We start from the raw sequence: 288,358 nt of genomic DNA on the forward strand, positions 1-288,358 counted from the left end.
CAGAAACTGCCCAGGCACTTTTTTTCTCCATTTCTTTTTAAAAAAAACAAACAAACAAAAAAAAAACTATTCATATATTTTCAGGGTCTGTCATTTCTCTCCGTTTGTCTTAACTCAGTCTGTAAAAACGTCTGCGGTGTAGAGCTACAGTTACATTACTGAGCACCCTCTAGCAAGCTCAGGGGAAGTGGTATCATCAGGGAGGATGGCAGGGGAGAGAGGGGAGGGGGATGAGGGCTAGTGCAAAGCACACCCCTTTCCAAGGCCACTTGTGCTGCAACACATTCAATAATACATGAAGAAGAAGAAAAACAAAAAGAAAAACAAGTGGCACCTGGCATAAACAGTCAATTGTTGTTCTCATCATTTCATTGTTCAGTTTCCTCTCCTTTTTTGGCACTATGACACATGGCGGGGTACTTTCTTTTAAAACTTGCTGTGCAGATTAAGTGGGAAGAAATGATAGATTTAGCTGAGGGTTCCCTTAGTTGATTATATCCTCATAATGCTAACAAGGAACTAACGTGATGTGTAAGGGAGCTTTGAGGGCAGAGGGGAGTCTGAAGGGCAGAGGTAGAGGGGAGTGCCATGTTCTTTGTGTCGTCAAATTTAAAAGTCACTAGTGGATGCGTGCAGTCTAGTCATCAGTGATGGAGAGGCGGCTGAAGATGGGAAGGCGGCGGGTGTTATCCAGCGTGGGGGACTCTGAGCCACACAGGCTGCCACCAGAGCTGCTCTGGTAGCCCTCTTGATCCGACATAGAGTCTGGGGGGCTGGATGAAGACTCCAACATCTGAGGGGACTCCAACATGGGTCTGAAATAGTAAGATGTGCTTGTTGGAGAGGGAGGTGCAGGGGTGTTGGGCTCTGTGCCTACAGGACCGGCATTGAGACTGGGCCCGAACAGGCTGGCCAGCTCCTGGCTGGAGTAGGTGAAGGGATTTCTGCTGGGCCAGTCTGGGATCTCATCAGGGAAGAACATGGGTGGAGGGGTGACTGAGGTGGGGCTGTCTCTCAGCCCAACTGAGTTGGAGAAACCAGCAAAGCTGTAGCTGTGCTGCAGCCGAGGTCGCTCCATCTTGTTCATAGAGTTAAGAGGAGAGGACTGCTGGGGAGGTCCACGACGCTCCTCTGCATTGTGGATGAAATGGCAGCGAGGCCCGTATGGGCAGAAACCGATGGTGTGGAAGGTGCGGCACAGCTCAGTTTTGTACTTAGGATGGCGGCTCAGGCTGCGCAGTTCATGGATTCCGTGAGCAAACTGGCATTTGTCGCCATATTTGCAGGAACCGTTCTCCTCAAAGGGCCTGCAGAGCTCTGTCTTGTAACGGCTGGAGTTCACTTGGCTGCTGCTGCCAGTGGGACTGGCAGGGCCTAGGCACTTGTTGATGAGCCTCTCGCCCGTCTCGGAGTAGGAGCGGTCTCGCAGGCGGTTCTCCTTGTTGTTGCTGGCATTGCCAACCCCTGAGATGAGTGAGGAGGACTGGTCCGCTGCCTTCAGGCTATTCAGAAATTGGTTCTGGTTGAACTTTGTGCTGCTGACAGAGTGCCGCCGCTGGTACACGCCTCCCACTGAGGGAGATCCCACCGCCTTCCTGTCCAGCAGGGGTCCGGCGGAGCTGGAGATGGGCACGTTGGTGCTAGTGCAAGGAACAGACATTGGATGAGAGACACCCAGGTTGTTGTTGTAGCTGAGAAGTTTGTTCTGCAAGAAAAATAAAGGACAGAAAATGCAAGCATTAGAAAAAGTAGAGCACAAATAAAAAGCTACTTTCAGCAGCTCCCTGATTTTTAAGTCCGATTGCCATCCTGATGCAACTCCTGAAAGTGACTGAACACTTGTTAGGCGAGCCTATAAACCATTTGTACAGATACTCTCCCTGAATAAATAAATAAAAATGACGGGCACTGTGGGACTGGTGGGGCTACACCTCCGCCTGCATGACTGTTGTTTTTTGGCTCAGACCACATTAGCGGATACAGGCCTATAGAACAGCAGCTGGTTTGGCAAGTTGCCCAGGTTAGGAATGTGTGCGCCTGTGTAGTCAATAGGACAGCAGCACATGAGAGGCCTGTGGACGACCAGTGTGGGCTACAAAGAGCCTGCATCATTTGAAAGAGAAAGAAAGTGGCCAAACATTCTGTGGATTACAAGGGAAACCTGATCTGCTTTCACACATTTCCATACTAGTGGAAATGAACAGTTAGTCATGATTTACATAAACATGACAGTGTAGATAAAATCCAACAAACTCCAGAGGGAGGCTAAAAGAAAAACAAAAACGCTTTGAGAGGCAATCTGACACTCAAAACGGGGTATGAAAACGAATTACGCATCAAGTGTTAAGGTGAGACGATGCCGGTAGTTTAAGTAGTTTTATAGGGGCAGAAAGTGGGCTAAAGCCAGCCAAATCTGGTCAATGATTAGCGAGCATGTGGCTGCTCTGAAAGCGGCATTAAAAGTGGCGCAAAAGTGATCTCATTAAAATAAAGAGGACATAAAGCTTTCACTTTAACAGCCGCTGGCTGCCTAAACTGCACACCGACCTCAAAGCATAAACCATAGATAACATTAAAGTTAGCGGATGTGGCTTATGTTGAACATTAAATAAATACACAAGTAAATAAAAACACCATGTTTTTAAACAATTTTTAAATTAACGCTCCCGCAGCGCTTCGGTCCACTTTGAAGGCGCTTATAGCGTAAACCCTCAAGAGACGAGGCCGAAGAGAGGAAATAACAGACGAAGCAAACAAATAAACACGCAGCTGACTCAAAGCGGAATACAAAGCAATAAACAGCAAAACAAAAACAGCCTCCGCGCAGAGGGCCGCGGGCACGGAGCTCGTCATTCCTCCACAGCGGCTAACTCCCCGCTGCTAACAGGCTAACGTCAGCCCACAAGACACACACAGAGAGAAGGGGGTGGAAAAGTTAGGAAGCTACCTTGTTCATTACTTCGAAGTCGAAGAAAGGCGATACCACGGCTGTGGTCATCTTTGCAGCGACCGGAATCAAATCACAAAAGTAGTTTAAAAAAAAAAAAGAAAGCCAGTCTACTTGTTAGAAAGTTGCTCAGAGCTACTGAACTCTCCCCCTCTGCCCTGCACCAACCCCGACATTTGCTTTTTAATCAATCGACTGCAGGGAGGAGCTTAAAAAAACGGGCGTGAACTTTCAGTAACTTTAGTAACTGTAGAGAAAAAAACTTGCATTGGTTTGTCAGTTTATGTGAGATTACTCCAGTGCTGGGTGAGCTTTGAATGCCAAACCGTCTTAGGCTACCAGTTAGGAGGGATAAAGCACTAAAAACAAGTTTCTTTTTCTCTTGATCGGAGAATCTGAACTTTGGGTTAGATTTGTTAAAAGTTAATTTTGTTGGAGGGAAAAGTGTCTTCAGTTCATAATTAAGCAGCTTAAATATATTTATATAAAACTAAAGTCCGATCAGAAGCCTTCAAAGGCAAGTGAAGAGGAGTAGGGCAATGGAAATCTTGTACTTCTGGAGTTGTTTACTGTATTATCCTCGGGGTTTCAGCTACCATCCACTACTCTGTAATTAATTTACTCTTAATTGCTGGACTGTAACGTCACTTGTGGGACTTTCCGGTGAATTCAGGCACTCGCACTTTTAACTCTTTCCCGACCACAGCTATTTCACTGTTACAGCATACTTCTTCTCAGCCACAGCTCATTTGTTATTCATTACCAGCAGGTATAAAACTCCTCTTCTGAATTGAATACGTGCATGTCATTTCATCAGGTACTGTAGGCGACAATCTGATACATGAGTGACCTCACTAGATTCGACCGCACTGGCGTGACAGACTACAGAGAGTGAAACCCACACACATGTATTGTGGCTCATCTTGCCCACCCCCCTTCATAAAGTCTATGACATCGGCCATGTGCAGACCCTAATGTCAGGGTTGGGTTGCAGTAGAAAAGGAGAGGAGGGAAAAGAAAAGCAGGGTTGAGGAGGAGGGGGAGAAGAAAAGAAGCTGTTAACATACAGAAAAAAAAGTTGGAGTATGGAGGAGGGGATGATGGCGTGAGGGGGAGATTTATGGAGGACGTTTATTACTACACAGCATTGCCCCCAGGGAAGTGAGGGAAGAGGGGTGGGATAGAGAGGCAAACATTCCCTTTCCCCTTCCTCTTCTTCTTTGCCTATACAGGAGCCATGCAGGGGGGGAGTGGGGAGGTGGAGAGCTTTGTCTCTAACTGCTAGCAGCCCTGAAGGAGGCAGGGAAGTTGTTTTTGCGCTGAAATGTTGAAACGAGCTGAAATAGAACAGGCCAGATTACACCACAGCTTCTCAAGCAAGTATCTGACTAAGACCTCGTGAGCTGACCTTTTTGGAACTCAAACATCCTCCTCGCTATGCATTAAGAAAAGTAGATGCAAACACCCGGTTACTCTGGACCTTGTCAGTGAACAGCAAGGGTGTGTGTTGGAACATTAAAAAAAAGAGTTTTACGAGCCAGGCCTGTGCAGAGCAATCTCCCCCTGGAGTGTTTTCACAGATGACAGGGTGGGATGACAGACTTGCTAGAAATCTCGTCTGCAGTTCAAAGGGCCTGTCACTGATTGATTAAGTGGGCCAGATCGATTGTCTCCCTCTAAGGGAGAAACAGAGCAGGGAAGTAGAAAGAGAATCACTTTTCTCCCCCTTTTCTTTTCATTTTGCAAATGCAAAAATCCCGTAGCTGGTGTGGGAATTCGTAATATGTAACACAAGTGAAGAATACGCTCATGTAACTGTGATGCAGGAGCTGGAAATTTCACTGTAGATACTTGCAAGGATTTAAAGCGCACAAGGTCAGCAGGGCTCTAAACTCAAAAACAAACTACCCACTGACTGATGGAAATGCCTTCATACTGGACCTTGGCCTTAAGAAGCCTCATGCAGTGCATTTGTTTATTTTTAATACTCTCAGATATATCGTGCCTGCTGATATTATTGTGTGACTCAGTTGTCCTTCCAGGTTTAGGAGGAGGCACCTGTTTCCTGCCAAAATGAAAATATATAGAAAAAAGTCAGCCTGCTGTGCTCTCAGGGGATAAAGTCAGATGCTTTAAAAATGGAGACAGTAAACCACTGTAATTACTACTGACAAGACTTTAACACAATGCATTGTAAAAAAAAACTGCATTATTTTACTCTGGACTCTCTTTCCTTTAAAAAGAAAAAAATATCTCATAAAGAGTTTGAAATCCAAATATTTTCTGTTGTCACAAATGACAGAAATCTTGCAACTAAGGTGCGTCGAAGCATCATGACGTTTTCACTGACTTCCAAAGCAACAAACACAAAAGGCACGATCCATATATCAAATTCTCTGGCAGTATTTTCCTCTTACTGTTGACTGAGTTGAGCTCTCTCTTAGAAGACTTGATTTCGGAGGTTTTGTGCTCTCCAAGGTCAAGGCTGTCCTCCTTTTTTTTCCTCCAGGCTCTGCTGGCGCTGGAGTCAGTCACTCCTCAGCATGTGCTGCGTCGTTTGATTTCTGCCTCCTGCGCCGTTGACTCTGATGACCCCAAGCTCAGAAGGGAGGATGGGGATTGAGCTTGAGGTCACTGATAATGTTTAAGTGGGATGACAGGATGTTAAATTTTTCACCTATCACTACTGGAGATGAAAGAAGTCATGGAGGAGAACAACAAATAAATGGGAGGTGACTGTTGTGGCAACAATTTGCTGCAGTTCCTCCCTGCAGCCAACAGAGGGCAAAGTTCTTCCGCTTCTCTCTCCTCTGGTCTTATTTAACTCTATTTTTGTACAGTATTTTAAGTCTTTGCACGTTTGCCTAAAACATAACTTTACCTCAACAGAATAGTTCTAGATTGAGTGGGAATTTCTAAGATTAGACCAGCAGGTCAGCTCAGTCAAAGACAGCTCCTTCTTTGTGCGGCTTTGAGGTAATTTAGTGCTCAGTACAAACTTGTGAATTGTGTAATCAGCCTTTCCACAGATACACTAACATTGGCCTTGTGTGAAGCAAAGGGACTTATCAGCTACAAAACTCACAATTACTCAAACTAGTATTGTGGTAATCTCAAACCGTGCTGCACCACATCCCAGTTAAGGTGACCACAAGCTCATTAAACAATGTATTAAAGAAGAAATAAGTAGTATTTTTACTTTTTACTGCTGCATGGTGCATAATGTGTATTCTGGGGCTTGATAGGGTTGTTGATGAATACCAGTCACTTAGTGGTTTCCACTTAGTGAGATTTCTGCCTCACTAAACAGTCATCCCCCCCACACACTTGCATTTTCAATTCCTTAATATTAAGGTTATTACTGTATATGCAGCTGTGAGCGGAACATCTCTGCTTCACAAGAAATGTATTTTCAGTTTGTCGCTGGCACATCTTAGTTATTTCTGCCAGTCATGGGAAAACAACCTTTAAGATCTTAGTAGTGCCCGTGTAGGTTAGATTTGAGAAGAGGGGACATAGTCAGGGTGAAAAAAAGCTATGTTTGTAGTTGCCATTTGTGTTGTAGTGTTGTAGTTGTGTTGTATGTTTCCTTCTAAATAGAAGAAAAACATACAGATTTCCTTAAAATCCATATTTTTATGATAGTCACAAGCATTTCCTCAATGCTAAATCCAACTGCAAAGTACAATATTGTGTTTTTTTTTCAACTTTATTTGTTATGTTATTAATGCTTAAGTAAAGGTAGTTACAGTGTATCAAATCAATGTTCAGAAGATGGTTATATTTGCATATATTTTTTTCTTTCTTTTTAAATAACAGATGGAAGGTGACCTTTATTTGAGTACTTAATGTTGAGGAGGAGACACTTAAGTGCTGCATTTAGCTGTAATTTAACAACAGGTTATTTTAACCTCAATTAAAGTATACTGAACTACTTCTTTACTTTAAATATGTGGAAACAGCTGTATTGGAGTACATTTGTCCTCTGAAAAATAAAAGTGGAAGACAAAGGAGTTTAAGATGAAAAAAACAAAACAATGATTAACGCAGTACATATGCTTTTCACTACTGCAAATGTGACATATTGCAGGAGTAGAGTCAGTTGTGTTTCTGCTTCTATTAAAAGTCACTGCTTACTCAACAACTTCCTTTTTGTTTTTCATCAGGACAGCTAATCACTCTGCTGACTGTTGAGTAATCAGTGGTCAAGGATAGTCAAGTTTGAGCAAAAAAAAATACAAAACAGACTTTGATTCCTTGAATATGCTGTCATGTGTGATCTCATATTTACTGTGATCCTGCACGGGTTTTGTTTCTGTATCCACTGCCCACTTCCCAATTTGTGTGATCCTGTCCTTGTCTGTATAAGCCTTGACAGCCAGGACACCATGATTGCTTCCTTTCATGTTTCATGGTATGTTTGCCAAATTCATATGGGAGGACTGTGGTCATCATGCAGGGCGAACCTAGCCTCAGAGGAAGAGAGTTTAGGGAGAGAGAAGGATTGAGGGAAGGAGCAAAATAAGAACAAGCAGCGATTAATTGTCCATAAGAGTAGCCACAGCATTGTTAGTGGTTAACCGCCAACTGCTCTTGCTGATCTTGTTCCCATGAATCGCTCCAACATGCCCATCCACTCACTTCCACTGCCCTTCATCTCACACTGGGTGGGATGCGGCATCAGTGCTAGCCCTGGCTCATTTGGATGGCTTTGACACGTCACAGCATTACATTCATGACCGGAGTTCAAAACAAACACCATGTTGGAAATGTAAGTCTGTGGCTCCTTTGCTGCCAATTTGCAGCGAAATAGGAGAAGAAGAAGAAGAAGAAGAAGGATGATGTTTCGGTAAATGCAAAGTCGCAAAAAATAGCAACAAAACAAGAGAGTGAGGGGTCAGCGTTTAAAGAAGATATACTGCCCAATTCTCTGTTGACACGGCAATCTCTAGAGGATGGTTGTATTTAGAACGAAAGGCTGGCTTCCGCCTCTGACTTCCTGACCTGCGTTTCCTGAGGAACAATCTTTCTGTCTATGCAGAGGGCTCATGGGAAGGGATAGTTTGGTTTTCCACACACACATTGGGGGTCACGACAGATGAAGCCGAGGTCAAAGCCATCAAGCTACAGAAATGAGTTGATGACCACAGCGATATGATGCATAATGCATTAAATTCACAGTACAGCGATGGCACTTAGGCCAAAAAAGTTAGGGATGGAATGATGAATCATGGTGATTGTTGTGACCAGATCCGACCGGACTGGACTGGACAGACATGACCCTGGCCCAGGTGTCATGACCATGCAGTGGACGCTGAAACCAGATATTCCTCAGCTCCTCACTCAACGCTTGCAAAAAATCAATGGGCTTTGTATAATGTTGGAACAGTGGAAAGCATTCTCTCACCCCCTAAAAATCCTTCCCTTGTCCCATCTGTCTCAATTCTGCAGCTCTCCCAGACCTCACAACCAGCCCTGTGTGGTCACTCCAAGACTAGAATTACAGAGTCCATGTGTCCGGACTCTGGACAGTATACAGAGTCAACCGCCCGTGTGATCCTACCCACTTTCCTCACATGTTATCCCTGCGGTTTTGTTGAATTTGAATTTTGACAACTGCTCGCTTATCGTGAATGAGCGTTGAAGTGCGAACTGATGGTTTTCATTAAATGATGTTGAGCGTGAGAAAAAGATCCGTTGTTTGTGAGTCGTCCTCAGTTGACCCAGGGCATATGGCGATGTCAAATTCCTCATTGTTGTAGGCGTGTGATGATTTATTGTGAAAAACTGTGCTTTTATTGTTGCTGCAAATCTAATTTGATCCTTTTTGGTGCCTGTGTTTATTGCCAGTAGAATGCTACAAATGATAGCTATTCGCAGGCTACTTGATGAATACAATCAGAGATGTTTGTGGGTTTAAGACATTTTCTTTTCCTGTTATTATCATTGCAATTAATACAAGTAGAAAACAAAAAATGAATAACAGAATGTAACAGTAGATGCTGATAAGAGTGGGAAGCTGAATGAGAAAGGACAACAAAATATAACCAGCCAAAGGAGTTAACAATTTAAGTTAAGTTATAGCATTTTCATGGCATATTTCTAATATTATTGCTAAACACCTGCTCATATGAGATAGCCATCATACACACATTATAAGCTAATAAGGTAAGCGTAAAGAAAACTGTTGGTGTAGCATACCAATGCAGCACATCGGATGCCTGCACAGGATTTGGGAGAGCAAGTGCAGGTGTATAAGTATACACTGATGAGACTGATGACTAACTGGAAACAGGTGTGGCAGACTAAACACAGGTGATACTCTTGAGGGCAGGGGAAACTATCACAGTGGACTAAAAGCTCAAAAAGACAGGAAGTAAAACATACACAAAGATGAATAACAGAGAAAATGACTCAACACAAACGCTGTAAAATGACAAACATGAATGATAACAAAACACAGGAAACGACTTAACACAAAATATATAAAAGAAAAGCAGTAAAAGACCCCATGAATCACAAATGATGACTTTCTAAATAGCGCAGTTATTATTATGTATGCATATGTTTCAAATATTATTGAAACATAATAACCATGTTGGCTGTTTCCAGGCCTTTTCCTAATTTATAGAGCTGGAATTCAAATACAGAATATTTTTATTATATAGAACAACAATAACAACAAACTTTATTTATATAGCACATTTAAAAACCAGTGGTGTACCAAAGTGTTTAACATATAAGAGGGTAAGATGAAGTAACAGGGAAGGATGAAGGCTATGGCAAAGTACCAAACATGCTAGCAGGTTATATGGCATTAAAAACACAGAAGCAAAAGAAATGCATATAAAAGCATAAAAGAACAATATGTGCAAAGGATAAAACAGTCAAAAATCTAAAAAACGATTTAAAGTAGTTAAGATTAGACTGAAGATAGAAATAAGCATTAAACTAACTAACAAACAAGTATTAACTGGTAGAAAAGGCGAGGCCGAATAAATGGGTTTTTAACTGCGATTTGAAAGATTGAATGAAATCAGACTCGCGGATAGCGATGGGGAGGTTATTCCATAGATCGGGTGCAGCCAAAGCAAACGCTCAGTCACCTCTAGTCTTCAGCCGGGATCTCGGCAGTCCCAAGAGTGACTGGGAAGATGATCTTAGTGCTCTAATAGGGGTGTATAATCTAAGTAGCTCAATGAGGTACCCTGGCGCTATATTGTTAGTAATTCGGAAGGTGAGCAGCAGGATTTTGAATTGAATGTGATACTTAACGGGAAGCCAATGCAGGTCGGCAAGGACAGGGGTAATAGTGACACGCCGCCCACTACCACTAAGGAGACGAGCAGCCGCATTCTGAACAATTTGCAGTCTATGAAGAAGAGTAGAGTTAAGACCAAAGTAAAGGGAGTTGCAATAATCCAACCTAGATGTCACGAAGGCGTGAATAAGCTTTTCCAGGTCATTAGGTGGGACATAATCTCTGGCTTTGCTAATAAGACGCAATTGATGGAAGCAAGATTTGACAACAGAAGACACTTGTTTGTCGAATTTAAAAGAGCTATCCAATTCTTGTTCCTGCATGAAGAGCACAGTTTGGTTTTGAGTAATAGTTTAGTTTTGTTCCACACTGAAAACCACATTGTGTTGTATAATATGGTGTTTTATCTATTTGTGTGTGTTTTCTTTAACCGCAAAATGCTGAGGTCTCAGGGCTACTATAGTTCATGTTTTATGAGGAACCCATGGGTAGTGTACTTGATCAAAATATGGTGGTGGGACTCTCTGCTGTAGTCTTGAGAGCCACAGGTGTTTAAGCATCAGTAGATTATTCCTCGGTTAAACTGCACCTCCTGAGATGATTTTGTTTTACGTCTGCTCACTGCTTCTCCGTGACCTGCCATGAGTCCCACATAGTAACGCGAGCCAGTGAAACATATCAGCTCTCAGTTTAATGGAAAATGAAGAGGAAATGAGCAAAACTCAAGCTATGTGGATAAAGATCAAGGAGCCTATGGCAAAATGATTTCCTCAGACAAAGGCACAAACAGCATTTCGCTGTTCTCCAGAATACGTCACCACCTTACCTCTTTGATTGTAATTTGGCAAAAGCATTCCCAATCACTCAACAAAAACAGCTCAGGGATTTGGTGTGATTGCTTGCAGTCCAAACACGGCGTAGCCCAAAATAGAGTTTGATGTCCAAGATGAGCCTAAGGAGCTTTTTTTTCCTCTCCCTGCTTTTTTTTCCTCAAAGAAAACAACCCTTTGGGTCTTTGAACTTGTCCAGTCCAAATGCCCCCAACTGTTCCCCTCTCCGCCTCTCTTTATCCTCTCCCTTTCTCAGACTGTCTTTTTTGCTGGCAGTGAAAGAAAGCGCAGCTGTGTGGAGTCCTTTTTGGCTGAATGAGAAAAAATCAGCCTGTGGTTGACTTTTCTGGCCAAAGCCAAGCTGTGGTGCCAGGGCCTAACAGAGTAGCTCCTGGGCTCCTGGGCTCCAGCCACTTGCATACAACAGGACAATGGGGATTGTCCTGCGGCCATATAACACACATTTGCTTCAACAGGTTGAGGTCTGGGACCAGTGGGGAGCTGATGTTAAACACTGCTATCTCAACACTTCCTGCCTCCCTAAAACAGAAAGCTACATTTCCAGATTTTCTCAAAATGAACAATAAACAAATGCCATTTTCTATAGAACTATATATCTTGTTAAAAGGAACTGACACTAATTTCACAAAGAATTCGTCAGACATAAGAAACTAATTGAGAACAAGTGGAATTACTTCACCCGGTTGGCATAGATTGCCTCTTTTTTTTACATACTATGAGATCCAAAGTCTGAATATGAGGCTAAATTACTTGTCAAAACAGATGTTTATTGTAATTTGACCAACAACATGTGTGTCAGCAAGTTAGCCCGGTTGTGATTTGGAGCTTTAACAAGCACAAACTGGTATGAATTATGCATGGAGTTCAGTTTTAGCTTTTGTGAGTGGTTTTGATGTCATTAGAGTCGCCTCTGAAACATACACAGCAATCCTTGTGTATGTTTCCAGTAAGTGTCACATCAGGCCGACATGGCAACCCAGAGGAGTGCTCACATTATTGCTGTGTTGTGTGACAGCTGAATATGGAAACACTTTTTGCGCTTGTTAAATACTTTCTGGTTTGCTGTTTTTTTTAACTTGACTTGTACTCTTATAGGTTCTATAAAGTCTAGTAAAGTTGAATGGCTTTCCCAGAAATGAAAGTTTATTGTCCCCATCAGCCCACCCGACTCGTAAATAATGGCACATTTACCAAAAATCCCAAGCCAGCAGCCCCCACCTTCATACCATTACCAGTACCACTATATGCCAAAACCGCTGCCAAAGTACACCCAAACAATCCCTCTTTCTTCTCATTGAAACTTTCCAACTGTCTATTAACAGTGTTTACTCCACTGAAGCCCTCCAACTCAGTCCTCAGAGAGAAAACAGTCCAAAGGCTGTTGGTGGGAACTACCTACTTCACTATTACCTCTAATCCTCATTTTTAACTTGAGCTGTATTAAATGTTTGACTAAATACTGCAAAGCACAGACTGCTATATGCAAAAGCTTCATTAATATTTTAAAACTGTCCATTTTTAAAGATTATGATCTACTTTCATGCCTGGCTCGTGTGAAACTCTAGTTCGGATCTTCTGACAGCGAGAACATGCCGTCAGCATGATCCAATATTATCAAAGACAATATAAAGTGGAGGCTGAAATGAGTTCCACATGAGCACCATCCCTACAGGGGGAAACCTGTTATTATGTTTAATATGGTGACTTCAATCATTTTCCCTTTTTTAATAAAACCTCAGTCTTGGCCTGCACAGCTGATTCCAAGCACCCTGAGAGTTCACCTCAACTTTCTTTAATCATCCACACTAGCTGAAATTATAATCAATCAAGTTTTCATGTACTCTGAAAAGCTACAGTGTGAATGGAGAAATAGCATGGAAAAGAGTTGGCAGGTGAAGAGCAAAAATAAGTGCAGCTGTGGAGACAAAGGGGTGGTGTGTAGGTGGGACTGTGCTAGAGTACAGTACTGGAGCTTCCATTGTGGGCAATTTTATCACTGCGTGACTCACTGATGAGATTGAAATACCACTGAAAACTGTTACAGTCCGCATATTAGCATGCACCTACAAAGTCTCGTAATTGCACAATGACATCAACACTGACGTGCATTTTGCCTGCATTAAAACAAGGGACATTAGACAAACATCACACCACAGGATGAAGCTTGGTACTTTGGGTTTTCATAATTACGTCTTGTGTGTGATTTTTGAGTAAGTGCTCTTATGTTATTTTTGTCTGAACGTCGCCAAAAGACAGGATGTGAGTCTGTATGAGTATTTGAAAAGCCTGTGAATCAACAGCCCCCATCACATTGATGTCACATGAGCTTAACACTGCCTGATGCTATCATAAGAATTTTGGGTATAAACAAGGGTTGAACACTTTGACATGATTTGAGGATGAAGAGTTGTGAAACTATAATGTCGAAACCCCTCTCTTAGTTCAGAGAGCCATAGAGCGGGTATTAACAGAGCTCAGTATTCAGCCATGATTTATTTCCACTAAGGTAATATCAAGGTCAGCGTCCTGAAAACGTCTTTGCTTCAACAAGATGCCTTGAGCCGGATAAGAGGGCCTAAAGCTCCCAGTCCAGCAACATGATGGATGAAAGTGTTCCATCTTGTTTATGCAACCTGACACAAGGCATCTGCTAGCCTCTGGAGTGTTCAGATAATGCTGTAACAACCCTCTACCAGTCCCCATTAGACAATGAAACCTGATTGCAGGCATTACAGTGAATAGTGCAGGTAAATTACTGCTGGGTGTTTTTTAAAAACATCTGCACTTAGTGGTTTTTTGACTTAGCTTAGAACAATACCTAGCTTAAACCTAATAGCTCAATGTAGCAGCTCTATTCTAATCCAGCTAAAAAATAGCAGTGCACTGAATTGTTTAAAGATTTTTAGATGCAGAAGTTTATACTGGATTTACTGTTTAGATTTGCTCAAGAGTCATTTTTGAAATGCTCAACATATCTAGTAAAAGCAGGAGTTGTATTATATGATTTGATTGCGATGCATAAGCTAATACTGGATCTGCTATTGGTAAAGAGAAAAATAATTTCACTAGAATTCATTTCTGGTGTCAAATACAATGACACCTTAGATGCTGAAGAAAGAGATGTTTTTGTTAGAGGGAAGAGTCATGGCGGGGGTGTGGGAAAATTGTTTTTAGCTTTTCACTGCTTTGGGAAAGCTAAGCTACATGCACTTAGCAAAAGAATTTGAGAGATCTTTAACGCGTGAAAGAACAGCCACTTTTTGTATTGCCTGTTTCATAGCGGGCATTCATAAGAAAAACTCTCCTTAAGGAGCTATAACTGTAAAATATTATGTGGTTAATGCATGGCAGTTTTTCTTATGATTAGTACAGAAACAGTCAAATCAAAAGATATAGATTTCAATTTTGTTTTACAGGGGGGGGGGGGGGGGGGGGGGGTTGGGGGGGGGGGGGGGGGGGGGGCTGTTTGTCTGTCTCTGTGCATTAGTATAGCTAGTATAGGCCCCAGTGTGACCCTGAAATGGATAAGTGGCTAAGACAACAGATTGATGGATGTTTTTAAGGAAAGAAATAGCAAAATACCTTTCAGTAAGTATTGGGGAGGTCAAGCAAACAACTTTAAAAACAGCAGAGAATTAATACCAGTAGACACCTGATATCTTAACCATCTGGAGGATGCTGTTTCTGATAAATTCTTCTTTTTGTGTGGTTTTGATTTAACCTTGATGTCCCCTTAAGTTATTGTTTAGAAAAGTGTGCTATTCAGTTAGATTGTCCTGTCTTTTTAACCTGGATATAATTAACAGAATACTGCCATGCTGTGTATATCCTCTGTAAGAAAAACTTGCTTTGTTTTCAATATGGACCACAATCTCTAAGGAATGTTCCCAACACTTTTTGGAATCTGAGCCATGAGGAGTTAAGGAAAAGGGGACTCAAACTGGCACTAACAAAGTGTACCTAATAAAGTGGCCAGTGAGTGTTTAATGTTCTGTAAGCAAAGTTTAATCTGATATCTGATCTGGTACTTAGAGAAGCATAACACTGTCAACAAAACACTGACCTAAATTCATTACCTGTCTTCATGCATCGTGTTTTAGAAAACAAATACTTTGCAGCGCTGGTAGTGGTAGACCTTACATAGTAAATTGAAGACTCATTGTAACATGTTTCATTAAATGCTATCATAAACTTTATTGTTCTGTATTATTCTTCAGGTTTATTGTACGATTGTGAAACTCTATCTATTAATCCCCCGGCCCTTTTTTCATGATGAAGAAAAAGAATTCCCAGCCAACTATTTTAAGTTTCATGGCGTCAAGAATCTGTTATGAATTCTGGGCAAGTCTCCTGTTTTCCAGCATATCAAGCAGAAGATGGACGGAGCAACCAAGTCAGGAAGTTTATCAAACAAGCATAGGTGTGGATTGTTGTGCAAAATCATGTAACAAAACATAACCAGCATTCACTGTTGATCCTCATTCCACCAACAAATGATTCCCCCCCCCCCCCCCCCCCCCCCAAAGCATTGTGTTTTCTGCCTTACTATATCATTATATAGTTGTTTAAAGTACCATAAACATCACAGCACAAAGTGATGGAGGGGTTTTTCTCTAGTGCAGTCTTTTGTTTTTAAAATATCCTTTATATGTGAAAAAGCTGTGTGACACTATCTCAGTATCTCTTCTATCTTTTCAGTGGGAATACCCTTTAAACCAACCCAAAACTGAAAAAAACAAAGCAAAAACAGCTGCTTTCATAAACTGTGCCTCCTTCTATGTTAGTATACAGTATTTAGGCAGCAAAACAAGCAAGAAACAAAAGGCAGCTGAAGAAAGAGAGAGTAAAACTGAGGGATGCAGAGGGAGGGAAGCAAAGACAGGCCTAGCACCAGTAACAAGAAAGTGCGGAGTCATGCTGTAGGAATGCTGGGGAGGGGGGATTGTTGGCGTGACTGCCCCATTTTTCACAGCTATAATCAGAGCCAGCTGTCAGTGAGAGGGCCAGGAAGATGAAGGGGTGGGAGGAGAGTAAGAGGACGGAGGATGGGAGGGGGAGGACAAGAAATGGAGAATCGAAGTAGTGGGAGCACTTGGTTTTTGGAAGAAGTTAGAAGGCGAGAGTGGAGAAGTTGGTATTGTGATGAAGTTAATTGATTTGGTCTCCTTGTATCACTGGGCTTAAAAATTGTGTAAAAGAAAGTTTCTGTAGGATTATGTCTAAGGGAGAGAGAAAAAAGGTGTGTTTGTGTAAAGATGGTTTCATGCACGCATGATAACAGCTTAAAGACGGAGCTGGCTGGGGGCCTCAGTTGCTGTCTGAGCTAAAGGAGTATGGAATGGGTGGAGCTTCCTGTCTTCCTGCTGCTCCTGGGACCTCTGCAGGACAGAATGACAAAGCAGAAGCTCTTAGATATTCCAGACTGTGTTTATATTGAGTGTGTACTCCTACAGACAGTGAGTGCATAAAGAACACATGCTACACATGCTAACAGCCATATATATATATATATATATATATATATATATATATATATATATATATATATACATATAACATGATACAATTTGTAGTTTTCTGATATGCACAGCAATGCCATGGATCAGGAGTTTGAAGTGTAGCAGTCTGCACATATGCAACTGTGGGTGCTTCAGCAGTCATGCCAGCACTGTTAACAGTCCTCTAGCTCTCAGTGTAAACTCTTGGTGTGTTTATGTTTAGTCTGGTGTCGTACAGTACGTCTTCCTTATGCTATATGACAAATTTTGTTATGCCTACAAAAAGTGTTCCCATTACCCTCTGTCCTGTCATGTGATATGGCCAGTGGAAAGTGAAATTAATGAGCTCTTTCCACCTTAATTTCATGACTTCTGAAAAGAGATGAAAAAACTCCCCCCCACAATCCCAATGCACACAAAGCAAGGAGGATGAGTGAATTATTACCCAGTCTCCTAAAGTAGGTTAAGGTTTTAAGATATTTTTATGACCTATCTCCTAACCCGTACTCCCTTACACAGCGTACAATGACACGCCTCATACTTCATATGGCCCTTGGTATAGTTTGATGGAAAAAGGCTCTAGTGAGAATGACTTGGCTTGTTGATTTTTATGTGATTCATGGCTGTTAAAGAGGTGACCTCCTCGAAGTTGAAGCACCGACTTCACATCCCTCCACCATACAGAGTCCCCTCGAGATTTCCAAGAAATAGTGTCACTGGCTAACGCACTTTCCAGCCACTACACTTTCTTAAGTGAGCTGAAATAAATTACCTTGTCTTTTGTTTGAGGCTCTCCTTTGACTTTATGCTGGAGTCTTTTTAGAGAGCGGGTTCTCTTCGGTTCAAATCCCCCTCATCTGTTTTTGTGTTTTTAAAATAGTTACTCTTTTATTGAGTCTTACTAGAGTACGAAAGAAGACACATCAGGTGTAAAACCCGAGAGACATAAATTCTGATGTTTGACAAGCTATTTTAAGTCTATAGAAGTCCCCTTTCTGCCCACTTCCTGTGCTTGTGTGTTGATGTAATGCTAGTCTGTGCAAACAAAACTCACCGGGGCTCATGAATGCCCTTAAAATATGTCAAATGCCCACAGTCTAGAGGTCCTGGGGAATTTATGCGATCTAAAAAGCCCACAGTAGTGAAGTGATCACTGTTATTTCAAATATTCACAAATGATGTCTCCTGTTGGTGATGTCTTTCTATTGTTTCACTAAAGCAAACAGGAAGAAACAAGAAGCAGATCAGCAAGTTTAAGTGAAACCAATGTGGCAAAAGTAAAAAGAGGAGCCATACTGACATTATAATGTTTCCATCTCATGACACATCCATAAAGATTCTCAAGACCATGTGACTTTCTGACTGAGAAGGTGAGAATCACTTGAATAGGTAAAAGGATTATAATAAGAAATAAGAAAAGTCTAAGAATCTTACAGTAATTTAAAGCTGTGATAGGCCACATTTTTTTTTGGCATAGTTGGAAAGAAAATCATGATAATCTTTCAACATATTGCAATTTAGTTGGTCATAGAGGGAGCAAGCATCCTCTATCTTTGCTGGGGTATGTTTTTGGACTTTACAGCTTGTGATGTGATGGGAGATCTTAGCCAATCATGGCTCTTTTCAGATCCAGTTTTGTGCAGTATCAAGTAGGAAAACAGTATGTTAAGGTGTTTAAATACCACACATCAGGTGACATAGCTAAGGCTTGGAGTAACAAGCCTGTGATGTGGAGTCTATATAGTGATGATGGTTACCATTTTCTTGCGTCATTTTCCCCTCGGTATTCACCCAAACATACTCACTGCTATTTACAAGATGTTTGACTTTTTGACCTACAGTTTTCTGTTTTCCTCTGTACGTTGCATCATGCATCACTTGACATTTTGGAGTCCTTAAATGCTATCACCTTGTCTGTTTGAGGGGAAATATTAAATACTGACAGAGAGAAGAGAGACACCGGCGCCTTTGTTAAGGCCTACAGGTGTTTAGGTGTGAAAAAATTATACAAATCAGACAAGTGGAACTTTTCTGTGTTGAAGATTTGCACATGTTCACCTCAGCTTGCTCGCAGTTGGCCTGTTTCTGTGCCGACTGGGCTCCTCAGTTGTTTATCAGACTGAGCAAGTGGCCTGTAGCCTCTCTGAGTTGCAGCCAAGTCTAAAGTGGAGTGGGTTCAAACTCTGGACTTTTAACTTTGACAGTGCATTGACTCTGTCTTCATGTGGCCCTGCCGGACCATTATCTAAAACTAGAGTGGCACGCTGACCCTCACTAGCCCTCATTTTGGTCAAGCGCCATGCCAACTCTGAGTTATTACCCTATTCCTTACAGAACAAAAGGTGAGACCACGTCTGAGTTGGATGGTTTCTTAAAAAAGAAGAAAAAAAAGAACTTTCAAATAGTGAAAGCCATGTTGAATTAAAGGTCATTTTATTGATTTGGGCTGAGAAAATGGAGACATAATTGGCACTCTCATTTGTCTCATTTCCTGTCACTGTTTCACATTCTTTCTTTTTTCTTGTAGTCTTCATAACAAGCAAAGACAAAAAAGAGCTCAGCCTGCAAGCAACTTCTTGTCTCAGCAAATCTGTTTTCTTCCTATGCACATAGCGATAAAGAGAGTGGCCCTTTTTATCAATTGATTGAGGCCTAAGATGATTTGGGTACTTTCCAGGGCACTTTCTCCTTTGTGGCAGCCTGTGTTTACTGAGCTGCTAAACCCTTGTGACACCGCAGGCTGTGAGTCACACAGTGAACCCGACAGACGCTAGTTCAGGGTTCAGTTTACAAACAGTGTTGCTCAATGTGTCCTCTCTGTCCATGGTCACACTTGTTGCTGTGATGTGCTTTTTCACATCGGACTTAAAAATCCCGTTTTAAGTCTCGTTTCCCACTTACTAAACCATATTTTGGCTCTATTCATTTGAGTTTGAGTTCTGGCATTGTCCTATAATAAAAGTCATGCAGCTATTTTTCATTTCAAGATGACAGATTCTCTACTGATCTAAGAATAAGCCATGAAAAGTCACATTATTGGGTTAATATTAAAGTTTTGATAAACTCAGCAGGTTATGGAAATATTAACACATGGGATAAGACTCAAGTCATTTATTCCCTCAAAATTTCCTGCAGAGTTAACAGAGGTTAATCTAGGACATTTTCTTATCTGCAGTCAACAAGTTATGACTAAAAGGCTGTAGTTTATATATTATTAGTAATAACCTGTTTCAGTACATCTAAGAGTTAGCATCAAGACCCAAAAAAATCTTCAGTCAAGCATGGGGAAAGAACATTAAATAGAGATTGACGATAATGAAGGCCTGATATAATTGAGCATCAGATAACTTTGCAAATTTGAGCAAGTTCTCATGTCAGTTCTTTTCTGTGAACGTAAAACACATGCAGCACTCGCTCTGAGCCTCGTGCCACCGCTGCACAGTGTGCTACAGGAACTTATGTCACTTCCTCTCTTATCTTATAGAAGTGGAAAAAGGAAGCCCCCCTACTTTCCCCAGACCTACTTGTCACAGGACCACAAAAAAATGTTGTAATGTTATTTCAGAGCTGAAAAAAAAAACACCAAAATCTTTTCATAGTAACCACTAAACAGGTGTTAAAATAAACTTAATTTCCTGATTCATAACTGTCATTATATCACATATGTGTCAGCCTGTATGTTGGGTGTGCCATGGGGTTGCAGCACCTGTGTGCAAACTGTATTGAACAGGATGTATGGGTTTATTGGTGTGTATATGTCTCATTTTGCAGGCATCCGTCCCACCCACAAGGCTTTTCTGTGCCTTGTACTGTATGAGTAAAAGTTGCTCTGCAGACATTATGGAACATGCAGAGGAGGCGAGGAGCGCTCCACTCTTTGACGCTTCTGTGTACATCTGAAAGCATGAAGCGTCTCATTGCTCAGCCGTTTAACCCATTCGTGCCCACATGAGAATAAATTAGAAAAGGGCAAGAATAACATCAACCACCTACTCCATTTGGAAACAACCCCCTTTAACTGCTTTAAATTACTTAAGCACTTTTGTTTGCTTTATTTGTAATTCCATGACGAGTTCATTTGGATCATTCTTCCTAATTATTTACGTCTAAGAAAGTTTCAAGATTTGTAAGATATCTTTAAATTGGTAACTTTATGCGTCACTTGTGCTTATTGTAATGATCATGTGCCATTCAATTAAGAACTCAGAGGCAGGAACCAAAGGTTATCCAGACACTATGTTAGCTATAATCATCATTTGTATACAAACACATAACTGTTTGAGTGATGTGGACAGTGTTACCCTCAGCTCTATGGAGCTTTAAGTTTGTGTTAGCATTCTCTGGCTAACAGCTATATTATGTGCAAACAGCACAACATAGTAAATAATTGCAAATTTACATGGTGCTCATTATTTAAATAACTTTACCCTAACTACATGAACTTTAATCCCTATTTGAGGTCATAGTGCTCATTTTAATAGACTGTACAGAAATGATTCAAGTGCAGTAATTCAGGACAATTCAAATTCATTTATAAAGCGCAAAATCACCACTGTTGGCTCAAGGTGCTGCGCAAAGTCTTGAGCCACCTCCCCATTTATTTATATCGTTTCCATGTTGCCAGACTTTCTTATAATATGTATCTTTAAACATTTTGTTACTAGCAACCTGGGTGACAGCGTTTATTGTCTTTCAAAAAGCCTGGAGAACTATTCCTGAACAAAGTTATCTGCTAATGCTAGTTAGTCTGGTTAGCAAGGTATATGGACACAGATACCTCCTAACTTTAGCTAATAACATGTATAAATAAAATACCAGAATTTTATTCCCGAAAGTGAATCCTAGACTTCTTTGGTGATATGTTAGTACAGCCTCCACAAAGCAAGCTGTATAATTTCTCAAGTAATCATATTAAAAATGCTCCAAAAGGTACCAAAACCATAAACACAGTTCCAGTAAGCTAGCAGCACTAGCCTGCCACTCATAGCGGCCATGCTGCTGTTAATGCATAATCTTAGCGTTCGAGACCAGAAACCTTTTTTTGTTTTGTTTTTTTGTTTTTTTGTTTGTTTTTTTTAAACACGCTTAACTTTACAGACTAACAATGTTTAATGGAGTGAGCCATTAAAAGTACATTGGAAGAGCTGATACTTTCAGACTTTATTTTTATTTTATTTTTTGCCTTGGATGTTGTTGATTTTTGACGGATTTCAATAGTCCAAACAAATATCACACCTACTCAAAAAGGAGACCTTTGTGAGGTCCACAAATGCATTTTACATTTATGAGCATGGCACCACCACTAACTGCAATCAAATAGTTGCCACAAATCACTTTTGTGAAACTGAAATAGTGTTAAACTCCAGTCATGTTTATTTTTCCCCACCAGACATGGATACAACAGCGTGTGTGTTGATTCCTGGTAGCATGTCTTACACATTCTGCTTATTATCAAAACTCTTTCTTTCGTTTTTATCGTTTCCAATGCATGTGTCACTTGGGCCCCGTGTTTGTCTAAAGAGGTGATTACGTGAAAGCTGGGGCAGGGCCAGACTAAGTAGGTTTAAATAGTGCTGCATTACTTCCTGTGGGAACCTGTTAATGGCACAAGCAGTCCCCCAAAACAACCACTCAATTGGAAAACAAGCAGTGATTTGAGATGAAAACTATTTGAAGAATGAAAGAAAGCAAAGGTCCGTCCTTAAGTCACAAGAATTCTGTAGTCTGTTTCTGTGACTTGTTTTGTTTATTTATGCTCTAACAGAGATGTACAGTCACACATTGCAGAGGGGACTGTACTGATTGTGTAACATGGTCTGAAAAAAGCTTGTGTCTTACTGAAATGCAAATGCTACAAAAATAATGTCCCTAAATTATAGCAAGAAGCCCAGATAATTTCCTGTAGTGGTGCTTAAACTCTGCTATTTCTGCTTGGCCCTGTTTATTTTTTGATGGAGGGGGCTAGGCGGACAGGGGCTGTGTGGACACATAATCCTCCCAGAAAAGTGATTTATTTATGAATTCCAATGCAGAACCTCCCCTCCTGAGAGCTGGCCAGCTTGCCAGAAGTCATTGGCTGATGTTTACAGGACTGGATTGGCTAATTCCCATGGTGCAGTGTGCCTGCAGTGCTATCTTATTTATACAAGGCCCGATATGGGAGAACAGAGGGGTTTATTTTGGGATATTCCCCATAGATGGATTCGATTTCTCCAACTGGAGCGGTTTCCTCCATACGTGCTGCACTTCAGGTTCTGGCAGTGGGCTGCACGCCTGTGGACATAGCTCACCGCTCGCTTATGTTTAAAAGGGCTGAATTGGCTCAGCAAAGGAAACAATGTCACAATATCAAGAGTTGGACAGACAATAGACTGACTTGAGGGACTACACAGGAAACTGAAAATTAGTCTCATAATAAGCGCATTGTTTCTCTTGCCGGTATTCAACATTTATCATTACAGTAAACAAAGTCTGTAATTTTGTCTTCAGTAACCTCCAATCCTTCAAAAAAAGAACTGAAATATTATTCCATTTAATAATCAAATAAATTATTCCATTTAGCTGTCAGTTTTTATGGTGATAAGCAGTAAACTATGTCATTTCTCAACCACTATCAAACTGAAACAGTATTTTATCTTGTTTGAGTGACTTTATTAATGTGATCAGTGTGTTCGAACGAACACATTAATCAGAATAGATGTTCGCTTCTTCAAGTGCATCAACCGGAGGCCTTGAAACTGGCGCGTGTTAACATATTTCTCCCATGAACTCATAAGAAAAATTTGAATCTGACGTGAAATTAAAAGCAAGCCTCTCACAGTCTGTAAATGTTTTAATTGTGAAACACAAACACACCGAGATATATGGCCATAACAGAGCATATTTGTGATTTTTAAAGCAACATCTGCCTTTAATAACACCTTACTTCATTACCTGCAGACTGCACTCGCTGATGTTTTGCACAAGTTATACTGGAAAAACACCTTCCACCTTTTGTTTTATTTCCTTTTCTGTCTGCATCTTGCTTACCCAACATCCGATTGTTATTCTTTCATATCTGCCACTGATTTAATGGTTATATAAATGAATGAGGGCATCGTTTGAAGGAGTGCAGGATCACTGACAGAGATGACACCCTGTTTTCCTCACCGCTGAGGTGTTTGTTGGCCCTCGGGTTTGCTGCTGGAACAGGTCTTTATGACCATGTTAGGCAAGCCAAAGTCCAAGAGGAAACTCCCTAGTGTCATCATCTGTTGCACAGAGGATGGCTCTTGCTGCATCTCTTATCCCGGGGATATCCTTGACAGTAACTCCTCTTCTCTTGCCTCCTGAAATCCTCTTACCCTTTGTCTTTTCATTTCTTTTGCCAAGAGCAGGTCAAAGCAAAAAAGCAGCACATTTCCCCTAATCTCCTTAAAACAGGAGTCTGGAGCATTTTGTTGAGCAGAGGCAACAGCGCCCCCTGTGGAACCAAGTTGCAATTGCATGATTCCATTCTGCTAGGCTTCAAGTTTGAATGGGAACGCAGCCTTTTAGTTCCACCAGCAATTTTACTGTCCATAGATCAACACAAGTAGCTCAGTGTCACATGTGCCCAAGCTAAAAAAAACTCTGTGCTTTCCTATAGGCCCCTGTGAGTTGATAACTGGGCTGCGCTTTCTTGGTCAGGTGGGTTTTCCTCAATTTCATTCACTTCTTCAAATCTCTCTTTGCTGCCTCTGTTGTTCATGAAGCTCTCAATGTGATTCAAGGTGTTGCCCAATCAGGTGTTTAGGTCTGTGAACCCCTTTCAGTGTTATGTTGATAAAACCTTTTACTTTCTGGGGGATAAAACTCCCCAGCTCAAATAAGAATGAAGAAACCCATGTTATCTGTACCAGCAAAGGTTTAGCAAATCAGATTGTATCGCTTTCCAGGAAGATGTAACAACTAAACCTAACTTGGCTCATGATTAAAAAAAAAAAAAAAACAATACAAAACAAAAAACTAAAATAAAAATAAAACAACAACAACAAAAAAGTCAAAAGCTTTAGAAATGCAGTACAAACTTTAGCAAGTGCAAGAACACAAAAGACATACTAGCCAGAGCTTTGACAGGAGGATTTTTCTGGTTTTGTTAGCCTTTAGCTTAGTTAGCTGTCCATAGTCTGAATGTACTTTAATACTTTCAACTTACTGGAAGGTTGGGAATCATAGGAAAGACATGCTAGTTGCTTTATCTCAAGTCAGCGAAGCATCAAATTGACTTTGTAGCTCTTTTTATAAGGTAAAAGAATCCTATATTGTTACCTTGTGTTAACCAGTGATGCCAAAACAGGAAAGTTAGTGAAGGGTTAGTGTAAACAACTGCACTGCTGTGAAAAGGCATTGCTGATTAAGCAATTTCCTGTGCCATAACTGTGGAAAAAAAAAACACAACAAACTTGCTTGTGCACTGCTTTTGATGCCATTGCTCTTGGGTATTTTTCCACTCACGGTAAATGCCATATCTAGTTTCAGGTGCACGTGCAGTTGCATGTGCACCTACAGCATAGCATGGCACAAAAGAGAGGTGATGAGGATTCTGTCTCTCTGTTGTACTGCCATCATATGCAAACCAAAATAGTCAGATGGAGAATCATTTTCTTTTCCACTCAAAAAAGAAAAAGAAAAAAACATCTGTAATGAACAGCAGACTTTCAAATCATCTCCAAGAAAGGAAGCCAATTGGAATTAAAACATGAGTAGACTCCCACCAGGCTGTGACCACTATCCCAGGGGCATGGCTGTAGAAAAACCCAAACACTCTGATCATGCTCTTGCAATCATTTGTTAGACTCTCTGCTGTGGGATGTGCCTGTCTTGAAAACTCAGAACACAAACATCAACCTAAACATGAGTAAAAAATGGACACAACACAGATTTTATTCTGTTGCCTGCTGACTTCAGGAACAGGTGCAGGTACGAATTTTGGGAAAGTTTCTAAAAGATGTAATCTCCTAGAGTCAGTCAAGTTCACAGAAGAAATCTGGGTATATCTCTGCTGCTCATTGATGTGTGAAGCTTTGCCACTTTTGTTTGATGCATAACATGCTGTATAAACTTTAAGCTCTTTTTTTTTTTTACATTTCTTTAAATTTAATTATTTAAATATATAGTTTAAGATTGGTGTATGAGCCAATATTGAAGCTGCATTAACCAATGTGATGGTGCCATTACAAGCCAATTCACTATTGATATTTTGAAACATGGTTCACAGTAGTTTAACTTGATGGCAATACCAAGATTTGCTGCTGCTGGATACTTTAGTAAAATATTATTTGGGAGTTGGAAAGTCATGCCCTTCTGGTTTTGACCAATGGAAATGGAAAACAGATGTCCACATGGCTCAGGTAAAACAATAACAAAAATAGAAAATGTGCATCCAGAGTCCAGAAAGGAAGAGAACTTGTTGTGAAATGAATTACTTCATGCTTGAATTTAGGATATCAAAGTGACAGATCTTTGTGAGGCCCCGTGTATAAAACAAGGTGCTTGAGAAAGGGATAGAATGCCTCCTTTAGTTCACGAGAATGAAATCAAGTCTGCTTTACTCGTGTGTTTTGTTCAAATGTTTCCATTTTAGGAGAGTGTTCTTTTCCTTATTGAGAAACTGATGATTCACTCATTAAATTTGCATTGCCAAGTGCTCATTGTTGTTTTTTTTTAAGTGGATGGCAAAAACAGAGGGCTGATGTCATGGAGAAGCCTTCTTTTGTTGGTGTGGTAATCGCAATGTTGAGTAAAGCTGCTGTTCAGTGTGATATGGCCTGATGATGGAGGTTGTTTGTGCTGCTCTGGCTCTTAAAAACCTGGTGGTCTGTCTTTTTCTGGGATTTGTTTCTCCCTGTTTGTTGTTTCTCCCACCTCTTATAACTTGAGACAAAGCGCCAAATCGAGTGGTTTTTGATTCCAGTCTTAGAAATGTCAGAGATAAACTCAAAAAGCACCAGAGAACACCCACATGCTTCTTGTACCCATCAAAAGCTAAGTTTCAAAGATTCAAAAACCACTTCCCCATTTGACGTTTTGCAAAAATGGCAGTAATTCAACACAGGCTTGATTTGCTCAAACATTACGCCAAAGTGTCAAGCGCTGGATGACTCAAATCAGCACAGTGTCTTCATCCTACTCGTCTGAAAAAGTTGTTTTTGTGCTGAAGTAGTTCTCATTTTCTTTCCTTGTGACTGGATGTCACAAAGTCATGTAAACTTTTGATTTTCGTGAATGACGATATATCCCATTTGGAGATGATCCTTCTTTCCCCCCCTCTCTCTAGAACTCTTTCGGGAAATGCAGCTGATGACTCACACTCAGTCTGTCTTTCTTTTTTTTCACACTCCCAGCATGAAAATATATTACAGCAGTATATGACACATACTTCTTCATCTTCCTTGGTTTCTGGTCTTACTTTGGTTGCAGAAAATGGATTCATCAAGACAGACAGGGCCCAGTGATCTCTCCACCAAGACCCTTTCCTCCGTTGCTCACTAACCCCAAAGTCCTGTCAATAGTTTCCAGCTGGCCATAACATGAAGATTCTCCTGGGAGAGGAGGAGTCCTCAGCTGGTTCCAGGCTCTGGCTTGTACAGCATCCAAGAGCCTTGCCTCCCCCGATCCCTTTTCCCCTCTAGCCCTAACCCACCCCCGTCTTTATTTGTTTAATTTGTGGAAAAATCCCATAAACACTTATATATGATTTGTGGAAATCAAGCATGAGCGTTGCAAATGTGTTTGTTCTTGTCGTCCAAACTTCACTCACTGATTGTGTCCAATGCCTTTTAATAACGAAGTGAGTTTATGAGGTTTCAAGGGAAGAACATGAGCTGTCAGTGTAATTGGGACAGAACGGTCTGGTTTTCGACATGTGCAAGGTGACGGATCAGTTGTTAACAGCAGGAATCTGCAGAGAGGGTTAACTTTGAAGCGGGTAGGGGGCTAAGAAGATTCATTTTACGTCTTTCATGTTATCTTGATGAGAGCAGCAGTTTGGTCTGGTGGTGAGGAACTTCTAAATATAGCTGAGAGTGGTTCAATAGCGGGGCACTACTTGCGTCACTCCGGGTAAATATTTCTCTTTTTGGCAACGCTTGTGTGCCCTAAACCTTGCTTTTTCCTGAACATTCAGCAGAAAAATCAAAGAGTGTTGGCTCTCAGTCCTGGCTGCAAGTGGACTGGATTCAGGAACTAGTTATTTAAAGGGCAGAGGTGATAAAACGAGGCACATGAGGGTTAAATAAAAAAGTAGGGTAAAGGACAAACCAAAAACAACAACAACAACAAATGTTTAAACAGGACAGCGCACACACATTAAAGTGAGCATACATTAACACAAAGACACACACACCATTCTGTGTGTCTGCTGGCTTTTGTAGGATGCAGTGTTTACCTACCAGGAGTGACGGTGATGACAGTCTGTTGTCATCAAGGTCAGAGGTCAGATTGGGAGAGGGAGTGACTCTGCAGGCTGTTGATGGAAGAACCTGGTGCTTTGTCACTATTCGTGTCAGGCTGGGAGACTGAGTGTGTTTGGCTTCAGAAGTGTGCATGTGTGTGTGATTATATGCATGTGACTGCATATGAATGTGCATGCTGGTAATTTTTTGCAGCAGGCCACCAGTCTGCTGGGAAATGTGTGTGTGTGAGGGTGTGTGCATTATGACTGTACAATGAGATGTGCACTCTTGCAGATCTTTACTATTAGCATGTGTGCCTAGATGGTTGCTATGAACTTTATTTCATTTTATTGACATTTTTCCCCGCATGGTTTTACTGAATAAAAAGTCTGTGTATGCATGTGTCACCCTTTTTAACTGAGTAGTCCAAAATCAGTCAAATCCACAGTAATCTGTCATACAAAGTCAAGGAAAAAAACTATATTTGGGAATCTACTCTTGTTGGGTTCAGTTAGGATCGTAAGGAGACTGGCAGTGGTAACTCAACTTAAAGAAGGAATATCCCTCCACTCAGAATGAGACACTGACAACAACTTAAAGGGAGAAAAGTGATTTGAGTGTATTCAACATTTAAATGCTCCAAAACATAGACATGAACAAAACATTTAGACCATTTCAAACATGTAAATGTCAACAATGTACAACATATCACTTAAAGTGTCCATAAATATATTAGGTAGGCTGTCCTTTTCAGTTCAGTGCACTTAGTATTCAGTGTTCTTAGTAAGTGTTAATTGTCTTTAGTCACAGTTTTGCTTTTTGATGTTAAGTGGAATCAGATCTGACCCAAAAAAAAGAAAAAAGTAACAACATAAAGTGTCCTGAGATCTCAGAAAAAAACGTTAATCCAAAAAAAAATTGCAAATCGTTGTATCCTACCACCCTCCAAGGAAACAGGTGGCCTTCAGATTGAGAACGTCCTTTCTAGGCACCTCCAGTGGCATCCAGTCCTTAGATGGCACCGCTCGGTCCTTGCAGCAGATTTCTACCACGTAAACAAAAAACCAGCCTGCACACAACGTGCAGTGCAATCACTCACTTGTAAAATAAAACATGTGTTTCTCTAGTGTTATCCCTTTTGTTCCCCCTCACACATCACACACCTATACAGTTCTTATTGGCCAATAACAATTTATCAACAACAAAAATACATTTCACTGCAAATCATGAAGCATGAAAAGTGTCTCCGTGGTGTGTTAGCTAAAACTTCACATGTAAGCGCATTAGCCCAGGGAGCACATGTGGGTACGCTAGCATACTCTCCACAGGCTAACACAGCTAAACAATCGTTAGCAGGTTCTAAGACAAACATCACATTTCCGACAAGCATAGTATCCTGACTGGTTTTATGCTCAGAAACTGGACTATGAATCACAACTGAAACTGCAACTGTGAGACTCACCAGGATATTCTTCATAGAAAACATTAATTCCGTAGCGCAACACGTTACAGGACTGAATATCCACACAGCTTTGCGCATCTAGCTCCGTGCAGGCGGATGCAGTGAAAGAAAGTCACCACGCACGCGCTATGGTGCATTCACGGTACATGGGGAAAACTCAGCATTTAACAAAACAGTAACACTTCAAATTAGAATAAAAACAGAATACAATTGGCAATAAAATAACCATGGGTTACACTCTCCCCCTCTAAACGGCATGAGTCCCTTCATGCATCATAGACCAACTGGGGCCTGGTAAAGGTGACATGACAGTTTTGGAGAATGCAACGCCTAAGGTTTGGAAAAAGGAGCTAATAGCCAAGGTCAGTGGCTCTCCTAACTCATCATAAGTGAATTTCTGAGGTGGGCGTCTTTCTCTGTCAGAGCGCCTCAACCTCACTGGTTCTGTAGCACCAGCATCAGTACTAACAGCATCATCATTAATGACTGCAGGCTCTGGTGGAGTGAGATCTGCATCAGTCATGGTAGGTGTCAAGTTGGGTTCGGGAATGTCAATCACAACATGGTCTGAAGACCTCGCATCGGAAGGAACATAGTCCACATGACTTGTGTTAGAGACTTCAGGTTGTGTCAAGGTAGGTTTTCCAATATCAGGTAAGGACGTTTCCGGTACAGCAGTGTCAGGGGATGATACAGGGGGATGACTGTCCAATTGCTGTTGGGCTTTAGGATGAGCTGACTCAATTTGAATGTAAGGGGCTTTTGTGATGATTTGTGGATTCCATATGCCAAAACATAATTCCTCTTCATCACTCATCTCATCACTGTACTCTCCTCCATTATCCTTGTCGTTGCCTTTTGTGCAGTTTGGTTTACTCCTGGTCCTCATTTTCCTTTGATTCCCATTTTGAGAGTCCGATCCAACCTGATCTTCAACAGGTAAGAACCCGCAAGGGAGAAGCAAATCCCTGTGCAATGTACGCTGGGGGCCGTCTCCGTTTTCCGGTTTGACAACATACACTGGGCTGTCTTTGACCCGTTTGACAACAATGTGAATATTTTGTTCCCAACGGTTAGCAAGTTTGTGCTTCCCTCTAACATTCACGTTCCTTACTAAAACTCTGTCACCTGGAAACAGTTCTGCAGCTTTGATCTTTTTATCAAACCTCATTTTATTCTTCTCACCCATCTTTTGTGAGTGTTCGCTGGCAAGGGTGTAACTCTCTTGGAGGTTTTGGCGAAGACCTTTAACATAGTCAGAGTAAGACTTTGGACTGGTTTTGCCCGGGTGAGTACCAAGGACAAGATCAATAGGCAACCTCGGCTGTCTGCCGAACATAAGTTCGTATGGACAGTACCCTGTTGTGTCATTTCGTGTACAGTTGTAGGCATGTGTTAATGGCCTAACAAAGTCTCTCCAATGATACTTGTCTTTGTCCTCCAGTGTGCCTAACATGTCTAAGAGAGTCCTATTGTACCTTTCCACCGGGTTTCCTCGTGGATGATAGGGCGTTGTGCGAATTTTGCTTGTCCCAATCAATGTGCAGAGCTCTTTCACAAGCTTAGATTCAAAATCTCTGCCTTGGTCACTAAGCAGACGGCTAGGGATGCCATAGGGGATGATAAGGTGATCCCAAAGAGCCCTGGCTATTGTCTTAGCCTTTTGATCTTTTGTCGGGACCGCAACTGCAAATTTTGTGAAATGGTCCGTCAATACTAACACATTTCTGGTGTCTCGACTATCGGGCTCAATACACAAGTAATCAATGCACACTAGCTCAAGAGGGTAAGTTGCCTGGATATTCTGTAGTAGAGCAGCCTTTTGGGGAAGGGCCTTCCTCATGAGACAACGTGAGCATTTCTTACACTTCTCTTCAATAGACTGAGCCATTCGTGGCCAGTAGAACCTTGCCCGAGCGAGATGTAAGGCACGCTCAACCCCGAGGTGACCAACCTCGTCATGTACACCTTTCAGGGCTCTGTCGCGGTACTTTTGGGGCAGTACTAACTGGTACACAAGGGAATCTCTGTCATTGAATTTCCTGTAAAGCACGCCATTACTGAGCTCGAGTTTGTTCCATTGTTTCAGAAGGAGTTTAACATCTGACGATTCAAGATTTGCTTCTTTGGGGCTGGGTTTCAAGCCTCTTCTCAACAGGGCTATAACACGAGCGAGAGAAGGATCATCCTTTTGTGCAGCGCACCAATCAGCATCTGTCATTGAGGGTAAGATGTCTTCTCCATAAGCCTCAGTGACTGAGCTGGGGTCAATAGCAAGACTCTCGACAACTGAGAGGGTTTCTGAATGGCATGACACTGAGTGACGCTGACACAAGGCAGAAAACGTTTCATGGTCAAGATTGTTTTGCATGTTAATGAGACGTTCTTTCATATCATCAATGCGAGCTTTTTCTTTGACAAATGCCTCATCTTCATGAGGAGGCTCTTGGGGCCGCCGTGACAACCCATCAGCATCTTTGTTTGCTTGACCTGCCCTGTACTTAATATTGAAATTGTAAGTAGACAAGGCAGCCAGCCACCTGTGTCCTGCCGCATCTAATTTTGCAGTTGTCAAAACATAAGTTAGCGGGTTATTGTCGGTCAGGACTGTGAAGCTAGAACCGTAAAGGTAGTCATTGAACTTTTCACACACAGCCCACTTGAGGGCTAAGAATTCAAGTTTGTGTGTGGGATAGTTCTGTTCACTCTTAGAAAGCCCCCTGCTAGCGTAAGCAACTGCTCTCAGCCTCCCCTCTTGCTCCTGATAGAGCGCAGCTCCCAACCCATCCCGACAAGCATCCGTGTGCAATACATAGGGGAGTTGAGGGTTGGCAAAAGCAAGAATTGGTGCAGAAGTCAGCTTTTCGATTATTGTTCGGAAGGAGGTTTCACACTCATGAGTCCATTGTTCCCCGAGAGGCTGAGTGGGACTGTAAGAAAGTCTGGGTGGTTCTCTCTTGTAAATCTTGCCTCTCTTCTTCGGTGGCCGGTAGCCGGCAGTGAGACGATTCAACGGTTTGGCTATCTTGGAGTACCCTTCAACGAAACGTCTATAGTATCCAGCGAAGCCTAAAAAACATTTAAGCTCTTTGAAATTGGATGGGCGCGGCCAACATTTCAGAGCAGAGATCTTTTCAGGATCGGTGTGGACTCCGTGAGCATCCACAACATGCCCTAAATACTTCACAGATGTTTTGAAGAAGTGGCATTTTTCTGGGGATAATTTAAGACCGTAGTCTCTCAAGCGACTAAGAACTTTCATTAGCCTGGATTCGTGCTCTTCCAATGTGTCTGAGAACACAATCAGGTCGTCTAAAAAGACAAGCACTTCGGTGAGGTGGAGATCACCCACACACTTCTCCATCAGGCGTTGGAAGGTGCTTGGGGCATTTGTAACACCCTGTGGCATCCTATTAAATTCATAGAAGCCAAGAGGACACACAAAAGCTGTCTTAGGCTTGTCCTCCTCGGCTACCTCCACCTGATAGTAACCGGACTTAAGGTCCATGACCGAAAACCATTTAGCTCCACTCAGAGCTGTGAATGTCTCCTCAATATTTGGCAGGGCATATGCATCTCGAATAGTTCTTAGATTTAGTCTACGGTAATCTATGCATAGCCTTATCGAGCCATTCTTTTTCCTTACCAATACAATTGGTGAGGCGAAAGGACTTTGTGACTCTCGAATGATGCCCGCATCCAGTAATTCTCTTAGATGTTGTTTGACAGCTTCTCTGTCACTTGGGTGTATGGGCCTTGGCCGCTCTTTGAAAGGCGTTTCATTGTTCAATTTGATTTGGTGCTTCACAGCTGTGGTGTGGCCATGGGACATGTCATCGAGAGCAAAAACTTCAGGGATGGATCTCAGTTTTCCCAGAATTCGCTCTTTCCATTGCTCTGGGATGGGAGAATCATCAAGGTTGAATGTGAGGTTGTCACTGTCTGGTTCATTTTGACTTGGAGGATTCCGAGTTTGACTCGATGCTAGTGGGGAAACGTGTTGAGCTGCACAAGCTTGAGCGACAATGCTATTTGACTGCAACGTAACAGCATGTTCACTAACATTGTGTACAATGACAGGCACTTTACTGCTGGAATTAAAAGGAATGTCTACTAAAGCCGATTCAAGAAGCAATCCACCTGGTAACTTGTATTGCTCATGCGGCTCAAGGACAAAACTTGTGTTCCGGTTGTTCTTTCTTAACCTCACATTTCCCATTAGGCATTGTTTGTGTCTTGCAGGGATTGTCACTGCCCCTTTGCTATGCAACATGACAGGGCAGGAATGAGTATCATTTCTTTGTACTTGGGCAACATGTTGAAGGATCGTTGCAAACTGCTTAGAGTGTAGCTTACGAATGAACTTGGGACCATCTTGATGTACTAACTGTCCATAAACCCGTAAAAGCACATTTGTCCCTATCAACAGCGGAATTCTACTGTTAAAGTGACACTCAGGAACAACAAGGGCCAAAACAGCTAATTGTTGTTCTTTGCCTGCAATATTTTCGGGAAATGTAATGCAAGTCTGAACATATCCCAAGTATGGCACGTTTTGCCCTCCTGCTCCTTCAATTTCAAGAAGAGAATGTATTGGCTGGATGGGAAGGTGGGAAAGGTGCATCTTGTGAAAAGACTCAGAAATGGTCGTAACCTGTGAGCCTGAGTCCATTATGGATTCACAGGGTACCCCGTCAACAAGTACTGAGGCTGCACAGCGTGGGCCTATGAGACCTTGAGGGAAGAGGAAGTTAGGATCTAGGCTGTCTATGGGATGAATGGGTTCTGTGATTTGCACTTCAGGACCATAAGCTAATGTCTCGGGACTGGGGGAATCAAGGGTTTCAGCTCCTGGGTGTCCCACGACAGGAGCTGCCACTAGTTTAAAGCAAACGGGGCTGTGGCCTGTCGTGCAGCAAAATCAGCCTGTTTCTTTCTCAACTCTGCATGCTTTTCTCGGACAAGTGTGGGATTAGCGTCATTTGTGCAGCTTACTGCGATATGATTGTCTTCCCCACACTTAAAGCAAAACCATGCCCTAGGTGTGCCAGGGACTTTAGCAAATGTCTGTGAGTTTCTGGTGTTGACAGCTAGAGAATTTTTGGGCTCATATTTCTCAGGTTTGGTTGAATGTCTTTGGCTTTGGACAAGCATTTGGACTTGTTTGGTCAACTCGGCTATTTGACTTTCAAGCTTGGCAGTTTCATTTGGTTTTGGGTTCACAGATTTGGATTTAGTGCTTACAAGAGGTTCAGTACTTGGGGTGGTGCTCCTTGGCCTTTGAGTTAAAGTTAACTGTTCAACTTGCTTTGTGAGTTCATTGACTTTTTGTTCGAGTTTCACAGCTTCACTGTCGGTTGGAGTAGGAGTCGCAAGTGGCGCTTGGCCAAGGGTGGGCATACTAAAAACCGAGTGTGCATGTGCAGCAGCTTTTGTTGCACCCAAATGTTTCTTCATGCGGTCCAACTTGGCGAAACGACGCTCTTCCTCAGTCCTTAACATGAGGAGAAGCTCCGAAAATGAGGGTGGAAAGCTCTTTTTTGCTTCAAGCTGGAGACTTACTATCAAGCTTTGGTCCCAGCAACCTCTAATGAATTGCTTAAGAAGCAGTTCATTTACATTTGTAGGAGGGGCTCCCCCTCTAGAAATGACTCGTGTGAGAAGGCTGTGAAGACGGTTCAAGAAGGCAGATGGGTTTTCTCCGCTGTTTTGATTCGAGCCAAGAAAGGCAGTGTAAAGCTCTTCACCGTCCTCAACAACTCCAAAAGCTGAATCAAGCTGAGTGACATAAGTGCTTGGTGTCGCAGTGACCCCCAGAGGCTTTACAATTTCAGATGCAGGGCTAAGTAAGCTCTCAAGTATCTTCCTCACTTTGAGGGCATCAGTCAGAAAAGGGTCACTGAGTAGAAGATCGACTTGGGTACGCCATGTCTCATAGTCGACTTCACCGTTGGGCCGTGGAAGTCGGCCTGAGAAGGTACGTATCTTAGCGTGAGCAAGGGGTGCGTGACTTGGCTCATTACGAATAACATGTTCAACCACTACTTTCTGAATATGCGAAGGGTTGTAGATGCTCTCGTCTACATGTACTGGACCAGCAAAAGTGTCAGTATGTGGGCTGAAAGCACTTGTGGGTTCTACGGGTTCACTTGAATCAGTATTGGGAATGATGTCAGCTGTCGTATTAACGTTATGGTCAACGGGTGACTGTGTCTCAGTCTGGGGGGTAGGGCTGGCCTGCAACTCGCCTTGGAAAATACTGAGGAAGCCTGCCCTCCCACAAACTCAAGTTCCTTCAGGTATCTACGGGCCACTTCCTTGCCCATTTCTTCTTGGGTGATATCTCTGATGGTTTTGGAAACCCATTTCACTGTAGGGTCTACAGGGCTGACAACTTCCCCTAAGGTGGAAGGGTCTATCTTTAAGATAGCCTGTTCAGACTCATACACTATAAGTGTTCTGCCTTCGGGCTGATGTGGCTCATCAGGGACCCTGACAATGTTAGAGATCTTACCATTGACTTCAAAAACATTAGTTATATCATGTTCACTACGATGTCTTTCAATACCTGTAATAAGCAGGGTTTTCTGGCTATCAACTCTAAAGCGTTCACAAAGGTCAAGTGCCATTTTCGAAAATAAAAGTATCACTCAGTGTGTCATATGAGTTGGAGGTAAAACCACTATGCCAATCTCCTGGCTGGCTCGCCACTAGTTGTCACCCTTTTTAACTGAGTAGTCCAAAATCAGTCAAATCCACAGTAATCTGTCATACAAAGTCAAGGAAAAAAACTATATTTGGGAATCTACTCTTGTTGGGTTCAGTTAGGATCGTAAGGAGACTGGCAGTGGTAACTCAACTTAAAGAAGGAATATCCCTCCACTCAGAATGAGACACTGACAACAACTTAAAGGGAGAAAAGTGATTTGAGTGTATTCAACATTTAAATGCTCCAAAACATAGACATGAACAAAACATTTAGACCATTTCAAACATGTAAATGTCAACAATGTACAACATATCACTTAAAGTGTCCATAAATATATTAGGTAGGCTGTCCTTTTCAGTTCAGTGCACTTAGTATTCAGTGTTCTTAGTAAGTGTTAATTGTCTTTAGTCACAGTTTTGCTTTTTGATGTTAAGTGGAATCAGATCTGACCCAAAAAAAAGAAAAAAGTAACAACATAAAGTGTCCTGAGATCTCAGAAAAAAACGTTAATCCAAAAAAAAATTGCAAATCGTTGTATCCTACCACCCTCCAAGGAAACAGGTGGCCTTCAGATTGAGAACGTCCTTTCTAGGCACCTCCAGTGGCATCCAGTCCTTAGATGGCACCGCTCGGTCCTTGCAGCAGATTTCTACCACGTAAACAAAAAACCAGCCTGCACACAACGTGCAGTGCAATCACTCACTTGTAAAATAAAACATGTGTTTCTCTAGTGTTATCCCTTTTGTTCCCCCTCACACATCACACACCTATACAGTTCTTATTGGCCAATAACAATTTATCAACAACAAAAATACATTTCACTGCAAATCATGAAGCATGAAAAGTGTCTCCGTGGTGTGTTAGCTAAAACTTCACATGTAAGCGCATTAGCCCAGGGAGCACATGTGGGTACGCTAGCATACTCTCCACAGGCTAACACAGCTAAACAATCGTTAGCAGGTTCTAAGACAAACATCACATTTCCGACAAGCATAGTATCCTGACTGGTTTTATGCTCAGAAACTGGACTATGAATCACAACTGAAACTGCAACTGTGAGACTCACCAGGATATTCTTCATAGAAAACATTAATTCCGTAGCGCAACACGTTACAGGACTGAATATCCACACAGCTTTGCGCATCTAGCTCCGTGCAGGCGGATGCAGTGAAAGAAAGTCACCACGCACGCGCTATGGTGCATTCACGGTACATGGGGAAAACTCAGCATTTAACAAAACAGTAACACTTCAAATTAGAATAAAAACAGAATACAATTGGCAATAAAATAACCATGGGTTACACATGCATATCAAAACATCCGCTCTCAGTGTCAACATGGAATGTGAACACAACAGTTGTTTTAAAACTATTAGCAGCAAAGTTGATGATTTTGTTCAAAAGATTTGTCTTTTCTCTGCAACATGCATCAGAATGCATTCTCAACAAATGCAGAATGCATTTTTTCATAGTTGTTTACCTTCAGCTGAACATGTCTCTTACTTTGACGCACAAGTCCGCAGGCCTGCTTTGGTCCATATTGAACCCTTGTAAAACCACAAAGTAAACATTTTAAGATCAGTCAGAGATCTTGTGCTTCACAAGAACGTGGTGAGGAGGAATACTGAGTTATCTATGTTTAAATGTCATCTTGTGCAAAGTAGAAGGTGCAGCTCTGCATGCTCTTTTGGTAAGGTTTGGTTTGTGGTCTAACAAAGTTTAGTTTATAACTTTAATGCTTTAGGGAGTGTGAAAAAACATGTGGTAAAATTGTTAATGTTACTAATAACTTATAAGATTATTTTGGGGGGATATTAACCCGAATCCAGCCTTAATAAGTTTATTGTTTTGCTTATTTTATATTTAACCTTTCTCGATCACTGACAAAAGTTGCATTATTTGGGGAAAAGGAGATAACTGTAACTCTCCAAAGCAAAAACACAATCTGCTTCTGTGTAGTCTTATCAAACTTTAGTAACAGAGGGGAAGCAACACGGTCAAAGTTGCTAAATCCCGATTTATCCCCATCCAAGGGCAATACAAGCACAAATACACAAAGACTTTCTGTGAAATAAACAAATCAATCTTGGTTTGGCAGAATATTGTAAGCTCATGTGGAAATCTGGAGGAAGATAGAAGATTTTTTGTGCTAAACAGCACTTTTGGACAGACAAATAAACATATTTGATTTGAAGATGTTACCAGTAAGTGACTATTCAGAGAACAAGTAAAAGGCCCTCAAACTTAATTGAAATTTTATGTATGTTTTTGTTTTACTTCAATGATAGAACTTCAATCTCTGACATGCTAAAATCCTAACAGTACAAGAGTCAGCAAACTGACTTGGCATAATGAGCAATTTCAAAAAGGCTGTGTAAAATGCAAATAAAACATTGGTTTGCAATGTTAGGTTTATTTTAAATTAGATTAAATTAAAGTAAGTGGTACTACAAGAAACAGCTAGAGGAATATTTCGCAACTATTAGTTCTTTTTCTAACTTCGCTCGGTGTTTCACTATGGGAATCGCCTCGGCGTGACCAACTACGGAAGCTCTAATGACACCACGTCTGTCTATGACAGACCTGTTGAGCCGTGCTCAGGGCTCCGCCCCCTCATTCTAACACGGCCGACCAGCTCCTCCTAACTCATTCTTGCTTTCTTCCTGTGAGAAACTACTTTGAGCTCCCTCAGCGCATTCAGGCTAACTTGATTAGCTGCTTAGCAGTTCTCAGGCATCCCGTGTAGGAGTACGCCGCCGAACGCAGTTTTTCCGGTTCCAGTTTGGATGGTGCTGAGTAAGTCCTTCGAAAGAAGTGTACTTAGAGTTACACTGTGGAACAGCAACCGCGTCAGGCGAGCTGTCCCAGCGGTTCCTGGTTTTAGTTAGCGAGGTAGCCGACGCTGTGTAACTCGGGCTAACGCGTTACGGCGAGCTGTTTGTTCAGTGTCCGGCTAGGGTTAACTTGTTAGCAGGCCACAAACCACATTAGCGTCTCACTAGCATCAGCTTGTTAGTCGACCTAGGGTTTGGTTAGCATTAAGTTGCTAACAATATTGGCTAGCGGAGTGCAGCTAACGTGTCACGACAAGCTGACTCCCGCAGCGACTAGCTCGGATTTTAACTGCTACTTACAGGCTAACGTGTCGAGACGAGCCCGGTGTAGCCTAGTCTCACCCCTTTTCGCTAACCATGTCTACGGCTCCTACCCCCGCCAAAAGCTCAGAGCCGACGGCCAAAGAGGCTGCATCCCGCCCGTGCCCCACATCATGCGGTGCCACCATCTCAGGCAGGGACCCTCATCCAATGTGTATCATCTGTATGGGTGCCAAGCATGCTCAGCTTCACTGGCGGACCCTCAGGGATGCCCACACTGTGTTTTGATGCCAGAGAAAGTCCTGGAAAGGAGGCTGAGAGTAGCAGTAATGAACAGTCAGGACCCCTGACTTTCGGCCGCTACTGCTACGAGCAATATCCATCATCCGCGAGCCTCTACAAGCTGGGCGGACATGATGGAAGAAGAGTCCCCGCTCATGCCCCCATCATCCGAGGACCTCCTCGATCAAAACGTGGGCGAGCCGGGTGGCGAGGACGCAGAGGGCGAGGACGCGGAGGGCGATGCCGACTCCGACCTCCACGACCTGGAGGATATGGATGAGGAACAGGAGGATGACTCTACCTTTCCTTCCCAGCAGTCCAGGCCACCAAGTGGGGCTGAAGTTGCACCCCGGTGGACAGCAATTTGTATGAGGTCTGCAAAGGGGTGCCGCCAAGCTAGGCATCCCATGGCCAGCCGCCCAGGATGCCGAATGGGCAGAACGCAACCTGTATGACGGCAAGAGGCTCCCACCAGCCTTGCCATCATCGAAGCAGCTTCTGCCAGCAGTCCTGGCCTGCATGAAAGAAATTAGTCGCTATTGGTCAAGCCCTTTTAAAAGCAAGCTTCCGACCAAGGGCTGCTCTAAGCTTGAGATCCAGGGGATGGGTGAACTGCGGCTGACCGAACCCCCATCAGTGGAGCCTTCAGTGGCGTATCACCTTCACCCTAACCGCAGGGTAATCTCAGCTTCTTCTAGCATTTCTTTGCCCAACAAGATGGATCGCCTCACGATTTATCAAAGGATGTACAAATATGCTGCACAGTCAGTATGCTCGCTTAATGCAGCCTTCAACCTCTGCTTACCCAGAAAACCTAACTCTCAGCCCCAGCAGGTGCCAAGAGCTGGCTTTGCTGCAACAGCAGCAGCTGTGAGAGGGGGACGGAGTGGGGTCAGAATGCAGAGAGGAGCAGGAGGCCCGCAGTCTGCCCACCAGGCTAAAGTAGAGAACCAAAGACCTTGGGGCAAGCATTCCTTCGCAGCAGCTGCTGCAAAGAACAAGCCGTCACACCCCGGAGAGGGGAGAAGAAGCGGTCAGCCTAGCACACCTGCAACATTCGGTGTCACCCCTCCCTTCTCCCCCAAAGAGAAGGAAGGTGTTAGAAGGGGTAACCAAATCACTCCAAGGTTCAGGGTCTCTGGAAGTTTCCAGTTCACTAGGAGCACACTCTCAGTCTCCTCCTCCAGTTCAGGAAGGACAGACTTGTGGACAAATGGTGCAGTGTCAACAAGCACTCCTAAGCACTCTGTCTATGTCACCAAGCACTGCCCAGAGTCACCAGACACTTCACTGTGTTTTGGGGGTAACAAAAGAAATAAAATGTGCATTTCTGCAGCCAGGCAGTTTGCCAAGGGCAGAATGTCCCCCCAGTTTCAAAATAAAAACAAAAGAAAATCACTGCCATTTGTCTTTGTTCCCAGCAAGGGGAGCTCATGCTCTTCCCGAGGGGAGAGCCCCAACTCCTTCTCGGGAGACAGGGGTGGCGCGCATTCGCAGTTCATCCCTGGGTCTTGTCAACCATTTCCCATGGTTACAGAGTACAATTTGCGTTAAAACCACCGAGATTCAGTGGAGTGTTAGCTTCGGTGGCCAGTGGCGATTCAGCGAATGTACTGGAGGAGGAAATATCCTCCCTGTTACACAAACAGGCAATCAGAGCGGTTCCAAGCAAAGAAGCTCAGCAGGGCTTTTACTCCCGCTATTTCCTCATCCCGAAAAAGGACGGAACATTGCTCCGTCCTATTCTGGATCTGCGTGTGTTAAACAAGCATTTGAAAAAGTACACGTTCAGAATGCTCACACACAAGATGCTTTGTCGCTCAATTAACACAGGCGATTGGTTTGTTACAATCAACCTATCAGACACATATTTTCACATCGCCACACAAGAAATATTTCAGGTTCGCTTATCAGAGCGTAGCGTACGAGTTTCAAACTATCCCATTCAGGCTATCCTTAGCCCCAAGGGTGTTCAGCAAATGATTGGAGGCAGCGCTGTCTCCATTAAGGAACAGCGGCATCAGAATATTCTCTTACATAGACGATTATCTAATATGCTCACGATTGCGCCAGCAGGCGATCAAAGACTCCGAGGTGGTAGTGAATCACCTCACGGAGCTCGGGTTCACAATCAACCTGAAAAAGAGCCACTTGGAACCCGCACAGTTTACAGGGGGCTCAGAATAGACTCCATCTCCTATCGCATCGAACTTTCAAAGCGGAGGATCGCATCCTTCACTCGCTGTCTTTCCCGTTTTCAGCTGGGGAAAGTAGTGCGGTTCCAACTCTGTCTCCGCCTCCTCTGCCTCATGGCCTCGATGATATCGGTGGTACATTTGGGGCTGCTTATGATGAGAGATTTTCAGCGGTGGGTCGCTTCTCTGCAGCTGTGCCCTCGCCGACATCTCAGTCGTGGTGTAAAAATAATGCAGCCGTGTATCGCGGCTCTCCGGCCTTGGAGGAGCCCGACAGCTCTCGCTGCGGGGGTACCTCTCGGGGCAGTATCATCGAGGGTGACACTGACCACAGATGCATCCCTGTCAGGTTGGGGTGCCACTATGATGGGCAGAGCAGTGAATGGCGTTTGGTCACAGAGACTCGCTATGAATCACATAAATGTGCTGGAGCTCCGTGCGGTTCTCCAAGCCTTATGGCATTTTCTGCCGTATCTCCGGGGACAACATGTTTTACTGAAAACAGACAACTCCACTCTAGTTGCTTATATCAACCGCCAGGGCGGCACCCATTCCCGGCAGCTACACAGATTAGCCAGGGAAATAAATGTGTGGAGCAGCACTCGGCTCCTCTCCCTTCGGGCAACTCACGTACCAGGAATTCTGAACAGGGGGGCGGACCTCCTGTCCAGAGGAAATCCACTGTTCGGAGAATGGAGGCTTCACCCACAGGTGGTGGAGCAGATTTGGCAGAGATACGGCCGGGCTGCCGTAGACCTCTTCGCCTCGCAAGAAAACACACAGTGCCCTCTGTCTATCTCCCTGTCAGACGCACACGCTCCACTGGGTGTGGATGCGCTGGCCCATCCATGGCCAAAAACTCCGCTGTATGCTTTCCCTCCCCTCAGCCTGATCCCCCCTACACTGATCAGAGTGAGGGATCAGGGGCTGTCACTGATTTTAATAGCTCCACTGTGGCCATCCAAACACTGGATAGCAGAAATCATCCAGCTTCTGGTGGACGAGCCATGGCCACTCCCCATCCGCAGGGACCTTCTGTCTCAGGTGCGTGTGGAGATATACCATCCCCATCCAGACCAGGTTGCTCTCTGGGCCTGGCCCAAAGGTGGAATTTGAAGGCAGCAGGCATGCCTCCGAAGGTTATTGAGACCATTCAGAATACCAGAGCCTCCTCCACTCGTTCCATTTACAGCAGTAAATGGCGTGTTTTTGAAGAGTGGTGCCATGAAAAGCAGATTATCCCTTTTCAGTGTTCAGTGGTGGAGCTGTTGTGTTTTCTTCAAGACTTGCTGGACAAAAGGAGAGATTTTTCCACCATAAAGGTCTATTTAGCAGCTATTTCAGCCTGCCACGTGGGGTTTGGTGATAAACCAGCTGGTCAGCACCCCCTTGTATGTCGCCTCATGAGAGGGGCACGTCGAACGCTCCCAGTCTCTAGACCACTGGTCCCTTTATGGGATCTGTCAGTCTTTTTAGATGCTCTCTCCCACCACCCTTTTGAGCCTATTGGGGCAGTAGGGTTGAAGTTTCTCTCTCTTAAAACCGCTCTGCTGTTGGCTCTAACCACAGCCAAGCGAGTTAGTGAATTACAGGCTCTGTCTATTCACCCCTCTTGTCTACAGCTGGCCCCGGGACTCTCTAAGGCACATCTGAGGCCTAACCCAGCCTTTGTCCCTAAAGTGTTGGAAACATCATACAGGAGCTCTACAGTAGAGCTCCTGGCTTTTCACCCCCCTCCATTCTCCTCAGAGAGGGAGCAGAGGCTGAACACTTTGTGCCCTGTCCGGGCCTTGGGGACTTATGTTGACAGAACAGCTGGATTCAGGAAGTCAGATCAGCTGTTAGTTTCCTGGGCCTCCCCTCACAAGGGCAGGCCCTTATCACGCCAGGGGCTAGCTCATTGGATTGTAGAGGTCATAGCTCTGGCTTATAGCTGTAAGGGCTTGCAGGCCCCCCCCCCCGGGACTTCGAGCTCACTCCACTAGGGGTGTGGCCACATCCTGGGCTTTGTTCAGAGGTGTATCAGTCCAGGATATTTGTGCAGCGGCAAGCTGGGCTATGCCACACACGTTTGTCCTGTTTTATCGGCTGGAGGTTGCACAGTCATCCCTGGCTCAGGAAGTGCTGGATTCTGGTGCCTCAGGTTCGACCTGAAATCCTGGAGTAGTACTGGAGCGTAGCTTTGGGAGCTGGCGCAATCCGGGACTGGGCCATATCTCCCATAGTGAAACACTGAGCAAAGTTAGAAAAAGAACATTGGGTTGCTTAACGTAATCCCTGTTTTTTTGATAACAGAGTGAGGTGTTTCACCAAAATTTCCCTCCTTGCTTAGGCACGGAAAGAAATCTGTTGGAATGAGTTAGGAGGAGCTGGTCGGCCGTGTTAGAATGAGGAGGCGGAGCCCTGAGCATGGCTCAACAGGGGTGTCATAGACACACGTGGTGTCATTGCAGCTTCCGTAGTTGGTCACGCCAAGGTGATTCCCATAGTGAAACACCTCACTCTGTTATCAAAGAACCAGGGATTACATTAAGTAACCCAACGTTTAATTGGCAACAGGTCAGTAACACGACTGGGAATCAAAAGAGCATCTTAGAGAGACAGAGTTGCCTAGATAAAAAGATTCAATTCAATTCAATTCGATTTTATTTATATAGCGCCAAATCACAACAAAAGTCACCTCAAGGCGCTTCATAGATAAAAACCCAACAATCATAGGAACCCCGAAGAGGTTAACACGTGAGGAGTGGATCGAAATCATGTTGATATCTGGTGAACGCAGTAACTGGGTCATTGCAGCAGATTTCAATGCAAGACACCCTACGAGACCACCCATCTCCCATGCTACAGTCAGCAAACTGCTTGCTAAGTTTCGGAATACTGGTTCAGTGTTGGATTTGCCAAAATGTGGATGCAAGAAAACTGTCACTGATGAAGAAACATCAGTGGCTGTCCTAGCTTCATTCAGCAAGAGCCCACAGCGTAGCACTCGCCACATGTCACTGGAGAGTGGCATTAGTCGAACATCCCTTCGGCGGATATTAGCTACTCACAAATGGCACCCTTACAAACTCCAGCTACTGCAGCATCTCAATGAGGATGACCCAGATCGGCGCACAGAATTAGCAGAACGGGCAAAACAAAAATTGGAACAGGACCCTCAGTTCACGCAGAAGATTTTGTTCAGTAATGAGGCAAACTTTTATGTGAATGGTGAAGTTAACAAACAAAACCACCGCTATTGGTCTGACACTAAACCACATTGGATGGATCCCTCCAAGACTGTTAGAACAACAAAAGTGATGGTTTGGTGTGGTATATGGGGTACAATGATAGTGGGTCCATTGTTCATCAATGGAAACCTCAAGGCCACTGGATATTTGAAATTGCTACATGATGATGTTTTTCCCTCTTTATGCACTGAAGCTGGCACATTCCCCGAGTTTTTTCAGCAAGATCGTGCACCACCACATTATGGGTGCCAGGTCCGAGCATTCCTAGATGAACAGTTTCCTGGAAATTGGATTGGTCATCGTGGGCCAGTTGAATGGCCCCCAAGGTCTCCCAATCTGACCCTTTAGACTTTTATCTTTGGGGTCATCTGAAGGCCATTGTCTATGGTGTGAAGATACGAGATATGCAGCACCTGAAACTACGGATACTGGATGCCTGTGCTGGCATTTCTCCTGCCGTGTTGCTATCACTGTGTGAAGAGTGGGAGAAGAGGGTTGCATTGACAATCCAACACAATGGGCAGCACATTGAACACATTTTATAAATGGTCAGAAACTTGTAAATAACTCATGAAAGAATAAAGTTACGTTGAAACCAAGCACACCATTGTTTTTCTTGTGACATTACCAATAAGCTTGATGTGTCACATGACCCTCTTCCTATTGAAAAAACAGAAGTTGTATCCAAGATGGCCGACTTCTAAAAGGCCACCACGGTCACTGCCCATCTTGAGGAGTTTGCCCCCTCACATATACTAATGTGCCACAAACAGGACTTTAACATCACCAACCATTCCCATGTTATTACGGTGTATCCATATAAATGGCCCACCCTGTAGAAGCTGAAATGGCCTGGAGTCCAGATCGTTCACCAAATAAAAGCATTTGGTGCATCATGAAATGAAAAATATAGCAAAGATGATCCAGGACTGTTGAACAGAATTTTAGAGAGGAATGGGACAACATGCCTCCCCCACATTCCTCCCCGAAAAGCCAAAACCTTTCAGTTCATAGATGTTTTTAGATTGTTGTGAAAAGAAGAGGGGATTTATTGTAATAGAATAGAACATAATACTCGTTCATTGTCATTGTGCATGTACAACAAAATTGTAGGTGTTTCACATCAACTTCGGGATGCAACTGCAGACGGCAGGAATAAATAGCAAAAAGGAGAAATACATACAGTCAAAGGGATATATACAAAACAAGAAAAATATATACAAGTATAAGAGAAAGGCCCACATTAGAGAACAAGTTGAGATTCTTCAAAGGAAGAATGTGTAATACTCATCGTGCAGCGGTTGGCCAAATGGATTACAGGACACATGGATGTCTAATTGAAAGAAGGAGCAGCACTGCTGCCTCACTATTCTTCTCTTGGATTTCTAATTTGTCAAAGCTGTTTCAAAACCTTTCAAGTGATTTCTACTTCATGTACCAGTCACCAAAGCTTGATAGTGGTGTAAATTATGCTCAGTCAGTTCAGGAAACCCATTTGAGACAATCAGTCAGTGAATAGTAAAGGAATAGTTTGATGGTCTGTAAAAGTGTTTTGTTGCCTCTGCAGTGTACAGAGGCAGAGCCAGTGAGTTTAGCTTAGCATAAAAACTGAAAGCCTAGGGAAACAGTCATTTCCTACTTTTTGGACAGAACCAGACTTGTGGCCCTTAAGTTCCAGGTTAGTTTTACTTTTATTTTTACAGATAATTTAGGGATTTTCCCAAAAGTATATACTTTTAACTGCCAGACCCTCTCAAAATGAAAGTAAAACCTGAAAATGTAAAATACACACAAGTATATGAGCCGCAGCTCTGAGAACAATGGCACCAAGTCCAGCCGAGATACGTCTTTTCGCACACAATGTTTATGTGTGAGAGGAGCTCAGTCTTGGACCTCAGACAGGTGTCCAGCCGGGTGCTCAGGCCAGCTAACCCCAAGCCCCTGGCCTCGGTCTGGTGCCGTAATGCTGGAGGTCAGAGGTTAATGGAGCAGAGTGGCGCCGGCCAGTCATCCCCCAGGATCTTGGGTGGATTTGGTAAACAGTGAAGCTGTCATTGCAGATTAATACTGAGAGGAGGTAGAGCAGGTCCGAGCACACAGGGGGCTAATAGCTCCCAACTCAGCCATGAAAGTGCTTGTCTTCCTCATTCTCCTCTCTCCCTCATCCCTGCAGATAAACCCCGCAGGCTTTGAGGGAGGGAAAGCACAAGAGGGGGAGAAGGAGGTGGCAGGAGAGCAGGGAAGAAAAGAAAATAGTTAACTCAGAGAAAAAGGACTAACAAGAAGGTAATAATCACACGTGTGCTTGAAACACTGAATGGTAAATACACTAAAAGGTGTGGAGCTTTTTAAAGAATTCACTTTTCTTCTTATTTTGAGGATTTAGAGTTCTACTCAAAGTTCATTCACTGGTTACAGCTGAAAGAGCACAACCCCAACCGCTACCTCTCCTCTGCCTCTGTGGGGGATCTTTGGGGACTTTCTTTTTTACTTTTTTATGTACACAAGACTTAACACTCAGATTTATCTGTCTTTGCATCTTACATTTGAGGGGGCGGCCCCATCGATGTCTAATCCAGCTTGTGTGAAGACAGGATATTATATGTCACTGCTTTGCTCTGCGTTGCGGTTACTTTCACTACAAGTAATGTGACACCGAAAGAGAAATAAAAAGATATGAACCCTTATAAGGGGTTTTAACACACGGGATGGTATTTCAATGACATAATAAGAGCTAAACTGTTTTCAGGAAGTGGTAATTTTCCATTTATGCAGTATGTGTCATTTCATTTTGGCTGTGACATTTTTTATTGGTATCTTTATGTACATTTTAATTATTGGTTATATGGTAAATCAATCCAACAGGAGCAACGGCACTCCATTCTCAATCCAGGAAATGTAGCAGTCATATAGCTTTAGATACATTTTAAAAAACTTTAAATGTTTGTTCTGTAAAAGTACCTTGTGTAGATTAGAGGAAGCTAGTGGTTTGAACTGAATGTTGAAAGACAAACACAGCTACTTGTCCTTAATCGCAGAGATTATAATCATCCTTCAAACCTAAAGCTACAATAGACAATATTTTTTGTAAAGTAACAATAGACCCAACAACCTTGCTGTGTGATGATTACCCTTAAACTGATGAAGCTGCAAAAAATTATCACAGAATGTTGCATCCGCTCCGGAGCTCTTGTTTAATACACACCTTTATGATTTGAATCACCTTGACCACAACACCCTTTCTTTTTGCAAAAACAGTTAGCACAGATCTTTTTGTAACCCCTTCCTACTTCCTGCCCAGCACTGCTTGCCCAAATGGCAAGCTGAACACATAGCCAGTGAACATTTGAATTGACCAAAATAAAAATTGAATTGTGGGCTTACATTTTTCTTGTAGTTAGAAACTAATTTTTATTAATAGCTTTATAACATGAACAAAAGTCAGTGATGTGTTATCTGTCAATACATGACCAGAAAATTGGAATCAGGCTCGCAATATGGTTCCACTAATGTGGTTGTGGTTCTGCTGGTCACGGCAAAATCCCCCAAACAAGTGTGCAGCATCTGTAACAAACTGATACCTTGTTCGTCATACGGTCATTTTACTTATTATGACTTATCCAAACATCTGAAATAACTGTGGTTCACTATATGCAGTCCCACTCATTTACCTCCCCACTGTGTTGTCAGTTAGTCTCCAGGGGATGAGGAGGGGTCTAGGGCAGTAGAGGAAATGGCGTGGGGGGTGGTTCTCTAAGTGTTTTCAGTGCTGTACTCCATTGTACAGGCCTCACAATGGGGCTGAGTCTTTGATCTTAGAGGGGTGCACCTCACTCCTCGCTCTCCTCTTCCTCCCTGTCCTCCTCTCTTCATTTCTCCTCACTTTTTTTCCAGCTTTGACCCTCCACGTACAGCCAAGAGGGCAGAAAGAATAGAAAGGAAATTAACCACTGATTGCAGTGTATGAAAATATAATCAAGTAAAGAGAAGGCTTAACAATAGCATATAAAGCAAGAAGGGGAAACAAAAATCCAGTTCATATCCCTCTTGTCCTCTCTTATTAAAAGGCCTGCAGTGTGTACTGAAGATGGCCCGTTGGCAGATTGTTAACGGTATATTGTTCAGCCCCCTTATATCTTTTCTTTCATAGAGCAGGTGCAAGCAGGATACTAAGGCCCCTATATATCCCCTGACTGACTGTCAGGTCAATATCCTCTATACACTGTGACTGCATTTCTATCTCTGCTGCAACCACGCTCCTCTTCTGGCTTCAGCTACCATAGTCCCCCATCACGTCCTCTGTGCTTAGCTTTGGAAAACAGTTGGGCTCAGCCCCCCGCCTTACCCTTCTGCCCAATAGTCCAATGCTCCAGTGAGCGTCTATAGATCCCTGGATCTGCACAGCATTGCATTGTCTCCTGTCCCTGGCCTAATGCCAAGAACCAGGGCAGCTTTGCAAAACTTGTACTTCTCCAGAGCCTAATCTTTTCTTTGCTCCGATCCTTTCTTTGAGCCCCTGCCTCCTCAATTCTTTCTTTTCTTCTCCGTGCTGGGCTATTTTCGTCACGCCAGAGAGCTTGTGACTATTTACTAGTGCACTGGTATTGAGAGTTATTGTGTTTGGAATGCAAAAGACGGAGTGAGGATTGGTCCAGTGCTGCCGAATTAATAGCTATGCATATTGGATAGCGCAGAGAAGGTCGATACTTACAGGTCAGGTCAGGTTGCCTTACTTAAAACTACTGAAGTTTGCAATACATTCAAACTACATGAGAATTTGATTTTAAAAAAGCCATCAGCTATGTTACACTGCCTCCTCTGTCTGTTTGGTGCAGTGTGTTGTTTTGGTGCAGTGACTCATACATAAACGCTTACGAAAAACAGCCCTAATTTCAGCAATGTGTCAGGTGACAAGCCCAGATGTTGTTTGGCAACTAGCATTCGCTGCTTCATTAGCGCCACTAATTGAAATCCTGCATATTGTATTGCACTAGAGGCAGTTTTAAGCCAATAAAGCCGCACCTTTCTGCATGCTTAGATAGCATAAAAGATAATGATTTTTCCCATAATTTTCCCATAATTTTGGTAAACTGCTCCTTCATTTTTTTCTCACTTATTGTGACTCATTTCCTAGCTCAGTTACTCATTAAGCTCATTCTAAATCCTATTATGTTGCTTTTTATATTTTCCTCGCCCTGGGACATGATAAGACCTGTATTTTCCTGAAGACAGGCTTACATTTTCTGGCCCCTCCTTCACACTCATGCAGACCCTCCAGCTTGCTCACAGTGTCACCTATCCCAACAGCACCCACACCCTTGGGGGGTGCTCAGGGGCAGGGTGTATTTGGGTGTATTCCACCCCAGCAGCACTCCACATCCCAGACGTAAACACGAGTGACAAATGGGCCACACTATCAGGTATCAGGTGTCGGCACGGAAGATTTGTAATGTAACAAAACAATGGGTGACAGACATAAAAAAGACCCTTCTTATCTACAATCAGAGCTTAGACGGCTTCTTCTCCACTACAGCAAATTCCACTTTGGTTTCAGCAGCCATTGAGAAAATGATTTCCCCTTTAAGTCGTTCAGTTTTCCCATCCATGCAGCACAGATTAGGTACTCTTACAAAACTGAATCGGTGGCCTGTGGCTCACTAGGAGGACATGTTTTGGTGTGCTGTGATTAAAGACAGAGAAGTCAGGCACAGCACGACTTGTTGTTGTGAAATGGAGGAAGTCCCCACATGTCAAAAAGGAAGTAAGAGCTTGCCTGGAACTGGCACGGACAGGCAGTTGTCTGTGTCTGGTCAGCATACAATAGTTTTAAAAGGGAATTCACATCTCTCCAGTTGACTAAGCCTGGAGGATATTTTCTTGTAGCCCTAAAAAAAACATTACGGGTGGTTATTTTCATTGGACAGTAATGTACCATTTATTATCAATTTGGACAGGAGAGCTGCACACATGCAAACAGTGAGGGAGTGTTAAAAAAAGATAATTCAACATTCCAAGTTGGGAAAATCTGAACTGCTGAGACAGAGAGTGTATACTTAGATGGAATGATAATATACAGCTGTTATCTACTTGCATCTGGATTTTAGCACAAGGTCTTTCACGCTGTCCTGGCCAAACGATTGAGGCTACACTGAAGCCATATGTGTTAAATTTAAGCTTTAAAATAAATTGAATGAAATATGCTTGTATTAATATGATACAATCACAGTCAGATGAAAGCTGATATCTTTGTTGTGGTCTTTAAGACATTTGGTGAGCAGAACCAGAAATCATGCTAGTACACTCAGCAGCACACAGAGATCCTCTAATATATCTCTGAGGTGATGACAGGTCAAAGAGGAGGCACGGGAGGAACGGGTGCTGACGCCTTGTGCCAAGAGGTCCCCGCTGATATTCAGAAAGGTGTTCCTGACATGTGAAAATCGTGCATGCAGCGTCCAGTGTTTATGCTCCACCCCCACCTTGCTCATGAGACACAATCCTCCTACGTAACACGCCCATGGCTGCCCTTAGAGGGCCTGAAACTGGAGATGCTGTGAGGAGAAGTGACCCTCCACCCTCCCATCCCCACCCCCTGCCCTTTGTCTCCTTACAATGTAGAGTGGTACAGTGAGCTCTGACACCCAACGGATTCCTCGTGTAGCTCCTCAGGGAATAGCGATCATTTTTTGTTTTTGTGTATGTGTTTGGGTGGCTTAGTTGGGCGCCTCTGGTTGTGTTTGCTTTTACCTGCATATATCCACTTTTATTTTGACTGTGTATCTCTCAGACTGACTGTGACACACTGTTCTTTCAGCAAATGTGAAGAGATAAAGGGTTAATTCACCCAAAATACGAATTAAAAACATTCACTGTTATTTTCAGTTGGATGTACAGTGCTGTGATTAGTATTTTCGAACTTCCCAATTTCTTAGTTTTTGGCATAACTGTCACATTTAAATGTTTTTAATCATCAAACAATTTTTATGATTTCTTAATGATGAAGTCAAGAATGAAATGTAATTAAACACCTTTTTTCTGGAAAGTTTGTTTCAATTTCACGAGCCACACCCATGCCTGATTGCTGCCACACCTGTTGAATCAGGAAATCACTTAAATACAACCCGTCCAACAAAGTGAAGCAGGCTAAAGGTTCTAAAAAAGCAACACATCATCTGATAAACAAAGTCATTGACATTTTTCAGTCTGGAAAGGGTTGCAAAGAAATTTCTAAAGCTCTGGGACTCCAGCAAACAATGCTGACAGGCAACGAGAGAACAACTCGGAAAAACTTGGAACAGTCTTAGCCAGACTACCCAAGTTGCTTTAAGACCTCATTAGCAACCCAAAACAACCCAGAACATCATCTAAAGAACTGCAGGCCTCACTTGCCTCAGCTAAGGTCAGAGTTCATGATTCAACAATAACAAAGAAACAAAAATGGCATCTATGGGAGAGTTAATGGTGACAACCACTGCTGACCAAATAAACACAAAGGCTTGTCTCATATTTGCCCAAAAAAACATCTTGATGATCCCGAAGACTTTTTGGGAAAACATTCTGTGGACTGATGAGACGAAAGCTGAAGTTTTTTAAAAGGTTCACATCCCGTTACAACACAGCATTACATACCAACAGTCAGACAATGTGTTGGTCTGGGGCTGATTTGTGGCTTCAGGACCTGGATGGCTCGCCATAATTAATGAAACCATGGATTCTGCTCTCTACCAGAAAATAATAAAGGAGAATGTCCGGCCATCAGTTTGTGCTCTGAAGCTCAACTTCACTTGGATTTTTCAGCAAGACAATGATCCAAAACAAACCAGCAGGTCTACCTCTAAATGGTTCAAAAAACAAAATCAAGGTTTTGGTGTGGTCTAGTTAAAGCAAAACAGGCCCTTCGTGCTCAAAAACCCTCCAATGTGGCCAAATTAAAACAGTTCTGGAAAGAAGAAGGGGCCAAAATGTCTCCACAGTGATGTGAAATGCTCATTGCCAGTTATTGCAAACGCTTGATTGTAGTTCTTGCTGCCAAGGGTGGCACAACCAGTAATTAGGTTTAGGGGGCAATTACTTTTTTTTTTCCATATGCCCAGGTAGGTTTGGATAACTTTTTCCCCATAATAAGTTTTATCTCAAAGATTTAAATGTGGAAATGTGCAAAACACTAAGAAATCCAAATACTTTTTTGGTGGCACCTTATGTCACCAGTCGAAAGGCATACAAGCGAAAACTGCAGTAATGTTTCAAAAGCCTAAATTAACTCAGCAGATTGTACAGCAAATAATAATAAACCAGCTATAAGTTCTTTAAGAGATTTCAGTGCATAGCTTTGGTTCTTTTGGCAGCACCGAAACCTCCCAGTGGATCATTTAGCATAAAATAATCATTTAGTTGAAAAAGCCGACCAGAGCTAAAAGAGAAGTGTGGACTTGGAAAGATAGCTCCAAATTGATGTTAATGTTGCTTTTTGTGTTTAGATTGCTAACAGAGATACTTAGTCTTAATAGGATAATATTTTAGTGTGCTTAAAATTTGTAGTGCTCCGAACATACCAAAAAGAATCCGCAGGTGCAAAACTTGATTTAAAAATGTTATAGATGTTCTTGTCAGTTTGTTAAAACAAGGAAAAAGACAAATATATTTCTGTATTAGAATAATGCACTGGAAAACTTTCAGGTCCCACTAATAGACTGAAATTGCTCAAACATTATCTAGATGCTTTCAGTGCCCCAAATACCACATATTCATTTCTGAGATAACTTATCTTAAAGAGAAAAAAATACAATAAAATTTAAAAAAAACACCCCATTTAGGTATAACTGAGAAATGTTTGTTTTCAGCAACATTCTTGAACTGATCCTGTCGCATCAAGATAAGTTATTATATAAATAATGGTATAATTTAGATAATTACTTTTCTAACTGAGCGTGCTTATCTAATAAAATGTATTAGCAAGAGTCATCGCTCCAATCTTTGCCTTTCTTTTTTATAGCTGCAGACTAATTTTTCCTCTCCTGTCTAAAAGAGGAGGAAAAACTTTTCTTTCAGTCTACACCATAGTAGGGTAACTACACCTTACCATTGACACATCCCACACAAGTACAGTATAAATGCAAGCAACAGCGTCAGCCAACTGTGTAGGCTACATCATAGCCGCTGCATAGATTCACCACAGAAGTATAATTTTGTCACAGTGTGAAGCTGTGGTTCTGCGAGCTGTGGCAACATGACCTTTTACCCTAACATTTTTGGTCCACCTGCTGTAGACTTCTCCTAAATGATGGGTGTCCCGGCTGAGAAAAAAGCACTGGTGCACTACGTCAGAACCAGTGTAGAGTTATTGTGCAGGAAGAACATCTTTTCCTGGAAATTTCTTAAAGAATTTTCCTGTTGAAGCACAGTGCATTCTGGGATTCCTTTGTTATCGCAATGATCGATTGTGTAGAGATGCTTGCAGAGATTGATGTGTTCCCAGACTCACACTCCGCTTTGCCATTTACCAGCCGTCCTTCTATGCAGAACATCAGGCTTAATGATGTCATTTTTATGGTGCGCTCCCATGCAGAAGGGCAAGCCGAGGGGCTTCATGTGGGGTGGTTTTGGTGGTGGTGGTGCAATGTTCCCACTGAGAAGGCTCAGAGGTCAGCTTGTTAACAACGGCTCCACTGGTGAAGTTTGCTTACTCGGGAGGAGCCACCCTTTCATCACAGCTTGTGCCCCCCGCTGTCCCAAACAAGGCTTTCTGTGTGTACGATTGTTCATGTGTGTTTTACCAAACCTTTTCATATCTCGCACTGACCTTGTTTTGCCAGAACTGGAGCGCAAAAATTGGGCATGTGACTCAGGTTGAGCAGAGCTGATCGAGGCTTTTCTGTGTTTTTGTTTGGCGACGTGCGTGAGGAATGGCTTTATCTGGACAACCTCTGTCACTTTCTTTAGCTGTCGTGCTTTCCCAGGCCTATAATAGCCACAGCCAGCATCTTTTCTGAATTTTTTCTTCTCCAGCTGTCAGAGCTCCAAGCTTTTACATAATCATTATTGCAAAAGAATGTCCATCTTGAAAGACACTGAGCAGATATGGAAAGGTTCATGGAATGTGGTTACCACTGGGGGGATGTCAACAAGGCCACATATTTAGGAGTTGCCAGAGAGCAGTAAAGTCAGCAGAAACAGTAGATGTCCTGTGGAGGAACAGACGAGTGAAGATCAATTGCTTGGAGATAGAGGAGTGTTATTTTGAGAAAAAAGTCAGATAGACACAGGCCTTTTTGTGTAATGGATTAGAGACTGTGTCTACATGTGTGTGTGTAAATGTGTACATACTCTGTTGTACATGCGTGTGGGTTCAGTTAGACGGGTATGTGTTCATTTTGCTATGTGCCCTGATCAGAGGTGGCCTTTTCTCCAGAGAAGAAAGCAGCACACTGTCTTCATGCTGTCGTGGGTCTAAAGTCTTGCCTGGTCTGACCTGAAACTGGACTTCCATGGCTGGAGCTTTGTGTCTCTGCACACTGAAGTCTGGCCTTGTTCCCAGCTGTTTGTTCAGCTGGCCCACCAGCGGGGACACCAGGGACTCAACTCCCCCCCCCCCCCCCTTCTCAGGCGCAGTCGGACACCTCCACTGCTGCACCCACCTAGGTCACCAACCTCATGACCCCACTCAGCCAGGGGGTTATTTGCTCCAAGGCAATCATTTAAGAAGGCTGTTTTGTTCAGCCCTCATTTGGTGCACAGTCTCCGCTTAGGCTCTTGTCATCAGTGCCATTGATCTGCTCTAAATGAGCTGATTAGGAGGCCTGCATTTTGTTCCACTGAGTGGGCTGGTCTAAGTCCTACTGAGCATGGCAGGATGAGGAGGGGGTTATAGGGATGAGGAACAGGGGTCAGAGGGCGCACAGAGCAAACACAGTTGGGCATTCACGTTCAAATATGCGACATGAAATTAGTGGTTGTTTGAAGAGAATTGGATCAAGCCTGCTTGTTGTGTTTGTTATGTCAGCTCTAACCCCTGTGGCTTTGATGATGCTGCAGCGCTCTCTTTGATTTTCACCGATGGACAGCACTTTCACCTTGGCTTTTGGCTTATTCAGACTTCTTGTAACCCTTAGTGTTTGGACTATTTCAGTGTTGTTCTCATAGTTAAATAAGAGTTTCAGTGTTCATGTATATCCTGAACCACAGATTTCTGTCTAGATGTCTTTCTGCTTAAAGAGGACCTTTGATGCTCATTTCCAGCTTCATATTTGTTCTTCGACTGTGGTAGAAAAGTTCTACATTTTTCACACGTTACAATCATCCTTATTTATATTTTACTGGGAGCTGGTGCAATCTCTTCACTCTATCCACTGCCTGAAACAAATCACTTTTAGGCAAGGTTCTTCTGATTGGCTGTCCCTTTCAAACAGAAGGTTTGAAGGAAGGGTGGGTGGGAATTCTGTGCTTACAGTCAGAGCTATGTGTCTCATATCATATTTTGCAGGGCTAAGTGTAGATAAAAATGAAGGAATAAGGTGCTAGCCAATTGGTGATCGGCTCTGCAACCAGCAAAATGCTTTTTAAGAAGAATTAAAATGTCTATCCCATTAAAAGCAGTGCACACCTAGCTACAGGTGCCATTTAGGCCATTGTTGGAGAGGTGAGTTTCACTGAAGTCATCCTCTAAAACTAGTCTCTGACCAGACTGAGACCGGCTTATTTCCTTCATATCACATATGAATTTGTCTCCATATTTCAATTATTTGTATCATTACAAAACAACCCAGGTTTTAAAACAGCAATGCTAAGCTACAGAATTCTTGAACCCTTTGTTAGTTAAAACCAAACCTCGATCTTTGATACCCACAGCCCTGTGTTTGTCTTAGTTAATGAATGCATGCACGTGTGCAGGAGCTTGTATATTTGTGCATTCATGTATGTTAGCATTTCCCTATCAGCCCAGGGGCCTTATAATTACAGTCTTAGTGTAATCTTATACTCCCACCACTCCCTGTTTAAACTGAGTCCTCCTTCTCCTAGGTCAGGGATTAAGGATAAGGCCCTGCTGAATGAGCTGCACATTACTTTGAGACATCCTCAGCGCTTGTCAAGGAAGACTTCAGTAATCTCAAAAGACTGAGGTTGGTCTAAAATCCAGAGATAAGGAGATGGGGTAGTTAATGACAGACAAAAATGGTTTGCCTATAATTACTCACACAATTTGTCGCTGAGGTCTTAACAGAAAGCCAGTGATGATATTACACAGTATATCAGTGTAAGTAGGACACATTTTGCACAAGCAATAATGAGACCTTTGAAAACATTTCCTCCAGTGTCGGCGTGAAACTGCTCAATTCACTGGATTGGAACTATATCATGCAATTAACCGTTGTAAATAAAGTCATCCTCCCAAGACAAAGTTCTCCTTTTTTTTGTCAACTAACCCTAAGCTATCCAGGTCAAAGTTCGCAGGGGTAGGGCTAACACTCTGTCCTCGTATCTGTCTTCATTCATTAGAGGTCTGGAAGTACTCAGTGACCAGATCTCCTCCTCTTCCTCCTCTTTCTTTTCAAAACTATGTGTCCATTTCTGATAAACAGCTACATCAGAAGAAAGGTTTTAGCAATGTCAACACAGAGCTGCCTGACATGAACCACCAGTTAGACGCTCCCTCCGGTAAACAACACTGAAAGAAGTCTGTAGCAACATGAAGATTAACGAAACAAGTGAGGAGTTTCATTCGCGGTTTGTCAAAATCTGATTTCAAATAAATTTAGATTCTTGTTTTTATTGTTGTTTTTTATTTTAGATCAATGCAGTGCAACACAGACCATTAACAGACAGCACACTCTCCAGTAGCTATAATAAGTAGTTCTTAATAAAGAGATTTTATTTATAGTTTTTGTAACCTTGTAATCATGTGTTTAGCAAGATATTTTAATCTCAAGGCACTTCCTGGTTAAATAAACAAATACAATAAAAGTAACGAGCAAAGGTCTACAAGACCTTTGCTTTTTCCCTCACTACATCACACTAAAGTATACAATTTAAACGTGAGACAGATAAAGCACAGAGAGCCCTAAAGGTGCATGCATAAAGCCTTTGGAAACTGAAACTTCAACCATGTTCATGCAAACAACTGAGCGTGTGCTCATGAATATATTCCACATCAAATCCTGCTGTGTTCATTAGGACTGTCTGTTTTGGGCAGCATTGTGTGCATTGCATTTGTATGAACAGCACAATAAGCCCTTGTTTTATTGTGATCTTTAGTGGCTTTAGTTATAATCAGTGGCGGAGTCACAAAGAGACGAGGCTGGGGTGGATGTATGAGCTGACGAAACATCACACTTAACAAAAAGTGCCCTCTTTTTTGTTTTCTTTTTCAAACTGATAGACAGTACTTCAAGCCTTTTATGCATTAGTATGTAACAAAAAGATCAAATAGTCCTCTAAAGTCACGACATGCAAACTTGCCCTTTCAGAGTAATTTGCTAAAGATTCTTGTCATATGGTTCCCACTATAGAGAACATACTGCTTTTCAAGCAAGGGTTGAGGAAACAGGCTTATAGCGATGCATCAAGCTTGGTCCAAACTAGACTAAACTAGATTGAATCAGACATTTGACCAAACCCGACCAGACACAACACATGTGAGGGGGATTGTCCCTCTTCCTCCCGAGGTTGTTATCAGAACAATGATATCACTGTAGTTTTGTCTGCCTGTAACATTAGCAAATCTAAGATGAGGTTTGGGGACAGAGGAAAAAAGCAGAGCAGCAAGAAAGATGGGAATGAGAGCGAAAGATAGAGACTGGGAAAAAAGATGCCTTGAAAGAAAAGGCCACAGCTTCGGAGAGAGAGAGAAGGAAAAGGAGAGAGAGAAAAGCTTCGAGCAGCAGCTTGGCTGAACTCATCGTGAACCTCAGCAGATTTATTTTCTCCGAAGCCAGTTGCTTGCTCAAAGGGGGCCAGATTTACATGCCTCTCCCAGGACTGCTGTGAAGCTCAGCTAAGGGAGCTGAGGATGGGACAAGTGGGCTGAAGGGATGGGGTGGAGGAAGGTTATGGAGGTGACAGGAGTAGGAGTCCATCGTTTGTTGATTAACAATCTGCCCATATGTTCCACGTGCCCTTGTGGAGAAGTCCAGCTTACCAGCTAATTAGAAACACTCTCTCCATTAACTCGGGTGTTTCATTTAAAGCCCTGCCACTCTTATCGATAGGGCTGGTGTGAGCTGACTGATACCCTGCTCTCACAGCTCACTAATTGAGTCTAGAAGTCTACAAACACTGTGGGTGTTTGTATCAAGGTTGTGTGAATTTTTTATAATCTAAGCTAATGTACTGTACACAGTAATATTTATGTTTGTAGACTTCTAGACTGGCTTGTTGTCGAATCAAGCATAACTTTACAACAAAATTTAGGATTTTTTTCTTACATTTCTGCATGCATATCACATTCGAAATTATAGTAACATTGATTTGATCCATGCATCTAAAACTGGAGCATTAAATTTTAAACATTTCCTGGTGCTGTGATCTTCTCTTTTCTTGAAAACTTGCATTCGTTTCTTGGGGACATTCGTTCGTTTCCTACAGATGGCATTTGGTGTTTGTTTGGGTAATTTTGAAGAAATGAGGAAACGCAAAACTAAATTTTGCAGTGATAGCTTCTTTTTTGTGTGTGTGACACAAAATGTGAGACAGGGAATCCAATAAACACACCCGCACCGCAAAAAGATTTTGAAATTATGTTCAAAACAACTGTTAGAGGAAGTGAAATTAATGTCTGAAACCCTATCATTTCATGAGAAAAATAACACTTTGTTTTCCAAGAGAAATTTTGTAGAGAGGAGCCTGCTTTTAGTGACCAATAGAGGAACTGCGCCCAGTGGTAGCCGCAACAAAGAGTAGTGGATACATGCAGGAATCTAGCAGGATTTTAAAGGCAAAATAAGTCATCTAAATACATTAAAGCAATAATCATGTAATGCTTTAAATGCTACATCATTGTCAGCTTTTCCCTTTAGGGCAAACATTGGAGTTAACTTATAATGCCTTGGAACAGCTGTCCACTTTGTGTCCAAAAGTTGACTTCACTCTCAATTTAAAAAGGATTTCCGTTTTTCCTCCAGTTGTACTGCATGCGCTGTAATTTTAGAGGATAATACTGCATGCAAGCTCACACTGGAGCCCGCTGAGGAAAGGAGGAATTAGCTAGCTGTCCTACACCTCTGACTCAACTCTCTGTGAACTGCCTGTGGAACCAGGGGTCAGCGACTTTGGGTTTCATATCATTTTTCCTCTCCCACTACTCTGCTGTTTTTGCTAAGAGGTGAGTTTTGCATGGCTGAGGGAGGCAGGATGAGTCACGTCAGCCCCACACTGCCACCCACTCACCCAGCCATTTCTCCAGCACTTGGTCTGTCTGACAGGTAGCTGCGTAAGCCTGTAGGAGTGGTCCAGCTGTGAGCCAGAGAGTTAAGAGGTGTGAGGGTGAAAGGCCAAACAGGAGGCTGGAGTAAAGCATTAGACCGCAGCCCTGCAATTTGAATTCTTTATTTTTCAAAGGGGCTGAAGGAACTCGCAAAACACACAATATTTTCTGCAACCAACAACACTGGTTTACAACTTTTTCAAAATTTCTTTGTCTTCCTATATACGTCTCCATGAGCTTGTAAAACTTGAAAATTTTACGTTCTACCTCTCCTGCTCCAAAAGCACAAGTGCTTAACAAAACTGTATGTGATATGCTGCATCAGCTGAATAAGCAATGCTTTGTAAAGCTGTATTTTTTGGTGTCTGGGGTGATTTTACAAAAACAAGGAAGCTAGAGAGGAAATTATTTCACCCTTTAACAGACAGCTGCCTGCTCACGGGTCAGTCATTACGTGGCTGCAGCCAAATTTTGCTGAATCCCACAGAAACAGCTGTATCTCAAAAAAGCCCCCAAGCAAAAACTCGTACACTATGAAATTTATAGAACAAACATGTTAGAAAAGCATTAATTAAGTCAGTTTGTGTCATTGGAGATACATCAGCATGCTGACGAATCTAATAAGATGCTTGTACTTAAGAAAACATGCAGATTTGTTGCCTTAGAAAAACTACTTATAGTTTACTTAAGATAGCTAAGTTAGGCCAGCTTAAATTAATTTATGTACTGCTCAGAAAAATTGTTAAGATATACGCCATGCCACGGCAGTTGACTTGTAGAAAGGCTTAAAAACTATCCATGGCAGATGGGCAGTATCGTCAAATACTGCCCATCTGCCATAGATAGTTGCCCCTCAAAAACACAGAGAACAAAATTTAGGCAAAATAAATAAATAAATCAGAGAACGTGAGAGATACATCTTAAAGATACTACTTAAAGAAATTACAAGAAGGCCAAATAAAAGAAAGAATTGTACAATGTCGGTTTTGCCTTGTGTTCTGCATTTTCATGTATGTTTGCTCTCGATTCAATAAATCACGGCACCTATTTGACATCCTCTAGGTAAAGCATATAGAAACGAGGCGTGGCTCAAAACTTTTGCAAAGTATTGTAAGTGGAGTTGGACGAACTGGATCTTTCAGGAAACATTTCCAGTATGAAGCCTCCTGAATCCACTAAAACCACACAAGATACACAAGTGCACAGAGACACATGGCTATGCAGAGTAGGAGGAGCAGATCAAAGAAATCTGGTTAAAAAGAACACCCAGGGACACCCAGCTCCACATAAACAGGGGATCTCCTTACCAAAAACAAAGAGACCTGAGCAGCCAGCCCACTTCCAGTGGGACAGGGAGGGGTGAAAGGGGCTTCAGAAAAAGTATGTTACATGGGCGGAAAGGTACAGCAAAATCATTCATTACTGTAATTACAACCTGAGCCCACTTACTCTTTCATTCAGCAGGAGGGGGGAAGAAAAGAAAAGGAGGAGAGGCGAGATTAAACAGAGGTGTTAACCACATTGTGGGAAATAACTTGTTCTTTCTTCAAGTGATGAGCATTCAGAACACACACACACATACAAGCGTCCACAGACATAGGTATAAAAAATAAGAGACACACACTAACACACACTGTAGGGGTTTCTCAATCAGGGTCTCTCAGTCAGGATGCAGTTTTTGCCAAAGGTCTATGTATCCTGGTATTTGCTTTGAGTCATGCGGTCCACCTCCCCCGACTCATTAAACCTCAAAAGCAAAACAGTGTTTGACTTACAGATAAACATTTGTTATTCTGTTTATGTTGTCTTTACTTTTCAATCAAGGCGGCTTATTGGACAGCTTAGATTTTAGGAAAAGAACATTAAGCTGGCTCAGTGTGTATCTACTAGATTTATACTGTTAGTATCAACCTTTTTATAATAACAACAATGAGCTGAAAGAGCCCAAACATTTTAGCATCTTTCAGCTCATTATTTTGGTTTTATGCCCCCTTACCTACACCAATCACAAGGCAATCAAAGTCTGCGATACCTATTTACCATATAGGAGAAGTCAGCAGAGATTGATGTCTTGTTATGAAGAGTTTCTGCTTCCGGTTTTTATTCTACTTTCCTTTAATGAGGTTAAAAACTTGAAAATATTCCAGTGTTCCTTTTTTTTATTAAATCAGAACTGTTTCTTTTAATCATTCAAAGCGAGAATATCACACGTTTATAATCATTTAGGTTATATACCCATTGCACCTTTCTATATTCTCAAAAGAGAGATGTCTTGTTACTTGGCGATGACTAATAATGAGCAGTGGTTCAGCTTCTGTTTGTGGACTTTCTGGAACATGTTGACTCACTTGACAGCTCCCAGTCTCTTGTCTTTTTACTGGCTCTGCTCAATGTGTTTACCTTGCTCTTCTCTCTGTGTCCCACAGGACTTTTTAAACACTGTACTGGATTTCCCTCTGGGGGGAGGGTAAAGAAATGTGCAACAGAGAGGAAGGGAAACAGTAGCTTAATAAGATCTGAGGACAACGACAAGTACAATGCCAGGAAAGTTCACCTGCCGAGCCACATTCTGCTGCGGTTTCATATGAAGCTGTTTCCAGTCATTCATGAGACCTACAGGTGTTTCATTTGTGACAGGAAGTATGCCTCCGGTATCTTCAATCAGAATCAGAATCAGAATACTTTATTGATCCCTGGGGGAAATTATTTTTTGTTACAGTGCTCCATTTTAAACCAACATTAAGACAAGACAGACAATACGCTAACTAAGAATAGTACAATATATACATATATATACATACATACATACATACATACATACATACATACATAAGTCACTTATAAATAAATATTTGGAAAAGAAACATGTGTAGCTGTAGCAGCAAACAGTGTGTTAAGTGGATGCGTTGTACAGGGAGATGGCCACAGGCAGGAATGATTTCCTGTGTCGTTCAGTGGTGCTTTTCGGTAATCTCAGTCTCTCACTGAACGTGCTCCTGTGGCTGACCAACATGTCATGGAGTGGGTGTAGAGTTTATTGAGAAATATGATACTGCTAATGCATAGGAAGGTTCACAAGGTGTCTGATACGGTGCACACATGATATGCTTGTGAGGATGTTTTTACATGTGTGTATTATGCCTTTTAATGTGCTGTGTGTCCTTTGTGCTCTGTATGTGGTCCTTCTGACTTTTGGAAACAGAGACAAAGAATATAACTGTTTCCAAAATAGCTGGGAGGCTGTGTAAAATGTAAATAATGATCACTGAAACTTTATATTTATTTGAAAAGAGTAAAAAGGCAACTTTAAATTCCTCAAAATGTACATGATAATCACTCTTTGATCTACTCAGGGAGGAAATAGACAATGCTTCTGTTGTCATTTATATAGTACGTGTATTGGTGGAGGCTACGAGACTCACTCTCAAGGAGGAATCTGAATTTGTACAGTGCTCACCTCAGGGTTTTTGAAAACATGGTGTGTTCAGGAACTTCTGTCTCTTAAGTCGCACTTTATACATAAAGAGCACAAGTGTCCTCCAGTGGACAGAAACAGTACTGCAAACTGTTTAAGGCCTTGCTTACACCTGAGTGATAAATATAACCTACTATACCATGGTATACTTCAGACCCAGGGTTTATGGGGTATTTATGAGAATTCATATTAAACCTATTAATGAGTAAAAAATTGTGTGTTTTTGTTATAACAATAAAGGTCAATGTTCCCAATTATGATGAAAAACAAGTGTTTTATATGTCCTGAAATTACTTATTAAGATTTTAAAACATTTTTAAGTACTGGACAGTGGTGTAGTTCTTGCCTCACAGGAAGAAGGTACTAGGTTTGAATCCAGACATGTTTTCTCTGTGTTTCTGTGAGTTTTCTTGTGGCTTGCATGGGTTTAAAGTACTGACTTTAATGTGAAGCGTTGTCTGTCTCTGTATGTTAGCCTTGGTATATATTGGCAAGGGTGTCCAGGGTGTGCCTCTAGCCCTATGACAGTTGGATAGACTCCAACCCCTTCTCAACGCTGAACCAGATAAGTAGAAGATGAATAGATCCTTTTGTGGCACAGTCCACCCCTATAACAATGCTAATTTTAGTTTGGATTTTAAAGGCTTGCAGCCATCCTATAAAGTCCAGGGATAGTGTACATAAACCAACAAAGCAGAAGCTTCTTGTAAGATGCACAGGTGTAGGATGTGTATTTTAAAAAAAAAAAAAAGCTGATGTAAAGGGCACAAAGTAAAGGAAATGATCTGGTCTGATTACCCCTTGTTGACCTAGGCATTTATAATGGTGAGTATACAATAAAGAGAGTGAGCCTTTCAACCAACAGCAACTTAAGCATTTCAGTGATGCTATTTAAAGCCGCCTTGGTCAGGCGATCAGTCACGAGTCATTAGATCCTTACTAAAGGCACTGCATCTCGTGAAGTTTAAAGACAAACTCAACTCAAGCAAGATGTGGCAAGATACCCTGTGCAGGCTTCAAGCACAGGCTGGATCTGCTTTTTATTAGGCATTAATATTTATATGCTATATGCATTGATGTTACTTTATCTTCAGTATTTTGTTTCCTTTTTTATGCTTTCAGGGAGGGTGTCTGTAGTGGTCAGAACATCTGCGTCTTCCACTGACCTGAAACAACTCCTCTGCTTGCATACATGCCGAGCCTCCACGCCTCAGACAGAATCCAGCTCTCAATAGCTGATTGTATTTACTCCTGTGAAGCTTTGCGTCTGATCTTCTCTCCTTCCGCCCACAAAACGACTCACCCTGCTATGGCCCATTTGGTTATATACATAGACACACGTGTGCCTCTGTATGAAAAACAAATGTGTCATATGCTCTAAATATGAATGCAAACAGTCACTCTTACACACAAGCACCCGAGCATGCACGTAGAACCATACAGCAACCTCTCGTCTCTTTTCTGGTTACATCTGCGGCCCAGATGTGCTCTGTAGTCTGAGGTGCTGCTGAATGCAGGATGTTTTGCATTCCCTCTGTGTGGAACATGTGAGGCGTTCCTGCGGGCTGTCCATCTGGCTGAATTAGTCTGTGTGTCATGGGGATCTGTTTGCCTCAGCCCCTTGTTGGCTGGCTCCAGGGGCTTAGGCACGTCCATTAGCATGCTAATTCGGGACAGATGTGGGATGCTGAATCAGGTGTTGAGAGGAAACTCCGGCCCTAGCAGGAGGGAGAAACCACAAGCCCTGTGAGGTGGCCTAGCCCGTCATAACAAAATCTTCCCGGCTTTACTTCCTCTGCTCCTGCTCTTGTTGCATTTGTCTGGATATTCTAACCTACACTCAAAGGTACATCTTCCTTATGAATGGAAGGAGTCTGAACTATACTATTTGCTATGGCAAAGTTTGCAATTTTCCAGTAAAAATTTTCCAGTAAAATTATGGAACTCTTTTTTTTTGGATTTCTCTCAGTTTTACCTCCAAATAATGGTGCTTACCATGGCCGGTATTGGCACCTGATATTGGTAACAATACCAGCTGACCAATCAATTGCCAACTGATAAATGCAATCTGGCTAGTGTGGTGGTGCAGCAGTTAGCACTGCCTCATCACAGCAAGGTTCTGGGATAAAATCCAGGCTAGGACCCTTCAGTGTGGAGTTGGATGTTGTCTTCCTGCCTGCATGGCTTCTCTCCAGTTACTCCGGTTTCTAGTTTTTGCAAAGACATCCACTGGTTCTGCAGCTCCCATTCCAAAAATCGATGTTTTATTTACAATGGAACATAGAAAACAAATGAGATGTTTAAGCTGAGAAAATGTATCCGGTTAAGAAAAAGTAAAGGTCATTTTGAATTTGACGGCAGCAACATGTCTCAAAAAAACTGGGAAAGGGTCATGTTTACCACTGTGTAGCATCACCTCTTCCTGTCTGTGAAACAAAGATACCAGCTACTGGACTGTATGGAGAGGCGCATTGTCCCAGCCTTATCTGATATAGAATTCTAGCTGCTTAACATGTCTTAATTTCATTGTGCCAAATTCTTTTAGCCCGTGAAAGGTCTGGACTGCAGCAGGCCAGTACAGCACCCAAACTCTACTATAAAGCCATGCTATTGTGATTGAGGCAGTATGTGGTTTAGACTCTTGCTGAAATGTAGCTTCCCAGAAGAAAAAGTCCCCCGGATGGGAGCATATGTTGCTCTAAAACTTGTATATACTTTTCAGCATTGATGGTGCCTTTTAGGATGTGCAAGCTATTAATTCCATAGGCACTAATGCAGTCTCATAATATCACAGATGTAGGCTTTGAAACTGAGCATTGATAAGGGGATGGTCTCTCTTTTCTTTTGTCCAGAGGATGCAGCGCTCACTCTCTTTTCCAAAAAGAATTTCAAATTTCATTTTGTCTGACCAAACAGTAATTTTCCAATTTGTCTCAAATTCCCAAAGCCTAAGCAGTGATTTCCATGACAGAATCGTGTCTGTTATTAATGCAGTTCTACCTGATGACTTTAAGATCACAGACATCCAGTACTGATTTTCAGCCTTGTACCTTGCTCACAGAAATTTCTCCAAATTATCTGAATCTGTTGATATTATGTATTGTATAGAAACATATGTGCATTTTGTATATTCAATCGTGTTACTGACCTGTTGCCAGTGAATCTAGCAAGTTGCAAAATGTTCCTCCAGCTGTTTCTTTTTACCATTATTTACTTTTCTAGTCTTTTGTTGCATCATTGCATTCTGTTTTTATTCACATTTCAAATAGCATGCAGACTTTCTCAGAACTGGGATTGCGAATTGGCTACAGGTGTAAATACAAGTGTGGATGGTTGTCTATCTTTAGGCCTGTGACGGGCTGGCGACCAGTCCACTGTGTGTCCTGCTATTTACCGTGCTGAGATGGATTCCAGCACCTCCATGACCTTGAATTGGATAAGTGAAAGAAAATGATTGCTTTCAATCCTCTCACCTCTGCAGAAAATGGTGCAGAATCACACCTACACCCTGACTGTTGTATGAGATTCACCAAGAAGCTCTTTTTGAAGCCACATTAAAATCAGTACGCTCTCTGATGTTCCCCAGAAGATCAATGGTGATGGAATAAATGCATATTAAAAATCTCATATTCAGAATTAATATTTAATGCAAAATAAATACATAAAAATAAAACATGCTTTGCCTCTACAAGTCAAAAATTTATCAGCAAGATCAAAAGACAGATGATGACTAAATGATTGTATCAGAAAATCCCTGTGAACACCGAGCACACACGACACCCCCGCCTAGTTCTGCTCTTTGCATTAGTCTCGGTTGGTGTGGAAAATCTGTGGTTAATGCGGCACGAAAACTGAACAGGCATACTTCAGATGGCACAAATCCCAGCGAGGAAGTGAGAGGAACATGAAGGGGATATGTGTTAGCGGATACTGTGAAGGAGTGATAGATATGTGACTTGTCAAAGCTTTCCCTGTCAGAGCAGTGTACAAAGATTGTGCTTATCACAACATCCGCTGTAGCTGAGTGACTGGTTAACATGCAACAAAGATGATATTTGAGCAAAAATAATGGTAAACTCATTGCCAACTGTAGTATTACCATTTGAGGAACTCCACAGATTTAAAGTCATGTACTCTTCTGTGGAACTGATCATTTCATACAAACCATCCAGGTGATGTCATCACTTCAGCTTTAAAACCTTAAACTAAAAGAACTAGCATTGCAGACTGAATGTGCAAACGATACATAGGATTAAGTGACTTTTTGTCAAGCATAAAAACTGCATGCATGTTCTTCCAGCATATATTCCATACCAGCTGGACAGTTGCTGCATCGGATACGTACTTTTATAAGTATTTATGCAAAATTTCGGGTAAATCTTACCCCTAATAGCAGTTAGAAAATAAATTCCACCGACCTAAAATTTAACATCAAATACGCAACACTCTTTGTAAATATCAACCACTTTGAAACATATTTGACCCCCTGGATTAATCTTTCGTTCAATTCTTTCCATTTCTCATTTTTCCCTTTTCCATGACTTCAGTCTCTTCACGGTTTGAGTGTGTTTTTTTCCTCTTGAGTCATTCTTGTCAGTCTTACCATTGCTGACAATTGTTAAGGCTGTCGGCCAACAACCGACAGAGTCCAACTAGACACAAGCAGTTGCTCCCCTCACACCACCTGCTATAGGGGCATGGTCTTAGACTGCAGAAGCTCAGAATGTGTAGCCTGTGCGTTTGTGTCCATGCATGTCTGCGTATAGAACAGTAAAGGAACACATACAACCAACCCAGCGTGAGGCTTCATTGTGTCCTAATCAGTATACCAGGAACTGAATAACCAGTATGCCCTCCATCCTTCGCTCCAGTTCACCGAATAAAGCAAGATAGGGAAGGCGAGAGACTGAGGGCTGGAATTCCCCTTTGATCAAAGTGTCCGTTAATCAATGGGATGTGGCGTTGTTGGGGGTTTAAGAGTGGCAGGAGGCCGCTGGGGCTGAGAGCAAGGAGAGTGCTCAACTGTCCTCGTCGCTTTCTTTCTCTGGTTGCTCGTTCCTAATAACGAGCCGATACAGAGGTCGTGACCTGTTGCCAGGGCTCATACTTGAAAGACGCTCCACCCCCTCTCAGAAATTTATCCATTTTCATTGTCTTGCACAACATTGTCTTTTCTTGCTGCCCAACTTGATTAAGGATATGGCGAATGAGGCATTGGCAGAGGAGTAGATTAAATACAAGACTAGACAAAGGACAAATTGACTGTGTCAGTATGTGTGTGTTGTCACGGTGGCAGCATCTGTGATAGTTTTGAGACTTGCAAGAGTTTTCTGAGAGTTGGAGGAGGGGTGCAAGCAGGAGGGGAGCTGTTGGTTTCAAGAATCTGGTGTCATTTACTCTATTGTACTGAGCCAAAGACTGTTGATCAGAATATTCAGCTGTTAATGACACTGTTGCGTTTAACAGCTGTGTAACACATTTTTTCTTGGAAGTTCTGTACAACAAGACTCTGCAGTCTGTAATGGAAGAAACAAAACCTAAACATTAGATACGAATCTTTGGCTGACAGTGCTGGCATTGATCGGTCAGGTTAAGAGTGATGTTGGGAAGAGGTGTAAAAAAAAAAAAAAAAAAAAAAAAATCCAACTCAGCAGAATAGCATGACTAGGGGGGAGGTAATGTAATTGGAGTCCAAGGTGAAAATAAATCTGCACCTATGTTTTTAAACTGAGCACAAATAATTCAAGTAAATAAAATTCCCAGAGAATGAGATAAATTTTGGGGAAAACAAACCAAAACCAAAAGAAAAAAAAGTTGAAATTGGGACATGAGATCACATTTTAAAGTCTCTTCAAAATGTGGACAAATTTAAAAACCTAAAATGTGTCATAACATTTCCTTAAATTATTGCATTATAAAGGGAGTCTAACAGGAAAACAGGAGTCTGGTTTCCCCTCAGTCTGAACTCCATGTTCAGTGTTGTCGCTATGTAAATATAAACTTGTAAACTCGGCTCAGCACAATTTCAATGTGTTTGCAAGACAAGTTGTTCCTGTGACTTCTGTTATACAGCTGGAAAACAGATACAACGCATGTGTAACGATTTTCACTTTTTAGATTCCAACCCACAAGACCAAAAATCAGCACAGTTTCACATTTGATTTCCCGATGGATGAAAATTAGCTTTACCGGCTTCCTTAATGGCAAAACAGACGTTTCTAATAATATATACACACACACACACACACAATTTAAAATGCAAATTATCACAAATTATTGAACTACAACTTCACACAAAGCAAAGTATCTCCCCTTTTGGAAAGTTGGTTGTAAAATTTGAAAAATATTGACTAATTTACTGAACCAAGACACTAAAATTCATCATTTTTCTATTCTTTGTTTCTCATGAGAATCATCTCTTTATACCCCGAATTGGACACTAGAGTGTGGAGTACAGAAATCAAAGGGATGGACATGGTCTGCAAGAGCACTCCTTTTGGCTGCACCCTGTAAAGGTTGCTACAGTGGATCATCTACCTCCGTCTCACCCTATCCCTAGCAGCTTCACATCAACCCCTGCATCTCCTTCACTGCATTCATGCATTTCCCATGGTCTCTATTCCCCCTGCCTAGCAGCTCCATATTTTCCCCTAATATATCCACTAAACATCCTCTGCACATATCCAAATCAAATTCAAATTTTATTTGTCACATACACAGTCATACACAGTACGATATGCAGTGAAATGCTTAGACAACTACTCGTGACCTAAAATAAAAGACTATGAATAGGATAGGAAATAAATATGAAAATTAAAGCGAAGGCTAAATTTAACTAGGAAAGAATAAAATAAAATATAAAAATTAAAGTTAAAAATAAAATAACTGTACAACAAAATACACAATATACACAATATAGAAAATATATAAGAATATATGAAGAAATATACAGGGTGGGCCATTTATATGGATACACCGTAATAAAATGGGAATGGTTGGTGATATTAAAGTCCTGTTTGTGGCACATTAGTATATGTGAGGGGGCAAACTCCTCAAGATGGGTGGTGACCATGGTGGCCATTTAGAAGTCGGCCATCTTGGATACAACTTCTGTTTTTTTTCAATAGGAAGACGGCCATGTGATACATCAAGCTTATTGGTAATGTCACAAGAAAAGCAATGGTGTGCTTGGTTTCAACGTAACTTTATTCTTTCATGAGTCATCCAGTCAGAGATCAGGCCCACCACGACGGTGTCGTCAGCAAACTTAATGATGGCGGTGGAGCTGGTAGTGGCCACACAGTCATATGTGTACAAAGAGTACAGCAGGGGGCTCAGAACACACCCCTGGGGGGCTCCAGTGCTGAGAGTGGTGGAGGCTGAGACATGTCTGCCCATCCTTACTGCCTGTGGTCTGCCAGTTAGGAAGTTGGAGATCCACTGACACATAGATGAGCTGAGTCCCAGATGCTCCAGCTTGGCGGTGAGTGTGGAGGGAATTATGGTATTAAATGCAGAGCTGTAGTCGATGAAGAGCATTTTAACATAATTCCCCCTTCTAGTGTCCAAGTGAATAAGTGATGTGTGGAGGAGATGAGAGATGGCAGCCAAACCATCTTAGCCTTGGCTCTCTAGCTTCCTCTCCAAACGCCTCAACCCGAGCTGTACCTTTGGAATACTCATTTCGCATCACTCCCGATGAAAATGCTAAGATCTTCAAAGTAGCCACCTCCTATTTTTGGGTTAGGGTTTGTAAAGTTTGGGTCTTCAAACCAGTCATAGTAGGTCTCACTACCATCTTGTAAAACTCCCGTTTTACCTTCGCATCCCGTTACAAGACACCCCTGACACAATCTTTTGGTTTGGAAGGTTGACCAGAACCAAAGACCAGAAGCAAGTAATTTCAAAGGCAGCAAACAACCCCTAAAAAACAACAAAAAAACCCTCTGAGCAGGAAACCCAAAAGATACCAAAAACATAAATCCAATGAGCACACACATGGGAGAGGAGAAACAAATAACACAGTATGACTCAACAAGGAACTTAGGCAACTGGGGCTTTAAATAGACGCATGAGGCAATCAGAGAGATGGAAAGCACCAGGGTAACCAGATACAGCTGACAAGTGATTAAAGAAATTAAAAGTAATGGCAGGGTACAAGCTACAAAGGATGAATGAAACAAAACAGGAAGCAACGACATGTGGAATGATAAAACAGATAAAGACAAAGCAAGATGTAAGAAGACACTAAGAAGACCAGACAAATCCAAAATATTAGGAGTCGAACATAATAGTTCAAACATTGAAGAAACTCGGTGCGGTCTTCTGCTGGTGTAGTCCATCTGCTTCAAGGTTTGAGATGTTGCACAGTCAGAAATGCTCTTCTGCATAGCTTTAATGTAATGAGTGTTTTTAAAGACACTGTTGCATTCCTATCAGTTCAAAGCTCCTCTGGCTTCAACAAGGTATTTTCACCCAGAGAAGTGCCACTTACACTGGCAGGTTATTTTATCCATGTGCATGCTTAAATGCACAGAGTTGCTGTCATGTGATTGACTGATTAGATAGGAGTTTCAATGAGCACTTTAACAGGAATACCTGGTAGATTAGCTGGTGAGTGCAGACAAATAAATTCAGTTGTTTTAAAAATGCATAACCACTTCAAACAGAGTCGATATTGGAGACAACTGCTCCTTACTAAAACAGAATAAGTCTTCTGGTACCAATTGGAACCAGCTGATTAAGATCAGTTTTACTTTTATTCCTTCTATGTGAGTTTGGCGTGAACTTTTTTATCATCTGAATCTTGTGTGTGACAGTTGCTGTAGCTCTGGGAGTCCCCTTGCGGAGGAAAATAAAAACAGCAACTCACGAAGGGCAGTGCAGTTGCTGTCCAGCAGAGGGCAGCGTACCCCTAAAATTACCGAATGGACTGAACCTTTTCCGGCTCGGTCAAGACAGAAAACTGCATTTGCTATTCTAATCTGTTTCCTCTTTTCATTCCTTTTACTTTTTTCACTTTCTCTCGCTCTTTTTTTTAAATTCAGCCCCCATGAGTCTCTCTTTCTCTGTCAACATTGCTTAAGTTGCACACAGACAGACGATACCACAGAAGCAGGGAAACCATGTCTGGTTCTTAAGTTGTGCAAGAGAGAGCTGTTTTTTCTCTCCTCTCCTCACTATAATAATTTCAGCTCTACCTGACTCTGCTAAAGCCATCACTCTGCCCCCCGCCCCAGCTGAAACTTTGTGTCTTTTTTATTTTTTATTTCTTTTTGTGACCCTTACTCTTTACATGTCTCCTCACTGCTTGTCTCCTCACCCTTCTCCCTCCCTCTCTCTAAATGTTTTTGTTGCTTTTTTTCTCCTAAGTAATAATTCTCCCTCTGGCCCATTCTCTCTTTATCTGTCCATTCACTCCCTCCATATCTGCCTTTTCCATCCCTTCTGAGTCCAAATGCTGTCAAAGTCATTGACTGCATGGGTATGACATCAGCTCCCACTGAGATCAAAGAGGCTGACATCTGATCTGGGGGGGGGGGGGATGAATATGTGTGCATGTGTTGTTTTGAGTCTTTCCACCATGCTCATTACACATTTCATCATAGTTCTGCATCCTTCTACTCTGAGACGAAATCAGCATTTAACTGCATGTTTGCATTACATATCAAAGCTTCATTAGTTGTTGTTTTTATTTTATTTATTTTTTTTTTTTGGGGGGGGGGGGGGGGGGGTTACTCGTCTTGGACCTTTTCAGAGGTTTTTCAAATTACATGTGGGCTGGATGAATATGCAGTCTTGTTTCTGTGATGAACACAGAAGAATATTCCAAGTGTTGAATCTTGATTTGATTTTACAGGAATGTGGATCTTTCACTGTCTTTCACAGCAAAAATGCTACAACATCAAATCGAAACATCACCCTGTTTTTAAAAAGAGAACTTCAACTCAACGGCTTAGAAGTAGACAGTTCTCAAGTTTGGGGACAAGTGTTGCAAAAAGCTCCCTTTCGTTCTGCGCCTGTATGCTATGCAAGCAGCAGGCGTTGATTACATGAACTCAAAGGACCTGCTGGGGATGTATGGATATAAAGTTCACTGACGTGTCCTGGTGCTTGTCCATGCAAAGCTCTAAAAGTCAAAACCCTAATCTTAAAGGAGACTCTGAAGTTAATGAGAGGCAGTGTAACTGAATTTGCATGGGTGTGACATGTGAACAACTCACAGATGTTCCAGGGAGGTTTTGTTAAGACAAGTAAACAACACATTACAATAATCTAAATGTGATGAAGTAAAGGAATGAATGACAATCTACAATTTAGGGCATGACACAATGGATCTGAACTTGATAATACTTCTAAAGTTAACAAATTAAGAACAAACCAGAGATTTCATGTGAGCATCCAAAGTGAAAACTGACTCAATGGACACCCCAAAGTTTCTGATATAATATTTAGTAAATCTGGCAAAGGGGCTCAAAGTTTCCATTTCCTCAGGCACAAATCTGTCAGGGAAACAAACCAGGGCTTCTGTTTTCTCTTCATTAATTTGGAGAAAATTCGCAGCCAGCCAATTTCTCAGAGAGTCCAAGCAACTATGTAACTATGTAAGTTAGTAATATCCTGAGAGTTAAAAGAGGTTTATAACTGAATGCCATCGGTGTAGCAGTAATAAAGATATCACAAAAATTATTTAAAATGTGCTGAAGGGAGAGCTGATGTAACAGAAACCGCGAAGGCCCCAAAACAGAACCTTACGGTGCAAGTACCGTGAAGGATTGTTCAGATATATATGAGGAGAACCACTCTAAAGCATCCACATTATGTGATGAAGACAATGTGATAGTCAACAGCATAAAGGGCACAGGTCAAGCACAAAGCCACTTCAGAATCAGAATTTTATTCATACTGGCACCGTGCTCGTAAAGTTGGTAATGTCTGTAATTTGGCACTTTAGTGTGGACTGTTGGCTTCTTACTCTGCTTTCAAAGTAAGACAAATGACGTGTCTTACCTGCATGTTAGAAATGTTATTAGCCTCCTAGCTTCATCGCAAATCATGACATTTCTTTACATGAGCATTGTTGTTTAACATCTTGAGCTGTGTCGTTATTTTCCTCTCTTTGGATGCTAAAGACCACCCACAGCAGCAAACATGAGAGAGTATTATTTTTAGTGTTTTAGTCTATGAGTTGAGCTGCCGTGTGCAAGATGCACAGCAAAATGTGTATTTTCGGATATTTTATGACATTTCATCATGAGAAACAGTTCATTTTCTAATGTGGTTACATGTTTATTCATGTGCACGTGAATGTGCTTCGTGGCTCCTGACTAGTGGGTCTTTTTAACAATAAAGCATGTTTGTCTGCATTTACATCTCCACCTTAACAAACACCTCTGAGCCCTGACTGAGCAGGAGATTTATGGCATCATAAATGTCTGGTTTGAGAATATAGGTAACAGTTTCCCTTCTGGCGGTCACTTGGTGCTTTGGTTTTCTCTGTCAGCCTGTGTAACCAGCAAGTGCTAATGAACACTCTGCAACAGATTGCAGGTTGATTGATTTGGCATTGTGTTGCATATACAAACCTTTTTTCTAATGTAAGAAAGTCAAGTCAAATCAAGACATGTCAACATGTGTGTGGTATCGCTTAGAAAAACAAGGCTGTGTTGGTGTTTTTTCCTTTGTGGGGCATTCACACTCTTCTGACAATGCAAAAGACATCAAGCTTTAAATATGTGGAGACTACAGCAGGGGGTTCAGACTGTATAAAGATCTGTGTGGGCTTTACACCTTCTACTGGAACTCCTTTCTCACTCTGCACTGGCCACCTCCAGCACCACATGTCTATGTGTGTGTTTGTATTAACACATTGACACAGCTCTCTCCAGAGGACCAGAATAAAGAAAGACAGTTGGAGAAAAAGGAAAAGAAAAGCTCTGTTTGACCTCCATGGTGATAGTGTGTGTGCCATCCAATTTACAAGTGCTTGGTCTTGAGTGTTTCCATTTTACAGTGCACTTCAGCAAGGTACTTTACTTGCAAGGGGTTTGTTTCAGGTGGAGAGAGTTGTTGGTTGTTCCCCTCTGTTCCCAGTCTCTGTGCTAACCTAACTGGCAGTAACCTTTTATTGAGTTGTTTTAAACTTCCTCTCTGACTCTAAATTAGAAAAAAGGGCAAGCAAATATACGTGACTTTAAAGATTTTGCATTTGCTTCCACTTCAGTAAAACCAAATTACTATTTTTTTCCCACCGCTGGCCTCATATAAAGTTTAAAGACAGAATGAAAGCCAATGTAGCCATGATAAAAGTGCACAGAAATGGGCATTTTCAATTTTGAATTCTTGTTTCTTTAAAGCAGTGGCACCCAAGCCTCACTTCCTCTCTGTCTGTGTCAAACAAAGCACTTATCAAAGCCGGATCTTTAGATCCCTGCATGCAAAACACTCTGTAACCACTGACACTGGACCAGACGCAGGGTGGGACTCAGCCAGAATATCCCCGGAGGAGTACAGCCTTCAGGCTAGAGTCACAGTTTTTAATGTTGGGTTTTGTCCATTTAATGCTCTCATACTCTCCATTGTCCTCTGGTTTTCACAGCTCCCCATCCATAGAGTTTCAGAGGGTCATGTGACATTGCCTCACCCTCTGCTTGCAAAACACCCTGCTTTTTCAACCTCCACCCTTTTCACTGTGTTTTTATCCAGTTTTCTCAGCACACATGCATGCTATCTGGCAGTACACTCGAATTCTATCTCTTCCACCATCATTATTCGTCTCCTTAGCTTATTCCCCACTCGATTCCCCACTTCCCAGTGTAAACAGAGAGTGTATTGTGTCACTGCAGATCTTGTCTGTCCTCAGCGTTGGCTGTTTTGTCTGTGGGAATCACCATGATGGATTGAAATCACTTTGATATCTGCAATGCTCGCAAGTGGATGCTCCTACTCACTCTCACTTGCATTCACAAAAACCCAAGGGTATTTAGTTAGGTGTGTTAGTCAGTTTTTCTGTCTCTACATCTAGTGGAACACATACTGAAAGGATATAAAATGCGCAATTGTTTTCTTGTGAGGATTGTCTACATGAAACTACAGCCAACTATCATGTTTACAATGAGAAATAATTATGAATCATCTGATCTAACAATACCAAAAGGAAAGTAAGTGGATTTCACTGAGACATTAGAAAGTGCTCCAGAGTATTTAGCTCTGTGACAGCTGCAAAAGCTCTTTTTAAGCTAGCCTGTTGACAAATGAGACCATCACATGGCTGCAAGGTTAAAAGGTTGAATCCCTCCTCTATCTAAAAGTGTTAGGAAAGACACCAAACCTTTCCCTCTTAAATGGCACATGTAAGCCGTCTTAAAGGGCAGCTAAATTTTCAATTGCATAATCCAATGACACTAGGAGCTTGTCAGAGTGAAATCTTTTTTGACTGAAGTTGGGAATTTGTGACCGCAGGATGTGAACGTGGCTAGTTTCACAGCTTTAGTTTGGGTGGAAAACTATATTCAACAATTGTGGTCTGGTGGTTTGTGGACTGGCTACGATTTGCACTCCGACCAAATGTAAACACTCTGGCCAGATCACCTATGGTAATTCGCTGCAAAGCACGACCACGAGATTCTGTGTGGTAATTTAGATCTTTACAAGGCTTCGTCCTGCACACAGACAGGCATTAACTCATGTGCAAACACACATGCAGATTCTGTAGAAAAACACATGCTTACTTATGTTCTTTAGAGGTACACACTCACGCGTGTGAGTCACGCTCGTGCATACACTCCCACGTGCAGCTTTATGAAATGAGTGTTATTGTGGAGTGGCTAAACAGTCATCACTGCCTGGACCTGTGATTTAGGGATCATTGCCTGACCACACTCATGCTGTCTGCCTCCAAGGACATTGTCACTAAGCACACTGCACTACATCTCACTCACCAGATGTATTTTCCAATAGATCCTAAGCGCTGCTGATGTTGACAGTATGCACAGTGCCAGACCTCTGCTTTAACGTCTGCTGCACATGATCAGCATTAAGTCACAGTGTACACACTAATGTTGGTGCTGCATTTATTAAGAAGCTAGAATTTGTTCCCCGATCCTGCAGGACAAAAAGCAGCTTATAATAAACAAGGAGTTTGCCATAACAACTGGTAACATTACCATGTGTTATGTGGTGTATGTGACTATAGGCCAGAAAATTACTTTTAAGCCAGAATACATAGCATATATGGCAAACAAACAAAAACAGAAACGCCTTACTATCCACCTATTTTATGCATGTTTGCGCATTAGTGGAATGATTTTTTTTTAAATACTGCAAGTGTAAACAGAGCTTTTTTTCTGCTTTGTTTCTTTTTTGAGTATATTCTAACAAAAGACAGTCTATATTCCACCAGGAGTGCTTAAATAGCTTGAGAAACCACCGCCGCACTTCCTCATATTGATGAAAGTGGCTGTACGAAGATTTTTGTCATCAATTAAAACGGCTGTGATTTTAAAATTGTCAAATGAATCCAGCTTTAGTTGTGCAATCGCTCCAAAAATAAATCTAATGTAGGACAGTGGCTTTTGGAGTGCGTGTGTGTGTGTCCTTTTACAGCAGTAACCAAAAGGAAGATGACCCCTACCTTCACTGCTGGCCTTTGTCAGCTTAAAGATGCACTGTCGCTCATCAAGCAGACCACACACAGAGTGAAAAGAAGCGCAGCAAACCCAAATAGGAAGAAAAGGAAATAAGAGAAAGGCAAAGGAAGAGGAGTTAACGGTCTTGTTATCACAGAGGGGGGGGAAATGAAATGGTGAGTAGTTTTTTCCGCCATAAAAACTCATAATGTATGTTCATCAACTCCCCTCAGTGTCAAACGTGTTGTCCTTTGCATTTCTCATCCACAGCAGTGTCCACTCTCTCACAATGTTGCTGTTTAAGTGAGTTTGGTTTATTTTCTTTTTATATGGAGTTTCCATCATGCTCCACTCCCTCTGTGGTTCCAGCACGGCTGGCCAAATGGCAGTAAAATGCTCAAAGGACATCAGAGAGGGAAAAGGAGACCTATTTGTTAGCCTAACAAAATCTCCAGTAGTTAAAAAGCCAGTCAACATGTGAGAGAGCGAGAGAGAAAAAGAGCAATGCTCTGCTTTAGTGCTATAGTGAAGGCCAAGACAAGTGGACTAAAAAAGCCACAGAGAAGCTTCACTGTCAGTGTCTGTCAGCCATCTAATTTCACTTACTTAATTTATGTTTTTTTCTTTTTTGTGAACTTTCAGATAAAAACTCACTGAATTAAATAAGCAAAATACAAGAGGAAAAGAATACACATTAAGAAACAAAAACAGGACTCAAACTAGAAGCTTTGGTCATATAAAAAAATTCAGGAGTCATCATGAAAACAACCTCTCTTTACTTGTTTGCTCAAATTATGGCTTTCAAATGCAAGACTGGAATGACTGAGTCTACGGTGAGTTTTTTTCCCTGCAGTCTGCTCCATTTGGATGTGAAGTGATTGAAGACTGAAAGCAGATTTTTCTGCTTTTATTTTGGTTTGTGGAACCTCGAAAGTGAAGCAGCACTGACAAATCTGTGTCACTCTACCCTCTATCTGAGTCATGTCAACAGAGAAGATTCCTCCATATGAAACATTCCAACTGGACACACAATCTGATTTCACTGATATATATTCCAAACATTGCAAAGTAACACTCAAACAAGTGTTTTTTGTCCCGTAAACTTCACCTAACCCGCAAGTGGTTACGCAGGTGGCTGCCCCTCCATGAGCCTGGCTCTGCTGGAGGTTTCTTCCTTTTAAAAACAGGGAGTTTTTCCTTCCCACTGTCCTTGCTCAAAGGAGTCGTCTCTTTGATGGGGTGTTCTGTCTATTATTGTAGGGTCTTTACCTCACAGTATAAAGTACAGTATTTGGTAATTATATTGTCTCTTTTCAGGGCTTTTTGTTGATGTGCTAAAATGCATTCACAACAGGTTGTCTGCATGAGTGTACTGGATTTAATCAAAATAACATATGCTGCATGTAGACAGTGAGGGAAAAGAGGTACACCAGACTGTGGCCTTGCAGAGAAGAGGAGATTTCTTCATTTCTTTAAGAAATGTTCAAGTATCAAACAATCATTGTTCTGTTTTATTATCTCTGCCTAATGTCGGCTACAAAGTCCACTTTATCTCAGACTACTGTCATCTACCACTTCCTCTCAGCTCTGACAATGGGTCACTTGGATCTCCCGGGTCTGCTCAGTGACCCTGTCACAGTCTGGGTCATCGCATAGCTCTGCAAGTTAAATAGCTGTAAGAAAACACATTAATCTGTGAACACTTGATGAAACTGGCCTTAAGCTCCCTCTTTACTGTCCTGCCTCCCCCCAGTGCACTGGCAGCTGTGCCCGAGAATAGGCATGTAAACCATGTAGGCCTGACACCAGTTGTTTTGACTGAGAGCACTGAGGCACTGACTTATTGTGCAACACAAGGCAGAGTCTTTTGGCCAGCTATAATGCCAAAATCCCTGCTGTAAACTCACCCTCCCAGTCTAAATTGATCATTTCCAGGATGAAGTTTGGAAACATTTTCCACCAAAAGTTGCAGTTAATCATGTTAGAAAATGTTGATGCAACCAGCAAAACCCAGCAAGTTTTTTAAAATGAATTTTTTTTTATTTAATGACATGTTTCATATGTCTATGCAGTTTACAATCAAAATAAAGGTATTCACATGCAGTGTGAACCCCGTATCAGTCCAAAACAACAGCAGAAGTTTATTAGTATGGACTGTGAAGCATGATGTCATCCGTTGGTTAGTGAAGCCCTGTTGTGAAGCCTCGTTGACCTGCCCTGAAGCATCATCCTTTTGGTCACTAATGGGACCATAATTTATAAAGCAAACATCATGTTGAATTTATTAAGACTTGAAAATAGCAGCGGAGACTATAAACTCATCAGTAGAGTATTTGCTGAGGTCATAGATGAAGTGAGCATTAGAGACTTTTTCATATAAACTTCTATAAATCTGACTTGTTTTTGCAACCACAGTATCCCCAGTAGCCCTCACTTCCCTGAGGGCCATTAGACAGAAAGCAGGTTTAAGGAACTTCTTCAGTGGCTTCTCTTTATAGATCTGGAAGCTGAACACATCTTTCATATGGGTTTTAGCCATGCAAGCAGTATGATCAAGCCAGTGCCTGTCAGCTGGTAGGTCCAGTATTCAGACCCAGACTGAAATACTGAAGTACTTTGCAAAAGTAACCCTAATTTCTTTATATTTTTCTTGGACAAAATGGGTGCAGTAATTTATTAAATTATGTGCAAACATACATGTAAATACAGTATATAAGGTAAAAACAGCTTGTACAACAGCCTGAACTCTCTTGGGCAAGCTTTCTAGTAATTTCTTCAGGAATAGTTCTCCGGGTTTCTTGAAGGACATCCAAATCTGCTCTTTGGATATTGGCTGCCTTTTGTTGCATTCTCTACATTTGTGTCCATAATTCCATCAACTGTGAGAAGCTCTCCAATGCCTCTGGCTAAAATGCAAACACAAAACACTCCACTGTGCATCTACACTTGTGTACAGATGGCTGTAGACACTCATCATTATATCTCTCTCCTGACCACCTCCATACATACTGACAGTGGTTTCAGCCAAAATTTTCAAATGTGGATTCATCACAAAAGACCAGTTGCTACAGATTTCCCTGTGTTAGTGTAATTTGGCGCTCCTCAGCCCTTTCTCTCTGTTTTTTTCCTTAAGAATTGCTTCTTGACAGCCACCTTTCAAGTGAGCTTGTTTCTGATGAGGCTCCATTGAACAGTGGATGGATCACCTGAAGGCCCAGAAGCATCTCTCAGGTCCTGTGTCAGGTCTTTGCTAGATTATTTACTGTTTCTCAAGGAGATGAATTTCAGATACTGTTAATTTGTTGTAGAGAGGATTTTAGGCCTATCACTTCTCTTCTTTTATCCTCAACTTGTCCAGATTACAGTTTGCTAAGACATGCAAAGTTTTCAGATAATAGTTCTTTGGGAATCACCTAGTTTGTGGAAAAACACTATTGTATGCATAGCAAACTGTGTTATCTTTTTCATGGATTAAACTAAAGAAATGGAAACAATTCCTGTCTTTTTATGATAGACTTCTAATAACAAAGGGCTTAAAAATATATTTTTATAATTCTTAAGATTCTTTGCCAAGTTGTCTGTTACATGTAGACACAACACTGGTTCATCCCTTGATTTAAGTGTCTTTTTATACTTTAAGGATTCATAGGTAAGTGCCAACAAACAAAGAATCATTTCTGTGAAAATGGTCAGACTGAAGGAAAAGGAATAAAGAGCAATCAACGTCCAAAGAAAGACTTTGAAATACCTTCAGAAATGGAGAACTATAGTCCAAGACCACATATAAAAGATAAAGAAGTGAGGGGTTGACTCAAGACTTTTGCACAGTGCTGTATCTCTTTGATGGATATCTCCATGACAGTGTTGTAATAAAAATGAAGATCATTTACGCTTTAAAACAGCCCCACCATCAGGTCATCTCTACACACTGTATTCTTCAATATTTAAGTGAACAAATACTCAACTTTACCTTCAACATCAGCTTAACTTAGAACTGCTAGAAACAGTTACGACATGAAGTTGGTGCTCGCTAAAAATAACTAAATAAACACATGTTGTTACTGTGCCTCATATCTCTGTCCACTTTTTGCAACATCATCAGCTGAGAAGATTTTTGTGGTTATTTGTGTGCAATCTCGGTCTCTGTCCGAATATGTCTTCATGCATGCCCTCTGTATTTACTACATCAGTCAGCGGACGAAGCAGGGCGTGTCTCACCACTGCATGCTTGTTACATTAACAAACCAACTTTAAAATAAAATATGCCACAGATCCATTTTTGGCCATATTTTAATTCGATCTTTTTATTGTTGCTGTTTTGTTATTACACTGAGCGACTTGAAACTGAACTGCTGCTGCTGCTTAGTATCAGATGCTGGGTAAATGTAAAAGGAAGCTTGCTACTAATGATTTTTTTATTTGGGTATAACATGCAGCATTTGAAATGCACAGACAGACAGAGAGACACTATAAAACGTTCCAGATGGAGATATGCAAAGTCCATGAGTAGAAACCGATCTTCCCACCAGGGCCACTAGTCTGGCTTTCTGATTAGGCCCCATTTGTTTTCAGACTACACTGCTGATTAAAGCCGCTTGAATCTGAACTACTTCTGACATTTGAGGGAATCCTTCTGAGGTTTAAGGAAATAAGACCAGGACTCTGAAGGGGATGCAAGACCTGAGCCTACTTGTATTTCGTCGGTGTGTTTTCAGCTACTCCCAAATGATCCCCTAACAATTCTTTTACTGCCTAGATAATTATTCACTACAGTGGCAAAGCACCACACATTGGTTTAACAACTTTTGATTCCAGTAAAGCCCAGCCTGCAAGCTTTGCCAATAAACAGACAAACTGTAATTAGGCTACTTAAAACCTCAAATTTGGACTTTTTAGTGCTCACACATGGTGGTCTTTAAATTCTTGATATCAGCTGTAATATACAAGCTGCTTTTAAAATGTTATTTTAAAAGTAAAAGGTACTTCACAACAAAAATGCAAGGATATCAGAACAAAGGTTACCAAAAAGCAAGTTTGAAAAGACGAGTTTGTCACATTTAGTTATCAGCTTTGTGCTCTTGCTGCACAGCCAGCGGCTGCTGAACACATGAGGTCAAGGACCTCAAGTTCACTGATGTGTGCCGCTGCTCGGAGCTCTTAAAGTTAAAAACATAATCCTGAAGTGGACTCTGAAGTTACTGGGGAGCCAGTGCAGCTGGGTCAGCAAGGGCGTGACCAACAAGTCTTGGAGCAGCATTCAGATAATTCTGCAGATGTTCCAGGGAAGTTTTGTAATGTGATGAAATTAAGTGAGGAAGATAAATTTCCAACGCCAAGCATGACATAAGAAATTCAACTTGGCAATATTTCTTAAGTGAAGAAAGCTAAAGTGAACCAGAGATTTAACGTTAACAACCAAAGTGATCAATCTTCCTGATAGAAGATATAGCAGAAGTGGCAAGAGGACCTAGAGCTTTCATTAACTTTGACACAAATCTGTTAGGCGCACAAACAAGGATTGTTGTCAGCCATTCAACTGTTAGTTGAGTCTAAGCAACTATGTTAGATCTGTAGCTTAGAAACATTTTGTAACTAAATAGAGATATATAACTGAATGTCATCAACATACCAGTGATAAGAAATGTCCTTGAAAATGTTCAAAGTGTACTGAAGAGGGTGCAGATATAACAAAAACAGTAAAGGCCCCAAAAGTGAACCTTGTGGCAGGTCAGGTCCAACATCAACAAACCTGAACAGTAGTATTTGCTGCCATACTTCTCCTACTTCTCAAACGTTTCTTTAAAGTAAGAGATAAATTCTGATTAATTCTCAAACATTTTTACATGAAATATGTTTGATAATCGACAGGCTAAACTGAGGGAGAAAAGGCAGGCATGCTTTTTGCCAATGCTCGAAATTTATCAGCAGTAGACCAACCACTATGGTTCAGACTGAAAATCTAAAAGAACTAATAATGAACTACTGTAAAACTTTCTTAAGATTTTTTGATGATGTATTCTAAATAAAAATTGGGGTGACCTGACATCTCCTGTCGCCCCATTTTTACAACATCCTTGGCCTTAAAACATGAAGCTGTTTCATCTCTCCTCGGGTTTATAGACTATAGGGATTTTCTTCTTCTTCAGCAAAGTAATATTCACTGCTCTTTGTTTACATCCTAAAGGGAAAACCCAAGTCTGCCTTAATGCAATATCCTGAGCAGCTTCTGCGCACAAGAGGGGGGCCTGACTCCTGGAGAAATTTGATCCCGCATTCGGCCCTTTAAAGGAAAATGGGATGAGTCTGTTGAATGGAGCTGTGAGTGAGTTGCACTGAAGTCGCTGCGCTCCGAAGGAAAACGAAGGACGGCACCGGGACGGACCGACACAAGACATGAAAGCAAAGAAATGAATGAGAGAAGCGAGTGGAAGTCGACGCGGTGACGGAGACGTTATGAGCCGAGTTGCGACGAGTTGCCGGGGAAGGTGTCCGTGAGAGGAGAGACTCGACTGAGAGGTGGGCATAAACAACGAAGTCACAAGGTAAAGAAGCCTTACAGTGGTCCGTTTTAAAAGCACATGACATTAAGTGATCTAGTTCATTTATATCTTCAGTCACTCGCGGAATTTTATGATCGTGCAAAATTAAATAAAGTCGCGTGCAGGAGGCTGCTGGGGACAAAAGACGCCTGTGTATTTTGAGAGGTTCCTGATGGCTCGGTTAACTTTTTTTTTTTTGTTTCTGCAGACCTACGCTTTACGGTTGATGCTGTGCTGCTGAGCTGTGCACACACCTGTTCCTTGTGGACCTTTTTTCGTATAATGTCTCGCCCTTGGGTTAGCTCTAAATGCGTATATTAAAACTGCGATGTCTGCATGTGAAGTAAGAAGGAAATAACATCTGTTGCATTGGGTTTGCATGACCTTAGAGTAAAGTGCGCAGCTTTTCTTTTTTTAAAAAATCCCATCATCTTTTTTAACATGTGGGGAAATCGTAAAGGCTCACATTGCTGCTCCAGATCAAACTGACTTCTCCGGCAGGGGCTATTGCTGTGATTTAACACATTCTCAGGCTGATATATAGACCCGAGATATATATATGTATATGTGTGTGTGTATATATATATATATATATATATATATATATATATATATATATATATATTCCGTTCCACACAGTGTGTTTAAGCGTGTCTCCTGCTATAACTCTTGGATTTTATGTCAAAAGCAAAGGCTTTCTATGCCCTGCAGCGATAACTGCAGAAGCCAGGACTTAAAAGTGTGTGCAAAGGACAGAAGAGTTGCAGAGGTAGATGTTTACACCTCAGTGCAGAGGAATGTCAGGGCCTGTATTTAAGCCCGAGACTGATAATGAGTGTGGTCAGTTTGCTGAGGCCTGTCATTAACCTGGGCTGGGAGAGAGCTGCAGGTTTTCTTGCTGGCAAAGGTTAGGAAGAGGAGGAGAGGATGTGGAGGAAAGAAGGGATGGAAAGTGAGAGGTGTTGGAGGAGAGGTGAGTAAGACAAGACAGATAAGATAACTGGGGAGGATAAAGGTGAGGTGTAGTTGAGATTTTAAAAATAGCCTAAAAACATCCACAAGGCTCTGCAGTGGTTTAAATGTGTAATTTTAGAATTGTAAAGTTACCCTTTGAGTATAACTATAAAAACAACAGCAAATGATGTTGTTTTTCTATGTTTCTATCATGAATCGGGTCAAAGGTTAATAAACAGTGAGGCACTGATTCTTAAAAAAAATATAAAGTGTGAGGCCTACCTGACCAGATGGGAGTCAACAGTGGTCCCCCTTTGTTAAACACATGAGGCCACCGAGGAGACGATAAGGCAATATTTAAAACACCCACACTTGACTCCTCGTGCTCTCGGATAGGTTTTCTGTGTCAGCTCTCATGCACAGAGGGATCTGCCACGCTGACACAAATCTGCTGTGACTGACCCAGATTTACGCACACGCTGCTGTGCTGTCTCATGGGAGTCTTTTTCAAAGTGGGGGGACATGCCAAAACGCAGGGAAGCCAAGTTGGACCTCTGTGGAGACAACAACATCGGGGATTTGAAATGTCTGGTGGGGATGATATGACTGAACCACCTAATCACTTACATCACCACAGCTGCATGCTCAGCAGTGTGTCAGTGGTGTGCACGCACATGTGTCTGTTTCCAATCTAGTCCTCTGTGTATCTCCATCTGCGCCTGCCTGTGCTCTGGTAAGCAAGCGCTGAAGAGTTACGACTGACCGCGGAGTGTGTGTTTGAATACGTGGTGATTAAAGAGGTTCATGTCAACGAAAGGACCGACTTGAGACTCCTTTTTTTTTTTGTGCGCAGAATGGCAAAGGTGCATTCACACGCTGTCCACACAAATTCCTTTATTTCAATCTGTGATTATGAATAAAACCTCTCCTTACTGAATACCAAATCTCACTCAGTTTGAGGAATACTGCAGTATAACTGTCAGTGGGAAGCGGTCGTCTCCTATGGCAGGCGTAGAAACTATCCTGCTGGGATCGTTGCGGTGGCGTTTCCATCCAGACGTCTTTCCCAGTGTTTGCTCTGGCTGTGGCTGTGTGCAAGTTCTTGCAGCTAGATGGAAGTAGAGAAGCTCCCAGGGCCTTCACATCTATCTGCTGCCAGGAGAGCACTCGCCGTTCTGCGCTACATCCCTCGCATGCATCTCCCCACACAGTCCGCTCTGGGTGGCCCAAGTGTTACCAAACATGGATCTACCGTGCAGATCCTGGAAAGCTTGTTTTTGTTGTCTTGACTTTCTTTCTTTCTACCCCTACCACCTGAATGTTTCCAGCACAAGAGACGATACTTGAGTAGAGAATAGTATTTATCAGATCATATTTAACACTAGACTCAGTGGAAAATTGCCTTCTGCATTGCTGTAAACCATCCCATGATTGAGGGCTATACTTGAAAAGGATAAAATGACTCCAGTTTAATTCACGTTGGGCTGTATTGCTCCCACACACCTTGAGAATAAACTAATTCTTGACAAGCTGGTGTTGTGGGGTTGATTTTTATCTGCATGCACTCTGAGGAAGTGAGCAGAAAACATTTCTGTAATCTTTATTTGCCTTCCCTCCTCACCTTGAGCAAGTTTAACTTTACACTTGCTGATTATTCAACTGGGTTCCTGGCACAGGTTGCCCTTAGCTTTAACAACCTTTAATGTCTCCAACAAGCAAAGAGCACTAAAGGAATTGGTTCAGGGAGAATTAGCATAGCAGTGCTGAGAGTGTTTAACAAGCAAATGGCTTGTTTACACCCAGCTGTTTTAGCTCCTGGAGGAGCATCTGGCGTTGTCTTTCCCTGTTCTGCACAGTATGACCCAGAAGGGCTTATTCAAGCCAAGGGATCCAACCTCTTACCCACAATGGCGTCTGGCTTTGCATGACCCTCATACCCTCCAGTTTGCCCCAGAGAGAGACAGAGACACAGGGGAACTCTTGGTAGATGGACCTTGACTGTCCAGGCTGGGCACAGCGGTTGGCTGGTAAAACCTCCACTCGCATGACTTCTGTAATTTGTTTTCTAGGCCTGTATTTACGAGCATGCTAATTGTAGGGAGCGCCATGTTGCAGTTATAGTTGCCGGACTTTGAACGTCTGCTGTTCTGCTGATGGTGTCTGGCTGCACTTTGAGACTGGATGTCTTTCTGTCTGAAAACTCAGCTTTTATAACTTCCTTGAGCTTCATTTGTTTTCATTTTGATGTGCAAATGTTCACACAAACCTGCACATTAGGCACACAACCTCAAAGCTGATCATTAGAACTACTTTTATTTCGGGATGTTCACACAGCAGGCCTTTAACCTTTTTAAATGAGTATCTTGTCGAGGGAAAAAAAGCCACCAGTCAATCGTCCTCAGGTAAAAACAACTTAAGCGCCCCAGTTTCCCACATTCAGAGCTCGGTCCATTCACTGTCACACATTCTTTCCTCCTTTCTTTGCTGCAGCAAGCTGGTGCCCCCTCCTTTTTAGCTGTGATGGGACTGTCATGCAGAAAGACACTATTGTGCTGCACAGGATCCCGTTTTGCTCCTTCCTTGTAATTAAGAAGGGATTGCATAGGGGGGAGGGCAGGGGATTGGGTTAGTAGGTAATTTGGCTAAAAAGCAGAGCACTGACCTGCTTTGTGGCTGGCAGACCTGAGAGCCAGTACACATGAACCGGCTCCCCCACTGACAAAAAGTCTCCCTGCTGAGGTTTTGTTCAGTGTGTGTGGGCATGTGCAGAGACTAAGAAAGAATAAGATAAGATAACCTTTATTAGTCCCACACGTGGGAAATTTGTTTTGTCACAGCAGGAAGTGGACAGTGCAAAAGTTATGACGCAAAAATTAGAATACAATAAGAATAAATACAGTACACAACTGTACAGAATAGAATAAAATAAAATACTATATACAGTAGAATAAAATAAAATAAATATACAATAAGATAAAAATAGAATACAAATACTATATACAACTGAGTAAAAATACAACGATGACAGAAAAGATTATTGCACTTAGTATTATTGCATATGTATGGATGTGTGTGCTTGATCAGTTAAAGTCTTTATTATGGAGTCTGACAGCAGTGGGGAGGAAAGACCTGCGAAATCTCTCCGTCCCACACCGTGGGTGCCGCAGTCTCCCACTGAAGGAGCTGCTCAGTGCTGTCACAGTCTGCTGCATGGGGTGGGAGATGTTGTCCATCAGGGATGACAGCTTAGCCGCCGTTCTCCTGTCACTCACCACCTCCACTGGGTCCAGAGGGCATCCTAGAACAGATCTGGCCCTTCGGATCACCCTGTTCAGTCTCTTCCTGTCCCCAGCAGAGATGCTGCCGCCCCAGCAGACCACGCCATAAAAGATAGCAGAAGCCACAACAGAGTCATAGAATTTCTTCAGGAGTGGGCCCTCCACTCCAATAGGAAAGGCAAATAAAAAATAATCCTGTGGTGATCTCTCTACAATGTTTATTTATGTGCCTAACACTTGTGTTTGCATGTAGGTTTCTTTTTATGTGTCACAAAGCAACACAGAAAGTAAGAGGAAGCTTTCATTAAACTTGTGTCATTGTGGATTCATCGTTAGTATTTTCCTTACTCACGTTTCGTCAGTGAATCATGGGAAGTGTGGTCAGCAAAGGTTTTGTGCTGTAAATGAAAACAGAAGCTGAGCCTCGTAGGGAAATGCCTTTCCAGGATGATTTTTTTTTTTAACCTCCTGCTCAGGGATGTCATTTTCAGTCTTTGATCAAATTTGCAAATTTTCAAGTTTGTGCAGCCCATTCATAACTATTAAAGTCAAACCATGCAGGCCCAAAGTTTACAAGCAGATTTGTGTTTTCTGTATTTCAGTCCAGAGGAAGAGCCCTGAATTCTCGCCATGGCTGACGTGTTGGAGAGCAGCGGGGCAGGAGCCGCTGGAGCGGCCAGTGTGGATTGGCAGAAACGCTGTATCGCTCTTGAAATGCAGCTGCTGAGGTTCCGGCTCCAGGCAGGGAAAATCCGAGAGCTGCTGGCAGAGAAGGTGAGAGTGAAAAGCATCATGGGTAGTAGTTACACATAGAAACTCTGCCCAAAATCCCCAAATCATTCTCTTATTCACTCATTTACTACTCCCTCTTTAAAAGACACTAGAACTGTATTGACATTTGGGACGTTTAACAGTTATTGGCACAATTTTCCAACTCTTACAGGTTCAGAGTTATACTACAGTAACATAGAAATATGGTAATGTTGCTTTAGAACTTAGTGCAAATGCTAATTTGTTCATTTCATTTTGTTAAAAGTGTAATTGAGAGCTTAATTAGTACTCCATGGTGTATTGGTTAAGACATTTCGATTGCATGTGAATGGTTTTGGGACTGGGAAGAGATGCAAAACCCCTGGAAGAGTGGTGTCAGGAAGTGTGTCTACAATGAGGTGACTATGCAAATAATGGAGCAGCCAAAAGAAGTTTAAGTGGCTCCATGGTGTAGCGGTTAACACGAGACTGATTTAGAGTTCAGACGTGATTCTCTGTAGAGTCTAAAATGTGACCTACATAAATGGCTACATTGTTGCCAGCGTTCATGGTTGTGCATGGAGCATTATCAAAACATATTTGACCCTCATATCCATTCCGAAAGTTTTTTGCAATCTCCTTGATTTTGATCACATCTATGAGTCCTTCCATTGGGGTGGTTATGCTGTTGCTGATAAATTAAAAAATGATGGCAAACAAGTAGGCTAGAAATGCATACAAGGAGTTGACAGTACTGAACAGGCCAATAGTTCTAGACGGCATTATACTCTAAGTTTTTAGAGGAGTGTGCAGTTACTTATCACCAAGTGTAAATTCCTTAATACACAAGAATGATTCCCATTTCAACACCAGTCAAGCTCTTATGGGGCCTTTATAATCTGATCCTTATTCAGTCAAAGTGACACAGTTATAGCTGTCATGTAGTGGAGCTCAAATCCTGTCTTATTAGTTTTTGTACAAGGTTAAAGATGTGTGCGGCTGTGGCTCAGGTGGTAGAGTTGGAGGTTGGTAGATAGATGCCTGACTGTGCTACCAAGAAATCTGTCAAACAAAAACGTGGTAAATTTATCATAAAATATTGGTTTACAAGCCTCAGAACCATTTTTTTTGGTAAGGACTGAGTTTTAAAGCCTGAGTTTTAAAGTTTGAGCCTAATATAGCAGTGATGTGGCACGAATAGTTTAGTATGAACTGCTTTTGGCTTTTTGAACCATAATATTATGGAAATTTGATTTAAACTTATCATGCTACTTTGATCTGCAAAATTAGACATGCCGCTAGATGTTCTGAACAAACACTCAGATCACATTGCTTCATCACCTTCTTCTTCTTGTGATCTGGCAGTGTGTTTAAAGTGTTTTGTGCATGAGGAAACTATTAAAGCACGTGACTCAGTTAGAAATACAGGTTTGGATGACTGTATGTTTATGAGTGCGAGGGAAGACAGATGAGCTTATCCAGCTTATTTGGTAAACACTCGGTCCACTCATTGTGTGTCATCAGAGGTTGGCTGCAGTTTAAGCCAAAAGGAATATTTACCGTTTAACTCACTTCTGGTGCTTACCCTCAAGCTGGGGAAATAACCGCCAATCGCTGGCCAAATGCTTGTAAAACTGTGGCTGTTGTAAAGCCTGTCTACCAGACACTTTGGAAAGTAATCAGCTGTCATCAGGAGATTCAGCTTTCTGCTTAAGATTTGTTGGTAAAACTGGAAATGTTTGGATTAGAGGAAAGCATGAGTTTAGCAGCAGAAATCAATTTTTGTGTTGATCTGATTTACATATGGACGGGTTTTGAGTTCGGAATAGCTTTCAGGTACTTTTATTTGCCACAGTGTTCACTTGCTTTATCATTTGCACTTCCAGATTTGTGGAGTGGTTCGGTCAGTCAGTCAGCAGTACGTTTACAGTCCAGACATAACCCTGTAATTGTTGTGGATGGCTGCACCAATAAGCTTATAAAGAGATAAAATTAATATTGAGCGCAACCGAGTTCATCTTGTATGTTACTGTTAAATTGCAAATGAACTACAGTAATCTAACTTAAACACAATATTGTTACTGATGTTATTGTTTATATTGCTTAGCTCTTTATAAAGCAACCTCTTAATTTCTTTCCCTATGGTATCAAGGATTTTCCTGGGTATTGGTATCAAGTACTGTGCACGTTATGTGAAAGTTGTCCACCATATCGGATGTAATACAACCACAGGCTGCTACGGAAAGATTTGTGTTCCCCGACCTATTGACACTACTTCCTGGATGTTGCTGGCTTTTGTCGGATGAAACCATAAAGAAGACGCTGAACCAAAAACCTCTGAGTGATTGCTTTGGTTGATACAGACTGCCATGGTTTAATTTCACATCGTATTCACCGCATTGCAAATACTCACTACCTAGTAACTCAGTGATATTAAAACATGAAAAAGTGTGAAAAAGTTTCTGAAGAGACAGTTGCCAGGAGGTCACTGATTGGTCTGCAGGCTGGGGCTTTAGGAATCATTTTCCTTGTGATTGCTGAAGGAACTACTCATAGCTACTCAAAATCAGTCAGAATATTAATTTTTCCCTCACGACTAGTGGTTGCCACATGGTTAGCAGATTAGACTCTAGGCCTGGGTGTCTGTGATTTTTATTTACTTGACCCTACATTGTCAGTATGATTGCCCACAAGTTAATGTCACATGGTTAGTGGTCACATGTCTGCAAAACATCAATACTGGACATGCTAGGGAAAAATCTGTATTCCTTGATTGGTTGGCAACGGTTCACAGTAGTGGTGTGTGATACTGCATATTTTGGTATCGATCCGATACCAAGTAAATACAGGCCAGTATCGCCGATACCGATACTTTTCAATAAATAAGGTGGATGCATGCAAACCAGTAAACAAATGAAAACAAACAAGTACTGTTGAGAAACTATAATACAAAAATTACAATTAAAATTCTCAACAACAACAAACAACAACTGGTGAAAATATAAATATTATGTAAACAACTTAACCCCTCCCCCAAAGCGTCTAAGACTATGTCCACACTAGCCCGGATAGATTTGAAAACGGCGTTTCCGTCTGAAAACACTCCACATCCACACTAGCGTTTTCAGTCGTTTTCACAGAGTTGTGCGTCTACACTGAAACGGACGAAAATGCTTACGTTCTAGTACTGCGCATGCGTGAAACGCAAGAAGATTCTACCTGCCTCATTTCTGTCTGCCGTTTATTTACTTTCCGGCTCTTTGAAACGTCACGGCAAAAGGTCGAGGAAAAGCACCGAGTTTTTTAAATGGACTAACAATGAGGTGGAGTTGTTGCTGCAAGTAACACAAAAAGTACAAAGTTACCAAAGCGAGTGAGAATTAAATAATTTGAAGAAAAGCTATCTGGAGCATGTACAGACTGATATTAATCTTTAATAGGGCTGTCTGAGAGCAAACAAAACAACTGCTGTATAATGCCCTGCGCTATCTTTGTGTAATTGGTCACATGACTGCATCACATGACTAAAATGCATCATCGTTTTTGAAAGTCTGCGTTTTTGAGTGTCCACACTGCGACGGGACAGCTCAGTTTTGAACTGTATGCTTTTTCAAGAGCGCGTTTTTACTCGGGGAAAACGCCGTCTCGGTGTGGACGGGAGGCCGAAACAGAGAGAAAATGATGCGTTTTCAAATGAAAACGCATTAGTGTGGACGTAGCCTTAGTCACGTCACGTGACAGCGCAACAGCTAAACACAAGAGGGGGTAGGGGGAGCAAAGTGTGCCTGTTCTGTGCTGACATAGCAGCAGTGAGTCCGGCGACCAGGCTTCTTTGTCTTTCCTGAAACCACAGCATTGCAAACAAGAGCGGAACTTAAAGTAAAGAATCGATCTCACCAGGCTAGTATCGATCCAATACCAATGCCGACTTGGTATTGATATAATCAATATTTGGATCGATCCACCCACCACTAGTTCAGGTAGTTACTGGCTCTTGCTGGATGAAATCAGACAAAAGGTGTTGTACCAAAAATAGCAGAGATTACCGATAGAAAAGTTCAAGAACTCGCATGAGTTTCACTGTCATCGACAGAAGTTGCCTCATCGACTCGTATACCGTCTCCTTTCATAAAGTTTACAATCTACTCCAGAGTAAATAACAGTGGACACCAGCTGAGGTAAACTGCAGACTGACAGCGCCCACTTGTCACAGATAAACAGCAGCCAGAGTTTTCTGTCCTACTGTTAGGATTATGCACTTTAGTTAGGAGGGGTAAGAAAACAGAATTAAGTTGACTGTAACCTCCAATCTCCGACATCTAGCAGAGATATTACACACTGTACCTTTAAGGTCAGACATAATTTGTGCTTGGAGCCTGCAAGGGTGAAATCAGTTCAATGTCAGATGCATGCAGCTGCGCCATGTAATGACTAGAAAAGCTCAGGCCTGGAGTGCATGTGTGAGGGAGCTATACTGTATATTCTCACTGTTTGTTTCTCATTTCTAAAACACGAGAGTTCAAACTTTTTATTTTTTTGAAAAGTGACTAATTACTCTCTTTCTCATTTTCTGTCCAATAAAAACCACACATTCATTGTTAAATGTTCTTTTTGGCAATGCTGCTAAAACATTCGTTTTTCTGTGAAAAGGTTAATCAATCTCTCACTTACTCCTTCGCTCGCTCTGTTATAAACATATACACACACTGTAAACTCTGACAAACACAAACACACAGTGCGGAGCTGGGTTTAAGTGGAGTCCCGTGCTGCTGAGTGTGTTTTTTCTGAGCTTTCTTGAGGGGGGAGGGTGCTGAGTGACTACCATTCCGTCATGTTATTGCTGTTTGGAAAGACTGCTTCACGCTCTTCATCTCCTCTCTTGCCAAGTTAGGAGTGTTTTACACATTGACCCACTTTGGTATGGAAAAACATGAAAAAAAAAAATTGACGCGGTTGCCTGTGACATGGCATTTATCTCGAGAGGCTGACGGAGAGTGAAGGAGAAAAGAAAGAGGGAAGGAGATGCCCCATTTGCTATGCGAGGAGTGTAACAGGAAGATTACTGCATTCAGGAATTTGTTTGAGTTTTAACTGTAGACTGGGAAAGTGTAACCTATGGTGGTTGGCAGTTAGCCTAAAAAAAAGAAACTTCTCCATAAGAATTGAAGAGTTTCTAAAATAGCAAATGCAGCTTTTGGAGCCACCAAAAAGCCAAAGTTAATAATTTGAAGGGAGGGCATACATGTTAACAAATGAACGGTAATCTAAAGGAAACAAAACTAGCAAACTTCATTTAAACACACTGACTGAAGTGATCAAAGCAATAAAATCCTCCCTAGAAATGACTAAAATAATACATTTAGTTACAACTGACCTGCCATTCACAGCATTTTTAACAAATACATTTTTTTAACTCTGTACAGAAAAGAAAACTTTAGAAGTCAGAGGGACCCTTCACAAGAGGTGACTTTTAGATGAAAAGTTCAATCAGAAACCTCAATGGGAGTTGGTGGATTTGGAGCTTTGAGGAGGTAAATCCAGAAAGTTTAGAGTTTCACATCTAATTAGGCAGTCCTGGCTATACCTCATTCAGAGGAATTTTTAAATTGGGTGGCCTTCCCACTTCTAGGTTTCCTTTCATTACTTGACTAATTGGATGCTGGACAAATTGAATTAATCTCTCCCATAAGCCTTACATGGCCCCAGGAGTAAAATGCTGTTATCTGACTTAGACAAGTGTTCTCAGTCAGCAAGGAGGGCTGCAGAGAGGTCACCAAGTACACACTGGTGTGCATAAACATTTATTTTCATGAGGAGACTTGTTTGGATCAGCCGCCTTTTTAATAGTTTAACTGTAAAAGTCTGGACTTGATATAAAGACTGTTTAACTTCTTTGTAGCCTATGAAACCTTCTGACATTTTATCGTCTGTCTTGCTGATAAAATTACCTCTTTTCCCCATGTCCATGCATGTTTCATTGTAAAAAGTTAATTTAAACATAAGGAAATGCATAATGGCAACCGGTGCCTAATGCTCACCTCACGTATTTATGCGTGTATTATTATCATTTCTCAGTATTTTATTTCTTTAACTTGTTTTGAGGGGAAAAAAGCGGTTTTAATATTTAATAACTGAGTGGGAGCGTTTAGCTGTCAACTGTGCAAAGTTGATGTTTAACATTGGGAGGCAGGTGAAACGCCTCAGTAGGCAAATCTTTTACTGTGAAACCCGTTTTTAGACGGTTTATCTTTTACAGTTTTCTCTGTAATGTAATGTAGTGGCCCTTGTGATCAGTGTTAACCATAAGTATTATAAAAGAAAAGAAAATTAATTGTAACTATGACATTTTGGGATCCTTAAAGAATACAGTCATGTAAAAAACATTTTCACAGTTATCCAGTCCTGTGAAAAATGAAATGCATCCTTATTCCGTACATCTCCAAGACCACGGAGATCTTTGGTCATAATGTGCAGCACCATAAACACAGCATATCAGCACAGACATCTCATACTAACTGTCAAGCACGGTGGTGGAGGGGTGATGTTTTGGGTTTGTTTTGCCACCACAGAACCTCTTGCAGTTATTGAGCCCAATAGATCTATCTTACTGACATGAGTGCAAATGTTTTAAAGCAACAGAATGAAAATGATTTTGGTAGAGGCGAGTCTGGGTTGGGAATGGAGGAGAATCTCCGATTTAGATAATCAAGCCAGCTGGCTTGAAATACAATCTGTGGGCTCAGATTTCTGTCACTTGGTTTTGGCAGCAAAAGCAAACAGATCTTTAGTTGTGACATATCTGTTAGCTGCCTGGGAAATGGATGATCTGCTGTCTCTTGCCTGCTTTCATTTTATCTCCACCACTCTGTTATCAGTCCCGCATGAATTCCCATGAGGGAAAGACACAGTCAATATAAACCTAAAACAAAATTACCTACAAGGTTTTGCCTGCGAGTGTGTGAGAGACACACACTGAAGGATGAATCTGGTAACATTATTATCAGCATATCCTTTAAAAAGAGTTAAACAGCTGGGTTCTCAAGTTTTACATTACACAAATGGGAGGTGCATTTGTTGGAGACTATTTTCAGTTATGGATTGGCTACCCTATAGAGTATTTATGACAGTAAGACATGTATGTGGGTCCGACTCCAAATAAACTACCCAGTGCAAAAGTGTGGCTCACTGATGTGTTTTTCTGGGGTCATATCTTTGGCCACTAAGGCAGTAATTGCTAGTCAAATTAGTGTGGATTTAAAGGATTGGGAACAGTGTCGTTTATCAACTGCTTACTAGTTCTTTCTCTAAAGAATAACTTTAGAGAAACAACTGCAAAATTTAATTTCCAGCTTATCTATTTTAAGAATTCTCAGCAGCACAAGGTGATGTGTTGCACTGTGGGCTGACCGATTCAGAATAGCTAATATAACTGTGTCACTCCTGTTAAGCAACTCGGACTTCAGTTGGACTGTTCCATAACTAAACAACCAGAGCTTAAATAACAGTTCCAGATTACACTGTCTGTATCCATATCTCAAGGCTTAAGGTCAGTTTGTTGCCATCAGCTTAGCCATTTGATTATATAGACTGACTAATCAAATCAATCCAAGCACTCGGTTTATTTTTATCGCTGCAACAGCACAGACTGTTTAAAAACTGTATTCAAAAGCATTCCTGTTCATTTATCATTGTCACTCCATATTACTTTGATCAAACTAATTTATGACTGTAGTTCTAGCGCCTTATGTGTACAATTTGACTTTCTGTAAAGACCACACAGGAGGGTTTACATTAAGAGTGTTTGCTAGATTTTACTTTAATCCCATGACCCACAATCAAACAACCAACTCCTTCTGTCCACTAAACACGATGAGGCATTTCTTCAGGCACAAGCCAGTGTGCTCCTAATGCTGGTCCTAAGCCTGGATAAATAGGGAGGGTTGCTCGAGGAAGGGCATCTGGCATAAAATCTTTGGCAAATCAAACATGCAGATGATCAATAAGAATTTCATATGAGTTAGGTTAATAATGACCGCCTCTTGTGTTGTTGGCCGGCTTGGGCTTGGTGGAAACCGTCCGACTGTTGGCTGAAGACAGTGAAGAGAGAGAAGACACATTTGGAGGAAACAATAAAAATGGAAAGAAGGATCCATGAATTTATGGGCATTTAGATGGTTAGTATGACAGAAGGGGGATGACGGGTGATCTACTGTGGTAACCCCTTAACTAACCAGCCGGAAGAAGCGTAAATAATTAATACAATCTGAACCTTTTCATTGGTCCGTGTGTTGCATGCTTTCTGCTGAAACTTGTGTTGAAGTATCGACAAACTGCATAAACTGCAACAATGTTTCAAAAACTAAATCAAATGTTCCAAATACTCAATCAGTTAAAAATGTTAAGCACTCCCAGAGTTCTTATCCTTTTAGAAAAGTGCTATTTTCCCAGAACTTCCCAAGGTAGAGTTCCTTCGAAGGTTCTTTGTACCTGTGAAAACTGTGTGGCAGAGAAGTCCAGACTGTGACCTCTGCAGTACTTTGCCATTACCTAAAGTCCTTTTTAGCCTCTTCCGATTCCGTTTTGTTAAATAAAGACAAGTATGGGTTGAGCTTGACTCATGATGAAGGCTTTTGACCTTGAGGTGAGCAGTCATCCAACCACTAACCATCAGTCTCCACCCACATCTCCCATTGCAGATGTGCTCTGGCTTTAGTGAGTGTTAAGCCGGCTGCGGGGAAGTGTTCAAATGTTGTGAATGTTGGATTCTGGGAATCAGGGGGCCTTTGTCGAGGTGATGAGAAGGCATAAAGGAAGATTGAGAGAGACAAAGAAAAGGGGAACAAAAATTTCGAGAGGAATTCAAATGCATCTCTCAAGCAGAGTGAATCCATTAGTATGTTTGTTCTCCTTTCAGCAGGGTCACTGACCTCGTAAGAAAAGGTGTCCTGTGTATTCTGTGCAAACACTTCTCTGTATGTGTGTGTGTTTGAGAGAGACAGTCCTTGCAGATGTGTGCATACTTGCAGGATGGACAGTGTTTGCCTTTGAAAGCATGAGTATGCATGCTTGCACAAAAGGTGACGCAAGCTTGTGCACACACCCTAGCATTATTCCATCACACTTGTGTTTGACCAGAAGTAGTAGAGTGAAAGATGTTCAGCCTCGTCTGAGGGCCTCTCAGCTATGACTGCAGTATGCCTATGTCCTTTTGCTCAAGGTGTAATTCATTGTTAGATGTCCTCAGACTTTGTTGAATCCTCATTACCCTTTATTTTACTTTCTCTGCCACTTTCACTGTCCTGTTACTAATTCTGAAATGTCCCATCTATTAAAATGCTTTCCTATTATAGCTGCTCTGTTAAAAATGTCTCACTACATTCATCTTTTAAATGTCTTTTCAGTAGTAGTAGTGATTATTAAGGACTAAGTGTGTTACTTTTGCACACTCTTGCAGGTGTTTGCTTGTATACCAGGCAAACTTCTAGCTTGGAGTTACATCCGTACAACAAGGCCTGTATGATCTGTGTTAATAGCACCTGTAGATGGTTTTTAATCTTTAAATTAAACATAACTTTTCACAGAGGGCAAGAAGTCAACCTTTAACTTAGTGAGAGCCTGGGATTTTCCCTTGACCACCCAAGCCTTCAACCCACTTCCTTGGCAAACAGAGACAGCTGACCCAAGTCAGAAACCATTTTAACCTCATCTTTTGTCCGTGCTTCAGATGCAGGAGCTGGAGCAGAGAGTGACCGAGGCTGACCAGCGGGCTGAGCATGCTGAAAAACAGGTAGATGGGCACCATTTCAGCTTATACTTGACTCACTGTACTCATCTTTAGTAGGTGAACGGTGTCTGTATATTATTACAGCAAAAGAAAATCCAGCCTGACCTGACAGTTTTTTTGTAAGCCTTTAATGGGACTTAATAAAAGGATTGTGTGGTTTTGGGATTACAATCCTCATAGATATCACACATACTCAGCCACTTTTGGTGTCAGGTTTAATCTCTAATTTGCTGTCATTACTGTCTGCTCCAGGTGTTTTCCCCAAGTGGTAATTTAATGGCACCATTTCTTCTCTTTTTTTCTTTTTCTTTTTTCTTGTTTTTAAAAAACGATAAATACCTAAGAGCTTAGAAAACTGTTCTTTTGGCTTTGTGTAGTGCCCATCAAAATTAAACAACCACATAAATTTGAGCTGTCTTTTGGCCCTGCGTGTGCATTCACTCCTCTAATTATGTATTTCAGATCCATGTCATGGAAGAGAAGCTGAAGTCTGCAAACATACAAACCAATGAATCCGAGAGCTCGCTGTACAGAAAGTATCAAGAGCTGACCAATCAGGTTCAAGAGAAAGATGCTGTAATAAAGAGATTAGAGATGCAGCTGGAAAAACAGGTATGTCTGGAGCCATCAGATAAAGAACAGAAATGTCCATTTATGTTCATGAAGTGTATGTTGAAAAATTCCACAAAACCTGTTTTCTCTGGCTTATAGATCTTAGTCAGAGCCCAGGAGGCAAAAGTCATTGAGGAGAAGGCTGCCAAGATTAAAGACTGGGTCACCTTTAAGCTAAGAGAGGTAACATATGTATGGATGCATCCCTAATAACTTGTTTATATAGTTTATTAGTAGTAGTAGTACATTGACTTAATGTTAATTATGGTTAATGTCGCATATATGCTGAGTTACAGATGGAGCAAGAAAACCAGCAGCTGAAAATGGCGAACCTGAAGCAGACAGAACAGATAATGTTGCTGCAAGACAAACTGCAATGTGAGTACTGTGCAGGTGTTTAGAGACTATAAACTATAAAAGTCAAAGTAGAGAAACACTTGAGATCTCAGACTTCAAAATATAGTGGCGTTGTCTTTCTTTTCTAGCCCTCTTAGAGAAACCTACATCCTCTGCATCCCCGGCCACTTCCCCGGTAATGGATACACACCTGGTGCCCAACAGCCCCCTATTTCCTCCCAGCTGCCCTGGCACACCACCTGCCCAAGATGACAGCTGGAGACAGACAGGTTCCCGCAGGGCCAGCTCAAACATCAAGACCCCACCAGCAGGTGTGCTGTCCTTAATTTGTATTATGCTGGGATGGGGAAGGAATGCAAGCTGGGCACATCGCATGACCAGGTAGAACCAGTAACAATGGGGGGAAACTTGAGGCTGATTTTAAACCATTACAAATTCAGATGGGTATCCAAAATGTTTATTGCTGCTTATTAGTCCAATATAAAAAAAATCAAAGAGTAATTTTTAAATAATATGAATAAAATATTGTGAAAAAGTCTTGAGACACTCCTCATTTCTTTATATTATGCTAGGGAAATGGGTCCAGTGATTTATTAATACATGGAAACACAAATGGAACTACAGTGTTTACAATTCTAACAAGCTTGAAAGTCTGTATTTGGTATGACCACCTTTATTCTGCAACACAGGCTGAACTCTCTTAGGCAAGCTTTCTTCTAATGTGCTAAATAGCCTTCAGGAATAGTTCTCCGGGTTTCATGAAGGACATCCAAAGCTCTTCTTTGGATGTTTGTTGCCTTTTGTTTTGCTCTCAGTCTGGATCCCACACTGCTTCATTGCTGACACGATGATGGTCTGACAAGGCCAATCCATAACTTTTCAAATACTGCTCATCTGCTGGAGATTTTATTTAGGTCTACCACTTCTTCTTTTGTTCTCCACATGTTGTTTGCTCAATTTCTTTTAATCACACACTGCACACGATGCTGAAATATGCAGTTTTGGATAATGGCTATTTGGGAATGACCTAGTTGGTGCAAAAATACTGTTTTATGCCTGTCAAACTGTTATCTTTGGCATGTCATCAATTCAGCTAAAGAAATTGGTGGAAATTATGTGTTTTTGTGAGTGGCTGACAGTAACAAATTGGCTAAGGATACAATTAGAAATTGGTGTGTTGCTAAGTTGTCTGTTCCATGTTGATACATCACTGGCTCATCCCTTGGGTTAGGCGCCTTTTTTTTATGCTTGAATGATTCATAGGCCAGAGTTAGGTGAGTTAACAAGCCAATGAATCATTCTTCAGGACTGGAATGATAATGAGTGAAAAAGCATCCAGTGTCCCAAGAAAACCTTTAAAACACCATCAGAAATCCCAGAAAAGTATTGCTCAAGGCCACTTTGAAAAATTACAAGAAAGTCTAGCTCCTTGAAGCGTGGCACTCTGTGATAAACAAATGTAATAAACCATTTTTATCAGCATTCTCCGCTTCTTTAATAGGCTGTCTCAGATTTAATCACACTCTTGTATTTCCTCAGATGTGAAAAGGACTCCTGAACAAGTCAGTAAAGGGATTTGCCTCGGAGACCTCACTCATGATCTTCTCTCTCAGAGTCGGAGCAACACTTCTGTTTCCATCAGTGCACCAGAGCTTACAGAGGGTCAGGCAGGGTCCTCTGACAGAGACAACTCATCTGATGAGCTCAATAGCAAGTTTCGCTCTCAGTGCCTTCATTCGTCCTCATCCTCTTCATCTTCATCTTCGGCCTACGAGATGGCACATGGATCAAGTTCTCCAGAGTCGTCTTTTATAATGGCACCCAACAGTGTGCTGCTGTCTCGTTCCCCCTCCACCAGCAATCCCTTTCCCAAACCTCACCAGCCACTGGGTAACCAGTCAGGCACCAGCATGACGCTACCTAAGGTACGGACTCCCCTCACCCCCAGAGACAGCATCCAGCTGGTCAAGAAGCACTACAGCCAGCCTCAGCCCAGCCTGGACAAACTCCACCACCTCAATGTTAACATAGACATTATGACACCTTCTTCCACCTCCTCCACTCTTAAGAGCGCAGGCACCACCTCTTCACCTTTCTCTCAGGTTGTGGAAGAGACCGACATTGATGATGGGCTCCCAGACAGCATGGATGGAGTAGTGGAGGGCCCAGCGTCAGATGAGCTGTCCCGGGATGGGGTTTCATTTGTGGGGCTTGCAGAAGAGTTAGACCGATTAGATCCGGAAGTTCTCAAACCGCCAACACCGCCTTTACATCGATTCCCTTCGTGGGTATGAGAGACAAGTATTAAATATGCAACATATGAATGCTTCTTGTTTTTTGTTGTGTTTGTTTGTTTTTTAATGCATGCATTACCTTAATTTTCTTAATGTTTTGCAGTATGTCACGCTGTTTCCTTAAAGATTTACCAAGTGCCAAAATACCTATCTGTCTCTTTGAAGGTGGTAGTCATGTTTAAGTTGAATAATCATGAATATTTCTGACTGTGTTGCTTTCTGCAGGAGAGTCGGATCTACGCTGTGGCTAAGTCAGGAATGAGAGTGTCAGAGGCCAGTCTTGGAGGCAGAAGCCCTGGACGAGGTGAGTCCCCTGCACCCAGAAGCAAGAAGCTAGTCATCCACTCAGTCATCAAAACGGTTATACTATAACAAGGAATTAAAGTCTGTAATCAGGATGCCAGAAAAAAGATTTTCTCCACTATAACATTGGGTTTGTGCTCATTGTTCTGCATCTGTGTCTTCAGCTTGGGTGGTGGTGCTTCTGTTGTGGGAAGTGAGTCAGTACTGTGAAGAGGCATGTCATTCAGCTGATGCTTAAGCTGATGTGTGGGTTGAGCGGGGTCTGTTTGGATCTGTCATTGCTGCTTTTGATGTCACTTCCTTTGGCCTGAGGCTCCACACACCTGTGCAGGTGTGGGCTGATCTCCAGGAGGACTGCCCCCTCCCTACCTTGTCTTTATTTAGAGCCTTGGAGGGGGGGTATATAGAGAGGCTGCTTTTTAATCAGCTGCGATGAAAGGATTTGGTCTGGGTGTAATTATTGCTGCAACATCATCCATTTTGTCAGGATGCAGGAGCTAAAGTTTGACAGCACTTGGACGATTGAAATTTGTAACTGCTATGTACATGCAGCTGACTGCCAAATCACTGTTATGGATTAAGTTGCTGCTTGCTCAGCTTTTTCAGCTTCCAGGCATGTTTTTCTCTTAAGCTGCATCAGTGGCAGGCAAATTCAGGTATCCACCCAATTAAACCATGGGAAGTAATTTTTTTAAACTTTGTTTTACATGAAGATAATTTAAAAATTTCCTTTCAGTGGATAGAAAAATGTGTAAAAATGGATTTGTCCTGACTTGTCTTACTTTATAGTAGAGTACTTTTTACCTTTTAAAATGGTAAAATGCATTAAAAAATGTTCTTAGTGTGAAATGAAGCACAGTTAAAATACATATATTAATCAACATCCTGACAATGACTGATGTGCTTTATTAGATTTGCTAAAAGTCCTGGTCAGGGGCAATAGATGGATTCTGGTTGACAAGAAACATGCTGGCCTTAAAACACTGCTCATTCGTCTTTGACGTTTGCTGGTGTTGCAGAAGGTTACCAAACTTTGGAGTTGCAGAAGGCTAACACAGCTAGCACAGATGTGTGGAAGTAAGAGTGCATTGAAACAAAGATGGCAAGGGAGCAAAGTTAGGAGGAAAACAAAGCTGAATATTATTATTTTCATTGTTATTATTATTATTATTACTGTAATTATTAGTTAACCAAAAAGAGACAAGTTGCTATCATGATCAAGTGAAGGAAGAGAACAACAACAGTTAGAATAAAGTTAAAATGTCTAATGATACACAAACAAAAAATCTTTATCTCCACTGAGCAGATGTATACAGCCAAGACACTCTGCCACTGTAGCTGTCCACTGTCTGGGTTTATCCATATGATCTCATTGCTGATTGGAGTCAGCTGCCAAGGGGAGCGCAAGACACACCCACTGGGGCAAAGTCACAGCAGATCCTGCTCGGCCTGTAACGCAGTATGCTGAAGTCCGATGTTGTCGTTAGAACAGAAAAAAATGATTTATTTATTAATTTTTTTTGCCTGTCCCATTTGGTACTTTAGCCGTCAGAATTGTTGTCTGAAGGCCAACGAGGATACCCAATGGATTTACTTTACCAAGTGGATCATCACGGCCTTGCCGTATTGGTCCATTTGATCGACCTTTGTTGTTATTATTTATTTTATTTTATTTTCAGTTGTTACAGACGGGAGACACATGACTAGGGGATAGGAAAGGGAGAAAGAAAGATGATGGAAAAAAACAGAGGGGAAGAGGGACAGTGAGAAAGGGCACTTAAAGAAGAAAAAAAACCTCCTGGATCACCTGTTGAGAGAAAAAGCTGCAGGAGTGTCTTCATGCACTGTTTTCTTCTAAAGAACTGACGAGCCAGAGGAATCATTAATTTAAAATAATAATAATAATAATCTCAAACAATTGGAAGATACTCGGTTGTGTCATGGCTAATGTGGCTAAAATCGATTTTGATTGTAGCAAAGGACTGCTGGAAAATGTTGGAGACTCTTTTGATACTAGCAAACTGGATTACTGTTTTTTCCTTTTACTTTACTCACTGTCCTCACTACTGTATACTGTATTCTGATCATAGTTTATTTAATCCCAGTTAATCTACTCATAATTGTGCATTTTTTTAAGTCTTTTGACACTTAGAAATAAATGACATAATCATTTCTGTTGTGAGCTCCGGTAGATTTTCTTTGTACACAGGCTGTGATTGGCTGACCTGTGCTCCTGCTGGTTCCGAGGTTGTTTTCTGCTCAACTATATTTTACAACCCATACACGCATGTGACATGAGCCATTATGGCTACTTGGATATAAGCTTTAAATTTCCAAATTACATAATGTTACTTGCTGTTTAGTTCTTACCTTTTTAAAGAATATCTTCCTCTTGTGTTTTCTCTTTTTTTATATATATCTTTCTTTATTTCAGACAGTAAAGCTATCACACAACTAATGTTTCATCTTCCTGGATAATACAGACACTGTATCCTTAGCTAGCAGACAGCTGCATGGAAAACGTTCACGTGTCATAAATGTGTACGGCGGAATCATGTAGCGATTTAAATGTCTCTGTGGCATCAGCTAAAATGACCACCAATTTGCAGATGAAACCACTTTGTATTAAACGAACTTAAACCACCAATTAGTTACTCATTAACTGAAGGTGCCAGAATGGATTTCTGTATCATTCCAACCCACTTTAACCCATGGTGGGCAGCAGATCTGCAGTTGGTTACATGCACTGTTTTCCCCGCTCTCTCTCTCACTCAAAGACCTCTTCGTAAAAGTGCCGGTGGATTTGAACTTTTTATTTTGAACCATAGGCCGTTTATCATCTGAAAAGTGCCTTAAAACTCTAATAGCCAGAGAGAGGCAGCTCCTCAGATCAGACTGTATAGAAGCTTACGGGAAAACAACCACTCAGCCTTCTGAATCTGAGTTTAGTGTTTCAGTTACTAGTGTGTCTAATTGAATACAACATGACAGGAGGTAGAGCAGGTCACCTACTAATCAGAAGGTTGGGGGTTCAATCCCTGTTTGCTCCAGTCTGCAAGCCAAATATCATTGGGCAAGATACTAACCCCAAGTTGCTCTCTGATGCATCCATCTGAGTATGAATGCATGTGAACATTAGATAGAAAGGACTTGCATGGAAAGAGCATAAAAATAAGTGCTTATGTGAACAAGGCAAGTTATATAAAGGGCTTAGATTAGAAAAGCGCTATATAAGAATCAGCCCATTTACCATTTTGTAAATTATGGCCGTTTGGAGTAAAAAAGGATGGTAAACCAAGGGTATGTTTTAGGTTATGGCTAACTCATGGGTGTAGTGTCCCTTGGGTTTGACTTTGTTTGTTGCATTCAGTTTGAAACAAAAAGGCAGCAGTGGCTAAAATCCTCATGCCGACTTTGTTGACTGGATGACATCACATTGGCCATATCTCTAATGTAGTTAATAAGTGGAACAGAGCTAGAAATCAGTGCTACACAGACCACTACTCCAAACATGTCTATGGGGCATATAACCCTAAAATAAGCATAGACCTTGTTAAAAATGTTCCTTGTCCTTTAATACATGTTTACGCTGCAGGATCCAACTTACCCCAGTATCCAGCAGCAGGCCCGTTCACTCAGCTGATCTATAAGAATATCAGCGTACCAGTATACACCACACTGAAAGGGGTGAGTGAAATTTTCTTTGCGTTTTCACATTTGCTTAACTTTGTCCAGTTTGGATGCTAATGTACAGCCTAACACACTATGTGTTGCACAACACCACCTTTCATCTGTGTTATTTTATTTTGTGTGCTGTAGAAAGCCACTCAGATCAGCAGTGTGCCTCTGCCAGATGATGACTCTGGGTCGGAGGACGATAGCAGCTCTCTGGCCAGCGTGCGAACCTCCATTCTGAGCCCTGATAGGAAGGGAAGCGTCCCTGGCAGCCCGAGAGCTGTCAAGAGAGGTGATTGTTATGGATTACAGTGCAGACGGCACAGAAAAAAAACCAATATATGCAAAAAACTGCATTGCAACAGTGCAATAGTCTTGAATCTTTTGTTCTCTGTAAAATATGAATAATTTAATTGCAATGTTGGCCTTTACCAACACTCCTTAAGTTACCTTGCCTCTGTGTCTTCTTCTGTTTTCCCCATGATTCTCTGGTACCCCAGGTGTGTCCATGTCCTCCATCAGTTCAGAGAGCGATTATGCCATTCCTCCTGATGCCTACTCCCTAGACAGTGACTACTCTGAACCAGAGCATAAAGTCCAGCGGACCTCATCCTACTCTTGTGAGAGCACTGGGCCTGTGAGTAGAGGCACCTCCACTTTAAACTCTTTAATCAAGATAATCACTAGTATACCAGCAATTAATCAGTCACAGTTATTGAGTATAACTTTACCTGTGCTGTTTATGTCTGTAGGAGATGCTGGAGAAGTCTGGATATCTGCTCAAGATGGGCAGTCAGGTGAAAGCCTGGAAGCGCCGCTGGTTCATCCTGAGGAATGGAGAGATCCTGTACTACAAATCTCCTGTGAGTGTGTCTCGCTTCGAGCATGCCTGTCTGCTTCCTTCTAAGGTTTTTCAGCCTTCATGGAAAACATTGTAGAAATATTTCTAAGATTGGTGTGTTTAAGTACAGGATGGCTGCAGTAAAGGCATGCGTTATTTACAACTTTTATATCTAAATTTAACAAAAATGTTCATTCGTGCTCACTGCATTCTTTGTTTTTTGGGTTTGTTTGTTTTTTTGGTTGTATTTCTGTATAATCTTGGACAGAAGTTGTGATGTTTTTACGCATGTGTTTTCAGAGTGACGTGATCAGGAAACCTCAGGGTCAGATTGAGCTAAACTCTTCCTGCTGTATAGTACGTGGAGAAGGAGCGCAGACATTTCAAGTGAGTGCAAACACACTGCTTTTCTGTAAGAGATCCCAAACATAGGATACCCAAAATTGGCACTACTACTCAAAGCATTTAAATTATTGGTTAGAATCCACAGTTTTAAAACTGTAAGAAAAAAAGAGACAGACTTTGCACTAGGATGCTCATTCACACACAGCGTGCTTAATATAGCACTAAATAACAACAGAGCTTTACTGCTGCATACCACAGAAGCGGCCTGAGATGACATCAGGTATAGCATCGGACTGGAATGTTTTCATGGCTCTTCATAAGCTGATTCTGATCTCTTCTGACATGATGCTGCTGTCTCAGTTGGCTTGGCTTAGCATTTTTCCCATATTTCTCTTTTCCATCTAATCAGCTGATTACAGAGAAGAAGACCTTCTATCTGACCGCGGATTCACCCAACATCCTGGAGGAGTGGATCAGGGTTCTGCAGAATATACTCAAAGTCCAGGCTAGTAGCCCACTTACCATGGAGACGACTGCAAAGCCCTCTGTGAGAGGTTGGCTTACGAAGGTCAGAAGTCATTATTTAAACATTTTTAGTTCTAGTGAACCAAACAAAATATAAAGATGGATAAGAGACTGCACAGTGATCATATGTGGGCCTCTGGTGAGAGTGCATTCAGATTTGTGCAGTGCTAAAAGTTATATCAAAGATCACACTGACAATCACAACTTTAACAATCTTGTCATCCGAATCTCAAAGTAGGAAGCAAAGTATTTCGATATGATATTAAAGTTCTGCTTGTTGGGGTAGTTGTATAACACTCAAAAACATATATTTTTTATAGGCTTTTAGAAGCGTTTTGTCTTTTAAAGACAATGCAGGAAAACATGGCAGATATAATCCATAATACAGTGGGCACTCTTTAAGTGAGGATCGAATAGAGCACTCTTAAAGCAGATTCTTAAAAGAACTCCTTCATGTTGGGACAACACCACAAGATTAGAGCTGTTGGAACACTGCAGAGCTTCTTTCCTCTTTCCTTCCACCTTCCTCTAGTCTCCCCCTGCCTTTTCTTAACTGAGGCCTGCTTGTTTTGCTAAAATTAAAACACTTAAACATCTGACGCGTGCGTGTGTGTTTGATGACTTACTGGCAGATGACTGACAACCCCAAGCTAAGATGATGGAGCCCTTGTCCTCTCACCAACACCATACTCCCTTCCTGTGAGTTGGCTTTGATCTGTTGTGACATGATAACAGATAAGGCTGGGGATGTTCTTCCTCTCAGAGCTTAGTTAACCTCGATAACCCCCTTCTGAGGGAAGCACAGCTGGCTTTGTCTGGAAGGCATCCTCCAGTGACATCATTGCTCCATTCAGATACAAGAAACGCTTTGAAAGAACCCCTTCTCGGGAAAATGACATGTGATTATCATCTCCAGCTGCATCACTGTTTAATATGACACTGAATGAATGCAGCAGGGGAGTCGTGTATGTGGATGGACTGTTTTCTTTTGGCAGGAATTAGCTTGCACTTTACTTCTTAAGTGATTTTCACACTGGCTTCCCAACAGATGGACAGAAGCAGAAATTTCCTAATGATCATATTTCAGTCTGTCTAGAAATTCACAAGCTTTCTAATATCATAGATTCATTGTAGTGAGTAACTTCCTGGTAACTTTGGATTTGTCCTGAAACTTTGCTTATTTTTTTGTCTTGTGCTTTCAGGTCAAACACGGCCACTCAAAACTAGTGTGGTGTTCTTTGGTTGGAAAGGTTTTCTACTACTATCGCAACCAGGAGGACAAGGTCTATTAAACAAACATCTCTCTACTCCTGACATGACAAGACTTATTTTAGTGCTCCCTAGCTGATGCTGATTTGCCTTTCTCTTTTTCAGCTTCCTCTGGGTCAGCTGCAAATGCGGGAGGCATCAGTTCAGGAAGTAGATCGCTCCTGCGATTCAGATGAGGACTATGAGGCAGGCTCTCGAGGTTTTCTCTCCTCCCACTACACCTTAGTGGTCCAACCGAGAGACCAGAGTCCTACATATCTGCTCATTGGCACCAAACAGGAGAAGGTAGTCCAACAATAAATATGTTAATGAGTTGTTTTTCATTCAAAAAAAGAAATAAAATTCTGTTTTCATATTAATTAGTATGTTTTATTTTACATAGGATACCTGGTTGTATCACCTGACTGTAGCAGCTTGTAGCAATGCAGCCTTCAAAGTAGGCACAGAGTATGAGCAGCTCATTGGTAAACTGCTTGATGCTGATGGAGACCCTGGTAAGAAATCCATATTTCTCAACAAAAATAGTTCAATCATATCCAAACCTTTCTGATGTTTTTTTCTGATGTTGTTATTTGATTTTAATTATTGACAGCAGATAATTAACAGGAAAACACCAGGGTGTTATAATCGCATAGTCACTATCATTAGCTCGTAAGATAGTGTTTTAGTAACCCAAAACAGCGGTTACTTTGTTACAAAAGTTTGTACTTTATCCTGGACAAGCCCCCGCTTGTTATGGCTGGCTCACTCAAGTACATTAAAAGAAGAGAGAGCAACACAATAACAATTTTCATTAAGCAAATTTATTATCATAATCTGACAAAAGGTGAATAAAAATGGGAGAACTATAACTCAATCAAACCAAAGTAAATGAAAATCAAGTTGGGTGCCTCAAAGGCAGCAGCCTTCAAGGAATAGAGAGAGCCGTCTTGAAAGGAAGCCAGGTTATATAGGCTGCCAATCAGGTGACGTCATTTCATTTATTAGATTTCATCGATTAGCACTGTTGCCTCACAGTAAGAATGTCTTGAGTTTGATTCCATCCCCTGGCTGGCTTTGGACTTAAATTATAAAAAAAATGTAAAATGTGTAAATTTTTGTAATGTGTAAAATTACAAAAACAGCTCTGGTAACTCATCGGCCAAATTGTCTTGTAATTATACAGCAGAATTGTTTTGCTCGTTGACAAAAAAGTTCATTTTTTAGACACTTCTATAGTAGATAAAACCAGGAACAATGTTTATTGGTTGATTACTTTGATATAGTATGAATAGCCATGATGCAGGACTTTTTCATTATGATAAGCTATAAAACTTGCAAAATTGCAGTTCATATTTTCCAGAGTGCCCAGTGGGCCAGTTTGGTGTCTTTGCTGGGCCAATTCTGGCCCCCAGGCCTTATGTTTGACACCCCTGGCTTAGAATATCTATAAGTGGGTATAAATGCACACACTAGCATGCTGCATGTTATTTTGATCTACATTGCAGACACTGTTTGAGACTGTAGCACCGTATATGAATTTTTATCAGCTGTTGAGTCATTAAAGCTTTGAAACTCAATCTTTGTTTGTCCGTGTGTACTCGTGTTATATTTGTGCCTTTTTATATATGTGTGTCTTTCACCGTCTTTTCCCAGAGTCTGTGTTGTGGAAGAGTGAGGCCTTGAGCTTCTGTAAGGAGGGTCTCCGCTCGCCTCTCACCACGCTGCCCTCTGAAGCTCTGCAGACAGAGGCTCTCAAGCTTTTCAAGGTCAGTGTGCCCACCTCTCACCCTTCTCTTTCTTTTGTTCCATCCCACTTACTTTTGATTATGCTTTTCCCTTTTATCCCTTTCTCGGAATCCCTTTCCACTTCTCTATCTCCCACTCACTGTGAGGATCTGTTCAAGACATCATCCATCCCACTCCAGTTTGTCCCACTCTTTAACCCCTTGTACTCTTGGATGAGCTCTGCAGCAGTCTTCCCCCCCCCTCCTGCCACTAAACCAGATCAAAGGCTGAGGACCGAGGGGCCCAGCTCATCAAAAGTGTTGAAGATAGATAATGGCCTTGATTATCTGCTTTCATTGAAGCTAACTGTTCCTGTGGTTTAGAGCCAGCGTGAAGGTAGCCCTCTTTTAAGAGGAGACATGGGAGGTCAAGGCCTTCACAGAGTGACAGCAATGGATATGGAAACTACACGATAGGGAAGAAGAAATGGGATCAGAGCAGAACAAGGACCTTGTAGGGAGATGGCAGATTCTTTTCCTCTCATGTCAACCAGAAGCCCCTTCCTTCCAATTTATGCTTCACAGCCCCACCAACTACATTAGGATTGATGGCTGAATAGATCGGCTCTCTCTGACCATCCAGCCTTAAAAATTGTCCCAAACACACACAATGAAACTGAATGAAAGGACGTTGCATGCTTTTCAAGTCTATGCTCTACTTCATGTCTTTGAAGTATTAATGAGACTGACAAGACTGATTAAACCTGTTAAATGGCGTCTTTGTCTTCAGCTGTCACACTGAATGAGAACAAAGTAATGACATTCACCCTTTTCCCCCCCTTACACTGGAGCTCTTCTTGACCTCATGCTGGGATATTTTTTGTTGTTTTCATCACCCGAGTGTTATGATCACCCAATCCTGTATTAATTTAACTGTTTTAAGTTGCTTTCAATATGTGTCCCTTACTTTTGTGTTCAGGTTTCTGGGTTTGTGTTTGTCTCCACCTGTTGGTAGCTCAGTGCCATTAAATTTTGTTTCTTTGACATTTTGCAGTCCTGTCAGCTCTTCATCAATGTGCTGGTTGAGTCTCCATCTATTGATTACCACACCTCGCTGGCCCAGAATGCTTTGCAAGTGTGCCTGAACCACCCAGAGCTGCAGAATGAAATTTACTGTCAGCTCATCAAACAGACCAACTGTCGGACGCCACACAACTACTCTCTCACACAGGTCAACCCACTACACAGTAAAGAGTCAGGAGCCATGTTTAAAGCGCTCAGACATTAATTTTTAAATGTACTTTTTTATGTACTTAAAATATATTTTTAAAAAATGTATTTTTTAAAAATATATTTTAAGATAAAACGCGTTAGTTAAAATATGTCTTCTTTTTCTATCTCTCCCTGCAGTGCTGGCAGCTGTTGTCTTTGTGTGTGGCTCTGTTCCTCCCTCAGCAACATTTTCTGTGGTACCTGAGACAGTATCTGCAACGCAATGCTAACCCAAGGTGAGCTAACTTAATCCACACCTTAAAATATAGCAGAAAAACTCCCAATACATAAAAACCTCTTCTAATTATCTTTTCCCTTTTTCCCACCACATACAGGAGTGAGGTGGGGAAATATGCAGTGTATTGTCAGAGATCTTTGGAGCGAACTCTGCAGAATGGAGAGCGGGAGGCTAAACCTTCACGTATGGAGATAGTTTCCATCCTTTTGCGGAACCCCTACCACCATTCACTACCTTTCAGCATCCCAGTTCATTTCATGAACAACACCTACCAGGTAACACATAGCTTACCAGGTAGCTAGCACAGGTGTTGTAATGACTATACCCCTGTTTCGAGAAGCAAATAATACATTCTTCATGCACAAATTTCCTCTAGGCTTTCCTTTAGTTGTATATATTTTAGTTTGCATCTATACCTTCCCAACTGTACTTTGTATATGTCCTTTTTGGAAAATGAACCTCCTTTTTATTTCTGTTACATTTCTAATCTGCTGTTGCAGTTTTTTGACTGCCATTGGAACTACAAACTCCTGCAACCACTGCAGAATCTGAAACTCAGTGCCAGCTGTGTCCTTTGTTTTCTACTATAGGTAGTGGGATTCGATGGGTCGACTACAGTGGAGGAGTTCCTCAACACGCTGAACCAGAGGATTAGCATGAGGAAACCACAGCTGACTGGATTTGCCCTCTTCACTGATGATCCATCTGGCAAAGACCTGGAGCACTGCCTGCAGCCATCTGCCAAGGTAGGGCTGTGGGTCACAGACCATTAGTAGATGGGAGAAAGCTGCTGTACAGAAATCACTGATGGTTTTTGGCTCTGTGGTTTGAAGGTAGATCATCTGTCTCAAATTTTCTAATAAGTTAGAGGATCAGTAGTGAGTAGTGGGATTATTTTTTGGCAAATTTACACTGTCCAAACATTTTTTGACAACTTAGGATGTGGTCTAGTATAGGACAACCTTTCTGTGTTTTAATTCTACCCAGTCATATTTAAAGTAGTGCCTCTAGATTTTTTTAATTATTGTTGTTAAAAGAATCCACCATTCCACAGAAGTATAGGTCTGTCTGGCTCATGCAATGCACTGTATATAAGAGTTTGTGTACAAATCAGAATCTCTAGATCACCAGCTCACTGTAACATGAGTGAAAAAATGTGTGCTTGTATGACTTGAGACTAACTTTTGCTTTTCCCAGATCTGTGATGTTATTTCCAAATGGGAACAGGCTCTAAAGGAGCTGCATCCTGGGAAAAATGAAGGAACACGGATTGTACGGCTAACATACAAGAACAGGTATGACTTCTATTTTCATATCTCAATTTTGTAGCACTCAAACACATCAGCAACATTGTACTTTTACTCTATAGTCATAGAGATGTATTTAAAGATTTTTTTTAAAAATGTTATAGACTGCAAAGTGAAATATGCTGATGTTATATCTCAATTTTCAGTTTCTCCCAAGAAAACGGCCTTAATAACAATATGCCCTTGTATGCAGGTTGTATTTCAGATCTCAGGTAAAGGGAGAAATGGAGCGAGAGCGCCTCCTGCTGGCATACCAGGTGAATGATGAAGTCCAGCAAGGCCATTTTCCTGTAAACAAAGAGCTGGCTCTTGAAGTGGCTGCCCTCTTGGCCCAGGTCTGTAACAATTCTATCAAGAAAAAGAGACTTTTTGGAAGGAAAAAAATGCTATTCTTTTATCTACAGTGCTGAAATGTATGATTTTGTGCGTTTTCGAAAGCCTTTTTGTCTTCTAACTATCTGTTTTCTTTTGTCCTCCAGGTTGAACATGGTGATTTGGACAGACCAGGTGCCTCCTCTCCCTCTGGCTCTTCTCAGCCTAAATCTCAAATAATTCTCCTTCAAGCCTTAGAACGCTTCTACCCAAAACGCTACAAACAGGACTGCAGCTCAGAGCAGCTCAAGTAAAGAAAAAAAAACCCAAAAACAAATAAACGTGCCATTCCACAATTTCTTAATCTAGAACCTGATCTGAGAACTTTATAAAGCTTTGTTATCCTGCCATATTTTAACTCACCACTGTTCCTTTTATCCTCTCAGAGACCTTACCGAGCGTCTCGCCACTAAGTGGTCAATGCTGCGTGGGTGCAGTGCATCCGAGTGTGTAAGAATATACCTAACTGTGGCTCGGAAATGGCCTTTGTTTGGAGCCAAGCTCTTCAGTGCCAAGGTAACAAAAAAAAGTTGAATACATGTCTTCTGTTGTTTTGTTACTGATGTTATTCTATGTGAACTTTATCGCCTCCTGTTTGTCTAATCAATCTTTAAATGTCGGTCTTGATGTGATTCTTCATCAAAACCAAAAAGCATACTTAGATCATTTTGAACCAAAACCTTGAACTAAGCTTTCAAGCCCAAACCTGTTTGAGACGAAGCTGTATAACATCTGTAAAACGACCCTTCTTTGTTTCCCCTGTCCACAGCCTGTACCCCCCTCTACTATTGAGCAGAGCCAGGTGTGGCTGGCAGTCAATGAGGATGGATTGTGTGTGCTGGACTACACAATGGTGAGTTTCAAGCTGAGCAGACCATCCTGTCATGTGTTTTCAGAATAAAATCTGCTGCCAGAACAATTTAGAATTTAGAAAGTCCATTCTTTTATTGAATTTCCGGCTTGACTTTATAACTGTTAAATCTAGAGATAGCTTTTAACTGCTGCAGCAGCTGGATAGGACACAGCTGCAAAGCTTTCTTGACCCACTGGTCTGGAATGATTTTCGTTCTGTGGTGTTTCGAACACCAGAAATCCCAAGGAAAATAAAACGGCCAGCCTCTGAATTGACATACTTGACCCTGACACACAGCAGTTCCATCATGTAAACTATGCTAACGTGAGCTCTGTAATTTTCTGCAGCTCATGTTGATTCATTTCATTCTTGGTCTGGCGTGCAGACCATGTGCCTTCAGAAAGAAATGGGAGAAAACAAAGTGAAAATCAGAATAAGTTGCTGGAAATTATGTCACATATCTTCACACTCAATTTACTCCTCAAAAAGAAGGAGAAACCAAAATGATTTCCTAAGTGAATTCCATACTATATAATGGGGTCAGCAATAAAATCTGAACATGAATTCTGTTTATATCCACTTCACTGCAGATTTCACACTGGCAATGCTCCTTTTTTTCAGCACACTCTGGTCACGTACTCCTACCAGTCTGTGATTACCTTTGGTGGTTGTCGTGATGATTTCATGGTGGTCACGAGCCAACAGAGGGAGGCTGGAGCCGGGAAGAAGAGCGTGGAGAAGCTGGTCTTTGCAATGCCTAAACCTAAGGTATACTTCCTGCTTTTATCATTGTAATTATATATCTATTTGTGGTCAGATTGCATTTACCTAATCAAGGTAAACATATTCAGTTGGCTTTCTTGCATTTTCTGGGCTTCCAGCTCACCTGAATTACATAAAACTCATTAATATCATTGACTTTAGGTTGTTAAAATCTATTTTCACTCTCATGTCAGATACTGGAGCTGACTCTGCTCATGGCCAGCTACATTAACCACTGGAACCCCAGCCTCCCATCTGCCTCTCACCAGCCCCTCAGTCACTGGGATGCAGACAGCAGGCACTTCCCAACCATGAACTACACCACCAAGGGCCCCACGCTACTGTGAATTGCGAAAATAAAAAAAAAATTGAGAAAGACTGTTAGTAGAGGGAGGTTTGATGGCAGCAGTTACTATTACTTTGCATTCATCTGGAGTGCACTGGGTTGCATGTCCTGAGTTTTCATTCTTACAGAAGAGGTACTTTTATTAAAGTTTTTATTATTGTTGTTGTTCTTATTAAGAGTTAGAATTAGAAATGTCAGGATCAGTCTTTTAGACTATTTATTTCAACACAGGTGTTTCAACTTTGCATTTCATAGGTGCTAGTTCACTTGGGAATTCAGTGTTGAAATTGGACATCAGAACCATTCCTGAAATACTGTAATGATCTGAGGACTTGATGATACTCGATGTTCCCACTTGCAGAAGTCATAATTTGTCTGCCTGTGTGTCACTAGAATTTTTCATCATCAGCGATCAAAAGTAAATGACAATGAAGCAAGAGTCTGAATATGATGAAGAGCTGCTGCTCGTTTAGAAAGGAGCTAATGTTGCGTATTTTAGGACAGATTCATACATTTTAATCTGTTAATTACCCATAATATAATATTTGACTAATGTAGGGCGGCAAATAGCAATTAATATGGTAGATTGAAATGACTAATTTCTCGATTATCTAATTAATGAAATATTTTGTCCTGCAAATGTCAGAAATTTCAGTTGATGCCCCTCACAGATGTCTCTCTAGCAAATGGACAGATTCAGATTTAGTTGAAAAATAGTCTAAAAAGTTGAAAGTTGGAAAAATATTTGACTCTTGAGTTACTGGAAACAGTGAATTGATAGTATTTTCTTGCTTTGTTCTTTCACAATAAGACAAAATGGTCTTCCCTAATTACACTAAACATACAGTATATTTAAAATTACATTATTTTTAATAGATCATCAGGCAAACAAAAGGAGAGAACACTTTCTTTCTTTCTTTTTTTTTTTTTTTTAAAAGAGCTATCAAAATATTATAATGACTTGAACTGTTTTGGATAAACCACTGTCTTGCTTATGTTCATAATAGCTATTTATTTCTCCATAACATTAGGAAATGTTTACCACAAATGTCACATTTGTGTGGGGAAAATGTAGTTTCCTTTGTGTAGCAGAGTACGTCTGGTTACTGTATTGACATATGTTGCAATTGTTTAAAAGATGTAGCTTATATGTCTGTGTGTGGTTATTAAAATAAATGATAAATTCCTGACTTTTTTTTTTAGCTCCAGTTTTGTATAAATTTTGTTATGTAGACTATTTAATACTTCAGAGTGGTAGAAAGTATTGCAACTAAGTACATTTTTTTTTAAATTCAATTTTCAATTGTTTTATTTAAATAGCATCAAATCACAACATCAGTTGCCTCTAGGTGTTTTATATTGTAAGATAAAGACCCTGCAATAGCAAAGAGAAACCCCCAACAGTCAGACAACCCTCTAGGAGCAAGCAATTGGCAAGAGTGGGAAGGAAAAACTCCCGTTTAACAGGAAGAAATCTCTGTTGAGTTGGGCTCAGGGATGGGCGGCCACCTGGCATGACTAGGCGTGCTTCCACTTTTATTAATTATGTGTCTAAGGAAATGGTAGAAACATTTTAAATGCTATTAACACTTGTCCTATTTTCTTTTCCTGGAACAAATGTTCCACTGGCTTTCCCTTATGAAACACTCCTGCTACTAAGTACTATAAAGTTTAATCATGAATCAGAAGGTTTAAGCAATGGTGACAAGAATCGTGTTCTAGCCAAAGCGTCCCTTGGAGAGCACAGAACTTCTCTCATTCATTTTGTCCATAAACTTACCTTCTGTGCCGGTTGTACACAGCCTTCCAAGTATATATTATCATGCTCTGTTTTTTCTTATCCAAGGAGGTCAAAGTGGTAATGGTATTTTCCTGCCAAATGTATGCTATAAATTCCAGATTTTTATAGCTTGTCTGGAGCTCTTGTTGTTCCATAACTACTCTCATACAAAATGAAATTCTATTATAGGGCTCACTGCTAAATTTCTACATGCCTTCATTTCTAAACAAAAAAGAATATCTTTTGCACTTTATCCATGGTGCAATAAGGCCACATGCTCTATTTGAATTTATAGCAAACAATCTCAATGTTGTAGCTGTAGATGAACATTTGCTTACCTTGAAAGTCTTACTGGGTGTGTGTTTAACTAGACTAATGTTTGCAAAGGAGGATGTCTGTACATAGTTTAAAAACATTGTGTTCGTATCTGACTGTTTACTTCACAAAGTCATCCAGAGTTTACCCTTTGCTGTTTTCTCTGTAACCTTATGTTCTTTAAAAATACACAAAGCAGGTGATATTTCTTAACTAGTTTCTTCAGAGTGCAGTTTGGCATCCTAAATGCATCAATTTGCTTAAAAGTAACACAGAGACAAAAAAGAAAAATAAGAAAAAAACAGTGCTGGAGGAAGAAAAAAGTTTGAATAACAGAACAAATTATATTGTGAAGAGTAAAAATACTCAACTCAGCACTACACAAAAAATGACCCTATTCAAACGTATAAATATACAATAAATAATGTTACAGGGATTCAACAGTGTGAGTCCTACATACATTTCACATCTTTGTAAAACAACACATTTAACTGGAAAAGCAATGGGAATCTACAGCACCTGCTCTTAATTGACCTCTATGGATCACAATGTCGGTACATTACAAAAGGGCTCGCGCAGATATTATGCAGATATGCATGCATTCTACAGATAAAACAAAATGCATGACTTTAAACCGTTATAAACACTTTCAAATATGAACTTTGGACAAATGGGATAATTTCCAAATTTGTCTTTAGCTGACCTATTTACACACTTGTACAACACCACATCACATGGACCTTGCACCACAAAGCTGTTTGACTAATGTGTAATCTGACTTGCCCCACTGCTGTGTTTTCACGTTGACTTCTACCGAGTGACGTCTGAGTTCACGGTGCATGGCAATTACACCATAGATGCCGGGTGTGTGTGTGTGTGTGTGTCAATATCTGATTTTATTTTATTAATTTATTGAAGAGGTATTGTATAGTGTGTTGCTTCTAGATCCCCAAACCCCTGAAAACCACGAATAGTGCTCGTGAGTGGTCTCATTCTGGCGTGCACACCAGGGCTTTGACCCATCTAATATTATAGGATTATAATTAATTTAATTAAAACGCCTGCATTTGTAATATAAACAATGCATAAAGATTTAATAGCTGCCTTTGTTTAATATAAAGCACTAAGTGCATATTAATTATCTATACATAGGATTATTTGCTTTACGTTTATCGGTGGCTGGATTAAATTAAACTATTCAGAGAGTGGAGAGGTAAGTGTGGGCCCGTGGGGGGGGGGTAACTACTCCATATTAGCCTAGCCTAGCCTAGCCCGTGAGCACTCGGATAGATAGCGCTGCTGCGCTGTCTCCAGCTTGGGCTGCCGCTACAGGAGCAGAGGAACCTCTGAGTCAACCGTGAGCCGCACGGGGCAGGACACCACCGAGCAGCCTCACCGAAGAGCACGAAATCCACAGGTTTGTTGCGAGTTAATCAGCACCGACGTAGGTGTAATACAGCATTAACGCCACAGTAGCAGTAACCTTACAGGGCGTGTAACAGCGTATGGCCGTGTTTTCTGTGACAGGGCATCTAAAAACACTAAAAATGACAGCCACAAAGCCACAGAGCATGCTCCGAGAAGCCTCTCGTCAGGTCATCGCCGGTGGATCCGCTGGTAAGTCCAACCATGGTTTAACTTTTAATGATTTTTAGACGATTTATTGAAATCCCTTGACACTTCTGAAAGCGTGAACGTAGCGAGGTGAAAGCAGCATCGCTACACGAAAAGCACCGACGCACTTCTCCACTACTTTCTCATTAAGCTACTAACTGTTTCTCGTTGTCCGTGGAGCCCAAAGATTTTCTTGTGCTGCCAAGATAATTCCCACCCTCCTCAAATGCTGAATTTGCACACCGGGACATAAAGCCAATTGTGCGCATGCGCGCAACTGCTAATCAACTTAGCTTTCAGCTTTAATAAATTGCTGAACGATATTATTGCTGGACAAGCTTATTCAGTACCAGTTTAGACAAAGAAATTAGGTAAATGCTCATTTTGACATCACTGTTATTAAAAGTATAACTTCCATGCAAGTTGTTTTCTATCACTATTTGTTTTCCTTAATATGTAGTAGGCTAATAGTCTTGGAGATGCGCGTTATTGATTGGCTCCCAGATCAAAATCTGCATTTGTTTATCAGTTGAGTAACATTTTCAAAATAGAAACTCAGTAGAGTGATGATATTCTTCTTAGTGAGCACTCCACTGAAGGATGGAGAGAGAGGCAGACTTCCATTAAAGTTGCTAAAAGTTATGTTACATTAAAGGTGGATATGAGGAGCAGTGAAGTATGCACATCTGGTTACAGCAGTTTTGAAATTATGCTGATTTTTTTCTAAGACTGTTTGCCTAAGATCGGCAAGGTTAAATGTGTTGAAGTCCAATCTGTCAGTTTTACACCAGCAACTCTCAGATATTTCTGTGATAAACCTAGAAAAAGCTGAAGCTGAAGAAGTTAACCGTTTTTAATGTCTTCAGAAGTGCTTGCAAAAAAAAATACTCAAATTGGTTTTAAATGGTGCTAATAAACTCTTTATTTTTCCAACATATTAGAATTCAAAATATTTTTATGGCTTTACTTTATTACTCTAAATACTTTTTGTGCATAGAGAAGATATATGTCGCCTTACCATTACTGTGTTTTAGTATTAGATTATCCATTCTGGATTGTCTCAAATGTTCAAATATTTTAACAGTGTTGGAACTAGAATAGAGTATTTCTAAAGACTCCAAAATGAAACGTAAAGTTTAAACCTCTGGCTACCATGTGAGGGGGAAAAAAAGAAGTTCAAATTGAGTGGGTCACAGTTGCAAAGCGAGAACAAACTAAATAACCTTTAAAGTGTCTTTTGTCTATGGATACAAGACACTTGAAAGATCATGAAATACACACTATCCTTCTTATCATCAGAGACAGAACATGAAGAACTAACAAAAAAACAACTTTTTTAAAAATGTGAACAGCAAACAGCTTTATTACAATCAGTAACACAAATGTCCTTCACTGTGTTCTAAAAACAATTGACAGCAACTCTGAAATGAAACTCAACAAATGCTACATTCATTTTAGTCCCGGTGCTCTCAGGCAACGTCATCACTGAGCGCTCCACACTCGGCGACCTTTAGAAAATCCCAGGGACCTCAAGGCTGTACTATTTACATATTTGTGGAGTGCAAAATGAGTTGTTCTATTTTTGCGTTTTTATGTTTCAAGTTAAATCACTTGGGTTGTGATTTATTTACCTTCATCTGACACCATGATGGAAGTGGGTTGCTGGGTTTGCATAGTCGGGGATATACAGATGGATTCACTGCTTATTTTAAAAGAGGAGATCTTTATAGCCAATTTCAATGTGTCTGGCTAGAGATAGTCACACTTCATAAAAAGAAGGCAATAGTAATTAGTGGTCTTATTATATATCTAATCAAATGAAAGTTAATTAAATTTCACAGTGAGAAGGGATAGTTTACTAACGCTTTTATGGTTTCCTAAAAAAAGTAACGTAGCGTCACTCATCCAAGTGACTTCTTCATTCTCAGCTGACTGCAGGTTTCCCAACCTCATAATTGCAAACTAGCACCACATGTTAACAGCTAATTGTTAATCAGTGGTGCTAGATTTCAGTCATTATGCAAATATACTGTTCATTACCATGTTTCAATATTCGATTAGCCTTGTCTCAAAATATTGAAATATTTGATAACTTTGGTGCTAGAACAGTTTTTCCTAAAGACTCTCAAATTAAACAAGGGTTAATTAGGATTTAATTAATTTAACTATATTTATATTTTTGAAAAAAAGAGACTTTAAAGTTCATCAGCTTAGAAAAAGGCTCTTTCTTAATTTTAAATTTAATTATGTATTTAATTTGCTCGTTTATCTCTTAATTTTAAGTGTTATATAAAACTTAGACATCAGAGTCAAACTGGGGTTCTGTCACTTCAGGATTATGAGTTTTAATTCTGTATGAAAGACACCATGCCTAACCAGAAAGGGAGCAGAACTGAGCTTTGTTTTGTCTTTGTCTTGCTTCACAACACTTTCTGAGTGGTGAATGTGAAATGCGTTACATTTGAAATGTTGAAATTGGCCACACACTGGTTGTGGTTCACTGCGTTAGAAACTGTGCGTCCACTGTTCTTTATACTGGTACATTTTTGTGAGATGTGTATATATAAAACTATAGTTTTTATTTTGCTTATATTGTAGGATAGCCAGGGAATGATTTGAACAAATAAGCAGAAGTCTCCGCTGTTGTCAGTGATTCTGCAGTTGCTGGAATGTCTTTGGTTAAAGATTTGCACGGTTAGTCATTGAATTTGAGTAATCATTTACCCTTTAAAAAGAACCACTGTGAAACTTCAGCTTTAGTTTCCATTACTCTTGATGTGCAGCTCACTGTCTGACAGTTTGAACTTGTGGTTTGTGTGGATTTCTGCATTGGATGTGAGGGGGAGAAAAAGAAAGTTGTGGATGCTTTGTTAAAGTCTTTTAATGCATACAAGGATGCAGTCATTCCAACAGAATTTCTTTTATGGCGAAATTTTCATTTTCTAAAAGCTGATTTTTGTCTACATTAACTCAACCTTTAACATGAATATTATATGTTTATTTAGACATCAAGGTAGTTGTGTTCCTCTAGCCATTGTTTGTTTGTAGACTGAAGTGGCGGTTTTGCAGTTGCAGGATTGCTCATTATTTTGCAAAAAAATTAGCAAAATGGTATTTTTTTTTATATAGACAAACCAAATGGTTTGTCTATATAATGTTATTTTTCATGTTGTTGCTGATGTCCTCCTCACTGACTTTATCTATGATTTATTTTTTGTCTACATATAGTTTTTATCTTAATCTTCCAGTTTAAGAATATATTTCCTAAATATTTAAAGACTGGACTAATATAATATTCACTTTTGATATGCCAAAATATTGTTTGAATCATTCGCAATTTTCTCTCAGTATTTCGGAGCAATATTTACATTGCACTTCCATATTTATATTAATATTGCGTGCAGTATTTATATTTCTTTTGCATTTGTATTGAAACAATAAAAAAATGTAAATTACTTCATCACACGGATTAGCTATAGAGTCAAACCCAGTAACTTTACAAATGCCTACGAAACCTCTTGCTCAACATTATATTCGCCTCCTTTCATCAAAAGATTGTCTTTCGAGGTGAAAGTGAAGCCTAAAACACGTATTCTATTTCATCAGTCTCGTTTTTTATGTGCATGCCAATTTTGCTGACTTGCAGTCTTCTGTTATTGGCTAAACTGGTGTTTCAGTTGTCATGCCATTGTTCTTACTTTTTATGTGGTTAAAGCTAAAAGTGAGTAGAGGCCTTTTGTGACCGGTTTGTTCCTGTGCCATATTTGTCATTATCAATTTAAAGGCAAATAAATATATCTATATCTATATATCTATATAGATATAGATATATATATGAAATGAGGTGTTATATTATATTATTGCAGCTTGTCTATCCTTGTCGATTCCTCACAAGCCCCCTGGGTCTGACAACCTTCTGTCTTGATTCGCACTCATCTGTGATGGGGGCGTTCAGGGGGCAGAGGGTTATACCAGAAGAGAAAGACCTCACTGTTTTAACTTTTTTGAAAATCTTGATTCTGTGTTAACAGGGAGACTGGAGATAATTTATGTACAACCTGGTCACAGGGCTTTAGTTAAATGCGGTTTGAGCGAAGAAAGCTGTATTCGTCACTCTGTAAAGTGATCTGATTTCAGCTTGGCATTCTAGGTGCAAGCAGCTATTTTTGACCTTTTTATAGGGTCAACACTCTAACTGGGCTCCATTTCTTTGTAAAGACGGGTTGTGAACTTCTTTCCTGTGATAAGCTGACAGTTTGTGGAGTCTGTGTGTCTGTTTCAATATGTTTTTTGGTGAATATCGAGTTTCTGTGAAATACACTTTTTTGCAAATTATTTTGTTTTTAAACAAAACTGAAACATTAATTTCAGTCTCTCCTTCCTCACAAAGTTTAAATCTTAGTCGCGGTTAGTGGGTTTTAGGCCCATCTTTTGAGGAGCAGCATGTACTCTGTATTGTGTGAGGGTGTGTTAAAATGGTAAAAATGGTAAATGGCCTGCATTTGTATAGCGCTTTTCTAGTCCATAGGACCCCAAAGCGCTTTACACTACATTCAGTCATTCACCCATTCACACACACATTCACACACTGGCGATAGCAAGCTACATTGTAGCCACAGCTGCCCTGGGGCGCACTGACAGTTAAACAACTGCATTGTTGACACAACAAAATAAGAGAGTAGACAATATTTACAAATGAATCTTATAAAGTAGAAGTTGAGGAAATTGTTCATTGTTGTTACCAGTGCGTTTGCAATAGGTCTACATTCCACATATTATCACAACAGAATTATTATGGTTAGAATTATAAAATAATTCAGTTTAGCTTCCACAGTGGGGTTGCTTGTTTTACTTAGTTTACATTGATTAAAAATGTGGGTTTTTTTTTTTTTTTTTTTTTTTTTTGTTACAGATTTAAATGTCTTCATTCGTTTATTTAATGTAACACTGGTTTATTTGCTTATTTATACAAACTCAACATTAAACTTATCCACCCAAAACTGCCTAATTCTTGTTTTTGTAACATATCTGACTAAAATATACTAAAAGATAAAGAGCAGTATGATTTTACAGCTAGTTTTATTTATTTATTTTAAATTTACTATTGTAAATTAGTAAATTTTTACCAAAATAGGTAAAATGACCATTGTCGTTTATCAGTTCGTTCATATATATATAATTTTATACATATTTTTTATTACTTTTTTATGGTCATTCAAACTTTATCCACAAGGGGGTAGTAGTTGCATGTTATGTTTAGTTTCTTGGTAAAGGGAAGTTGCAACTTTTTAGAGGCCAAGCTTCAGTCACTACCTTTGGATGCAAGGAGACAGTAGCCATTTGTGCTGCATCTTAAAGGCAGCTTAAAAACGTGTTTTCTTATTTGGAGGGGGAACAAGGCATATAGTATAGTAATAATTTCCTTTAAGCTAAAAAAAAAAAAAAGAAAGAGAAGGAAAACATTGAAAGAGTATAAATATTAAAATAATGCAGTCATTATGATTAAGTACCGAATGGACCAAATATAAAAATAGAAAATCTATCCAGTTACATGCTCTTTGCTGTAATGTTTTCTCAAAGTCCTTTGTTATTTCCTCGGTAGATGCTTTTTTAAAACTCCATGAGTAAATCGATCCGTCTCCAGCAAATGGACTGTGACGACATGAGACAGACGCCCCGCGTGTGATTACTGCAGCTCTCCCTCCAGACTGTCAGAGCCTCGCTCAGACCGCACCGCAGCTCCTTTGATATAATTGGTTTTAAACAGCGGACCTGAAATCAGTCGGGAAAGAACAAATAAAGCCACTTAACCTAAATGTAGGAGAGGAAGAAAAGAGGAGAGGAGGAATCAAATAAATAAAGTCAAACCAAAGTGTGTGCGCATAGGCTACGTGTGTGTGTGTCTTTGCAGTGGTGGGGGTTATCCACTGACAGAGACGCGCAGTTAAGGAAGAGTGTTTTTTCTCCGCGATTCCCGAGCGGCTGCACCAATCACAGCCGAATTAGGCCTAATATTTATTTCCAGAAACAATTGTAGCCTACATGTTTCAGCAGGGCTTTGATTGAACTCCCGGCGGACATGTTGTAGACAGATGTTTAGATGACCTCATGTTTGAAGTAATGTTGATTCTGGATGGGGTGCTTCTTGGCCTATTCCTCTAAATCAGCTCTCTCTGCCTCTCATCATTTTTTCTTCTTTTTTGTCTCAGCCTAGGGCATGTGGCGGCTCACATCACTCATATTTAATATGTGTTTTGGCTTAGATTAAAAAGCACCCTTATACATTTTTTTACTCCGTCTTTGACAGACACATGTCCACCCATGGGGTCGTGGATGGCTTGGCTAAAATGAGCCATGATAGTGCTTAAGGATGACTACTTAACCGGACACGTGTGTTTTCTTCTCTTTAAAAAGAAGAAGCGGGATTTAACACGAATACCTGCTGGAATCTTTCTGTCTGATAGACGAACTGATTTCTCGATCGAAGTGATCTCACACATGAATCCGAGTGAAATTCTCCACGATGTTTCTTTAGGAATAAATTGCACGCTTCAGGGTGTGCAGCATGTAATTAAAGTAACCCCTCATTTAATATGGAAGAAGTACAACACACCAATCAATCCTAAAACAAACACCGAAGATTTATTATCTCCGTTAACTAATTACCTTCCCCGGTAGATGTGAATGATCACAATGCCATAAGAAATTAGCTGAATGCGAACAGGCATCAAGTTTAATGGTAGTCTAATTAATGCACTACAAATGCCTCGCATCCCAAAATAGTTAGAAGCCAAAAGGTTAACTGGCGCTGAGATTTTGATGATCAAATAATGAATGCTTTTGCACAATTTGGCGTCGGTTGATATATTTTAGATCGGTATGATTAGGCCCGAATTAGCCCTCAGATCTTAAATGAAACTTAAAAAAAAATCAGTAAGGTATATTTTAACAAACAAAATGATCCTATAGTCCAAAAACAGCTGTAACATCTCCCAAAAGCATATTGTCCACTACTTACGCGCACAAAGCAGACATCATGGTGATTTTTCGTTTCGAGACAGACGTGAGGAACCTCAGCTTCTTCCTTCTGCGTTAAGAGACAGGGTGCAGGCGGTCGTGCACCCCGACTCCCCGCTACAAGCGTTGCAACTGCGTTTTCACAGCAGTACACGCCTGTGTCTGAAATATTTTAGTTACCCTACATTGAAAACAATCTAAACATCCATTTTCTTCATTTAAAAGTGCATAATCGCTAGAGTAGCCTCGTTGATTATGGTATTAAAGTAGAATTTAACTCTTAATTCCAGCAGCACAATCTTCACTGTTTCACTTTAGCCGTATCTTCGAGTTAAATGTCTTACAAGGCTTTAGGCTGCATGTGAATCATCGTTATTTTGACAAGAGCCATCAATATTCACTGAAATTTCCCGATTCCGAGTGAGATCGGTCTCTGTCAAACCTTAGAACATAGAGTCCTTAACGCTAAATTCAAAAGTGAACAGGCCTGTAGTCTCTCAGTGTAAAACGTAAAGCTTACGAAATTCAAATGGATTTAAACAATCTCTATTTTTCTTTTTAAATTATCTTTTGAAAAGCATAGTAGAGTTAGGTTAAGGTGTAACATATTCCTGTATCTTACTGATGCATTTAAGACGTTAATCCGTCAGCTGGCAGGTAAGACTATTAAAAAAAAATCCCTATTTAGTGTGTTATGATGTGATGTGACGTATGAGCTCCAGACGCGCTCCCGACGTTATCTTAACGACATGATTTATGAAAATGTTTCACTGGTGGAGTTTCTGGGGGTCGGAGGAGGCCAAGCGTTGGGGAGAGAGCACCCAGAGGAAGGCTGTGTGTGAAATGAGTCCAGCCAAGACGCGAGAATTACCGGATAGTACTTGCTCGAGCTCGCACGGTTACGCGCACGGTTTAAACTTTGAGAGGGAGCCAGGGGAGGACGCGCGCACTGCAATGACTTCTGAATCAGCATTGTTAGTCAGGGAAAGTCCAGCGGGATACATGAATGATACAAAACTGCCTAATTTATGAAACAGCCGCATAAATGCATACAGTGTTCTATTATGCCAATCTTTTGCAGCCATTCTAACACTTAATGTCATTTCGGGCTTTTTAATGCATAGTAAATCTTTGATTTTAATTGATGATAATTGAGCCTATAGTTATTTCCCCCCAAATCAAACAGCTATAAACATTATGATTGTCCACCACATGCTTTATTGGTGTGTGGGTGACATTAAAGAATACGCAAACTATAGTCTCTTTAAAAAATAAATGTATTAAATTGTGTGTGTGTGTGTGTGTATATATATATATATATATATATATATATATATATCCCATATACATATTAAATATGTGTATGTGTCTGTGTGTGCACTGCAACTCTGATGTTCATGAGAAAACAAATGTCTGACACTGGTTGTAAATTCAAAGTCTGTGCATGTGTGTATATTAATTCCTCAATGCTCTATTCAGGAAGCGTCCTTGTCTAAGCCAGACAGTGTTTGAAGTTTGAAGTAGTGCGAATGTGATTGAAGCGGATCTCCTATTTTGTGCATGCATGGAAGGTCAAATGCAAAGACCCCACAACATTCTCCTGACATTCTCAGCATGAGCATTCAAGACTGCATAATTCAGCTGTCCCGGTTCTCCCAGTAATTATTTGCTGGAATTGTTAAAACAGTGATTTTGGATGCCGCTATTGCAACAACTTGATTGCAACCAGTTATAGTCAGTCTGATCTGTGCGATGATGCTTCTGTTTATTAAGCATCATTGCACTATTAAGTTGTGGTACCGTGCATACATCTTAGCAAGCCCGGCCTAACAGCCTGCACTCACAGGACATTTATCATACATACAAGTTCTTAGAATAATAATAATAATTATGCTGTTATGGTAAGTATGGATTCAGGAAGAAAATTATGATTCCTCAACATGGGAGGCTTTCTCTGGATCATTGCCTTCTATTTAGAGGTACTTTTTATTAAAAACAGCACAGTGCACTACAGGCAGCTGATTTTTAGATTGTGGCACAGATGGTGTTTCATTGCATCATTGCAATGATTTCATACTGCAAACAGGATGATCACAAAGAGCCTCTACACCTTTCGCCACACGACACTTTACTAGTCAGCGTGCCAGCCGTACACGTCATCATTTTGCACTGTATGTGTGGGGAGCATAAAATAGAATGCTAAACTAGGTGGAGGACAGATGTGTAGGGCCCACTGAGATCACACCAAAATTCAGAAGTGAAAAGTGAAGGCATACATAGAGCAGCACATGGCAACAATAATAAAACTGGGAGGAAAATCAGCACAACAAGCTATGCTTAATTGAGCACTTAGACTAAGTAGTGAAGGGGGCAGAAAGAGAGTGACCTTGTAAGAAATGTTGCATTTACAGTTGTGAGAATCAACTCTGTGTTTAGGTGTGTGTATGTGTGCAGCTGAATTATGCATTCGTGTGAAGGAAATGGCTGTGCGTGTGTGGGGGCTGTGTTTTCATGCCACAAAATGGTCAAGTGTATGTGTTTGTTTGTTTGTTTTTGCGTGTATGTGCATCCAGATGAGAAATTTATGCTGGGAAATGGGATATAATTGCAAGTGTTTGCGCGGACATGCGTGCAAATGCATCCAAGGAAATAGATATACTTGAGTGTGTGTGTGTTCTGCATGCATCTGGATTATGTTTTCAGATATATTTTTGAGTCTTCAACCTCGCAATTAAGTCACAGTAGAAACAAATTCTTTCTTTGGAGAGCAGCTGTCAGTCATCCCTCCATCCCTCCTAGACCTCCTAGACATTTCTACCTTTAAACTTTATGAAAATTTCCAAATTACATTTTAACATTCTGATTTTTGAGGATTTTGACTCAAGAGCAGCATGTCCTCTGTTTATCCTCTACCACCTTGTTCCCTATGAACACTGACATGTGTTGAAAAGTCTTGAATTGGGCATTTAACCTCCTGCCCTGTAACTCATAGCCACAGTTGGTAGCAGGTCAGACATGTGGGCCTGTTCTACTGTGGTAGAGGTAACCACTGGATGGATTCCTAATGCTAATTTTTCAGGCTCACTGACTTTTGATCGCTTGTTTAATAGTTTTTGTTTTGTTACAGGAAATCTTCTCCCCTCAAAAAAGCCAAGGCCACGGCAAACCTCATGTTATTTCAACTGAATTTGATACAAGAGTTCAGATACTGTAATTACAAACCCTCCATGCTCCTGCTGTAAGCACTGAAATATAAATAAACATAATAAGTACTGTCAAAAAAACAAAAACAAAACCGGACAAACTAAAAACCCTGAATTACATGGCTTTTTCTGTGTATATGTATTTGTGTGTGTGTGTGTATGCATTGATGGATGTGAGCTTTGTGTGTGTCTGCCCTGTGATTCTCTGGATGAGCTGGAAATTTACAACACAGGTTTTTACAGTAAGCCCTGGCCAAAAACTGTAATTCTTTCTCCCCTTTTTAGCTCTGCAGTTGGGAGACAGGCTTAGCCACTTTGGGTTAACTCTATCAAGATGAACAGCATTTGGGCCAGTGCAGTAATCATAATGTAATTTGTTGTGCTCATGGGCCAATTTGTGTCGTTTCAGAGGACGTATCCCGTGCCTGGTGGCCATGCGAGGAACATGTCTTGGGGCAAGGCTTTAATTAGGGAAGCTCAAATTTATAGACACTTTGTATTATTTCTGATCTTGAGTGGTCGGAGGATGACATAGTTAAGTGGACTCTGGCAGAGGATGAGGAAAAATCTGATAATGAGAAACAAAACGGAATGAAAGGTCATGCTAGGAATTTGTTTACCATTTCATTATCATTTTGAAATCAAAGAGTTCTGCAGTAAAATCAAAGTGGACACAAATGTCACAGTCTGGAAAGAGTTTGTGAAGAACAGTGAGAGGTATGCACCAGTTCTTTTCAATTTATTTGAAATAAGGATAAGCAGCAGAGATGGAAAGGAAGCTGCTAAGTTGTAGAAAAGAGCAGCGAGTTAGTGTGTTAATGTTCATCTGTTGGTTAAGGCTGTGGGTCTGAAGACAGTGCATTCTGAATGTATCTGGTTTTTATTTCTGAGAAAAAGACAGAGCGTAAAACATCTGTTCATAGAAGAAAGAAAACAATCCAGGCTTTTCAAATGTGGGCATTAATTTGCTATTTAATGAGGATTAAAATGTTTTCTTTTTAGAGAACAATGTGGTTAAATTATTTCATGAATATGATTAGTTTTGACTCGTGTGTTGAGTTAAGCATTTTTTTCTTTTCTCATCTGCACTTTTAGTAGTAAAGCATGGTTATGGTAATGGGTTTTCAGGTAATATGAAGGGGGATAACTGTGTGGATCCTTTCATATGCATGTGCAAATGATTTCATTTTACCAGAACTCTCAAAGTCTGAGATATCCTTCACATCTGTGTTTAGTTTGCTGCAGGTGTCACTGGAAATGTTAGTATTACCAGTAAGACTAAGGTGTGCAGCAGACTTTGTCTATATTTATTCTGAAAGGCATCCAAGCTTTCCTTCAGCACAACAATTCTTTAAAATTGTTTCATCCCACTCTGAGATCCAAATCGTGACTCAGATGCGACACAGAGTGTATTTTCTATAGCCCGTGTGAGTTTTAAAACAAGATTTCACACTGAGATGCTTTCAGTAGAACAGAGACCTCACAGGGCGCTGGCCTGGCAGCTCCGCGGTGTTTGAAGCACGTCCAGGGGGAAAGCAGTGGCCGAGAAATGGGACAGAGGACGGTTAAGTTATCAGTGGTCTGACAGTGCGAGCGCTCAGCTGGGCAGCTCTGTAATCAGAGGCTCTAACAGATGCTTTCTCGATAAGAATCCCCCAGAAGCTTTAAAGGAACACACAGGTGGACAGCTGTTTCTATAGCGAAGCACTGATGTTACTGTCTTCAAAAGGAGAATGTGAATCCAACAATAACTATAGCTGAGCGTGTTTTTCAACATGTAACGCTACTCCTTTTCTCACTTACATATTAGCACTGATAATTTTTTTTCCATTTAGCCTATAATTTTCCATATTCTGATTAGAAGTTTTATTTACCTCCATAACCCAAATTTGTGTTTTCCAGGTCTGCACGTGGTTTGTTGAAGTTAGAGGGGAATCAGTCAGAACATTTTCCTGCATCTTTGCCTATACCGCACAAGGCGAAATCTTTCGAGAGCTCCGTTGGTGTTCTGGTCTTTCCTGAATTGCGGTACTCTCGGGTGTGTTTCATAATGGTACTTGGACCGTTGCAGCCTGATATATCACACCCAAGGGAGAAACTGCACTCGGCACCAATCTATCAGTCCCGAGGCTGAGGAAGGCAGAATGACACAGTCATGCTTCTGCGATTATAGCCCCCCCCCCCCACACTCGCCATCATATTTAGAATTTAAAGCGAGAGTAGTTTTTTTTTGTTGTGTTTTTTTTTAATTGTGGGAAAAGTCTTGAGTGATCTTATTTAGACAACTGCGGTTTGGCAAATTTTTGTTTTTATTGTGATTATGTTAAGGTGTTAGTAAAGTATTTTCTGCTGGATTATTTTAGGTCATTCTGTAAGCCGCTGTATAAACAGGAGAAAGTAAGTAGATCTGTTATTAGACCACCGGTTGTTACTACTCTTTATTTTAATAGTTCATTGATATTTACATCGCCTACATTTTCAAATTTAATACATTTATTATTCTAGTAACTGTGATAATGATTAGAACAATATTACTAATTTTTGAAAACTTTGCTTTCTACTTGATACAATAACAGTATGGCTCTTGGTTTTTCTTAAGTGGAAGGGAGACAAGGTAATTACCCTTGGGGCAATTAGAGAAAGGGGCTGAGGGAGTAGCAAAGTCATTTTCTAACCCAAACATCCTGGTCCGAGGGGCCGGAGTGGCTGGACAACCTCCTGGAGGCCGCTGGCTGGCTCGCTGGGAGCCGTTCGCGGGAAAGCAGATCAGGGGTTTGTTTTCTTTCTCTGGAGGCAGGCCTCTGAAACTTCTGCCAGATGAACTGCACCTGAAATGCAGCAGCTCTCCTACTACCGTCAGTAGAGGGAGTGATTTACTGTACTGTGCCAGGCCTGTGTGTATATGAAATGCTTTAGTCAGCTTCATCACATGGTGAGCAGTATGGTAGATCAGGAGAGTTATTTTTCTGCAGCCTCCTTAAGGTGGCTTGACAGTGTTTGTGTGGACCTGTAAACATACACAACCCACATAATATTTAGCTTATTACACTATATGCAGTAAGTTGGCAGTATGCAACAACAGCAGGAGAAATAAATGTGAAAAGCAAATGTGGTTTCTGTGGCTTCACTTTATTTCACAGCATCATCAACCTGTGCTGTACAGTCAGAGTTTCCATTTGTTGGTATTACTCTACCATATAAAGAAGTTTGTCTTTCACTAAAGGAAATATCATAAAGTAGCAATCCCAAAAAGAAAGAAAAATATCAGCGTTAATTATTACTTATTACTTAATTGACCAAACTTACTAGGCATGTCTAACTTTTAATAATTTTAAAAAGAAAAAATAAGATTTTAATAAAATGATGAGTCATTAAATCACAATTAAAAATTATTATCAGTTGTTCCCCTCTGCTATAACTTTACTTTCTTTAATTACATACTGATTAATTAATTACTAACTTACTTATTTCTGCAGCAAAGCTAATTTCATGGCCATTATGATGCCCAAGGGCTGTGTTTATAAATATTAAGAAGTAGCGAGAACCACAAAGTAAGTTACAATATGATACCATTCTGCAATATGATACGTTGCCCATAATAACAATGGTATCAGAGACTCTGTAATACATTTCAAGACAGTTGTCTACTATACATTAAAAATATTTGGATAACTGAAGAAGAAAAATACTCAAAAAAAAAGTGTTTTTTTTTAACCTAACAGGATAATATTGATAATATTGATAATGCAATGTCATGTCATGGATTGCCAGACATACAAGAGCTTTTCAGGAGAGGGAAGTCCATTTTAACAATAATACCAGAAGGAGGACTTTAAATTTTGTTGACTAATTAATTTGAATTGACTGAAAAATTTACCAAGAGCCAGTGTACCAAACGAGGAGTCAAATCTTCCCAAAATTCATTTTCTATAAGGCTTGGTGAGTTTCTCTGTATCCAATAATGCTAAACTGCAACTTTTGGGATTTTAGTCTTCGTGTCTAACAAAATAAGACTCTTTGATCAATCAGCCTTATGATAAATTATGAGAGAACAGTTTAACTGACAAACAATTTGCAGCCTTTCAGAGAATATCTGGCGTTTTCATCAATTAAAGAATTAGTCCAGGAGATCTTTGACACACTAATTAATAATGATAATAATCATTAGTTTCAGCCCTGGTTGGGACTCTTTAATATTTCAGTTAACGTACAACCACTGACAGCAAGTAAAATAAACAGCATTGATCATCTTGATATAATACATTATAATTATACACACTCCTCATGTTAACATCGCTCCTCAATAGCACTCGCTCCCTGCAGGCCAACTGGGGGCTTGTGGGAGACCAGTAGCCTCCAAACTCCCCAACAAGAATCCAGTCAAACATCCATAAATGTACTGTGACAAATCTGATTCCAGATGTCTCACACCACAACCACAACACCCAAGGAATTCCCTGCTGAGACCCAGAGGTTATATCTTCATGCACCAACTGGTTAAACGTGGACTGTAACAATTCTGAAACCAAGACCATAATCTTCTTACAAATGGTCCCATCGCAGTCCCATCTTCCAGGTGAAGAAGCTCATGTGAAGCCGTTGTGTAGTATAAGCATGTTAGTCTGCTGAAAGCCGTAAAGTTTAAAGACTGCTCTGATAATGTGTGAAATAAATCTCAATAATACAGCTTTTTTTCTCTTTTTTTTTTGCTTTTATTCTTGATTAAAAATCCAGGCTTGTGGTGTAAAATAAATAAATAAATCTCTGGGAGTTTGTTTTTTTTTATTCATCCCCTTTTAAGAAAAATTGGCGTTTTAACCAAACTGAAATTAAACCCCTAGAGGACCTAAACGGTGTGGCTTTAACGTTATGGCTGATCTGTGTATATGAAGGCTGGATTTAAGTGGTCCAAGTACAAGATACAACTTGTATGACCATCGTTGCTGTGCCTAGCCTGCCATGCTACAAAGCGTGCGGACAAACTGATGTGGTCATTGAAAAGGGTACATTAAAGACAAGTAGTTAAGAGGAGATGAAAAACAAGAGCTCAGAAAGATCTGGGAGTGGCCGCAGGATAAAAAGAAAACACAAGACAGCACTGGCACTCGCTCCTCTGATCCAGTTGTGCATTGGATCTGAGAATCACTCTGCGAGCTGAGTCACAGATCTGACAGTATGGGCCAAAGAGCAGTTCAGAAGCTTAACGGCTTGTGAGTGATACCCATCAGGGAAGAAATGGGGCGTAAAGCTCTGCATAAAAGTCCTACATGAAAAATTGAGCTTTGTGGGAAAGCAAGGGGGAAAAGGGTGGTTTTGCATGTATGTGAATTAGGCTGAGATGCTGTGAGCTGACTACACGACAAATGTAATCCATTTATTAGTCATTGTAGAGAAACTGATCCCTCCCTGCGCGTAGTTTTATACAATGTGCGTCTTTTTAATTTCTCTGTTTAAAAAAAAAAAAAGAAAAAAAGATGATTGTAAAGAAAAAGTAGGTGAGCTGGATTCACGACCGAATGAGAATTAGTCTTGGCCTCTTGACAGGAATCTCTAATGACCAAACACTGGATGACATCATTTTGAGGTTTGCTGGGAATTAGCTTGATTAGAATAACCCTGCAGTCTCACCTTGGCCAAGCATCCAGCTCCTCTGCAGCCTGCCTGTCAAAATCTCTCTCACTTTCAGCTTCTTTGGTTTTGTTTTGAAAGATTTAACCATCGTCACTTGTGCAAGAAGTACGTTAAAGAAAAATTAGCACAAAGTAACAATTTTGCTTCTTTGTTGAACATTATTTTCTGTTAACAGCTGGTATGAGGAGTGGTCTGGTTTTTTTGTCATTGTGAGTCTGCACAGATCCTTCTTTGCGGGGACGAGTGAGGCTTGCCATCAGCGCTCTAAAAACAACAAGCCTCGCCTGCCAAACTTCCTAGATAATTAGCAAAGCATTTCACACTCTGCAGAACATCTAAAAGGAAATGGAAAATCGACAAATTAAGCATGGTCCCCGTAGAGGCTCATTTTTATTTTATTTTTTTTGAGAGTAGGATTGGTGGAGGTCCAATGCAGCACATGGTCACTCTAAAACAAGCTTACTGTATAGCTTAGTTCAGTTTACACCAGTCAGCAGAGATGTGGCTTTTTATTGCACTGGTTTCATTCTAATAAGACGTTTTTAAAATTTTTGAATTCATTAAAGATAATGTATTTACACTTGTTTATCATACAGGCCTCATAACTGATTATAAGCACCAAGATAAGCGTAAGAGGAATGTGCCTAATTGTATTTTAATGCAACCACAGCATATCTTCAATGGCATTTTTTTTTTAGCCAAAGGAATGTTTTAAATTTGGTTGGCCCATTTCCTTGGTGGGTCAGGCAGCCACTTAAAAGTCAATCAAAAGCTAAAATCTTAAATGTGATCAAACGGTTTCTGGTTTTGTTAAGTGTTGATTGTGTAAACTTTTCATTTGTGTAGTCTGCGTCTACTCAAAATCACAGTTAATTTTTATTTGCATTAATAGGACCTTGATGATAGTTTCTCTGGCTTTGGCATTTATAAGAAGGCAGTGATGTTCTTTACCTGATTGTAGGCTTTTTCTTGTTTTTTGTGACAAATTTCTTGTTAGATATAAAAGTGGACTCAAATGTCCGTTCAGTTCAATAAAACAGCGTAAATTTATGAGTCATTTCAGTTGCTTAATAGTTGCAGCATCTTTGAGGTTATTGACCCTTTTTTTGGTTCGAGTCTGACGCGTTGCGGCTGCAGGACTCAATGAAATCAATGTGGTGACCAGAATTCGTTATATATATATTCGTTATATATATATATATATATATGTATGTATATATATATATGTATGTGTATATATATATATATATATATATATATATATATATATATATGTATGTATGTATGTATGTATGTATGTATGTATGTATGTATGTATGTATGTATGTATGTATGTATGTATGTATGTATGTATGTATGTATGTATGTATGTATGTATGTATGTATGTATGTATATATATATATATATATATATATATATATATATATATATGTGTATATATATATATATATATGTATATATATATATAACGAATATATATATAACGAATTCTGGTCACCACATTGATTTCATTGAGTCCTGCAGCCGCAACGCGTCAGACTCGAGCCAGCAGAGTGAACTGTCACTGTGTCCACTGTGGCACTCTAGAGAGTTGAACTTGACTGAAACATATGTCTTCAATTTTAATAGCTCTCCATTCCCCCAGATGGCCTAAATGGGGGGAGGGGTTGCCTGAGAAGCTGCGTTTCATGTAAGAATAATTTGTGCTAAGTAGCTGGCCGATCTGTTTGTTACGCTAGAGCTGACAGTTTGTTTATGTTTCTTGAGGAGTATGATGGATGGGGCTGGACTTGATGCTAATTAGACTAAATTGTTGCGAAGAATGCTGCGGGTCTGCGCTGCACTGCTGAGGCCAGTTTCCATTGTCCCTGCGTCTTCGCACTTTGGGCGTAATTGAATGGAGCTTGGGCCCATTCATCATAGGAGTGGGCGTCTAAAGCAGGAAGCAAATGGCTGGACCTGGATGGAGTTAGTTTGGGGAGAAGGATGTGACAGTTAGAAGGCGAGCCATTGGACAGAAAAGATGTCACTTTTTTTGCAGTTCAATTAAGACAGACACATACTGACTCCAACTGGCCATGAAATTAATGTTTACCCACGACCAGGGAAAATTAGCAGCACTTAAACTCCTCCCCCGTCTGCCTGATAGACACGGCCAACTGCAAAAGATGGTCATTAGGGAAAGTGTCACTGCCTGCTTGCCTCTTGAACCTCTGTCAAGTTCGGGCTCCAGTGTTTCCATAGTAACATTCAAATATAGTATTAATTTTCAATTTCAAGTTACAATTACTTTGGCTTTAAGAGCTGAAAGATAAGATTGTTTGAAGGTATGTCATATATATTTTATAGCAAGTTTTGGGAGCTTTGGTAGTATAGAAAGCTTTGTTGAAGTTAACTGGATTTTTACAAAAAAATATGATTATTATCAATTATTGTTAGTCATTAATCATTAACTAATTATTTCAGACATTTTTGATGACATCAACAAATACAAGGAAAAAAATAGTCTCATATAGTCTGTGTTGTTTTTCTGCTACTCCCTGCTGTAGGTCTGCAACTCTCCTCCGTGTTTATTTTTTCTCATTTTCTGTTTTCCCTTGACTGAGTTTTTGAAAACGAGGAAAAGAAAAGACACCAGATTAGTTTAGAAAACATTCAGGGCATTCCTTGACCACTGAATGTGTTGTATGCACACAATTAGATATGCTTGCTTCTTCTATCTAATGTTCTCATATGAAGGAGAATATAATGCCTGCATTCCTGCAAACAAACATGCAGTATATGTGTAAGTGGGCTTTACACTCATCCCTACTCAGTCTAACAATACATTGCACTTGACCCTCTTAACTTGTATAGTGTTTAACATCCTCACTGCATTACTTCCTCATCCTAGAAACAAACTTGACACTTCATCTGTAACTTATTAACCTTTAAACACTGCTAGCAAAAAAAAGTGCTGTAAACAAAATGGCATTGTCACAGTTTCTACAAGTGCATGCGTAAAGTCCTAACTTACACAGAACAGAGCAGGGCTGGATCGTCTGGGCTCGGCACATGTTCAGTTTCACACTGGCTTGACAAGGATTTGCCCCCCACCAGCTTGTGGCCTGGTTTAATTTGAATGTACCTCTGAGTACTGCCAGCGTTCTGCTTAGTGAGCAAATAAATTATTTGAAATGTACTTTGCGCGTTCCCCTTTTGAGATACTAACCGTGTCATGTTTCCAGTGCATATTAAAGTTCATTTTTATATTACATTTTAATATCGTTATGGAAATATTCTGCCTAAACATTTTTCTGGCCATTATTCAACATTATAACAAGACAGAGGGGAAAATAAAAATGTTCCTATTTGGTCATATACAGTGGGGCAAAAAAGTATTTAGTCAGCCACTGATTGTGCAAGTGCCCCCACTTAAAATGATGACAGAGGTCAGTAATTTGCACCAGAGGTACACTTCAACTGTGAGAGACAGAATGTGAAAAAAAAATCCATGAATCCACATGGTAGGATTTGTAAAGAATTTATTCGTAAATTAGGGTGGAAAATAAGTATTTGGTCACCTCAAACAAGGAAAATCTCTGGCTCTCACAGACCTGTAACGTCTTCTGTAAGAAGCTTTTCTGTCCCCCACTCGTTACCTGTATGAATGGCACCTGTTTAAACTTATCATTTGTATAAAAGACACCTGTCCACAGCCTCAAACAGTCAGACTCCAAACTCCGCCATGGCCAAGACCAAAGAGCTTTCGAAAGACACCAGGAAAAGTATTGTAGACCTGCACCAGACTGGGAAGAGTGAATCTACAATAGGCAAGCAGCTTGGTGTGAAAAAAATCAACTGTGGGAGCAATCATCAGAAAATGGAAGACATACAAGACCACTGATAATCTCCCTCGATCTGGGGCTCCACGCAAGATCTCATCCCGTGGGGTCAAAATGATCATGAGAACGGTGAGCAAAGATCCCAGAACCACACGGGGGGACCTGGTGAATGACCTGCAGAGAGCTGGGACCAAAGTAACAAAGGTCACCATCAGTAACACACTACAACGGCAGGGAATCAAATCCCGCAGTGCCAGACGCTGCTGAAGCCAGTGCATGTCCAGGCCCGTCTGAAGTTTGCCAGAGAGCACATGGATGATACAGCAGAGGATTGGGAGAATGTCATGTGGTCAGATGAAACCAAAGTAGAACTTTTTGGTATAAACTCAACTCGTCGTGTTTGGAGGAAGAAGAATACTGAGTTGCATCCCAAGAACACCATACCTACTGTGAAGCATGGGGGTGGAAACATCATGCTATGGGGCTGTTTTTCTGCCAAGGGGACAGGACGACTGATCCGTGTTAAGGACAGAATGAATGGGGCCACGTATCGTGAGATTTTGAGCCAAAACCTCCTTCCATCAGTGAGAACTTTGAAGATGAAACGAGGCTGGGTCTTCCAACATGACAATGATCCAAAACACACCACCCAGGCAACAAAGGAGTGGCTCCGTAAGAAGCATTTGAAAGTCCTGGAGTGGCCTAGCCAGTCTCCAGACCTCAACCCCATAGAAAATCTGTGGCGGGAGTTGAAAGTCCGTGTTGCTCGGCGACAGCCCCAAAACATCACTGCTCTCGAGAAGATCTGCATGGAGGAATGGGCCAAAATACCAGCTACTGTGTGTGCAAACCTGGTAAAGACCTATAGTAAACGTTTGACCTCTGTTATTGCCAACAAAGGTTATGTTACAAAGTATTGAGTTGTATTTTTGTTATTGACCAAATACTTATTTTCCACCCTGATTTACGAATAAATTCTTTACAAATCCTACCATGTGGATTCATGGATTTATTTTTTTTTCACATTCTGTCTCTCACAGTTGAAGTGTACCTCTGGTGCAAATTACTGACCTCTGTCATCATTTTAAGTGGGGGAACTTGCACAATCGGTGGCTGACTAAATACTTTTTTGCCCCACTGTATACTTCGTGGCCCAATCTATCCCAGAATTCATAGCACGGCCCTGCTCAGTTTCCAACAATGGCGGCAGCTAGTTAGTTTTAACATTACTCTTATTATTCTTTCTGGGTCACAAAATAAATGTTTAACATATTTTCAGGTGAGAATGTAGCTGTGTAAACTTCAAATATCTGCTCAGGTTATCAAGACACCACATATTTTCAAAAGCGCTTCGACATTTTTGGAGACGTCTGTTACCCACCAGCTTGATAGCTAGCCGGGGTTCAAGGCGCTTTTTTCAATATTTTATTTGTTCCTGAGTAAATTGGTTTGGCTGAGATTTAAGTTATAGTTTGAGTATATACTCCGGTGTCCTGTTATATTTTAGATAGCAAGGAGCAGACGGCTGAATTTATTAAACTCCACTGAAACAATCTGCACATTTTATTAAAATTTAATAAACTATCATCTTGTCTTTATTTTTAGTTAGCACATACCTTAAACACTTAAAGCTGTAAGCTAATGATAGTTATATAAGAGCAGATGCTTGCTAGTGCAATAAGCTGTACGTTTTACGTTCAATGGATGCATGATCTGATTAGTCGACTAATCGCAAAAATAATCGGTGACTAGTCGACTATCAAAATAATCGTTTGTGGCAGCCCTAATATAAATTAGCATTTATAGTAAGATTATGATTTCCATGGAAAGTTGTTTACACAGCTAAAGACAAATAATGTGGGGTTATTATCTCAAAATTTAAATTTTTTGACTATCTTAAAAATTTGAGTCACTTCTAAGTTCAAATTTAGAGATATGTAACTCAAGATTTTGAATTATTGAGTCAATGTTTTGAGATAATAACCCAAAACTTTGACTGTAGGCAAAGACACTTTATTGAGTTGATTGTTACAAATAAGTAATTTAATAAAAGTTCTTTTCAGCAAGCTGCCCATCTAGTTTAAAACAAATGTTTTTTGTTGTTGTTTTAAATATAGATAGCACTGATGATTTTTGTTTTTAAAAGTTGAGTAAAGGTTTGCATTGTTTCCAGCAACTTTTTTAAAAGAAACTAAATCTCGGTCTCAAATAGGCCATATAAAATCTAACCCACCTGATGAAAGTTCTGCTCTGAGAGGAACATTTCTGTATGTATGTGTACCAAATCTGTCAGGTCAGACAGACTGTTTTCTTGGCTTGCTAACAGGAGACGTCAATATACAGTATTTTGTGGGCAGCAAGATGCTGTGTACCGACTTGTATTGTGGTTTACTGCAGCTTGTAGACATCTCGTCCTTCTCTTTTTCTGTGTTCAACTGTTACATTTCGAAGGGAAACAAGGCTTTTCAAACGATGAGAGAGTGACAGCAAATCCTGACATTTAAAGTTTTAAAGGAGTGAAAAATTTCCCTGAAAACATGCCAGATGCCTTTACATATGCAATGGAAATGGCTCAGCATGACTTAATGCCTTTGATATTTTGGCACTTTCCCTGGAATATGAAAAATATACAACCAAACAATGAAACGGAGAAGTGCAAGGTGCACTGCCAGCGCTTATTTTTCTTCAGCAGTGTCAGGGTGATTTAGGGAGGATTTTTCCTTTAACTGTGTTCATGGAGAATTAAATGTTTAAGGCTGCTGTCTCTGAAGCTCCACATGTGTCTGTGTTGGCCTTGGACTGAATCCTACTAAAAATATCTTGCAGTGCCTGGATAAATCTGTATTGGCGATTATCCTTTGAAAGTGTATTAAATTCCAATATATTCCTTTTTAATTTTGACATAATGGCTAGTTCAGTTTTAGGAAATGCAATAATGTGAATAGCCATTTGGTGTAAGATTTTCTCTTTTACGTGATGATTTGAAACGCATGTATATTGGACTTGGAACTAATACTGTATGGGTGGGATGTGGGTTAAGGACTTGAAGGATGGGGGGTAGAATGAGGGGATAGAGAGAGGAAGCGAGTTAGCCTCGGATGGGCGAGAGTGAAACCTGAGCATGATTGAGTTAGGGGAAAGGAGACAGGAGCCCCGAGGCTGCCAGTCAGATGCTGTGCGTGTATACACAGCACTCTTGTCATGCTGCCCTGTTAGCATGGGGAGATTGTGATGGAGTTATCTGGCTTGGCCTTAAAAACTGCTTGTCATCTTGTGTATACACAAGGAGGTAGCGTTAGTCTGTGTGTATGCTTGTACGGTGCCAACAACATTACTCACAGGCCTTTTGGGACACTCGTAAAGCCTCGCCTGGTTCCTTTCCCTCTCAGTGGAAATGTACTCATTGCATCCTCTGAATTCTCAGAAGATGAAGGTTACACAAACAGCAATGAAAATTAAGTCTTCGAAGGGTAAACTATTACCTTTCTTGTGGGATTCATCCTTACCTGCTTTTCAAATGATGTGTGACAGGACACGGGAATGAATGAAACTGGCCCACGTGAAAAACAAGCGCTTTTCCTTTTCCCAAAGCTTAATTAATGTCATTTTTGTTACCCTTAAGATTACATTCTTCATCCAAGAGACAATTTTTTTTCACTTCCCATTGTGCACACAGCGCAAATGCTAAACTGTGGGGAAAAAAAGTGACCCAAAGTGAACACAGTATGGAGCCCCTGCTTCGCACTGCAGCAGCACTAAGCAAAAGCAGATGTTATAAAGTTTACAGAAATCAGAACATTATTTTCCTGTTTCCATTGCATTCTTCTAAACACTTAGTGAACAAGCTTTGAAGTCACCCAAGAAATCTAGTCTGCGGGAGAAATGATAGGATCTCCTGGAGCAATGGAGCCGGTGAAGGGGGTGGTCTGAGAGGGAAGGGGGGATGAGGAGGAGCCTTGAAGGAGGGGGGATGTTTGATGAAGAATAAGAGGTGCATCTAATGCTTAGATTCTACTTTCTCACATGGTTTTAGCTTCTGATTGGGCCCGGTTCGCACATCTTGAGCTTTCTCTCATGCGTTTTCCGTAGGCTGGATGTTATATTTGATAAGTTGTGTTTAGGCAGGTCTGCTGTGGGTCTGATCATAATAGCAGATAAATCCCACTGACTGTGTAAGATAGCCTCACCACAGGCAGTGTGCAGGACTGCCAGCAGCCCACATTAGGTCCCTGTAATGCATAGCCAATTTCACAATAAACTTTCCAAGTACATGAGTAATGTGGCTGCCTGGCAGGCATGTCCTTTGGAAACCTTCACAGAAGTCCCCTATCATGCATCTACAGTATCTTGCACCTAGGCTACGTTAGTGCTGCCTTAGCAGAGGTTACAGCCTGTTCTTTCTTAAACGTCCCCAACAAAACAGTCATGTTACTATAACGCAAAACGTGTGTGTCTCTTGATCAAAGTGGTCTCAGTATCATTCCTTGCATCCCCAGATAAACAGACACAATTGTCATTCTCTAAACATTTCCTTTAAGGGATAGAGGCGCAATGAAGCAACAGTGCAGTCAGCTTTCAATAAAAAGTGTGACTTCTAAGATGGTTACATCTGCAGCGCATTAGAGTTCAAGCACGCTCTCGCAGGTTAACTAACTCTTCATGTTACCTCAAGTGACTGAGTCTCCCGAGAAGCAAATGGTTTACAGTGGGCTGCGATGCAAAGCACACTGAAGAGCTTCATCATCATAAGATGCATTAGATTTCAATGTCACCATCAGTTGGTTTTGATTTAACTGTGCAAATCACCCTTGTTACCATGTATTACGTGAACAGGAGAATACAAATGCCTTGTCCCTCTCCTCCAGCGTTCCAAGCCAATCTGCCTCCTCTCAGCCGTTGTTGTATACTAATGCAATGTGGCACATGAATCATACACACAATGCATGTCTTCATCCGACCTCTGTAGACAGGACCTCACAGGACAGCCACTTTGGCGTTTCCTGCTCTCTCATCTTCAAGGCTTAGTAGAGACATACATTCCTCCTCTCTACACATAATTCAATAGAGAGTTTGACAATCACAATTAGGGTGACGGCAGAGTAGCCTGGCAGCTTTCCTTTGGTAATATGGAATTACAAAACTGTGCCCATTTACCCACACACATGTGGTGGGTCTATGCAGTGATGCATCTTTGTTCTGTGGAGGGGGGGTCTTTTGGGTCAAACCCAAAAAATGTCTACAGAGGGCTCTGGAAGATTGCCAGGTTGGATTGCTGCTGAAAAGCCATGAGAACTTCTCTGAGGTTGTGTGCTCCTTAAAGATTTTGACATGTGAGCGAGTAGGTAAGCGGTCTACCTCAGTGTCTGATGGGAAGGGAAAGGATGATGTGTAAATATAAAGTAGACCTGCAGGTATTTCTGTCTCAGAGGGTTTTTTTCCCCTCTTTGTTTGCCTTGTTTCCTCTCCACACGCTCCATTGTTTTCATTGGCTGCATGGCTGATGATGCTGCTGCGATGCTGGAAAATGGCTGGTGTGATTTTTACAGGAGGACAAGGAACATGGGTCATAAAACTTGCCTCTATTTTCCACAGCCTCCCCCCCATACAAATACACACGCACACACACACACACACACACCTTCCCTGTCAAAGCACGAGACCTCTGTGGGAAGTCGGTTACGTGTGTAGAGTGAAGATGTGCACTATAGCAGTACGCATATTCTAACAAGGAGGTCTTAGTTACTTACACCTCATGAAAATACACAGACGGCTGGTTAGTGACCTGATGTCATGATCAGAATATTTTTCAGTGATTTTAGTGTATTTGGTGCTGTTATAGGCATTGAGGGGAACCACAGGGGACCATAAGAAAACAAGCAGTCATCCTGGTCTCGGGTCCCCTGGGAAGGGTGAACCCACAGCATTCCTCCCCAGAAATAAGTTGTCTCACCCAGTCAGACAGGGAGACTTTCCATCTCTTTGCTGTCCAGGTTTTGCATGCATGTTCAGCGATAGAAAGCTAAATTCAACTTCCAAAATAAAATAAATTGAAACACTGAAAGCAAACTCAAAGTCATCTACTTCAGCCAAACCTTTAGGGCTCATTAAAGTGGGATAGTTGAGCAGATTACGTTCCTCTGTGAGAACCCCAAGATGGTAAACATTCCCATTTGCTTGACCTTATCCACAGGTCAAACTGACCAATAGGGATTTGTTTCCCTCCTTGTATGTGTTCACATGTGCTGACCTGTTTAGGATGTACATACTTATCAGACGGCTGCTACAGGAAACCACTTCCGCTGCATGCTGTTTTGGGGTGTGAAGGAGGGGAAACATGGGGTGAAAGATGGCCCTGTAGGACCTCAGCCAAGCCATGAAAGTTTAAGTAAATATGGAGAGGAGGAATAACCTTGGTGGTCTACCCTTCCCCTTCTCAGCTGATGTTTTTGCTCCCCTCTGCCCTTGTTTAGACAACTATATGCAATGCTGTATTATGCTCCAGTGACCCAATGTAGAATTTTGATTTGCTTGAGAATACACTTACGCATATTCACGTTGTATGAAGCAGGCCATGCAATCACATGTTACTAGGTTTTGACTTGGAGAGGTGGGATGATTCACTCGTTAAATTTAGCAGTGCGCACTCTTACAGCACTCTCCTAAGTATCTACTTAGCTATCATTTCCATACTGTATTTCATGTTGTCATGTCAGATATCTTAAGAGAAGTGTATTCCTGCACTCATTCAGCATGCCATGCATGACATAATTCATCTATTGCCTCTTCCAAAAAAAAAAAAAAATGTTCAGTGTTATGTTTTCCACTTTAGTGCACCATTTTCAACTTTTAAAACAGCTCATGCGTAGTAAACATCTGAAATCAGTTGCTGTTGAAGAATCTATTCACACCCTGCATTCCAGCCTTAATGTCTCACTGCTTTTCTACATAATTAAAAGCAGACCAATTTGCTTCTCAAAATTTAGCACCAGGTTTTTGCTATGTGTGGTTTAGTTCTGTACCCATGCTCCACAAGGCTGAGAGTTCATGCTTTTCACCAGTGCTATCTGAAACATGTTGTTTCATTACACTGTTGGGCCTCTTCCCAATATTATTATTGTGTAATAATGCGAGTACAAATCCCTCAGTGAATGATTTCTTTATTTTAGTGGTTTGGAAGGGAGGTGTGTTTGAACATGTATGTGTGTGTTTAGCTGCATCAGCATTGAGGCTTAGGTTGGTCATTTGTCACATTGTAATCATCCTCTCAGGCTCAAATTAAACTTTTTGTTGCTAATGCACAACCAACTCCTGCAGTGGTACTTCTGAGTAAAAAAACTTCATAAAATATGTATGTGGGGTAATCAGGTTGTTAGCTTTTAACTGTTGCAAATCGGCAACGCCTGCCTTGAGAGGGTTAAGACAGTGTCTTAACATACACTTTGATTTGTTTTGTTCATGCAAATATACACTGATCAAACACTTTATCGTAGCCATGTGAGTACAGTGAAATCAATATTATGTTCAAGAAACCAGTTTGAGATGATGTGACTTTTGTGACATGCCCTATTAACCTGCCTGAAACATCCATCAGGTACAGTGTGGTCATAAGGGTATGGACATGATCAGCAACAATACTTAGGCTACGTTCACACTGCAGGCGAAAGCGCATCAAATCTGATTTTTTTGACCCTATACGACACATAACCGATCATGGTATGACAGTGTGAACGGCACAAATCCAATATTTTCAAATCCGATCTGGGTCACTTTCGTATGTGGTACTGAATCCAATACATATCCGATGTTTTAGAAAGCGACTGCTGTTTGAATGGTCATGTCGCATTAAATCCATCTTTTACGTCACTGACACAAGACAGACGCCAATTATCAGCGCCCGAGAAGACATCGCGAATGCTTCCTGGCCATCCAGTGTAGATGTCAGTGAAACTGTTGGGAAGACAACGTTGGAGAAACGTGAACATTTTATTTGTACTGTATAATCTGCAGATTCTGACAGAAATCTGCAACTATCCTTTGAAGCACTGCTCCTCTCTTAAACAGCAATAAGCAATATTATGTAAATAACCTAATAACTTAAAGCAAAAATTGGGAAACGTGAAGTCCAAAGTCTTTATATTAAGAGCCATCAGTCAAACAATATTGTTTGCTCTGGTTCTAAATAGAGCGCGTTGTGTGTGACGTCTTCACTTGACGAGTTCACACTAGTGTGCATTTTATTTGTAGTGTGAACAAGCAGACAAAAAAATCGGGTTTGATCAAAAAATCGGAATTGAGCATTAAGACCTGCAGTGTGAACGTAGCCCTAGACAGGCTCTGAAATGTAATTGGTTTAATGATTTAATTGGTACCAAAGGGCCTATAGTGTGCCAAGCAAAAATCCAGAACATCATTACACCACCAACAGGGGCCTGAACCATTGATACAAACAGATCCATGCTTTTATGTTGTTTACACCAAATTCTGACTGTTCCATCAGCACTTCTGTTGTTCAATTTTGGTGAACCTGTGTGAATTGTAGCCTCATTTTCCTGCTTTTAGCTGGCAGGAGGAGCATCCAATGTGGTCTTCAGATGGGCTTTAAGCAGATGGGCTGTAAATGGCTATTTTCTCTTTTTCAGACCATTCTCTGTAAACACAGAGATGGTTGTGTGGGAAAATCCCAGCTTCTGAAATATATAGAACAGGCTGGCTGACACCAGCAACCATGCAACAATCAAAGTCACCTAAAATCACCCTTTTTCCCCATTCTGATGCTCAGTCTGAACTTCAGAGGGTCATTTTGATCCTGTCTACATACCTCAGTCCACTGAGTTGCTGTCATGTGATTGGCTGATCAGATATTTATGTTAATGACCAGTTGAACAGGTGTACCTAATATAGTGGCTTGTGAGTGCATACATATAAGTAAGTGTCCCCTTTACTAACTGTATGCTGTGGTAACGTAGAAGCAGGAAAGCTAATGTGCTGTATTCAGTTACTGCTTATAGAAATCTTTATTTAAGTAACACAAACTGTTATGCCGCGCAGCTCTTTTTAGGAACATTTTGGTAATTCAAATACATTTTCCTAGATTAAACTCTTTTCTTGGCATTAACATTTACTTTGCATTCTGTCCACTGCAGCCCCGTGATTAAAAATCATTGTTGAACTTGTGAAATATCCCTCCCATATGGACGTTCTCCATTGAGCAGGTGTGCATGCTTTGCTGAATCTTTCCCACCATGATTATATTGGTATGGTTTAGATTATGGTGTGTTTTTTGGCTTCCCGCCGTTCAGAGGTTCTGTGTGTATTCTTTTCGAACTCATTGCTTTTTCTCTTTTCATGTGCTTCTGGGCCGAGTATCTTAGCTGGGAGTTGTACGGCCCGAGCATGGCTATGTTTAAGGAGCCAAAGCTGGACTCCAGCTGTTCGCTTATTTTCTGCAGTGTGAACTCAGGACACCTTGAATTCATAATGATAAGAACATCTGATAGGGTAGGTAAATTAAGCAAAAAGAAAGCTGCTTTTAATTTGAAGAAGATGATGGGATTCACAGAGTGGCCACATGTGTAAGCAAATGTAAACATATAAGCTTATTACTACTGGTTAAAGTGTTAGACAAAAAACAGTTGTAGTGTCAGATATCACTGGTTTTTGTGAATGCCTGGAAAAGTAATGAAAAGTCAAAAATATCAAAAATATTTCTGCTAAAATATTCCTATTTTTTTTTAAATTTCCTTTAAACTGAGTGAATACTTTAATTTTAGCAGCCACAATAAACTAAAGTCAAAGTTTCATTATTCTTACGTGAGTCGCAAATCATAATCGAAGCAATTTGAACCAAGAATCTGTCAAAAAATGACATTTTAGCACAAGTTCAGAGTGAACTGGCTCAGGAAACTATGCTGTGTGTCCAGAAATAGCAAATCAGAAAGGAAGAGAATATGAATAGCAACCCATAACCCATCCTGAACTCTACCCAATTTTCAGGGTGTTCCTAATGCACCAAAGGCCTTCAGTCTCTATAGTGGAGGCCCTGAAACCTCAGCTCTAAATCTGATGGGTGGATGTAAGACGAGACGGACGGTAGAATAACAGAACGTGCACTTTGTTCACCCCCAGCCTGCAGTAAAAAGCTCTGAGAATTACAGAGTGAGAGACAGTTTAACTCTGGGTCATAAATATGTGTTTGGAACATTTTCGCTTTTTCCCTCCCTCTGTGCTTCTCCTGTGACATCTTTGTTACTATGCTATATTGATGCTCTAGCATATATAGTGTGTGTGTTTTTTCTCCAAAGTCGGCCCGTCTCTGTCTGTCATTTTTTGGATAAAAGAGCGAAAGCAGCAGAAATTGAAAGCCTTGCTTGAATGAAGTTGAAAAGTTGGATAAAAACAATAAAAAGTGACTTGCTTGAATCATGGAACATTCTGCTCCTCTAAACTCTAAAGTAGTGGTTTTCAGATCTTGAATAGCTTTTCTTTGCTTTGGTTTTGATCAAAGTCGTCATAGAAAAAATGTCCAAATCACTTCTGTCTCTCTGTTTTTAGCTGTATTGCCCCAACATTTCAATCACAAATCCTTTTTCTTGATTTTTGTCTTCCATCAAATACCAGAAACTGATTTCTTTTATGGCTGGTATGACAGTAACTGCATTTGTTGCTTTCTTCCAGAAACAGAATATTCAATATCAAACTTATTCACGGAACTTACAATGTTTAATCATGTTAATTATAGCCAAATATATCAAAAATCTTGCATGACTGATACTTCCTAAATTTACATGTTAATAGAACCTTAGGGTATTCCAAAAGATTCCGAGGACCAAAAGTGCCCTTTTTGTCCTCTGAGTGTTTTGGAAATGCTCTGAATTAATAAAAATAAAAACATCAGGTATTCATAAGATTAAATGGCTTAAATTTGTCATTTTATGAGGTTTGACTGCTAGGTATGTCACTACGTTTCATCATCTCATCCTCTGCAATGATTAAATGGCACCCAGCTGGAAAAGCTGAACCACTTACTAATACTTGCATAATGATAGAGTTGAAAATGCACATTAATATAACCTTTTTTGTCATTTGCAGTCATCTTTTCCCATTCGAGTAGTTTCTCTCTTTCTGCCCTTCACCCTTAGATACACACCTAAATACGCAGTGTGTGTGTGTGTTTAAGAGGGAGATGTCTCCCTCCTTCCTTGTTTCCAGCATGTGGGCGAGTCCCTACCCAAACCGCAGCAGGGTAATAATCACTTAACCCAAATCAGGCGCAATCAGGACGAGCCAGTCTGCTGGGAGGCACCCAAACCATGGGGCCAAGGGTGGCAGTGGGTGGGTGAGTGAGAAAGGGATTGGGGGGTGGTGGGGGTGGAGGAGTTGGTCAGGATGACGATGTGGACACTGATGACCAGAGGGAAGCTCAAGAGCGCCAGCCTTTGTTGTGCCATCCTCATTCTCATCTGGCTCCAACAGGGAGCAAATCAATGGAGGGAAATTGGGGAAATCAGAGATGAGATTCCCCCTACAGAGTGAAGGTTAAATGCTGTTCCTGTTTTGCTCTGTGTGTGTGTGTGTGTGTCTGTGTGTCTGTGCGTGCACGTGCATGCTGCCTTGTGTTTTGTCTACTTGTGATTGTTTCGTTAGTGCTCCCCAGGCCCCTGCTGAGTCACTGAATGTGATCTTGTGTGATCCAGTGATTGTGTTCTTAGCTATTTTCCTGGTGTTTGTGTTGTGATGTAGGTCCCATCACAGCTGCAGGCCCCACAGGAAGAGACATACATACAAAAGACACTTGGGCATGCACACACATACAATATACTCATATATGCATGGGTGTGGAGGTTCCGTCAGGGCCGTGCGCCTATTCCTGAGACATCTGTAGACTCCTGCACAAACACACACATACAATATGTACATTAAGGTCTGGGCGGAACCATGACAGAGCCTGAAATCCAGGCGATTTATTGAGCTCTATTCCAGCAGAGACCTACAGCATGTCAAAACTGTCTCAGTTTCCTTCTCCTTCCGCCCCTCAAGCTTTATCTCCTCCTTAATGACTGAGGCCTGCTCCTAATCAAACATAAATTGAAGCAACACTGTATCACATAGGTAAACTATATACTGTTGAGTTTGTGTCTGCCTGTGTGTGTGAGAGAGGGAGAGACTCCATGTATGTGTGTGTATCTGTTAAAGGAGCCTTGACTGTTGTTAGTAGTCCACCTTGTAGCATCTGCCATTCATTTGGAGCAGAAGACAAACACACTGATCAAAATGACTCAGACCACAAGACCATTTCTGTCTGGATTTGTCTCCTGCTCTTTGCTTCCCGACTATTTCTGCTTCTTTCTTCTCCTCTGTCTTTCTTTCTGTCTTGCTGGGGGGTTAGAGTAGAAAACGGGCACCTCCATGCCATTGTATATGCACATATCTGCTGCATTTTAAACATATGTTTGCTCGGCACATGGACCACATTTCAAACTCCAGCTTCATCTCCACAATTTAATTTTACTTTGTTTAAACACACTCTCAGTGAAGACTGTTGTAGCTAAGTGTGTGTGTGTGTGTGTGTGTGTGTGTGTGTGTGTGTGTGTGTGTGTGTGTGTGTGTGCGCGTGTGTGTGTGTGTAGTGCATCTGCGTTTAATTTATGCAAGTTTGACATGTGGAAACCTAACAGGCACAGATCATAATGGAACTCTGAGGCAGTTATCTGTGACTTTCCAAGACTATTTGTTGTCCATCAGTTCCAAAGCTAACTGATAACTGCTGCTTTTTTAGTTTCAGTGCATCGCTCAGGCAGGGTGGCCTGGTTGCTCAAGCGATAATCCTGAAAAAGGACTGGTTTAAACCTTACAACAGCTTCATATTACTAGATTATATTAACTTGTATAACTTGAGTTTAGTTTTTTTTTAAGTTTTCAAAATTTTTCTCCACCAACTTGAGGTCTCAGCATCATCTGTAAACACACTATACACGCTGTCCACTTGCGGTCAGACATTTAGACAGGTTGTAAACAAATTCCCTTTTTAATTATATTATCCAAACCATGTTATCGTCTGTCCATCTGTCAGCTCCTGTTACTTCCCTGATTGCACTCTGCAGTAAATTTTGTCTGGTAAGTAAAATGTTATCATAAAACATGGAAGAGATGGCCAAAACTATGAAAATAAGACCCAAGTTTTCCTCCAAATTATGGGAGGCCTCATGGTGTACTGTAAACTGTGCTCATCTCTCCCAGATGTAGATGAGGAGATCCACATTTCTAATTACAGCCAGTGTGACAAGTACTTCCCAGATTTCTTACCTGAATTCTTTCATGACATGATGGAGTAAGGTGGGTGGAGATTTTGGAAGAGGGTTAGAGAGGTTGGTTGACAAGGTGTTGAAGTGGAAAAGCCTGCAAATCACCATGGTGGACACCAGCCCCCCTGGAGCAAGTGACCCAGAACACTCCAAATCCTTCTTCACACAAAGGAGGGTTAGACACACACATGCACAGAAACGTGCATGCACATCGACACTAAATATTTTCTGTCTGTGCTTGCAGTCTTACCTATAGACAATTGCTCTAGTAGCTGCACACACCTATGCTGGATTAAATGAGTATTTCTCCATAACATTATAAATTTGTATAAAATTCCCAGCAACTAAAGCAGGACTGTAACTACTGGGATTAAAAAAGAAAAAAAAGTTTGAACAGCTGAGAAAAATTTGAGCCATCATTCAAAAATGAAAATCAGCAAATTTAAAAATTCATGGTCTTTGTTTTAAAAACTGACCCTCTGTTTTTTCTTTGCTTCTCAGTGCAGGCTGTGATAAGATAATGGGAGCAGTTGCACAGTGAGTGTGTTCTGAAGCACCTGACCCTTGAATAGGTGCTGAGTGGAGGGCCTAGGCTGGGCTGCTGAGACGTGCTCATGCTCTGTTGACTTAAGCATTCAGACTGAGCCATCAATCATCCAAGTGTGACGGGTCTGCCCCCGAACCCCAGCGTATTTTATCTGCCAGCAAATCCTCCCTGCTCATTGCTTGCATGTAACAACCAGCCCCGATTTGAAAGAAGCAAATCAAGTTGTTATCTTCTTCTGTCTCACTGTCCTGCAGAATATAGTCTTTCCTCACAAACATTCTCTTTCTCGCGCATTTATCTAAAAAAGGCTTGGAATTGGTTTTAAATCCTTCCTTCCTACTTTTTTAAAACCACTAAAGCATTTGGAAAAGGTTCTTTGCAATTATATTTAATCATATGCGGCCGTTCCAATCAAGGCTCCGGTGATCACATTTGCATGGGTTTCAGGTTTTGCTCTTTACATCAGTGCAGTACCCATGCAGGCTCCAGGGGTAAGGACCACCTGGACGACTCACAGATCTGCTCCCTCCTTCTGTGTTTTGGCCTCTTCTTACTTCTCTTCTCCATTTTGGCTTCCTCTTGTTTTGTTTTTTCCTTTTTTTCCCTTTCTTTTGCTACCGCTATCTTTTTGAGCTTGTCAGACTTGCTTTTAGCACGCAGGGGAGGTGGAAGAGCTGAGACCAAGTTTCTGTGAACTTGTGAAAATAGAGACGTTATAATGTGAGTATTTGCGTGTGTAAAGTATTTCAGCAGAATTCCCAGATGCACTGCCCCACTATGTCCAGCTGACCAGCCCACCCAGCCTGTGAGAGAGTGAGCTTCCATTTTTCTTCTCTCTGCAGACTGAAGAGGTCAGCATGATCATGTGTGTGTCTGAGCATAGCGTGCTGTTGTATGTTTGCCTGCTTGTTTTCGTGTGTCTTTAAGACTGCGAAGCATTTGTGAATGCACATATGTATACACGCACTTGCTTGTCAGGAAAGCAACTTTGAGTGTATGATCCAGTGCTCCTCTCATTTTCCCTGGTGAAAGGCAGCATTATATCTGATTTCCATGACCTCAACACCGGGCCTTTGCTCTCTTCTCTGCCTGAGCGTGTGTGTGTATATGTGTGTGTGTGTATATATATATATATATATATATATATATATATATATATATATATATATATATATATATATATATATATATATATATAAATAAATAAATAAATAAATAAATAAATAAATAAATAAATAAATATTTTTATTTATTTATTTATTTTCTTCTTCTTTTTTAGTTTGTGTGCATGCATTATAACTGCTTTCCATGACCTCCAGCCAGGACCCTCCTCTGCGGCCTGCCTTGCAGCGCTTGTTTAGACAACAGTGGTGCACATGTTGGCTGAAATATGGCTGCTTTGCTCGTTTCCTCGGGTGAATTAAGCTACGGCATGTGTGCTTAAACCCAGACGGCTTGCTGATTTATCCATATATTTAAATGATTGATTTAAGAGTCATCCAGCCAACACTTGTTGAAGTTGCGGCTAGAGGCGGGCTATAGGAGATGAGAGAGAAGAAGGACAGAATTCACATCAGAAAATACACTGCGTCTCTCACACAGGTAGTGATATTTATGCCATCCTTCACATGGCTAAGAGACATTATTCACAGAGCTGAAATAAATTATTCAGAAGTAAAGCTTTACTTTTCACAAGATGGATACTTTTAACGATGTACTGATTGCTTTTTAACCTACTCCATTTTCAAATGAGCTATAAAAGTTTGTTTATTATGGTTTAGAACATGACATAGGCAATCTATTTTAATGTCAGTAGAGTGTAGAAGAAAACGTATGAAAACACCTTCCCATTGCCATGTTGTATGTGTGTGTGCGTGTATCTGAGTGTGCAAGTGTGAGTGTGTTTTATTACCTGTCTCATTATTAAATGTGTTGGAGGCCGGCAAAGCCGGGACAAAACATTCCAGCTCCTTTAATGTCTCCCTCTCGTCTCCCCCGTTCCCCTTGCTCCTCTCTTTGATAATACTTTTTCTTATGAGCCCATAAAACCAGATGCTTTCTCAGAGAACCACCTTCTTACACTATGCACTGCAAAAATGGTCATCTCAACTAGCCTTGTGCTCTATACTGAAACTTTTTCATAAAGTGTATTAAAAAGATCTTAATGACAAGATTTACATATTTGCAGAAGAGTTTATTTCATTTTCTCAAATAAAAAATATCTGGACATACAGCATTTGTTTTTATATTTTTATTTTAATATTGCAGTGCTTTCCACCATCACTTTATTAGTGAATAATCCACAGCCTTTAAAAGTATAGACACAGCTATCTAGCCCCACCCTTCCCATCTCATGTTTCCTTAGGCTGACCCGGTGGTTGAGTTCCTCACTATCATTCTGCTACCTCTCCAGAAAGTCTGCTTTTTTTGCAGACTGGAAGATTTCAGTGCTGCCTGTATGGACTGAAGGTGGCAACAGCAGGCTGTTCTAACCAGAACCTGCACCAGATTTCAATCTGGTGCAGGTTCCTATATGCCAGCCTCATGGAGGGTGCAGAGCAGCACCCCTCATTTACATGGGTTGAGGGGCTCATTGTAAAGGCAGTATGTTTAGTAGTATTTAATAATTATGTGATAATTATAAAACCTTTCTGCACTTTTGCACAGCTTTAACCTCTTTTCCTTGCTACCCGTACATTTTAAGATTCTATTCCCAGTTAGAAAAATGTGGCTACTAATTTGTTCCTTTAGTTGCTCTTTACATTTTTCCTCATATTTTCCTGTCTTTATCTCAAAATTCATATCGCTGTCCTCTATTCCACCTCCTCCTCTGTCCCCTCTTTTTAGCCCTCTCCCCTCACTCCACCTCTCAGTCTCTCTCTACTGGGTCGAGTTAGGCATAAGCGAATAATTAGGTAATTGCCCCCTTGATTGAGCTCAATAGGAAACATTTCAATTAGGCTAAAACTGCGCAAGGAGGAAGTAGGCTCTTACAAAGGGAAACATTCCTTGTCATGCAACTGTCAGCCCCCCAGCCCACACCACGAGCCAGGATTAACTGGATACTAGAAGAGGAAATGCTGGGGAAGAGGGAGGTTGTTCTGAAAAGCCAAGGGGAAAAAAAACGTCAGGGAATTGGGAATGGCGGGGGCCTGTTGGGGAGGCTTGAGAGAGAAAGTTAAGGGAACGGAGGGTGGGGCCTTTAAAGCAGTAGGTGGGGGTCGAAGAGACAGCAAGAAATGATTGCCGCAATTACGGCTATATTTAAACACGCCTTCGCTCTGATATGATTTTCCTGGTGATCCCTTGTCCAGATAAGAGGGAGACCACTCTGCTTCCCAGCTGCCTGTAACAAATTACAACCTCCCAGCCATGGAAGAGACATAGTTCCTGAGTCAGGGGGTGGGGGGAAGAGGAGAGTTGAGAGAGAGTTGGATAGCCAAAGAGGATAACTCGATACCTCTAAAAGACCTGGCTGGATAAAAGGAGCAAAAAACTGGAAAGCAGATATTTCCAATTTTTAGAAAGAGGAATATGAATAAATACAGATGGAGAAATCCAAGACATAGAGTTGAAAATCAAAATAATCCTTCTTATTATAATTATTTTTTGTCTATCTCTCATCTCCTTAACTTTGCATTTATTTTGAATCACATGTATAACACAGATGTTTCTATGGCCCTACAGGGGCAGTCTCTTGCATGTTCTCCAGGTATGTGCATGTGTGTCTGCAGCGGTGCAGCTCGCATGCCCTTCTGTCATCACAATCACCTTTGCCTCCCTCATACATGGGCCATGAAATTGAGGAGCTGGGTGCTGACCTTTAATAGAGTACGGGCGCCTGTAGGTGTTTTATGTAGGTGTTAATGGATAGTTTGTGAATGTCTGAATGTCTGTGTGGACAGGTGTTAACATGCAGAGGTAGAGAAACTAGTGCTTCTCTCTGTTAGTTAAAATGTCTCTTTCTGTGTGAGCTTCTGTAGAGTTTATCTGAAGGAGAGCGAGGGTGTGTATGCGTGCATGTGTAAATATTTTCATTTATGTCTGAAATTGTGTGTATGGCTTGATTTGTGTGTTTGTATATCTGCATTTCTTTATGGATAAGAGTCTGTTTTATTGCTCAAAAGTAGGGTGTATATTGAAAATTCATGTGTGCCTGTCTGTCTAGTGTATGTGAATTTATATGTTTGGATTTGTGTGCGTGCGTGTTTGTGTGCGTGTGTGTTTGTTTTTGGCTTGAGCTTTTTATCCATGTCCCCGTGGGATGCAGTGTGGTTAGAAGAGTAAACGGTGGTCCATGTTAATACGTTTCCTGTGTCTGGGCCACCGTACCTGTGTGGTTCACCTCGACACACACGCTCGCTGCACAATAGAGTGAGTCAGTGTAAGGCAATATCTCATTTATCCACACTGGGTGTTTTGTTTTAGCAGATGGATGAGGCACTTTTGTTGTATCCAGAAGTAAAATGGTTGTCGTTGATTTACTGTTTTAGAACGTATGCTTAGACTGTATTCATGAATGCATTGCTAACCAATCTGGTAGCCTTACTGAGTTGTTACTGAGCTGATGGCAAATTTTGTTAGAAATTAGTGAGAAGGCTCAGTTCCTCAAAAATCTTAACTTTTAGATTGAAAGACAAAAATATTTTCAGAAATTATAAGCCCAAACCCAAGGAATTATTTTCCTATGCCTCGCTTCGCCAAGACACACTGACTTTAAGCGTATTCTGTGCAATCATTTCAACAAAGTAGCCTCATTGTCTTTCTTTCAGGAAGCAGGGAGGCAGCTACTGCATGTTTCCATGATTTGTTTACAGCAGTTATACCAATATATCAAAGTTAATGTGACAGTGATGTATTAGTGTTTCAAAATGCTAACTGCTGCACCTTTAATATGCATCTGGATGTTTATTATACAAACTTGATTTCTCTTCCATGTCAGTCAGCCATGCATCCATATTGTGTTTACCCCCATAAACACCTAACAACCTAAACAGCAGTCGCATAAACTGACTCTGACTATGACCCCACCCCAACCCTCCCCTCCCTCACCCCATGGTGGCCCAGACACCACGCAGCCCCTGTTATGACAGCTCCCAGCGCTGTTTTGATTTAGCCAAGGCACGACACACACATCCGCAGTTATAATTCAGTAATTTGTGTTTGTGCATTCAGTGACAATTGTGACAAATGACTGGCCTGAAGTGAAACGCCTACCTGCCCCCCTCCCAAACGCCCCCCTCCTTGTTTCCTGCCCGAGCCGACGCACGCTTACACTGCTCAGGTGTATGCTCAGAGGGCTTGCGTGCTCAGAATGAATAGGCCAGCTGACAAGGGAAATGTTTACATGAACGTGTTTGTTTTGAATGTGATTTTTATTGATGAATCATATCAACTGTGGAGGCCTGTATGATCACGTTTAGAAAGAGGGTGTCATGTTAGGTCTGCTGTTTTTTTTTTTTTCGTCTTCTTGTGGTGCAACAAATCCCTAAAGGGCTTATGCACATAGTTTGTATCCTTTTCAGGCAACATGCACTCCCTGTCCGAACACACATACTCAGTCATAGACGGTAATCATTGCATCTAGCCAGCCCGCTCATTTACATTTTCCGGGGCATTTTTCATCATAAGCGCGTTCTGTCATCAATATTTGTGGGGAAATTGAGGGTTCGCAATGGAGCGGTCTTCAGCAGAACACGGAATCCATTATGGAAGCCAGGCAGCTACAGGAGGAATTCTGGTAATGTTGTATCCACAAAATGAGTTCCATTCCCTTGGAAGAGCTGTGCATAGTTAGGGATGTAATACTCATATGGAGTAGTTTATGAGGATTAAGAGGTTTTATTTAGTCTATGGGGCCAGCAAGCCTCCTCTGTGCAACCCTCATCACATCCTAGCCTCTCTCTGTTCTTGAGTGGATGACCAATGGCAAAGGAGGTCTCTGAGTCTGTAGAATTGAATGTTTTTGGTGGTGACAGTGTCTGACACAATCCTGTGTGCCAGCCACCATTTTCTCCACCACACTGAGCCTCAACAGGCCTGAGCTTTAACACCTGTGGCAGGTGGACTTTGTGTGTGTGCAAGGTTTTCTGGTTGTTGTTGTTTTTAGACGGCTCTCATTTTCTGGCCTCTTTCCAACTTATTTATGAAATTTTAGTCCACACTTTTATTTTGAGCAAAAAGGCTTTGTGAGGCATTGACTCAGCCATAACAATGTATTCTTAAAGTTTGTTTTCTTGTATTATTATAATGATTGTAGATTTAACTTACTCATTTAGTTGATATGCATATTTGTGTGTGCGTGTGCTCAGGAGTGTGTGGCTTTCCTCCATGTTTTTTCCCAGAAGGAAAAGGCTCATGTTCACTCTCTAACTCGTCCTGGTAGAGGGTCAATTGCAACCATTCGGCTGCCAGTCTGATCCAAAGTAAACATTTGGAGAGAAGCACTGTACAGGCAGGTACCTGGGGGCTCTGTGTTGCTCAGTTTTGCTCTCCCCCTCCTTTCCTCCACCTCCCCCTCCCATCTCCACCTCTACTTCTTCATGCACGTCGGTGGGCCATGCTCCTCTAAAGACTGGAGGGTCGCTGCTTTTGAACCAAGCCAACTGATACACTGGGTCCGTGAGATGTTTCTTCTTGTGGGACAGGCTTTGAAGAGGGTCTGATTTGTTGGCCGGGTTGGTCCTGCCTCCTTGCTGTGGTCTGGCTAGTTTAAAAGTACTGGAAGATCACAACCAGAGACAAACCAGCCTAGGTCTATTTGACATGCACGCAGAACACAAAGCACATCTCTCTCACTGTGTAAGCTATCAGAAATATGGTTTTAATTTAGGGGTCTGTGTGCCAGTTAGATTAACACAGGTCCAGGCAGGGGCCACTTTTGTTTTGTGTGTCAACAGAGGTAAGGTCTGCTGCAGATTTGCTGTGAAGTGTTGGGAGGACTTCTGGTCGGAGTGCCGCTCTGCAGCTCGCAGACTTTTGAGCCTGATGGCAGGCGACTCCTTTAACTGGGGCTGGGGAGCAGTCTGCACAGCTCAATTTTGCCCACATTAATCAAACTCACATTTCCTCACATCAGCCAGTGTGCCCATCAGCAGGGCCAGCTTGTTAGCATAATGAATTCAGGTGATTTTTACACAGAGGGCCACAGTCTTTCATTCATTTCATTCATTTATTTATTCATTTTCAGGCACAACAAATACCTATATTTGAACAGTCTTCAAAAACCAAATTCAGCTTGTTGGAAGAGGAACAAAAAATTACCTTTTTCTTTTTACACGTTGTGTTTTTTTCTTGCATTTAATTTTTTAATTTAATTTCTGTATCCTTGATGGAAAAAATAGACAATATTTAAGTGTCAGAAATCATAGGGAGTTAAAGTTAAAATGGCCATTTCTGTGCCCAGTGAGTTATTTCATTTCACGCAGACTTCCTGTTGGTATGAGTGAGGTTGGGAGGGGGGTGCAGAGGGTCAGCAAGAAAAGAAGGGGCTTGTGGAGGTGGTGGGGTGTCTGTCTGAGAGAGTGAAAGCATGCAGTCAGACAGTGGGAGAGACCTTTGCCGTCCATTCATACAGGTGCTTATAATTTGCAGCGTGTGATTAATCATTGTTGTGTTTGGGGGTGACATCTTGTTTAATGGATCTGTCCATCTCCCTTCTTTCACTGTTCAGGGGAGGTAAGTCCTAAAGTAGAATGCTTAGTCAGACACGTGTGCACACACTCAAAGAATTTCACATCAAATTGTGATTTTAAGCTTGTCTTTTTGCTTCATCACAGTCCTGCATTGGAATCTACGCTGACATTAAAGTAAAGAGAAAAAAAATGACCGGAGTGTGAGGTAGCCAAATGCAACATGTGTGCGAGCCCACCAGCTGCCTCCACACAGAGGTAGTGGTGTTTTTCGTGTATGTTTGCTTTGGGTGGAGGGCAAGCGGGCTGGTCAGCATGGCTGTAAATCAGAGTCTTCCTGATGGAACCCTGATGGACAGGAACCTAATCTGTCCCCGGTGTGTCATTATGCGCAACCTCCCAGATAGCTACAGATCCTGCTGCTCCTCTCATCTCACCCTGGCCTCAACACACACACACACATATGCACATACACAGCATACCCATGTCCACAGTGAGTCAGTCAGGGCAGCCTTCTGGAAACCAGAGACAGTAACAGAGACACACATGTGGAACATAAACCCGTTGAGCCAGTGTCAAGAGTTCATCGTTAGCATCTGTCATAGCAAGGTCGATGCTCAAAAAGCATTTGCTGCTCTCACACCGCAGCGGCTCACTCTTGCTCCAAATGTACACAGGCCATGCAGCTAGAGCGCTGTTGCCAAACTGGCTTCAGTAATGGCTAAACATAAGCAAACTGATGGATCCTTTTAGGACATGTCAGGATCTGTCCCAAGGCCTGACTAGCGCCTACACAATGGCCCTCACACATTGACGTGAATCGGAGCCAAGGTGTCATCTGTTAGTTTTATGAGCCTTTACATAACCAAATCCAAAAGAAAATACTGTGTTTCCATTTGACACAAAAATAAAAATGGTCACTGAAATTTATGATGTTTTATCTCACTTTTTTTAAAGATTCAGTTACGTTGTAATTAAATTTACTTAAATCCTCCAAAATACTCAATAAAACAGTTGCACTTTCCTTTTTGCGATTTATTTCATTTTACGGATCGGTTTTAAACGGTGTATGTTATGTTTTGGGAAAAACTCCTTTTAATATTGTTAGTCTGGTTACTGTGTGACTTTCTCCCCCCTTTTAAAAAACAACAAAAAAAACCCCCCACTACCTCTCATTCATAATTCTCTGCTGACAGTTTGGAGTTATTTCAGCTTTTCTGCCAAATGGCAGGATAAAAGCGACCACCACAAGCGTGCACGGTTCAGCTGGAGTTTGTCCAACGAGGAGATCCTGACCCCTCAATTACAGGATGATGGAGCTATTTCGTCCTTTGCGTGTTGCTGAATTTCATTAACAATTTGGCATCCACACATGTGAAATTAACTCGGTGCAGCTTTGAATTAAAGCATGTTAGCTTACATGTAAGCTCTTTTTTTTGACAGTGATTTTCATGCATGTGCATTATGTGATACTCCTGGAGTATATATTTAAAGAGGCTCCTTCTAAATGCTGCTCAGTACATGTGTGACCTTTGGTTCTGTCTGTTTCCTTCAGCAGCAAGTTTCTCACAAAGCCAGAAACCGAAGAGCCAATGCTATAATCGGAGGCCATCAGAGAGACAAAACGCGGATCTGCTCCATTGACAATGAATCTGAGACCCGGAGAATGTTTGCTTGACCTTTCTCTGCATCACTTTGGACACTGAGTCAATTCAAAAAGTCGATCCCTCATTCAGTGTCAGTGAAGCAGCGCCTCGGTTTGTCTCTTAAATGACTACATCTAGAGAGCCTGGAGTCTCATTTCCAGCTCTGAGTGGCATGTGATCATGTATGCAGTCTTGACTTAACTGTCTAAGACTGCAGGTATACTGCTGTGTTTGTTCTGGTTTATGGTGGATTTCCCTAAATTGACCTTTTTTTTTTCTTTCTTTTTTTTTTACTCCCAGCACTTTCAGTTCACACAGCACATGACAGAACCAGTTTCTCCCTTGCAAAGCCTCTCTGCATCTGGTACCCTATCTCTACATCTCTTATTTGTATATCTGTGACCTTGAAAGCACTGATAGGCTGAGGATAAGGCCTGTATTGTGATTAGGCCCAAGTATAGTTTCCCTGATGCTGGGTTAGCGACGTGGCACTGGGCCATCTGCCAAAACAAAAGCTGTCAGCGACGACCTGTCACGCTTTAAGCCAATAAGCCTGCCTGTCCACCCGCCTGTGACAATTTATTACCCCGTTTCAAATAATGTTGATAAATCATAGACAAAACACAAAGCTTTGCTCCTGATTGCATAATTACTGCATCCAACCATGGTCGTATGTAATATAATCACGGTCTCTCATCAGGCTCAAACCACCAGCGTGCATCTGGAGCTGCATTATGCAATGTTTGGAAAGAGACACAGCAAGCTTGCTGACTATATGTGTGAAGCTGTTCAGTTGGATGTCTTGTATGAGAGTCTTATATATAAAAGAGACATTTAAACAAGAACAACCTCCTCCCACTGTTTTCAAGTGCTGGAACATATTTTGACTGTGTTTAAGCAGTGATGGCTGAGTGCATTTACACTTGGTAATGGCTTCCTGCCTTTAACTCTCTCGGCTTAAGACAAGAGGGGAACCATGCGGGTACTTCCCCTTTGCTACTGCAGCGAGTCTTCTACTCCTATAGCAGCCTTGTAGCTCTTCTCTTTTTGCCCCTTATACTTTTCAGGCAGCCCAGAACAAAAAGGACAGACCACCCCGTGAGCCTTTTCACTCTCTTTCCTACTGTATCACTTCTACCATGGATAGTTTGTTGCCTGAAAGATGGTATCACTCTTCAGGAATGTCCGCTGGTTTTTCAGTCCCTGCATCATTTGCATTTATCTACCTTGCAGCCTTACCCAGTGCCCACAAAGATTGTATGTTTGGAGAACGTCCCTACCATGATGCGTCCCGAAATGTCAGCCAAAATGCACTTTCTTCCAGGTGGCATGAAGCCTGGGTCCGCAGAAGATTTCTGCACTGGCTGTATTTTCAACCTCAAACTAGATCCTGAGCTGCAAAGTTACAACTTTGCACATGGTAGCTTTTCTAGCTTTATACGTCTCCCAGCAGCTTGCCATTATAGCACACAGGTGCTCAACAGCCTTATAACACTGAAAGTGATGGTCTTCTCTTTTTTAAAAGATGAGTCACTGGGCTTCAGCCTTAGTGTCCATCCAGCCCGCTGTAGACAGCAGCTTGTAACGGGGGGACTTCAGCATATAGACACAAGGTGTTAACAACTAATTAAAGAATTTACTGCCTCACTAAAAGTCCATTATTGGTGTTCCCTCCCAATTATTGGCTCTATTATCAGCTTTTATGGACTAAGGTGAGCTTCCGGGGGAATTTACGCTTGTTTTGGCCGAGCGGTCAGTTCTGTCTCCATTTTTTTTTAAAAACAAAGAAAAATTGATTGTCTATGACAACTGTATAGCAGATACTAAAATCTTACAGTTATTACAGTGACACAGACTACTGGTGGTTAATTTCCCATTTCCTTGATACATTAAATAGGGTCTCTACAGCTGCTTTCCTTTCTCTCAGGCAGAGTCATCTTTTGTCAATGGCCACATGTGCTTTCCACCGCCCCCCCCCCCCCCCCCCCCCCCCTCTCTCTCTCTCTCTCTCTTTCTCTCACCTCTTTGTGTATTACTCCATCTCTGTCTCACATCCATCCACTAGGTGACAGTAATGACACAGCTCTCCCCTCTGGGGGTTGAAGATGGGATGAGGTGTGATTTTTATTTACAAAACGTGAATTTTCAAAGAACTATAGGTTACAGCCAGAGAAGTGATGTTATAGCGACGCGGTGACGTGGCGGTGAAGTTAATGCTGGCAGTGCACGTGGTGAAAACTCCACTTACTACCCATTTACCATTCTGCTCCACATCACTCAGCAGCATATAAAGACTCGGCATAATGGCCCATGTGCTGTGTATCTGTACAATTTCATAAAAATACTAGAGGTTGTTATTTTAGCTGTGAAATTGTAGTCAGCAGCGACTTTTTTTATTCTCGTCTAGGAAGTAGTCATGATGTTTTTCCCAGCACCACTGCATCTAGTCAGCCCTAGCAAACCCCCTCGGTGCCACTTTGCATCTCAAATCAGAGCAAAACCCCAGTAGTTTCAATCCTATTTGTCTTACATCGCATAACCTTGAAGCCTTATCATTTGAGCGTCCAACTAACCAAGCTAAAGTTTCATATGAACTGACTTTGAACCCACTATTATATATGTATTTTTATATGTATGAAAATGTGTGAGGACATTTCAAACATTAATAGAGTTAAAAATATTCTGAATCCCAAAATATGTGGTCATATTATTAACCCAACTTTTTTTGGTGTAAATATTAAGCCATGCAGAAGAAGCTAGATATATGCAACTATAAAATTGTTGCTAATTAAATGTGTTTTAATGTCATCGCTTACTCAAAATTCAGCCATGAAGTGATCTATTTAAGCTATATCATTATATATAGATTTTCTCAGCATAATTTTTAGCTCCTGGCCAAAGTCAGTGGAGCAGGTGACAAAATTTTAAGCTTTGTAACTGGCTAAATTGATATATTGCAGTCAAGTGAAATTCTCCCTTATTTGCACTTTTAAGGAAACTTTCCGATGCAGCTGCTCCTCTTTTGCATAGATGGTTGAAGTGCCGATCTGATTGGCAGCGCACAAGTTGATTCAGGTGCAGTCATTGGTGTCTGGTGTCATACATTTTTGATCCAATCATCCTTGGTAATTCCACCGAATTTGTGCCAAACTAGTGACTCATGTCTTTTGCCCACTTATCTGCAAATGAAGCACAACTGCCAGTTAAGCCAATTGGCTTTGATAGGGGTTGTTTTCTAACAGACAAAAGCAGAGAAGTGTGTGCGAGAGTACAGCTTTTTAAAGGTATTATACCGGAGGGTGAAAATTATGCAACAATTTTTGTAAAAGCAGAAGTTCATGTGGTGTGTGTGTAGGTGTGTCTTATATAACAAAGGGTCAGGTTTTATCTTCAGTGATGGAGAACAATTACTCTGCTGTAAGACTAGTACTGAGGAAAGCCATTGATATCCAAAGATGCTTTTAACAAAGAGCGTTATTTCTAGCCATTGTTGCCATCTCAGGTATGAGGGATGTAGTTTGTTACTGTGTTCAGCAATAATACTTTTTTCATTTATCAACAAACAAGGATAATTATTCTCTAAATGATTAACTCAATAAATGCAATATTTGCTGTTTCTTAAGATGAATGTACACCATCCACGCACAGTTCTGCGCCCTTCCAGTTAATTTCCGCTTTTTTCCACACTGTCAACATGCTCTCATTAGCTGATGCCATTAAAATAATTCAGTTCAAAGAAATGATTTAAACCCTGCACATAAATACTCCTAATTTTAATTTCTGTCACAAGTTGTGGTTTATATTTTGATTTCTCTGCTTACTTTCTAGCTAGTTTTCACTCCTTCCCCACGGCACAGTTGGTAATTGTGTAGTGTGTACTGTGAAGCTGGCCTGTCATAGCTCGTAGTCCATTTGTTATAGTGACAGTCTATATATCAGGCTTTTTAGATTAGAGAAAATACTCAAAAGTCATTCCACCTAACGTATGAGAACATCAGAGGTACCCCCAGGGGAACAAGTATAAGCTAAGAATCAATTTGCTCTTCAACACTTCGGTAGCAGTGCTTACTGCTCATTTTCTTCTCCAGTGTCATTACATGGCGGAGGAGAGTTGTGTAATAGTGTAATTATTTAACATGTGCAGACTAGAACAATGTGGGGTGATGACCACAAAATAATGTCTAAAGGCTGACATAATGTGCACTAAACAAGCTTAGCACCACGTATACACACATGCCAGCCTGCATAATGGCTGAAAGAGTTGTTTTTAAAAACAGAGGACATTTGACAACAGCAGTCAAATATTTTGATCCAGAGAGTCATTTCAGGGCTATATCAGTTTCAGTGTGCAAATCCACTGTAGCATAAACTTAATGCAGAAAATAAACATCTCAGTTTCTTTGTTATTGTCTGAAGTCATGATGGTAGAGAGGAGTTTGTGGAGGGGGACGAGCTGTTTATGTTTTTGCACTGTTTTGGTTACCTGTAATCTCTCTCTATCAAGGCTCTGTGTAGATGGTGTGAAAGTGAAATCTCTTAATGCTGTAGTTCCTTTTTTTAAAGACATGTCTTACGTCTAAATAATATTGTCACAAATTAATTTATATATAATATTATAATACATAGTAATAAAATCAACTGGTACCAACAGTCAAGAAGCATGCACTTTGTTTCCTGGCCAGATCTGACCTGTAGGCTTAATCTGAGGTTTCGCACCAGCAGGTTATTTTTAGGGAAAGTACACAAAGTGGATGTGTAAAGAGATGTGAAAATAATTATTAATGTTTTCAAGCGAAAACATTTGATGAGCCTCGGACATATAATTTGAGTTAAAAATTACATGGTTTTCACCTGCTGATTTGGCAGATGTTACACTGGGCTTGTAGAGGCAGTTGAATGAAATGGGTGGCTGCAAAGCCTCCGGAAATAAAAACATATCCTTAAGACGTTTGTGTCTGTCATACATAATGGTGGAAGTTCAAATCCCGGTATTTCTTTTATTAAATATTTGCGTGAATTAAACCTAATTCTTTGCCTAGAAAAATCTAAACACGTATATAATATATATATAATAAAATATCCCCTCTGTCGTCATTCCTTTAATTTAGCAAGATGGTACAATGACTGATACCCAGATTTTAAGGATCGTAGTGAAGTAGCAAGGAAACGTATTAACAATGTTGCCCGTGCTACGCTTACCGCTTATTTTTAATAAAATGACAGCTTTGTTTGGAGATTATATTTAACCATATTTTATATTTTACATATAAAAATATTCAGTGCATTTACATTTGACTTACTGTGCCTTTTAATTTTTTTAATGACATGTATGAATCATCTGTATACGTAAAACAGCTTTTTTGAATCTTAAATTTGCTCAGGAACTTTTAAGTTTAAGAGGAACTGTAGTTGTTAGTGGCTCTGTTGTCAATTGTATTGTCATTTTTCAATTGAGTTTGTGTTACAAATACTGATCTATACTTCCGGCAGCTACTTGTCTCTCCTTTTTGACGGAAATAAAAGTCTCAGTATGTTAAAAATGTAACAAACAAAGAATAAAATAATGTATGTTTAATGGTATGAGAAACAAGTATAACATAGTCAAATGTTTTTAATTTTTTTAGTACTGCTGTTGGAGCGTTTTATCTCGTGACCTGTCACAACCCACAGGTTGGGGAACAACTGGTTTCCTGTGGACAATGTAGCAGCTCAAACCTCCTGAAGGGTTTATAGTTGCATGTTGCGCTCATATTTGTAGAGCCATACTTCACACCCTCTAACCTTTGTTAGAGGATTACAGAGTTTATTTAGATGGTGACAGGTGTCCTGCAGGAGTTGGAGAAAATTTGCTTAAAAAGCAATCCTCATGAAAGAAATCACCCTGAGAGGACACGGAGCACTTCCTGTCAAACATCAGTTACACCAGGTTTTGCATCCATTTTGTACCCTTTTCTTCTCCGCCTGATAGCCACTTCCGCCTTCACGGTGTAGCTATTTGCATCGTATTGTTTTTCCTACAGATGGCCATGTAGAGAAAAAAGAAAAGATGTCACCACAGGTTTTAAGAAACCAGTGACAGTAATGAAGGATGCAGGCTCTCACACTGACACTGATATCTATCGTTTGTCTGTCAGGGCAGACAGCTCAGGTTGACCCAGTCAGCTGCACATGCACCTGACTCACCTTTACACTTCCATCAATATCGCAGAGTTCATCTCAAGTTTGACAGACAGAGACAGAGTCATGCTTTCCCTGTGCATAGCCAGTGGGGGAAATATGCCATGACTTCCAAGATAAATCTAAACTGGAGACAGCACACTTATGGAATAACCAATATATCATTTACAAATGTAATATTCTAGTCAGCATATTCCATGATAAATGCAATCTTTGTTTGTTTCCTCCTACCATTTATTAAGGCCAGAAAACAGAAAAATAAATAAATAAAATAAGGAGCTGTTTGATTTGATGGAAATTGCTCAACTGTTACACAAAAAGGCGGCAGTATAAGGTGAAGGGAAAGGATTCTTTTTTTTCACTCACTTCTTGCCAACTCGTGCATTTATGGCTTCTGACCTGCAAACAGGGCATGCCAAGGCTCTGCAGGAGACAGGAAATGTGTCATTTGTTATTAAGAACTTATTTATTTTAACATAGAAGAGGAATTGCATAAAAATTATCTGGGATGGTGAAACTCTGAATGTGTTCTTAAAGATTTGAAAAGTAATTTGAAGTGTTTACAAGCATTGTAATTCCCAGTTTTGCCCTTTTTAATTCCACCGCACTGCAACATGGAAGATACTTTATGTCTATAAATGTATGTAACAGTTTGTTTGTCTTACAAAGGAGAGAAATGACTTAATTCTAGTTTTAACATCCTGAACCTTTTAGATCCAATATTTTAGCTTCAATGGCTTAACTTTGGTGAGAATATCCACAGTGTGTGCCTTATGATGTAGTAGACATCTCAGACCCAGAGAAAGTGTGAATGCCTGCACTTCATGTCAGAGCCCCCGGGGGGTAAAAAAAAATAAATCCCCCACTGTCACTAGAGATGACCCTGCTTGTTTTTCTAAGCACCCTTTGAGCTTTTTCAAGTGTAGAATTAGGGAGTGTTTGGGGACTTAACTGGGAAGCTTCTGCACTCCCACAACAGGAAGCATGATTGGTGATATTTGTGATTAATAGCTCATAATAGCCCTGTCTATCTCTCTCCGTCTTTCTCTCAGGCTCACTCTCTCGGCTTTCTTTTTCCACATGTACTAAGCTTTCTTTTAAATAAATAAATTCATATGCAGTAAGTTTCTCCATATATGATTTAGATGACCCATTCCTAGAAGAAAAAGTCACTAAGATTCCTTATTCATCATTCCTTTAGATAATGAAGAAATGCTTTTTGGCTACTTTAGTTACCTCTCTTTTTAATTATCTGTAATATACAGGTTTATTTTCTAGAAAGGCATTTCACTTTCTCCCCGTGGCATCATTATACACTTATGACAGATAGCTTGTGCTATGATTGGGTGAAAATGGTTTATACTCCATTTCAGTTTTAATGTGATCAGTTTGGAACCATTACACCAGCTGTTTTCTGTGAAAACACCTTTGGCTCAAGGGCTGTATTTCAGTACTATGGTTTGCCTTACTTGGTAGTAACTAAAGTTTAATGGCTTGACCGAAACAGGGAGACCCCATGTTATTTGGGCACTTTTATGTCACATTTATATCATGCACTTCCTCGATTTGTCTTGTTTTTTTTATTTTATTTTTCACATATATACGTATATATATGTGTGTGTGTGTGTGTGTGTGTGTGTGTGTGCGTGTGTGTGTGTGTGTGTATTGGGTTTTGTTTTGTTAAATAGCACGAAAGTGAAGATGCAGCCAAAATAAACCGTGACTTACTTATCTGGTGATTCCCATGAGTTCATCATCTCTACCGCTGCATTTTTTAATTTATCTGATCGCAAAAACATTCTTCTTTCATTTGTCCCTTTGTCCCTTCTTTCTGCTTTAAAAGAGCTTAAAATTAAGTTGATTTTCTAAATCAGCGTGCCCAGCCTCGCTGCTGATGGATATCATGTTAGCTTTGTGACTGCAGTGGAGCAACACCTTGCAGGGTTTGTTTAGCATTCCAGGTCCGATGTGTTTTGAAAGGTATTAATGGAGGACATGGAGGCATGAGATATTTCCTGCAGGTTCAGTCAGGTGCCCTTGTTAAAACTCGAGTCGGCCTGCAAGGTGACGCTTTGTCATTATGACACTCATGCTTCTTGTCACGCCTTGAAACCACAGGGCAAGCTGCGATTTTCTGCTCTGGCTCTCAATGAACCAAGTAATACGTTGGTTTTGGAAAACAATTAGCAATGTTGGATCGGTTTTAAAATGCATTAGAAAAAAATTCACTAAGCTGTTTATCTGTCACCTTTTTTTTAATCTCTTCGTGCTCTTCATGATATTTCACTAACAAAGTGTACATAATTTTGACATCTTTACAACTTTCAAAGTGTCAGTATTTTATAGAATTAATTAAAATAAGTTATTATTAAATTTAAATAATTAATATATTATAAATATTGTTAAGAAAGTAGTGTTTAAGCCATTGTTTGAGATTATAGCATTCATTGGGTCAAGTAAGCATGAGAAATAACCAGCTAGTTTGTCTTTCAAGTATTAGCCCATTAAACAAGGAAAATCTTGCTTCCAAGCAGTGACCTTCTCCTTGTGGTTGCTGGGAATTACAGTCATTCAATGTGTGTCTTGGCAAGATGGATGACACCTGCACCCATTGAGCAATCATTCCCTGGTGCGCTATTGTTGTTCTTTCTCACTTTTGCGTGGGAGCAAACTGTATGCATTCCCATGCCAAAACCAATGAAGATAATCATCTCATCTGTGTGATGTATGATCTTCTTTCTTTGGACAAGTTATCAGACGACCTGGAATGTCTGAATACCCGTGTTACCAGTGAAGCTACTTGTTGGTTCTGCTCCAAAGAGTCACTGCACTGTGTAGGAAAAAAAAGATTGACTGTGGTGTGATGCAGCAGTTTTTAACACCGATCCTCGTTGTTTTTCAGACATGTGGTGAATGTGAGAGCCAAAATAAAAGCTCTTTTTCACCACTCTGCATTGGCGATGGGCATAAAATTCACCTAATGTTGTGCCCAGCTCTTTTGTTTCCACTGCTCAGTTCACCTTCACACTGCATCTTAGCCTTGAATGCATGTGTCTGAAATACAAGTGTGGCGGCGTATATTTAAGTGTCTCTAAATGGCTGCGCTCCAGACACTCCTTTGCCATTAGCGCGTGCGCCTCCGCGTGTGTATGTGTGTCTGCAATGTGCTGAATGACAAGCCCTGTCAGTACTATTGTGTATCAGAAATAAAAGAACCTTTAAATAATGGAATTTTCTAATATGCAACTCACTGATGCATGGCAAAGCCATAAACATCAACCAGATGGTGGGTCACTGTAATATTAGGCTCCTCCTTGCAGCTGGAGGAGGGAAGCAATTGCAGAAAGAGTTGCAGCCAAACTCTGGCTAAATATAAGAAAAGTTCAGTAGTATCATCCCTTTAGTGCGTCCTCAGCATGCTCGGTGACTGCATCAGAGACTGTTGAGTGTGAAGTGCTCTCGAGAGTGTGTGGGTTCACTATGGCCGCACTGTATGATTAAAAAGCATTTTGCACTGGCAGTTGGAACAGAAAGGCAGGATACACTGGGGCACAGTGGTGTGAGAATGTCGAGGAAATTACATACTTGGTTTTTTACACAGAGACAGTTTGATGAAGTGTTTCCATTGGACATTAGCAGGAAAAAAATGAGCTGTCTAACATAATTGTTTGGAATTAATTGCTTCTCTGAAAATAGTCTCTATAAATCAGAATTTATTGCAGCAACAACTTGCATCTTTTGTGGACCTGTCATCACTTATGTAATTGCTGTGCCCTTTCTCGCAGTGTATTCTTTGTACTTTGAGTGAGAGGACACGCCACATCATTGTTCTGTTTTTATTCCACCTAGTTTTCCCAAAATGCAAATATGTTATCAAAATAATCACAAATTGGTTGCATACAACTACTGTAGCTGCTGTTTACAGGTTTTTTGACAAATAGAAAACTTCAGTGTGATTATATGTGCTAATATAAAATTGATTTCTAATACAAATGAATCGATTTTTCAGCACTGCTGGAAATCACTATGGAGTGTCTTATAAATAAACTGCTGTGTGAGTGAGATGTCATGTAGAGGTCAGTTTAGGATTATGGCCACAAACTTTATTTTTTTTCTTCAAGTCCACACAGCCTGTCAGTTCATCTGCCATCAACTCTTCTTCAGATGTCCTGTTTGCAAGGGTGTTAGACAAATACTCAGACAAACACAGCTGAGTTTTGCATTAGTGCTCGTCATCACTTAATCCTTTTGCAACTGCCATCTTGGAGGAACAAAGCAGCATACATTGCTAACTGACACGCTGTGGTCCATAATGCACTTAGACTTACATAATGATACCCTGAGAAGTGAAACACACCTCATGAATTGCTGTACCTAAATTGCATACTGTGGCAGACCTGTCAGTTGGTAAAGAGTATCTACTTATACTGGTTTGGTTATAATTATGTATCCTTTAGGCCCAGTTTCCCATACATAGATTAAACCTAGTCCTAAATCAAAAGTTGTTTTTCAGTAGGGATTAGATTTTTCTGTTAGTCTAGGGTTACATTTAATCCATGTATGGGAAACTGGATGACAGATTTCCTGTAATCTGAGGTTGATCACAAGGCCCGAAAAACTAAAGTAATCATTTTAGTAAAGTATTCAGATGTGCACAGATAGTCACACCATAGTGTAATGGTTTACACGTCCCTTTGGAGGAGACACACATCTCCTGTGGGGTTGCATCAGGAACAGCATGTGGGGGAAAATCTGCCAAATGAAATGTGCCGAGCCGCCTGCTGTGTCGACTTCTTGTGAATAAGTCAACGGCCAAAAGAAGCATCTTCGTCTTTTTCTCTATTTAGATACGCACAGATGCAAAATGTATTCCATGGTTTTAAAAGAATGTAAATAATAGATTACTAATAGATTTTCTGCTCTGTTGTTTTCAGTGTAATTTCGGGTTTGTTTTAATCTCTGCTCATTCTACAACCTAGAGACACGGGCTTTTATTTAGCCATAAAAATGTAGTAGCACCTTTTGTTATGATACAAGTAGTAATGGCTAACTCATATTTCATTTCCACATCAATTCACGAAAATACGTTTTGCATTTTCCCTCCATTACACTTAATGCGGGAGCAATCCTGCTCTGCTGACTATGGCGTGGTGTTGGACCTATTTTACATGCGACTCCTGCTTTACTTTTAACTTAGATCACACAGAGGCTCACAATGAGTTGGGGAGAGTTGTATGTCTTTATCTTTGTTTGCCTTCCTCACAAGTGTCCACTGTTTGAAGAAGTTGTCTCTTTTTCCCCTTTGCACTTCCTCCTCTAGTCAAGTCAAGTCAAGTTTATTTATAAAGCACATTTAAAAACAACCAAGGCTGACCAAAGTGCTGAACAATAAAATACAATCACCTTGAGCATGTTCAGTCACTTCCCAGAAAGTGCACAGGCTGATCGAGCAAACAGGCAGGTTTGGTTTCATCATGTAATCTGATTACCCGTTGAAAGATTTGACGTGCCTCGTCTTCACATCAGGCCTATTAATAGAGAGGACAGAAAACAATCTGTCCAATGGACGGTTGCATTTACCTCTCCAGCGCAGTGTCATTAAGAACCAAAGTCAGGTCAACTGAGCCGTAACAGATGGAATTTTGTTTGACTCTCTGCCACTGGCAACTTGGTTCAGTGCTTCTTAGTTCTCCCATTCGTACATTAAGATGCAACTGTAGACAAAGTAATTTTTACTGTGGTATTTCACTTGATAATTACTTCCCTGGAAAAACCCCAGAAGACACACGCTTTTATAGACAATATGTTTAATTGAGCAAATTAGAAAGACCCCATATTGCACAGCAGCTGTGTACACACACAGTGGAATCTGCAAGGGAAGCCCTCAGAGCCCCAGTAAAGGGATGCAGTGAGAATCGCCAGTTCAAAAAAAAAAATCCTGATTGAGTCAGAGAGCCTCCGTGCCAAAGCAGTGGCTTTTCAACACAGATGCACATAGTTAGCATGTGTGTGAAACCTCAGAGCCTTTCAATGATCACCCGGCTGCATTGATTCTGCTGGCATATTGCTGATGTACTGGGTTTGCACGGGTGATATAGTCGGTGGCTTCAGCACTCAGAGGGTTTTTGGACAGAAAAAGAAGTCTTGCCGGATCTCTCATTCAGACCAATGCATAAAAAACTGAGAATTACTGAAGTAGCTGCTGTTTCCAAAAGGCAGAGTGATAATCAGAGTGATGATGAGGTTCTTATGTAAAGTTGCTTGGACTTGCATGGGTTGCACCTCAAAACCATTTGGTAGAAACATGAAAAAATGTAATTTTTACAGAACTTTCCAATTTAAATGGGTTTAAAATGAAAGCGAAACATATCACATGAACGAACATTCACTGTTTTTCCCCAGTTAGACGTTAAACAAGCTTCTTATCAGATTGTTTACAGGGTGACTGTCACACACACTGTGTTGCTATCTGATGGTCACAAAGATTTCGCATACATCTACAAGTTCACATGATCTATGTGGAAGATTTGATTGGCTCACAGCACTGATGTGATTTACAAAAACAGAAGACTGACAAAAAAGTCATAACAAAAAAATAGACTGATAAACGTTTGTCACGTTATCACTGTTTGTAGATTATTTATTATTTTATTCACATTTAGTTATGTTTTACTAAAATCTCTAAAAAAAAATTGTGTGCATGGGTTGACTGTCCCAAACCTAAATATGCTCAGTTTAGACTAAGTAGCAATTGCTGAGCATTTGGAAAGCCAACTTGAAACTATAGAGACTCAAACTCATAATTTTCAATTACTCTCATTTCTGACAAACGTATGCTGCCAATGAATCTTCCTTCAACATACTTAATGCTGTCTTAACCATCAGAAATGTCTGGTTTCTGTTTGTAGTCCAGTTGTATTGACCAGTCATGTTTGAGCAGGCTTTGGTTTCATGCTGGTAAACAGTCTGTGCAGAACGCAGAAGGAGTGCATTTGCAGAAATACAATCTTGAAACCGTTGGAAATCATCCAGTGACTGATAAAAAATGCTTTTCATTTATCTTCATTCGTAAGCAGTCATCAGTGCAGTGAACAAAAACGAAAGCAAGGAAAATAGAGACCGAATTACCTATTCTTTTTAAAGTGACTAATCTTGACTGTTCTTTTTTTTTTTTTTTTTAACTTTTTTTAGGTCTGGTAGAGATCTGCTTGATGCATCCCCTCGATGTGGTGAAGACGAGGTGAGCCACATTTTCAAAATAAAAAATTCCTGCAATACCTTTACCAAATGGCTACTTACAAGGACGCCATTTCAGTCCACATCTGCCTTGAATCTTCTTGGTGGGCATTTGCATCTATGCTGTGAAGTTCCGAGCATACCAGGTCCCCCAGCTCAGCATGCCAAGCCAGTTCTGCAATCCACATTTAAGCAGGCCAAGACAAATGCCAAGAGCCTCAGACGTTTTGTGGAAAATGAAATGCATCATTTACCCATTTATTCCTCACAGAATGTTAAGGTTAGATGTTTTCTGTTTTTAAGTCACTCTTCTTTTTTTTGCCTCGTTACCTTATTTAAAAAAAAGGCCCAGACCTTTTCTTTCTGAGACTTGCAGAATAAAGCCCATGTCACCGAATCTGTTTGCAGTGTTTTAATGCCTTGTTTCCGTTACCATCTCCTGTTTGTGTGTTATGCAAGAGCGGCAGCAGTCACGAGCTGCAGAGTGATCAGGAGCCTCACACCACAGCGTCTCAGCCAGCCATAAACAGGTCGTGGGCTACTACTAAAGCTTTATAGGCTTTCACAGGCCCAGCCAAGACCCCTGGCTTCGTTCTGGGCCCCCCTACCCCCATTCACTACTTGTCCGTAAATTGTGCAGCTTTTTCTGTCATTTACGGCTGCAGTTTCTTGGTAAATAAATTGCTCGGCGTGCCTTTTAAAAAAGTGAGATGGTTGCACTTTAAAGGCAGTGCCACCACCAGAACACAGAAAAGGAAGCACGGGGGATAAAAGCCAGGGGTGAGCGGTGTTGTATTAGTCGATATTCGATACTTTGAAGGCATACCGTGTGATTTATGGTCATGTGTGGAAGCTATTGGGGTTTATTACAGGTAAGTCTTGAGCGCTGCCTGTCCATCCTCACACAGGGTCAGGGTTAAAAGTGCACTCACTATTTGCTTTGTAATGCTCTTCCTTAAAAAGTGGTAAAAGCTGCACTAAAACTGGACAGGTTTATCTGTTTGTTTTCTGTTTGTGTCGCCATGTGTTGACGTTGATAGGCAGATTTTGGCTGGGAATTGGTCAGTGTAATCTGATTCCTTTCTGTCTTAAATAGGGGATTTTTAAAAATTAATTTAAATCACCACTATAATCAGTATATGAATTTATAAACAACAGGTAGTTGCTGTTTATTTGGCGTGATAATTACACACACAGCTTGTATCTTTGCCGTACACATACAATGCCATGTATGTGTAAATATGCATTCACACTGTACATGTTCACACATGTTCTAACACTTAGTATCTACACATGAATTCATAAACCAAGCATTACATACCAGCTAATTGGGAAACTGAGGGAGCTGAAATCTATTAGCAGGAACCTTGGAGCCGAGACGCAGACACACCTCCACTGGGTTTCTCTCGCTCTCTGTGTCTCTCCCTCTCTCTCTCAGGCATGGCTCTTATTAGGCACTGGCTCCTGCTTTATTGTCCACCGGTCCAAATTGAACAGCAACTGGTGTAAATTTACTTTTTTCCACCAACACAGAATCAAAGGAGCTTTTTTTTCTTCCTTTTTTTCTTTCTCCCTTTTTCTTTCTTTTGTAGTAAACCCGCCCTAATGTGTACCTGCCGTGGAGTTGATGTTTACCTGTATTGCGAATGAGGATTTGGCTTTCTCCTCTTTCACAGGGACGGGGGGAGCGAACTGCAGATTTAGGACTAACATCAGCAGTTTGCTTCTCCACCAGTAGCCAAATACTGCTGTTATGAATCAACAAAATGTAATGTCACGGACCATTTGGCAGCTTTTACTCGTCCAAGATGACTGATTTGGTAGATAAAGAAATAGCTAGACAATGTAATAGCTCTACATATCTATTAAAGCACTTTTGAGTAATGATAGCCAGCATTTCATTAAAGCACATTCGACATTGCTTTAAATATGGGCAAAAGTAAAAGTCTTGTCAGATGACTCACAGTGTGTATTTTTGCCTTTGTTGCTGCACTTTAACTCTCTGTGGTGTGTTTACTGACCAGTCAAGCCATGACTCCTGTTACTCACCTTTGCTAACAAGTACATCTATCTTACATCTGAGGGACTCCTGCTGAGCCCACCTGCCATCAGTTTGACTTACAACCGCTTTCATCGTTAAAAGAGAGTTAAACATACAGTTTCTTGGGCACAAGACAGCATTTTATATTTTTGTGCAGCAAATGAATCAGTAGAGGTTATGTCTTGATAAAAAAAATTCTTAACTGCAAAGTGAATTTAGTGTGAATTGCCCTTTTGGTAATATAATGCACATTTCTGTTAATTGTCATACAATTTCAGATAATTTAATTTAAAATATACCACTCAGAGGTTTTGACTTTTCTTATATTGTGCACTCCTCTGGATAATAAAAAGCCTCAGATATAAATAAAGCATACTTCGCACAAAGCAAAGTTAATTGCCCTTGACCCTGATACTCCCGTCATGGACATGGGCAGGAATGTGGAGGTGAAGAAGGGGGTGGGGGGGGGTGATACGACATGGGAAGGGGAGGGCAGTCATCACTCTAGCCGAGAGAGACAGTGGGACCAGAGTTACAGCTTTTCATTAACCTGGAAACCACCTAGTTACATGGTTCATGGGCTGTTCTCAGCTCACTTGGAGGTAACAAAGGGTGTCGGGCGGCACTTTCTGTAGGGGGGCTGTGCGCTCGGGGCACCCCATCTGAATCTGATCAGGTTCCCCCTCTCATTAGAGAGTCTCAATGAGCCCGCATTTCCCTTCATGTTGAGATCCTGTTACATGGAGCTCCACCCTTATAAACATGCATGCGCAAACATACTCACACACACATCTGAAACAGCTTCCCATCAACCCTTATGCTGTGCTTCCTTCCAGAGAATGAAACCACACCTTCCTCATGTCTGTGTCTGCCTAAGCAGCTTGTGTCACAGGGAAGCTATTTTTGCTTCTACAGTGCATACATGATCGGATGTGTTTGTTTTAATAAGGCCCCATATTTTTTAAGCAATCGCTCTGACGGAGCCACTCCTTCTTTCTATCTTGTCGCCCTCTGCACCAATTCTGCCTTTTTGCCATTCTAGTTTTTTGTATCCTCTCCTTACGTATTCCTTGTTTGTTCCTCTCTTTCTTTGTCCTCTAACTGCGCTTCATTCAACTTTTTAACCTTTTAAATACAAACGCTTTCTCGTGTTTTTGCATTCTTCTGTGGTTTCAGTTTTTCAGCAAACGTCTCAGTTAACCTGTTGTTGTTTAACCACTACGGTTGTTAATATAAACCTTATTACATAACTACTTCATCAATATCATGTGGAATCTATTGTTTAAACTTGCATCTTTTCTTCTGAATTTGTAGTTAGTTGAGCGATTATATAATGTTTTGTTTTAGATCCCTGTTGTACATGTTTAGAAGATTTGTAATGAATTGTGCAATTCTGTAAATTGTGTTGTATGACATGGCTGTCACTGCAAACCACTAAGCCTGCCAGTAGCTTGTTTCAAGCCTGATTAGAAAAACCTGGTACTAGCCCTCAATTGGGGCAGTATCCATGGAAACACTACCTTCATTTGGTCACAGCACGCATGAAACTTGCTGAGCTTGAAAGTGCTCTTTGATGAGGGCTTTGACAGATGACATCCAGGCTTTTTGGGCAACATGTGACAGCACTAAGGATAGTGAGAGGTTTCAGGCCTCCTCCCTCCACGTCTGTTTGCCCCCAACTGTTTGGTGAACCCCTGTGCACTTAAGGAGGAATCCCTGACACAACCCTCAAACAGCAGGGCACAAAGCAGTAGCAGTCTGATAGCTGATCTTTCCTTGTAAAGGAAAGGCAGGTCAGCGGTAGTCAAGCTGGCTTCTAATCCCCCCCAGCGCTCTCAGTCCGCAGGGCAAGGCTTCGCTCAACATGTAAAGCTAGACACATGCCGGGCGAATGCAGGATAAACTCAACTTAGTCAGTGCATTGCTTGAGTGAGTTAGTTGTGAGTCCAGTTCAAAAGGCAGAGAGCAATTCTTTTCATGGGCAGAGCAGAACTGCATATTTGGCAGGACTACAATATGAATAGTCATAGCCTAGTCACGCTCGCTTGCATTTCTCAATGGTGAAAAATGCAGTTCAACATAAGTGTTTGTAATATGGTTCATTAGACTGTTGTACTTACCAAGTCTGCCATCCTAATAACACACTATGAATAATTATTTATATGATTATGTTGATTATTTTTACTCATATTGAGCATAGCACAGGTTGAGGCAATCCTCAAAGTCAAGCTAAGCTAGCAATCATAGTTCATCTGGTATTGTAGAATAGTATTACTAATGCTAATAATAACTAATGCTATTCTGTATACTCAAATGGCAGTGGTAAAAATGGTAAATGGCCTGTATTTGTATAGTGCTTTACTAGTCCCTAAGGACCCCAAAGCGCTTTACACAACCAGTCATCCACCCATTCACACACATACATTCGTGATGGCAAACTACATTGTAGCCACAGCCACCCTGGGGCGCACTGACAGAGGCGAGGCTGCCAGACGCTGGCGCCACCGGGCCCTCTGACCACCACCAGTAGGCAACGGATGAAGTGTCTTGCCCAAGGACACAACGACCGAGACTGTCCAAGCCAGGGGTCAAACCGGCAACCTTCCGATTACAAGGCGAACTTCCAACTCTTGAGCCACGATCGCCCCGCAATCGCAATGCTCTACTTTAGTCTGTCTTCACTGCTTTCTCTGCAAGCAGCTTTGCAGCCCACCTTCATACCAACTCTTTCTTTTCATCCTGTGTATCTGTGTATATAGGTTGGCATTAATGCCTCCTCTCCTCTGTAACCTAGAGAGCTGTACTGCTGGTTTTCCTGCTTCAGGCTTTTTTTCCATTGATGCACTTTAAAGGGTGGGTAGAGACTACTAGAACAGCACAGAACCACCAAATATAAATTACTGCAAATGGAAATAATAATTTTCTTTCGCTAAAGCGGTCCTGACTGAAATGCGAACGATGTAGAAAGGCAGAAAGTAGGGGTGCGGTGGGTTGAGGAGGTGCATCGGTCAATACATCCCACGTTTATGCTGACAGTTCATTTTGTCACAGACCTGCAATTAACATTTGTGGTTTTGTTAACCGTAACCATAATCTTTCTCCTACCAAGTGTTTTAATGTGCCTAACTTATACCTTTGTTCATCATAACCACAGTTTTTCCAAAACCTGTGCAGTACTATACTAAACTTTCTGCAGATGCTGCAAAAATAGAGTAAAAAATCTTTTTTTTAAATTGCTTTTGAAACATTATGAGATCCTTCTGTCTTTTATATGATGGGTGTTTGACTTTTTGATGGTGATTTTGTGTTATTTTTGATTTTTTGTAACTGTTGCTCCATTGTGACTTTATTGTATTGCACAGTGAAAAATAAAATTCATTAAAAAATCAAAAGGAGTTTAAGCAATACAATACAAGGCTCATGATCCTTCCTCTAACCTTCCTTTAAGTGCAACTTCACCTTCAAATAAGTTTGTCAGCTCTTGCGTTATATGTGGGCAGCTCTCCCAAGATGACGCCATCAATAAGTCCAAAAATAGTTCAGTGAAAAACAGTGACATATCCCTGAATATACCCTTCCTTCTGTTGAGCAGTTTTAATGAAAAACGTTTAAAATATCAAAGAACTAAGAACTGAAATGTTCCATCTCTTTTCAGGCAAGTCACTGCTTAGTCAAGCCAGATTTGTGTCATCGTGACATTGGTGACTTTTACATCAGTGTTTTTCACGGGTTTATTCAAACATGCCAAAACATCACAGAAAAATAGCTTATATTGTATGATCCTTACAGTCTGTTTGTCATCCTGTTTGGTTGCCTGGTTTTCTCATATTCAGCTGAAGGCACAACAGTTGCGCTCTTGGCGTTGCACCAGTTTGCAACCCAAGAACTTTTGTTTGTGTTGTTGTCCAGAAAGCTACATTTCTTCTTGGTTTCAAACCATACTCTTCTGAATGAAGTCTAGAGTTAGATCATCAAGTTCTTTGGCGTCCTTATTGGTACTCACCCCATATGTAAAATCATCCTACATCAATATGACTGTATTCATTCAGACTTTTTTTTGGAAGTGTTACAGAAACAATCCATTTAGGTTGACGGCTATTGTGGATTAAATGGAAATTTCGACAAACCGCTGACATGTTACATTTTGGTTGGATTAACAGAAAGGCATGCATGTCTGAAAGATGTTACTACCCACTTATTTTAACCTGACTTTCAACCATAAAAAAGCCCTTAAAAACCACACCCATAGTTTTACAGTTGTGACAGATGTTACTAGAGTTACACACAGCTGTTTGAGCTATAGCTAACAGTCATATGGATTATTATAGAAGTTTGTGTTATAGAGGTGCATGTAAAGAGCATATGGCCTGTCAGTGTTTGTAGTTGAGCACCTGTATTCATTATCAGTGAAGAGGTTCACATTCCAGTGCACTAATTACAGAGTAAAAACATAGAGGGCTTTGATTTCACTACACCCTCACTGTGCTGCAACCACACGGCTGCCCCCCTGCCGCACCATTTCAAAACTCAGACATACATGTCTGTGCATCCTTTATTTATTACTAAAGTTCCAGCCTCCCGCGAGAAGCTATTCCCACATTGGAGTCGCTCTTACACAACATTTCAAGCTCAGCACAAATTGTTGTTGCTTTGGAACAACTCGTAGTTGTTTGGCAGTTTCTTTACTCTCTAGATTGCCTCTTTTCTTTCAGTCATTAAATCTTTTAAATCCAATTAAATTGATATTTCGTACTAGTGCCTAAAGCGTAGGTATAAGTTTGTTCCCATTTTTTCATGCAGTGTTTAGGCAGATAGAGCCAAGCATGTTTACTGCACCGGACTACACAATGGTGTGTAATATGTAGTTGACATTGCTCTGAAAGTGATCTGGCCTGTGGGTGAGAAGAAGTCACTGCTCAAGCATTCCAGACTTATTTAAAAACCTTGGCATGATTTGGTTGTAACTTTCATAGGTCTGCATCACTGACTAGATCCATAATTCTTCATGTCACTCAAGCTCTTAAAATAACTGGATTTAAGCTAAAAGATCTGGATGGCGTCCAGTAAAAATTACTGTGGCCTGCACTTGCACAAAGCGTTATGCTTACTTCTTAGTCAGTGATACCAGATAAGGGCAGATAGCAGTTTGTCCAAGAAAGAGTTTAAGAGATATATGTGATGAAAAGAAAGTTGAAAGAAAAGCAACAGAGAAAGGTAACAGTATTCTTCTTTATCCACACGTGGCTGGGTGACTCTTTTTCAACAACTTTCTGATCAGTAAGTCTTTAAATAACAATATTACAAGCCCTGAGACAAACTGGCATCTACACCCTAAAACATCATGACACAAATGTTTAAACAAATGAAGAATATAACAGCAAGATGACTGAATTTCTTGAAACAAGGCCTCTGTAGTTTAACCTCCTAAGACCCGAACTCTTCCACCGCATGCATTTTTAATTTCTCTTTGATATTTCGGCATATTGGGGCCCGATGAATGTAAAAACAAAGAATTACCAGATTTTTTTTTTTTTACCTTATTTTTGTTTTTAAGAAAAATAAGAGCCACATATGAGGATATTCGTTTAAAATTTTCATAGAACAGTAGCAGTATAATGTCCTCGTAAGTGGATATCAGGCCCTTATTGTGTAAAATTTAGTATTTTGGTCTAAATAACCCAAAATGTAATGTCAGGTCCTAGGAGGTTAAGTATGATTATTGGCAAATTCAGTCGAGACCTGAGCCAAGGCTGAGACATGTCATGTTGGTAGCTCATGGGAGTCTAAACAATATTGCAGAAGTTCCCAACCGTGGCTTCTACTGTCCTCTCCTGGACTACTCTATGACTGATGAGATAATCAATCGAAAGACTAGTACCTTAATTATCGAAAAAGAGAGTTGGTCTAGTTTTAGCCATGATAAAAAAATAATAATATTGAGTTATAGTAACCTGAGTTTTTTTTCTTTGTTCTTAATTTGTACTTGAAGAACCTGCAAAAGAGGTTTTTACTGTTTTACTTTTACTTTTATATGATGCCATAACTGCACCATAGCGCCATAATTTCAGCTAACAGCAGTTGGCAGAGTTTAAAAGACTCTAGATTAAACACCCAAGAAATCCTTCCTGTTATGCAATCGTTTTCTGGAAATGGTGGTAAGACTGCTCATTTTTTCCACCTATCTGATCCACTTCTGCAGCAGTCACGTTCTAAATTTGCCACAGTCCACTCTAACACAGAGTTATCTCTTAGTCAAGCAGAAGTTTGTAATGCTCAAAGCATTTGAGGTCCCAGTCTTAGACTGGCCCTGCCTCATGGTGTTTTATGCAGCTTTTTTTCTTGCTCTTCTCCAGTAACACTGCCTGATCTCAGGTCACAAGGGTCACAGCATATGAGCAGACATCTGGACTAGCGAAACAGTCCCAACATTACCACTGGGATTCAGAGGAACCAGTTTTATCAGTGTGAGAGAGAATCCAGAATGACAGAAGGATTTTGTAGCCCCTTTAACAACCAGACTAACTTTTTTTCTGATATCCAGACTGCATGTATAATTTGGGATTTCCCAGATCCAGTGGGTGCTGGTGAAACCTAACCTGGCCTGGTCCAGATCAAACTCTGGCAGCCTGCCGTGTTGCAAGCACCAAAAGTTTATCACTTCCCTTGAGCTCCCATCTCACATCTTCTTCCCCTTTAATATTTTTTCCTATTCTGTTCTCCAAAGGTTTGTCTTTATATCCCTTCTGCTCCTATTCTCAGTTTTTCCTGTAACAGTTTTATTATAGATTTAATATATCAATTTTTTCTTTGCTCATTTCTTTATGGACAGGGCATAGATGAGTTGAAATCAAACTTAAGTGTGATACACCTTAATTTATGGTGCTTTTTAAATCGAACACACTATTTACTCTGTGGGACTAAGTCATCTCCGTTGTCAAAACAATAAGACGGGAGCCTTTTATTTTGGCTCTTTACCCTGATGCAAGACTGTATGGCTAAAGTCACAATTGAAGGAATTTGCCATGTTGGACCATTTATGTCGGAAATGTGGTCGTAACCTCATGTACCAATGCAATGGACTTTTACCATCTTTATGATCCTGCTCATTAAAATTAACTGTCTGGTTGTAAAAAATAGACTTCCCCTTTATGTTTCCTTCTGGATTGTCTTATGTACTTCAGATCTAACATGAGAAATTGCTCAACTTTCATTCCTCCCCCTTGTGATTCACTTCTTCTTTTTCTTCAATCATATTTTTTGTTTCTCTCCTTTTTTGTCAAAGCACTTGGCATTCCAAGAGAGAAGGCATGGGCAGATCAAGGCTCTCACTGTAGCAACCAGTCCAAATACGCAGCAAAACACATAAATCATAAAACATTCATACTTGGGGAAAATTGCACTATATGAAATACTACAGTATAATAGATAGGTATAGGTAACTGCCTGTTGTAGATTAGGTCATTACTTCTCTACTTAGTGTTTTAATTAAATGTCAGTCTGTCTGAACAGCTATAAATAAGAGTTTTTAAATAAATAGCAAGTCATCAAACTCATCCAGCTATTAATTTCTTTTAAGGGAATATCCATATCTCTTAAGAAAGGCTTTTAAATCTGCCCAGTCAAACCTATGCGCTTGAATCAACCTAGCAACCCCCTTCCTATAGGCTTTTTTTTTTTTTAACACAGTCTGTAGGTTCACCTCCACATCTCACCATCTATGAGATGACAGCCCATTTTGTCGGTGGCCCATTCAAGCCCATTACCACAAGGGTCTGGGAGCGGGCATAGCCTTGCTAAGCCCTGAAACACTCCTCTGCTATCCATAAAAATACAAAGAATGGGGCTCTAGCCTTCTACTGCACATTCCTTTACCTTTTTGACATCTTTGTGGATGCCTGACATTTGTGCTTTTATAGGTATTGGAGGTCAGGTGGACGAGGTCTTTCGTATTATTTAAACAAGAGTGCTTGTCTCGTTTGCAGAATCACCAACCTGCCCTCGCCTTCACCCTCTCCCGGGTAGCTCTGGGCCTATAAAGCACAAGTACAGAGAGAGTAGGATGTGGGTGAAGAACAAATGGGGGAGCCTTGATGAACTTGCAGATTTCATCACCTCTTGGTATACTGTATCTCCATTAGCTTTCACTGATGATTGAAGAAGATGCTCCAAGCAGTGTGTTTTAAAGAAGCCCCAGGGTTTTCCTTGGGTCTTCCGTCTGTAGAGTTTATGACTTGCAGGGCTGACTCCAAGGCCAAGCAAATCTGCCAGAGCAATATAAAGGATATCTTTTGCTCTTCTTCAGCCAACCAGTATATCTTTGTATTCACTGAGGCCGTGTTAACAGAAACTAGAGCTTTTTGTCTGCACAAATCCCCCCAAACAGGACATCCACTCACAACCAACTGAAGCTTTGGGTCTTGTTTTCTACAACTGGTTGCTGTGAAAAGCAACACAAGCAGTTTCCTAGCCAGGGGCCTGACAGTTCCCCTGCTGCCATAAGTTCTTATATTCATCCCTATTATCTTCTACTCCCTGGGCCTTTCTGCTTGGTCCCTGGCTTTTATGACAGGGTAGAAGAGGGCCATGAGGAAATGAGGTGACCCCGGGGTTACGAGTGGAGTCAGGGGGCTGGAACTGGACCACGGCATTGCCAACCTCACTCTCTTAGGGCCAGTTCGGGTCGAAGTAGGGCAAGCAAAGGAGACAGGGGGAGACTGAGGACAGAGTGCCTTCCATCCTTGACCCCTTCATCATATGACTCTAATTAAGCCAGATTTGAATTTGTTTACAAGCCCCTGTGGTCTTAAATCTTCTTGGTCTTTGCCTCCTCCCAGTACCCCCTGTTTCACCATCATCTCATACCTTGAGTCCTTCTTTTCTTCTTGTCTTTAATATGGTGTCAGACATCTATTTATTATCCTGTTTTTACTAGTTTTCAGGAACCAGTTACAAGCTATTTGGGAATCCACCAAATAGGATTTGAGGGACACCCCTCTAAGATGTTAATCTGTTAGTGATATGAAAGGCCGCTCACCCCACTAAACTTCCCCTCCACTGGAACCTGGGGGCTCTTTATGGCCCCATCAGGCACCCGCGTGGACGACTTACTGCTGACCTTGTGACCTAGAAGTTGAAGCCATATGAGGAGGGAATCTTTCTCTTGTCCCATTACTGCCTGCTTTTTTTACTCGTGTCTCCTGCTTCGCTCCTCAGAATTGCTAATGTTATTTAAGATCTTCAAGTTAGATTTTGTCATCTTGTTAAACACAGTTGTCATCATCTCATTTCACATATAAGACGTTAGTTATTTCATCATGTTTTCTCTAATTCCAAGGCATACAGTGGTGTTAAATGAGGAGTCTTAAATGAGTACCTGAAGCTCTTTACCACTAACAAGCATGATTTCTATTCATTCTTTCAAGATTTACACACAGCTCACCAGACTTTATTAGAGAGGTACCTGCATGTTTGCTGTACAACAAAAAGTCACTCGACTGGCTCCATCGTATTAAAAATTTACACGTAACTCAAGAGCTGTTACTATAGGCTTGCTGGCATGTTAGTACCTGAAATGCTTTGTGCAAAAGGCCTGGTCCTGGTGTGTTGCATGGTTAATTGGATCAGTTGGGTTAAATAAATGTTTAAGTTCTCTCCTGCACTGAGTGGAAGGAGCCTCTCATCATAGTGGAGGAGGGAAAAAAGAGAGGGAAGAAAATAGAGGGAAAACAAGCTCAAATTTGTGCTTTTGAAGCCATGTCGGAGTATAGCCTACACAGGAAATGAGGATAGAAATTAAAAGAAACCAACATCTAGCTATGATAACAGTCCCTATGCAGAGTTAACATAAGTTGATGGAGCTGATGATCATAATATTTAAAGTAACTGAATTTTTAATCAGAAATTTCTTGTTGCAGGTTTCAGATCCAAAGAGGCACCACTGACCCCACCAGCTACAAGAGCCTGGGTCACTGCTTCCGGACAATTTTCCAGAGTGAAGGGTAGGTTATCCTCAGTAGTGATTCAAAATAACACGGGAAGCCACTCATGAGTCTTTCTGTTTTCCTGCACATGAAAAACACAAAGGTTGATAGTGCCATTATTTGCCTATGCTTATTAAATTCATTTCTTTTTAATAGTTCCTTGAGGGGCAAAAGTCAAGCACAAACTCAATGAATGCATCTTTATTACAACAACCTAGAACAATAAAATGTACTGTGACATCAAGGCAAAACTTTAAGTTGGCCACCAAAATCTTGGTGTTTGCTTATGCTGTTGTGTCCATAGGTATGCTATGCTTTTTATGTCTTTAATTCTTAGGAAAAGCTACTGTTGCTGTCATACTAACAGCATATCAGGGAGAAAAGTATGTAGTCAGCTATGCTGTGAGTGACATTTCTTCCAAACATGCTGCTTTATTTAAATGTAACCAAAAGTTATGTGGTTTGGTGGCTATAAGGATGTGAGCATTACAGTTTGGCTTCCTTAAAAATGGCTGATGTGTCTGTCAGCCTCCAAAAATATCGTGCAGCAAACCACTGAACATACCTTATTATACGCTGTATCTCGTACAGGATACGAGTAGACTAACTAAAGACAGCCATCCTGCCATGCTCCCTCCTCGTCTGCCTGCCCTGTCACAGGTCTGTGAGATAGAGCAGGCGTAGGAGAAAGTGTTTGCCACTCGCTCTGTTTACGATGAGCCGACAGCTTTACTGCGGATATAAAGTTGATCTGCTGCAAGGTGTGAGTGAGCGCAAGGCAAGAGGCTGGCTAGTGACAGTTAGAAATCCTCAGTTGGCTGGAGTTCAACACACACACTTATGCTGTTACAGTAGCCATGCCCTCTTCACCCCATACGCATGCTGACAGTGTGACATTTAACGCTTCTTTGCCTACTTTTTGGGTGTGTCCTGCGGGACTAACCTTGTACGAATTTCCAGAGAATTCTTTTGGCACATAAAATGGTTGACATAAAGCGTGGCGTTCACAATAATCAACATAAGCTTTTGAGTGCTGTTTGAGTGTGATCTCATCTAACAAAGTCGAGACGTGCCGCAGAATCACTGAATACGGAAGATCCACTTCCTTGTCGACCAATTATCATTAACAGTATATTTTTGCTGAGTATGTAATCACTCCCCAGTAGCACTTTGAGGATTACCTACAGGCCAAACCACTTAGTTATAATTTATATAAATAGTGTTAGGCCCCACTGTTGTAGAATTATTATTAAAAATAAACTTCTCCCGTCAGCTCATGGCAGAACAGGGCCAACACCAGACCTCTCTCTCACTCTCTCTCTCCCTCTTTGAGGCGGTGAGGGAGGAAACCTGAGCTCTAAAGTTGAGCTCAGTGACTAAGCTGAAGAAAGACACAAGCCTGGACACAATAGCTGCACCTATAGTATTTAATTTCATATACAAGGAGATGCACGTGAATGCTTAACACGAATTAAGAGTTATATCTGTTAAAATTTTACATTTGCCATCTCTGAAATATAGCATGAAATCCTGTAGCTGTGCTCATAAGTGTGTGACCGTGTGAACTACACTCACTAACACTTGGTTGTGTATTGCCTTACAGTCTGCACTTCTTTCTTTTTTTGCATGTGGGTGCAGCAGCGTGAGCATGTGTTAAGTGTTTCCGTCTGGAGGCAAACAAAAAGACTCTATTCTCTAGCATTCTTTGCTAGTGTGGTATCCAGAGACTGGGTCGGGACCCAAAGCGCGGCCATGGTTATATTAAAAGGGTCCATGCATTACATGAGAACGGTGGAAATACTGAAGATGAGTGACTAATGCCTGGAACTAACACTGTAGGGTTGAGGGATGTGGGGTTGAATCCAGCTGGGACCACCCATGCAAAAAATATGTATACATTCGTGGTAGTGTGAAGAAGAGCAGATACGATTATGATGATCCAGATCATGTATGAAATGCGACGGTGAAAGGAATAGGTTAAAGGAATATTTGGCATTTTTGGAAACATGCATAACTGGGATCTCTGAAGGGAAATTAAGTTTTATAGCTTATAAAGGAAAGATAGTCCAAGATTATTAATGAGCTTTTGATGGAGATATAGTAAGGAGGTAAAGAGACATTGTCAAGGCCAGCTGCTTTCTTCTGTTTTTAGTTTTGATCCTAAACTGACCTACTTGCATTGCATTTATAAAGGAAAATACACATATATCTAATCCTCAATTCTATTTATATAGTGCCAAATCCCAACAAGAGTTGCCTCAAGGTGCTTTATAATGAAAGGTAAAGACCCAATAATACTAGAAAGAAAACCCTCAAAATCATACGATCAACTATGAGGAAACATTTGGCAACAGTGGGAAGGAAAAACTCCCTTTTAAGTGGAAGAAACATGAACCAGGCTTAGGGTGGGGCAGCCGTCTGCCGCGACCGGTAAGGGGTGAGCAGAGGGAGTCAGGACAAAAGACACAATGTGGAAGAGAGCCAGAGATGAATAAAAACTAATGATTCAGAATCAAAGCAAGAAAGAACAGTATACTGTTAAACTACTGTTAAACCTACTTATCTTACAGACTGTGCTAGATTAATCCAAATCTCAAACCCCTGACAACCACAACATGTGCTATAGCGTCCTTTTGTTACAGCAGGTAAAAGTGTTTATCGTACAATCTCTTACGTCAGTAACACAGGGTTTTTTTTATTCTAGTTATAGCTATTCGTGACTTAGGTGACATCTAAGTTGCATAAACGGAAGCAGTTTTGGTGGATTTAATCCTGGCCACTGGGAATTCTGTTATTTAGTTCCTGTTAGGAGCAATGTCAAGTTTTAACAGGCACTAGGAAATGCTAAAATATTCCCTGTGCAACATTTTTCAGTTTCCTCAAAGACTGTGAAAATAAAATGTGTGTTCCAAAATGTAAATCGCAGCAACTTTCCAGGTTTGCACATTTTCACTGTTACGCTATTTTTGTCTGTTTTTATTTCTGTCACTGGTATCGCTGTTAGTGGATTTATTTAGTTGGTCTTTTTTGTGTAGTTGTGTCACTGACACGCTTCTCTCCAGATGGATGAAGGCTGTTAAAAAAGGAAAGGTTTATGAAAATGAAAGCCAAATTACACACACAAGCATACAAGTACACCCAACTAATGCTGGGATATACACATCCCTCATCCCTCGCTCTGTGTCAGGAGGCCATTTGTTTAGGAAAGACAAAAAGGGACTTAGTGTGTACTTTACATTGGCAATCAAATAAGGATTCAAATGATGGCCACTCACTAGAGGCCATATTTGTTCTGTAACAAATTTCACTCCTCCTTCATCACCTGGTGGCTCCCCAGCCTGACCACACCCGGGAAATCTGTGGCCACCATTTGCATGGACAAAGAGAGGAGAGGGAAAGGCCTTCCGTCTGACTGAAATAACTTGTTTACACAAACCATATAAGAGATTCATTTTTGGCTTCCAGGCAGCATTTTGCTCAGCGATAATCCCTTGCTCTGGCATGATAATGCGGGCTCAATTACCCAGAGCCAGCGCTGCTTGTGTAGCTTCAGGTGTTGATCAAATAGGCTGGATCACCTGATGAAAAGACTTTTGATAATTAGTTGTGGTTTGCTGCTGTTTTTGCTAGGCGCCCTCGCCGCTGTGGATTCTGTGCAAGCGTAATCGCCTGTCGGTCTCAGGTTATAGTCAGTGGAAATGTGTTCCAGCAGCAAAAATATTTACACTTGTACCCAATCAACCAAGATCATCTCTGTTGACTTTTAGAGAATGTTGCCACAACAGAGCTGGTGCTGCTGTTCACAGGATACAGTCGGCCACGCCATGTTGTCCTCTTTGACTTGTATTCAATATCAGTTTGCCCTCTCTGATAGTTTCGCTTTCCCTTCGCCACAACAAATATTTAATGACCATGTGTACATTTACAGAATATTATTATCTATTATTTTTTATTTTTAGATAAAGAAATTATTTTTGGTAATAAGGCTACTTTTTATTTGTCAGTAAACTCCTTGGAAAGGCCTAAAAGATTAGTTTTTGACTCCTTAGTCCCATTAATTGCTGTCAGGGTGGTGTGTTTGTTTAGATGACAAATGGGGGGGAGGCTAGATGATTTCCTGAAACAACTGAGAAATACCGAGTAAATCGTGTCTTTTCTCTGAACCTTTTTTTTTTAGCTGTGCATCAACCCACATTTGGAGCCTCTACTTGAGTCTCTATCTGCAGGTCGAGAAAGAGAAATTCTTATTTTGTAGCATAGCAAAGACTTTGTAATATTAGCCTTGAGTTTTAGAAGTAAATCTTCAGAACGCCATCAGGTTTCTGGTAACTATTCCTTCAAAATGACTTGTATTCCACATTGTAATGAAGGGCATGTCATAATGTGCATCTCTGATTCACTGATGTGTGTTTTCACTTTTCGAGGTTAGAGCTGGCACAGATAACTAGCCACGGAATATTTATTTTGTTTTGTATTTTTTTTTTTTTTTAAAGAAAAGAAAACAGCTGAATGAAACTTTTTTTATTAAGGCCATCTTGCAGTTTCACAATAACCACTGATGTCATTTGAAAGTGTTCTTTCAAGAAGTAAGGTAGCAACAAAAAAATTGAACAGAGGAAGCTTTGAAACGTTGTGATCGAAGAGCATATTTTGCATTTTCCATGAATGGAATTTGGATCATGGAAAATATCTCAATGGTAAATAAACAAGGAAGCGGGAAATCTAAAAAGCTTGTGATGGGTGGTGACCACAAAAGAATGTAGTTTTTCCATAGCAACACGTTTGTTATGTGTTTACACATCGTTGCCCTGAGCTTTGCACGGCAATTAAACAAAATATTTATTGAAATATTTATCGCAATTACACATGCATAACCCCATCTTCAGATTGATTGATTTATTATGGATAAAAATGTCCTGACCTGTCCTGTCCTTTATACTGATAGTATAAGAGTAGTGGCCTCTGCTGCTTCCCTTCTTTGAAGATTTAAACCTGTTATACCTGTTTTAATTCAAGACAGTCCCCTTAAAACAACATTTAGGAATGATAATAGTGGAGGAGAGGTAGCTGTTGCCAGGAACAGTTTGCTATCAACACAAAAGCTAATGACTCAAAGTATCCGATGCTTCAGATGTGCTGCGTTTTAGACCTGGAGCCTGTGGCACACGTGGTAAAGTTTGACAAAAACAACATATTACTAGTAAGAAAAAGTTAAAGTATGTCAATCTGGCCCCATTAATGTAAACTAGACCAGTTCAAACAAATGTCCTAAATGTTCTAACATGTTTTGACCTAACTGAAGGCTGTGGGAAATGCATGTGTGTGCACTTCTGAATGTATACGAAACATGCAGTGTGCAAAACAAAGCCTACTACTGTCCTCTTGCATGTGTACATCAAAAACCAGTCAGACATTCATGTGAATCTATATATGTGCTCTTTTGTTACTTTTCCATCAGCCGTTAACATACCTCACCTGGTTACAAAGGGGCATTTACCTATGAGAGGGTAACTCAGCTTATATCCAAGAATCTGAGTGAATCTGAACACAGCATGGAAAGGTTAAGAAGAGATTTGTATATAATTCAAAAAAAGCACCCAATAAGTGTGTTAATGACTAATTTAACAATCTGTTCATTTAGTTTGTGAAGGCATTACATAAAATTCGCTTTTCCAAAATATAGCCTGTGTTCCATGTAGATACACATCTCAATATGAATAACTCACTGTATCATTTTATTATTTTTCCTGGCTCTGACTCTGCCTTAAATCATGGCTGGATGTATAATCGAGCACAGGCAAACGACCAAATTGACTAAAATTATACAGCTACTGCTTCTGAAATATCCAACATATCAAATACTGAAAAAACACCCTTAAATCATTTCCTCAGCATATTCATGTAGAACATGTTTACCAGGGTTTGTGGTTTGAAAGTATATCTGAAAATGTGCCTTGCTGAATAAGGAGGAAGAGAAAATGTCACGCCAATCCCTTTGTGATTTTTAAACCTTTATATAAACCTTAAACAGGAATTCTGCACATTGTATGAATTCCTTAACTCAAATTTGACTAGCAAGTCACTGCGACATCACGCAAAGCCAAGTCTTTATCAAGCATGCATAGCCCTGAATAGTGGATTAAAGCTTCTTGATGCAAGGCGACAGTGCTGTCCACTGCACCACGCTTCCTTGTGACCTTCATTGGCTTCCACTTATTTCCATACAATATGAAAATCAGTGAGCAGCCATTTGAAACTTGTCTTGGAACATGGCAAAATGCATAACTAAAACTTCCTAAATCCTATGCAATCTGTACTTTGTATCCTAAGTTAGAGTTGCTGTGGTGTTGAGCTGTATTGCATTACAACGATGAATAATAAGTTGATGTAAAGTTATCAGTGTATTAGAGGATATTTCAGCAGCAGTTTGGTTGATCCGATGTACGTGTAGTGTTGATACACTACACGTACAATGTAAAAGTAAACTAACATTTTACAAAAACTTAAGTCGAATTCAGTGCCAGAGAGGGGCAGGGATAGCTCATTAGGTAGAGTGGTGGCCCCATGATCGGAAGGTCGGGGGTTCGACTCCACTGAACGGCTACCCTGAGGTACCCCTGAGCAAGGTACCGTCCCTGCACACTGCTCCCCGGGCGCTGCACTGGTGGCTGCCCACTGCTTCACTGGGTGCATGGGTTAAATGCAGAGGAACTATTTCCCTATGGGGACTAACACACACACTTTACAGAGAAACATTTTATTTCCTCTTTCTACAGAGTATTTGGATTCTACAAGGGAATCCTACCTCCTATTCTGGCAGAGACACCAAAGAGAGCAGTCAAGGTGAGACAAAGGACATGGCCGTTTGTTCACTGATGGCCGCAGAGCTTCTCGGCATATGATGCAACGCTCAGGATCTGGTTTCTTGGCAAACTGCTTCACTCCCATATGAAAACACTCAAACCACAATCGTTCTAACATGGTACACACGTGTTGATTAAACACATGACGCCCTCTGCCATGTCTGCCTCCTCAGCCACTCCTGTTCATTCTGTTGGTCTTCCAAATATTGACTTACAAGCATTTGAAAGAAAGCCATCTCTTGAGAGCCATCTTTGGATATTTGTAATGAGGTTTAGCATTTGGAGCTAACGTGTAATGGGGTGACAGGGATTGGGGTGAGCGGGGGGTTGGGTGGCGCAGAGGGCCCTGATGCTTGGCATAGAACACCTCTGTAATGAGATGCTGGAAACAAGGATGTGTGAACTTTAAAAGTAAGCACTCACACTGAGAAGATGGGGTAATCACTCACATTGAGAACAAAGCTAGGTGGTGAGAAATGTCTGGAGCCAGAAAACAAATTAAAGCTCCGATTAAAACAGTCTTGCTGGCATTTTGCCCTTGGTCAAATAAACAGATCCGTGGATCTGTCTGCTTTTGAGACTTTTGTCTTTCCACAAAGATCAAGGTCTGAAATTCAAAGCGTACCGTCATTTCATGTTCGTTTACTAAATACATGCAATCTTCATGTAGTTCCCCCTTTCCTTTTGTGTGTTTTTAAGGTAGCTTTCTTTATGTACACCATATGTGGGTGTGTATGTGTGCACAGATGTCACTTTCTGACAGCGCTTTTATCCTGATCTTTCCCACTGCAGTTTTTCACCTTTGAGCAGTACAAGAAGTTGCTGAATTTGACCCCTTTGTCTCCCGGTGTGGTGAGTCTTCCATCCAGGGACACCTGAATACACTCTCACTTGAAAAAAGAAATACGCATGCACACCGGATTTGGAATAATGTTTTAGAGTATAAAAACAGCTCACCTGCCAAAGGCTTTTAAAACAAAGACAAATGCCAAGAATAATTTTGCCAGGCAAATGAATTAATAAAAATGTAAATGTCCTTGTTAACATTTCATTTTCAGTGCTGTTTCATGTAAAACTTTTAGTAATGAAGGAATAGGTTTAGAAGGGAAATTCTTACTCATTTTGTGTTTTTTATCTTGGTCACACATTGGACAAGATAAACATGAAATGATTTCCAGAGCTTAAATTAATACTGTTGGCATAGTGCGAGCAATTCAGCACACATTTAGTCATTTATGTAGCTGTCAATGTCATTTTTAGAACTTCTGAAACAAACCCTGAATGTTCCACTTTCACCTCAGTTTAGCATTTAAATGTATGAAGCAACATTTATATGTAGTTGGCACTCAGTTTGGGACATCAGCTGTGATCAGTGTGGCACTAATGACTCCATGTCTCTGGCTGAACCTTTGCTTTTATGAGCTTCATTCCCAGCAACAGAGCAGCCACAAAAACTACAAGCGTTTGTTCGGTGCTGCTACGTATGTGTTAATCCAGTATAACTGGCAGCTTATTAGAAGGCTTTTTTAAAATTACACAAGTAATAATTACTTTGTTTTCATTTCATTGACTCACACTGTGTGAGAATCTATTCAGATTTTTTTTTTAATTGAAGATAGGAAGGAGCTAAATGTTGCATAACAGCAACAGTTACCATAAGACTACGGTGCAGACTTAACATTGGGCAGGTGCTGCGTTTTGCCCATGCTGTATGTTGTGTTAATATAAAAGACAACCCAAATCTGTAACCTGGAGTCACAACAGCAATCATAGTGCTTGCACTCGGTATAATCCTGGAATCTGCAGTCTGGTTTGTCCATTGACAATTTGATTAATGCTTATTCAAACAAAATGAGTGTGCCCCTTCACTGCTGACACAGACGAAAAATCACTTTGAAATTCTACAATGAATGTAAAGCAAGTAGAAAAGCTATGGCGGTAACAATACTGCCTGTCTGCTGTGACATTCAGTCATTTTTAAATAAGCTCAGCCATATGGGAAGTCAGACCTTACAATTTAAAACAGCAAAAGGAGTCCAGCAAAGTTTGTGACATGCTAGTGATCTAAAGGCTGAATTCATAACAACTGAGACAGCTGATCAGATAATATCGTTTACCCAACCTCAACTGCACGTCCAACAGCAACTAATCCCAATTCGAGAAAAAAGGCAGTTAAAAATCAGTGTATTAAAATTTCAAGTTCCCATTTAGTTAACTTTAATCACGTTATTTTATCGCAGCGTGGCTACACTGGGACAACCCACTGGGATTATATCGTTTATATAGTAGCACCTTTTTCTCTTCATCCCCAAGTTAAGCAGGTGGGATTCTTTATAGCCTGGACATAAACACAGATTGCCTCTTAAATTAAGATGAACCCACAAAACTTCATAGTCACCACTCCTTTCAAACCCCGATGTTTGGAAGTAGAGCCAAAATAGTCTAATATTTAACACAGTACTTTAAAACCAACTTGACCAACTTGCTTGGCGGTTGTTAATTCTGGAGACTGGCTACACCACAGGCCATGAGGTAAGAAGAGGTTTCATCCTTCTTGAGTAATTGATTTTCTGTTATATTGAGTCAGAGTTTTAAGCTAGAAAGATTTGTATTGGTGGGGTGTGGTCACCGCACACCACCTATTCAGGTGGCAGCCAAGTGTCAGCCATGATGGATGGCTTACCTGTAGCTCAGTGTCAAAGCCGCCCCAGCGTGGAGAATATCCTCATCTTGTTTTTACAGCCATTTCTGGAGTAATGTTTACCTGTCCCATTCATCATGCCCTCTTCCCACTCTTCTTATGCCTCCTTCTGACTATCTTCTTTCCACCCCTTCCTCTTCCTCAAGTACCTCTAACCCCATTCCCCCCAGAGGCCCTCGCATATCAAGTACTGTAATCACATCAGATCATTAATGCAAGTGAATTACAGATTGGTTGTGAATGGTGCTCTCTCTTCCCCCCATTCAGCATGGCACAGCTGAATGCCTTCACTCTGATTAATGAGGACACACACAGTAATAATACAAATAAGGAATTAAAACGTGGCTCGCTGGCTGTGTAAACATCGCGAGGCATGTCTGAGAGGATGGGTCCCGGGGCTCTGACAGCAGGATAAAGAGGCAGGAAGAGTAATGAGCTATAGACACGTTCTTGACATGTTCCCATTACGCCTTGCTCTGAGCACGCATGCACGCACACATGTACACACACACACATGTACACACACACTTAGATGCAGAAATAGACAGACCAATGTAAGTACATGCAGTGTTGCAACAGCCAGTTGTATAAAATCGGTGCTACATTAGTGCATGTTGATTGTGATGAGATGAATGAAAGCAGAAAATATTTTTTTGGCTTCTTCAGTGCAAGTTTGTTACCTTGCTCACATTCCTACTTTCTACTCACCTTCCTCTCATTCCCATCTGTCATCTGGCATTCTGTCTGATGATAAACACAGGCGTCTTAAAGCATTTGTCAAGAAGTAACAATGATGGCTGTGACGAATACATATTTTAGACAAGACAAAAAGACTCAGGTTTCTGGAAATGAAATAACAACGGCAGCTCTTGTAACCCGGACACGTTGTCACTCTTCATTGTCTTCATCAGTTTATCTAGTTTGCTCTGTCTCTACCCAAATATTATCTCCACATTCTGAGTCCTAAATCACGTCCAACTCCCCTTTAGGCGCTGTCTGCAGCAGGGCTTGGTTCTGGCTTGACTGAGGCTTTAGTGATCAATCCATTCGAGGTGGTGAAAGTCAGTCTCCAGGCCAACAGGGATTCCTTCAAAGAGGTTGACTGAAATCAAATATTGTCATAATGTGTAAAATATTGGTAATCTACACATCTTTCCATAGAAATCTGCTCACATGTGTTTCTTTCGAATTCAATCTTTCCAATACAGCAACCCTCCTCCTTTGCCCAAGCAAGACGGATAATTAAGTCAGACGGCTTTGGACTGAGGGGCCTTAATAAAGGATTAACATCAACACTGGGGCGCCATGGAGTTTTCAACATGATCTACTTTGGCTTCTACTTCAATGTCAAGGACGCTATTCCTACCAACCCGGTAATATGCCAATCATAATCTATGATCACACACTTACTTGTTTTGGGGTTTTTTTCCAAACCACTTTAACCTTGCTTTGACATTGGTAACCTTGACTACACCTAGTTTTTTTGCTATCCATAGGCTATGTGATATGCATGTGTGCCAACAACCTTGCCACAGGGAAATACCAAATGTATTTAACAGTATTATTAGTTAGCCTGACTGGCATGGAGGGAAGGAAGCAAAAATCAGAGAGGACTTGTAAGATCAGCCCCACTAATACCTCTTCTGTTTGCTCTTCATAACATCCTCAAAGTTTCAGATTACACATCCGGCAGTTCCTGATGGCCCAAACAAAAGTTAATTTTGTTTAATGGAAACGTTACCATACGCCAGTTCCACATGTGCAAACTGGAGCATTAGATTAACTCCAATGAACTAATTGGAAGCAGACAACTGTACTATTTTCAAGAGGAGGGTTACAGTGGGAGGCCAGGCTCTGCTAAATTTTCAACATTTTTCCAATGACGCATGATGTACAGAAAACCAAGTGGTCATCTTCTGTGAATGATAATTATGTGGCTGGATGACTCAAATAGCTCCCTTCTTAGATTGTGGCAGTTGCTTTTTGGGAATTATCCGTCTCGATGCACATTGATGGAGCGATCCTGTTTGTTAGATGCTAACAGTGGCCATTGTCGAGACAGCAAAAGCAGAAATATTGCGGACGTTGTGCAATTCACAGGCTGAGCTGATAGTGGTGTTTCTTCAAAGGCCTTGTGTCAGCAACATGAGCAATGAGCTTGCAACTCAAACTTGTCTGCAGTCGAATTCAGACTGTCGAGTCCAGGTTTCTCTCATGTGGCCTTTTGACTAACAGAGGAGGCAGATAGCACACTGCCATCATTCACAAGTGAATGTGTGAGGAGATGTTTGCTTAAGGCTGTTAGGAAGTGGGTTGATGGGTGTACTTAGGCCACAGTTACGTTGCCCCCTTCTCCACATCCCACTTGAAAAAAAATAGAAAAAGTGGGATTAGCTGTTGATTTACCACGGCTCTCAGGGTGTCCAGCCGCTTGAGAAAGGCCTGGACCAGAGAGGCTGCTGTCATTTGTAAAAATATCCTGGCCAATTAGCTGTCAGAGCTCTCTGAGTCTGGGCTTCTTTGGTACAGTAATACCCCTGTGCCGAGTCACAGCCCAATTACCCAAATTGTCCCCATATGCCTCCCCAGTCTGCCTGCATGAACCCTGTTTATAAATCCTCTGTCTTGGCTCCCCGGTGAACATGTGCTTCTGCTCAGCCAATCAGAATGCTGCACTGCAGTCAGGAAGCACTAATCTGCCCCCCGCTACCATAAAATGATCAGGGCTTTCATGCAAGCTTTGCAATCATATGCACAAGTCCCCTCATGCTCTCCCCCACATTTGCTCATAGACGTAGACACGTAATGTCTCAGCGCTGACTTTGTCAACTCCCTGTCACTACTTTCCTTTTTATTTCCAAAAGCTCTATTTGCTGTTTATGTTTTATGGGACCAAATTTAACCCTGTGGTTCACACTTTAAAAATATAAGTGTCACCCTTAAAAAGGCATACCTAATTTTATCTCCTCCTTTTTCAGGACCCTACCCTAGAGTTCCTGCGCAAGTTTACCATCGGCCTGTTGTCTGGGACCATCTCCTCCTGTGTGAATATTCCCTTCGATGTAGCCAAGAGCCGGATCCAGGGCCCCCAGCCAGTGCCAGGAGAGATCAAGTACCGCACCTGCTTCCAGACCATGGCACTAGTGTACCGCGAAGAGGGGTATGGACAAATGTGGGAGGAGAAAGACAGGGGATGTTCGGGACAAAAGCTGGAATGCTGATTCATTCAAGAATTAATGAGCCACTTTGTCTGTTTTGTTAGCAGTCGATAGTTGGTTATCTGCCAAACTGGCTGTCAGAGAAGACAAATGTACCAGCTGGAGCTACAAGTTAGCAGGGTTTGATTGTGTGGAGTGACTTTCCTACACTAAATACAGCAAAAAAGCACGAATAGCTTCATGCAAAACTGTGATCCAATGAATGGAAACTAAATAATGATGTTAGATTCTGGGCTGTATTCCCCATGAGTACGATCATACATTTCTGCAGCCTGTCAGTTGTTTAGTAAATGTTAACATATTTTCATGCCTCAAAGAATGACAGCTCTAAATGGAAGCTTCAAGGAAAGATGTATGTTATGCTAGCAATTGCCTCAGGCTTTCCACTTTCCCCCATGCTGCTCCGCTAGACAAGGGCCAGCGATATGTTTGTAGTTAGTGGATGTTGTTAGTATAGAGGTTGTTGCAAGAATGGCACTGAAATGTTGTCGTTGCAGGGGTGCATGGATGGTGCCCCATCCGCCACATCCAGTCCCCTTCTCTAACACGACACAGTCCCAGCTAATTAGTGGTCCCTATGGGAGACGTCGTTAAGCAGACCCTAACGAGCCGCACGGCGCTCCACGGGTCAATCTAATCAGACAGAGGGCCAGGGAGGAAGTGGGTCGAGCCTTATTAACGCCATCAGTGGCGGGGGCAGGGAGCGGGACAGGGAGCACGAGGCGGAGGCGGACAGCCACTGATCACCTTGAATGCATTAAGGAGCAGGTACTCGGTAGCGCTGGCCGCTGGACCCTATATACCTGATGGAGTGACAGACAGGCAGCGCAGCAGACAGACAGACTGACAGACAGGCTCTCACATGTATACTCATTCATGCATTCACAAGCAAGAGCACAGGCGCATGTATACAACCAGCATATGGAAGGACTCAGATCAGTCAAACACTTCCAAAAACAAATAGATTTATCATGTAAAAATGACTCTATTCAGAACTTGCTTATTATAATAGCGAACTGTAAGTATTGATGCATTGCATACATTACATCTAATAAAGCTGGGGCTTGATTCATGAATTGCTAGGCAGCTTCTGAATTTCTTTTTTAGATCAAATGATAATAGATTATCATACACAAGAGTTCACTTACATTGGTTTTCTTTGAGATCTGCAAAGCATCTAAAATGATATTTAATAAATGAAGTGATGTCAGAGGTTTAAAATTTGCCTCTGAGTTGTGCTGGATTTGACATATGAAGTAGGACACATGAGAAGTACTTATGTGCAGTCTAAAATTTACACACCACCACTCCATTTGCACTAATTTACATTTCAACTCCATCGCAGCACAGCCATTACGCAAACTGAAACGATTTACATATACTGGATTCTAGCTATATCTTTGCACATTAACACCTTACAGCTTTTCTTTCCTTTCTTTGCAGGTATTTGGCACTATACAAGGGATTGGTTCCCAAGATAATGAGGCTTGGACCAGGTAAGAAAAAAAAAAATTCCTCGTGTTAATATTGAAATCATTGTCATCCTCACATCTGTCACACCTGTTGCAGCAGATAAGGCTGGTGAAGAGAGCGATTAAGCAAGAAAAAGCCTTCCCTTAAGCATATTAGCATTTCAACTTTGCATGCAGTGCTTCCAGTGAAATAAGGCTGTAGCAAACACTATTTCCTTCTCAGCAGATTCCAAGGAACAGTATTTACATAATATTCCACAATAATAAGCTTTAAATGGAAATACAGTGAGCTAGAGATACCGTCCACCTCCTTTGTAAACAAGTGCTACAAGCTTTTCACATGTTCCTGCTCTCAGAAACTCACTGGGGAAGTAAAGCCTCTGAAAATCAAATTCACAACGGGTACTTCTCTTATATTCTCTCACAGGTGGAGCAGTAATGCTGTTGGTCTATGAATATGTGTCTGAGTGGCTGCAGAGAAACTGGTAACAAAACAGGGAACCCCACAATGGTGCCTTATGAACTGTGCCTTATTGCAAGTATCGTTACCTGATCAGAGTCATATCGGAATAAATTCGATATTTTTTTTATCTTGAATACAAAAAACTCAAATTACCAAATCAGCATTATATTATGTTTTAAAATGCAGCTTTCATTTCCCACATTCAAAATGCTACAACACATTTTGAGTCTGAAGGAACTGTTCTAATACCTGAAAATAGTCTTCATTGAGTTTAAAATCATTGACAAATCAGTGTTCCTAATGAAGTCATGCATTAACATAGTGTTTTCACATTTCATTGGTTGTAGTTCTCATGTTTTTCTTCTTTTTTGGGCTCATCTCACTGGTTTGGTGCAACAATCACAGATTAAATAGACAAAGACAAAGTAGACTGAGCTGAACGCTTCAGAATATGAACTCTATTTATATAGAAATACTTGAAATGTGTTCAAATGACATAAAACACCAAAAATAGAGTGAAGGCATTTTTATGATTATCCTGATTTCTGTCTATTTACAGCTATACTTGAACATATATCCTCAATTAAGATGAGTTTGTACAACGATCAATCTCCAGTCTCCTATTTTATCACATTATAATATATATATATATACATATTCATCTTTTTATGGTATGTGTATTCATAAATGCAAATACAAGATGCAATCAGGAAGTTCAGACATAGTGTAGAGTAGAAATCATATTTAAATTTAAATTCAGCAGCCTTCAAGAACACCTCATTGTGCAGCAAAGCACTGCTCCCAGTCCTACTGCAACTTTTGGAGGATTCCTTGGAAGTCTGCTTATTGATTACACCTATCTTCATCCGTGTACTACTGAGCCTTAGCAGAAATAGTGTTTTAATGTCTAACAAGAACACTGACGTTATGAAAGCTTATTGCAAAAGTTATTAATGCATATGTTTTTGCCAGTTTGTTCTTAATACACGGATCAAACTTGGCACCAGAAGCCCATGGCATCGCAAAGGCACGCGGAGAGTCTCTTTTGATGTCGTTCCATAATTATACTGGATGCTGGGGGCAAACCGTCCTGCCTGAGACAATCAGTCACAAAACTGTCAACATCTTTGAGAGCTTCCTGTTTTCCACGTTATTTTAAAAAAAACAACAACAACAACAATTTAACATGCAGTTCAGTTTTTTCAATAATCATTTTCTGGCTTTGTCAAGAAAAGTGCTATGGAAAATATGAAGGTTTTGGTGCACCCTGCACCATGAAAATGGACAGTATTCGATGGGATTCTTCTGTTTTTAATGTACCTCCAAAAAAAAAATCTGAGTTTTATATGTTTTCAAGGTTTTATTGATAAAATGTTGTGTGGATTTTCCTTTTTAAGACCTTCCTGAAAAAAAAACCTCAAATCAAAAACAACAACTGGACAGTTCTTTCATGTATTGGTAACAAATAAAAAGAAAAAATGAACCCACATTTTCGTCACTGTATAATTGTGTGTTGCGTGTCCTGTAACAGTAGATTCGTGTTGTTGTTTTTGTCTTAACTGGGACCGTTTCATCTTGGCATCGATATAAGAATATCCCCTTTCTACAGTTTGCCACTTCATCACTCTCCTTTTTGTCATCCGAGCGCTTCGTAGCCAACTTAGTGTCAGTCTTTCTCTCTCTGGCGGGTAGTCAGCGCTCGAACATTTAGTGCAAGCTAAAATAACAAGCCCCAAGAATTCAAATGGGGCTGCAGGGATCGAGGGGGTTACCACACACATTCTCTTTCTCTCTCTCTCAGTCTGTTTCTTATACAAATATTCAAAAACACATATATACACACACCTGTTGCACAGCCTTAGGCATAGTGGCTTCTCGAAGAGACTCATCTTAACTTCATCTGGTAGCTGGTATAGTGAGCCACGTTGGCATTTGACAGTCATCATTAATGTGGGAGTCACTCTCTGCCAAAATGGAACGGCTCCTAGTTTTTGCCTAGGGGCCCACGGTGAGAGACTAACAACTGTGGCTTGAAGACTGATGGAATTGTAAGAGCTTAACCTGTCCTTTATGTAATGGAGTTCTGAATCTGTATCTGTATTTTAAAAGCTTGTGAAACTTTACCATGAATTCCCTGCACACTGCAATAATCATAAATCTTATAAGTCTCCCTCACGTCATTTTCTTTGCGCCCTTTTTATGGATTTTCCCACCCTCATCTGTAACATCTCAATTCAGTGGCTCCGCTTTGACAAGGCTGCAACCTGGGCATGGCTCTACCTGCCTTTCCCAGTGCAAATGTGGTTAATGATTAGTATATTAAAATGTCTGCAATTTACACTGTAGGTAAAAAGCAGTCAGCCATGCACACACACACACAAAGACACGGCACCAGACGTGATTTTTAAAAACACGGCACTTATTTTTTTCCATTTTGCTCACCTGTCTCCTCACTGTTGTTGTTTTAAGACATTAAGAAAACATTCTGGCTGTTGTCAGCTGCTTTTAAAAGTGTTCATTGAGCAGAAGCACGCATGAAGTCCTGTATTCAGCCGGTATTACTTTCTCTGCTCAGTGTTACTCTGTAAATGGCTGTCTTGCTTCTAATTGCATGCGGAGAAGTAAAGATAACCATATGACACTGAAGTCAGACTCAACTTAATTAATTGTAAACACGTGTCTGCCCTTATTATTTTTTTTTAAAGTACGCCTTTTAGACCTCTCTTTCCATAAAGCTGACCAACATTAAACTACAAGAGCAGGGATTGTTAGACTTTCGAGAAGCTTCCTCCTGTCTAGAAAACACACTGTTCCTGTTTTTTGAATACTGTTGTCAATTAAGACAACCACATTTTAATTTTGTTCTGTGAGTCAGACTAGACTAACAAGGCTGTGTGCAGTTCATGTAGCTTAGTTGAAAGGAAAAGTTGTTTGGCCTTGTTGTGTGTCGGCTGAGGTAAAGAACAGAGCGTGTAACGACTCTTTCATGCCACTCAGAGACTTAACTATCATTTGCCGTTCATGATGGATGGTGGATGGTAAAAGGGTGGCCGTGATGGCTGGCTGGTACAGCGAGTGAACATCTCGTCTCTGTGATGTGGTTCACATACGGTCAAAGAAACACTACGATCCCTGAGCAACGGTCCGTGACCACTGGATGCGGGGAAGACTGCTTTCCAAGTCAAATCAGCTCCTGCATGGGGAGGACTGTTGACACTGTCACGTGCAGAGGCTGTTTATGCTGTATCGCGGGAGGGAAAGAAAAACTGATCCGCGCACCTACTGAACCATCGGCAGCAGGTAATGCTATGCGAAAGAGCTGGGTAAGCACCTATATCAAGTTATCAATCTACAACTTCAACTAAAGCCCAGTTTGTGTAAATCTGTGGTTTCCACTGCAGGGCTAGACAGGGCTTGCCAGACTCACTCGTAATTTATTACACTACACTCTTCCCCCCTCTACACTTTCAGAAAGTATTTTTGCATCATTTTGCAAACATGTCATTTGTCAGATGGCCTATGTGCTTTTCCTTTGTAATGAACACGTTGAGTTGGCCCTGACAGTCCTATTTGGCCCTTTATGTGGCTGCTGGAGGTTCGTGTTTGGGTCACATGTCTGATGACCTTGGAAACCGCAGGCCAATGAGTCTATTTGTGGCTCTCTGAATGTACATGGACTGCACCTGACCCCAGGAGTCTAGGACTCTTGGGCACACAGATCTCAAATTTGTTTGAAAAGCTGATATTTTTATTTACTATTTTTCCCACAAAACCATATGAAAAAAATTCTATGACTTAAAATGGTTGAAAATTATAATGCATGACATTAGGCTGTTATTATTATTTTTTAAAGACAGCAGGGCTTTACTGGAATTAATATTCTATGTTTCAAAGTATAAATATACACTGCATTTTGACTTTTTTTCAGTTTGGTTGCAGTGGGAAATGTCCAAAATTCTCTTATGTTTTGCACATTTTATTCATTTGTGTTTTATTTTTATTTATAATTTTTATGGGAATAATCTGTTAAAATAGTGCGAACCCAAATTACTCAAATTGTGTTTTTGTCACTCTAATGCACAGGTATAATTTTTTATGCTTACAGAAAGGACCGCATTAAATGTAATGAGGTGAGAAGACATGTACCCATTTTTAATGGCCAAAGGACTTTCAAAGAATTGCTTCAAGTGGTCGCAAACACTCGTGCTCCCAAAGCATTTCTGATGAAGTTTCCTAGTGAGCCATGACGCATGGTAATAGAAAATACAGGCCTTGTCAGCGTGCACACGTCTTTTTTTTTTTTCTTTTATGGAAAGCAGTTTCCTGCTCATGTAAAACAGGCCAGTAGGCCACAATGCCCTGAGTCTAGAATAGCTGGAAGAAAAAGAGATGAAATATTTTTAGCTGTGATGGTGCACTTGTTTTCTGTTCTCCGAATAATAAGTGTTGAGGAATCCCCAAACAGCCAGAAAACTCCACGAAGACCAATAAAAGCCAAACAATTTAATAAGATACATTCAATTTCATTGTGCAACATTTGACAATTAATTATGTTAATGCTCTAGACTCCAATGTGCCCAATGCCAATTCTGTCTAAATGTGCGTGGAGATGTCCATGCTTTCTGTAAGACTAATTGCACTTCATTCAACGTACCTTTAATCTAATAAATAAACTTCCCTTTGAAGCTCTTGCATAGGCTACACTTTTAGAGAAGTGGAAAACAACGCTCCATAACAGAGTTACTTTTATCAAATCATAAACAAAAAGCATACAAACATAAAAAAACAATAGCAATTATTATTATTAAGCACCCTGAAACACTAATGTAAAGTTTTTTTTCCCTTTTCTTTGATTCTGTATTCATGAAGTTATACATTACCCCATTTTGCCCAGAGACATTTGCAGATGTGCAGTAAAGAATCTGAGAGGAATTATGTTGATGGGTGGTGTAGCAGTCATATGTCAGTCTTTGGAACACCTGTCCTGCAAGTACTTTTAGACAACACATTTGCTGTAAAAACTGACAGGCTTTTTATTCGTTGTGTGTCTTTGGTCTGACTGCGCTTAGCTCGGAGGGGCATCATATACCCAGTGGCGCAGATATGAGTCCTGGGGCCGAGTCCTTCATAGAAAGCTGGCAGTGGGAGTGGAAAACAGTTGCCACCACGGACAGACTTGGAGTTGAATGTCCTCTCCGTCTCTCACCCAACCCACTCCCCTTCATACCCTCCCACCCCCCTTTCTCCCATCAGTCTGTGGAGTTGACTTCACAGCACCGAGGCGGCGACTGGGTGGATGGCGTCACGGTTGGCTGACATCCTCTTGAAGGCCAGCGGGGTGGCAATGTCACAGCTGTGGGGAGATAGAGCATTGCCACTGGCTGGCTGCCACGTGGGTCCGGTCACATAGGCCGACGTGGTGGCGCTGTACCCCATGTAGGGTGACACTTGGGTGGGAGGGTGGTAGGGAGGGATGCTGGGTGCTGTGACATAGCTGTTCACTGTGGGCAAGCCATTCGGCATCTGGGATTTAAAGAAGAAAGGGGAAAATAAGATTAAGATAAGAGCCTCTTAATTATAGGTTTAAAAAGTCACTAATAACTCATTTCATCATTAGTCATTTTCCTTTTCTAAAAAATGATCAAAAAGAAATTGTTTGCCACAGACATTTTCCTAAATAGGGACTGTAATAAGTTCAAAAAATTTCTGCCCATCCCAGGGAAACACACAAAAGCAGCTGCTGTAATTAGAAAAGGAAAGAAAAACTGGGGCAAGCTGTAGAAGAAAGTGAAAGTGATGTTGGTTGAATTATAAACAGCAGAGAGCTTAATTCTAACTTCACAGCTACCACATGAAAATAAATATTTTCCCAGTTTCGGGAAGCATACGTGCACTATATGGAGCTTGTTTTCAACTCAAAAGTGGACATTGCACCAGTGTTGCTGATAAACTGCACTTAAAGGATGTCATGACAGACTGAGAGGGAAAAGGCACGCACAGGGGAAATATCATGGTTCGAACCAGGAATGGGCTTTGCTTCTCTGGCACAGCGACAGGACTTAACTTGAGGAATTCACCAAAGCATTTCAGCAGGGAGGCAGAATTTCTGTTCCTGGGTGGTCCCGGACTACTGAGAATTATTTCTATACAACTGGGATCTTTTCTGTTCCTCTCACTTATTTTCATAGACTTGCTTGACTGACAAAGTCACTGGCAACTATCTTAAAAGAGATATGAAAAATTATCTTCCTAACTGGCATTTGCGGTGATTATAAAAACACAAGTACAGAGAAAAAACTGCGCGTGTGTGTGTGTGTGTGTGTGTGTGTGTGTGTGTGTGTGTGTGTGTGTGTGTGTGTGTGTGTGTGTGCATGCCTGGGCCTGGGCCTGCAGGTGTCTGTGGGTCTGTACTGGGTGGCTGTGGGTGTCTGGGGCAGTTGTTTGTGGGTGTCTGACCATGTGTGTATGAGTATGCGGGTGTTTTGTATCATAACTTCACTCAAATATACTGAAATGTATTTCATTAAGTCCTGTACAGACAGCCCATTATATTATTCTTGTTTTTTTCCAATTTAAATCAACAAATGTAATTAAACAGTTTCCCCAAAATTAACACATTTTCACTCTTGAAAAACATCATATATTACACACAGCCTAGTGTTTGCACATGGTATACTTATACATACAGACACACATTCGGCTCATGGCAATGTCTATCTATCTATAGGTATAGATATAACATAGATATAGATATATAGTATATAGAGAGAAAGAAAAGAAAAGAAACTCCCTTTCAGTTTTACGCAACTGACTACTGCAAGAACACAACTAACTGCAGCCTCCGGAACGACCACATAGTTGAATCAACACCTGTCTGACACAAAGTCAACAAAATCAAACGAGTATACAAAAGGCGAATTTATGGGACTGATCTTGTATCTGATTGTATAATTTATAAGGCGGACCTGTTCTTTCATCCTCCGCCCTCCGTATATATAAAACGTTTTTAAACTTGAATTACATCACTTGTACTTACATTAACATTACTATTAAAAAGTTTTAAAATTCATATTAATAATAATAACATTAAAGTGTTTCATTGTTATGAATAATAATAAAAATAAATAAAACACTTGGTGTATTTGGTCGACTATGCGACAAAATACTTTAGCGAATTTACTGCTGCTCTAATCCCTGTATTTCTTTTTTAAACAAATAATTTAAACTAAACTTCAGGACATTTACGAGTTTGTTTGTTTGTTTTTTTGTTAAATTTCTAGAGAGTACAAATTTTAAATATTTTTTTTAGATATATATAATGTGTAGGCTATGTTTTGTTAAACATTTCGCCTCTTTCAAGCGTTTTTAAAACACTTTTGCATTAACTCCGAGCCGCGGTTCGTGATTTAACCTTAATCTGTGTTAATGATGCTCGCAATCTTGCAGAGAAGCACACACGGGTGCATCTGCCCGCTTTGCCTTCAGAGCAGAGGCCAAAGGTTTCTAGCCGCGGTCTTGGTCCTTATGGAAAAATAGGTGTTGGGAAATTTGTCAGAAATGTAAAGCCGTCAAAGGTTTTCATTGGCCAGGTTTGGTTAGTTTTCTTAGCTGAAAGTCAACCTTTAGAAAAATTAAAAAAGAAAACCAAAAACAACAAGTTCCCTGCTGCTGCAAGAAAGATCGTGCTTTGAAACTGGTGGTAAAAAGTGACTTGTAGTTTGATAGATACAAAGTTGTTTAGCCATCTTGTTTGAACACGATCCTGGCAAGACCGCGCACTTTCCCTGCGTCTCAGCCTGTCTGACAAACACAAATTTAACAAAGTCTAAAGTCACATTAGATCTTAGCAGGCTGCAGAGTCTGCATGTATAAAATCGGAGTGATGGGGCACATTTTAATCCTCAGTGTTTTGGTGGAACAGTTCTTGCTTCGCCATTCTTTGTTTTTCATGCAATAAACTGTGTAATTTATGGAGTTGTTATTTTCTGCATTTAATGGCTCACTTCTGTTTTTGTATAGCTGCTTGGCTAACCGCTCAGACAGTTATTGTGCGTCCACTTTGAGCGCTCCTAATCTTCCAGCATCGGTTCAATCTTTTTTTTCCCTTCATAATGAGAATGAAAAGCCCCCCATGATAAAGTAGCAAAATAAATGATGTGCATGGAAACGTTTTCTGTCAGTGACCAGAATCACAAGCCCTTTCAAAATAAAAGAAGAAAAGGAAAGCATGCGCACACAAGCGTGATTTGGGAGGGAAATGACATTAAAGGCCTGCGATGAGTGGTGTGTAGACCTGCGTTAGTTTTAGATAGAAAAGCGGAGATAAAGCTGAATAAAAATCTATCCAATCACTTTCAGACTTGCAGCTTATTGAGTTTGGCCATATACATTTTATTAAAGCTACATAACATTAGGAAATAAAACGAAAAACATCTTAAGTTGCATGAAAGTCAGTAACGATTCGTGTATTAATTTTTCACTATTGTATGTTTGAGTCGGCGTTTTTAGCGTGGACTTAACCGCTCCAGCAAAATAACGAATGCACCGGACGCTTAGAGCTGCAGGACTGCCATTAAGGACACAACAATATCCCAAAGCCTACTTTAAAACTCACAGACAAATGACGGGATGATGGTTGTCGTTGACTAGGCTACAGCATTAAAACCAGCCAATTCAAATACTGTATAATTTACCAGGGAAACGAAAACAGGAGGCAACTGGCTCTTATTCAGGGGTCCAGCCATTGTCTCGAGTGTGAAGCACGCTACACTTAATTTTCAAAATCCTAAAAGTTAATAATAACTAGGCTATTTAAACCCCCTTTGATGTGCTTATTGTTAAATAATCTGCTCTGTAATCATCCATAAAAGCACTGACCAAGCAGCAGGGCCTAAACGAACTGCCCCTTGTAAAGCCAGAATAAAAAAAAGAGAAGAGAGAGTGAAATAAAAATGCACCCCAGCCAGCAGAAGGAGCGCATTAATGCTGTGAAATGGGAAGTTTCCATGCTAACTGTTAAAATAGAAGAATACTCAAGTCTGCAAGTAGATTAATAGCCTACATTCTTTTCGCTCTTTCTGTACTCCTGATTAAAAAACAAACAAAAAAAAATTAAAAATTGAGATTTCCACTTTTTTACCTGTGTGTATTTTGCCTCAGGTTCTAAATGCGCCTTATCCACGCCATTGACTAGTGGAGAGCTTGCTGGTAGGAAATTAGTCCTGTTAATAGCGCTCCATTCTTCTAGTTTGGTGCTGGGAAAGGATGGACTGTCACTAACTGGGAGGGGGGCAAAAGAGAAAGAGAGAAGAGAGGGCGGTCAGGAGGAGACTGTGCTAAGGTTAGGGGGGGGGAAAAGACCGGCACAGGCCGCTGCTGTGATTCATGCATCCGTTAACCGCAGGTTAGCCAGGTTGCACAAGACAATAAACCCTGTGACATTCTGAACTGATTATTTGTCAATTTAGGTATGAATAGCACGTAGGTTGAAGGTCTTTCCTGTGCGTAATGCTTCTTTAAATGTTTCCTTGAGCCATTAAACAATTATCTTTGTATTATCTATTATCCGATGTACTGTATTTCAGCCGAGTTTCAAGTGTATGAAACCTAGACTCTGTATTATTTTTTTCAAAATTTTTCCAGATGTCTGAAATTGAGATAATCTCTTCTGAAAATAAAAGTTTGGGAAAAGTATTTTTTGCCTGATAATTGCCTTTTGTCGTAAATTTATATTTTTCTTTAGGGCTGTGAATGAGAACCTAACACAAAGGTGAAATTATCTGTCATATTTTTAATTATGTATTTATTTATTTTATTCGTCGTAAAGAAAATGTGCTCAGAATACATGGGACTAAATGTAGTTGGGGTTTTTTTTTTAAATCCATTTCTTTTTTAAGTTATGGCTAAAGCGACTCCCTCTCTCTGGGTCAAGGATATTAGAGAAAAAAAAATTGTCTCGCTGTCGGAGACAAATTGAATTGACTTTCATCGTCTCCTTCTTGTGCATGATGGGCACACTACATAGATTCCCCGTTGTTTACTGTGAGAGAAGCCATCACAACAATTTCGACAAAGAGCTGTAAACAAACTGCGTGCTGCACATATTAATATTATAACACTCTGCGACTTTATCAACCCTCGGGAGTTTTGAATGTGTTGTCCGTGTGCGTAAAAATAAAAACTACCCTAGACAAAGCCACTAATATTTTACATTTTTAGCCGTGCACGTGTTTTATTTTATTTTATTTCCTATCATTTCCATTAATTCCAAACCCATTTTAAAAAAGTATGTGGCAAATCTCTCACTTTACTAAATGTACTAAAAACTTCAACTCAGCGTTCAAAAACCTGCCACAAGCATCTGCTAATAATTTAGAAATGCATAAATTGTTTATAAAGGCAGCCCCTCAAAACACTGTTCTCCCCCCACCCACCCCCACCCCGTGAGCTTTCGTGGATATCTGCTTTACATTTATGTTATTTATATTGCTCGAGTGAAGCTTTGCATGGCGGTGGAAGTGGAAGAGGCCGGGGCGTGTTTCTGCATGGCAGCCCTGAATCCTGACAGCAACAGGATTGCGGCAATGGACTGACAACACTTCCCTTCCTGCCACTGGAAAACAAGCTCTTAGAAGAAGCCCTCTCACACCACCGAGCCGACCATTAGCACTGATTTATGCTGGATCCTGTTTCACTGTTTCCAAAACAATTGCGGTTTTGTTGAGTACAAGGCAAAGTTATCTGGGCCTACCTGCATGTGGACAAAACACAACCCACGCAGCAGAAAACGCATTCTAATGCGAGATACTTATTTGAGGCCTGAATCGGGCAAACCGCTGAATGCACAGTTCTGCACAAAACGACTCGCTCCAAGTCATGGCAAACATTCAGCACACCTCATTTTGATACACTTCGTCTCACCGCCTTTCCCTCCGCTGTCCCTCTAATATTCCACATCCGCCTCTTAATTATTCTTGCAAGCTGGACCATCTGTTTCTGAACTAACCTGCCTCCTTTTAAAATCAATATCAGCAGGCAGGTCAAATGGCATTTAAGCTTTCTCTCTCCAAAAAGGCCTTTGGGTTTATAACGTTCCAATTTCCAATACTTTTGGAGGCCTATAAAAACAATTACACTAACTCAAAGGGAGAAAAAAAACACAAGTGCCGGTTTTATTCCAAATACACACACACATACACACACACATTCGCACTCTTGCGTGCAAAACCCCTTCAAAAGTTGGTTATATGTGGTGCAATAAACAAATGTAACCGCCCTCCATGCAGCCATGCTTACTTTGTTGCTCTGTAATAGACCGTATCCCCAGAATATCAGTTACAGAGTGCGAGGAAGGCCATATCCTGTGCATGGCCATGTGTCCGGGAAGGGTGGGCATGCCAGGGGGAGTGGGCACTTTGGACGTCGGGTATGAGTATAAGTGGTTGTAGGGTAACGTTGGTTGTGGCGGTGGATGAGGCGCCTGCTTGCCCGACTCATACTGGCTCTGCTGGGACAGATTCCCAATCTTGTTTCGGAGGATCCGACTGATGGAGCTAACGGAGGGCAGGTTGAACTTGTCGCAAACCCCGTCAGCGAGTAGCCTGTCCCGGATCTCCCAGGCAAAAATCCCCGGGTCTCTCTGCTTGTATGTCCGTATGTGTTTGACAACGGTGGGTGTGGTGACCCGCGGCTTGCTGCCTCCGATTGCCCCCGGGAGGATGGAGCCGGTCTCGTTGTAGCGAGCCAGGATCTTGCTGACACAGCCGTGGGACACGCGCAACTGCCTGCTGATGTCACAGGGTCGAATCCCGAGTTGGGCCAGCTCCACTATCCTGAGCCGGATGGCGTTGGGGAGCGGCCTGCCGTTTACGAAAACACCACCGAGTTGGTTCACTTCACCGAAGGCAGGCTCTGGTGTCAAAAACAAACACACAGAAGGGCACAACAGTGAGACAGCGATTAGGTAACCAACCCAAGGCCCTCCACACTGCTAACGACCCCTTATTTATAATATAACAGAATATTTAAATAATATATGCTTATATTACAGATATGAATTTCAGCAGATATGCTGATAGTTTATTTGTGTCTCAGTCAACATATTTCAACTTTTGTTATTTATATACGACGGGGGGGGGGGGGGAAAAATCAACCTTCTCACATTTGCACTTGATTTTAAACTTGAATTTTTGTTTTTTCAGCAAAGTTTTCACTCCCGCTAAACAACTGAAGTTATGGATCAACTGTGTTAAGTGATCGCTGATAGCTGTCGTTCATGCAGGGTAGATTTCACACCGATGTCCGGTGGGAAGTGCCAAAATTCGTGCGTAACCTCCACATAAATACTCATCGCCCTGTTTTATATCCTCTGGATTAAAGACTAAACTAATCCGTCAAAACACCACAGACAATATCTCGCTAAATTCCCCCCACCTTGCTTTAAGAAGTTGCACCGATCGCTGCATCCCTGTCAAGAAACCAAAAAGCGATACAACACTGAACTCACCCATCGTGTTAAAGCCGCAAATGAAGAATACGGTGTCCGCTTTGTGCCTCCTGCGTGGGTCCTGCTCCGCGTCCAGCGTGTCCACTTTCTAAAATCGCGTCCAAGAAAATCTTCTTGCGCGATAAGGAACAAGAGAGACAAAATTCTCGATCTGTTTCCTGACGGCGCTGGAGACAGGCTTACATTTCAATCTGTTGAAATCAGGAGGCTGGGCTTCCGAGGGTTCTCCCCCCGCTGATTGGATCGGACCCTCCCATTTGCCATCGAGTTTGCACAGACCTAAATTATCATTGGCCCAGAAGTTTGTCATGACAACTTCAGAGTGTCACACACACACACCCGGGTCCCTCTCATCCTGCTATCCAAAAAACGGGGACATGCCACCATGAATGGCTTTGTTTTTTAGGCAGGTTGAGTGCAATCCAGTATCCGTACGGGATCGCCTCTTCACTCTTTCAACAATGATGTGAAGATACCAACAAAAAAAAATGACAAACAGGTTCCTATTTGTGAGCATCACAAGGAAACACCAACTGAAATATTATGTGAATTTATTTATAGGGGGAAACCCCACAAATGTGTGCATTTTCGACCCCAGCAGTAACCGGTTTTATTTTATGCAGCTGTTTTTATAATAATCAGTTGCCTTTCAAAATAAAATAAAAGTTCAGCTCCAAAGACCCGACTTTGTGTGGCTTTATGCTCCGCCACACTAACTTTCATCTCAAGCTTTTAAATGGCATCATTAAGGAAATGGCAGGAAATGAATGATTGCTTTTCTGTAATGTAATTGGCTGGTTGATGTTTGTAAATTCTATCTCATTGCACTTGAAGGTTATCATAACTTTTTTCTTATTTGTCACCCAAGTATTTCTTTTCTTCTTCTTCTTCTTTTATTCTCTTTCAGGCGTCGAGCATAGACTGACAGCAGACCAAACGCTCCAGCGATTTGGTGAAAATGAGGCGAATAAGTTTAATCTTTAGAATTTAATCTCTCTTGTCATGCAGTTTGAAAATACACGGCACAGTTAAAAACCATGGCCAGGTTTCAATTTTGTGCCCATTTGACATTAAGTATTATTTCGTTTTTTTAGTCGGACACGTGTCAAAAGAAAAATACAATTCAAATCATTGTTTTTTTTTAAACAATTATTTATTTTCACGTTTCTATTATAAGCTGCACGTCTCTTTAGGCTTAGCCTGCGCAAAGCAGGCCAATTTTTTTAGCCAATTATGCCCAGCGAGCGTTAATGGAATGCAGGTTGTTAAGGTTCTTATGTGATAACATAATTACCTTTTATTTCTTAACCTTTACGCGATTGTCTTTCAAGCTCAACGTTTGCAGCTCAGTGTGTTATAGAGGGAATATTCCTTACTTTCACATGTTCAGCAGGCATGCACTTTCTGCACAGAAACCCCAGTTGCAAGCAATAAGAAAGATTTGTTGCTCCCAGACACGAGAAACAAACACACGCCATAATTTTGCGCCTTCGCTCACTCCCCGTTTTGACACATGCTTTGGATTTTCCGTGTCATATTTTAAGAAGGCCACGGTGCATGACTGACCTTCATCTCTGTACAATCTAAAGAGATCAGTGTGCATGTAAACATCAAACAGCACCCCTGCGCTGCAGTGCAATTAAGAATATTGTTGAAAACCTCTGCTAACATTAAACACCGAAGCGGCTTTGAGGGGCCAGAATGTACACGAAGTCTTTCTCGGTATTTGTTTCAGCACGCACAGCTCTGCAGGCTGGATGCTGGATGCCTATATTATGATTAGCTTTCCCACCTTTGCTAGGATCGCGTCAAACTCAGAAACTGAACAAATTATAGTGCCTCCACGGCAATGCAAGTCGGTTAGACGTGTCTTTAAAAACGCGTAAATTACTTTTTCTCCCCACGCTGGAGTTGTTTTTGCCTTCATGAACGGTTATTTGTCACAAGAAGACCAGTTGGGGTTGTCTTAATGGACTCTTTCTTCTGTTTTATTTTATTTATTTTTTTGTTTGTTTTTATAAATGTATTTATCGCTGCATCACCTCTTGTGCACCCACCTGCCCACCCTCCTCCGCTCCCAGGCCGCTGATGCAACAAGGATAATGTTTACGGCGGGGAAACGTGCCCAACTTGTTTGCCTTGGGGTGCCTCTGGTAACTGAAATAACACAAGGTCAGGAGCGAGGGATCAAAGGTCTTCCCAAACTGCTTCATCTTCTGCATTTTTTAGGCCGGACGGGCATGCACCTTCCTCCCGTTTCTGTGACATAATACACGTCTAAGGTGAGGCAATCTGAAACCGGGTGACGTTTTAAAACAATAATAATAATAATAATGCTAGCGAAATACATGCTTTATCTGATTAATGGCACCGCAACTATTAACATTTAAACGGTAGTAGACAGTGCATTTTTACGCAGTTGTTCAAAAATTCCCATAAATTAATTAAAAATAATGTGATTATTACAGTCAGTGAAACTGTTGCAAATTATCATGACTGTTATTTTTATAATAATTATTGTAAATTGTACTTTTATTAACGGTAAAACGAAACTAGTACTAATAATAATAGTGTATTCTTAAAGAATGCTGCTAGAGTGTATTAAACACATACAAATAAATTTTAAAAAAAATTGTGTCGTCACTATCAGACTAAATATGTAAATAATAGCGGTTTAGCCTGTATGGAGTATGTTGGCATCAGTGAGCCTCCACGCACGATTTGCACACTCTACACGCCTGTACTGTTCACGAGCCCAGAATGGTCCGTGTCGAATTGAATTGTTCATACCTCAAGTGAAGGCAACGCATCACTTGTCAGACAAATTGCGTAATGATGGAGTCAGAGTTTCGTCCTGTGCTCTGCAGGAGAGAGCATAACCCAAATGATTTTCCTCTGTCTAATAAGGTTTCTGTGAAATCAGAGATGGATTGTTAACAGGCTTATCCTCTTGTCTATTCTGAAAAACAGTAGGCTTGTTGTTGGGTTTTTAAAGTTACAGTCTACACTTTTATTTTAAGACTTTAAAAAAAAAGTATGTATATAGGCTACAGTATTAATGCTTCGTTAAAAACACCAACATGCTCTATTTGAAATAGTCCAGCTCCTGCAGGATGTACTGAGTCATGTTATTTGGTTCTATATGCTGCCAAGCAGACGACTGCATACCCCAGCGTTTGATGGCCCACACAAACAGCGTGCGTCCGGTGGTGTTGCGCACGCATAATGCCTGCGCAAGTGCAGCTCTTCCATAGCACGTCGAAATCCATAATTTAATGCTTGAGGGGTATTTTCTAAATAACATCACATCACATGCTTGAATTTCTAACACTTCCTCTGCTTGTTTGCACTGATGTGCCTTTGAGCCCCTTCAGGTTTTTCTTATTAAAGCTGTTTCTCTCTCTCCGTTTTTAAAACCAGGATGCTTTAATAACGTGGTCTGTTTGAGAGCAAGACAATGGACCGTTTATTAATATTTTTATGAGCTCAAAAAGAAGACGACTTTAGGAATTGTAATTATTTGTTTCACTTGTTTATAGTTCCGTTCTTCTATTTGCCTTCAGTGGAATCGCAAGCTCCAACAGCTGTGTTTGGGAGCCACACATACTGCATGGCTGCACGTTTAACTCCTTATATTGCAGTTCACGTCAAAGTGCATGGCGTGGTTGTGATCGTTTTCATGAATATCGAAGCTACATATTATCAAAAATACCTAGTTTCGATTTACTTCTGCTTTTCTTCTTTTCCAAAAGAAAAAAACTGTCAGAAAACTGAACACTGGGATGTAATGCTGATGATAATCCATCAACACTCAGCAGATAAACATGTTAAGCTGTGAATGCTTATCGTGTAACATGCTGAGTGAAAAACGTAAGCGCTTCGTCCAATTTGCATTTCCAATGAAACAAACGGAAATTCATACGGTCCACGTCACATGAAGCCCACAACGCGATAATATTCTTCTTTAGAGCAAAGTTATGGGGTGTGCCTCATCCTCTTATTTGGAAAAACATATCCATAGGTTATAAACGACATCTTAAGGCCTCTATCTGGGTAGAGGGAAAAAATTAATTAGTGATAAGAAAGGGTTCCATGGTTTTGTTTACCTGTGCTACTAGCAAAACAGCCATAAATTCGGATGACACAGGCACTCTTACCACAACTATCCGCTTCGTGTGTGAGCGAAGTCACTAACCCACCTTTTCTTTTTAATTTCCTCATGTTCGACAAGTAAAGGCATGAGGAGCTCAGTTGTCACCACAAGGCTGTGGTGCAGCTATACAAAATTTTAAAAACAACAAAAGAAAAAGCTGAACTAGACTCCCTGGTCTTGGTTTCTCAGGCTGTTAGACTGTTTTGGTATCTGCTAAACTGTAAACCCGTTAAAACAGTTGTGTGGTTGCAGGATTTCGATTAAGCCTCGTGGAAATGCAAAAGAAACTCTCAACATTAAACGCAACTTATTTCCCATGTGTCTTTTAGTTCCATTCAAAAATTGGTGCATCTAATTTTATATTAGCCCACTTTACTGGAGATGCAAACGTAAATCACTAACATTTATCTTACAAATCAATTTACGACTCAGACCGAATTAATTCAAAGATGGGAGGACATTCTAATTTTCGTGGATGCTGAAATAATCTCATAATAATTTTAAATAACGTTTTATTAACGTAACAGTCTAAATGATGTAATCTTTCTAAAAATCGTCAGTACCGAAACAGAAATTCTCGTATTCAAATACATTCGTTTTCTATCCACCGCAAATGCGAAAATAATGATGATGTTCAAAATGACGATGATGACGAAACGGCTACGTTCTGCATCCTCTAGCAGGCATCAACCATGTAGCTGATAGCCCTTTAATCAGATCAATTAGACACCGTTCTAATGCGTTCCATTTAATGTAGTTTGAGCTACCACATTTTTACCTTTTACTCTCCACTCAATCGGATGACACCGTCATATCAAGACGAATGAAAGTGTGACACTGAAATAAAGTGACACACTTACTATAGAAACCACAAGACCATTGCCAAACAGTGCGCATTTAAAGTCCGTAACAAGACTTTAATAATGAATTCGTAATAATCATCTTTTCTTGAAATTAAGAGGCAGCACATAAAGGGGGGGAGGGGGGGGGGGGGTATTGATATGTCCAATATTTCGCAAAGATCACTTTAATAGCTAAACCAAATAGCCTACGGCATATTACAATGATACAATAATAATATTACAATAACTACAATTAAAGTCTTTGTGCATTATTATTATTATTATTATTATTATTATTATTATTATTATTATTATTATTATTATTATTATTAACTGTGTGACTTTGTACCAGTGGGACTTAAGACCCTGTGTCATGAAACAAGCTGCTGAAATTGGATTGAGACGCTTTGACTGTAATCCGCCCAGACTGCTACTTCCTCTTTGTGGTCTGAAAAAAAATGTGTGTAAGACAGAGTTTCTTATCTGCAACCTTGAGACGCAGAGCCACCACGCTGCTCATATTATCCGTGGAGAAAGTTACAGAGGGGTGTTAAAAAAAAGTTCCCAGCTCCAGGTTTAATGTTCCCAGTAAGATCCTGTGGGAAATCCAAGTTACCACTAATGGGTTATTATGGGGACACGCAGTGATTTCTTGTTTCACAAAGGGGTTGGAGGTCTGTCATCTCATACTAACTGTCCCCAAAACGACTGACATCTGCAATAAGATACACACGTGCTGAGAGTTATAGTGTTTGTGTGTGTGTGCGTGCGCTGCTCGGAAAATTGAGGTCCAGCAGCAGCTTGTCACCCAAGAGCACCACTAATCCGCGTTATTAAAGCGGAAAAGACGTGATTTCCCCTCAAGTTGTTTGATACAAACGAGATAAGACTGTGTGGATTTTTACTGTGTGGACACTGCTGTTTTTTAGGATAATGCCATCGCTTGGCGCCTTTAAAATAACCCGCACCGACGATTCTAACCTTTGCAGTCCAAATAGCGGTGACACCATTAAAGTCTTTCTACAGGTTAGCACTTCTCCAGGACTGAGTGGCCCGGTAACTTTAGTGCGGCCTTAATGAGGACGAACGCAGGTTAACGACGAATGTAGTCGTGTTTCAGAGGCCAGGCCTGGGTTTCAGCGGAGAGGGACAAAAAGAAACAATATTTACGACACTTTTAAGCATACATCACTTTGACATCTGTTCGTCTGGCACCTGGCATCCATTAGTATTAAATATTTCATTCCGCCCTAATTTGGACCTCTCTTTGTCCCGTACCAAGGACACTGGGGGGAAAATGGAGAGCTCTACCTTTATTGCGCTTTTACGCGCCGATTACTTTGTGCACAAAAAAGTGCAAATGGGGTGTTGATACAGACCACACCGCTATGTTATGCGTTGTAGATACGAGGAATCCTTGAGTCATACCTGGGCTGGACTTATATTAAATTTCCTAATCCATTAAGATCCCCGCATAAGCGCGGAAACATTCCTGCAATTAGTCAAGTTTGGGCACACGAGCTTCAGATTTTTACGCAGTGTTATTAGATTACTGAGTGGACGGAGTGTTCAATATCCTCATACACAAACAGAGGTCGGAGAGAGTCAGATGTATAATGTCAGCGTGGACATTGACAAAATACTGGCCCTCTGATAGCCCCCTTTTTTGTTATTTAATTTGGAGTCTGGCGCCGAAAAATAGAAGTACATGTTAATTTAAGGATGGTAGAAATAAGAATACAATTTCATCGTTCTCTCTGGGGACATGCAGTTAAATTGTGATTGATGTGTTTCATAAAGAAGAGAGGATTACACAGGAATATCAGCACTGAAGCACCGAGGCCTCCTTAATCGGGACGCATTGTGGAGACACAGGAATGAGAACAAATTTTGTCTGAAGATAAGGGTGGAGTGAGTTAAATATTGTTTTTATTATTAATAATAATAATGTAAAGGGATTACATTTTTGAGCATCAAATAGCTGAATTAGTTAGAACCGGCTTAAAATCTTTCCATTTGGTCTTTGTTGACACAAAATTGTGACCAATTTGTTTTAATCTTCTTTAGTTTCACCGTACGTCCTTGTTGGTGACACGCGGTGCAGGGGTCACAAACGCTGCTGTGCCAACACACACTTTACCTGGGCAAGTCTGTGTATTGTAAAATGCAGTGGCGCCATCTGGTGGATCTTCAGGGAACACGTCAAACATTTCTTAAGTATTATTCCACGACTTTTTAATAAAATACCAGAATCATATACTACACATATACAATTTTAATTGCCTGATAAATGATAAGTTTTTACTTCCCTGGATTGGCTCGTTCAATTAGTAAAATTGTAACTATATTGAGTTCTATTTCACCTGTTTAGACTGAACTTATTTCACTTTCAAATATGCTTGTGACGTGTCTGTTACGCAAGTATACGTTTATTTGCATTTCTTTTCTTAAACACTGCGTTCATCCCTCCTGCTATTGGTTGTCTGTGTGAATATATGTCAGGCCAAGTTGTTTTTATCTTGATAAGTTCAAGTTACTTGGTACACACACACACACACAAAAAAAACGTCAATTCAAATGGAAGGTTCTGCTGTATATGAAATACGACCTTTTTTAGATAATCTATATTTACCGGAGAAACAAAAATAAAAAGTCAGTTAAAAAAATCAATAGTTTTTACACACCTTACAAAACCATAATCGGTTATGTATTACAGCTAAAAGGAGTGAAAACTGGCCTTTGACCCTGGCCTGTTAGACCCACTGAACAGTTGGCACAAAGAAAGCTGTTAACAAATGTTAAGCAGCTGATATTTCTTATGGTGGTGGTGAACTATCTATAAACCATGCATTTTAAAAGATATATATATATATATATATATATATATGCTGTACGTGTTTGTTTTCAAGGGTATTGTATTTTGTAAAGCATTGCATTCTCCTTGTAGTTTCATTTTGCAAACATCATAACATAACGTCATAAGATTAGCAAGGGAAAATATGTGTAAGGACAATAAGAGCAAGAGTCTCTTCTCCCCCATAGCTGTATAGTTCACAAAGCTGAAGCCCTTCAGGAAACAAAGAATTAGTAAAAATAGATGAAAACATTAGACACTGCAGAGCTGTCATATCTGTTTGCCTGTATATGTTGGCGCAGGGATACTAAGGGTGCTGGGGCTACATTAAGCCCAAAAGAACTTAAAGACTAGTGAAATAAACTCCTCCCACAGCTTGTGATTGGTTGAAAAATGCTAAGACGAGTCTGCCTCTCAGTTTTAATGTGAATCCTGCAGAGGGCAACCAAGTATCACACATGTCAGATGCATCTACAACACTCAGAAGGCTTTAAAAATATACATCATGCAGTCGAAAGTAAGCGTATGTAAAAGCATGAATGAAAAAGACTTTACTTGGTTTGTTTGTTTGTTTGTTTTTAGTAATGCTGTTTCTCTTAAATGAACAATGAAATTGTGTGAAATTGAATTTTCTTGCCTGAAAGCATTTTGGTGACAGAACACTCGTGTTATTAATGTTGTAGATTTTAAATCATCTCTGAATGCATATGGATCCATTTATACATGTCTGCTTTTAATGCCATCAGAAGTCAATAGAACGATTACAATTAGTCATTTATTGTATATCGGTCTTGTCATAATCAGGACAAGAGCTCAGCTATATATCAATTAATTTGTAAATATTTATAAATGTGGGTCTCTCCATCAACTTGACTTCAAAAGGTGTATATTGATCATGCTTTGCACCGAACATAAACTGTTATTCTGAGTTTGCTAAAGTATCTATCAGGACTGCACTGACAGGTGTGTTTGTTTCTTTTCAGTGGTCAATAAATGATCAGTGCTAACTTTATTAAATGATCAAGATGAATATTTAGCTTTTAACTTCATTTTTTCTTGGTGTTTCTGTCTCCACTTCATTCTTATTTCTAAAGGTGATTTATTTTCCACTAAAATCGTCAGTTTGAAATTCAGGGTGCTCTCAAATATTTTTGCCTCCCCTGGATTTGTTTTATTTTTATTATTTATTTATTTATTTATTTTTAGAATACTTTCTTGTATATTTTTAGTTTCTTCAGGAGTTTTGTAACTCCTTTTTATAAAAACGTCTTTGACACACACTGGTTTATTGTCTTTAAAAACAATACTTTTTGACACACTTTCACCGAGTACAAACATACAGCTGCTGTACGGTCAAGCAGCCTCACAAGACTCCAGTTTACTGCAGCGCGAGCGATGTGGCTGCCAAGTAATTATCCCCCACAGCCCCTGTCCAAAATGCTAATGGTATTTACAGGAGAGGACATCAGCAGCAGGTGCAGCTGCTGGAGCGTGATGTTACGCTGAGACACCACACTAAACTGAGAAGTAACAGAGGAACCATTGTTGCCATAGGTGTTAAATAATCAGTCAGACTGAAATCAGATAAATGTGGTTTTTTTTCAGCAGTTTTTGTCTTTTACTCCGATGCGACAGCTTTAGACACAAATATAATACATATATGTCAGCAGTTGGTTTATTGATGCTGTGGCATGAGTTTGGAGTGAGTCGGAATAAAAAGATTGCTGATTCCAAACTGACTCCAGATTTTTACTGCTGAGATTTTGTTTGCTTTAAACTTTCTTGTTAGTAGTTCATGAAAGTACAGTCCAAAAATTCTGTCTTAAGGATTTAGTGCGGATAGGAATGTAATTTTACATAATTAAGTGATATCTCAAGTTAAGCACTGTGAATGCAAATCCATGAACTCAGGTCTGTGAATTAATCCTATAAAATCTAATATTCCGGGTTAGGACAGTCTTACTTGCACTCTGTCGATTTCTTTTTTTAAAATGAGCTTATAAACCAAATACTGATTAAATGACTTGAGAATGTTATTTGGAACAGACTTCATTAAACATTCATTTTAAAAGCTTAAACGTTTTCTGACTGGAGGAATAACCTCTAAGCTTTCTTAAAAAAAACTACAGTTATTTACAAAAAATTATCATTGCATATGTTAAATATGTTAAATGTTGCTTTCTACAGTCACTATATATATATATATATATATATATATATATATATATATATATATATATATATATATATATATATATATATATGATTGCAGGGTGGAAAACAGAAAGAGGTCTCTTCGTCGAACTTCTAGGGAAAGCTCTAGGGAAGCTGTCAGTTCAGCTGCTGACTAGAACCATGAGAGAAAAATCTCCATTTGGCTGAGGAGGGATTGGGAATGGAGAGCTGAACAACAGAGTAAATATTTGGCAGTGGAGAGCTCTTGGGAGATGCAGAGAGCCCACTCTGGCTGAAGCCCGCGGGTGTTAAATAGATTAAGGGGCTGCTGGGTCAAAGAAATTCCCGCTCTTTGGACATGACTTTTCTTTGCTTTTGGGTGTTTTTGCTCTCCAATCGAGTGCCCTCTGTAAACTACCCACTCCAGCTAACCTGCAGTACTGTAATCCTCTGCTGTTTGTCAACCACTGGGAGGCCGATGTGTACACACAAAATGTGCTTCGGGAGGAGTGCGTCTTTTAAGACGTTTGTGCGTGATGTAAACACTTAAAGGTTACTTAACACTGTTTGGTTTTCATGGACGAGATTACGTGTGCGTAAAAACAGTGTAAAACGACAGGTAAAGGTGGATTTCAGAGCATTTTGGCGGAGTAATAATACAGGTCAGCGACTTTTTTTGAACTCGGAAATCTAAATGGAATTTAACAAGTCCTGAATATTGCTTTGAGCTATAGACTTGGTGGCAGTAGACGCAGAGCAGTAGATAGTGTCCCAGATCCTATTCAGCTCCATTCAAAACCATGACAACACAGAACAAGCTCGGATTTATCTTGCTAAGTTAAAGGACATTGTGCCGGGGCGTCAATCAGGCATTATTGCTGGACTGAACAAATGCAAAATCTTGACTGGAACAAATGCTTCCAACGGGTCTCGGACGCGGGGCTACATTTTCCCCCTTTGTTCCCCTTCTCTGGTTGGCATGTATTTGTGTTCCCCCTCGTTCGACCACCCAGGACGACTGGGGAGGCATGTCCACCACTACTCTCCTCCTCGGCCCTCGTGCACCTTGGTGAAGTGGCTGAGGGTGGATATCAATATCAGTTACTAGAAGTAGGGAGGAGGAAAAGCACCCCCACCACCACCACCACCAACATCGTGTTGACATGAGACTGGATTCACGCTTTGCAATTAATGTGCTTTATAGGCTAGCACAAGGGTAACAAATTGACCAACCACTGCAGCAATTTATCAGAAAATCCCCCAGGCTTATTTTCGTGTTAAAGTTAGGTAAAAATCTGCTGTTGGGTTACAGTTATCGCTATTATATTAGCAGTTCTAAACACGATAAAATACAAATACCTTAAAAAAATATTTGTCAATAATATAACACCCTTATTTCAAATCATATCTTCCAAACCAAGTTTTAACATTTCTGTTTGCCCAAAAATTAAACATGATAATAAATCATCTAGTCCAAAAAGGACGTTTCGGAAAAAAAGTCTGGAAATCCTCCGCCGTCCATAAACGTCAAGACTTCTCACGTCTGCAATTAATACGCCCATTAGAGGCGTATTAGTTAAACCAACTGGCAGGCATCACGCTAATTGCTCACTTTGTATGCAAATATTGGACACGTTGTTTGGGCAAAAAAGAGGGAGGAGGGGGGCGAGGTGTAGGAGAGAGAGAGGGGGTGTGTGGGGGGGATGGGATGGGCTCTGTTGTCAGTTGCCACCCAAGATGTGATTCAGCTCCAACAATTACCATTATCTGTTTCCCAGTTTGACGATACGGGACGAATCGGTAATGATGACGAGTGTTTCCTTCGCTCATTCTTGAAGCTCTGAGGATTTTTTTCTCAGTTCACACCTAACCATCATTGGGTGTCAGCACTCGAGCTATTCAGGTACTCAGCAGAGGAGGAGGCTATTTATAAGCGAGCCCCTTGTGTTTGCAGCTTATGAAGTGCTGTTTGTGTAAATACGGAGGCCAGCGCGCACACTGGTGTTTGGACAGTGCGTGAAGTGGACTTTTTTTTTTTTGATAGATTTGGTTTGAGTGCTTGCTTCTTATCGGCCAGAACAAACCCAGAGTGCATGCAAGGAAAGGATGGCTGCACCGACCAAGTTCAGTTTTTCCGTAAGGAGCATCCTGGATTTGCCTGAGCAGGATGCGGATGCAGCAAAGCGGTCTTCCCCGATTTACTCCTCTTGCTCTTCCAGCTCACCCTACAGCTCATGGATCGACTGCGAGCGGAGCCTTTGCATGTGTAAGTGGGCGTTTAAAGCCATGAGAGATGGGTGATAATGAATTTTAAAAACAAGGGGAGAAAAAACTAAGACTACCCTGAAATGTTTTAACAATTTGCTTTCTCAAAATGATAGATAGATAGATAGATAGATAGATAGATAGATAGATAGATAGATAGATAGATAGATAGATAGATAAGATAGACACATCAGTTTAAAAATGCTTATTCTAACTTGCTGTTTTTTTTCTACAGCTTCTGACGATTGCAATTTCGAGGCCTCTCCTGACTCAACTAAGCCCGATGACCCGTCCCTCGATTCAGAGCCTGAGCAGAGCAAGAAGAGCAAGAAACGCCGCGTTTTGTTCTCCAAGGCCCAGACCCTTGAGCTGGAAAGGCGCTTCCGCCAGCAGCGCTACCTGTCGGGTCCGGAGAGAGAACAGCTGGCACGGCTGCTGAGCCTGACTCCAACCCAGGTGAAGATCTGGTTTCAGAACCACCGCTACAAGATGAAGCGAGGTCGAGCAGAAGGAACACTGCAGGACGTAGAAATCCCACAGCCGCCGGTGTTGCGCAGAGTCGTTGTTCCGATCCTGGTCCGAGACGGGAAACCCTTTCACACATGCTTACTTGACTCTGAGAAATTTGGGTGTTTACCTCCGTCATCTCAGCCGGTGCCCTTCCCTTTAGCTTACACATCTCTTCAGCATCCATCATCCATCCATCCATCCATTGCTCTTCCTCCAAGGTACCACCAACACTTTCCGGCAGTGGCGGCGGCCTCCAGCTTCGCCTGGAGAGACTTTTGGAGTGATTCGGTTCATCTTAATTCTTTCAAGTAAAGGTCTCGTTTAACTCATTTAGAACGGCATCAAATGTTTTCTGAATGTTTTGTAAATGTTCGAGCAACTTAAACATTTAGATTTTTTTCTATAGAACGAATTATATTTTGCACATTATTTACGCACGTATGCGGAAATTTTAAATGTTGTTTTCTCTTACATGGCTCATTGCTGTAGCCTTTAGATTTTTAATTACCGAGGTGTATTCGTGTGATTTTTAAGCCTTTTTAAATGTAATATTTACATAAATGACTTGATAATTGAGTTCCAGTAGCTGCATTAGGCGGTAGAACAGGATAGGAGAATAGGGGCAAAGCCGCTATATAAGTATGAAGGGAGAATATGCCATTTGTTGGTTTTAAGGATACTTTTTTAAAGATTTAACTGTCTTTCTGTGAACAAAATTATTAATAAAATTCTTCATATTTTGTATATTTTGACAATGTAATGTGCTTTCTTTCTTTCTTTCTTTCTTTCTTTTTTTATGTGTTGGCCCCAAAAGCGTGTACCCTGTGCATGCATTTCTAAAGACTAAGCTAAAGATAAAAGGTTTTCGTTTTCCTACAAAAGGTTTTGTGTAAAGATTTATGTGAAGTTCTAAAATAAAAACAACCTTAAAAGAAAAAAAGATTTATTTTTTTTTTATCTAAAAAAATGTAGCAGGTCTTGACAGAGGCCCCAGGGAGCTTTTATAATGTTAAAAACGAATTTTGCACCCAAAAGCTGAGCAAACATCACATCTGAACAGACTAGGTTTGGCATAAGAATAGCCAGTAAACATTAAGGCCTGTCCCTCTACAGCACGCTGTTGTTGTCTGGGACTAAGAGCTGCTTTTCCCTTATACAATTAACTTTTGTTATTCTGAGGAAAGTGGTCTTAATATAGCTATTAACTTTATCTGGAAATCTTGGTGTGTGTGTGTGTGTGTGTGTGTGTGTGTGTGTGTGTGTGTGTGTGTGTGTGTGTGTGTGTGTGTGTGTGTGTGTGTGTGTGTGTGTGATTATGATGATGATGTGATTTTTGAGGGGCATAGCAGTAACTGAAGGCAAATCATCAACCCTTTTTCACTTCTCATACAGAAATGTAATATTTATTCCACAATTGAACTGTTCTAATTTACAAATGATTTAAAAAGGCAAAATGAGCTCTTACTGTTGTTTTCTAGTATAAACACAACACATTTGGGTTTTTGTGTGTCTGCATTCAGGCAACAGTTTAAACCAATCCTCGAGAATAATACAAAAACATTCACTACAATGTTACTTGTAATATTATAGCTTATCCTAAATATAATACATACGTGACTATTTTTTAACATTGCTGTGCCACCTCAAGAAAGCAGGTCCACTCATGCTTATCTTGAAAAATATGCCTCAGTGTTTAAAATCATGTCAGTTTTTCATCAGTGATGAGGGGGGTCTTCTGCTTTCACGCCCCCTATAATGTTGTTTGCTCGTCCTGTGACCCTGCAGCCCATCGTCACTGTCACCTGGCCCTTTGTCCGCATCACTGGGGCCACCTTGTATCACATATGGAGGGGACTGGCCGAACCCCTCAGCTCGCTGCATCTCTCCTTAAATGCTCTTTTTGTTTGGGTGTCTCTCTGTGAATGGACCATTGTCCCTCATCCAAAAGGGACCGAGACAAAATCTTTAGTGTTTCAATTCCCGTGATGTTTAATCAGTCCCTGCGACAAATTTATGAGGTTTAACTGCACAATGGTGTTTTAAAGCATCTTGGGGTTTAAGGGTGACAAAGACAGGCTTTTTAGAGGTTGCCATTGGTTTTTTAAGTTGGTCAGAAGAATTGCCTGAAAAGGATGGGCAGGCTAATACATGCCCATCCTATAGTTTTACTCACTGGCCTGCACTGGGGCCCCTCCAGGAAAGTTATAAGGAGCTATAAGGTCCATGCTAAGGCCACATGGAGGAGTTTTAAATTGTTGTAAAGATGCTCACCAAATATTGCCACCTTTTCAAACTGTTTTTTAAAAATGTAAAATCTTATATTTATTTGTAGAGAAAACATTAAGACCAAACATTTTAACCCCAAACCGGCCTTTACGGTTATTTTGTCAGATGTTATTTTGTTTGCTTTCTATACTACAAACCTACAAATCAGAGTCAAAAAGCTGGACTGGCCATCGGGCATACTGGGCAATTGCCCGGTGGGCCTATGATGATTTTTCATTTTTATGGGCCGATGTTTTTTGTTTGAAAGGTGGTGGACTGGCCAACTGGTCATGATCGACTCTGGCCTGGGCAAATTACAGCCAATGAGGTCGAACTTTAAAGTTCCGTATTGAGATGAAAATGAATGCGATTAGAATTTATTTAGCATTTCTTTCTAGTATCAGCTGATGTTTGCTGGAGCCACAGCTGTAAAAGCTGCTGGTCATGATATCGGTTTGGATATGTGGTGAGAGGGAAACATGAAGATGAAACCAGGGGATGTCCTTACTGAATCATCAGAGCTGAACAGGTGATGTAGAAACATGTTTACCTTTTAGGTGACATGAATGAGTTGACGGGAAGTTATGAACTGTTTCTGAGAGACAAATAACACCAGGATCCTTTTCTAAGTAGCTGACAGCTGGTAACTGTGCAGGGGCGGATCTAGCAAAGCTTTGCCAGGGGGCCAGGTAGGGCATTAACAGGGAAAGGGGGTCACAATGAAATACCTTTCTTTCTTATTCTAATTTAAAATGTCTAGCTTTTAATAAATGATTATCTGAATCTTACAACCAAAATGTTAATCTTAAATGTATAAAAATCCATTATTGTATATAGTAACTATTAAATCTAATATACATCCTAAGCCATAGTACTTTTTCCTTTGGGAAGGTATCATCTGTGCAATCTGCAATTCTGTTGAAGAATGGTAAATGGTAAATGGCTTGTATTTATATAGCGCTTTACTAGTCCCTAAGGACCCCAAAGCGCTTTTACATATCCAGTCATCCACCCATTCACGCACACATTCACACACTGGTGATGGCAGCTACATTGTAGCCACAGCCACCCTGGGGCACACTGACAGAGACGAGGCTGCCGGACACTGGCGCCACCGGGCCCTCTGACCACCACCAGTAGGCAACGGGTGAAGTGTCTTGCCCAAGGACACAACGACCGAGACTGTCCAAGCCGGGGCTCGAACCGGCAACCTTCCGATTACAAGGCGAACTCCCAACTCTTGAGCCACGATCGATGTTGAATCTATTTAATTATTGTAAAAAAAAGAAAAAAAGAAGAAAGAACCAAAAAAAAGGTGTCTGTGCATTTGTTTTACACATGCATTAAATTAAAGTCTATTACGTCGATTAAGCATCATGAAGCGGAGGGTGCGGGGTGGTTCCCTTATTTTGTTGTTTAATATTTCTGCTAAATACTGTTTAAAATACCAGAATCGGGAGGATGTCGTAAGTTTAAGTTTATTAGATCGATACATATATACCAACAAGACAGTGTACATCACTGTTTTCATTCAAAGGCTTTATGGCTTTTCCTATAATACCCGGTGGGCTCAAAATTCCCAGGCTGATTTTTTGTCCCAGTCCTGCTCTGCCTCCACACAAAACTCATAAGTTAGTTTCACTGTTGCTCCTCTTCTGGTTTGTTGTGTTCTTCATGCAAGAATATATTGACTTCTGAGTTTGCTTTGCTGTAGCTTAGCTGTTTTGTTTTTTAGAATGGAGTAACATCAAGGTTTAGCAGTCAGCCCTCCCAGGGGTCTCAGTGTTTTGCCCCTAGCTTTTGAGCATGCCTTTACCTCTGAGTGGGGCACCATCTTCTAATGTGCTTTGTTCACCCCTTTGAGCAAAAAAATAATTTGAGCAGATATAGATGTAAAGCTTTTCTCACTCAACACTACATAAAGTGAGAAAAGCATTACATCGGCATGTCCACTATGTTTAAATCCTTTTACATCTGAAAGACTAATGTGAAGTTATATTTTAAGCAGGAGTAAAATAAGTAAATGAAAAAGAGAGCATTAGCTTATTTCTACAGTGGCTATCACCTCCTGGTTTGCACTTAGCTGACTGGGGTTTTTCTGTGTGGAGTCTACATTTTTATCTGGTGCCTGCATGGGATCTCTCCGGGTACTCCAGCCTCCCCCCTCAGTCCTAAAAATGCAGGCTAGACTGATGTAGCCTATATCCTGGGTGTACCTCACCCTTCTCCCAGTGACAGCAGGGATAGGCTCTAGCTGTTATTGCTACAACCAATGACAAATATAAATAATTGCAGTCAAAGCTGAAAAAGTCCCTAAAGATTATTGATATTAGCATATCGATAATGTTCCTCTTACTTTATAATGAAAGACTTTTGGTTAAACGGTAAATGAAACATTTGATAATCACGTTATCAGCTATGATAAAAATACAGTCATGTTTAGTCCTGAAACATGCGAGATGGCATGGATTACAGAAATTCAATAATAACTAAGATATATCCTGATTTAAATCAATAAACCAGATCAGCGATCATTTAATTGTAATAAACTGGATAACACATCAGTACCTCAGAATTTAATGGTATTTGAGGCTGAGAAGTTTTTGAGATGCTTATCTGTAAGAATACTGTATTCAAAAGATACTCAAGTCCAATATAAAGTAGAAGTAAAGGAATATCCTCTTAATCCTCCCAGTATCAAAATTAATACAGAAGATTTATTATTACTTTATTATTACACCTTTAGTCATTTTAATGTTCAGTGTAACTAACTCACAGATTATAAGTATAGTATTTTTTTCTCTGAAGTAGAAAGGTGAAGTCCAATAACATGACTCAAGTGAAGTAGTGCTACATTTAAGTACTTAAAGAAATGTGAATGTAGTTTTACAGCTAATATGATCTGATGATGATACTCGTAATGTTGGAAATAAGAATGGATTAGTAGGTGCATCAAATACTGGGACCCTTCTTTGATCCTTTGTTGATAAGCTCAGGACATAAGAGGGTTCAGTTGCTCTTCATGGTATTCACAGTGCACCTTCCTCAGTTCCACATGCCACCATTTTCGCCTTTGCGTTCAGTCCAGATTGTATCTAATGGCAAGGATTTGATTGCTTGTTGGAGGAAGTAACTCAACAAACAGATGTGGCAACAACACTTCTACACTGAAAATATTGGTCTTTCAGGTTTTGAGGGTCATGACCAACCTCACTTTGTTGCATTTAAATTCTGCTGGGAGACATGAGATCCCTTATTGCAGTTTGCTATACCCACTGTGAGAATTTGGGTATTGTGTAATGATCTGACTTTCCAGCACTTTTTCATAGGTGATTTAATACTAAACCAAAACTACCGCAGTTTGAGTTCTTTTCTAACATATACAGAAAAACTAATTGTATTCTTTTTGACCTGTTCAAACTACTCAGTTTCCTTATACTTTCATGTTTCTCTTGATGTTCACCATGATGTTTTTGTACTTCAGTCAGAGTCTGTGTATCACATTAGACATTTTACAGTTTTATACTCCATACTGCACATTTAAAAAATCGACTGACTGATATAGGTTAGTGTGGCATATTTAAAAAAAAAAAATATATATATATATATATATAAAACAAAAAACACCCAGCACGCCCCTGCGGGCGGTTTATCCTTCAAGCTCGGGTCCTCTACCAGAGGCCTGGGAGCTTGAGGGTCCTGCGCAGTATCTTAGCTGTTCCCAGGACTGCGCTCTTCTGGACAGAGATCTCCGATGTTATTCCCGGGATCTGCTGGAGCCACTCGCCTAGCTTGGGAGTCACCGCACCTAGTGCTCCGATTACCACGGGGACCACCGTTACCTTCACCCTCCACATCCTCTCGAGCTCTTCTCTGAGCCCTTGGTATTTCTCCAGCTTCTCGTGTTCCTTCTTCCTGATATTGCTGTCATTCGGAACCGCTACATCGATCACTACGGCCGTCTTCTTCTGTTTGTCTACCACCACTATGTCCGGTTGGTTAGCCACCACCATTTTGTCCGTCTGTATCTGGAAGTCCCACAGGATCTTAGCTCGGTCATTCTCCACCACCCTTGGGGGCATCTCCCATTTTGACCTCGGGACTTCCAGGTTATACTCGGCACAGATGTTCCTGTACACTATGCCGGCCACTTGGTTATGGCGTTCCATGTATGCCTTGCCTGCTAGCATCTTGCACCCTGCTGTTATGTGCTGGATTGTCTCTGGGGCATCTTTACACAGCCTGCACCTGGGGTCTTGCCTGGTGTGATAGACCCCAGCCTCTATGGATCTTGTGCTCAGAGCTTGTTCTTGTGCTGCCATGATTAGTGCCTCTGTGCTGTCTTTCAGTCCAGCTTTGTCCAGCCACTGGTAGGATTTCTGGATATCAGCCACCTCCTCTATCTGCCGGTGGTACATACCGTGCAGGGGCCTGTCCTTCCATGATGGTTCCTCGTCTCCCTCCTCTTTCTTGGGTTTCTGCTGCCTGAGGTATTCACTGAGCACTCGGTCAGTTGGGGCCATCTTCCTAATGTATTCTTGGATGTTCGTTGTCTCATCCTGGACTGTGGTGCTGACACTCACCAGTCCCCGGCCCCCTTCCTTCCGCTTAGCGTACAGCCTCAGGGTGCTGGACTTGGGGTGAAACCCTCCATGCATGGTAAGGAGCTTTCTTGTCTTTATGTCAGTGGCTTCTATCTCCTCCTTTGGCCAGCCTATTACCCCAGCAGGGTACCTGATCACGGGCAGGGCGTACGTGTTGATGGCCCGGATCTTGTTCTTACCATTCAGCTGACTCCTCAGGACTTGCCTGACCCTCTGCAGGTACTTGGTGGTTGCAGCTTTTCTAGCGGCCTCTTCATGGTTCCCATTCGCCTGTGGGATCCCCAAGTACTTGTAACTGTCCTCTATGTCTGCAATGTTGCCTTCTGGTAGTTCAATCCCCTCAGTTCTGACTACCTTCCCTCTCTTTGTTACCATCCGACTACACTTCTCCAGTCCGAACGACATTCCAATGTCATTGCTGTATAGCCTGGTAGTGTGGATCAGTGAATCGATGTCTCGTTCACTCTTGGCATACAGCTTGATGTCATCCATGTACAGGAGGTGGCTGACAACTGCTCCGTTCCGTAGTCGGTATCTGTAGCCAGTCTTGTTAATGATCTCACTGAGGGGGTTCAGGCCTATGCAGAACAGCAGTGGGGACAGAGCATCTCCTTGGTAGATCCCGCACTTGATGGTGACTTGTGCTATGGGCTTGGAGTTGGCCTCTAGTGTTGTACGCCACATCCCCATTGAGTTCCTGATGAAGGCTCTTAGGGTCCCATTGATCTTGTACAATTCTAGGCATTCCAGGATCCAGCTGTGGGGCATTGAGTCATAGGCCTTCTTGTAATCAATCCAGGCAGTGCACAGGTTGGTCAGTCTGGTCTTGCAGTCTCGGCTGATTGTTCTGTCTACCAGTAGCTGGTGTTTTGCGCCTCTGGTATTCTTGCCAATTCCTTTCTGTGTCCCGCTCATGTATTGACCCATGTGCCTGTTCATCTTAGCCGATATGATGCCTGACAAGAGCTTCCATGTAGTACTGAGGCAGGTTATTGGTCGGTAGTTGGAGGATTCTTCGATACCCAACATCCACAATGACGGCGAAACAACTAGTAGCTCAGTGTTCCAACATATATATATATATATATATATATATATATATATATATATATATATATATATATATATATATATATATATATATATATATATATATATATATACGTACTGTTTCCATGGTAACCATATATACATACATGTATATGTATATATGTATATATATATGTATGTGTGTGTGTGTGTGTGTGTGTGTGTGTGTGTGTGTGTGTGTGTGTGTGTGTGTGTGTGTTTCTGTGGAAAGGCCAAAGAGTGAAAATATTTAGTTTAAATTTGAAAAGCTTTAGCGTTATATTACCCCCTCCTTGGGTAAAAGAGAAAATACACACAAATATGGCATGGGGTCATTCAATACATGTCACCATAGAGCAAGACAAACAAAAAGAAACTAAAATAAATACATCTATCAATAAATTACTCATGTCCAAATGCAGATAGAGCTTCCTTAAGTTTTGCAAGTTTACACTGCATAATAATGTCTTTAGGGCTAAACAGCTCCCGTTGTCTTGTATTCATTTGGTCTCAACCTAAAATATACAGGCAGATATTTCTGTCTGTGCGACTTAAAATCCCATTCCATCCCATAAAGCACCTTTAAAAACAACAACAGGGCTGACCAAAGTTCTGTACAATAACACAAAACTTAAAAGACAAACACAGGCCAGAAGGTCTAGAAATGTAAAAACTTAGAAGTTAAACAATAAAGGAATAAATCAAAAAGTAACATAAGATCCAATAAAAGAACTACATTCAGATAAATAATGATAACCTGAAAAGCTTCAATATATGAAATGTCTTCATTGCCCTACACCTCTACACCCATACAGATATAAGACTGTCTGATCAAATAACTGTTAGTGACTTTCAACAGATAATCCCAAAAAGTCTAGTTTTAGTTAAAACACTAAAGAGCCTTCCTAGCTTGCCCCACTTGTGAATTTGTGTAATGGCATTATTTTTCATAACATTCATGTGGCGAGAATTATCATGTCCTCAAAATGAATCTGTGGGTATTTATCAATAAATAAAGCATCAACCTCCAGATGGCGCAAGAACACACGGTATCATTTCGGAAACCCTCTCACTCCCGTCATGAAAGAAATGCACTAAAGGGTGATTTTCGTTGCTTGGATGGAGAGAGCCTCTGGACCGCTAGGGGTCGTGCTTCACTGGAAAAACACTGGTTTCACTTTTTGGAACTCAACTACTACGTTACTTTGAAGCTGCTGATTGGGTGCAGCAGTATGTCTGCCCCTAGTGGCATCATATTGGCTTCGTCTCGTGACGTCATGTTTCAGCATTTCCTCATAGGCTGTGTGACAGGGTCCAACAACACCTCTCATTTGAACCAAGTGGATTTTTCAACGTCTACAAAATAAATCTCAAAAATTCAGAATGACGTGAGCTGATTGGATAAATTATGAGGTGGGGAAATAAAGGGTTATTACTAATTAGTGACCTCCTGTAGTTCACAGTTGAAGCTGAAACAAGGAAATGACTCACGAGGTCGTCAGGACTTTCACGTGAAATGATGAAGCACACACATGCAGCCCACTTTTTCTCTCTGTTTTTTCTTCTATCCTTCTATTTTAGGCTGTTTACGGGTACAAGGTGAATGAGATGTAGCTTAGTCAAGAAAACAAAAGTTGGAGTTTCGAAAGAAAAGAGTATTCAGGCAAGCCAAAGGCTGCAGGAGCAATAGCAGGTAGTTGCTGCACCTCTAATCTGACCACTTTGATAAAGCCAGAGTCAGCAGGGTTAGTGTTTTGGCACAAGAACACTGTTGACATTTAACAAAGATAACTTTGTAAAGTGGCCTGAACGCTATGCTGGTTTTGAATACAAATTACACTAATTTAATAACATGGTATTTATTATTTGTCGTATTATTTCAAGAGAGATAGATTTATTTTATGTATACTTGATAAATTGATGAAAACGCAGTGTGGATGTTTTTGGAAATTAATTTGCAAAGTTCAGTATTTTTATATAACATTTAAACGTGGTACATTTGTTATTTTCCTGCTGCTCTGGATATCTTTTAATGTAAAAGAAATTAAGGGTTTAATTGATATTAACAACAGCAAGCAACTTCCGTTTTACTTTTTATCGTCCGCATTTTATTTTTCAAGGTCTGTAGTTGCTCTGTTGAGTATATCATGCACCAATCAGTTCATAACTAACAACATGAAGCCTCAGTAACAAAGGCTCGGTAGCCTCATACCCGCCACTTCAAAGTGTCCTCATTATTGTGAGGAATTAGTCGGAACATTTGAACTAATTGCCACTAATTGGCCGTAATAACTGTGTGCCAGAACAAGAAAAAAGTACTGATTTAGATGATTAAGAATGTCTTGCGAAATTCCGTAATTAAGGAATGCATAAGCAAGATTTACCTTGGATGCAGAAAGATGCTGTAATTTTAATTGCCTGCGATTATGCACCCGCACTGCGGCTATCATCCGAACAATTTATTGCAGCTGTAACATTTAGTCTTGGACTATAAGACAATATTGCTTCATTAAAGATTGGATTGGGTTGTTTTGGAATAGAATGGATTGAATTGTTTTGATATGTATATTGTGGGGACTCCTTATATTGGACTAGTGGGCTGTAAATAGAGCGCAGATTATCCTGCAAGGACATGCAGGCAGCCGTGAAATATTCACAAGCCAGGAAAATAGCAGAACTGGTGATTCCCGTGACAAACTGGCAGTGATCTGTATGCCACTGCAGGCTACACACTCACGGCGCTGACCCTAGCTCCCGTTTGGCAGGTCTTTGCCTTTACTGCGCCATTCTTACTATGACAAACAAGCAAATATTATATCATGTAATTTAAAAAAAAACAAAAAACATTTAGAATCACAGCGGAGTGAAGGAGATCACAGCGCAACGGCCAAGCGGGGTTGCCACCAGAAGACGCTGTGTTTCCTTAATTCCTGTAGGTGAGATGGTTTGAGTCTGCAGGCGCAGACTTCTGCGGCATCTGGCACCTGACGTTAGACCGCCCCACAAGACCTCTACATTATCAGCTGTTTTATCTGTTTAATGTGTGCACAGGCTCAAGGCATCACAGACTGTGTAAGTAGAAGTTACTGCATCGATTTTAATTCGCCTATTTGTTTTGTTCGGTGTAATTTTATAAATTCTTGGGATTTGTAACCTATACGTAAGATATTGATTTATAGCTAAAATAATCCTAAATAATAATAATAATAATAATAATAATAATGATAATGATAGTAACAATATATATTGTTATAATAATAATAATAATGATAATGATAGTAACAATATATATATATATATATATATATATATATATATATATATATATATATATATATATATATATATATATATATTGTTACTATCATTATCATTATTATTATTATTATTATTATTATTATTATTATTTAGGATTATTTTAGCTATAAATCAATATCTTACGTATAGGTTACAAATCCCAAGAATGTATATATATATATATATATATATATATATATATATATATATATATATATATATATATATATATATATATATATATATATATATATATATTGTTTGTGAAGAGGAGAATTCCACCTAAAAGTGAACTCAGAGGCACCACAGGGCTTTTAAAAAATATTTTACAAATGAGATATGATTGGGTTAAACGGTAATGCCTCCTTGAGCATTAAGGCAAGATGCTACTGAGGGCTATACCTGGCGTTGTGCTGCAGGAGAGTAGCTATTTGAACGCCGTTAACTTCGCATGAGCGCCTCTCCTACTCCAGACTCAATTTTTTTCACTGGGTCTCTTAGACGAGTGTGTGCATCTGAATTTAGGTAATGCGCTCCTTGCGTCCAATGATATCAAAAGGAAAAAAAGAAAAAAAACGAGGGGGGTTAATCATTTACGCAGCCACTTAACACGCGGATGTGTATTTATTTACTTATCAGTATCAGTCATTTTCCCTCCGCGCAAGTGCACTTTTGCATGTCTGAGTACGATAAGGCATAACACAAACAATCCTGCAATCACTGGAGGCCTCTCATGGCCATTAAAAGTCAGTAGTTCAACTGAGGAGTGGTTCTCCAACTCTCAAGTCCATATAGGCCTCCTTTCATCAAGAGGCCCTCGTAAACATCACTACAGTTAATAAAGTGTATTGTGGTCACTGCAATCTCAAGGTGCAGCCACGTGTTCATCAGCAACATCAACAAGTCCCAAACTCCACACATGCAGCAGCTGCAGCGTGCTCGGACACCGCTTGCAGTCTCGGGGATGAACATTTATGATCATGCACGGTGCTTATGTTATTGTTAGTGGGAGGGGAGCACATGTCTTGTAAATGAAATTACGCTCGACGAAAGGAGGCTAGAGCTGTTTTGTATTGTTGGCGATGCCCCGCCTCTGATGGTAGCCTTAAACCTGGCACCCAGCTAAAACAAACCAAAGCCAGCACCGAGCTCCCACTCAATCCAATTAAGGCGGACTTGAGGCGCTCTCTTACGTGTTCATCTACCAGGATCGACGTTGAGACAACAGGAAGCAGAGGGGCTTTGGCCAAAAAAAAAAAAAAAAAGGCAGAAGGAGAGATTGCCTTGCCTTCTAATTTCTCCCTCTCCAGCCCCAGAACAATGTCGATGAGCCCTAAGCATACGACTCCTTTTTCTGTTTCCGATATCTTGAGTCCCCTTGAGGAGAGCTATAAGAAAGTAAGTATGGAGAATAACAACTTGGGGGCACCTCTCACTTCTTACCGGCAGCCGCAAGTCTCACAGGCGGCGATGCAGCAGCACCACATGGGCCATAATGGGACTGTGTCTGCGGCTTACCACATGACTGCGGCAGGTGTTTCTCAGCTGTCACACACGGCCATGGGGGGCTACTGTAACGGCAACCTGGGCAACATGGGCGACCTGCCGTCTTACCAAGACGGCATGAGGGGCAGCGCCACGGCAACCGGCTGGTACGGAGCCAACCCAGATCCGCGTTTTTCCACCAGTGAGTATCCTGCACCTGTTCTTTGACTGCAGCTTGGAGTTATCACAGTCCGCATTGAGCTGAAATCCATATTTTTGCGGATGTTTCGTGGTGCTGTGTTTTAGGAGTTGCAGTACAGTTTTTATAATCTTTACGTTTTTCGGCACAAAATTGGCATTTTTCAAGTTTCGGTACTTTAGATGTTTCCAGTAAGGAGGGGCAGAAATCGCGCAAATATTCAAGTTTTTAATCCACAGATTTCAACATTTGTAAAGATTCTCACGACAGAAAAATAATGGAACAGTTTTCCTTCAGGGCTTTCACACTCATCCAGCAGTAACAGCTTTGCTGTCATTTATGAGCGGCTCCTTAAATTTGGTCGATGTAGTTTATGAACACGCTTTCACTTTGACACTTTTGAGTTTTAGGTGTTGTAAATAAAGGTGTCTGCTTCTTTGAGACCCGTGAAGATTTATAAAAAGCTGATAATTGAGTAACATTGTTGATTTTTGCATCTGCAAATGATATTTGTCCATACTAAATTTTCTCTCCATATAAATGTCTCTATGTAACACGAGAATATAACTTTTAAAAAAAATTGAATTTAATTACAATTATTTCCCCCCCTCAGTTTCCCGCTTCATGGGCTCATCATCCGGGATGAACATGGGCAGCATGGGCAGTCTCAGTTCCCTGGCAGACGTGGGTAAAGGCATGGGCTCTCTGTCAACCACACCGAGGAGAAAGAGGCGAGTGCTGTTCTCCCAGGCGCAGGTGTACGAGCTGGAGCGACGCTTCAAGCAGCAGAAATACCTGTCGGCGCCGGAGAGGGAACACCTGGCAAGTATGATCCACCTCACCCCGACCCAGGTGAAAATCTGGTTCCAGAATCACCGGTATAAAATGAAGAGGCAGGCAAAAGACAAAGCCTCCCAGCAGCAGATGCAGCAGGAGAGCGGCTCCTGCCAACAACAGCAGCAGCAGTCACCTCGGAGAGTAGCTGTGCCGGTGCTGGTAAAGGATGGGAAGCCGTGCCAAGGCAGCGGCCACACGCCCACATCCTCCGCTCAGACGCACCACCAGCAAGGGGGCAATGTCATGATTATGTCTAACAACACGTCCGGCCTCGGCCAGCATCAGAGCCAGCAGGTGGGAAGCACAGGTCACTCTCCAGACTTGGCGCAGCACTCCTCCAGTCCGCCCTCACTTCAGAGCCAAGTGGCCGGCCTCTCCCACCTCAACTCCCCCGCCGCAGAGTACGGCTCGGCCTTGCAGTGTTCAGCCCTGTTATACGGCAGGACATGGTGACAAGAGGCGCCGGCTATGATTTAAATCTAATTTTAAAAAAGAAAAGACATTTTTATGTTAATGCTCGGCAAGTTTCACTGTAAATGTGCGCACTTGAACAAGAACCGAGTGAAACCGACGCAGCTCTTCTTGAATTTTTTCTCCTCCCCATTTCGAAAGGAAGTGTGACTCTTGTGGAAGAATCACTTGTTCACAAACTGCGGATGTAAAAGTCTTGGGATTTATTTATGTAAATTATATTGACACAAAGGAAGAATCAGCAGTCAAATAGGCCCCATAGTTGGGATAACTAAACCCGAAACAGAGACGCAGATAGACTGCAGGACTGCTGGGTGCTCTTAAATTTCCCTCCTCAGACACAAATGTGATGACTCTGATTCATAATAGAATTTAATGTAAGCCGTAGATCTAGCTTGTATATTTCAGTAAAAGGTTTGAATTTTAGCTATTTGTTGTACAAAGTTTTTGACGCTATTGCCGGTTTGTTGTCGTTTCACTGGTATTTGTACGTTTTATTTCTTTGTAACTTATATAGATATTTGACTTACAGCAAAACAGTCCTATTAATAAATTATGGAACCCAAACAGTTAAACTTTGTTGTGAAATTAAATAATTATTTAGGTAAAGACAACAAAACAGCAGGGTTATTATTATTATTATTATTATTATTATTATTATTATTATTATTATTATTATTATTATTATTATTATTATTATTAGTTTTTTGCAGATAAAATGCAAGAAAGAACAAGCAACTAGAAGTTTTCAAAATATGTTCAGATTTGTCAGAACGTGGGAAAAAATAACTAAATGCCGCATTAGTTCTGACATGACAGTAAATACTGGGGCCTATTTCACCCCCCCAGCCCCTGTTTTTTCTCCTGCTAAATCACATACCTCGCAGGCTTATCGTTTCATGGCTGCAACTCACACAAGCATGCCCTGCAGAGTAAACTGAGCCTTTTATGTGCTTTTTTCTTTTCTCTTTCTGTATGTGTGTTTTCTCTCGGCGTGAGTCAGAAAGGTAAGGTACCTCGACTCCCAACATCAAACACAAACGCTGCTCAAAGGGCAGCTTATCGATGAAATCCCTCGCCAAACAGCGCCGTATTCTTCTCAAAAGAGTCGTGAGGTGAACTGTTGGCGCGGGGCTATCAGATGGTTCATCAATAATCAATCCGGGAATTGAAAGGAAACAGGCTGTTTGTGTCGGGCATTAAAAACAAACCTGCCTCCACACAGATATTTATATATGTTAAATATTAGACTGTAGATTTTTTTTTAACCCTGTGGGATGTTTGACACTTGGAGATATCTTTATTTTCAAAATAAAGAACTCAAGCTGTAATTTATTTCCCTTTAGTTGTAGGGTTCGGTAAATAAAAGGTATAATAATCATTAGAGACTATTCTCCTGCCACCTAACAGAGATATAGGTCTTAAACAGTAAACAATGTGGTAGCTAAGCGACGGGGTTAATGATGGGCGATTTTCGGTTATGGCTTGACCAGGGTAAGTTGTTTTCAAATCAGCGCTGTCATGTGTCATAAAGCTATAATTTTAGAGCCTTTCAGACAGGATACGTAATGAAAATAATTTATCTTTAAAGCTTTTTTTTTTTAATCCTCCAGCTTCTTGGCTTCTACTGGCTTTCATTTCTGATGCTGCCTGAAATAAGTGAGGATTTAAAGCATACACTTTAATAAAACTTCTCTGGATGTTTATGATAATTGATCTTTACTCCACATGATCCAACCAAAGTAATTTTTCCTTCCATTTGCCTATCTGACTTTTCCGGTCCTGCTGCACTTTTAATTCCTGAAATTTTATTAATTATATGGAAACTTCTTTATTTCTAGACCGGAATGTACTCAACTATTCACATACTACTGTTTTTCAAAGTCACCCAGCTTTATTTGACGCCCGAGGTGACCATTATGTTTTGGGGGTTTTTTGTTTTGTATTTTTTAATATTCTCTATTTTTTCTGATACTTACCGTATGCATCGGTGGCCAAAGTACATGCGGCTCATATAGTACATATAGTACAGTTAGAAGCCTTAGTCCACAACTGGACCACAAGTTGTTTATATGACTTTTGCATAAGTCCCATTTTAGCACAAATTCTGCAAAACACTCAGAGAACTGGGGCTCAGCAGTGCTTTTTGCTTAATGGGGGCTAATGTTAATACAAATACAAGAACATTAACTGATTTTCTACAACTTTGTATTTAAAATCCAAAAGCATATTCAGTCAGTATTATCGTATAAAAAATGTGATGTTCAAAAAAATTAGGCACTAAACTCACGTCCGTCTCCTTTCCAAGCACGCAGTAGGTCTTTCCCTTGAAGCCAGAGAAAGATACAGTTTAAGGGCACCAGGCAGCCCCTAGAAAAGCAATTTTAGAGACTTTAAGTGAAATCTTACCAGCATCAGAAACTATCTTCTATTAGGTATTTTGCAGAGCAGGTTTTGTTCGGGAGAGAAGTGAGAACTTTGGGATTACATTAACATGTCTTTGGCGCGGTGTGTGGTCTTTGTGTGCAGCTTGTAGCTGTTGAGAATGACTTGTTGGAAACGTGTGTGCTCTCATCGCTCTCTTTTGTAGAAACCCACAGTGCAACTTCTCAAGTCTTCCTGCCTTTATTGTGGGCTGTCTTCACGAACCCCAAGCAATTAGTCTCTAATCTCAAGGTAATCATATTTGAGTTAGTGACTAGCTGCTGAATTTCATTCACCCAGGGACCCAGTGTATCAGTAGTACGTAGTCAATACTCAATTTAAAGTTGAGGAGGACAAAATGTATAAAATGTGTATATATATATATATATATATATATATATATATATATATATATATATATATATATATATATATATATATATATAGCTTCAGAAATGAAATAAAAGCGGGGGCTGGGGTCTCTTTAACTTTTATTTTAATTTTCCCTCAAAATGTATAAATTGTGGATTTCTTTTCAGAGCACATTAAGCATTTTATTAGATTCTTTTTATTAAACCCAACAAATATCGACATTGCGGTAAAGAGACAGCCTAACAGCTAACTAGTTAGATACAGTGAGCCTAGCAGGGCAGTTATCAGTAGCTTGGGTTTCTTTTTGTGTTTGTTTTTTTAATTTGTTCTAAAACTACAACTTACAAAACAGTTTTCAAAAGTTTTTTTTTATATTGGGAAAAATTCAAATAAGAGTAATGCTCACGTAGATTACCTATTAATATTAACAGACCTGCAATCATTAAACAAAAACTAGTGAGTCGTTGGTGATTTTGTTCACTGGTGTGTGATTCCTGACATACATTGCTGCTGAGTATGTGACGATGGCGTGGCCTATTCTCGACATTAAGAAGTGCTCCAATAATTACTTGAATTTCACATAAACAAATAATAATAATAATAATAATAATAATAATAATATGCTAAGTAAGTGTTTGTAGTGCGTTTAATTGCTTTTCTTCTGATTTAGATGTTAATGATGACACGGGTGCTGTCCACGGTGCTGAAAAGAATACGTCAATGGGAAAATGAAAAATGAGCACAAAGTCTGCATTTATTACATAAGATATACTCAAAAAAGCATTTTCATATTAGTCGTTGTATAATCTTATAAATCTATATGTATATATGAAAACTGTGTTCTTTTTAAATACAGCCACTCTCGTTCTTCTTTCTTAAGTTCCTAAACATTTCATTGCAGCAGGCCCAAGCATTCATGAGGATTACAAATAGGACAATTACACAGCAAATGCAATCACCCCCCTTGGTAAATGTTATTGTGAGCTAGCAGCAAAAATCTTTAATTGTGCTACGTTTATCTGCTTCTTCGAGCCATTGTGCAAAGAGCTCAAACGAGGGTCATTTGCGAACTGAAATACTTTGCATGCAAAGCGGAACACAAGATGCTGTAATACTTGACCTTTCAGCATAATTGTTGAAGGCATGAAATGCAGCATTCAGAGCTCGCTGAGTGGAGTCTTTCTTTATCTCTCCCTCTGATGAACAAAGTGCATTTTATATATCTTCGGTGTTGGCTTTGTTTCTTTTGAGAAAATTTTCCCTGAGACTGGCTGCAATTTATCTTCATTTTAATAATACTGCTTGGGTAAAAAAAACAAAAAAAAAAAACAAAACAAAAAGAACCCGAAAGAATGAAAGAAAAAAAGAAAAGAAAACGGCACAAATCACACGACTTTTCAATTCAATACTTAATGGACTTCATGCAAAACCCAAAAACCGACGAAACTTGTAAATAGATGTTCTCGTATAAAAAAAGAAGTCTGTAAATTAATCATGTTTGGCAGCTGGGGTTCAACATATTCCTCAAGGACAATTAAGGCAGAGAATTTTGCAGATGGTTAAGTCTCATTTCTCATGTTGGACGTTGTCGTGGTGCCACTGTAAAATTTCAAGAAGTAACTTTGTTCGAAACTCTCAATGCAAAAAGGATAAAAAAAAGATTAAAATGAGCTCTCTAGAGTTTCATAATTTAATTGATTAATCTATATAAAACAATCAAAATCGCAATTAAAAACATTCCCTAAAGTGATCAACAAAAATTCATCTCTCCTTTGGAATTGTTAAAGTAAGTAAAAGAAAAAATCCCAGGTATGTTATGCTATTTACAGTAGGGTGCAGAATTTCTAAATACTCATAAATTTGCATGCAAAATTCTGTATTTGGATTAGACATGACACTGAAACATTTAGATTTATATTTCACTTGTTCCTGATCATTTTGTAATAACATCAAAATAAGTAAAGCACTTTAAATTGTCTCGAAAAAACTTATTCAGAGTTCTTGCATAAGAGATTTCTGCTAAATAATCACCAGGCTCTTAGGTTTTGTAGATTTAACATGTTTTTTTCATTAAGGTAATTGATTGTAAGGAGAGTGTCATCTGCATAGATGTTAAAGTCACCGTCAAAAAGAGTGTCAGTTTTGATTTTTTTAATTGTTTGTTTTATATTGTTTGGTTTGGTTTTTCTAAATGAAACAACATGAGGATGGGGTCTATAAAAAGGGGGGTGCAGATTAGCAATCATCTTATATTAAGAAATCTAAAGGGGAGTGCTGGCCTCTGCACCTCCATTGCCAGAGTAGGACAAGAGGTTGAAAAATTAGTTCTAGACAAATTCGATTTTAGAAATGTAAACAAATTTTAGGCTGCTTAAAATCAAAATACACACACCAACATATTGAAACCTCCCAAAACAGAAGCTTCATGTGGTCACGTGCCATTTTTTATGATGGTAGTGGTTGCCACAAATTATGTTCGTTTAGATAATTTTATAAAATATTGGATTTGTTGTTGTTGTTGTTTTACAGAAAGCAAATAAATCATTTTAAAAACTGACACAGAGTAGGACTTAGAAACTGTAATTTGTTCTGATTTCTAGGCTTACACAGACAATTTGTAAAGTAAAAGGGAAACAGTGATACTGCATATATTTCTTTGTCAGAGTTGGATGATATCAACCAGTTCTGGCCACAGAAAACCTGAATGCCCAAACTGAGCGACAGTGAAAGAGAATTTCTAATAAAGCTACAAATGCATGTTTAATAGATGATACATATTCAGTTTGCCCAGATAAAAGGAAAGCATTTTATTTCACTAGCTTATTAAATAAGGCAATTGTTCTTGAAAATATTAGAAATTAAATCTAACCTCTGTGTACTTACTTATTTCTAACTTGTTATTTAGACAGGAATGCATACCCACAACTTATTTATATAGATTCACACTGAGGACATACTACAAGCCAAAGGTTAAACTTGAAATCAGAAACAAACACCAACAAACTAAATGTTATAAAATAGCAGGTGGTTAAGTTTCTTATATTATTGATAGTTTTAAAGTGAAAGGAAAATCTGTTACAAAAATGAAATCTTAGTTATGTGCAATAACACGGTTATATCTGCGGTTGGAGGGCAGGCAGTGTGGGTGTCACATGTTAACCGTAGGCTCTCTTCTTCTAAACTAATGAAATCATTTTCTACCTGTATCCATCGAAGACCCAGTTCGACTTAAGTTCAAGATACAGTAGGAGTTCTTAATGTAAGTAGCCATAAAATTAGAATAGACTCGGGGTAGAAAAAGAATAATAAGTAATAGGCTAAGGGTTTCGGGCTGTAGAAATTGGCATTATGAGTAGCACTGGACACCAGGATCTAGTTGGATTTAACTTAAACAGTGGACATTATACCTCGTATTCAGTGACCATGTTTAGAAGCAGTGTCACCTGATTTCCATTCTCTTGTTACATGATGACATACCATGTAAACTGGGGTATTATAGAACCCTCTAAATATTGATAAAAATGTATTGATAAAATAAAACACTTTTTTTTTGCTTAACCGACTTTGTTGATACTTTTTAAGCTACTTTACTTTATCAACTAGTAAACTTTATTCTGTGTCTTAACTTTTGTATTGCCATTACAGCACTTAATTTTCTTATTTATTGTAAGCTATTTTGTTGTACAGTGCTTTGTGACAGCTTGTTTGTGAAAAGCAGTTTATAAAACGCGTACTACAAATACTTAATACTAATGCTCTCATTTAATTACTTAATATTGTACAAACTTGGGAAAAAAACATTCACAGCATATTTTTACACATGTGCACTTAAGACACTTAGAAACAAAAAAAGAAATGTTTTGATCAGTCTTTATACTTTACAACAATAAATTGTTAATTTTCTTTAAACTTTAAGTTTTGTAGACATTCTCCACCTTTCCATCGCTAAAAAAAATACCTATTTACAAGTACTGTTAAAATCCTCCAAACTATATTTTGGCCATGGCCCTTAGTTCCCCTGTCCTTCAGAATAGGCCCTAGCCTGCTTTCATGGGTCTGTATGAGCTTATTTCAGGAGAGGATCTTATAAACACTGCAAGGCTACTGCCATTCTCTGTGACCTGAGTGGGTATAGTTTTTTTTTAATCCAAAAGACAAAATGAGCAGGTTCATATCCAAGCATCATAAACCAACCCAGTTTTCTATGGCACAATACATGAATTGTTTCATCAACTCTCCATACCTTCAAAACTACTCTACTTGTGTGTTTGTCCAAAAGTAACAGTGTGAAATATGTTTGTTTTGTGCACTCACCCAATGCCACATAAATGTAAACATACTTTTGACATTTGACAGAAATGTGGATAAGAATAAGGCTGGATTGAGACTTAAGTCTCTGTGTGGAAGGTCCTCATCAGGATAGAAATTCAAGTAAATGAGTGAGCTGGTGTGCGCGCCCACGCTGTGTGTGCTCCTGTTAAACATGCCAATTAAATGAGACCAGACTAAAGCGGAGTTGTCATGTCTGTGTACAGTACCAGCAGGAGTCCTTTAGAAACCAACGAGCCATCACTAACCCCGTTAACACCAGACCCTCCAGACCGACCCGGGTGCCGCTGCTCGCTCTATAGGCCTGCAGCAATAACTTCTCCATTTAATGAAGGTTTGAATAGTCCAAGGCTATCCCTTTCAAATAGTGAGACCTAAAGTGAATTTAAATTGATTTGCATGCTATAAATATGAGAGCACTTATGAATTATAGGCTATAATAACATTTTTTAGAGGAATTAACACAAAAAAGTGTGTTTAGTTTATAAAGGATGTTCGGCAATATTAAAAGGAGTGCTGCAGAGTAACTAAGTGGATATACTCAATATCTATATGTAAATGTAAAGATACAAGGGCTTACTCCGAGCTCTGTTTTCTATTACTCTTCTAAACTGATTTGAAAGCTACAATTTACAAATTAAGATTTTAGTAAAAACAGCTTCTGTTTAGTAACTACTCATCACTGCAGTTACCACTGACCACCTACAGCATTGGGAGTACTTCATCCAAATAAAAATTAATGATAGCAATTCTCAGCTGATAGGTATAATGAGTCCACCTACTTTTAACCATACTTTATTTTATTTATTTATTTTTTACAATTTTTGACCAATACTAAGCTTTCTTTTTTGTATCTGGTATTGTTATATGTGCCACTGCTATGAATAGTTCTTCCAGAGCTCTATGGTAACATTTTCAGGTAAGAAACCTTAAAAGTCGAAACCAGTTACCCTGATTTTTCTTTTTTGCTTTGCCCAGTAAGCATTAAAAGCTTCACACACATGCCTAACGTGAAAACTTAAAGCATAAAATGAATGAAACTTCCCATATGCTCTCAGTAAAGAGGGACAACTTGATTATACCGCACTGAATCCATGGATAATCCAGCAGTCAGTCCATTCTCCTGTGTGAGTGAATGGTGGGGTAGGCTGCGTCTCTTTGCAGACTGAAAAAAAAATTCCTTGAATGTTTCTACACAATAAGCAATCAAGATCCCAAAGCCTGGACATTTGACAGCTTAATGAGTTCAGGCTGCAATCACTTTAAGAAAAGCCATGGTCCCTTTTAACCAGAGCACAGTCTATATGAGCCGAGCTAAGAAAAGGCACAGCGCGTCCATCTAACTCACAGTAAAGACGCACATAACTACAGGTTAATAAAAACACGGGGTGGAGGTGGATGTAAATAGGTCCTGTATATTAGGACCTGTTGAGACTTGCATGTTTTGTTCGGCTACAGGAGGAGGGGTGATATTTGCCCCCCTAATGAAATATGTCATTACGAGGAATTCATGTGACACAAAAGGGGCGACAGTCAAAAATTGCCCCACTGCTGTTCAGTAATTATATAGTTTGCCCTGGCAGCGCCTTCAGGCAGGTGGCTGGTCCATCATGCAAATGGCTTGGCTGTGCCGACATAATTAGCCACTGCGAGCCGCTTAAATTAACAATTAGCTAACATGCAATTCTGTTCACAACGCGGTAGTTCTCCTTTTTGGCCAATTGTCACTGTATGTTATTCCGGTGGCTGAATTGCTCAGTAGGATATAGGCTATGTGGTTTCTTACTTGGTCAATTTACAGGCTAAATGAACGGAAATCGACAGAATGGGGGTTTATATCCTAATCCCCAAAGAGAAGCTGCATGGCAGCGCATTTATGTTAAACACTTAGTCGGGAGAAAGAAAAAAGCCTGTAACACACATTTCATGGATGTCAGGCTGACAGGCAGCTCAATATAGGAGTGTCAGGTGTTGATAGTCAAATGGCAGCTTAACAGAAAACAGCAGTGTAAGTGAGAGTGAATCGGACTCAGGGGCCACACGCTGCGCTTTAGCCAGCCCTAAAGGTTCTGCTTTTTTAACCTCTTCACTGATCCCCTTGCAGCCGGTGTCCAAAACACTATTGCCTTACTGCAGGCCAATCACGGCCCACCCACTCTCTCATTATTCTCGCTGCCCTCCGACATGACACGGGAACAAAGTAGACATTAAGCAACATTAAACCCAGGGATGGGAGTAATCAGGAACCCGTTATCTCTTAATGAAGGAAAACACATGCGGAGCGATACACATAGCGGGTAATCAATAGAAAGGCCTGACAAAAGGAATCGGAGAGCCCAAAAAGGGAAAATGCAAATCAATTAGAATCGTTGTTTGCTTTGAAACCGTTCAGTCTATTTCCATTAATTACATGTTCATTAAAAGTAATTCGTCTAGGCTACACACCAACAACAGTTGTCTCTCCCCTTGTCCCTTTTTTAAGGGAATGGCTTAAAAAAGGGAATGGCTTGGGTCCAACTTCTTGTTAACATTTAATCTCACTCAAGTTTGGACTTTTTAGGGGGGGGAAGGAGTTTGAGTCAAGCTGCCTCAGTAAGTCCATCTGCTGAACGATGTATTCTGAGCTAAAACTGTATGAAAGTCGTGCTTGAGCTCAATTTAAATACCTTAAAAACTCTGTGTTGGTTCAAATCATCAAAAGGCAATTTGTACAACACTTATATTCACTCTCATTTAGTTTAGCCTGCCTATTTGCTTAAAAACAGACAAAACTGTGTTTTTTAATAGAGTGTTATGTGGAAATGTCATGTTTCACTCTCACAATCAGCATGCTATCTTATCTCCTTTTTTTTCCACAATCTGAGTTGCTTTTACCAAAGGCCCACAACCTCTTGTTGGTTGCTATAGCATTTTCAAGCACCATTCTGCTAAATCCCAACCCCCACATAGACCTGCTCTGCACACTTGTAATAAATTATCCTCAAGTGAAACGACTAAAAATGAGCTGGACCGAAGCTGGACAGGGCCACTTTACTGAATCACACCTCATAAACATTTTCATTTTTATGTGACTTGACCCCCAAAGCTTTTATACAGTCAATGCATGTGTCTGGGTCTTTCATCACACATGGTCTGAACCTTGCCAACTCTATGGGCCTACTGTTATTGAAGCTCTTATCTGCCTGCTGATGACTGATGTTATGCAATCACATTTTGCAGCAGCAGTAGACAAAATCTGTAGGCGGCTGGATGCATCACTTATGGAGCCTCCTCCTTATCCTACAGTGTGAAGTGCAAACATATGGGCCTGGAACGCTAGTGAGGAGAGTGCTGATTTGTTGATTAATTAAACATGCCCCCCCCCCCCCCCCCCCCAAAAAAAAGAATTGCTCCCTAAAATCCCACATTCACAATGCCGTACCACCAAGTTCAGTGTTGAACAAGTGGAAATCTGAATCAGCCTCTTTATTCCATGAGCCCCATCTTTGCCAAATTGAATGCAGATTGAAAATAATTTTTCAGCTCTTGACTTCAGCTATTCACCACTCTGAATTGGTTTTGCTACTGTCACGTTGCCACACAAATGTAAATAAACACATTTTAGTCTTCAAATTATTGTTCAGCTAAAATTTGAGGGATATTGTCTAATGCGCAAAGAGAAATGACAGTGCTAGGTTACTGTAAATACACTGTCATTTTGAATAAATCCTCAAATCTCTGATTAATTTTGCTGTCACTTTCACCGCATTTTCCAGAGAATAATTTCAAGATTTTTTTAACATGCAATAACCAGCACAACTACTAATACATGTAAGTGCACCTCCAGCCATGCCAAAAAATGAGGCCGTTATAATGATTTTATTAAATGCATTATACTTAAAATGCTTAATATATGTACATATCAATGTCTGCCACAAACTCTTTAGCACTCACCTATTCTTGTGGTTTCCCAGTACAGGACCAGTGCCTGCTGTGTTTTGGCAGGAAATCAATACAGGGAGAAAATCTGTTCTAATCATCTGTACATTTACCATCACAATCAACAATCAAAGCCAAGACCTGAATCTTTATTTGTAGGCCTGAACTGAACAATTTTCCCACTGTGAAAGGCAAGCTAAATTAGAACCCTTGGTTCCTGTTAGTAGCTCTTAATGGCTCTGATTTGTGAACTGCTAAATGAGGTTATGTAAATTGATCCTGAATGTAGGCAGAGGCCCCCAGGTGACAGGTGCAGTCAGCTGAAGGTGGGGGCAGGGATGGTGTCATGCAATGGGGAATGGGGGGAGTAATATGCTAGGATGTATTTACAGGCCCGCAGGGAGACAGAGTTGCAGACTGAGATTAGGTGCATTACCTGGGAACTGAGTGAAAAGTAACACATTTTTAGTTGGGTTTCTTTTCAGCGTTACAGAATTATTTTGTCACTGCTCTTTCAATTCCTAGCAGGATCAATCCAAACAAGTAATAACAATGAAAAGATGCAAAGTATATTTCTTTAATAAAAAGTACTTGTTTACTTTTCCATTTCACTTTCACTGCATTTTAGATACAAATTTTAATTTACTATATATGTGTTCCCTCTAAGCTGTGCGCGTGAGCAATCGCGCACTGCTGACACGGTCTCCCCACACAGAAAATCTGCACTGCGCACAAAAAAAAATCCAGACTGAATTGGAATAAAAGTAAAAACATGTATTTATTTTATTTATTTTGCTCATCCAAAACACAAAAAATTAGTGTGTTGTTTTAACCGAGCCCATGCTCTTTATGTATCATTTCTATATTGGAACCAACTTTGTACAAAAAAAACAACCTTTCTTTGAAGTATCCACAAAAGCAAACAACATATAAATATTTATGGAATAACACTTCCTATAATTTAGTAATAAGCCAGCCACTTCATTAGTTACCCTGTGACCGATATATCAGTTTTGCCCCCCTTCGCTTTCAGAACTTCCTTAATTCTTCATGGCAGACTCAGCAAGGAGGATTTTGGTACATGGTAGCATCACATAGTTGTTGTAGATTTCAGCTGTTCATTCACAATGCAAATGTCCTGTTCTACCGCATCCTAAAGGTGCTCTACTGGATTGAAATGTGGTAACTGTTGAGGCCATTTGAGTACAGTAAATTCATTCTCATGTTCAAGAAACAACTTTGACATGATTAGAGTTTTCTGACATGGTGCATTATCCTGCTGGAATTAGCCATTTGAGGATGGGCACACTGTGCTCATGAAGGGATGAGCATGGTCAGCAACAATACTCAGGTAGGCTGCAGTGTTTAAACAATATTCAGTTGGTGCTAAAGGGCCCAAAGTGTACCAGAAAAATATCTGCCACACAATTACACCACCAGCAGCAGCCTGAACTGGTGATATTGATAGCAGAATGGATCTAAGCTTTCATGTTGTTTACAACTCTACCTTCCAAATGTTGCAAAAATTAAGACTCATGAGGCCAGGTTGTATTTTTCCAGTCTTCTTTTGTGCAATTTTTTGAGCATTATGTGGATTTTACCATCATTTTCCTGTTCTGAGAGGAGTGGAACACAGTGTGTTCTTCTGCTGTAGCCCATCTGATTCAACGTTGAATGTGTGCATTCAGAGCTGCTCTTCTGCATAGCTTGTTTGGTTGCATAGGAATCTGGCCATTCTACAGTGACATCAACAAGGCATTTCACCCTTTTAATTGCTGCCCACTAGATATTTTTCACTTTTTTGGACCATTATCTCTAAGCCCTAGAGATAAAAACCCATTCACCCATATTAGCTCCATCCCATTCAGTTAAAACTTTACAATGGTACATAAGAAGTAGGTCTATTAGAAAAAATATTCAAAACTAGAAAGTGCATTTTCTGAAGAAACTGCAGTGTGAATGCTTGAATCTGAATGTATGCATTGAAATGAAATAATTACTGAATTTAAGTTAAAAATTTTGAATGAGATAAAAAAAAAAAAACCCGAATTTAACCTGAAAACAAAAGTGCTGAACTGCTAAAAGCTGAAGGTTACACAGAAGAAGAAGTTGGAAAAAAGCTGAAAATGTTTTAATTGTAAATTAGAAAAACCTAAGAAATGAGAAAAGAACATTTAGAGTCAGAAAACATCTGAAAGAATATTAAAAGGTCATATTCTTTGAATCACTGAATGACTAAAATGTGATCCCTCCACTTGGACCCACACAGTTTAAAAAGTTTACATCTCTGAGCTTTGAAAGACAAGATGTTGGAAAAAGAACAACGATGGCGACGTTTTGAGGGTAAAATGATGGCTTTAACACTGTGGACACAGCAGCAGTTGAAAGAGAAGTGTTTAAGATTAATTTTGGCAGAGTGGCAGAGAGAGCTCGTTAAGCAGGCAGGTGTGAGCCTGGTTGCTATAGTGACCGCACCCAATGGCTCCATACACACGCACACAGACATGCACCTCACTTTTGCTGCTTAAAATGAACAGAAAAGTCAGGCCGAAACAAATCGTTCCCAAATGAAAAGTAAAAGTCGTATTGACAAAATTCTTTCACTGTGAGCGACAGCAATGTCTAGTCTACCAAATTCTCAGTTTTCATGTCTGTGGAGTTTATTATATGGACGTGGTGACAGTGGAAAGACACCATGCTCTTCTGATTTTCAAACGAACCTTCTGAGCCATTTTAACATTAGAGTCTATGGAAGAGTTGGAGGGAGGAGGCTGTGCATTGGTGACATTTATGAAAGAACCATAACACCTAGTACAATAGTAAACACATTGGATGAAAGAGGACAGCCATGGCTACGTTTTGAGGGTAAAATCATACCTGTAGAGCAAACGCTGCGGACACAGCAGCAGTTTTAAAAAAGATTTTAAGATTATTTTTTTTGCTCCTCTCACTCTAGCAGTTGAGCTGCCTCACTCTAGCCCCAACATTCCGTCCCATACACACCCATTATAAACTCTGAAACGGGTGAAAAAACATCATGAAACTTAAACTGGAACTGAAGAAAAAGTATAATAGATATTGAAAAGATAAATGCAAGTTGAATAGTTGAATGTCTTGTCTTCGTTTTAAAGTTTGAATGGTGGCTCTATGTCAATGTATGTGGAAGTAGTAAGAGTTTAAAAATGAGTAAGTTGAATGAGGATTTGAAGGGTCTCCCCATTGAAATACATTATAAATTTTTGTTGAATAAAGTTGAATAAAATTAAAAATATAAATGTTAAAAATATGAAAAATGGAAGCAGTGTTGTCCAAAAGAATAGGAATCTAACGGTGTTGGAATGGTTTTTCTAAGTTGAACGGTTTTGAAGGAGTAGGATTACAAAAAACGTACGGAATACAGAATAAAATATAATAATAATAATAATAATAAAGATTACAACAACAATACTGTGAATGCTTTTCAAGCATTCACACTAATGACTTAAAAAACCACACTGGTGGTTTTATTGAGATGAATAATGAATCCTGTTACATTTGAAACATTTGTACTATATGTACATTTTGATTAAGAGGTCTAGTTTTGTACTTGTACTTGAGAATTGGAATACTTTTTCCACCAGCTGTACATGCAGGGCTTCTACTAAAATTGCTGGTGATGCTCAGAAACATTGTGCATCCCCACTACAACATCACTTTCCTTTATGCTTTCTCTATCATTATTCATGACAGATATCTCATGTTAAGTGTTAAGGCACACACGAATATGATTCGGACACGTTTCCATAGCTCTAACCGAAGACATAATAACAAGGGAACTATCTACATACAGCCTCTCAGGGAAAGACTGCTGAGTGATTGAAGCACTCTGACTCACCGCTCTTCACTTCAGCCATTTAGGCTCTGCTGACTACTGTCTCAGCTGGGTTAAGGACAATGTAGGTGGACTAAGTTGCCACTGGAGACTTGGTCAGACTTTTATAAGTATGAAACCCAACCAGTAGTGAAATGTAATTGGCTGCATTTACTTAAGTACAGTACTGGTGCAATTTTATATTCCACTACATACATTTCACAGCTGTAGTCATAGCTGTAGCTTTCATTGTGACTGTAATAGTTAGTGACTATATATTGCCAGACTATAATACATATTCTTAAATTGCATCTGTTTAGAAACTGCTAGTGAAGTAACAGTCTCTGTAGGTTCATTACTACAAATAACTACTGCAAGAGTAATTCATTAATTGAATGAATGAAAGAAATGCTCTTCATTAACCAAACATCTCCTTGTTACTAGACTAAAACTAATTTGAAAACTAAAATGGAAAATACAACTGGATTGTGTGTTATCCTCCAGGTCTATACTCTCTTTTTTTTTAATCTAAAATGGCAACTTCATCACGGGTTCACGGATGAACTTCACTCAAAACTCCTGTTTTATCCATAATCTTAATTTTGTTCACTAGATTCCAGTTTTCTCATGTTTACTCCTCTCCACATGCAGAAGTTAGTCATGGAGTTCCTGAAGGATCTATGGTAGAGCCAATACTTTTCACATTACCCAAAAATTTACTTTTACCTGTAAATCAGACCAAGTAAATCGATTGAACTATAAGAACATTGTGAATTGTAAACTTTTTAATTTCTAAATCAAGAAGTGTTTTGTTTTTAAGACCTTGCAAACAGTTACTCTGGTTGGCATTACCATGGCATCTGTTTTTATTGTGATATTTATGAGCAGAACATTTCATTAAATATTGTATATTATTTAAAAAATATATCCTTAGGCCTTATACCTTGTCAAAGTTAGGACTATCCTCTGTCAGAGTGATGCTGAAAAGTAGTCTACACATGTATTACTTCCCTATTCTAATTCCTCATCAGAATAACCCCATAAAAGCCTGGCAGTGATCCAAAATCAGTACTGATCAGAACTAGCAATAAAGATCACATTCATCTTCCGGAAATAAAAATAAAATTAATTCCCTTAATGACTAAGCTTCATTGTGTTTTTAAACTGATCCCCTGTTGAACCAGGTTTGATTTAAGAGTCAGAAACCCTTTCTACTTTTGAAGCAAAGCTTAGAGCTACTGGCAGCTCCTAACTATGCTGCTACAAGAGCCAGTTCCTGGTTGACCTCCATCATCCAGTACTGCTGCTCTCATTTAATTAACTTTTTATTCTCTCTGTTTTCTCACTATCTCTGTGCCTTTTTAAGTCTGGCTCTCTATCTGAATATTTCTGATCTAAGCTTACTGGCTCACCAAGGCTTGGTGGTTATTTTCTGTTTTTCAATACTGATATTTTCTCCACTCATCCTATTCATTAGAGGCAGCCTTCCCTGGATTTGGTCATGCAACAGGTTTCTTCTTGTTAGAGGAGTTCTTCCTCTGCACTGTCACCAAATGCTTGCTCAGCTGGAATCATTAAGTTTCACTGGATAAACTACCATGAAACAACTTCTATTGTGTTCTGATAAAGCTGTTAAAAGCTACATTTAAAAAAAAGAAGGTAAAACCATATATGAACACTGATGAAACACTAGACCTCTTGAATTGCTCCATAACATTCAAATTGACCTGTATTAAGCTGATTAAGCAAACGCACAGGAAAGAGCTTGAGTGCTGGTATAGACTTACATCTTTCTCTTGTGATTGTAGACTAAATGTGGCAGAAACAGCAGTGCACAGCAGTAAAAGCCAGTTAATAACTTCATGAGGATCCTTAACACTTTGTCCATATTATTAATGCTCTTCACAATCAGAAGTGGCTTAAAGCAATAACTTACCTCCCTGTCCCTTGTGGCTAACTTTTAGTTGAGGCTGCATCACATTGCATTGCTAACTCACAATGAATTATGAAGAGCTGGGTTTCCCTTAGTGTAAGCAGGAAAAAGATTCTGAATAATTCCTGTAGCTGCTTCCAAGTAAAGATGTTTTTCCCGTTCTCTTGCCTAGTGTGTGCTGCAAGGTACTGTTTTGGGGCCTTTTCTTTTTTTCTTATATCTAGTCCCTTTTCAGCATAATTTAAGATTTCTTTTCACTCTATGCAGATGACATCTTGTTATATATCTGTTTCAAGCTTCAAGCTGTTTCTAAGTTAAATAGTTGCCTAGTTGGTTAGATTTTATTATCAGTTGGATGACTGAAAATTTTCCAGGAGAAAATGAAAGTCCTTTTTTGTGCCCTGAACACATTTCTGATGGAAATTGTAGTTACACTTGCTATTTGCCAAAATGTCTATAGAACACTTTGATTCAGCTTTAACTTTGCTAATGTGAAATATCTGGTTCACGCTTGCTTTTATCACTGAAGAAATATTGCTAAGCTGAGCTCCACTGTGTCATACTCTGATTTAGTCATGTCTTTATTTCATCACATCTGGATTATTCATATTCATTGTTTACATGTCTTAACAAAACCTCTTTCGAACATTTGCAGGTGGTTCAGAATGCTGCCACGAAACTTTTGAATAAGTCTTCCAAGTCACTCGCCTCCCACCTGTCACTATTGCTAATTTAGTTCCACTAGCTCCCAGTTAACTTGAGAGTCTGCTTTAAGATTTTGCACATCAGTGAGGCTTTGCATGCATACTTCCCCTGCAGGTCCCTGGGGTCATGTGATCAGGATCTGCTAGCTGTGCAGCACACAAGACAAAAAAAACTAAGGAGACAGAGCTTTCATGACAGTGCTTTCAAGCTCCTTTTGAGCTCGAGATCTGTGGACTACATGTTTTTATGTTTTATTATTTTCATTGTGAAGTATTTTGTGATATTTATCTTGAAAAGTGCTATACAAATAAAAAAAAATTGAATTTACTAATTTACTATTTTTGTTGCCAGTAATGGTAATTGACTTGCATTCTAAACTATGTCACTAATCATAAACTTAAACCCGATAAACATGGTACTATTGTCAATAGTTGATACTGTATCACCAGCCCGAACATGTTGGTATCACACAATTCTAGGTCCTGGGGTGAGTGGGAATAGAGGTAGGGAACATCCTCGGCAGGTCACCACTCCATCACAGGGTCAGCAGAGAGACAGACAACCACACACTCTTACATCCACACCAATTAACAAGTAAAGCTTGGGACGGTGGGAGGATTCCTAAGCACCTAAAAGCAAAGTCTAATGACTAGTTGTCTAGTGTAAAGAATAAAAAAATGTATTTGTGTTTAAAAAAAAGTGTTTCTATCAACTGAATAGTTTTATTCTCCAAAATATAATAGCATTATTTCTTTGTATAAGCCATCACGTGTAAAAGTCCATATAATTATATATGTATAAATGCTTGTATATAGATATAGATTTACAACAGTTTAAGAACTAGTAGGAGCCCAAATAAACCTTTTTCTGGGACAATAGCGTTAGTATAGGGAGACAAGCGAGGATGTGTGGCAGTGTAACAATGAGAAACAACAGCAAATAGAAAGAGAACTGCAGTTGATGGGTCTACCAAACAAAGCAGTTCTTCCCCTGTTACACTTCATAGGGAGGATTAGGAGTTCAGTGGGAATCTGTGACCAAGTGGACAAAAGTGGCAGCCCAGAGATTTCCACTATATGAGTGGACATAGAAGACAACAGTACATAAACATTTTACCTTTACAGTTCATGCACATGTAAATACTGCTTATGTTTGCATGCATCTTCAGAACTGAGAATTCCAAAAGTGTTGCAAGTAATGTGCCAAAGCAGTTCAGAAAAAATCTGTAAAAAGCTACTGAAGTCACTCTCAAATCCAGCACCATGACTAGTCTTTTTTTTAAAAACATTTTTTCTGCAAAATTTACATTTGTTTCCACGTATATCTTTTTATTACTTAAAAGCAGTACGTAATGAGCTGATCTGTGGGAAGCTTGGTCCCAAACTCACAAGAAAGGAATACTTTTAATTATTCCTCTCTGGGGGAAATGAGACAAAACCTTCTTACTGCAATCCACTTCGCTCTTTACATTGTGCTGCCTCTTTCTCCTGATCCTCATGTCTGGCCTTTACTCCGTCTCATGCTCTGTCAACATAATCTGCCACCGTGCAGCAGACAGGCTCAAAAGCGGACCTTTTTACTTTCCTGCAGGTGGCTGATGTGACTGAGGCAAGAGGCAGCAACAATCCCTCTTCACTCACTTCCCTCTAACACTAGGACCACCTTATTTCCTGTATAGCACAAATTCCCTCTGCCTGCCAAGAACACATTCTTGTAAAGCAAAGAAAAAAAATCTTATTAAGTTGCACAAAGAACCATTAAGGTATCCTTGTAACACTTTTCAGCAATTCTCTATAATGGCTTTAGCATTTACAAGCAGTGCATAAATACTTAATAAATGGTTATAAATTGTAATGTTATGTTAGGAATCTACAATTAATATGATTTAATAACAGCAAGAAAAACCAGAGGTCAAATCATTCTCTGGAAACAAGTTAGCGCATTTAAATCAGTTTGCTGTACCTTACTTTCAGCCAATTAGATAAATACAGTACTACTTATGTTGATGCATCAGTAATAATGACCCCACGGTGTAAGCCAACAATGACTAAGGCCGTTGTGCATGAACTTTTACTTGTAAAGGAATATTTTTAGGCTGTAGCACTTGTAAATACTTTTTCAACCACTGGTTTTTTAATCCTCTAAAATTGTTTTTAAGATGTAGGAACATATTAGAGGAAAAGGTGACATTTAAAGATTGTGAATATCTGTAATACTTAGTTTTGGTTTCAAAATGTAAATATAGCTAAATATAAAAACATTGAGCTCAAGTAGGCTATCATGTTTTTTTTAATGGCTCATATAAATGCCTTAAATCACAACTCTTCCCCGTTAGAAGAATAAACAGCTCTTTGGTCTGAAGCCAGCCAAATTAAATGAGCAGTTTTTTAATTTCTGAGCGCCTTGCTGTGTGGGAACATTCAGCAATAGCTCAGCATGTCAAACCATGTCAAGTGTTACAGTTCCTTCCTGTTTTGGGGGGGAAAATATCACCTCAGAGATGAATTAAAGTAAAAAGGCTTGTCTTCAGACCCCTTCCTAAAATGATTAACCCTCCTAAAGAGCATTATTGAGTTCTGAGTGGTTGTGCCTTCTCTTTGCCTGTAATTGTTCTTTTTCTGTTGTTTCCTTCATCAGTCTCTCTCCTCATTATATGAAAAGAAGGGGAAAATGTCTGAATAGAGGAGGGAGATTTTCCCACAGTCACTCAACACAAAAAAATACGCCATTGTAACCAGGTTCCCATCCCAATGCCCTGCTGCACAGTCCACTGCGGTCAGAGGGACAATATCTTTATAATTGAGTGACCATTCTTTCGCCTGTTTGAAAAGTAAGTGACTGAGAATACAGTTAACGGCACATTTGAGTGAGTTCAGTAGACGGGGAGCCTGCTTTGTATATATCACAGTGTTTTAAAATAAACGTAATAAAAATTGCAGGTCATACAAATATATAAGAACTGGCATTCTAAACATATAGTGAAAATAAAATTTGACAGATAAACATGCCATAAGACGACAGAGAATAAATGATTTAAAACATGCTTTAAAAGGCGTTAAAAGAGAAAGTTCAGAGACTGGACATCTTTGGGCATTTAATAATATGCTCCAGATGTGGCACTACTTACAGGCTTGTTTTCAGGTAGAGAACACAAGTCATAAAATTATTTTATTAATATTAAAATAATACTTGATTGTTAATAGAACTGTCTACCAGTGTATGACATTACAACATTAGCTTAACTTGACTAGAGGCAACAATAAAATGTTGCTTGACTGCTAATAGATTACTGTATAAAACCACAGGGTCACTAATGCATGAAGAGGGCTTTTATATTTGATGATAGTCATTAATAGGCATATTTAGTTTGGATTTTATGGGAACAGACTGAAGAGAAGTAGAAACAATTGGGTAAAAGATGAAATGTGCATGAAATGTTTGGAAATAAAGCTATAAAACAGGTTTTTCAAAGTTTTATAAAATCAGTTTTCCTATACAGTATATATAGAGATGATCTTACCCACCCTGTGTCGAAGAACAGTTCAAAGATTTTTAAATTTCACATTTTATAACTTTATTTGTTTTTTTATGCTGTTTGTTTTTTCAATTTGCTATCATGGAGCCTGATAATATCTAAGTATCTAACATCTATATCTACAGAAAACTGATATATACTTAATTGTAATTGCAGTTTTAAAAGTTGATCCTTGACTTTAAGAATTATGTAAACAATTTCCTTTCAATCTGTTAAAAGACTGAAAAAGAGAAATGCCTTAAAGCTTTCAGAAATACTTGCACAATAAAACCCAGTAAAAATAGTGAATTTAATTTAAGCATTTATTATTACTAGTATTTTAGCAGTAATATCAATATTCTCACAACTACGGTTGTGTGCGTGTACGCATGCGTGTGTGGAGCCTCGACTTCGTTAAGCGCGCACACGCAGAAGCCTGCACTCGAACCAATCAGCGCACAGTATTCTTCGGCTTGTCGAACAGCAATGGCGGAGGCAATGAAGCTAAGTAGAAATCATGCTCCTCCCAGTGACTCCAGTAAAATGTCCAGCTATACAGACTGTATGGATTCGTTACTGCAACTGCTAGCAGACTTCGGGGAAGAGGTTTGTTTGGATTGTTTAAGCTGCCTTGTTTCGGACATCGCTCCTTTCAGTCCGGGGTGTTAGCTGGCTGCATGCTAATGTTTTTAGCAATGTGGTGTTAGCAGGGCTGCTTAGCGGACCCACACTGTTCATTCATTGTCACTCACACAGCGCTGTGGTGCTTTTTTTTGACAAGTAGGTTGTTGCAAAGTAACTGTGCTTTAAATGGTTCAGTGTTGTTTTGAAAGTAATTTAAGATACAAGATCGAGCTTGTGCCTTGACTGGGCTTAACTAGGCATTCTGTTTCATCAGTAACAGCAATGTTTCATGTCATTATCCCTGTTGCCGTGCTTCTCGTATTGGATTGAATACACATCTAAATAAACCTCTTTATTCCATACATGCAGTAAATGATCTCAAGCCCTGCTATTTGTGTGGTAAAGCACAAATAAAATATGCATTGAATAAAAAATAAAACCATCGCCTTTCACCCGCTTTATGAATCTATAGAAGTTCATTATTTTCCTAAGTCTGGGATAATCTTATTTTTAATTATGTATTGATTGACCACCATTGCAATAATCAGCCAAATATATTAATTTTACAGTGACAAAAAACAGCTGAAAACAAGAGGAAAATAATCCTTTATTTTACATTAAATTGAAGCTGATACCACCAAATGCTTTTTCTTGAACAGTAACAAATCAATAATAATTACCCAGTTAATTATCAAAAATAGTTTATGTACTTTCACATCAATCAATTGTAACTTGCATATATGAGACAAATGTATATATTGTCCTGTTGGCATGCAATTGCATGTTAAATGCTGATTCACAGTAACATCCACACGTTGTCTTTCCTGAAATTAAGCTGAAATTTGGGGATGCTGCTTTGAAAATAGATGTCAACCCCAGCGCTGTGAATCTTCAATCATCTCCACCTGCTCATGTTTACAGCTCATTACAAGGACATATCGCTAAATTACAGGTAAAAACTTTAGAGGATTTTCAAGAGCTGACATAGATTATTATGCAGCTTTTTATTGTGTTATCATTGCAAGGAAATAAAAGTAGATTCGAATTAACAATATCTGAATTTTAAATTTTTGATTATTCTTCAGAGCTTTAAATAATTACATCTAATATTCTTCTTTCTGGCCTGCTGTTTATTTAGGCTGTTTCAGAAAGCCTAAAGGTGTTGTTGGATGCTGATGCATCCTCTTTAAAGAACACATCAGAAGATGCTGTCATCTCATCTTCAAGCAGTGCACAGACGGCCACGCAGTCTGAGCACCATTCGCACAGCTCCGGGGCTACAGAGAGCAAGACGGCGGCTGATGATGTCATGGTTCAGATCCGAGCTGGGAAGTCAGAGGTTGGTCGCTGTCAGCAGATCTGTCAGCTGTTCTGGCAGTGAAATTTTAGAGCCCTCTTTACACTCTGTCAAGCAAATGAATAATCATAAGTAATTGCTCCAGAGGATGTGCACATGACGTGCCGCAGCAAAGCAAATGCTTGATGGAGACCTGATAAGCTGAGTTCGGTAGAGAATAAGGGGTCCTTTAGTGCTGCGGTGGGGTAGAACAGACCACATTGCTGGAGGGTTTTGAGAGAGGGCCAGGTCCTTGATGGATTATGAAGTGGATGCTCATTACTCTGAGATTGCATGTGGATGAAGGACAAGAGGCCCCATTCTGTTGTGCATTTATTTTGGTAGCCAAGCAAACAGTATTCATATTCCATCATGTGATGATGGCAAGCAGTTCAACTTTTTTGGCTACCTGGAAATTTCTGAAATGTAAATTGCCGCACCCTATTTGTCCCACATCATTATCGTTAAATAGTCAAAAACATAGCATTCTTGCCACCTCATCAATCCATTGTATCTTATTATGTTGTCTTCATTGTAACCCTAGATTGAGCGAAGAATATCTGCATTTATGGAACGCAAACAGATGGAGATCAATGAAAACAATGTACGCGAGTTTTGCAACGTGATCGACTGCAATCAGGGTGAGAATGGGAGAGAGGTGGGGGGGTGGAGAGGGTGCCTGCACACAGATTGCCAATGTTTGGGAGAGAGCTGATTTCCACAGGCGAGAGGTCAGGCTGAACTGCTCCAAGAGTGGGGCTGAAGTAGCTAACACACTCGGCCTCAAAACACAACCCGCTTAGTCCAGAAAAACACGAGACAGAAGAACCTTTTTTAAATTCAAAGCCTGTGTGAGACACCAGTAACAGAAATCAGGAGTAGTTGTTATTCAGGTGTGATATACATATACAGCTTTTGGTAATCATGTTTAATTGCATTTGGTAATTCTAATTGCAATTTATATTAAATGTGATCATCTGTAGAAAACAGCTGTGCCAGAACAGATGCCGTATTCACTCCTTACCCGGGTTTTAAAAGCCACGTAAAAGGTAAGAAAATGTCAGAATTTTTAACAGCTTTTTTTTTAAACTATCATTTGTGTAATTAAACTAAAACATGTTGTTTACTAGAATCTGTTTAGGACCGAGTTGTATCTTCTGTGTTTGTTTCTTGGCTGGGCAGTCACACGAGTGGTAAACACTTACGGACCCCAGACCCGTAGTGGGGGAGACCAAGCAGAGGCTGGGGATAAACAGAGGGGGCCATTGACGAGAGACTGTGGAAATGCAGCCATAGAGGAACGACTCAACAACATCGAAGCTCACCTCAAACTTGCAGCAGGTGAGAGACAGGAAGTTATTGTGAGGCTCAAATGATCTTTGTCTTGTATATAACATTGTACAATATATTTAACTCAGCAATTACATGACACCTTTTATTGGCACTGTATTTTTTACTTATAGTAAGCCTTTATTTATAAACTGATCTATTATTTGGTTTATCTGTTATTATCAGTCATTCTTTGTTTGCTCCTACTCTAAATTTCAATTTTCAAACTGTTCAACAAGTGTTTTACTCCTCAGTGGGTCCAGTTCCATTGAGTGTCTACCAGCGACTCAAGAAGTTGGAGGATCGTATACTCGAGTTGGAGGGACTCTCGCCTGAGTACTTTCAATCCACAGTGAGTCCTCTGGCTTCAAAATACAAATACAGATACATCAAAGGCGTTAATAGTTATTTATGGCAGAGGTCATGCATGTTTGAAAGAGGAATGAGAATTTATTTTAAGGCACTGAATGTAGTTTAATTGCCATATGTCTTAATGAAATTCTACGAGTTGCACAATTTGTGTCAGTTTTAAGCCAGTTTATTTCCAGCTATTGCCAGCTGCCAGCCTGTCTGCTGCGATTCATACAGTAAGCAGGTGCTGCATTTCACCTGAGGAGCCTGACTGAAAGAAACTAACCATGAAGGCAAACCTCCCTGTTCACACAAAAGACTCTCTGGGCCCTCGTGAGACTGAAGTTTACAGGCGTGTTAATGTGGAGCATATAAATCATGCGTCCTGCTCTGATTAGAGTTTTTGTGTGTGTATGTGTGGGGTTCCCCCCCCCCCAAACCTGTTGTCAGTGATTTTTTTTTTCCCTTATTCAAGTCATAGTAATCATAGAGAATTTGGAAATTGTTGAACACGACAGTCTGCTCCTTCTCCATTTTGTTTTGAAGTGCTTTTATGTTGTCGCATTGGAACTGAAAACAACTTTGCTTCCATTTCCAAATGGAATTGCAACTAGTTTGCACTTCTTAATGACTTTTGAGTATTGAGGCTCTGGTTGTGATCAGGATGCTAGTTTGAGGTTCAATTCACGACAGATGGCACCCTTTTCGTATCGGAGAAAGACAAAAGATCCATACTGCATTGGTAAGAAGGCTTTAGTTTAGTTAGAATTTTGGTTTCTCCATTTTGCGCACTGTCAGCTCAGTTGTGTATGATGCCTAAATTGGCATGGAGAGTATTGGTTTGCTGTAGGAAAAATCATTTCAGAGTGATATCTACTTACTGAAAGGAGTTTGTGGGTTATGAGAATGGAATTTCTTCTGTTATGCTTTGATACTTCAACACGTTTCACTCTTCAAGTAACACTTAAGCTGATTTAAATCAGAACTGCAGTGCCTTTGGTTAGATTTACGTAAACGTTTAGGTGAGGGCAGACGGATGAATCTCAGAATTGACAACTGTTCATTGCTATTGAGATGACGCTGACTCAAAAGATGACAGTAGGTAATTTATTGGTCTTTCTATTCAACCTGTCAGACATCAGCAGTCACACAGACTCTGATTTCCCAAGCTGAAGGAGTCTGTCCAGTGTGTTAGTTATCTAAGTGTACTTGAGATGCTACATGTCTCTTCATCCTGGTATTTCTCAGCACAGCATGCTGCTTCTGTGAGTATGCTGCTCTCCATCTGCTTTTGACTCACTGCATGTTTGTGTGAGCTGAGCAAGAGTTGTTGAGTGTCTTTGAATAAACTGATGAGGATGGGGGTCTTTTATATTCCAAGTTTGCCCCCGCCCCTCCAACCCAGCCCTCCCTTTTTTTGCATTAGTTTGGTGTTTTCCAAAAAGCTGTACACAGTTGGCCCATGATTCCAGGGACAGCGTTTAAATGCTGATTATTAATGGAGGCTTCCTAACAAAATTAGACAGCAACATATCAATAAAAAATTTGACCGTGTTTGAAAATTAGAACTAAAGGTACAGAAGCTTACACAGTCTCACATACATGAAGTTTTCTATTCATTTTTGATGGTCTTGTTAGGTGAGGCCACCTTTATCTGTCTCCCAGTGTTTATTGTTTACCTATTTATTGTAAAAGCATCCAATAAGGACACAAAAATGTTTTAGATTAAAATGGAGCTTTTCCTTATCCTCGGCTTTGTGTATTCCCCTTTTCTACTGCGTTGTATTCCTTTCTGGGATAATACTTTTTTCTGTCCTTGAGAGGGCAAAGTAGGAAGGAGCACAGATGAGCACCTCAGTATGCTTCTCAAAGCTTGTTTAAAAATTGCCCTAATTAAGAAGGTCTTATGTGTATTTGTGTGCTTGTTTTGTAGAGTCACTTGCACAAACGACAAAAGACGTCCTCTGCTCAGGTTTGTTGTGTTTCCTTTCCTCTCGCAGTACTTTGTAAGTGGAGGTTAACCTATATTAAGTGAGCTGATCATTTTTTTTCTTTCTTTGTCCTTCAGTCCTGCAGCCTGACAGAGCTGGATGAGAAGATAAGCGCAGTGAAAGCAGCTCTGCTGAAGAGGGCGACTGAGTTTGGGCCTGAATTTGGAACAGATTGTACATTGTGATATATTCATAAGCACAAACAAATACTCGAGTTCAGTTGCTCAAGCATTCACAGTGTGTCATCATTTTCTTTTCCTCCAACTCTCAGCTACTCATTAGCAGCATTCTCATCGTCTGTGTCATTAAAAACTCCCAAAAACTCTTCATATGACATTTGATGATATTGGATGGAAATCATGTACTGCTATAACAGTTAAATGAAATGTAAATTTTCTGTAAATAAATCTATATTTTCCTCCATGAAAACCCTGACTCGTGGTTTAATCACAGCTATTACTATATTAGTTAAATCTAAAATTTAAGCTAAATGCAGTTTGTGACTTTTATAGGTAGAAATTAGTAGTGCAAATAATATTAATCAGATTGATCAAAAAACATTTTCACTGTGAATAATTTGTTCTGTAAATGAAACCAAATGTCAACATAGTATCCAGCCTTATACTCAGTGTATTTTTGCTTGTATTATAACTTTATGAATAATCAGTGGTTTTTAAATTTCAGCTCAAATAGATAACACATAACCTAAAATACTCTTTTAAATTTAACATTATAGAATGCATGTATATTGGATCTTTGACATTTTCATTTTCACACCCTAATGATAGGAAGGCAAGTGTGTGCGTTTATGCATGACAGTGTGTGTGTGTGTGTGTGTCTAGTCGAGATGAATCAGAGAAAGGAGGGAGAGTGCACCTGATTTATCTGCCTGACTGCTGTGTGACGATGATCACCCCTAATGGTTGTCATTATAACAAATGACCTGATTACTGCAACTCTGTTTGGGAAACATATTGGAGACCCAACAAACCAGCATTAAATGGGATGCTGCTGCGTTTGACACTGTGACATGTTCATAAAAGGCTTTTGCATAGAGCTTTAACTTCGCTAGTGAGTGAAGCTGTAATTATGATTTCTTTTTTTCCAGCTATCAGCAAATCTGAAGGGCTGTTGCTTTATCTTGAAACTGCTTCAGTAGAAGAGGATGTATATAGAAGCTTAAGAAAAATACTAACACAAGTATTTGTTACACAGATTTCTGCATTTAAAGTCGTATTTTTGAGCAGCAAATTTATCAAAAGGAAAAAAAATACTTAACTTTTACCCCCATAAGTATTAATTGGTATTAGAAATGGCACTGTTTTTAACACACTACGGCCACAGTTGGTCGAGATGATAATCTGCAAACTTTAAATATTTATAAGGAAAATTTGACTTTAGAAGAACTCGCATCAATTCAGAGATACTTAAAACATGCTTCTTCTTTTTTCTCGTGCCAAAAACATCAGGAATCACTGGTTTCTGAAACGTTATACTGCTATACTTTATATTTTATTTTTAAATAAGAGTTCACCACATAACTTGAAAAAGTTATTTTGTCATGTAGATAAATCATCTGTTGCCTGTCATTGTGTGTTATAATAAATTTGTGTTTATTAAGTATACGTAATATGTTTCCATCGAGGAAGGGGCATTGTATATTATCTTGGAGAGTTGATGTCATGAAATAAATAAATAAATGTAAAGTAAGTACTAACAAGACCTGTCCATTAAATGTAATTATATAAAATGTGCAATAATGTCCTCTTAAATTTAGTGCAAATATGAAGTGTCATAAACATTCAAATTAGCTGGGTTTTAATACTGTGAAGTGAATGAGCCCAGTTTAGAGGCGAGAAAAGCACTCAATTAATTGTTTTTAAAACGAAAACTCAACAGATTGATCGAAAACATTTTTTTTAAAATTCTATATTATAATATTGTATATATGTTATAAAAACCAGCAGCTTGAATTCATGGCTAGCAGACCCAGGCACAGTCTATTTTTCAGAGCCACAGGACAGAAATTCTTCTTCTTCTAACTGAATAAAAATAGCAATGTCATTTTCAAAATAATTTTTGCAGCAGGTGTGACAAACTGACAAGTCCAGAAAAACAACTTTCTCACGTCTTGGGAAATTACTGTAACTCCCCTTCCTTTTCTCTCCAGTTGCTCTTTGTACATCTTGTCAAGATTTATTTCAGAGTTGATTGATGGAGTGACCTGAATACAACGGCAGACGTCGCATTGTGTTTTTCGGAAGATATTTCATTCTAACGCGGAAATGGGGAAATTTCTTTTCACCCCTTCTTTCAGGTGAACCCCGCTTGTTGGGGTCTGTCCATCTCTTGCTCATAGACTGGAACCTTCTAGGCAACAAGGGGCCACAATGTGCTGGGAAGGGGAGCACTTGAGCTGTGGCGATGTGGACGCGGGGAGGCCGGGGGTATTCTCATTGTTCCTCTGGAGCTTTTGTCTCAAACACAGTCCCCTTATGAGGGTTAATGAGGACAAATTGGTCTGAGTGTAACAAATGGATTATGGAGTTGGACAAAAGCTCGTATTTTGTGGGCTGTTTTCTCTGGGATCCACCCATCATCTGCCCATTGAGCCAAATACGCTATCTAGCGTCTACGTGAAGTGGCTTCCTAAATATCTCATTATCTTTATCCTGTCTGATTTATTCATTGGCACATTATGCATGCAGCTTCCTACGGTGGATCTAACAAAAATGTAAAGTTTATATCACAGTAATGCAGTTTCAAATCATGGCAATTACCTCTCCTCTTTCCTACTGCTTATATCAAGAACACAAAGTCAATATGTCAACACTAGTGTCAGTGGTTGGTGCTCTATGTCTGTGTAGGCATAGTGTACCTGTACCCTTCCAAATGAACAAAGAGCCACTTCCTTTTTGACTCTATGTAATTCCTGGCTGTCAATCAGTCCTTCCTCTGCCAGATGTCTTGAAATGTCCTTGGGAACCTCAGTAAAAAGACACAGAGGTGTTCCTTGTCTTCCGTGGGTCCAGTATTTTTTGTGGGGTCGAAGGAGAGGATTCATATCCATTCATATCTCACAAACTCCTAATGGGCTCCAAGCCCTCCAAAAAGAAAGCTCTTTCCTGTGACTAGTCAGCTCCAGTCTTTATTCATCTGTGGCTCAGTGTCAAAAAAGACTGTTGCTCGTTTGTGCCCTGAACAATGAGGAACAAGGCTGAATCTCTAGCTGGGAACAAAAGACAGAAAACAGGCTTTTCACTCTGCAGAACATTAGATTCTGACACATTTTGCCATGGCAGTTTTTTCCCCATCCTGAGTGCTGTGGCTCTGGTCTTTTAAAGAGACCACCTGTTGGCAACAAGCCTGTTCTTCATTACAGACAGGCCTATTATCACAGGATGAGGAGCGCCACAGGCTAACTTTTTTAAGTTAACCCTGCTGCAGTTTTCAAAGCTGGGCGATTAGGAAACATAGATTACGCATTACCACTGGAAAATCTATTTTTTCTTGTAATTTTAGATGTTGTGTTTGAATATGGGCTTTTGTCGCCGTAAGGGGGAAGTACTTTATCCATGCCCTTGTCAGTCGCAAATGTCACAAAGGGGGCTCAAATGCTCGCAGCTTCAGTTTTCTATAACTATAGATTTGGAACCAAATTCAGATGCATTTTAGGAGAGAGTCCCAATGGACTTAATGCTACATTGTTGATGGTGGTCTGGGCTTTTTTTTCTTTTCCATCTCACTGTTTCTGTTGAGTGATTTTCAACCCACAAAACATTAGCATAACTACAGTATGCAGCATCACAACTGTGTGTAAAATAAAAATATTGTGGGTGGCAAAATGAAGCAATCAAGTGTATACTTTGGTTTTGAATTGGACATGATAAACACAGGCTGACAGGAACAGGGAGTGTTCTGCCGTTTGATTGTGTGGAAATTTTAAAGATAATGTTAAATAATTTATGGTTCTCATAGCTCTGAAACCACACGGATAATTCAAATTTCATGACTAGTGCTTGCTACTAGCACACATTTTGCATGTACATGTAGAGGTTTTTGGTGGCCCGGGACGCCGGTGGCAAAATTTCACTCTCTTTAAGCAACATGAAAAACACAGCAAATACCATCACTCTCAGGTTATATCCAATCCAGACGCATTTGTTTCATGTTCATAAACACCCAGATAAAGAGAGTGCATGCACCTGTGACCCTCCCCCACAAAGCAGACAGCACAAGAGAGGATCCCCCTGTAGCCCACAGGCTTCAACAAGAGGCAGTCAGCTGCTCTCTGTGGCCCTGCTGCACAGTCCCCAGGCTCTCTGGAGTTAAATGTGCCTGTGATATTGCCAGGAGGGAGCAGCGGGAGTTGAATTCAGGCAATTACAATCAAGTCAGGGCATAGTTAGTGCGTGGGTCCTGGCAGCACCTGAGCTGGATGCTGATGAGACACTTAGCCACAAACCCTCATGCATTGGCCCAGGCACTGCATAGAGCAAGCCCTCCTCCCCCACCTTCCCTCTCTTCCCACAGCAGCAGACCCCCTACTGGACACTTCCACTTCCCTTTGCCCCATTTAGGCCTCTAGAGCTCTCTCATACTCTCTCTCTCTCTCTCTCTCCCTCTCTCTGGCCCTCACATTGCAATACTTCTGCTTTATATAGGTGGCGTGGAGTACTGCACTCAATCACTCTTCATTCATTCACACTGTACAATAATAGACTACTACTCCGATATTGTCCTTCAAGCACCTGTGCATAGCAGAGCTTTAAACCTGAGATGTGTCATGCCAAGTTCTTGAGAAATGTGTGAAGAGTTATTTTTCTTAAATGCACAAAAAAAGTGTGGATAAGACACTTTTGATTATTTCTGTTGCACCATAATGTGCAGAAAAAATCACTTTCAGGAGAGTTTTCCAGCATGTCCCCATCTTTATTAAACATAAAACCATCATGCTCAAGCCCCGTCACACTGCCATCTCTGCACGGATATTCATTTGCAGGTGGCTGAGTATAGGACTGCATGTCCCGACTGATGTGCTATGGCAACAGGAAGAGAAAATGGAAAGGGAGGAGCGCTTCTTGAATATCTATGACCCAAGAATATGGAGTCAGGCATCACAACAACAACACTCTTAGCCCCTTTTTCCAATAAGATGCTCTCAGCTCTTTCTGAGGGAAAGCCTCCCGGCTCCCGCCCTCTCTCAGCCACCACACTTTGCTGAAGTGTCATTAGGATTGTAAAGGGCAGGTTGCCATAGAACTCAGATTGCTGCAGATGTATGGACTCAAAGATAAAACCACAATATTTTAAATATAAAGATCTGAGTGTGGTATCTAATGTAAGGGGCCATGCTGGGGACTGCACTTGCTGCTTCTTCATCTGTAGTCTCTGTGCATGAATCTGTCATGTGTCGCTTTAGTGCTGCGTTTTGTGAGATTGCTAGCTTTGCTCTTCAATCCACTTTCATTGTCTATCTGTAGCCGTGCTTGTTAGTTAGAGCTGGGCATCGTATTTGGCAGGAGAAAGGTGGGACACCTCTTTCACAGTTTTTGCCATAATGGTTGTCTTTTGATTTTTCCTGGGCTTTGGAGACTACCAAGAATTGTCTCTTTGAAATTATTCCATTTTGGCCGTGAAAAAGAAAATGGATTGTGCTGATCCTGTTTTGTTCCTGGGGGGACGGCTGCAGTATTATCCTGGGCTGACACCGGTGGCGAAGAGGCAATCACTGTGGCCCTCGCTCTGACAAAAACACTCCATCTGCAAGGAGAGGAGGAAATCACACCACAATGATGTCTGACTCTTCTGCCTCACTCTGGCAGCTGGGCCCTGGAACCCGTGAACTGCTACACAACCGCCACCGCAACGGCTTCTATACAAACGCACAAACACCGCACTACAAATCAGCAGCTGTAACACACAAAGGCAATGCACCTGCCATCAAACAACAAGAACAGGGCTAGTTTGTTTGGAAAGTTTCTTTGGCTTCTCAAGGCTAGTTAAAATAGTCTCTCTTTTATGTTATGCATTCTTATATTATTATTGCTGTGCATATATCTAATACCAGTATAAGAACTAATAATGTAGGTCTTAGTATGTGTCACTTAGACCCTATATGATTTCTTCTGTTTTTCTTGTTTTTGGTTTGGGTGGTTTATTTGAAACAAGCTCATATTTCAACCTTTACACCCACTAATCTCTTTGCAAAGCACATACCATTAGGACGTCAAACACACACACACACACTCACACACACATTATACAAAAGATAAGCAGGCATGTAGCACAACCTGTTAGTATTCAGTAGTGTCATCTTCTTCCCTCTGTGTCCCATACCTGGGGATCAAATGCACCTCTTTGTGAGCGAGGCCTGACCCCCTGCTATTAGCAAACAGAAGAGAGCCCAGCTGACACCACTCTTGAGATGTGCCATGTAGACGGAGGCCTGTGATTACAGCACAATCCTGAGGAGACAACCCTCCACCTCGCTCCAGCCCCAACCTCCTGCAACTCCCCGCTCACACACAATCTGCCTGCGACCACCCCCACCCACCTCTCCTCCACTACAAATTCACCTATCTCTGAAATAGATGTTAATCTCTCACCCAACTGCCTTCCTCTGAGACCTCGTTGACACATTTATAGCCATCCCTGAACCATGAATAATCAATAGGGCGCTATTTACCTGAACATACGTACAAGAATAGGGTATTTCTGGTGACTATTCCTCCGGAAGATTAGAATCAGAGATTGGACTTTCAGATTTGTCATGGAGGTGGGTGTGCATGTATGGGTTTTTTTCCCTATGGTTGTGGTCACGTGTATGGATGGAGAAGCTCTTTCACGAATACACTGTAACACAGGAGGGATATGGGTCTGCGTAGTGCCGTCATAGCGCCACATGAAAACCAATGAAGGTAAAGCAAGAGGGGGGATTAATTTGTTGTGTGAGAGGTAGAGGCTCAAGTGGGTCTTCCAATAGCAAATTAGCAAACCCTCATTTCAAAAACCCTCATACATACTGAAGAGAGAGTAATGCACAAACACACACAACATGCACATGGATCCAATATATTCACACAAGGCTGTAGCCTAAAAGAGCCAGGCTTTGTCTTTTGTTTAAAAAAAAGAACCATCTTTCCTACTCTTATTTTTCTTTTTCAGCCTCCATCCCTCGTTGACACATACCCACGCGCACACAGACGCACACATACACACACTTGTGCTCATGTGCACACACATGAAGAAAACTTCAATTTTATCTGCAGGGGCAGAAATCAATCTCACATCTCTTTAGTTAATCCGCAATGACTCTCTACAGATCCCGACACTAATAAGGTATTGAGCAGGTGAGGCCAGGGGCTGAGGAGGAGAACAGAGAGGGAGGAGAGGCCTGTAGTCTGGGGCCTGACTGGCGGCTGGCACCGTTCCAGTGCAATTATGGGGCTTGTGTATGGGAGAGTAGGGTGGAGGAAAGAAGCAGCAGAGATAGAAGGGCAAGAGAGAGAGAGAGAGGCAACAAGAGAGAGGGAGCGAGAGAGGCATAGAGAAAGGGTGAGATAGAGGGGGTGGAGGGGGGGGGCGGGGGGGCGGGGGAAAAATCGATCCCATCTGTGGTATGATGGTTAATTAAAGCAGCTCTTGAGCAGCCCAAGGATGAGAGGCTTGGCTGGGCTCCTGGAGGCACAGCTCTGATTACTCACACAGAATGGATGGTTTCTTAGCAATGAAAGGAGGAGGCCAAGAGCTGCCTGGTGGGGTGCACAGACAACGTCAAGGAGGAGAGACATGTGCATGCTGCACACTTACACATGTGCATGCACACATGTGCAAATGGACTCGCATATGCTCACATGTATACATTTACATATGGAAACACCTGTTCGCACCAACATACATCACAAGCTTGCAGAAACCAGTGCAAACGTCCCTTAATTATTCGAAAATAAATATAGCAGGATGCTAATCGAATACAGCGTGATTCCACAAAAATGAACATTTTTCAAATAAGATGAACTCAAGAGGTTAATAACAACTTAATTTACTCCAATCTAATGAGCTCAGTGCACTCTAATGTCACACCACAGTTACATTTCACATGTATTACTTACTATTTATAGTCCTGCATGAAGCTTCCCAGGATGAAAGCTCTAATTTTTTAGAATTACAAGTTAATACAGAACATTATAATGATACTTTCCTCACACTCGTCTCCATCATATACCTGAACAAGAAAACACAGGATCTGCCTCCTGGTTCTCGACAGTTATCAAAATTTCATATTATAAATCGACCCATTACATTTAGATATCCCTGAAACCAATTACACCCTCCCCTTTGACATTCATGGCTCTCTCAATATTAAGAGGGCATGGGTGACAGCACTAGCACTCTGGTATGACCCCACCCCCCTATGGCGAGATTTGGTATTGCATAACATAGCCAGACGAAATATTATTTTCAAGAGCACACACATTAACATTCACTATCACTAGTGTGTAATAGCCAGAGATGCAGAAATGACAAAACTTACTTGATATCACAAACTGCAACAACATGTAACTCTATGCAAAATGATGTAGATGTAGATGTAGATGAGAGAGAAAGACAGCCCTTTTCTCCTATTTTTATAAAGTTGAAGCTGACATATAATCATACCCTCAGAGTAAAAGAGGGGTTATAATAAACCTCCAAATCTGAGGTGTATGAATTATGTATATAGCAATGATTTGATGGCTGCAAAATAGAAAAGAGGGTGCAAGTGGCTGATTGAGGCACGCCACGTGGTGCGTCGTTGAGCGCCATGTCTCCTGGTACAGACATCCGAGGTCAGGGCCCTGTGCTAATTGGTGTCGGGCCAAACGCTTGTGAGCTAAATGAGAAAATTACACGTTCGGGGAGGAATCAGCTGCAGTTGTTGTGGTGCTTTTTACAGTACGGCTGCAGACGTATCTGGGCGGAAGAGACAGCCGTCTGGCTCTGTTTGTTGGGGACATGAAAGGAAATTAGACACTAAACTTTAGTCCTTTAATGGTGTGGGAACTTCAGTTAACCTTTACAGCCAAACCCTTTAGATATACATGCACTGCTGGAGCATGTGGTTCAAGTTAGGTTTTCAAATCAATAACTTAGATTAAGCATCAATTTTTTTTTTACCTTTCATGCACACTTTCTCTGAAACACCTTTCAATGGTCCATTCACTCACATAACAAAAATGTCTAGTTGTATAACCAATAAAGTAATAGGCAAAAATGCCTATATTTTTGGCTTCTTCTTTTTTTTTTTTTTGGTGTGCAATGTTTTGCAATGTCCAAATGCATAAAGGAGCTGATAAGGTTAGAGTTAGAATGGACAATTTGTTACCAGTCCTCAAATACAACTGACTCTTTATTCCCATCACTGTTTGTTTTTTAACTAAAATTTAGTATGACTCCAAAGGAATGCCACTTTTACACTCTCACTGTGTAAATGAGTACCAGATTTCCTTAGGTCTTCATATTTTATGCAGGTGTCCATGCTGTGTTTAGAACTTGACAAAAACAAAAAATCTGCATTAGCACATTTATATATTGTTTTAGACATTTCTTATGTACTCTTCAATGAATTTTAGTCTCTACTTGTATTTCAGTGCATTTCTGAGAAATAGGATTGTTTTTTTACTTTTTATTTTTGTTTGTTTTTTTCACCTGGCTTCTATGAATACTTATTTGTTTGACTACTCCTCTCTGGAGGGGAGAGGGAGGGGAAACAGGAGGACAAAGGAGGGGGGAACAACTAAGCTGTAGTGCCTCTGCACCTCACTGTACAATACCTTGTGCAATACTTTTTGTAAATAGTCAACAGTGCAATAGACTCAATACTTGAAATGTGCAATTCACTTGTATTTTTATTTTTTATTCCTATTTATTCTATTTATCCCCTTTGTATATTTTATTTATATTTGTCTCTGTATTTATATATGTGTGTGTGTGTGTGTGTGTATATATATATATATATAACAGTTCTGTAACTGTAACTTCGGTCGTTGCTGTGCTTTTTTTGGAAGTCGAATTTCCCAGAGGAACCCACCCGAGGGATTAATAAAGTTCTATCTTATCTTATCTTATCTTACTCAGTCTGTGATTTTAGTAAACCGATCCCATCTGCTAGAAGGGGACATAGATTACTTAAGTACAATGTTTAGGCTCTGGAAAAACAAGTCTACCTAAAGTAACATAATTTTTCTGTCATTTACTCTCAGCCTAAGACTTTGACTGACGTTTTTTTTGCTCTAAGCGCAATCAGCATGATCCAAGTAAGTATTCTTTGGTGTCACACTGACTTATTGCATTACATGATGAGTGATACTGTTTGAGAAATTTTTATTCTTCTTAAATTATGATTTATTCATGAAATGCTTTCATCACATGCTTTTGTGTGAGTCAGTCAGAGTTGTGCCTGTATGTGTCATTCAAGGCCTGGACAAATTATTCACTTCTAACCATAGCATTCCTCCACTCCTCTGACACACCCAACAAACAGACAAACAACAATGTAGACTAAATGACCGAAGCATTGAATTGCCTTCCTTTTGTTCTTTGGCGTATTTCTCTTTTCTGCTGGTTCTTTCTCTTTCCAAGACAGACTCCTTTGGTGGTGAGCCCCGTGTAATCTTGAGTAAACGTCATTAACTGTTTGCTCATATCGCCCACAGAAAGTATGCTGCAGCCTCCTTTGTCTCACTATCAGTTGTTTAAAAAGGTTTGTTCTGTAATGGCGTGGTCAGTCAGTGCCAGGGACTTTAAAGTGCCGTCTCAACCGGTGAATTAACGTCAACAGTCGCTGAAAGCTGACCCTAAAGTTGCATTTTCAGGTCACATGACAAAATAACTAATAGAAAACTTGTTTTTTTTCTCAAAGCAGAGAGTCTCTTCTCGCATTGAACATGTTCTAATAAGGCATCCTTCACATAAGCTTTATCAGTTGAACCCAGTTACTTAATGGATGTTAATAAGTAATTTATTAATGCTTTAGAGATCATAAACGTGCCTTTAATGTTCGTTAAATGGCAGGTTTGTTTGTCACGTATTGAAATACTCCTGAATTGTGTAATGAAACGTGAATATGAATGAAAATGTGAAATCTATTTCTAACATTACTTTATTTTATTTTTACATTTAAATATACATCAATTAAAAAACGCCCCCACCCTTCACCCCACAAATGAAGCATTGTAACCCCAACTAAATGAGCAAACATTCTGACAAAAAATCATGACAACCATGCATTAAGATCTATACTAGCATATATGTCTGTTTTATAAAGCAACTATAATTAATATTTTTGAAACAGAAATATAACAATTGATAGAATTGACCAAAAACAACATAAAGGTGGTTTACTGTGAAAAAGAACTCACAACTGGTCAACTAAACATGTCCTCTGAGCTCTACAGTGTTCCAGATTCAAATGTGCTGGTCAGCTGGGACATTCAGGTGTATGATTTCTGTATATGTGATTTGAAAACATGCAAAATCTGTCTGGAGTTTGCATGTTTTTACTTCAACTCACAGAGATGCTTTTTCCTCACCCTGGCCACCTCATCCAGCTGATCTTGGAACAGCAGAAAAAGCTGCTTTAGGAGTGCCTGAGCCAGCTGAAGAGGGAGGGTAATGTGGAACAGGAGGAGAACTATCATGGATGACCAAGCCCCTCCACAGGAGGAACCATAGACAGACAAACGAAGTGCTTGACATAAAGAAATCCTATTAGAAACTAGAAAGGGCCACCTCAAAAGACCTGGCCCAAGTTATAGACTGTGCAAAGATGCCCAGGGAAATACCCAACACATTGTAGCAGGATGTAAGATCAAGAAATGACAGCATATACTAAGAAGTACAACCAAGTGGCTGATATAGTTTACTGCAAGTCCCGATGAAAGATGCAAACATAGATGGTAAAGAACTACAGGGCTAAGGTCTTTTAGGACTTCAGCTTCCAGACAGAAAAGCAGCTGCTGGCCAACCAACCATAATAATGGTGGTTGACAAGGAGCAGAAGACTGTTTGAGATAGATGTGGCAACCCCAGCAAACACCAACATCAGAAACCAGGGGAAGTACCAGGAACTGAAGGAACAACTGGTGCCGAAGTGGAAGGTAATAGGATCGTTAGGACCTGTAACCCTAAAACTGGAAGAATGGCTCCAGCAGATTTCAGGCACAACGGCCTTGTAGCAATCGTTGATGCGGGTGTTGGTGGTGTGATGGTGTGGGGTATTTTATTGGCATGCTTTGGGCACCTACCAACTGAGTATCATTTATACATTACAACCTATCTGAGGATTGCCCATCTCCATGCCTTTATGATAAAAGAAGGTGTCCAGTGCATTGTTGAATCTATGCCACAAAGAAATTCTGGGAAAAAGTTCTGAAGGCAAAAAGGGTCCAACTCAGTACTTGCACGGTGTACCTTTTAAAGTGTTCAATGGCTATGTTTATCCATATTAAACATAGCCAAAATTTCAAATCATGAGATTAGTGTTTAGGCAAGTAATCAATCAGAACCAAAACCTTGTGGTACAGACTGCTTTCAACACTTAGACAGTTGATCCCCTTTTGGATGTTTATGATGTCAAGAGGAGGGTGTTTCTCTAATACTGGTCATTTTAGGTTTCTGGCTGTGAGCACAGATGCACTGAGCACAGAAGTCCCACCCACTTGTTGAATTTTGCAAGGAATTGCCTCATTACAGTGACGGAGAATGAAGCTAAAACAACTTGTTTCAGATAGGACTTTTCAGGTGTTTTTGTGCAGTGGTACAATAATAATACAGGTAGAATCCAAGGTCAACTTTACAGAGGAAACATTTTATGATGTAGTAAAAACTGAAAAAACTGTCATGTAATAGCACTCTTTTTTATGTCAACTTCTCCTTACATACAAAATCTTGAATATCAAGGCCACATCATATTGTAAAAACCTCATAGTACTATTATCCAAACAGAACTCTCTTAGACTGCAGACTTACTTGGAATTCCTAGTCTTTTCAAAAGAAGAACGGGTATGGATTCATACCCTTTGTGTACTCTCTACTTTTAAGATTAGGCTTAGAAGCTTCCATTTTGAAAAATCTTTTCACTCCCTGTGTGTTTATACACCATTCTGCATTTAATCATTACTAATTGTGAAACTCTCTCTCTTTCCCATTGTTTGTTCTCCTGTCTCTCTTTGCTCTCTTCTCTTTCCCCTCAACTCAACAGGTCACTGCATGTGTGTTCACTGAGCCTGATTCTGCCAGAAGTTTCTTCCTGTTAAAAGGGAATTTTTCCTTTCCACTGTCACCAAGTGCTTGTTCATATTTCTTTAACTTATGTAACACTGTTAATATTTCTGGTATCATAGACCAGCAGTGTGCAACCAGGAAGTTAGTCTATAAAGCATTAATAATATAGTTATTAACCATAAATATCAAATATCACACCATTTAAAAACTCAAGTTTCTCCTTTTATAAGAGGTATGATCTCCATTTTCTTCAAATGGTGCTAACTTTGTCCTTTATCAGACCCATTATCAGAGAGATTTGAGCTCTGGCGGGACCTGGGTGAGTAATGGCAGCAGTGCATTAGGAGAGAGAGGGAGAGAGATGTGTGATAGCCTGAGTTGTGAGTCAACATCAGAGGCCGCAGGCTGACCCCACAGGGGATTACACACTCTGATTTAAGAGCATCTCTCCAGCTCCCCTCCTTTCCTCTCTGTACCACTCGGGTCCTCGGTGCATACAACACCCACATGATGCAACATAATGTCCAGAAATACAGACACAAGCTCACATGCACACTCTCTCTCTCACACACACACACACTTGTATGCGGGATCATTCTCATTATACCCTTATTCTTAGCCCTGCTCCATCTTCTGTTATAGGGCTGGGGCAGAGTAGGATCATATCAGGGATTGTATCCAGAGAAAGAGGGAGAGAGAGATCTGAGCCCCTGCAGTGGTAAGTAAATACAGCCTAATGGCCTCTGATTAATTCTACATTGCTCTCATCGGGCCAGTAAAAAGAGACGTAATGACCTGCATCTCTCTCCCTCTCTTTCCTTCTCTCTTGCTCCCTCCCACCCCTCAGTCTTTCTCAATTTCTGCCTCATTTGCTCAGATTTTGATTATGAATTAAAAGGGATTGCAAATGGTATACTGTTGGTTGGCCCCCTGATTGCCATATTTGATTAAGAAATGTCAGTGTGCATGTTTCACATGTCTGTCTTTTCTTAGCCTTTCTGCTCGCAGTAACATTCACACATCCACAAGGAACACAATGGTGAACTTGAGCTTGAGCAAACTTGCACTAATCAAACACATTCTTTCGTCTCCCCTTTCGCTTTTCCTCGGCCTCTTTTCTCATTTTTTGCCTTTTCAAGGCTCTGTGGGGTTTTGTATCTGCAGCAACACACCAACAACAGAGAAATCACAGACAATTAAAAAGCATTCAAAAGACAGGTAAAGCTGAGAATAAAGACAGGACAAGTGATGGAGATCTGTATATTCTAGTTGAGAATGAAATCAGAACAGACAGGACTAGTCTTCTATCTGAATAATGAAAGACAGACGGACAGACAGACAGACAGATATCCAATATTGATCTGCCTCTTGGCAGATTTAACAGATTTCTTCAGCTTCTCAGCATCTTTTGATTATATTATGTGCTGTATAAAATGAAATACTCAAACAAATACTCTGAGGAACATCATTCATAAATGACTCCACAATATGCAGACCAAGTTCTTTTGCAGACAGGGCAACCTGACCTCTAAGAAAGTCTGCCTCTCTAAGATGCTCTTTTTATACCCAGTCTTGTTACTGAACTGTTGCAAGTAAACCTAATTAGTTGCAAAATGTCCAGGCGACTGTTTCTTTTTAGTACCAGGTACTTTTCGAGACTTTTGGTGTCTCCGAATGAAGTAATATTTTTCATTAAATTGTAAAATGTCTGAGTTTAAACGTTCAATATGTGTTGGATGATCTATTTTGAATAAAATGTGAGCTTATGAAATTTGGAAAGTTTTGCATTTTGTTTTCACTTACCTTTGACACAGCATCTTTTGGAAAACATTAACATCGATATTATTTATATGAAAAATACATGATCAAGCATCTTTTTTTATGTTGAACTACAATATTACACTGTGGAAGGCTTCAGCTGCACTGAAAACTGTGTAACAGACAATAAGTGCCAGTCATGAAAAATATAACATATTTTTAAAGTGATATGAGTTTAACAAAAAGATAAAATATCAGTATAATTAGCAAATGTTTCCCTCCAACATATTTTTTCTGTGCTTTCATGGACACAAGTGTACTGACTGTTCACTGACTAAGCTTTTTCAAAATTCAGCTCCTTACTTCTAAGGCATGCTCAGACTGGGCCTGAGGTTTCCTGCAAGCAGTATAATATTATAGTATAACATTGTTATTATACATTGTGTGTTACCATCCCTGATATGGTTATCGGAGCTGTTATCTTACTTGTAATTTTAGAGTTTTGGTTCTATGTTCTCACAGCACCATTTCTCTCCTGCAGTTTCCAGATGTTTTCAGTCAAATGTTTTTAATAAGAGCTCTAAAAACATCCCATTGCATTCTACTTGTCGTATTTGTTGTTCTAAGCAGGGTTTTTTACCTTGAAAGGTGATCACATGTCAGTGGTGTGTTCACAACTCATTCCCCACTAAAGTAACAGGTCATAAAGTTATTAGTGTTCTAATATTTCTTATTCTGTTAAGCCCATCAGAAGCTATCGATTTCACTACTCAAGGCTGCACATTTACCTGCAGCTGCTTGGTGCCCATAAATAACCTCAAATTTCATCATCACTCCTCATTTTTCTTCCCAATTTATCTTCAGGTTTGAACATTTCTGCCTTGCGACCTCTTCAACCCATTTAGTGCTCCTGTCAAAGCCATTAGTTTGAGCTCAGCAGGACATACCTGATGAATTCTCAGTCACAGGGATTTTACCGATATTCTCTGCACATTATCTCAAAGGCCACACTCACCAAGACTGTGTGAATCAGTATGTGTCTGTTGTTGTTTGCATGCAAGTGGCTCGGTGCAGCATAACCGTGAATCCATGCTTGTGTGAATGTGGACATGTGTCTGCATGCATGGATATGTGAACAAATGCCCCTTTTTGTGAGTGTCCATGAGTGTGTGCTTGCACTTGTGTGTGATAATGGGCAGCGTCCATCAGCACACAGAACACGAGCCTCTGTATCAGGCAGAAGACACACTTAATGCCTGTCACAGGGTCAGATCAAGTGTGTACAAAGGAGAATTGATTCCTTTGAAAAACAGAATCCAACCAAGGACAGTTTTCCCATTTGCCAAGGAGTAAGAATGAGAGAGGTGTATAGAAAGAGAGGAGAGGGAGAAAATGGGAGAGAGAAGTGGTGTAGGTGCCTGCAGGAGAGAAATGTGTTGATCTTTTGAGATGAAAAGCCCTACTTTCACAGGCTGCGAAATGGAATGGTGGGCTTCAGGGCCAAGGCTATAAGAAGAGGAGTTTCTTTCCCCTCTAGGTTCTTTTGTTATTCGCCCATCAGTCCATCACAGAAGAGGTGGAAGTATAGTGTTAGGGCCTGGGAGGAGGTGACTGTGTCAACTCTCTGCCGAACTAGCAAGAAATGGACTCCCTCCCTGGCCCTCAGGGGGGTAGATACACAAGCTACCTTACACTGGAGATGAAGATGGGCGCAAAGAAGAAGGTGTGATTGAAGTTTGGAGCTGGCATAGAGTAGAGGAGGCTGTTAATGAGGGGACAGCACAAGTAGAAAAGGTTCCACTGGGCTCTTTTTTTAGAAGTTGGCCCCTCTCGCATTATATTCTTGACTCCCCTCCAGGAGGGCCTAATGACACTCTCCCAGGATGGTGGAAGAGGGGTGTGGGGATGTGGGTTGGGGGAAGGGGGCATACTGGGAAGAAGCACCCCGAACGCCACAGAGGAGGTAGCCAAGAAAGGGGAGAGAGAATGGCGTCCCCACTAGAGAGACGAGTGAGAAGGAGCTCTTTTCTTCAAGACTCTTCATGTGCCCATCTTCCTCTCATTTCAACTTCTCTCTTCTTCTCCACTCACCTCTCCACCTCCAGCCATCCTCCCCTTTCTTGCCGCTCTGTCCTCGGGAGCAGGTTGGTAATTGTCACTACAGAGTAGTACTACTTTCCATTTACTTAAGCATGTACAAGGAGCTAATATCTAACTGAGATAAATGTGCGCTTAGGTGGGAGTTTCAAGCTCCATCGCCTGCAAAAGCACCAACCGTGGCATATGCTTTAATGTATATATAACATTTTTGGAGAATTTCTCATCTTTCTGAATGTGTTTTCTTGCAATTTCAGAAACACATTTAGAACTCACACCCATCCACCCACAACCCCTTCTTTTCCCCAAGAATGCCAGAGTATCCATAAACAAAATCAGAGGGTACAGTAAGGTCTCTAATCAAGGCAATCAGTACTGTTTTCAGAGGTGTACAGCACAGCAGCAGCGCTGGTCTCATCTTTGTCTGTGCTTTAATTACTTGCTTTTGCATTTTGATGGAGGGGGTGATGGGGGTGATTGTGCCTTATCACCTATCTCCAAGGATAAAAGACAACCCAATTACTTTGTTTGGATGCTAATGATTGCATTTCATTAGTAGCCGCTCTTAGCCCTCCTCACCCAGTAAATGAATGAATATGCCGTAATTTCAATTATTGGAATGATGAAAATTGCTTTTAAAAAGACGGCACGGGTATCATCAGCTTTCCACTGTGACATAATGCCATTTTAATTTCTATAATAGTTTTAATTGTCAGTGGCCCCTCTGTGCATTAATCATTTAATTGTATTGTCTTTTTCCTGCTGCAAACACCTACACCCCCTTAACACCCACCCACACGCTTTCCCGCCCCAGCTTTGAAAATACAAATCACAATCAGCACTATCATCTTGAGAGTGGATGAGACACGATGAAAACAAAACCAAGTTAGAGGCGTGATTCAAAGTTCTGAGACCGAGTGAGACTGTTTTTCTCGGGGATTTTTATAGAGTATATGTGCAGCATGTGGACGACGTGTGACCTTGGATTTATTCAATCTCTTGTTCAAGTTTTCAATAAAAAAAAATAATGAAAGTAAACTGAAGAAGGTGAAAAAAGAATTTTATTGTAGCACTGCACTGCAGGATTTAATGGCATCAAGGCTTCATTCCCAAGAGTTTTTTGCAACTTCTGGACAACACATTTTTTGCAAATATGTAGAAAGGTCACAAGCCAAGGACATCACACAGCCCCCCAGTGACAAGAATAATCTCTTTGCCGCCAGAATGACTTCCAATAACCCCACTGCCACCCCAACACATGGACACGCAAAGAAAGGAAATTCCTGGTTCTGAGCATTTTGTGTGTGTTTTTTGAGTCTACCTCGCATCTTCTCCTGAATGTAACAATGACACAAGTTAGTTTTTAGTGCCAAATGTAAAGCAAAAAGAACTTTGTTACAAAACAACTATAAAGAGCAGCTCAATTAATTCAAATTTCAATTTCAAGGCTGTAAGATGTTTTAAAAAAGGGTAAAACCACAAATAATTCTTATAAATAAACACTACGAGCCAGAAATGCAGTAAT

General features: G+C 40.5%; 7 protein-coding genes and 1 pseudogene across 7 annotated transcripts in view; 6 read left to right on the forward strand and 2 right to left on the reverse strand.

Moving 5' to 3' along the window:
* Nucleotides 1-3,092, reverse strand: part of zfp36l1a (ZFP36 like 1 zinc finger CCCH-type a) — a 4,387-nt gene extending 1,295 nt beyond the window's left edge. Inside the window, exons 1-2 of the mRNA XM_085342650.1 lie at nt 2,948-3,092; nt 1-1,705 (exon numbers count right to left, since the gene is read on the reverse strand). The exon at nt 1-1,705 is cut by the window's left edge and continues 1,295 nt beyond it. Of these exons, the coding sequence (XP_085198776.1) occupies nt 638-1,705; nt 2,948-2,998 (1,119 nt within the window). The 5' untranslated portion in view covers nt 2,999-3,092 and the 3' untranslated portion in view covers nt 1-637. The remainder of the gene's footprint in view (nt 1,706-2,947) is intronic.
* A 36,240-nt stretch (nt 3,093-39,332) lies between these two features.
* On the forward strand, nt 39,333-40,759 carry LOC146612204 (uncharacterized; annotated as a pseudogene).
* A 44,036-nt stretch (nt 40,760-84,795) lies between these two features.
* On the forward strand, nt 84,796-117,737 carry plekhh1 (pleckstrin homology, MyTH4 and FERM domain containing H1). The gene is made up of 30 exons (XM_085342339.1): nt 84,796-85,005; nt 89,837-90,008; nt 99,709-99,771; nt 100,231-100,380; nt 100,480-100,563; nt 100,677-100,758; nt 100,866-101,048; nt 102,277-103,025; nt 103,257-103,335; nt 106,930-107,021; nt 107,154-107,301; nt 107,510-107,646; nt 107,762-107,872; nt 108,151-108,237; nt 108,605-108,763; nt 109,923-110,003; nt 110,095-110,274; nt 110,372-110,483; nt 111,625-111,737; nt 112,750-112,926; nt 113,106-113,203; nt 113,303-113,480; nt 113,796-113,951; nt 114,403-114,500; nt 114,706-114,847; nt 114,992-115,134; nt 115,271-115,400; nt 115,654-115,737; nt 116,359-116,505; nt 116,694-117,737. Exons 2-30 carry the CDS (start codon nt 89,865-89,867, stop codon nt 116,844-116,846), a joined length of 4,260 nt encoding a protein of 1,419 aa, XP_085198465.1. The 5' UTR covers nt 84,796-85,005; nt 89,837-89,864; the 3' UTR covers nt 116,847-117,737.
* Nucleotides 117,738-120,206: 2,469 nt separating this feature from the next.
* Nucleotides 120,207-206,211, forward strand: slc25a21 (solute carrier family 25 member 21). The gene is made up of 11 exons (XM_085343488.1): nt 120,207-120,357; nt 120,468-120,557; nt 176,724-176,772; nt 188,724-188,807; nt 195,566-195,632; nt 196,445-196,504; nt 199,343-199,450; nt 199,562-199,726; nt 201,332-201,513; nt 203,015-203,067; nt 203,471-206,211. Exons 2-11 carry the CDS (start codon nt 120,488-120,490, stop codon nt 203,530-203,532), a joined length of 900 nt encoding a protein of 299 aa, XP_085199614.1. The 5' UTR covers nt 120,207-120,357; nt 120,468-120,487; the 3' UTR covers nt 203,533-206,211.
* A 2,563-nt stretch (nt 206,212-208,774) lies between these two features.
* On the reverse strand, nt 208,775-216,015 carry pax9 (paired box 9). Its single transcript, XM_085342478.1, has 4 exons — nt 216,012-216,015; nt 214,802-215,416; nt 212,646-212,785; nt 208,775-209,029 (listed from the first exon to the last, which is right to left on the reverse strand). The coding sequence occupies exons 1-4, from the start codon at nt 216,013-216,015 to the stop codon at nt 208,775-208,777; spliced, it is 1,014 nt and encodes a 337-aa protein (XP_085198604.1).
* Nucleotides 216,016-228,141: 12,126 nt separating this feature from the next.
* On the forward strand, nt 228,142-229,122 carry nkx2-9 (NK2 homeobox 9). The gene is made up of 2 exons (XM_085343412.1): nt 228,142-228,301; nt 228,536-229,122. Exons 1-2 carry the CDS (start codon nt 228,142-228,144, stop codon nt 229,120-229,122), a joined length of 747 nt encoding a protein of 248 aa, XP_085199538.1.
* Nucleotides 229,123-241,364: 12,242 nt separating this feature from the next.
* On the forward strand, nt 241,365-243,018 carry nkx2-1 (NK2 homeobox 1). Its single transcript, XM_085342782.1, has 2 exons — nt 241,365-241,731; nt 242,342-243,018. The coding sequence occupies exons 1-2, from the start codon at nt 241,365-241,367 to the stop codon at nt 243,016-243,018; spliced, it is 1,044 nt and encodes a 347-aa protein (XP_085198908.1).
* A 21,546-nt stretch (nt 243,019-264,564) lies between these two features.
* mbip (MAP3K12 binding inhibitory protein 1) lies at nt 264,565-270,077 on the forward strand. Its single transcript, XM_085343123.1, has 9 exons — nt 264,565-264,687; nt 265,541-265,657; nt 265,844-266,044; nt 266,586-266,682; nt 267,025-267,090; nt 267,224-267,382; nt 267,625-267,722; nt 269,655-269,693; nt 269,790-270,077. Exons 1-9 carry the CDS (start codon nt 264,568-264,570, stop codon nt 269,895-269,897), a joined length of 1,005 nt encoding a protein of 334 aa, XP_085199249.1. The 5' UTR covers nt 264,565-264,567; the 3' UTR covers nt 269,898-270,077.
* The last annotated feature ends 18,281 nt before the right edge of the window (nt 270,078-288,358 follow it).

Source organism: Diplotaxodon limnothrissa, linkage group LG19 (assembly GCF_057381915.1).
Source record: "Diplotaxodon limnothrissa isolate DT_005_m linkage group LG19, D_limnothrissa_male_GT1.1, whole genome shotgun sequence".
NCBI classification, from domain to species: Eukaryota; Metazoa; Chordata; class Actinopteri; order Cichliformes; family Cichlidae; genus Diplotaxodon; species Diplotaxodon limnothrissa.

Excerpts from the sequence above, each read along its gene's own strand:
- plekhh1 (XM_085342339.1), top strand. The coding sequence starts at position 89,865 with ATGGCTGACGTGTTGGAGAGCAGCGGGGCAGGAGCCGCTGGAGCGGCC. Across the intron at positions 108,764-109,922 it reads TGAGAGGTTGGCTTACGAAG|GTCAAACACGGCCACTCAAA; the intron begins GTCAGAAGTCAT and ends TTGTGCTTTCAG. Across the intron at positions 115,135-115,270 it reads TGCAGCTCAGAGCAGCTCAA|AGACCTTACCGAGCGTCTCG; the intron begins GTAAAGAAAAAA and ends TTATCCTCTCAG.
- slc25a21 (XM_085343488.1), top strand. The coding sequence starts at position 120,488 with ATGACAGCCACAAAGCCACAGAGCATGCTCCGAGAAGCCTCTCGTCAG. Across the intron at positions 196,505-199,342 it reads CCCCTTTGTCTCCCGGTGTG|GCGCTGTCTGCAGCAGGGCT; the intron begins GTGAGTCTTCCA and ends ACTCCCCTTTAG. Across the intron at positions 199,727-201,331 it reads ACGCTATTCCTACCAACCCG|GACCCTACCCTAGAGTTCCT; the intron begins GTAATATGCCAA and ends CTCCTTTTTCAG.
- pax9 (XM_085342478.1), bottom strand. Across the intron at positions 212,786-214,801 it reads GTCTATTACAGAGCAACAAA|TTAGTGACAGTCCATCCTTT; the intron begins GTAAGCATGGCT and ends CCCCCCTCCCAG. Across the intron at positions 209,030-212,645 it reads CTGAGGCAAAATACACACAG|ATGCCGAATGGCTTGCCCAC; the intron begins GTAAAAAAGTGG and ends TTTAAATCCCAG.
- nkx2-9 (XM_085343412.1), top strand. The coding sequence starts at position 228,142 with ATGGCTGCACCGACCAAGTTCAGTTTTTCCGTAAGGAGCATCCTGGAT. Across the intron at positions 228,302-228,535 it reads CGAGCGGAGCCTTTGCATGT|CTTCTGACGATTGCAATTTC; the intron begins GTAAGTGGGCGT and ends TTTTTTCTACAG.
- nkx2-1 (XM_085342782.1), top strand. The coding sequence starts at position 241,365 with ATGTCGATGAGCCCTAAGCATACGACTCCTTTTTCTGTTTCCGATATC. Across the intron at positions 241,732-242,341 it reads AGATCCGCGTTTTTCCACCA|TTTCCCGCTTCATGGGCTCA; the intron begins GTGAGTATCCTG and ends TCCCCCCCTCAG.
- mbip (XM_085343123.1), top strand. The coding sequence starts at position 264,568 with ATGGCGGAGGCAATGAAGCTAAGTAGAAATCATGCTCCTCCCAGTGAC. Across the intron at positions 267,383-267,624 it reads TCACCTCAAACTTGCAGCAG|TGGGTCCAGTTCCATTGAGT; the intron begins GTGAGAGACAGG and ends TTTACTCCTCAG. Across the intron at positions 269,694-269,789 it reads AAAAGACGTCCTCTGCTCAG|TCCTGCAGCCTGACAGAGCT; the intron begins GTTTGTTGTGTT and ends TTTGTCCTTCAG.